The sequence below is a fragment of the Triturus cristatus genome, chromosome 12, assembly GCF_964204655.1.
Source record: "Triturus cristatus chromosome 12, aTriCri1.1, whole genome shotgun sequence".
Lineage (NCBI taxonomy): Eukaryota > Metazoa > Chordata > Amphibia > Caudata > Salamandridae > Triturus > Triturus cristatus.
This window is the reverse complement of record NC_140595.1, coordinates 749,528,653-749,817,010: the sequence shown is the minus strand read 5'-3', so window position 1 is coordinate 749,817,010 and position 288,358 is coordinate 749,528,653. Positions and strand designations below refer to the sequence as shown.

The 288,358-nt window shown below is 43.4% G+C and overlaps 3 protein-coding genes across 3 annotated transcripts; 1 reads left to right on the top strand and 2 right to left on the bottom strand.

Moving 5' to 3' along the window:
* Window positions 1-18,134: 18,134 nt before the first annotated feature.
* Window positions 18,135-39,815, top strand: LOC146782687 (extracellular calcium-sensing receptor-like). Its single transcript, XM_085637181.1, has 5 exons — window positions 18,135-18,242; window positions 19,772-20,602; window positions 36,439-36,666; window positions 37,560-37,683; window positions 38,905-39,815. Exons 1-5 carry the CDS (start codon window positions 18,135-18,137, stop codon window positions 39,813-39,815), a joined length of 2,202 nt encoding a protein of 733 aa, XP_085493307.1.
* A 64,252-nt stretch (window positions 39,816-104,067) lies between these two features.
* LOC146782686 (vomeronasal type-2 receptor 1-like) lies at window positions 104,068-175,654 on the bottom strand. The gene is made up of 9 exons (XM_085637180.1): window positions 175,067-175,654; window positions 158,057-158,200; window positions 149,136-149,249; window positions 147,720-148,015; window positions 135,636-135,927; window positions 134,546-135,376; window positions 133,051-133,278; window positions 106,150-106,273; window positions 104,068-104,996 (listed from the first exon to the last, which is right to left on the bottom strand). The coding sequence occupies exons 1-9, from the start codon at window positions 175,652-175,654 to the stop codon at window positions 104,068-104,070; spliced, it is 3,546 nt and encodes a 1,181-aa protein (XP_085493306.1).
* Window positions 175,655-188,726: 13,072 nt separating this feature from the next.
* On the bottom strand, window positions 188,727-286,289 carry LOC146782685 (extracellular calcium-sensing receptor-like). The gene is made up of 7 exons (XM_085637179.1): window positions 286,280-286,289; window positions 281,186-281,357; window positions 260,254-260,551; window positions 247,230-248,075; window positions 231,341-231,568; window positions 206,154-206,277; window positions 188,727-189,652 (listed from the first exon to the last, which is right to left on the bottom strand). Exons 1-7 carry the CDS (start codon window positions 286,287-286,289, stop codon window positions 188,727-188,729), a joined length of 2,604 nt encoding a protein of 867 aa, XP_085493305.1.
* Window positions 286,290-288,358: the final 2,069 nt, after the last annotated feature.

Below are 288,358 nucleotides of genomic sequence, written 5' to 3'. Positions count from 1 at the left end.
CGGCGGCCAGACTCCTAACTGGCATCCCCAAATTCTCTCCCATATCAAAGGCCATTCGAGACCTACACTGGCTTCCAATAAAGTGTAGGGTCCAGTTTAAGTCCCTTTGTCTGGTCTTTAAGGCCCTACACAGAGAAGGCCCAGGCTTCCTCATAAAGCAATTCAAAAGGTATGTCCCAGCCCAGCTTCTCCGTTCTTCAGACGCCAGTCTGATCACGGTCCCCATCATAAAAAAAGATAGTTGGGGAGGCCGTAGCTTTTCATACGGGGCAGCCAAGTTGTTGAACGGATTGTCTCTTTGCTTGAGATGCATGGAAAATTTACTGCAATTTAGGAAAGAGCTGAAGACTTGGCTATTTGATAAATAATTCCGGTTCTTGGATCAGGGAGTAATGGACAGCACCAGGACACCTATTTGGTAATCGCGCGCTATATAAATCACAATAACATATAAATCACATTAACATAACATAACAATCCTTCGCTATTTCTGAGAAAAGGCCTCTGTTAAGTTTCGTATCTCCAAGGTTAGGTTTACTTCACTAATAAATAGACTGTTCTTATTAGCGCATAACTTTCTTACTAGATAGAGGCCCTCTTCCACTTGTTTGGTGACGGGCCGGACTGGAACAACCTTGGACTTTGCAACATTGCATAAGATGAGTGCTGAGATAGTGTTTTTTGTATTTCATTACTTAGCGGCACCTGTTTGGAAAATTCCACTATGTTTTAGACAAGTTGCGTAATGCACATAATGTGTCTTTATGCTCGTTGATTTCAGTCCCTCTGCAGCACTCCTAGCGACTGGGCAGACTGGGTTCCGCTCTGAGTGTATCTTGAATAAAGAGTTATTGGTTTGTATTCGCTACTGTCTGACGACTCTTCATTTTGTATGGAAGGCTGAGAGGTGGTCATTAGTGACCCGGGTGACCCAAAGCGGGTAACTTCCTTCAACAATTTAAGATAAAACTCATATTACAATAAAAATATGAACAGTCCTTTTCATTTTCATAAGAATCAGCTGAAACCCTGTCTGTAAACAGGAAGGGTGAGACTTTTTATAATGATTAATTTACTAAGGTGCTTACTAATTTGTCTTGCCTGAGTTAAGTATCTAGGCTAGTATCTGAGTTAAGAATTATGAGGACCCTCCACTATCGCATGGACCCCAAAATACGTCAGACTGGGATAATCCATTTCTTTAAAGGTACTCTGTATGGTGGACAGAAAATAAGACATTGGTCCTCTCTACCTGTAGCACCTTGGCATGCTTGGCAGATTTCATTGCTTGTTGCGTTTTTGTCCATTTCACAATAAATTATTTCAGCAGCAGTGTTCCCACTCTGAAGTGTATATACAGATGTTTTGCCCCACAGGGCAAAATATTGTCCATGTTTTCTTCATATTTTGGGATATTTTATTTAATGATAACAACTTTTGAATGATTCCTCCTCGTGTGACTGCCTTGCACCATTCATTCTTAAGGTATGACCAGTAGGTACTCTTAAGGCCAGTCATACTAGAAGAAAAAATAGTACTATGATCGTCCCATAGATCATTCAAATTCAGCAGTTTAAACCATGTTTTACTATTCCTCACCATGGAGTAGCACATGATCTGTCCAGGGATGTAAGTTCTGTTAAAGACTTTCAATAACCCTCCCAGTTCCTCTACAGACCAGACTCATATCCAATAGAGTAACAACCTTACCTTTGCTACAGCCACTACCGTTTTTTAAAGCAAGATCAAATTGCAATGGGAGTAGCGGAGAACTCTCTGGGAGTGTAAATAGAGACCTTAAGAATTCATTTTCAGGTATTGTCAGTGAGGAGAGGCTAACATAACCCCAAAGTTCTGGCTGAAAAGGATTGTTCCTAAGCATTTAGCTTGATAAACCAGCAGTACTGGGCTTAATGGGCTTATAGTAGTAGTTGAAATATACATTCTAGTTACAGTAGCAGCTCGATGCAATAGAATCATTTTGCTTTTACTAATTTGCGGGACCCATGAAGAGGTGGCGGATAACTTTACTTACAAATAATCAAACATTTTTACCCATTGAAGACCTGTCTCGCCCAGTATCACTTGGACCTTAAAACTACAATGCAGGTTATTTGCCATATACTTAGCTTTTTGCTAATTAATTTCTGAGACAAAAGGTTGCAAATTTACTTTAAAATGCCTGTAATCCAATGAGAGTTCTATAAATTAAGAAAGGATCCTCTGCAAACATTAAAGCAGGTGTCCCCACTGCAGATGCCTTAGGAGTGTCATTCTGAAAACCTGCTAAATAATCAATAGCTCTATTAATATAAAAGAAAAGAATTGTAGAAGCCAAGACACAACCCTATCGCATTTTTCTTTTGATCGGGATGCAACTAGTTAACTCACCACCCATGCCCCACTTCACTTGAGTGTATGTGTCAGTATGTAAACTAATCAACAGTGTTAACATGAAATCAGGAATACCATAAAATATCAGTATGTCCCATAGTAAAGTTCTAGGGAGCAGGTCAAATGCAGCCTACATTTCCACAAAGTCTACATAGAAGTGGTTGTTCCTAAGGGACAGGTTTAGAACCTGAGCACCTGTTGACTGTACTTACTCTGGCTCTAGTCAGTTAAAATATGTTTCTCATTCATGCAATCCTGCAGCTTTATCAACTCCTGCTAGCAGAAAATCTTCTGCAGGCCATCCAAAAAGCTTATCGGCCTAAAGTCTGCAGGATTCGTTTTTGCAACCTTTTTTAAATTGGTATAATTTCTGCCCCTTCCATGATTCAGGAATATTGTCTCATAGTGCTATAGCATTTTTGAGAAAACATTGATGTAAGGGACCCAGATTGATAATTCTTACGGATACAGGTACCCAGGAATTTTATCGGGATCTGGTGCTTTCACTTGCTTGAAGGTCCTAGTGGCTTCCTCTGAACCTTTTAAGGAAATTGACAGATTTTGAATAAGGTAATCTAACCTAAGTATCTGAAATAAATATAATGTTGGTTTCTGAGTAGAAGTAAAAGTGAGTCTCTTAATCCTTCGATGCAACATGAAATTCCACTCGGATTTTCATTTTTAAGCTGCCTTTGCTATAACATACCACAATTACTTATGGTTGTTACCCTTAAGTGCATCAAACAGGTCTGACCAGTTATCATTCTTCCAGTACCTCTGACAATGGGCTAATATAGATGTATGCACCCTTCTGGCTGTAGGAATTTCAACAGAATAGCATGATTTTACTGCAATTAGCAAGATAGACCTTGCTTTTTCGCAGGTTTGATTTAACTAAGATGTTCTCTAATATTTTTTGGCAACTGTACTATGCTCCATAATGAAATATGTTTTTAATTGGCCAAACAATTCAGAGTGAATATTAGATATAGGTATCTCATTTGTAAGTGTAAACTCATAATGCTCAATAGCTGACAAGAATATTGTATAGAGATCACCAAGTATTTTATGGTCCTTGATGATATTAGGCCATCTAACATTTTTACAATTTTTCAAAATCAGCAGCAGAGGAACCTCTGATGTGGAGCCATATTTGATAATGCCAAATTCTGGCCCCCTGTAGCATCAGCGATAAAGCAAGGTGATCGCCTTTACAAACATCTATAACCATCTTATCAGTCAGTGCATCCTATAAATATACACTGAATAAAATGTAATCAATTTTACTACCACTGATACCCCTCCTGAATGTGATGGCCCCCTGCCTATCTGATGAGCTTCATCGATTACATGCATGTTCTCCCTAGTTAAACTAAGTGTCATTAATTGAAGCACAACTGCAAATAAGTGTCTGATTGGAGGGATTTCCAGTAAGGTAATTTCCCTCTCTTCATCTTCTTGTTCAGTTAGAATATGCTAACTATCCAGAGGCTCATGGGTACTACTGACATACCCTGCAATAATCATTGGACACTCAGGAGTGAAACCTTTCAAGAAAGTCTCCAGCTGTTGCAGTGATGGGGATTCTAGTCTGAACGGAACACCCTGAGGGTTGAATTACAAAAATTCCAAGTATATCTGGTAATTAGATTTGGAGCTTTTTTAGGAAACATTTAAGTGTAGTCTTTACCCAGACTGCAAGTTCACCAGATGGTTTCCAGCTTTAGAGGGATAGCTAAAACATAAAATGACAAATATCCAGAGGGATATAAAGGGTCCAATGCCCATGTCTCTTGGACAGTACATACATCCAGGTCATCCACAAAATTCATTTAAACCGGGTCATTTAAATTCCATGATAACAATTTTAAGATGTGCTTTGGCTTGTTCATTTTATTGCCTATAGCACTTAGTTTAAGCTGGTTATCACCCAGTTTGGAGTTGTCTGTATTGTTGATAGGTATAAGATTCCCATCATCATTCACCTCTCTGCTTGGGTTAATTTATGTGTGGAATTGGGATGAGCAGTCATAGAATTAATTAAGTTATTTCTTTCTCCAGTTCAATAGCCAACGAATTGGCTGCATCACTTCACTGTCTCTCAGTCTAAATCTAAGAGTGCTGAATCGATTACTCGCAGTGGTGGGGGGGCTGCCCCAGTTAATTTTAAATAGTAAAAAGGGAGCAGCTAAGGACTGTTAAACGTGTCCTTGCAGCAGTTTATACTTCAGTTGGATTCCAGATCCATGAGGAGGAAAGATTCTATGATCTAATACCACCATATTGTCCACTGGTCATATGTTTACTAGACCCAAAATACTATAATCCTTCATGTTTATTGGGTACCTAACACTTCTTTTCGAAAACTGTGTCTTCATGGATTACCAACCTTCATTTTCAATTATTTTGTATTCAGTGGGTGACCTTCTTTTTTGAGAAATCATTGTCCTCACTGACATTGGGTTTTAGTTCAGGGAGCATAGTCATATATACTGCCCTAGGTTGGGCTGGATGTTGGTAATCTTGAGAGTCACCATAGTTTGTACGTGATCTAAACCAGGTCCCCTCTCATATGTTAAAGTTTCCCACTTGCTTGCTAGTATCTGTTGGCTCTCTTGTTGGGTTTACTTCTTGTCCCATATTATGGCTAAAGCCCTGAACTGAGGTTTTAGGTATGGGAGCCATATATCTATGCCCTTATGGACCTGATAATTAATTTTCTCAATTGGCTAATATTCCAAACCCTTCATTACCTGTATTCTGGGAGATTGGGAAATTAGTAGATGGGTTATGTGGCAAGCGATGCTTGAATTTATAAGGGAATGCCCTTGTTCATTGTTAGGTTTAGTGCATCACTAGTAATACTAATAAACAACTCATCCTCCTGTGTTGCAACCTTTTTTATTAGGGATACAATTACAGCTTTAAATTCACTAATTTCCTTTTGTATGCCCTCAAGCACAGGCAGTATACTTTTTATATGCTGTGAGAATCTGATTTCACCTACTCTGGCTCCTCGTAGTAATCTCCTCCTTAGTCGCAAGCAGTGAGTACCTATTTTGGAAAATAACGTTTGGGACTAGATGAGAGGTAATCTCTCCATTATCTGTTGTTTGGTATTTCTGAGTAACACCATTATCTTATCACTAGATTATGTGTTACGTTTTCCTCTGTTCAAGGGAATGGCTGCTGGCAAAGGTTTGATTTTTTAAATTGAAGTTTTGTTTCCTACCGGATGGATTTCAGGTAGTGCCATACCGGTTTATGTTTAGCAAAGATTCAACCGCTACAATTCTCTCACCAATTCCATTTAGATTACAATTGCTGCTGTGTGCCTTGCCAGCTTTTCATTTACCTGTGTTATAACTACAATATCAATATGTGATTCAGTTGAAGCTAACCCGTCCAACATAGGCTACAAACAGTCAGTGCCTCCAGATGCGACAATATATAAAGTAAAAATACAATATTTACCCCTTCACATTTAATTTTGACTGGTATTCTTTGACCTTCTACTAATCAATTGCAGAGTGCATATAAGTATTAGTGTAGAGGAAAGGGAAAGATAGCAAGGTCTTAAAGCTGAGCCTTTTCATGGTGATGACAGCAAAAGATGGGCCATCCTGTGGCCTAGGCTTCACCAGGGCATGTCCCACATGGTGGGAGAGATGCAAGCTCTTTATAGTGCTAGGCCAATCAACAGTACTCCTCCTCCTTAGCCCTCTCCAGTTGCTACATAGACTTCTGAGCCCTCTAGTCCCTTTGCATGACAGGATAATATCCCACGCAGAGGGAAAACAAAAGACCATATAGTGCTTGACCAATCAATAGTGCCTTATCTCCTCTGTCCTCTCCAGTTGTGGAAAAGAAATCTGGGCCCTGAAATCCCTCTGTACATAAATATAACAGACATTACTCTAAAATAATAATTAGTAGGAAGTCATTTCAATTATCCCAAATACCTAAACCAGATAACAAAAATATGATAAACTGGGAGTTTGGGAGCAGCACAAAACATTTACACTTATTCACCATAAATGTATAATTTATAAGTATAATCAATATAGAAAATCCAAACCAAATTAATTAAATTAGAAACTTCCAATAAAGAACACAAATTACAAAAACACCATTATTTAAAGCATAAAAATTAAGAAATATATTTATTTAAATAAAAAAAATCTTTTTAAATAACAAGGAATACATTTTGTTCTGAAATCATGCTTATCCCAAATGTATAAAATATATCAAATATTATAATGCGATCAACAAAAAATAAAAGCATTACATATAAAAATGTACATTTTAAATAACTAAAAGTATAATAAAATATGCATATCTTTTGATGGCATCTTTTTCAAAAAGTAAATGTGACAATTTCACATTAGTTTAAATACAACAAATACGCTTTTTATTCACCACCCACCCTATTCCTCTATAAATGCAAGATCCCACTCCCAAAAGTATTATACAAACATTTATAAAAAAATCGAGTATATTGAAGCAGAAATAATATCCAAAAAATGCACTTTAAATTACTATTTTTTTTAATCTTACATCACAATATTTAAGACACAATATTTGTGTCTCACAATAAATACTTTAGTCAATATTTTGTCAGAATGCTATACTGCAGTGGCATGACAAGTAAAGAACTATACACACACTTTCTCAGGTTTGCTGATCTGTTCTGGACATGTCACGAGACAGTCTGCTCTGGAGATGAGATGAAGGTTGCCTGTAAGTCAATGAGAACATGATTTCAATAGCTGAGGGTATCTGAAAGTATGCAGAATGTCAACCTTTAACAGGAATAATGGCCATGTTGTGTACATATTTTTCACTATCGCAAACCCTTCACCCCTGCATCATATTCTGTTTCCGGAGTGTTCGTTTCCTATCCCAACCCAGCATATGCACTTTCTTCAACTCTTGACATGACTAAAACTGCATGTGTTTCCTCTGTTTGAAGTACTTAAAATGTTTGCTTATTGTTTGGATTGCGTGAGTGTTCACAATGTTCTACAGGTGAAACCACCTCACCTGTTTCTAAATTTTAAAACACAAAAATACACAAATGTTCTGAACGAATTGTGTTCACAAATTCAATTTGTGATTTAAAAACCCTATACATTCATGAAAATGAGAAAAAAAAATCTGACTTCATTTGCAAATGATGTTGAACTTGGGTGTGCAAAATCATTTTTAACAATCCGTCCATATGATAGCAATCTGGTACTCATGGAGGCAAAACATCAGAACCTCACAAAAACCTTGGTGCACCATTATCCATAAAGATATGCTTTGGTGATTAGATAATGGCTATTGCACCTTTTATAATTCAAAGCAGCCAAAGTAGATGAACAAGCATTTCAGCACTTCAATAAAATTATGTTAATGTCTTCTACAATTGAAAGGAAATGGTCATTTGCTTGTTTTGGGGATGTTTAAATGTGTGTCTTATTACAGCAGTTAAATTGCAATTTTCGCTAGATCAAAGAAGCAAAAAAAACATGTTCAGAAATTATGGTGTCAAAATCATTTAGTAAACAGTGGAAAAAAAACAATTTATTAACCCTATCAGAGTAAATATTGTAATCTGGACCTAGGATAAAATGGTTGATTAACTCGTGCACAGTAATGTTTCCAGTGTACCAGCCTATCAATGGACATGATTCTTAAACAATTTTATATATCAAAGACGATCTTGGGTAACTAAAAACATCAATTGCAATGGAAAAATTTAATTTCTGATTTACATTTTCAGTCATTGGTTCATTTTATCCAATCAGATGGGATTTGTGTGTTTTGGAATCAGGCACTAGGTGTGAGGTGTAATTAACTGCGTTATGTTACCTGTAACTGTTCATGAACACCCACACATTCACAAGTTCATAAGTATTTACCATCAGTATTTAGGTATTTACGATCCTCAAAAATGCTTGCAAGGTTACTGCTGTAAAGAACAAAAGTAAGTCCAGATTATGGATTCGAAGGGATGGGTATACTTGCTAATTAGATTTTGATGTAGGGGAAGAGGTTTCTCAACAAGGAAACATTTCTGAAACTCTACTGTTATTACAGTTCCGAAAATTCATAATCAGGTATTTCAGGAATCAGGTCTAAGGATTCTGCATGCAGCTTTTCAAATCTTGGTGTCCCTGAAGCATTTGATAACATATCATTGACAAGTGTAAAAGGTCCATCATCAATCATTTAATGAGAATGCTCAACAGAAATGTTTATGTTTTTTAAGCCACATATAAAAAACTCTTTTGTTTGGGCTTATCTTAAACCGAGCTTCCAACAATTTTCCAGGTTTGGTTTGCTGAACTACCAGTGGCTGCAGGCCATGGTTTTTGCCATTGAAGAGATCAATGGAAACCCTGATATATTGCCAAACATCACACTAGGTTTCCACATCTATGATTCCTGCTTGCTGAGACAACGAGCTCTGGAGGGGACTTTCTGGTTAATGACAGGGCCAGGAAGGCCTGTCCCAAACTACCAGTGTCTGAAGAATCATGCTGTAGCAGCCGTAGTTGGAGATGCAGGGTCCTCTTGTTCCATCGACATGTCCCGCATCCTTGGCCTTTATCAACTTCCACAGGTATGAATTAGCATTATAGTTGCCCACCAAAGGAATGTGACATAAAAATAGTTTGTGCGTGACCATTGAACATCTGGGTGGATTCAGTGAGACCTGAGTGAGAGTGGTTAAACTAGAGGTAATGGTGTCACATCATGGAGGGACAAATCCCACTGAATATGAATCAAACTGAATGGACCCAAAGGCAGGTGGTGAGCTGAAAATATCAGATTTAGTAGAAGGGTAATTGGTGAACAAACTCACAGCCAGTAACACACACTACTGTCTAAAGAGACTAAGTTTCTGGGCACTCATAAAAAAGTCAGGAATAAATGCACTCCTTAAGCAAGACAGGATGTAAGGTCTGTTTGAAAATGTGTCCTTTTCACCCTTGATAAAGCACTAAATGCCATGCCATAACTAAAATAATGTATTGATATCCATTATGGTATTACCCGATAATCCAAAATATAATTTGTAATGTACATTCTAGACCAATTTAACCAAAAGCAGAAGGTTAAAAAGATAAAGGCTTAATTTAGAGTTTGGTAGATCAATGCCTCCATCAAAAATGTGATGGATATCAAATCTGCCTTATTACAAGTTCATTCATTTCTCTGGCACTTATATTAAGGCAGAAGGGATATACATCAAGATGGCAGAATTGGAATGACCCTCTAAATCAATGGAAATATAAAAGATAAATCAATCCTATAATGAATGGACATACCATAAATCATCCTGCTGGCCTTTTTACAAGATCATTCAATTCTATAGCACTTATAATAATGTAGAAAGGATATCTATCCTGATAAAATAATTTAAATGAACTTTCTAATCTAAGGAAAAATAGAAGATAAATCAACCCCATAACGAATAGACATATGATAAATTATCCTCTTACTATGGATAAACAGAAGTGAAATCGATCCCTTAATCCATTGACACACAAATGATAAGTCAACTTCCTAATCAATATATAGACTTAAGATAAATCAATCTCTTAATCAACGGATAAATAAAAGAGAAACAATCCTTTTAATAAAAGGATAAACAGGTGAAAATGGCAAAATTGCTTTCAAAAGCACCCTTAAGTGCTTTGCTTCCCGTGTTATCCTTTCTCATCTACATTATATATGATATTCAAGCTGTGGCTCTCAAACCTAGACATAGACATAAACAGCTCCAGTCTGATAGCTTGTATTGGAATTCCACTCTAAACCGTCCTCCATTCTGTACATGTAGACTCTATATTCCCACCACCAAAAGTGCCAGAAGGTGGCATAACCTTTGTGCTGTACCTAAATATAAAAGCAGTAGCACATACCACCTCCCTGCATTTTTCTATTGAAAGATTGCCAAGTTCTCATTGTAATCATACATGACGGTTCTGTTCTCTAAATAGTGACTTCCATTATGAAATACTATTAATTTGTAATCTGGTTAATTTATTAGCTTCAACATTTCTCCTCTGTACAAGTTTTAATCAACTTTCTAGCTCTGCCAAAGACAATACATTTTCATCTGATGATATTAACAGCTACAATTGGGTGCACAATATTTGCAAAGCCTCTCAAATTGTGTTCCATTCCAACTGAAAATAATGACAAGAGAGCAATTTCAATGGCTGTTAACAAGTAGGGGTATATGATCAGTCTCCTGTTTTACATCAAAATTTGTAAACATGTATATATCCATCAGGCAGACTAATGCAGCACCCATATGTTGGAATATAAAAGCTGGAAACTTTTCAAAAGTGGGAGGTGTATCCTAAAGCTGTACATTTTTTCAACAATAGCCTACAATCTTTTTTTTCTTCAAACACTGACTTAAAGGTTGATGAATTTGCCAGAGTGGATTCTGCTTCCATGACATTTCTAGCCAAATTAACTATAGCTGCTGAATCATGTACTGCTGAATGAGTTAGCCAGAACCCATTCGCTGTAAGTGGGATCATTTTATTATCATGAGCGGATATGGGGATATGCAGCCTTATGGAACATAAAGTTATGAAGATCAATTCAGTCTCCGTTTTGAAGACAGGAATAAGAACTGAAGCTCTCTGAGCTTTAGCAAAATCTCTTATACTGATTGCCGATGTAGATACATAATTTAACACTCTGCCCCAGAAAATGGGGAACATTGAGATTAGCCACATAAAGCAGGTATGGAGAAGGAATTGCAATATGCTGGAATGGTCCATGAAGTCAGAGGCAGATGGAAGATCAGATGATTTTATGGATGCAGTATTTCTTTGTTGCTTACATCCAATACCATTTGTCTTGAAGCCTATTTGGCATCAGCTACAAATGCATCTAATGGGAAGCATTGAATTTTGGTGGAAGCTCGAGAACCCATTATCTTTGCAGCAAAATGAACATGGTGTACAAATGATTTTATGACATTTGAAGGGATTCAGCCATATCTTTAATTGTATCCTCTACTACATTCACAGACTGATATTCTCTGAAAATGCTTACACCTTTACAACCTGAAGAACAATACATGTGGATGAGAGAAATGTACCTCCTCTTTGTAGATGTTAGCAATTTGTGTGCCACACAAGTGCTCAAATGTAGGTTAAGGAGATTAGCTACATAGCTGGTAATAAGGTCACATCGAACTTCTCAATTATATATAAGCTACCCTGTACAAGGCATTGCAAGTTCAAGACATGGAAGCCTCTTGTAGTGTACCAGAAACACCAGAAGCCACAAATGCAAAATGTTCTCATCCCCCAAATGTATTATGGCATAATAAAGACATTGTAACTGAAGTACAAAATGAGGCTTCAAATCCAATCTCTGAGTAGATAGTGTTAGTGATGTTATTCTGCCAATCATGAAGGCCTGTTTATCCATTTAGTTTCTGACTAAAATGAAGATTCCGTATATTTTTCAGCATTGGATTATCTCTCCAAAACCATAACATCCGAAACAATGAGTAGTGAAAAAGATAATAAAACAAGGACAACACTTTTTTTCAAGATATTGGAGCCTGTAAGGTAGAAGTCTCAGTTGTTACAATAGTTGTGGGAGAGCGAGAGTGAAGCTGAATTTTTTTGAGACGAAATGTCCTGAATTAATAGGGGTTATTAGGATCATTTGGTGAAAATGTATTCATGAGAGCCACAATTATTTTCATGAAAGTAGAAATTCCACCAAGAACAGAGTAAATTCTCTCTATATAGGAAAAACTATTTTCGCTTTCTTGACTAAAAGCCACAAATTTATATCCTGGAGATAATTTTGTTTATTATCTTATCTGGAGTTTTTAACAGAATCCTTTCACTTGAAAACTATTTTTGCAGGAGCATAGCAAATCATATCGAAACAGAAGAATTCACCCTTTGCAGATGACAAAATATAATTATTTGACTATTTATAACCTAGCTTTCTTACATCAAATATCCCATAAGCCATGCTCCCTTAAAGTAGTTGAAATGTTGTCTTTCTGTGAATTTATTTATTTGTCAATATTTTGCCACTATTACTGCAGTTTCTGATTGAGGAATATTTTACTGTTACATCTGTATACTGACTAGAGAAGTGTAACTATTCTGCTAAACAGCATTGATGTGCCTCCGTCTAAGCTACGGATCAATTTGCTAGAAATGGCTCATTTCAGCAACAAGATTGGTATAACTGTCTGCCCTGTCATCAAGAACAAAGACTGCACACAGCGACTCTGATGCTCATTAAGGAAGAAATATCATATTTCCAATCTTCGTATAAATGTCCACAATGTTTTAATGTATTGATTAATAGTGTAGTATATTACTTTATTCGATATATAATATCATAAAAGTACAGCAAATTTGATTCGTCATAAAAATTGGACATTATACATCATATGGCAATATAAATAAAGTATAAAAAGAGAATATATACAAATAAAAGACCAAAAAAGACACTTTCCAATATAACGAGACAAAATGCGCATATATCTCTAGGGGTCTAGCTCTTGCAGGACGTTAACAATTTGGTGCGTATCAACCAGGCACACCCCAAATATTTGGCTACCCCACAAATCATGGCACGAGAAGAAGCATCAGTTAAGATAAGACGTAACGCCACCCTGTAGTCCACAGAACCCAAATTTCTACAAATTGGGCTGAGCCAATTTCTCCTTGCCGCCCTATAAGCTGGGTACACAAAGAGGAAGTGGGGGATGGATTCTTTGGGGGCGAAGCACCCGGGACAATTGGTAGATGTTGTTCTCTGGTTTTTCCAGCCTGCTACCAATGTGTTGAGCGGGAGGGTACCAAACCTGAGCTTCATGTAGAGCATTCTATCTCGTGGAGACTGTATAAAATCGAGATACTGCTCAGTTTTAGCCTCAAGCTTGTGCTCCAGGAACTGGTCAGAAAGGGTCCCACGGTTGGTATTTCGAGTTTCCTCTCCCTTCACCCAATCCCAGTATGCTTTTTTTATAATTTGCTTTGCAGTTGGAGTCTGGCTAGACCATGCCTCCCCATATCCAATTTCTGAGGCCAACTGCTTTAATTTACAAATCCATTTAATCTTATTGCCTGTATTTAGATTAATAATCTCATTCAGGGCAGCGGCATAGCTGGCCAGTTCGGGGGTGCGTCTCAAGCGAACCCAAAAGAGCAGCAGGCGTAATCTTGCTATGTCCTTAATAGATCGCTTACCCAAATCCTTCCGAAGTGGTGTCAAGGGGGTGGAAGGTGGGAGAGAGACCAGACCTCTGAAAAAATGATTCTCGGATTTCTCCAGGTCGCTAATCTTCTCAAACCCCCAGAGCTCAGCCCCATATAATGCTGAAGGTAATGCTTTCCCGTCATAGACTGCAAGGGCCGGAGCAGCTGGTCTACTAAAGGAGAGCCGCTGTTCTCTTAAAATTGCCCCCGCCACCCTCTTATGGTTAAAGAGCATTTTAGCTAAATGGCTATTCCATTTCATCATGTTGTTAATCCGAATGCCCAAATAATCAAAAGATTCTACAGTATCTAGTAGCGTGCCATTCAGTGTGATGCCGTTCCTAAAACGTTTAGATGGGGATAGTGTCATTAGTTTTGTTTTGGTGGTATTAATCACTAAACCCCGTGCATCACAAAACTGGCTAAACCCGTCGAGCAGCTTTTCCAGGCCACTTGGGCTTTTTGACATCAAAAGGGTGTCATCAGCGAAGAGGACGGTGGGGGATTTCTCTCCTGCCAGGGTTGGGGCATCAGATGGATCCTCTCTGAAATAGTCAACCACCCCATTTATAAAGAGGGAAAACAAGGTTGGAGCCAACACACAACCCTGGCATACTTCCCTATTCACCGCCACCCTTTCTGTCAACTGGCCCTGGTTTCCCCACCTAATTTTAGCGTAATTCCCCTCATGTAGGCGCCTGATGATGTCAAGAATCGAAGGAGGAAAGCCCAAGTCAGACAGCACCCGCCAGAGTTTGGCACGAGGGACGAGGTCAAACGCGGTCTTAAGGTCGATGAAGGCCAGATATAGACTGCCTTTCCCAATGATCACTATTTTCCAGTAGATTATATAGAACCGAAAGACCTGATCCATTGTGCCCACCCTCTGTCTGAATCCCGCCTGAAAGTGCGAGAGCACATTGCCGTCGTCCATCCATGACCTTACCCTCATAAGGTGGACCCTGTCAACCACCTTCTGTATTACGTCGATTAGACTAATCGGCCTGTAATTGGCAGGATCCTCCCTGTTCCCTTTTTTATATATGGCTACCACTTTGGCACCCTTCCAAGAATCCGGGACAGGATGGCCTCTAGCAATTAAATTCAATATGAGCAAGATGAAATCAGCCCATAATTTAGGTTCTTGTAGAAGGAGATCACCGGGAATGCCATCAGCGCCCGCCGCCTTTCCTGAAGCTAACCCTTTAATAGCAAGGGAAACCTCACTGAACTTAAAAAGATCGAATGGACTGACAGCCTCGGGGGACACATCTAGTGGGGGATCCACCAAAAATGGGTGGAGCTTCTCGGAGTTGGAAGATAAAGGGCTATCGCCCTTACTGTACAAGGCAAGGAAATGTGTGTACCACTGCAGTTCCGTGATATGATTGGGCATCGGATCAACGCCCTTCCAGCTACCTTTGTCGATGAGCCCCCAGAACAAAGTGGCATCTTTCAAAAAGGAAGCAGATTTAAGGTCCTGCCAGTGCGCTTCTTCCCAGATCCGCTTGGCTTGCTCAATTGTCCTAGTGTACTCTTTCCTAGCTAATCTGATGAGGGAAATGTTGTTACTTTGAAGGGCTACAGTTAGCATACGTCTCTTTTCTCTACATGTATTTGAGTACCACTGGTTGGAAGGCCTAGGAGTTTTTTTATGCGTAGAGTGCTCCGATATGGTAAAGAACATTCCCAACTTTTCAATAGTTTCTTGATAGAAATTTGGAAGTGGAGATTTCTGTGCTCCCACAAAGGCCTCTCTGAGCAGATCAAACTCCAAAACCTTCTGCTCTATGAGGTCTCTTATTTTACACAATTTATCTTCCTCATGTGAGACCCTATGCCATTTAAGGCGTCGTTTACAATTAGAGGGCACTACTTCTTTTGTTGTCAGTCTCACATCATTATGAGACCTGGAAACTGACCAATTATTGCCTAAGAGCATGCATAGCGGATTATGATCGCTGTCTTGGGACGGTAGAATTTCCATATCCGCCAGATCATGCCAGAGCCGTATATCCAGCAGGATATAGTCAATCCTTGCAGGACAACTGGGCCTGTTGTATGTATTTGCCCCACACTTATCAGAGCGTGTCCTGCCATTTACGGCTCTTAAGTTGTGCTCCAATGTTAGGGCACTCAATTGTATTGCCCTTTGGGTCCACTTCTTAATTGGGGCTAGACTAAGAGGGGGGATTGCAAATGTATTGTCCTGCTCACCAGTGCCCAGAACATCCTCAACACAGAGGGGTTCATAGGTACAATTAAAATCCCCTGCCACAATAACTGCTGAGTTGGGATTGATACTGGACAACTCACTCTCTAGTGCTGCTATAGTTGGAGAAGATTGTGCCCCAGGAGACCCTCTAGCATGTACATTAAATATTTCCAAATTCAAACCGTTTTTGGGGCCTTTCACCGTCAGATGTAAAATGTCATTTGTGGGGTTTAAGTGCATAGAAGTTGACCAAATCAGAGAGATGTTTAGCCAGATATGGAGCCCCCCTGCTGGTCGACCTTTCCCTGAACTTGTGGCTGGGATAAAATAGGTGGTAAACCCAGATTTATAGAGGGGAACCAGGCTCCAGGTCTCCTGAAACAGGCAAATGTCTTGGCTGTCTATGAAGTTGTCCCACTCTGGTAGCAACAGTTTTTTTGCAACCCAGCAATGTTCCAGGAAAGAAAGTGGATTGTCCCTGGAGTACTGCCCTCAGATCGAATGCTTCTAGCACTAGAATGCCTGGTGCAGTTGGCCAATGGACTCCCCACTCCCCTATCCCAACCCCCCTAATATTTGGACAGGAGGCTGGATTGTCTCTCCCCCCCCTTTATTTTAATGCCAGGGGCTGATGGCAAAATTATGTCCAGTCAATCGACTGTGCTCAGACCGGTCTCAGTTCCTTCTCCTTCTAATGACCATAATGGGGAATTACGAAACTGGATTCTCGAATGCTCGGGGGGGGTAGTGTGGAATTCCAGTGCCACCAGATTGCCAGCAATTTCAGCATTAAATACCTGTATCTCAATACAGTCTATCTGCGAGCCATCTTTTTTAATCCTTTTTGCCACATCCTCCCGTATTACCGACCTGCATCCCCTCATGTGTCTTATCCAATGAATTACTTTATTATGGAGGGATTCTTGACTTTCGTATCTATGGGGACTCGTATATTTAGGGACCTTGGTCATGAAAATTGTAGAAATGGGGTTCCTTGTATATATATTACCCCTAATGGACCCTAAACATGTCTGGTCAAACTGCCCTTCTCTGGTCGTGGCAGTTCTATCGAGTTTAGCTCTTGAGGAAAACCGATCTGATACATTGCCTCGATCATCCTTGCCTGGATCCGACTCAACATGTGAAATGGATTTTCTAATAGGAATAGAATTATTTGTAGGGAACTCTGCTTGGGACACTTGGCCTAACACTGGCCCACGCCCAGTTTCCCTATAACACCTCCCCACCGCTCCCCTACCTATGCTGTTGCTAATAGGTAGAGGGGGTTGGATGGCTAAGCGAGGGGGCCTGTACCCAAGCACATCGACCTTTACCCTCAACAAGGCCAATTCCCCTTCGAGAAATTCCACTCTCTGACGAAGAGCGTTGTTGTGGGGGCCACACAAACTGCATTTTACTGGATTAGCAGAGGGCTCAACCACACCTACTTTACTCGGGGTGGAAGTTAAGCTGTTCTCGATGCTGGAATCTAAAACTGCATACCTATTTGAACAAGGTAGTTGGACAGACAGACATTCGTGGACAGTTCCCTTGCTAGTTACTCCCATAGAATCACTTAGACCTGAGTTTTTTGGTGAGGAGAGGTGCCCAGGAATGCCCTCCACTGAGTTGTGTACTACACAAGTTGAGGGATTTTTTAGATGGTTTCCTTCTAACATTGCGGGAAAAACTCTTTCATGTGGCTGTACTAATGCAGGCACTTCCTCAGGGTGACTCGTATTCACAGCTAAAGTAGTGTTATTACTATCACCCAGAATGTCCTCGCATTCATTCACAATACCTTCAATCCTAGTTAGGATGCAGTTGCTAGCCACATGAGAGACTTTCTTAGATTTTTTGCCTCTTTTACTTAACAGTGGGCCCCCTCCCTCCATTAGCTTCCTCTTTCCCATTGAAAATCTTCACTGGACAACAGGATAGATACACAGTCACTGATATCGGCTTGGACGTCTAGCCAGTGAGCCCAATCTAGGTGCAACAAACAGTACCTGCAGTCAGATGCTCGAAGTTCAAATAACGGAGGGAGGGCCCAGCCCAGCCTCCTCCTGGCGATGACGGGTGCAGACGGGCCCGCCCTTGGCCCGGGCTTTGCCCGGGCACGGCTCGGGCACGCCTGCGCGCGTCCTGCGCTGCGGGAGGGCTGGTCGACTTTTAAAAGCCCCGGCGCTGAGGTGACGCGTTTAACATGCGACATCCGGTGCCTGCTTGGGGCTGTAGTCTGGAGATGGCCGTTTCCCTCACGGCGTGGCCCGATGGCCGGTAATCGAGCTGGCCGTTCCCCTCATGGCGTGGCAGGCAAAGCATCAGCGGTATGGGAGCAAGAGTGGACTAAGCCGTTCCCCTCACGGCTAGTGCAGCAGGTACAACGCGCGTCCCGCGCTGCGGGAGGGCTGGTCGATTTTTAAAAGCCCCGGCGCTGAGGTGACGCGCTTAGCATGCGACACCCGGTGCCTGCTGGGGGCTGTAGTCTTGAGATGGCCGTTTCCCTCACGGCGTGGCCCGATGGCCGGTAATCGAGCTAGCCGTTCCCCTCACGGCGTGGCAGGCAAAGCATCAGCGGTATGGGAGCAAGAGTAGACTAAGCCGTTCCCCTCACGGCTAGTGCAGCAGGTACAATGCGCGTCCCGCGCTGCGGGAGGGCTGGTCGATTTTTAAAAGCCCCGGCGCTGAGGTGACGCGCTTAGCATGCGACACCCGGTGCCTGCTGGGGGCTGTAGTCTTGAGATGGCCGTTTCCCTCACGGCGTGGCCCGATGGCCGGTAATCGAGCTAGCCGTTCCCCTCACGGCGTGGCAGGCAAAGCATCAGCGGTATGGGAGCAAGAGTAGACTAAGCAGTTTCCCTCACGGCTAGTGCAGCAGGTACAAAGCGCGTCCCGCGCTGCGGAAGGGCTGGTCGATTTTTAAAAGCCCCGGCGCTGAGGTGACGCGTTTAGCATGCGACACCCGGTGCCGGCTTGGGGCTGTAGTCTGGAGATGGCTGTTTCCCTCACGGCGTGGCCCGATGGCCGGTAATCGAGCTGGCCGTTCCCCTCACGGCGTGGCAGGCAAAGCATCAGCGGTATGGGAGCAAGAGTGGACTAAGCCGTTCCCCTCACGGCTAGTGCAGCAGGTACAACGCGCGTCCCGCGCTGCGGGAGGGCTGGTCGATTTTTAAAAGCCCCGGCGCTGAGGTGACGCGCTTAGCATGCGACACCCGGTGCCTGCTGGGGGCTTTAGTCTTGAGATGGCCGTTTCCCTCACGGCGTGGCCCGATGGCCGGTAATCGAGCTAGCCGTTCCCCTCACGGCGTGGCAGGCAAAGCATCAGCGGTATGGGAGCAAGAGTAGACTAAGCAGTTTCCCTCACGGCTAGTGCAGCAGGTACAAAGCGCGTCCCGCGCTGCGGAAGGGCTGGTCGATTTTTAAAAGCCCCGGCGCTGAGGTGACTCGTTTAGCATGCAACACTCGGTGCCTACCTCACGGCTAGTGCAGCAGGTACAACGCGCGCGTTGATTAGTAGTGATCAATAGTTGTTATTGGCACCATGTTTGTACACAGATGAAGATACAGACTTTAGCAGGGCAGAGGCAGTACATCATCAAAACCAAAAGACTAGCATATAACTGAAGGGATATGATGGAAGAAGCAGAACAAATCAAAACCATTTCAGTGACCATCAGTTACCGCATCAGCATTCCGATTTGATTCTCAGCAAGACATCTCTGGAGTGTTTTGGGAACAATAGACATAAAACTAAGCATTTAATTGAAAATCGATAATGTGATGGGGGAGCAAAGTGTGTGATTGTGATTCATCTCCCCAAAAACTATTTATGATAGAGATACGAGGAGTGTTGTTTACCCTTGAAAGACTCTGCTTACTTTCCATACTCTCAATCTTACTTTCACAGATCAGTTATTTTTCATCGAGTCCCCTTCTGAGTGACCGAAATCAGTTTCCTTCCTTTTTTCGCACAATCCCTAGTGACGATTTCCAGTCCCGTGGCTTGGCACAGATGCTGATACATTTCGGATGGACTTGGGTGGGTCTCCTGGCAGAGGATAATGACTACGGGCAACATGGTATGCAAATACTACATGAAGAACTCACCAGAGCTGGAGCCTGTGTGGCCTTCTCTGCGAACATCATCACCAGCAGAGCTTACAATAATGCCTATCATATTGTACAAACTATCAAGCACTCAACAGCTATTGCCATCGTCTTCTTCTGCAATGATCCTGCTATGGCTGTTGTTCTTGATGAGATTGTCAGGCAGAATGTAACGGGTAAAATCTGGATTGCAAGTGAGTCGTGGTCAACATCACTTCTGATATCTACAGAAAAGTACTCGGATATCCTCAAGGGTACCATTGGGTTTGCAATTCATAGGAGAGAGATGCCAGGATTTAAAGAACACCTCAACGGTTTAAAACCATCAAGAGCTCCAGATGATATACTGCTTAGAAACTTTTGGGAAAAAGCTTTTGAATGCACGTGGCAGATTGTGGAGAGTCTTCAGGATTCCTTGGAAAATGTAACTCGGCAATGCACGGGAGAAGAGGACCTGGATTCCCTTAAGACTGGGTATTATGATGCTAACAACCTGGGGGGAGCATACAGTGCCTACAATGCGGTCTATTCCATTGCACTGGCTTTACAGGATTTAATGTCCTGCAGAATGGGACAGGGCCCCGGCCACCCGGGAAGTTGCGCAAACATCATGGATTTTCAGCCATGGCAGGTAAGAATTTCTTCCCACATTCACTTCAAAGGAATTTTTTATTGCATTTTGTTTTAAGCTGTACAGCGTAAAATATGGTTACGAATACTAGAGAGTACTAAAAATCGAACATTATGTACAGTTTTAATGAAGAATGAAAAGGAAGTTGAATAGAGATGAGGAACGAAAAAAAAGATGCCTATGATTGATTCTATATTACTTGTCAATTAATACAAATTGGCACAATCGACACAAGATTAAAACACAGAATATTATGTAAACTATGAAAACATTAGGCATGAAGTTATGAACATGTGTGCATGAACGGCCCACTTGGTTTCATCCTCGATACACCAACTTTTTTATGGAAATGTTCAAGATGCTTATGAATTTGCTAAACTGTCCTTAGTCCATTGGAATGTTAGTACTCAGTGCCTGAATCATATATTGGCAGAGAGGGTAGTCCTTTGCAATGGCAACAGAGTTCCCTCCCCACTGATATAGTGGTCCACCCACCAAATGTTTTTGGGGGCTGAAGTTTGCCACAGTGGAGACTACTCTGTCTCCGCCATGGGAACATTTCTCCAACCTCTATTGGGAGTAAGGGCAGATGGAGAAATGGCTAAATGTTTGCCCACCCGAATGAGATTGGAGGAGATGTCGTCTTTCTTTGCTACCAGGTAAAATCTGGTATTAAGGAACAATAAAATCATTATAATGGCTCCCCCTACCGTGAGAGAAGACTCCCATTGCAAGGGGACCATTATATTTTGTATTTTTCAAAAACAAATCCTGTTTCAAGATTTCCTTTTTTGAAAAAGAAAATGAAATACTCGGTGCTACGGGGATGCATTCTGCTGATGCATCCCCGTAGCAGAGAGTAAAATGCATTGACAGGAACCACTTGCCTGATGGTCATTTATAAATCTGGAGGGAGGTCCTTCCACCAGGGCAATGGAGTAATTTACTCAGTTGCCCTAGTCGACCCACGGGCGAGCCTACAAGATTTAAATCAAGTCAACACACAGTAGGGCCAAGTTTTTGGGCAAGTTGAAATTCCATGATTTAGAAACATGGGGTTCAGTAACATGTGACGTGAGAGATGGAGCACTGTTTTTCACCTATAATTGCAGAACCTACAACTCTAGAGATCAACTGTTTTGCCCACATAGATCTGTTCTCATTGATTGTCAAAATCATTAACCAATCACATAGTTTTAGAATCTGAATTATGGACACTCACCCCCAGTAACAGATCTTGGTTGAATCCATCATCGTTCTTTAGTTCACTTTGCCACCACAGTTCAGGTCAGTCTATATGCAAATGAGCCTTGACCCTGTGCCTCATGGAAACAGTCCAGCCCAAACAGCCAGGCTAGGTCTTCCCTGGACCGGAAACAAGCATCCTGGAACCGGTTTCGGGGTAACACCCCTCATCAGCCAGGCTAGTTTGAATCCAGTGGCAGTGAGCAAGGGACCCATGTTTGGGTATACCCTGCCAACTTAGGGTGAACAAAGCAAACACAAGGAGATGGTGGACTGAGCACTGAAACTTTTCCGACACTCACCCCAAGTCACAATGGGGTGGGGAAGTGAGCTAAAGAACAAAGATGGATTCAACCCAGATCTGTGACTGGGAGTGAGTGTCTGAAAAGTTTCAGTGCTTTGTCCATCATCTCCTTTTGTTTGCATCATCAGGACATACACAATACAACGTTCGGTTATAGATGCCTAATGGGTGAAAATGAAAAATTATATAAAAACTGAAGTGCCAAGTGAAACAGGTACAAATAATAGTTCAGGGACTAATAAAAAGGTATCTGGCAGGTTTCGTAGGTACCTATAGGAGAAGAGAAGACAAAAAGAAGGAGTAGCGTTAGCCACTAACATCAATTAAGGAGGCCCTTAGCAAGTAAACTAGAAAGGTGGTTGTTAACACATTAGAAATGATTGGCACTAGCTTTGCTCGTACGACTCTTATAATTGTTACTGCCGAATGTTGATGTAAATGGGTGTTATATTTACAGTGCGCAAGTATGGCTGCTAGTGCTTTTCTTGAAAGATGCTATGGTTGTATATTATAGTAACACAAAAAGATGATAGACTGAATGCTGAACATTGTCAAATACTCACCCCCAGTCACAGATCTGGATAAATTCCATCATTTCTTTTGCTCAGCATGTCACCCTGCTACCCCATTTTGGACACAGCCATAAGAAAATCGAACTGCCAGGCCAGGTCCTCCCTGGACCAGAAAAATAAGCATCCTGGGATCGGTTTTGGTGTATCACCCCTCATCAGCCAGGCTTGCTTGAATCCAGTGGCATAGAGAGCAAGGGACCCACATCTGCGCATACCCTTCTCACTTAAGGGGACTATGGCAACACAAAAAGATGACGGATGGAATGCTGAACGTTGTCAGACATTCACCCCTAGTCACCCCTAGTCACAGATCTGGGTTAAATCCATCTTTTTTTGGTCACCATGCCACCCCAGTTTGGACCCAGCCTTATATAAATCAGTCTTCACCCCGCTCCCAATGTGAACAGTTCAGCCTGAACTGCCAGGCCAGGTCTTCCCTGCACCAGAACACAAGCATCCTGGGACTGGTTTTGTGGTATCACACCTCATCAACCAGGCTAGCTCTAATCGAGTGACATAGTGATTCAGAGTGATCAAATCATCAGCATACCGAAGTATGAGAAGGCTGTGAGAACCGATCCATAGAATGTTAAAGGTCCACACCTTCAAATGTGGATGAGGAGTCTATTAAGCAGGTGAAAAGGTGAGGACTAAAGGCCTGAGAGGTGCGGTGGACCAAATAAGATAAAGCAACTGTGTTATCTATTGTTGATGATTTTTGCCTGAATCCAGTTTGATAGTAAGGCACTAGGTTTTCTTCTATGGCCCATGCCTCATGTTTGGGCAATAGGACTTTGGCATAGACTTTGGCCTCTATGCTTAACAAAGCAATTAGTTCAGTTGGTCAGTGTTAGGGTCTTTTTGGTGAATGAGATGGAATATGGACCCTCTCCAGGAGGGTGGAATTTGAGCCATTTGAAAACATTGATGGTAGAGCGAACTAAGAAGGATGTTGGCCTCAAATATGGAGCCTGGTATGCCATTTGGTCTTGGTGCCCCATTCTCTCTTATGGCTTTTTTAATATTACAGATGGATGTATAACTGAGGATGGTCCCACTTTGGTTAAGACAGTTATTTTGCAGGTTATTCAGGTTCTCACCTACACACTTGCTCCACTCAGAATCACCACAGATGAGCTGCTTGACCCATAGGAAGTGTTGTTGACAGTGCTTGTAAGAATACTGTAATCTGTTTTGGGTGTCTTATTCTTGATATCTTCTCCTTTTTGTTCATTATATAAGCCTGCAACATAGGTAATCCATTTTTCCATGCACTTTCTGTTCTCCTGTATACAGGCTTCATTATCTTATTTGTTGATGTATTAACAAAATGTTACGTAGTTGTGCAGGCTTAACAGGATGTGTACATGTAGCCATTCAGCTTCTAGACATTTAGCATTGTCTGTCCATAGTAGCCTAAAATGCACATTCCCTAAAGCATATGCCATTTATTTCTGCACCATATAGTGTCTGTTTTTTTATATTCACTGAATGCTTATCTTAGCACCCGGGTGCTTCGTATGTCAGATGTGCACCATGAATATTTGGCAAAGGCCAAGTTTTTTTTTTTTGGAGGAATGATTGTAAGTCTTCCTTTTAGAGTTTGGTAGAGGGATTCTGTGGTTTCGTCCCAGGCTGACAATGGGATTGACTCTGGGGCAGAATTGGTCTGACCTCTAGGCCAGCAGACAGACGATTTCTAGTGGTCATACCTGGCGAAACCAATCTTATCCCATTTGAGCTGTCTTATTAATTCAAAGTTCTCTTCACCTTGCATAAAGCCCACAGGATTCGTCTGTTTGGCTACCCGGGCAGATAGCTGAAGGCACATTCTCTGTGGAAGGTGGTCCCTTTCCTGTTAATTCTTAATTTCCTTGTATGTGTTGTCCATTGCTCTACCCATAAAGATATAGTCTAGGGTCAAGCAAGCCCTGAATGTGAGTGAGAATGTAGAGTTGTGGCTTATCAGGCAGTGTAGAGAGTGCAGGAGGGTAGGTTATCAGTAAATAGGGGGTCAGTCATCATTCTCCTAGGATTGGCCTTTGGGATTGTTTGCAAGATAATTCATTGTTGCTGGCCAAGATTTGGCAGATTGAAGTCTCCAGTTAGAATAACCTCAAAAGTTGAGTATTTACAAAGGAGTTCGTCCGGGGTGTCACAATAGTCATCTAGTCTTGTTTTCCTGTTCTGTGTAGGTTGAGGTAGACGTTGATCAATAGAATAAGTCAAGTCAATAAACTTTATTTCGGTCAGCAGACCATAAAAGTGCAAAGTGCATGTATACAAATTAATAAAATTTACATGTAGAAAAAGTTTCTTGGTTTTGTTTAAAAAAGTAATATCTGATTGATACTTATATCTTGATAATAAAATAGAACCATCTAAAAACTATGCCGATTAAAATTTTACATTTAATTAGTATAGTAAAACATCAATCACCACTGGGGGCCTGACCTTATAGTCTGTAAAGACCACCTAGTGTCTGCTCTTAGTAAGTACATAAATAGGTTTCACCACTGGCAGTGCCTGGAGAGGTTCATGCTTGCTCTGATGGAAGGGATAACAGGTTTTACTTTTGGGCCTTCCTTCTCAATAGAATAAATCTTAGTCTACCACTGATATAACACCTGTTAATTGTTATGGCTTGTAGAGCTGGGCTATTGGTGTCAACTTTTCTCAGTTCGAGGTTCAAAGTTGTAATGACATATACAGACAAGCCTACTGATGTGCATGCAAAAAGTTTTGTCTCTGTTGCAAGTTTCTGTACATTGTGAAAACCTACTAGCGGAATAACATTTACTGCCCAAATTTCCTGCAAGCATATGACGTCACCGCTTAATATAAGCTGGTATGCTACTGGGTGAGTAAGAATTCGGTTAAGGCCGATAACAGTCCACAATCTTAATATGATCTCAGGTTTGTGAGGCTTATCCCTCCTCTGTAAGTGTGTAATAGTAGAGGACTGTGTAGTAATTCTTTTCTCCATTTTTTAAAGAAGTGCCTAAGAATATGTCTTAGATGTGTCCTGCAGCATTGCGAGCTCCAGTCTTGGTCTTTTCCCTGTGAGAACTGTGCGCTTACCTTGATGTTTTTTTTACAGAAGATGACCTGAATTTGGGCAGTTTTATGTCCGTAGCAAGATGTTTATAGGTTAAGGCACTTTAGGGTTCGATTACCTAAAGAGATCTAAAATAAGGGTATTTCACCAGCTAAGTTGTGGATAATTTGGAGCCTCATTGTTTGAATAGTGTGCCTTCTTTCAAAACATGCATCATATGCAATGAATCTCCAAGTCACTTTTGTTTCTTCTAGTAGAGGGGAGGGAAGTGATGGTTCAAATTGAACTCTATTTATGTATTCAGATTATAAGTGCTTTAAGGAGGGGATGTGCTGGAGTATATTCAGAATGGTAGCCCAATTTATTATGCCATTTTGTTTCCCCATGAAATGCATAGAGAGTGCAAGATAAGTTGAGTCGTGTTACTTTCATTGCCCACCACACTCGGGCCCAAGCCGTTTGTGGGCCCTACTATCCATTGAAGAAGTCTTGGTTACTCTGGGAGTACTATTGCCCTATCTGGTAATCAGTTTATAGAACATTCTCGGTTGTTTCTGAGGGCAGACAATTGATCGTTAGAGAAATTTAGGGGTAGGAGTTGTATTGTTGGCACGGTGGTTGCTGTTCTGGTATCTGGAGATATTTTAAATTGTTGATTTAAATTGGGTGCCACCCCTTGTTGACCACCAAACAAGACCCAGGATGACTGGTAATTGTGATCTCTCTGAGAACCCGTATGGTCCTGAATGTTGACTTTATCCATCATTTACAACAACTTGCATTTTGTCATGATTCTACGTATTTGTTCGAGATTTATGATCTCTTTGTGCGTCTCATAGTCTACTGATTTGGGTTGTTTCAGGCATCTGATCCATAGATGCATGAGGGTTATCAGAGAAAATTTGCCACTTAGGATTTAGGTTATTTATTGTTCCTAAGCCTGTGATTCTGTCGCTAATGATAGATTCAGTTGTATGTTCCGCCTTTGTTTGTGGATTGTGAAATATTGTACAAATTTCACTTGAACAAGGGCGTTTTGATTTACCATGACAGCTGACCTTTGCATAAGCAATTTGCCTAAAGTTTTTAATGGATTTGTTTGATTTTTCTTAATTCTTTTTCTTTTTTTCATTTGAAGTACTTTGAAAGCTTTATTGTTGGCAGTGCATAGCTAAATTAGACAGTTGATACCTGTTGCCTGGCATCAGGTATCTTGATCCCCCAAAAAATCAAAATCGACCGTGTGCACTTTCTTGGCCTCCAAGTTATTGGTGATTGGAGTGGATTTCTTGTCTCCTGCATTTTTAAGTCAAGTCAAAGAATGCTATATTCGACGTTTTTGTCATAAAAGCGTTACAGACAAAAGATAAAACAGCTACAATAGTTAAGAACTAGAATAAAATCAATTTGTGCAAAAATAGTATAAAATAGCGGTTAGAAATCCCAATTAATGCCAGTCCATTGGTACACAATTTAAACAAACATATATAAATAGATTTTTATAATAATTTTAATTCATTTCAGGGGACCATGTAAAGGTTTGTCAAAGTCCACACATAACTTTTAGTCTGAAAGCTTGATCGTAATTGGGTGTATTTACAGTTTCATTTTCCATCTACAATTTTTTGCGAGTGGATACACCACATCCACTTTAAAAATGTTGCCATTGGAATGGCATACCTTGGTGATGGGTCCGTGCAGAGGATTCAAAGGGCTGTATTGCACAATCTAGTGCCCATATTCCTGCATATTTGCAACAACCAGGCCTTACGTGGTCTGGAATATGCAGGGGAGACAAACAGACCGTGTGCCAAGTTTTCTACTTGATCTGTGCATGTCATGCATTTGTTGGTGGTTGTGGTGGACCATTTAACTGTAAAGCTCTTTAGTGGTAGAGTTCCCATTTTAAATTGGAAATACAATTTCCGATCCAGGGGCTTTGTAATATTGTCCCAATAGGGCTCAAGCTTCGGATGTAGTTTGATTTGTAAATGAAGCCCTGTTAGTGAAGAGAAATCGTGGCGCCTGCACTCTTCATGTACAATCCCCTCCCAATACTTTTCTTTTAGTATGTTTTTCGACAGTGACTGGATGGTAGAGGGACTGTGCCACAGATGAGCGAGGCCCAGTTTGCTGAGAAGGCCCTTTAGGTTACGCAGCCAACTGATTTTGTGGAATTGATCCATTTCAATGATGTCCCTTAGGGCCTCAGCGTACACGGCCAGTTCCGGAGTACTCCAAATCCTACGCCTGTAGAGGATGGGTCATAGCCTGGCGTAGTCTGCAATAGCATTCCTACCCAGATCACTCTGTAAAGGGACAGTCGGTGTGCTTTGTGGTAGGCTAGTTATTGCATGCAGGAACTTGTTCTCAGCAATTGTTAGCTGTGTCGTGTCCTCCAGACTCCAAAGCTCAGCACCATAAAAGGCCGAGCTCACCACTTTGCTGTTATAGATTTGAAGGACCGGGCTGAGTGGTTTTGTCAGACAGGTCTTGAATTCCTTTCGTAGGGCCCCTGCTAACTGTCAATGTTTGAGCGCCATGGCATCGATATGCAATTTTCACTTCATTTCCTTCTGCAGTTTAATGCCTAAGTAAAGAAACGTATCAAGCTCTTCAGTGGGAAGCCCATTCATTATTATTTTGCCCTTGAAGGATCTATGTTGATTAAAAGCCATAAACTTGGTCTTGTCAGCATTAATTTTAAAGACTCAAATAAAACAAAATTCTTCGTACCGCCTCAATGCATGTTGCAGACCAGTTGGGGTTTTGGAAATAATCAAAGTGTCATCTGCAAACATTAAAATCAAGATCTTTCTGCCAGCTAGAATAGGACCATTGGTTTGAATAGTAGCGAGAAATTTGCATTTTGTCATGATTCTGCATATTTGTTCAGGATTTATGATCTCTTTGTGCGTCTCGTTGTCTACTGATTTGGGTTGTTTCAGGCATCTGGCCCATAGATGTTTGATGGTTATTAGGGACCATTTGTCACTTAGGATTTAGGTTATTTATTGTTTCTAAGCCTGTGAATCTGTCTCTAATGATAGATTCAGTTGTATGTTCCACCTTTTTTTGTGGATTGCTAAATATTGGAAATATTTTCAATTGAACAAGAAGTCTTGATTTACCATGTCAGCTGACCTTTGTATAAGCAATTTGCCTAACTTTTTTAATGGATTTGTTTGATTTTTCTTAACTCTTTTTCTTTTTGAATTTTAAGTACTTTGAAAGCTTTACTGTTGGCTGTGCATAGCTAAATTAGAAAGTTGATACCCGTTGCCAAGCATCAGGTGTTTTGATCCCAAACAAAATCCGAATCGACCGTGTGCACTTTCCTGGCTTCCAAGTTATGGGTGACTGGAGTAGATTTCTTGTCTCCTGCATTTTCATTGTCAGTATCAATAGGTGACTCAGCAATTGTGCCTAGCCTAAATTTGAGCTATTTAGTAATTTATACATTTTCAACAAGGAGTACTAACAGCTCCATGAGTGTGCACACTTTGTTAGCGATAGGAGTGCAAACATAATTCTGACTGTCACTGTTTTGATTGAATGTATTTGTTTTAATTCAAGGTTGGTAATTTTTGAGTCAATATTAGATATAGAATTTGCAAGTGATTGCATTAGGCCAATTTGTAGTTCGAGTCAGTGCGATTTCCACTTGTGCTCATTGGTTGCAGCCAGCATTAAGTGAAATGAGAATGATGTTTATTGACTAATTGCAATTGTGTTTGAGTCTTGGCCTAGAAACATTTGTTCCAGAGGATGAGCCAGTAATTGACTATATCATCTCTTCTAACATCTTGGCATGTGTATCATTCAGCAAGAAACCTATGCGGTCACTTGATTGAGAGACATTTATTTCCTGTGGGATTGGTGCTTTGCCATCTGCAAGGTCACCATCATACTCCTCTGTGTTATGTGCACAATCAACCACATTGAGCCAGTTGCAGAGAGTTGCTAACGCACAAAGTGGTGGGTGTAGAAGGTGAGTAAAGTGAGGTGGTAGGATCAATTTTTGAGGACAGCTCTATTATGTCTGGGTCACCCTCCTCCTCATGTTGCTGTTCTTCCTCCCCATGTGGTCTTAGAGTTGGTCAACCTGTAATATGTTGGGTACCCTAAGTGTTACAAGGGATTTTAAAACCTTTGAGGAGTGTCAGCCAATTCATTCTTCAACGGGTTACCTGCATCTAACTTATTATGTTTAAAAAAGTATTGCTCAATTGGAATATCGGGTACTTTGGTTTTATTGCTCTCTCAGGAGGGGCGGGCTTCCATCTACATATGTAGCAGCTGTTCAACCGAAAATGCCATTATGTCCCGGTGGGCACATTGGTGTTAGATTTTTTTTAGTTCCTTGACTCTTTTAGTAAATCCCACATGTTTGTGCCACATGATCGAATTTCTGTGCACATGCTTCCAACTTTGAGGTAGAACATGAGGAAACAGGGAGGATCTTGTGTCACAACGACTTCTCTGCATACTTTTTGGTTTAGTTGTGGTAAACACTGGCACCATGCCGTGATGTGGGGACAATGTATTTTAAAGCTCGTAATGAGTACTTTGTGCGAAATTACCGCTTTCTCCACTACCAGTATGAATGGAATCAACTATGTTAAATTATATACAGTTCTGAATAGCAGATGGTAAATGGCACAAGCACAACTCCTGACAGGGTGAGACTGACCTCCTCACTCTTTGTTTTTGCAGTGCTATGGCAGGGTGTTTCTCTGTAGCTGCATTTTAAGGGGCATTAGAAGCCCACAGTCACAGGCAGTCATGGTAGCTGGTTTGGGGATGGAATCAGTGAGAGTGTAAAAGATGTGTGTGGGGCAGGTGTCCTTGAATGACATTTACGGGGGAAGCTGACTGCTTCCACTTACCGGTTACCCTAGGGTGTTGCGTCTATTTCACCGTCAGGTGGACCGCTTAGGGCCACTTGACAGTTAGCATGGCCACCAGTGTCTTCCTCCTGCAAGCAGAAACTCACACCTTTACTTCCAGGTCACCGCTTGGGATGTGGGCTACATTACTCCTGTGACAATGGCCTTTTCTCTGAGCCTGCGATGGTTAGTGGCATAGTAGTTTTGGGCCTATGATCCACGGTCAGCTCATAGAGTTCATGCAGCAAACTACTCTCAGTGGGGGCAGCACTGCCTGCAGCAGAAGGAAGCCCTGCAGGCCAAGGCAAAGGCAAACAGGAGTGGAGTCAAGACTTTCCCTGTGCAGAAGCTGTGTCTGCTCTGTGTATGCTCACACACGTAATGTATACCCTGCCACCACACTACTCCCAAGTCTCCAAGCCCCCTCAGGCCACAGCCTTACCTCAAGCAACCTTTGTCCTTCCTCCTCCTTCGTCATCTCCTCCATCCGTGTATCTGCTCATCAGTTCCTCCACGATAAAGCAATACATATATCCATAAAATTTGTGGTGTCTACCTCATAATTGCATAAAGATCTCATTGGTTTCTCAATGCTTGTAAGTCATGAAGTGGCTTGAGAAGTCATATTGAGCTAGCATTAAAACTTTAGGTTTTTGTTGTTTATTCACTTTTTCTAAATTAGTCTTACAATCCACATGCAAGTGCATTGATCCCTCAGCATTAGATGCATTAAATGACTCAGAATCAAACACTTTGCATCAAAGTAGTTCAGTTACCTTTCACAGAAATATCAATTTCCACTGAACAAACTGAAGCAAATGTCAGCGTAAATTTTACAGCATCTCCTTCGTGAAGACTTTTTTATATTTAGCTTGAATAACTTTATCAGAGGACAGTAGATGCTTAAAAATAAATTCTTTTGATATAGTAATTATAAACACCAGTACCTAGTTATAGTTAGGACCTAGTTCCTACAGGAAAAGCATTTTTATTTTGTTTTACTAATATCTTTGGTGCCGTTTGATGAATCTTCGCTTAATTTTCAAAACTAGTACACACCTGAGTTCAGCTGCTGTCTAAAACGTTTCGGGGTGATTCCTTAAGGGGAGGCCGAGGTAGAGGGGGGGCCCCAAAACATGTTTTCTGCATACAATTTCCCATAGGGATTTTAGATACGACTACAGCCCAAACCGCTGAATGGAATTATGCAAAATTTGGTATAAAGCTAAATCTTGGTGAAGCAAGAGCACTTTTTGTGATTTGTTTTAAATCCATTCAGTCATTTTTGAGATAATTAAAGAAAAACAAATTTGTATATCTAGGGATATGGATGCCCTGGGAATCCAACTTCTCATTGGTTGTCAACACTTCAACCAGGACATGTTAGCAGCCATTTTAGGACTTGGATTAAGCCGAGGCCCAAACAGAAAGGTAAAAAAAAGAGAAGGGGCAGGATAGAAATACCCTGACCCCCTAGGCCTGGTGCTGGGTTCCCCCAGGGACTCCACCTGGGCCAAAAGGTTTTCATTTAAACATTGCAACGGATTCACAAATTTGCATGAACATTTTTAAAAAAACATTTGCGGTCTCCTTCACTTGTATAATGTTGGCCCCTGGGTGTGTCCGGTCCCGGGGGCAAATTCTGGCACCTGCTGTACTAATTACCCCTTTCACTTTTCCAGAGGACCTCACTCACAACCTGTGATGAGGTGGGGTTCTCTGGAAGTAAGTATAGTTTCCCCCTATTTCCAGAACCATCCAGGGACAACTTTGAGCAGTGTGAAATTATGCCAAGGAATGCTACCAAGCGCCTTCCATGCTTTTGGACTCAAATTCACAGATATCAGTTACGGTGAGGGGGGTATCAATTTGAAAACTCTCAGGTGACTTGATAACTGTGAAATACTGAACATGCCCAGTCAGGTCAGGCAGAGGGTACTCCCGCTGAGAGGCTTTGCCTTTTGCCATGCTGTATCTGAACCCGCTCCTGTGATGAGGCTGTTTCTTAAGTTACAGTCAGTCTGGTCCATAGGGCTCTAACGCGTAGAAACCTTAACACCAAATCTACCTCAGTCGTAAAAAACAATGTTGTCTGTCCCTTTACTGTTTTAAGAGTTTGTGTCCTGCTTCTTTTAGAATGTGCCGGACTGTACTTTCATTTACTTTAAAACTTAGCTCTGTGATTGTTATAACAACGGCCTCTTACTTACTCTAACACTGAGACTGTTTACTAACTAGCAGTACAGCCACTCTGAGATGGTTCTAAGCATGAGGCAGATTGTTTTAACATAGAGAGCGTCATAATTGTGTTAATCAGGTCGCACATCGAATGTTTCATCAACTAGTCTGTATCTTATTTATTCTGAGACTGTACTTAGATCTTGATTGTTGTAGAATGGTCTGTATTCTTAGTGTCCCGATACCTTACTCTGTAATAAAGCTAGGCAGACTTAATTGTTACACTAAGTCTTTATGCAAATTACTGTACCAATGAGATTGTGGTTGTGTCTCAGTTGCTCCAACACCGAGTTTGTACCTTAATTGCTTTTACAACGAGGGTCTATGTTAATTATTTCACAAATGTTGCTCAACTTTGATTTCTCTTAAAATGAGTCTATATGCTTGTTGTTGTAACAAGGCTGCATCTTAATTGCTCAGTCAATGAGGCTGCATGTTAATTCTTTTAATAACAAGTCTGTAATTCAGTTGTTCCAACAATGTTGTTGCACTATGATTATTTTAACAATGACAGATTGTTGCAATAATGAGGCTGTTTCTTTACTGTTGCCAGCCACTGTGATTCTTTTTGGCTAAAGGGAGAAGGTGTGTCATAACGGCCTGAGCTGCCTACTTTGGAGCTGGGGGACCAGGTTCGAGTCTCAGAAACAGCTCAACATCCTGTGATTCTGACCAAATCACTTATTCTTCCCGTGCCTACAATTCAGTGCCTTGAGACCGTCACAGGTTATTTGCTGTGCTTTACAAAATCCTGGATTTATAACTGAGAAAATGCAAACCACCCTTGTTTTCATTTTCTCAGTTATAAATCCAGGACTTTGTAAAATGCAGTAAGTCACTCATGAAGGTCTTAGGCATATGACTAGAATTTTTTACAGTATGGCAGCATGTAGGCACATGATGACCCGGATTTTCCAAAGCGCAGCAAATCACCTGTGAGTGTCTTAGATATACAACCAGTTGCGCATTTAGATGTGAAGGTTTGAAGATGCAGATGTATTGTCTCCCCTTCAGACATCTCCATTTTCTTTTATCATTAACACATTATCAGAAGGAGTGCTCACAAGCAACATTTTAGCATTAGTGGCATTTATCGTGCTCTTTATGGAGCCGCGTATAAATTATACTAAGAGCCTCATTTCAGAAGTGCATTAGCTAATCAAACCTGTGTGTCATTATCCCATACATAATCCTTCTGGATGGCTTAATAATATCTTAATGAAAGCACTTACTGGGACTGGACTGTGTTGTCGTGTCTTGCTCATGTGACAATTACAGTGGATTTCACTTAAAAGGAATTGAGGCTCCGAGAAATGTTTTTATTCAAAGTTCTATTATTACCCCCCAAATGGAATGAATACTGCTCTTAGGCTCCTTTGTTTTTCCACATTATTTCTATTATTGAATTTAAAATAATAAAATTAAAATAGTTTTGGTATATATATTCAACTAGTTATAAAGTGCTCTACGTGTCAGGAGTTGCAAGGGTCACAATGAAAAACTCGCCTACATATCCCATGATGGGTGAGAAAAGGCTGCCGTAATTGGGGTTTAGTGCACACTCCTGGCTGCACTAATAACAGGTACACCCCTACTGCAAGCTGGTAATAAGACAAGCACAGAGGAGGAGTCTCAATACTTTATATTTAAAAGAAAAGTAGAAATTCACCCAAAAAATAAAGGTTACAGGGACGTTATAGTTAGGATCTGAATTTACATGCACAAAACCATAGGAATTCAGCTGTTATAGTTAGAGTTATTTCAAGTAATTCTAACTTGTGCTCTAAGGTAACTATAACCCATGCCCTTGCCATGCAATACTACTTACACCATATAATACATTAGTAATGACATTTTCTATGACATCCTTTACAATATAACTCTGACAGAAAACATTATTGATAAAAAAAACTGTGCATGGTGACAGCGCTAAGCCTAGGAACCTACAAGTTTTGAAATAGGCCAGAGAAAAGTTTCCTGGAATTATTTACCAAAAATCAACAGGAAGTACTGACAAAGTAGGCTGGTTTGGGCCTGGGAATTTTCCTAGGATTAGATTTGAAGCTGTCAACAATGTGTACCCTAATAAAAGGCTTAGTAGCAACAGCAATCAGAACATAACTGAAAATGGAGAAGAGTAGAAACGGAAGGGTCTTCTGTCTGTTTATGCCTCTGTGAAACATGGAGACTTGGCTTGGTACCCACTTTTTCCCCCAAGGACAGAATGTAATTGTCAAGGGTCAGACCAGCTGGCCTTTTGTAGCTTCATGGAAAAAAGGCAAAGAAGAGCAACTTGAAAAAAAACTAAGGGGCATATCAACAAGGGCTTTATCTCTGCTTTTTTGGCTTTAAAAGCCAAAAAAGGAGAGATAAAACTAGCACCCTATCAACAACAGGGTGCTAACATGCAAATTTGCATGTTAGCACCCTTTTACTCTACGCTTCCCCTTGCATCTCTAATGAGATGCAAAGGGGGCCTTCCAGAGTAAAATAATAGGAGAAATGTCGCTAAGCGACATTTCTCCTATTATCAAGAATGTCGCTAACCCTGTTAGAGACAAAAAAAGCAGCGCTAACCGCGATTAACGCTGCTTTTTTACGTCTGGTATATTTCAGACTTAGCCATGATATCCTATGGAAGGAGTCATGGCTAAGTTTGCCTATTCCTATCAACAAGGTAACGTGAGATTATAGCTGGGTTTCCAGCGATAATCTCACGCTAGCCTGTTAGCGTGAGGATTTTTATCGCTATTGAGATAAGCGTTGCTAATAGCACGCTATCTCAGCGATGAAAATTCACGCTAGCCGGTGATAATTATCCGAGCGCTAAGTGCGCATAGAGATAATTATCGCCGGTTGTTGTTGATATGCCCCTAGCTGATTAGTTGGTAGTTGGATCCTAATGTGGGTGAATGCTGTTCATGGCCTCATACTGCAGATATTCAGCAACCTGAGATGTTTGAAGCATTTGAGAGTACAAGCTCGCAAGGTAACACACCTGGATCCTGAAGTCCCAACCTGTGTGATGCAGAACACTTGGCCTGTAATTGCCTTTAGTTTTCTTTTCAATAGTAGCATCTAGGTGGCTGCTTTTTATAATGCACATTTATGCATATAGACAATTTACAGTTTATTGTTGCTTTTTGATTTATAAATTACAAAAATTATAGCTCCAATTTCCTTAATCTAGTTGTGTTTATTTTGTTGTAGTGGAAAAAAATATCATTAGAGAGCAATGAGTTTCTTCTCAGGCCATAAAAGTATATTTTCTGCCCACAGGTATAGTTGCATGGTGATGATGCTACCTTAAACGTGAATGATTGAATGTGTATATGACTACATCATATTAGCTCCAACACACTTGATAAATACAAGCTCAAACTTGCATTCACAGACTATACAGAGTACCACATATCTCCAGTAGGGTTATTAATTCTCACCTTATCTTCAAAATACAGACTATAAATAAAATGCCCCTCAAAATATATTTCCAGCATTCATACTTCTGTCTTCTCTTTCACACCCTATAGCTTCTCCTTTATGTCAAGAAGGTTCATTTTCAGAACAACGTTGGAGAAAATATATTTTTTGACAAAAGTGGCAGCATCCCTGCGCAGTATGATATTGTTAATTGGCAATGTTGCTTGATGGGCAGACTGAAGTACGTAAAGGTGGGTGGGTATGACTTTAGCTCCCCCCACGAAAAACACCTCTTCATCAACAGTAGTGCCATCCAGTGGACTACAGGGGTGCCAAAGGTAAGATACAGATTTTTGAAAGAGAAATGTGGGTTATTCATATAAATGTAGAGGCATAGTTGAGTGCTACAGACAGAAGGCAATTACCTCTCTCCCAGGATGAATACAGTTAATGGAAAATACTAAGTTGGCTTGGGTGCATGCATTATTTTGAGTTAAGTACTTTATGTATAGAACATGGTTTAGGTGATGTGTCTGATTTTGTAGTTAATCAATGTGGCCTGAATCTGGGGCCTATTTCAAAGCATTTTGGAAGGCATAAAACATACTCTTGTAGTTCTCCTCGATAAAGTCTTGCATGTGTTTTTGAATTAGTCTCAAAACATCTAAAATGGGAATATTGATATACAAGTAGTAATAATGGTAAGGACTGTGGCATCTCTGCACTGTTACTAATAGGAATTTGAATATTTTGAGGCCAATTCACAAACACATATAAGAGTGCATAAAAGAGTACTACAGGGGTACATTTTAATGCCCTTCAAAAATATTTTTGTTTAAAGGCCCGCTATTGAATGCATCTCTCCATGTCATGGATTATGATTTGTAGATCCTGAGGATGAAATTGAACCTCACCTTTACAAAATAAATGCAAAACCATAGATGCACCCTTTTGGCTTCAGCTGGAAACTAATACCTATACTAATGTGGGCTGCATCAGTAATTGAAAAAGTCAGATTCACCAATCACCTCAAGACACAGCTTTAGTGAAGAGAGGACAACAGTATTGTTACATATCTCAATAGGTGTTATTGAGAAATTGTCCAAAAACCTAAATAGCTATTTATCTCACAGCAAATAAAACAACACATCGTTTTTTTCCTAATAATTAATTATTTTTAAACATATGCTAACAATCCAATGTCTTTAATAATATCTTATTTTTTTGAAAGGTACCAGCATCTGCGTGCAGTCCCAGCTGCCCCACTGGTTACAGGAAAGTGCCTAGAGAAGGAGAGCCTGTCTGCTGCTTCCAGTGTGCCCCATGTCCTCAAGGAGAGATTTCCACTCTTACTGGTAATTGTCATTGTTGCATTTCCAAATACCTCATATAAAAATATTGTTTGACATGCATAGTGTATCCTAAGTATCATATAGAAATTTAAATCATTGTCCCATTTAGTTTAAACTAACTGTTAATAACTCCAATGGGCAATATTTTTGCAAACAAATGTAGGACATAATATTTGTGTAAGACAATATGATGACTGCAATATTTTAGTATGATTATACGTCTGATTAGGGACCTCAGAATATTCTGGTACGAGAACATCGAGGCAAACACAAAGAGATGATGGAAGGAGTGCTGAAACTTTTCAGATACTCACCCCCAGTCACAGATCTGGGTTGAATTCATCATCGCTCTTTAGCTCACTTCGCCACCTCAGTTCAGACCCAGCTATATGCAAATCAGTCTTGACACTGTGCCTCATGGGAACAGTCCAAACCGAACTGCCAAGCCAGGCCTTCCCTGAACCAGAAACAAGCATCCAGGGACCGGTTTCGGGGTAACACCCCTCTTCAGCCAGGTTAGCTTGAATCCAGTGGCAAAGTGAGCAAGGGACCCACATCTGGGCATACCCTGGCAACTTAGGGTGAACAAAGCCAACACAAGGAGATGATGGACGGAGCGCTGAAACTTTTCAGATGCTCACCCCCAGTCACAGATCTGGGTTGAATCCATCATCGTTCTTTAGCTCACTTTGCCACCTCAGTTCAGACCCAGCTATATGCAAATCAGTCTTGAACCTGTGCCTTATGGGAACAGTCCAGCCCGAACTGCCAAGCCAGGTCTTCCCTGAACCGGAAACAAGCATTCTGGGACCGGTTTCAGGGTAACACTCCTCATCAGCCAGGGTTGGTCAAGACTGATTTGCATATAGCTGGGTCTGAACTGAGGTGGCAGTGAGCTAAAGACGAGAACATCGAGGGCAGAATATCGATGGACAAAGTAATGAAAGATAAGTGCATATAAGAAAGTATATATTTACTACTCCTATCTCCACATCTATGTGCCTTGAAGATTTTTTGTACCACATACATACAAGAGCTACTTACGTGTTGATATTGTGTCCACAATATTGTATCCCATCGATATTCTGTGATCAATAGTCAGGGTTAACAGATTTTGATACCATATCAATTGTCATAGAATTGCAGAAGTACTGGGTAATAATTGTATTCTAAGATATTGAGTAAATTGTGATAACTATACTAAATATTATATCTTTCTTTCAGACTCTGTTGAGTGTTTCAAGTGTCCATGGGATTCTTGGCCGAATGTAGGACAGAATCATTGTGCACGGAAGAAGGTTGAATTTCTCTCATATGAAGAGCCTTTAGGAGCAATCTTAACAATACTTTGCATTTTCTTCTCATGTTCATCTGCTACCATTCTAGGGCTCTTTTTACATTCCAGAAATACCCCTATCGTCAAAGCAAACAATCGCTTGCTCAGCTACCTTCTGCTTCTCTCTCTAACCCTGTGCTTTCTGAGCTCACTGGCTTTCATTGGCTATCCCACACCAGAGAAATGCCTTCTCCGTCAAGTTGCCTTTGGCATAACATTTGCTCTTTGTGTTTCCTGCATCTTAGCCAAAACCATCATGGTGGTTATTGCCTTCAGGGCAACCAAACCCAACAGTAACTTTAGGAAATGGATGGGACCCCAACTTTCATATATATTGATCAGTGGCTGCACATTTGTTCAGGCTCTTATGTGCATCTTTTGGCTAATTCTTAATCCTCCTTTCTTGGACTACAATCTCTTTACTGAACCTGGCAAAATAATAGTTGAATGCAACGAGGGATCTCCCATTGCTTTCTGGTGCATCCTTGGATATCTTGGACTCCTAGCAACAATTTGTTTTCTAGTGGCTTTCTTGGCGAGAAAACTGCCCGACTGCTTCAATGAGGCACAATTTATCACTTTCAGCATGCTTGCCTTCCTCAGTGTTTGGCTTTCTTTTATTCCAGCCTACCTCAGTACTCATGGAAAGTACATGGTAGCCATGGAAGTTTTTGCCATTATGTCTTCGACTTTTGCATTAATGTCTTGCATATTTTTCCCAAAGTGTTACATCATCTTGTTGAAACCAAAAAATTATTCAAAGACACTTTTAATTGGAAATAAAAGGACCATTGATTAATGATGAAGATGCATCTATAGTCTATCCCCCTTGACATTAATCTTTGTATGTGTTATATGTATGTCTTTCCTAGACAATCTTTTTCAAGATACATTGACTTTGACTTAATGAAGCTTTGGACTGTATAACAACATTATCCCTTGCTTTCTAGACAGCCTAACATACTGTCTGCAGTACATTGATGTTTCATACACCTTCCCCAAAACCTATCCATGTCTTCCAACGTATTGGAAAGTTAATAGTCTGACTTCTATGGCAGTCAGCACTTTTGTTCGCTATGTACCAAAGATGCTGAATAAACAGTAACATTTCAGAAGAGAATCTTTTGAGAGCCTGTCCTGATTAATATTATTAGTGATATTAGGTTGCTGGCAGTGACTCACAAACTCACCTTTGGCACACCTGTCGAAAGAACTCTAGGAAGGTTCTTTCAAAGCTTTACTTTTCTTCTTTTAGTTGCATAATGCTTGCACATTTTATGGAACGTTATTACTCATGGTCTAGTCTCATTTTCCTACTGTACCAGTTATGTCATGTAATGCAAATTTGTAAAGCACGGTTAACACCTGTGAGGGTATCCAGGCGCTGAGACTTCTAATCCAGTTCCTTTTGGGGATTCAAATGTAGAAAGTACTTTCTGTCAGGAGCCTTAAATCACCAGTGTCCAGTTAGATCTTCATGCATTCTTCTCTTTTTTTTATTTTGAGAACTGCAGTTCTGAGTCTCGAAATTAAGCCTATTATTCTGCCATTCTTGCCACACAAAATTATCCTCTTCCAGCTTTAGTAACTAACCCCACAAGCACTCATCTAACAGTCATGGCTAGTGACCACTTTTGTCTGGTCAGCATACATTGATTTAAAAAGCTGAGTGACCCTGGCATAAGTGTTGTACAAACTTTCCATCTTTCCCTTTTACCTTTGACATTTCCATCCATATTTATCCATATTTATTTCTTACTGTTTTTAGTTTGTGTTCATCAATATTTATTTTGGATTTTAACAAACAAAATGTTGCTGAAGCTAGTGTGTTTCCATATTTATTGAGCAAACAAATTTGCAGTCATGTTTAATTACTTGACATGTGTCAATGCTAATAACACAGATAGATTATAAATCAGCAGAATCCTATGCAACCATGCACATTTTAGTAGAATACCTCTGCACATATGCAGCTGCCAGTCATAACGGACAGCATTTAGAATCACTCAAAACAACCTAATTTCTTTTTTGATCAATATTTAAAAATACATAAAGGTGTGAAAACAGATGGTTGTTTGCCTGTGTTTATCTGTAAAAGTCAGTAACAAGGGAAAACTGGGAGTCTTATTCACAAGTTAACCCCATGGTGCATGTCACAAAGTATACACATTACGACCAGCCCTTGAGTCACCCTGCTTATGTGGCAAGAGGGTTTCCTTCTCAATCGATTCTTTCATCCTCATCTAAATCAATGTCTAAGATATTGCAGCCATAAGAAAACAATTGTTTTAGCCATAGTGTGCATTAAGTGATTAGATCACTCCATCATGGCAAGATAGGAAAGATCAGCATCCAGATTTGCATTCACAGCCGCATCAGGGTCTCAGAGAAACCAACACTGGCAAGCAAGCTATTTTGTGAACAAAATAATCTTTTTAATTTTGGGGCTGCTCACAAAATTGGCAATGTGGTAAAATAATTACCATACCCATGCTTAAGCTTCAGAGGTCATGCATGAAATGGAGAGATTATGTTTGGCACAAAATAGGTTATTTAGATTTTGGTGGATAGGGTACTCTGCAACAAATTAGTGACTCATGATACTCTTATCTGTGAGTAGAGCACCAAGTGGCTCCTTGTAGAGGTTGAAAATGACCGGAGACTGTATGGATACCTGGAGAACTCCACAGGCCTCCGGTCTCGGAGTACTGAATGCAAACATTTTCATGCGATCAACCAATGCAACCACCCGCTTCTCCATTAGTAGACACTGAGTGCTAGATTACTCAATAGCCAACATCTCCCTGTGCCAGTCAATCAACAACTTTTAAATATCCCATTTATATGTAAGCAATCAGTTCCCTCAAGTATTCTCAGTTGATTCCCTAAAGTTTTATAAAATCATCCACTTAGTAATGTTCTTGTTGAAATGTGCTGGAAACAAGGATGAATCTTTCTTTATATGCAAACAAATAATAGTGACTCACTTGACATTGAAGTGTGATGAGCTGAATAGTCTCAAAAACAGTAGTTGGCTTACTGCTTAAGAGGTCTCACAATGGTTCTAAACTGAAGTCATTCCTCAGTCCTGGCGAGAGCCAATTTTAAATCAAATCTATAAATAAGCCCTTATTCCATCTAGCTACAGCCCTGATAGATCTTCTAGACGTTGAAGCAAAATTCTTTGGAATAATACTGTAACATGAGCTAGAAGAATTGACTTTGCCCAAACAGGGTTTCAACCCTCTATTGGAATTTCTGGTAATGATATCTACTATAGTAAAAAATCTAAAGCACCAAAGGCCCTCATTTATGCATGTTTTGTGATTTAAATCAGCATTTGGCAATGCTAACAGGTACTACTTGTAGCATAGCCTAAGCAAGATGTGCAACCCAACTTCCTTCTTATACGGAATCTTGAATGTTCCACCAACATATTCGTGAAAGTTAAGCTATGTTTGGTAAAATTAGTTTTCAGTGGGCAAAAAGTAAAGACCCCGGCACGTGTAATATACATCATAGCAAACTTGAAGGAGATTCCACATGCCAGTGATTAGACATGCTTTTTGATGAGTGAACCAGTTTCAGACAACACATATTATCCTTAAAACCTAAAAAAAATGTTTTGACTTTCACATGCTGGCAAAACATTTGTGCTGCCCATCATTAGTTACATTGCTGCAAGTTGCCAAGGCCAACTTCCTATCATCTTAATCCTATGGCTCTGAAGTAACACTTGGCAAATATGCAAAATGTTTTGATCTGGCCAAATGTAAGATACATAGACTATTGTATACTCTATCATACGCAATATCTCAGGCCCAGATTTGTTTAGAATTTGCTCTATCTAAACAACCCTTGTTGCAACAAGTTGTATTTCTCAAAATGTGCTATGTCTTAAAAAATGGCTCAGTGCTGTACCCCAAAATATCTTACCTTGACAGAAATAGAATTAAAAAGAAGGGCAGCAACGATCCATGGAAAATATTTTTACAGTCGGCCATCTTGCAATTTATCATCATAGAAAAATGATTTGTACAAATGAAGAGTTACAAATATCACTCAAATGTCAATTTTATGTGGATGGTGAATTAGCCCTGAGTAAACATCTGGATGCCTGGACTGTCATACATTCTTACACTTATGGCCAAAGTCAACCTTACTTATTACCTACCTAAACTTGATTAGTTTATATTAAGTCCAATCATCTTTGAATTTCACACCCTGCTGGGCTATAATTGTTTCTCTCAAAACAGTGGAGTTTGTGGTTTTTTAGAAAGAGACCATCCTACAAACATTATACACATGTCCATTTATTTTACTAGCCCACAACAAATGGCTTGATCAATTCATTGAATCAACTGCGAATCTGTACCTACCGTCAAACATTGATCTGGTGCCTCAAAGGAGACAACCCACAGCTGACTTCCTGAATCATTAGCAACATGGTGTTTGTTGAGAAACGTCTAACTGTTACAAGGACCATACAACACTAAGCCTGCATATGTGTTCATGTATTCGCATGTAACCTGCCCAGAGCTGCTTATCCTAGCAGTAAAGCAGAAGGCCTTATCTTAAAAGGAGGACACTACCTGTGAACACTCAGTTCATTTTCACAGAACTTAACCGTGCGTGAGACTTAGTAACCAGGTTGTTAAAAATGTGACAAATCCAGGGGGATTAAATAGGCAGAACCCATTTACTACACATGCTATGAGGGAGTTGCCTTCACTCTATTACCCCGTTCAAGGAAAGTATCAATTGTATGTTAAACACCCAAGTTCCTTACCTATTGGTGGAAGCAGTCAACACTCGCACACATTTTGATGCGCACCACTTTGGGTCTTATTTCAAGTGCAGTACATTTATCCATGGTAGATCTGTACTTCAGGAGTCACCAGTACCCAAGGTAGTACTAACTCTGCATGTGCAGAGCTACTGTGCCTGCAGTTGGTTGTTAAGAAACATCATGCACATGGTGACTTCAGCCCCAGTCCAGTTCTCACCACCTCTTTCCTGCCAATCCACATTTTTCTCAAGAGTGGCCATATTACAGTACAGTATTAAGTTAACACTTGTCGGCTTATAATTAAATTGTGTGCCAATCAGCTAAATACTAAGAAATCAATTAAAACACACATTTGCACGGGTAAGGAACTGTTTAAATGTCATGATTCAGGCTAAGTGCAGACATGTAGTCAGGCAGATGCTCAAACGTTGGAGACTGTGGAACAAAGGTCAGTGGAAACTAAAGAGTTTGGAAGCACTAAGGGGCAGATTTACAAGGACTGGCGTATCCCTGCATATCAGCAGGGATGCGCCAGGTAAGATGCGTCACGCAAGTTTACCCTTGCGCCACCACAGATGCGCCGCATTTACAATGTGGCGCATCGTGGCGCAAGCATAAACAGATCTGTGACGCATCTGATGGCGTAAGGGTGGCACAACTCCAGCAATACTCAGGGGCTGCCCATACCTAACATGCTGCGTCACGCCTTACGCCTGCTTCAGGCAGGCGCAGGGTTTTGACGCAGCAGCGTTGGAAAAGTGACTCAGTGAAATCTTGTAGATTTCACTGCAAGACTTTTCCGAGGCTTTTTCTGATGGAACGCCCACCCTGCATACATTAAACCTGATGCAGGTTTAATGTAGCGCAGGGCTTTACAACGTGACGCATCTCCCTAGATGCGTCACATTGTAAATAAGGCGCAACATGGCGTATGGTTTTCGCTGCCGCTGCGTCACTGAAGTGACGCAACGGCGGCCTAAATGTATCGCAAGGGGCTTGTAAATCTGCCCCAAAGTTGCTAATTGCCATATTGCCAGTCTACTCACTTCCTGGTTTTGGGTCACTTCCGGGTTACTGGTGCCAGAGTCATATTGAAGGACCTTCATGGGCCATTGCATTTTGCTTGCAATATGTTGTAAGTTGTTTTGGCTCTTTGCTTTCGTACCAGTTTGAAATTGTTATCCGCCCCTCACTATTTGTTGTTTTTTCCCCTCAGTCCCCTCGGTACAATCCCCATTAGGTCTCACTAGTCCATGTAACTGCATTTGTGTAAACCTTCACTCGCTTACCTCCTTACTTATGACCAGTGAGTTTATGGTGGTGTCCTCGGGCTCGTTAAAATCCTGGTCTCCGTAAGGCTCATCAAGGAAAACACATGCTATTTCAACCTAGAAGCTTCTCAAATATTGATCTGTTTTCAATTACTAAACTGGCTGATGATCATTACTTACCTGTTATCCTGTGTCTATCAAGCCGCTAGTTCAGTAAGCCCGGTCTCCGCAATATCAAGATTGAGTTGCACCATCTCTCGACTGACACTGTTCCCTTTCTGAGAAGTGAGGAGTGAGATCCAGTCTGATATTTCTCTCCCAGTCTCTTTCCCAGCTTTCCACAGATCCCTTCCATAGAAGGCAATTCCACCTTGCTCACCTGCTTAGGCATTCGGGGATGGCAGGGTCTTTCAGTGGCTCAATACAACTAGTATCTAATAATTTACCACACACCTATGGGCCGTCTGAAAACCCCATCCAAGAAATAACACAAGCCATCACACAAATACATGATGAATAAGAAACTTCTTGTCAAGAGCAAGCATTTGTGTTAAATTGAATTTGAATTGATGCCTAGTCATCTACAAATGTTACATCCATCCACTGTGTAAAATCTCTTACAATGGTAAATAATTATACCCACGATTGTTGTATCATTTGAGAACAGTGGCAGAAAGGAGTTCACAATCAACTAATAATCTAGTTTAAGAGCCTTCTGAGACTTATGCTGGAGAAATTGATAAATTTCTGTATTTTTTGATGCAATGTCGGCTAACTTTTTGGTGCAATCCAACCATTTTGCGAACAATTCTTCAGTGGCATCCTCTTTAACTAAGATTGCACTCACATGGGCAGCATCTCTAATTATGAATAATAGTATTTGGGTCAATATTTGGGCCCACTTTATCACTCAGATCACAGCAAATTTCGGTAGAAGGCATTCCACGCAATCTGCTCATGCGGACTCAATGTTAAAACAGAGACTTCAAGAACTCATCAGTTACATTATTCACTATCAAGTAATGCTCAGAACAGCAGCCTGGACTGACAAAGCTGCATCCTCTATTGTGGGCTAGCGAACGAGTTAAAATATGTGATTTTAGTGGTTGTCAGTGAACTCGCCACCTCTCCAGCGATGGTCAGTCTTGCTTTAAATGTAGCAGCTCAGCAAAGAGTTGCACGTGCTTTGGATACAAACCAGCCCAATGAAAGTGGGTCTGACAAATTGTTTTTGTCGAAACAATGTTGAGAATCATTGTTTTAATCAAGACTGAGTTTCCCATAGTTGAACAGAGGCTTCAACATCCAGAAAAGGAAAGCCTTTGTTGATGTATATTTCCATTGTTTAGGCTGTTTATGGCTCTTTGAAGAGGGCCTCCCTTTTAACCAGATCCATTCTTTTGCTCCTAGACCGAAGACCAATTTCTCTGCCTTCTGTGCCCCTTGGGATACTCCCTCTTCTATGTTGCTCCCTGTTTATAATCCCATTACTCCCCCTACCACTTTACTACCTGTTTTTCCAACCCTCTTATTGCCCCTCCTGTTTTATCACTGCTTTAAAAATAAACCCTTACTGCGACTCCTGCATTACTCTATGTATTAAAACCACTACCTCCCTGTCCTGATTTACCCTTTAGTTCCCCTCCCATTTTACTCTTTTTTACAAACGTATTACCCTCCCTTCCACTTTACTCCCCTTCTACTCCTGTTTTTCTTCAACCCCCCTATGTCTTGCTTCCTGTTGTCATTTGAAATGAGCCCTTTCTATGACACATTATATTTTCTTGGAGAAGGTATTTGGTAATTTTAACCTTTCTCTAAAATTGTTTCATCAGTCTGTTTCAGTCAGGGTGACTTTCTTCATTTTAGAAATGAGTGCGAATGACGGATTTTCCAGCAAATCATCACCAAGGAGAGTGAAGGGGTTAGAAGGTTGTGGATTCCAAACATCTCTAAAAGCAGTGAGCCTTTGGTTCAATCTGAGGAACCGATGCAGACCAGTGAGGCATTAAAGACTGAAAGCAGAGGAGAAAACCTGGAGAAGAAACACAGGGTTCTGCTATACTGTAGAAAATTGGGGCAGTTCATTAAAATATGTCCCCAGCTGCCAGGAAATGTCTTGGTTCATCCCTGAGAAACAGACGCGTATCACTGAAGTGTCTACTGTGAGTAAAGCACACTGCTTTCTGCAGTTACTGGTCACCACTCAGAGGGGACCCTTTTCTTTATGTTCTGTTGGATTCAGGGCTTCCAGATGGCTAGTAGGTTTCATGCAGAGGCTCAGATTCCATCCAAGAAATGGATGAAAGACAAAATTCAAGAAACTGATAGAACTGCCTTGACCTATGAAGGTGTGTGTCAAGAGACCTTGTCGCTGTAGATGGCCACAATTCCCCAACGTTGTTTAGGAACAACATGAATGAGACAGCACCTGGAACAACAACTGTACCATTTTAGGATGTTGCCCTAGCTCCAGACTGGCACTGTTCCAGTAAATATATGACTGGGTCCTATGTTTGAGCATTTGTTTATGTTTGACCAGCATTCTATGGGAACAGTTACCTCACTAGTGCCACACGTGGTGATGAGACCAAGGGCCATATGTACAACGAAGTGGCGGAGCGTGTAGTTAGCCTCCTGGGTTTAACGACACGCTCTGCCACTTCGGAAACGCAAGGCTGCACCATATTTATAAGAATACGGTGCAGCTTTGCATTTCCCCCTGTAATGGCACTAGGTTTCACAACTTAGCGCCAACGCAGGCACCCTCGCACCAGAATGCATGTGTGTCTGTGTGCAGGGGAGGATTGGTTATGTGTAGGAAGGTGTCCCTTCCTGCACATAAACAATCCTGAAATGCAATTTTTTAAAGGTTTGTTTAAGTACAGGAAGGGACACCTTCCTGTACATAAACAAACCATGGCATTTTGCTTTTTCCATGTGAGCTGCACAAGGCAGCACACATGGAAAAAGCAAAAACGAGGAGAAATGATGCATTTCTCTTCCTTTCGCCACCTTAAGACCAGGGTTTTCCTGGTCTTAATTTTAGGTGCTGCCTCCTATGAAAGCCACCCTTGTTCATAGGGGGCAGCGTCAAATACAATGGGTGTTGCGGTGGAACGGCGACCACAACACCCACTGCACGACCCTTTCACGCTAAACATAGCATGAAAGGGTGCCTTATGTACAAGGCAGCGTTAAGCCACGTTAAGTGGCTTAAAGCTGCCTTGTACATAAGGCAAGGCCCTATCGCCACGGGAACCTCACAAAAAGTGACGTTCCCATGGCGATAGGGGCTTGTACATATGCCCCCCTGTTCTTTATTCTTGATTGTACTTCGCTTCAGACACTTCTTTCTGGTGGTAAAATGGAACATCATTATGGATTAATGCATCTTAGGTCTGCATGACAACCAAGTGTTGAAATCTATCACAAGTGAACCAAAGTACATTCTACTCAGGCACTTTGAGAACTAATTTTTTATTGACAATAGTTAAGTAGCGCATTTTCTTTTGTTCGATGTAACACTAAAGTATTTGGAAAACAGCTAGTGGTATCTAGACTGAAGATCAACATTTTCTTCCTCTGCAATTAAGAGAAACTGGCTCATCCCATTTTTTTCCCGAATATTTTTAGCGATATCCTTATAATAGCAGAACTAGTTTATCTGAATGCAGAGGTTAAAAAAAATGCATGTGACATTTGATATTTCCTTGAAAACTTGATTTCGTGATATGCATAAAGAAACCAAATACAAAAAGTTTGAACCATTTTGAGGCTATCTTTGAGTTTCACCATTCACATTGGAGATAATGCCACACCAACCTGTTCTTCACTCTGAAAGACACCGATTGCCTGAAAGGTTCTAGTTGTGTTAATTTTTATGAACAAAATCATATCGGTGCCCCATTTCTTTGCTGTATCATACCGTTATTCATAGCTTTAAGTACTGAAATTGTCGCATCATTGAATTAAACAGGTCACAAGCTGATCCTGTATGTGACCGACTAGAATAGCACATGGTTGCTTAGAAAGTAAATAAAATAGCCCAATTCTCACCTTCTTCAGGAACAAAATTGTTCTATTGACCAAATCTCACGGTTGCTCTTCCATCACATATTGCCCGCTTCTTCGCTGGTGGGATTCCTCCCTTTCCCAGTGTTTACTCGTAAACGAAGATAGACAGGCAGTTGTTTTATCATTATAGGCATCAATGCCTCTTCTGGCAGACAGCGGCAATTTAGCATAAGTACATTATTTGTTTGAACACGTGCATTGAAAATGATTCTATTCTATGACAATATTTATGTAATATTGTACCCCTGAAGTAAGGAATTTTGACTTGGCCATTTAATGTCAGCTGTTCAACTTAGGGGCCGATTCCGATCCGGGTCGGAAAGCACTCCGACCGTGCAGGGTCCGGAGTGTTTTCCAACCGAGCTGGAGTCCTGCAGTCCGACCAAGCGAATACAATGCAGCCGTATGCTGTCGGACTCGGTTCGGTCGGACTCCCATAGAAGTCAATGGGAGCTGGTCGTACGAAGGGGACATGGGCTCCCATTGACTGAATGGGTACGTCTCGCACAAGTGCGCCCCCTACAGTGGGTACGCCTCGGTACCATCCGCACCGTACATGCCTGTGTTGGGGAGACCCTTGGGTCTCCCCCTGTGTCCGAGTCGTAGGGCTGCGCGTGACAGAGGGTCCGACGCGGACCCCCAAAGGCAACAACATGGACGATTTGCAAGCCGGACACGCCGGCTCGCCCAGGCTGTCCGACGCGTGCATCGTACTGACTCGGTCGTGAATGGCATCCATTGCATGCCACGGTTAGCTTACGACCGAGACGTACGGAGCGGTTCGGACCCGGAAATGACTTGGTCGGTGAATTTCATGTAGCTTGCATCGTACTTGCTCGCTCGTACAGCTGTACGAGTCGGGCGGAAAACACGCGTACGGCTCATAGTTTTACCGGCCAGATCGCGTTTGGTGCCCTTCTAACCCGGATTGGAATCGGCCCCTAAATGTTTCAAGCAAGATGGACTTTTGTCACCGTTAAAGTGTTTACTCGTCATATAAAGATTGTGTTTAAATGCATTTTGAGAGCAAATCATTCCTCTATCCACTTCAAAGGAAAAAGGTGTGCAGAGAAAACATGTAGCAAATAAACACTACAGAAAGGTCTATTTTAGCATAAATTGTGCCGATGCTCGCTCATTTGACTCTTGGTAAGCAGTATTTATTTTTCATTGAGGGCTAATATTGCACTTACTTTTTTTAAGCACTAAACAGCGTGTTAATTTCACCCGATTTTATAGTATTTTTATTAACTAATAACGGGGACTGACTTGGCCATGAGAGTACTTGAAATCTTCACCTAAGGATGCGAATGAGTTGCACTTATCTCGCTGAGCCATGTAACTGGACCTGTTCACGACTATATGATCTGCCAAGTTCATCAAAAACGACGTGACCCTTATGATCTAGACTCGTTTTGTATTCGAGGTTATACTAATGTAAATGTAAATTGATACTTGTATAGCGCACTACTCACCCGCAAGGGTGAGTAGTGCTTGTACGAATACCGCTGTGGAACCCATCCTGGCTTTCCCTGTGAGGCGTCCACTCCTGGGCACCCCCAAGGTGGAGGCCAGGCATCCTTAGCATTGTGGGGACTGTTGTGGAGATTAAGCAAGCTATCGCCCAGAGTTGCAGAGTGGGACTCCATGATTGGAATAGGCACCGAGGCGAGAATTATCAGGTCTGTGGAATTTTTTAGCCCAAGACCCGCGGAGGTGGGGAATTGAACCCTGGTCCCGGGCTAGACCTCTGCATCAGGGTCTGCCACTCTAATCATTGAGCAACACACGCCATATGCAAGTATTATATAAAAAAATAACTGCAGATACTGAGGCAGGCTTTTATCAATCCATGTTACTGTAATCATGAATCCCGTACCCAGCAAAAACAGATTTAGGTGTAGATATTTTTTATTACATTTTCCTCTTCATAGATGCGTGTTATAACGGCCTGCCCATGAAGCAAACAAATACACTAAAACAGCACCCCCATTCCTATGACTAGCATGTACTTGCACTAGTGGCAATTTCAAGCGCTGGCAAAATGGAACTTTATTCAAGTATTAAGAATTATTCTCGGCTGCCCACTGTCAGTACTGTGCCATGTGTGAGCTGTGGACTGCAAGGGCCACAGACATCAGGAAGGTCCTAAGAGTCAGGCTCGAGGTGGTTGAGAAGGGAAGAGTGGGGGTGTAACATTCTCTTTAGTCTTTCTTTACTATCTCCCTTCTTCTCTCTGTATTCTAGAATACTTCCTTGTATTATAGAATACCTCCTCTCTTCGTATTTCTGGCTTGCCTCTCTTCAAAGCAACAGCTGTTTCCCTGCGGGTCCTTTGATTGTATACTACAAATAAAGAAGAGTTACTCTACTTCTGATTCGATGCTGATTTATACGATCCTACATATTTTGGTACCAAAAGTGGGGTAACACTTCTTTATTTGTAGCAAGTTAGAATTGGATGGGGAAGTAGTTTGATGGGGGAAGATTGATCCAGCTCAGAGGCGGTGTAAATGTAAATGTCCCTTATTTGTAAAGCGCGAACAATTACCCGAGGGGGTCAAGGCACTGGGGGCCGCCAGGAAGATTAAGCAAGCTATTGCCCAGAGTCACATGGCGCTGGGCTGATCTGCCGCCAGGTGCCGTGGATCGAACTGTGAGCCCCCGGGTTCTGGAGTCAGCCGCCCTAGCTGCTGTGGTGTGCACTGTGGCACACTTGCTGGCCTCCACGGGCACGTGCATTGGTAAGGTGAAAAGGTCTTGTGACACCGTTATGGAAATCATGGTCATGGTCGATAGGACATACCAGAGCAGCCCTGGAACATCAATTGTTGTTTGGAAATTGCCAGGCACTGTGGCAAAGAAATGAATCTTTCCGTGGCATAAGGCACCACCACACGCAACTTTCTGAGGACACTGTGTGCAATGTAAATGTGGTTGAGTGCCTCGTACATGCTGGTTGGTTCACTCCCTCAGAGAGCAGAGGTTAGGCTTACTTTAGGGACAACAAAGTTTGAATACTTCAGAGGAACTGAATGTGAGTATACTTCAAGAGGCACATGTAGCAGATATTTCAGAAGGACACAGGCTGTGTATACTTCAGAGAACTACGTTTGTCTATGTGGGCTTTTGTGTATGTGTTTCAGGAGATAGAGCGTGTACACATCAGGTGGCAGAGAGTGAGTATAATTCAGGGGGCACAGAGTGTGTCTGCACCAAGGGGGTACAGTATGTCTGCCGGCGTGTACCTTGGTTCTCAACTTGTGTATACTTCTAAGGCACATAGTGTGTGAATATGAATAGGACACTTTACCCCTCACACTTTTACTCTACGTGCCATTACCCCGCAGTTTTTACAATGCAAAATCTGTTACAATGCAGGGCTTTACAACGCAATCCATTACAAAGCATTCTCCATTACAACTTAATTTACTAATCTAACTCAACGTGGGTGTTACTTTGGGGAATGTGTTGTAATAGTTTGCGGTGTAAAGCCCTGCGTTGTAAAAGTTTTTGTGGTGTGAAAACTGTGGGGTAGTGGCATGCGGAGTAACGCAAGTGGGGTAAAGGATGTTTCCCCTTGAAGACATATGTGTGTGTGTACGTGTGTCTGTGAGCATCTCTCTGTATCTCAGGACCAGAGTGTGTAAACCTCAGGGGGGCCATTGTGACATCTCAAGCCTAGAGACAGAAGAAAACAAATTCATAAGGTCATTAATGAAACTGATAAATAACAATGCTTGTCTTGCAGCTTCTAGATAGATTTTGCCATCCGATCTAAATATAATGATTCACCCATTCATTGAATGCCATCACTGTCAACAATTGATATCCTCTTCTCCTGATCTCCATCCTTCTTGCTCAGGCAAAAATTAGCTAATAGCTTCATGAAACTTGGTTTGCGAGTAGCATTTGACCTATTGATAAATGGTGATTCCAAGCATCATGTAATGCCATTAAGCCTTAATAAGGCATCAACCGATTTCCAACACTAGATAAATGATATTGCGAGGACAGTCTGATGAAATCCTTCTACACTTGAGCACCGAGGAAGTCACTGGGACGTTTTTTAAACAGCGCTAACCTGATTTTACTGGGAGTCCATTTTAAAAGCTGGGACTGCGAGGTCCAGGTCCAGGGTGCGTAACTACAAGGCTAATACAGCGCACCTGGACACTCTTCCCGGCCCCTCCTTCCACTACGCTGCCATAAAACGCCTCGCGGCCCCCGCTTCACGGGGGGCGCTCGCAGGCGAGGACAGTCTGATGAAATCCTTCTACACTTGAGCACCGAGGAAGTCACTGGGACGTTTTTTAAACAGCGCTAACCTGATTTTACTGGGAGTCCGTTTTAAAAGCTGGGACTGCGAGGTCCAGGTCCAGGGTGCGTAACTACAAGGCTAATACAGCGCACCTGGACACTCTTCCCGGCCCCTCCTTCCACTACGCTGCCATAAAACGCCTCGCGGCCCCCGCTTCGCGGGAGCCGCTCGCAGGCGAGGACAGTCTGATGAAATCCTTCTACACTTGAGCACCGAGGAAGTCACTGGGACGTTTTTTAAACAGCGCTAACCTGATTTTACTGGGAGTCCGTTTTAAAAGCTGGGACTGCGAGGTCCAGGTCCAGGGTGCGTAACTACAAGGCTAATACAGCGCACCTGGACACTCTTCCCGGCCCCTCCTTCCACTACGCTGCCATAAAACGCCTCGCGGCCCCCGCTTCGCGGGAGCCGCTCGCAGGCGAGGACAGTCTGATGAAATCCTTCTACACTTGAGCACCGAGGAAGTCACTGGGACGTTTTTTAAACAGCGCTAACCTGATTTTACTGGGAGTCCGTTTTAAAAGCTGGGACTGCGAGGTCCAGGTCCAGGGTGCGTAACTACAAGGCTAATACAGCGCACCTGGACACTCTTCCCGGCCCCTCCTTCCACTACGCTGCCATAAAACGCCTCGCGGCCCCCGCTTCGCGGGGGCTGCTCGCAGGCGAGGACAGTCTGATGAAATCCTTCTACACTTGAGCACCGAGGAAGTCACTGGGACGTTTTTTAAACAGCGCTAACCTGATTTTACTGGGAGTCCGTTTTAAAAGCTGGGACTGCGAGGTCCAGGTCCAGGGTGCGTAACTACAAGGCTAATACAGCGCACCTGGACACTCTTCCCGGCCCCTCCTTCCACTACGCTGCCATAAAACGCCTCGCGGCCCCCGCTTCGCGGGAGCCGCTCGCAGGCGAGGACAGTCTGATGAAATCCTTCTACACTTGAGCACCGAGGAAGTCACTGGGACGTTTTTTAAACAGCGCTAACCTGATTTTACTGGGAGTCCGTTTTAAAAGCTGGGACTGCGAGGTCCAGGGTGCGTAACTACAAGGCTAATACAGTGCACCTGGACACTCTTCCCGGCCCCTCCTTCCACTACGCTGCCATAAAACGCCTCGCGGCCCCCGCTTCGCGGGAGCCGCTCGCAGGCGAGGACAGTCTGATGAAATCCTTCTACACTTGAGCACCGAGGAAGTCACTGGGACGTTTTTTAAACAGCGCTAACCTGATTTTACTGGGAGTCCGTTTTAAAAGCTGGGACTGCGAGGTCCAGGTCCAGGGTGCGTAACTACAAGGCTAATACAGCGCACCTGGACACTCTTCCCGGCACCTCCTACTTCCGCTATTTAAATCAAGCCTACAACCGTGCTAGCGGGACGCGTGCGGGGCGTAGTCCGGGGCGAAGCCCGGGCAAAGGGCGGGCTCGTCTGAGCTCGTCCGAGGTCGGCAGAGGACGGGACGGGCCATAACTCTTGGCTCCGCTGGTATGTGAACTCAAATTTGTTTCCCGCTGATGCTGATTGCCTGTGTTACAGCAATTCGCTGCTCCGCTGGCCCCTTAGGTCCACTGTGTTGCCTTGTTCTCGTCCACTTCTGTTGTTGCGTCTACTTTTGCTGCTGCTACCTGGGCAATGGCAACTGGAGGTCCAGGGAAAGGGAGAAAATCTATAACTGGGTCGGGAATTGTCGGCACATTGGACAATTTTCTCATAAGGGCCACCTCAGTCCTACAGAGAGAAATCGAGATGACCGAAAAAAGGCTTTCTTTTGATCAAGCTTTTACTAAAAGGTCATCTTTGGGGAATATTGCCACAGCTCAGTCACCAACTAGCCATTGTATTCCTCGTTGTATTGTTAATTCTCACAGCAGCCTATCTACATCCATAGAATTGAGTCCTAACGTCAATAACCCTATTGAGCGCGACGAGCATACTGACCAGGTTCCAAGCCTTGCTACAACTACTGTGGGGTTTACCCGATCTGGCCATCCGATCCGACTGGAAGCAGGCAATGCTACTTCAACCAAACAGGCTGCCAGACGTAAGCGGAGTGGCACAGCCTTGACCAACATAAATTCGAAACACCCTAAACGGTCTAAACTTGGGGTCATGGATTGTGCAGTTAACACTGAACATGCCACTTTGACATCGCAAAGCACCGAGTGCAATCTGGGTTCGGAATTTGGAGGAGACTTCTGGTCTAAATTGGAGCAGTTACTTACTGCTACATGCCTTCCAATGTACAATAGACTTGATGTAATTGAAAATAAGTTATCAGCCTTTGAATTGCGGTTTGCTGGTTTTCTGGGGGATATTGAGTCTAATTTGCGTGAGGGCACTAACATCAATCCTACTTTGACAAATTATTCTGCTGAGCCAGTTGTTCCTGCTCCTAAATCCCCTAACCCGAGGCTAGGAGCTGTAGTCCATTCCATCTCGCAGAGTTTGAGGTCTGGAACTACTGCGCAAATATCACTTGATAGTCCATCTACATCCACTATAACTGGAAATGCCTTGAGTAGGGGTAATCTTGTTAAAACAATCATACCTGTTGATAAGGGAGCCACTAACCCTCCACATAACACACTTAGCTGTTCAAAAATTGCCACCAAAGTGAAACACAAGCTAACTTGTTTGGATCTCCCCCCGGAATCAGTACCTTATGTGGTGGTACTCGCAGGGGTCCCAACCCTAGATAAAGGCTCGAAGGAGGACCCCTCTAAGCTTAAGAATAAGTGCATTCATTGGTTGAACCGGTACAAACCCCTTCCGAAAGGGTGTAGCAGTGAAATTCTCTTTGCAAGACGGCTTGACTGGGTGGGAAACAGAACTAAAGATCTACAGGGCGATTGCATTGTGATTAACTTTAGAAATCCCAGAACAGTTGGTTACATCTGCAATGTACAGCCATGCATCACAGGCAGCACTCAAACTTCCATTAAAGCTCTCCCCCTCACCTACTTCTACCCGGGTTCTCCCCTATTGGGTCGCAAAGCTTCTGGGATGATCCGGGAGACGGGCCCAGATTGGGATTTGCTGGGTTCTCACCCCCATCGTCCCAATGAATCTCAAGCTACAACTCAACTTTGCCCACCTGTTCTTGAATCCTTCTATCATTTTAATAACTATAGCGTTCTGGACCAGGTGGACTGACGCCCGGTCCCCGGTGTTCCCTTTACTCTGACTAGGGCACAGAAAGAGTCAAATAATGTTAAGGTAGCTGGGGAGGTTAACTGCTCACGAATTGTGTTTCCCTCCTCTGTTCCTACACCCAACCCCATGGCAATCTGTTATAGGGAAGATTCACTTGTACATCTAGAAAATTCTTGCCCGGTCCCCGGTGTTCCCTTTACTTTGACTGGGGTCCAGAAAGAGTTAAACAATATTAAGGCAGCTGGGGAGGTTAATTGCTTGCGGATTGTGTTTCCTTCCTCTGTTCCTGCACCTAACCCCATGGTAACTTGTTACAGGGAAGGTTCTCTTGTACACCTAGAAAATTCTCCTTCATTGCCTCAGTTTGGCGTATTGACACATGAACATGTTGGGGTAAATTTGGATAAGGACTCTTCTGTTGAAATTGAGGCCAGGACCAATGTTAATCTTATCTCCTGGAATGTAGCAGGTCTAAAGAGCAAACAGACCTGCGAAGAGTGGGGCAAGTTTATAGACACCTTTGACATTTGTTTGTTACAAGAGACATGGGCCATGGAAAATTACCAACGAGAAGGGTATGCCACCTTTGATATCCTTGCCTTATCTAGTGGCAGGGGTAGACCCTCCGGAGGCCTTAGCACCTGGGTTGCAATTCATCTGGGAGCTTCAGCAAGGCAACTCCAAACGGGATCTGACGACATTCTATGTGTTCTACTTGACTTGCCTGGGAACAAATTCATAGCCCTTTTAAATGTCTATTCAAGACCCTCCCCAGGAGGTTGTGAATCCAAGGTCATTGCAGCTCTGAATGATTTAATTTTGACTTTGGATTCAGAATATTCACTCATAGTTGGTGGTGACTTCAATTGCCAATATGAGCCATTAAGCCTCTCTGCACAGAATGATCCCGTGGCGGAAGATGCTCACTCGAATATTCCTGAGCCTATGATTCCCAAGGTTAGGGCTTGGACCCCTCTAGTGCTGCAAATACTCTCTCTGGCTCTTTCTTTATCGTTGAGGGCTTGCAACGGACGATTTAAATCTGACCAGCCTGGACAAACCACTTTTAATAGAGGTGGGCATTTGTCGATCTTGGATTACATTCTGATTGACATAAAATCCTGGGATAAGGTCATAGATTTTAGGGTGGTCGCTCGAGGTGATAGCGACCACAATGCCCTTACTCTGAAATTAAAACCAGATCACTGGGGATTTACAACACATGTTAATGGACCGTCATCTCCTCCACAACCCTTAACCCTACATAATAATAAACGTAGGGTAAGATGGTCCAACATCCTTGTGTGTCCCGACAGATTGGCTGAAACATATAGATTGGCACTTCCCTGTCTCATTGAAATGGCCGGAGTCGAGCTAAATTGCTCCTCTACTGAGAGCGTATTCAGCCCTGTCACTATTCACACCCAGCTATCCACAAAACTTGTGGAGGTTTTCTCCAGGCCAGAGGCTCCTAAGGCCCATGTGACCAACAAACACGCCTGGTACACTCCTGAGTGCAGGAAATTAAAAACTGAATTGATTGGGGCAATAAAAATGAAGGACAAAGCTAGGACCAAATTACTCCGAGCCCAGTATAAACGACAGACCAATACGGCAAGGAAGTCTTGGGATGATGATAAGTGGGAGGAATTGAGAACATCATTGCAGAACAAGGATTTTAGAACATTTTGGGCCATTGTCAATAATGGTAGGCTGAATCCTGATACCATTACTGGCTCTAATATTGCTTTTGTAGTATGGGAAGGGCATTTCAGGGCCCTATATTCTATACCAAATTGTAACTCATTTCCCCCGATTGATCTTCCCTCCAGTCCAGTTTGTCATGCTGACCCCATTCCACGAATTGTAATCAAAGAGGTCCAAAACGCCATTCTTATGCTCATATCTAACAAAGCGCCGGGTCTGGACAAAATCCCGGGTGATCTTTTTAAGTCTGAACCTTTGATATGGGCCCCATATTTATGCGTCTTATTCAATGCTATTCTATTCGGTGCAGATCCACCAGCAACTTGGCGAGGTGCCGAGATAGTGCCTATTCATAAAAAAGGTTGTCCTCTACAGCCTTCGAACTATCGCCCGATAAGTCTAATTGATACGACTCAAAAACTATTCGGGCGTATAATTCTGAATAGACTACAGGCCTGGGAAGAAGAATGCAACATCTTAAGCCCTTTGCAGGCAGGCTTCAGGAAGGGCATTTCAACCCTCGACCAGATCTTTCGTCTCCAGGTTTTATTCTGGAAATTTGCGAGTGTAGAGGGTGGCAGCCTCTACCTCGTTTTTGTTGATCTACGATCAGCATTTGATCTGGTCCCGAGGGAAAAACTGTGGGCCGTCCTGCAAACGCTCAATGTTCCCCCCTATCTTCTGGATGTCCTGAAAAGCTTACATGAGGCCAACTTTGCTCGGGTCAGATGCGGAAAATATGGCGAACTTTCTGAACCCTTCCCTGTCTCTCGAGGAGTTCGACAGGGATGTGTGTTAGCGCCTACGCTGTTCTGCCTCTACATCAATGGGCTTGTAAACTATCTTTTAGCCCTCAAAGACACTGATGTTCCTAGGCTGTCCACGGGCAAGGTACCGGCCTTAATGTTCGCCGACGACACCTTGCTGTTGTCACGCACCCCTATGGGCATTCAGCGCATATTAGATGGCTTTGTAGACTTTTGCAGTGATAGGGGTCTTGAGATCAATCTGGCCAAAACTAAATTTATGATTCTTAACCCTCCTAAACGTACCCGCCCCAACCCAGTCTTGAATGGCAGTCCCCTAGAACGGGTGAAAACTTTAACCTATCTGGGGATTACTCTCCAGGAAGACTTGGGCTGGGGTGGTCAAGCTCTTTATTCCACTCTTAAGCTGACACAAACTTTAGGAGGCATGGCCCGATTGTTCAATGGATCGGTTTTCAAACCAATTCTACCAGTCGTAGAAATCCTTAAAACCCAGGCAAGACCTGCTTCAACTTATGGAGCAGAACTATGGGGTCACTCGAATACAGATAGTCTAGCGAGGGTTGAAAATTCTTTTATAAGAAAATTATTAAGTCTACCCTCTAGTTCTCCTTTGGTCCCCATTAGATTCAACCTAGATCTGCTTCCTATTGAAGAGGTGGTGGCAGCTCGGCCTGTCCACTATTGGAAGAGACTATGGTCTAATCCGGATCTTGGGACCTATAGAGATGAATTTATAGAGATTTGGCCCACAATCAAATATATGAATATTCCTTGGTTGACTCATGTCAGGGACACCTGTTCCAAGATTGGACGACAGAACCTCTGGGATACCCCAGGAAGTTCCTGTTTAGCTGTTTCCTAAACCAATCTGGCTGATGATCTTAGACATTTCCACTTAACACGTCTACACATGAACTCTAAAATAGGTAGGCTGACTGAGCAGTTTCTCTTGGTCAAACCAAATTATGGGAGGGAACCGTTCTTGGATTTGATTTTTCCTAATGTGGCCAGGAAATTATATGTACAATTTAGAATGGGTACTTTACCACTCAGGTCTTTTACCTCTAGTTGGGGCACCACTAAGACTACTTCATGTCCTGCATGTGGCTACAAGTTGGAAGATGAAAATCATGTGTTCTTCTTCTGCCCAACGTACCATATCCATAGGAAGCGTTGGGTGAAATCAATATGCAGGAATCTTGGTTTTAGAGACTGTGTTACCGCCCTGCGAGTTTTAAAATATGACACCCATCCACCCATTGTCTTCGCAGTTTCACGTTTTTTAAATGCTGTATGGTTGCAGCGTAGGAAATTTTCCACCAATTGTTAATCATTTGATAATTTTAAACCCAATTCGATTGTTTTATACTGTTTTGGTGGTTTAAATGTGTTCTGCTTTTTGACATGATTGTTGATGAAATGTATTGTTGCTTTTATGGCCCTGGTGGCCGAAATAAAGTTTTCAAATGGAATGGATATTGTTCGAAACATCTTAGATATCATCATCGGTCATAAGTTACACTTTAAAGTTTATAATCTATACTTTGACATTTTCTAGGATCCAGCTACAATCCTGGCAGTGAATTTAGATTTGGAAACTAGTCAGTGGAGGAACATGCCACCCTAAATTTCAAATATGTTCCTCTTTTAAAAGCATGTTATGTTATTGTTATGTTATGTTATTTCCACTTGTAACGCGCTCGGCTACTCAAGAGTGTCCCGGCGCGAACCAAAGGGGAAGTGAGGAGACAATCAACCAAAGAGATTTGTTTTTAGCTTTCTTTTAAAGACTGCGAACTCCTGTGTGAGACGAAGATCGAGGGGGAGAGCATTCCAGGCCCGACAGGCTTTGACCACCAGAGAACAGCCCCCCGCCCTCTGGAGTTTATAGCGTGGGACCGAGGCCAGACATAAAGAAGACGAGTGCAGGGCCCGCGTGGGGACATAGAAAGAGAAGCACCTCTGAAGATAGAGGGGGCCCAGACCGTAAAGAGCACGATGGGCCATGACCAAGGATTTAAACTTGATCCTGGCCACCACAGGTAGCCAATGAAGAGAGTGCAGATGAGAAGTAACACTCTTCCTGGATGAAATACCCAGAAGCAGTCTGGCCGCCGTATTCTGGAACACCTGCAATTTCTTAATCAAATACCCAGGAGACCCCACCAAGAGAGAGTTGGCATAGTCTAGCCGAGAGAGAATCAATGCACAGGTGACTGTAACTCTGGCTGCCTGCGGAAGTAAAGGAAAAAAAATCCAAAGAGTTTTGATAAGACCAAAGCAGCAGCCAGCAGTCTTCCTGATATGAGTAGAAAAAGAGAGATTCTCCTCGAACCAGACACCCAAGTTCTTGACGGGCTGACCCTCAGAGATGGGAAGAGGAAGCTCCTGTGGCCACAACTGTTCGCGGAAATCGGTAGGGAAGGTGCCAAACAGCGAGATCTCTGATTTCTGCTCATTACACTTGAGCTGGGCATCCGCCAGCCAAGTGAAGATGGAGCGAAGGCACTGTTGGGCCGCCAGGACCGAACTGGACGCCTTATCCCAAGTGAAGAGCAACTGGGTGTCGTCAGCATAGGCCAAAACCTTAGCCCCAAGCGCTTCAGCCAGATGGATCAGAGGCGTAACATAAATGTTAAAAAGCAGAGGGCTAAGGGAAGAGCCCTGCGGGACACCCGTGGTGACCGGGTGGAAAGAGGAATAGAAGGGAGGAAGCCAGATCTGCTCGACTCTTTCCTCAAGAAAGGATCTAAGCCAGCCCCAAACGGCCCCTGACACACCAATCTCCGCAAGGCGGGATAACAGAAGGACGTGCGGGACCGTATCGAAGGCAGCCGAGAGGTCGAGCAAAATCAGGGCAGCCCTACCCCCGGCATCCAGGCACGTCCGAATGGCCTCCACAACCTCAACCAAGACCATCTCGGTGCAGTGACCCGCCCGAAACCCTGATTGAGCTGGGTGTAAGAGAGCCTCAGTTTCCACAAAATCTAACAATTGCTTGTGCACCACCTTCTCACAAACCTTGGCGATAGCTGGCAGGAGAGAGATGGGGCGATAATTGCCAGGATTGAGTGGGTCCAAGGATGGCTTTTTCAGCAGGGGGAGAATCTTAGCCTGCTTCCAGTCCTGGGGAACCACCATTGACTGTGAGGAAAGATTAATAATCAAGTTAACTTCAAAATGGATGCTCTCTGCTACATCGGCCAGGAGCCTGGCCGGGCAGGCATCTGCCGGAGACCCCGATTTAAGCCCTCTAAGAATTTTAAGAGTTTCCATCGGGTGAACTGGGCTGAAAGTAGACACCAAAACAAGGGGGGTCACTGCGAGACAAGTCCGCCTCCCTACCAGGGCACCCTTGTCTGAGGAGAAAGAGGCCTGAATGGCCGTGATTTTATTTCTGAAAAACCCAGACAAGGTAATGCACCAGTCAAATGAAGAAGGAGTCACACTCGCTTGGCCCACGGAGAAGTAAAGCTCTGGACAATAGAAAAAATTTCTTTAGAATTATTCCTGCCCGCGTCAATACGGGCCGCGTAGAAATGACTCTTAGCTGAGGCAATGGCGGCATAATAGGTTCTCTGCCTAGCTCTAAGTCTGGATTTAGCCACGAGACAGTAGTCGCTCCTACGCCATGCCCGCTCCAAAATTTTACAATCGTGCTTGATTACTTTGAGAGCGGGTGTAAACCAGGGTTTGGAGGGAGTAGCTCTGGCCAGTCTGATGGGGTGACAGGAGGTGATCGAGCTCACTGCTCTAGACACCCACCCCGTGAACCCCAGCAAACACTCCTCCAAACCCCCAGACAAGACAGGTCTGGCTAAGTCCAGAGCATGCGCAAGTTCCAGGGGATCCACTTTCCCCAGAACAGGCTTCCGGGAGCTAATCGCCCGAGTCATCGCCCTAGAGACGGACCAAGAGAAGTAGGATATGTAGTGATCTGACCATGTCACTGGGAGAGGATCCTTAACAAAAATAGGAAAATTGGAACAAATCGGGTCCAATATATGTCCGGCCCGATGAGTGGGTAGGCCAACGTGCTGGGTAAGTTGAACCATATGAAGAGTATCCAGCAAGTCAGTCCCCTCCCTGTCCTCAGGAACATCCATATGAAGGTTCAGATCACTCAACACCAAATAGTGGGAGAACCTGACAGCCCTAGATGTGATGGCATCACCCCAAGCCTGAAGAAAAGAACCAGCCGGTCCAGGTGGCCGATAAATCAGGGAGACCCCCAGAGTAAAATGGGCTGACAATCTGGTGCTAAGATCGAGCACCTCACAGCCTGCCCAAATCTCGGAGTCACCCAAACGAAGATCCCGAAGATCTTTATAAATAACCGCAATACCACCACCCCTTGACCCCTGGCGATCAACTCTCATGATCCTGTAGCCTACCGGGATAGTCAAAGCCACTATAGGGGCAGAGGAGGAGTCAAGCCAGGTCTCTGTAAGAAACAGCATATCTAATGAACCGTCCTCCAACAGCCCATGGACGTCCACATGATGTTTTTTTAGAGATCGGACATTAATTAACGCTGCTACGAGCTGCACGGGTGTAGACTGCTCATTAGAACTAGGGGTCATGATAAGAGGAGCAACACTACCTTCCCCTAGCTGAAAATCGCAAAAACTGCAGGTCGCTAAGGGCCGCACTGCCACATCCAAAGAGTGCGGATACCGGCAGGCTGTCACATCCAGGCCCCTAAGGATAGCACTGGAATAGCTGACAAATACAGTGGGATCTTGGGATTCTTGAGGCGGCAGACAAGCTTCTCTGGCGCTGGACGCTTTCGGGACGCGGACGGGCGCAGACGGGCTTGCCTTATGTGCAAATCAGCAAAGATGCTCTAATTCTTCATATTTTTATAGTGCGGGTATGAGGGTGGGATCAGCAAAAGTAGCAGCAAACAAACAGTACAATAAATCAGGTTAAAAGCAGTTAAAACAAAACAAAATAAAACACACTATTTCATTAGAAGTCTCACTGGTAAACCAGATAAGCCCCTCAGGCGCTGCGCGTCCGTTGTGCGCGCATTAAATGCGCCCTAGAGCCGAAAAAGCTGGAGCGCTAACCTGCGCTGACTTGCAAGATGGCGCCGCGCGAGGCGGAACTACCCTCCAGCCCCCGCCGGACTCGCCACAACAGTGAGGTAGAGAAGGAAGAAATGAGAATGTGCAAATCAGCAAAGATGCTCTAATTCTTAATATTTTTATAGTGCGGGTATGAGGGTGGGATCAGCGAAAGTAGCAGCAAACAAACAGTACAATAAATCAGGTTAAAAGCAGTTAAAACGAAACAAAATAAAACACACTATTTCATTAGAAGTCTCACTGGTAAACCAGATAAGCCCTTCAGGCGCTGCGCGTCCGTTGTGCGCGCATTAAATGCGCCCTGGAGCCGAAAAAGCTGGAGCGCTAACCTGCGCTGACCGGCAAGATGGCGTCGCGCGAGGCGGAACTACCCTCCAGCCCCCGCCGGACTCGCCACAACAGTGAGGTAGAGAAGGAAGAAATGAGAATGTGCAAATCAGCAAAGATGCTCTAATTCTTAATATTTTTATAGTGCGGGTATGAGGGTGGGATCAGCGAAAGTAGTAGCAAACAAACAGTACAATAAATCAGGTTAAAAGCAGTTAAAACGAAACGAAATAAAACACACTATTTCATTAGAAGTTTCACTGGTAAACCAGATAAGCCCCTCAGGCGCTGCGCGTCCGTTGTGCGCGCATTAAATGCGCCCTGGAGCCGAAAAAGCTGGAGCGCTAACCTGCGCTGACCAGCAAGATGGCGTCGTGCGAGGCGGAACTACCCTCCAGCCCCCACCGGACTCGCCACAACAGTGAGGTAGAGAAGGAAGAAATGAGAATGTGCAAATCAGCAAAGATGCTCTAATTCTTCATATTTTTATAGTGCGGGTATGAGGGTGGGATCAGCGAAAGTAGCAGCAAACAAACAGTACAATAAATCAGATTAAAAGCAGTTAAAACAAAACAAAATAAAACACACTATTTCATTAGAAGTCTCACTGGTAAACCAGATAAGCCCCTCAGGCCCTCAACCTTGGGGATGTACTGTGTACTTAGGTGTGACTTATTCATTTTTTTAAAAACAGGGGTTCTCGCATGTCGAAAAAGGTTATTTTGATAGTTCTAACTGCAGGAGTTATGGATGGTGCTGGCAGGTTACACATGGTAGGCCCAAGCCAGCTTTTTAAGTCCAATTCTTTTGATGGCAGAATAGGTGCTGCAATCCACATTTAACTTTAGGTCCTGGGTGCATTTTCTACACCGTAAACCAGGGCCCTATAGGCAGATTCAATATTTCAATCAGGGATCAGCCAGTCTCAACAAATTTTGGGATCAGAGCACATAAACAGTGCACTAGACAGCTTCTCCAAAGCCTGCAGAGTCTAAAAACCTGCAAACAAAATTCACTATAAAATGGGGGTGAATAACTGAATATCCCAAAAAGGTCATTTTATCACAATCACATTTACTATATCCACTCCAGATTTAGCCATTTGGAAAAACTGTTGGGCTTTACAGGGTGGTCAGATTTGCTATACTATTACCATGACAAACTTAGCTACATTAGGGAAACGGTTGGACTTTGGGAGTGGTTAAAGAATATTTTCCAGCTTCATAGTTTAACATTTAAAAAAGCATAAATACAATCAACAGAGTATATTCAATTAACAGTCCACATTTTGAACATAATTAGAAATATTATAACCAATATAAACTTTTTCAGAAATAAAACTAACCCCAAAAGAATCTAACACAATTACTATAAAATCTCATAAAAATACAAAAACGAAATAATTGTGCATAACGTATTTAAAATAAATATAATACAATTTAAAATACAGAACTTACTATATAAAAAAAACCCTTATAAAATAAAAGCAATTGTTTTGTATAACTAGTATTAAAACCAATATATGAATCATTGACATTTTAATCCATAGCAATTTAATTAATATCAATCAACTTTAAATGTTTTTATTTAAACTGTTAAAACATTATACTTAGCACACTGCCCCTAAAACACAAAAAATAGATACACAAGGAATATTAAAAAAAAACTAACTGTGAACAGATAAAACAAAAAAAAATAATAGCATTATACAAAAAATATGTACAAATGTATTTAAAAAGTAAATATTGCATTACCATATATCAATGTCCAATTATATTTTTTCTATTTTATTATGTTCCAACACTAAAATTACTGAGGTAGGGAAAGATATGCCTTTTCACGTTCTGTCCAAAAATCATTTAGCAGAATCTAGTGTATTCAACTAAATACGATGTTTAAACATAAAAATGATCCCTTTGAGTTAGCCTAATGATCAATCAGCCTGCAAACATGCAAAGAGCCTACATGCATGACCATATTTGTTGGGATGGAAAAGTCCTCCACAGGGCAATGGACATGCACCATTGCCCTGTTTGCCTCAACTGTACGGAGGCCCAGATCCCTAATGTAGATTTTTTGTTGTCATAGGCAAACCCGGTTCATGCGTGTGCACCTTGACATAGGCCTGTGTTATGGATTGCAGTCTTCTTGGACCTGGAGGGGCACAAAAAATGCTACTCTCATGCTGGTAAAAGGCGGTGAACAACCATTACAACGCAACTTTTACAACGCACTGCCATTACAACGAAACTGTTACAACGCAAATGCTGTGACAACGCATGCCATTACAACGCAAGTCTTTACATCGACTTGCACTAGATGGCGTGCTAACATTAAAAATAGTGTAGTTTACTATCCAAACACCTTCCCTACTGCAACGTGGACTGGAGTTAGAATAGTAAATTACCCTTTTTTAATGTTAGCACGCCATCTACTGCAAGTCGATGTAAAGACTTGCGTTGTAAAGACTTGCGTTGTCACAGCATTTGCGTTGTAAAAAATTCGTTGTAACAGCATGCGTTGTAAAAGCATGCGTTGTAACATCATACATCCGTTAAAGGCTACTGCCTTTACCAGGAGTTAGGCAGCACAAGCAGGGTGGTGGCAATACACAGGCTTATTTATTTAAAGTTCTGCTGCTGTGTTCTGAGCTCACCCTTGGCCTACATCAGTTTGGTGTCTAGTGGTGCACAGTGCACTTGTGATGTATATGCGCTGGGAATATGGGTGCCTGTGAATGGTACAATACAGGGATAATGCAGTCATATACAATGCGTGCATGTCATATGCAAGTGCTGGGTGTATGTGTGCCTGTGAGTGGTACAATACAGGGATGATGCAGTAATATACAATGCGTGCATGTCATATGCAAGTGCTGGGTGTATGTGTGCCTGTGAGTGGTACAATTAATGAAGGATGTTGTGTCGCATATGTTATTTCCATCAAATGCTTCCCCGGGAAGCCCCAAATTGTGTCTCTCATGTCAAACCACACATTCACAGCAGAAGGAAAACAGCAGCACTGCTCCAGGTTCTCAATATTCTTTGTTTTTATTTCCACATGGGTACAAAACACAAAACCAACGCTTTTCAGCTGTAGCCTTTAACTGGCTCATGTTATATGCATGTGCTGGCTGTATGTGTGCCTGCAAATGGCACAATACATGGCAGCCTCTGGGTTCCATTTTCTGAGACCCAGGGCTGCATGGTTAAACATGAGGATAGAGGAATGCCTCAGACAGGTTTGTGTCTTGTTGCATTCTTGTAAGCTGGGTGGGACAGACTGGAAAGAGGGAGTGCCAGGCTCCCCAGTACACTTCAAAGGGTGCTCTTTATTTAGATAGCAGTCACAAGTAAGGGACAGGGGCACATCTCAGGAAGGAGATGGGACTGATAAGAGAATAAGAAAGAGTAGGACTTAGGGCATGGACTAACCCTTTAATACCCATCTCACTGTGGCTGACATCCAGGTGTGATCTCATAGTCAATCCTATAGCCTGGGTTGTGAGTTCGACTTTGGAGTCGCACATGCTTTGACAGACTGCTTTCAGGAGGAAGAGAGGGCAGAGGAGTAGACACTTCAAAAAGAAGCACACCCCAAACATACGTTTCAAAGACTCAGACTCTAAACGACATATGGTATCTGGAAATGGACTATAAGAAAGGGAGCTTGAGACCCCAAAAATTGTCCCCTGTCAAGCAGCCAGTTGGGCTGTGTGAGGAGGAAAAGTTTTGAAAGACTTCTACTTGTGACTAAGACTGGGTGCCAAGGCCTGCTAGTCCCCCAGCTGCTAGGGGGTTGCTCAGGTATGGTTAAAAGCAATCTATGGGCTTAGAAATGGGGGGATAGTGACCCTATGAGGCTATGCTTCTTTCAACATATTTCAGCCTGTAAAAGATGGCCACCCAGGCCTCACGCCGGAGTTAATCAATAGGTATTTTCACCGTACCGACGCAGTGTGCCCTAGATGTAGTGAGCCGGGGGCGGGTTTCCTACATATGCTGTGGAGCTGTTCGCGGCTGGGTCCCTACTGGAGATCGGTCAGAGGGTTACTGCTAGAGAGTGTGGGCCGCAGCATCCCATTCGACTGGCCCGAACATATATTGCATCACTTTAAGCGATCACGTAAGGATAAGGTGACGTCTCGATTCATAGACCTGGGGCTGGTGGTAGCGGCACGCCTCATTACGAAGCGGTGGAAAGCGCATGACCCGCCGCGCGTGCAGGCTTGGAGTGCCTCATTTCAGGCATGGGCCGGGGCTGAGGGGACCGCCATTCAGAGGGAGGAAACGCTGGGCCTGCGGAGGGAACCCATGGCAGACCGCTGGAAGCAGCTGCTGGGGAAGCTCAGATGCCTAGGCGCGGAGGGTCGCACGGAGTTGCAGGAGGCGGCCGACGGAGCTGACGTGGGTGGGGGTGGATCGGGGGATGCCCCCCTGTCGAGATGATACGCCCCTGACTGCTTCCTCCCTTGGCGCCACGACACCCACACTTGCAAGGCGTTGTTCACAGCCGAGGCACACACACATGGGGGATCCTCGGGGGGGTGCGGAGGGGCGGGGGGTTTACTGACGGCTGGGGGGGTATTGAGCCTGTATGTACAGTTTATGCTGCCATTGTTACGGTTTTGTTATGTATAATCTTTGGACCTTGAGGGTATTTTGCCTGTTCTTCATTACCTGAATGGGGCGGGAAGCACTCGCGCACAGGCACGGAGCCTGGCTGAGGTATGGTTAATACTGTCACTCCTGATGAGACTGCACTGGAACTGTCAAAGAGACTGTAGATGACTCCGCTGGGGACAGTGTTCACAAATAAGCCTGATTGCATGCCATAAAGTAGTAGTTATTGACCCTGATGCGGGGCGATCCCCCACATATGTTTTCAACTCTCTGCTTACCTACTGTGTCAAATGCCAAGGAATGTTCTTGTTTAAAACAATAAAAACTGATTTTCAACAAAAAAAAAAAAAAAAAAAGATGGCCACCCAGGGTCCGGGGCTTTGAACAGGACAACAAAGTGCCCCAGAGTCTTGTCTCCTGTCTACCTCTCAGTTAAAGGGGGATAGACAAACATACACTATTTGGAAAAAGGACATATAAACTCAAATAGTTATTGGACAATCATTGAAAAGATCACTTTAAGTAATTATATATTCAAATCTCTGTTGAAGTATGAGTAGCGCTGGGTTTACCGGTGTGGGACAAACAAATATGGCCTAAATGATAGAATTCCCTGGCATCAACTCAATTCACTATAATTTCTTCATTTTGTACCCCCATATTTTGCTTTTAACCATAACTGAGCACCCACCATTAAAAGGGATAGCGGGGTTGTTCAAGGAATTTGTATTTTTTAAAACAAAGCCCAGAGAGCTAGCTATATTCAAAGTGCTCCCTGGAACATGGTTGAGCCCATCCTTGGTTTTAAGAACCAGGAGGAGACCCGATGATGAAGCATGCCAATACTTGAGTGGATGAGGGTCATAAAAAGGAAACGTCTGTTTCTAGTGCAGGGGTGTCACTTGTGAACATCTAATTTTATTATTGAGTGGGGAAACACATTAGTGGGCGTTGTTGATTTAATATGGAGAATGCATCCTTTCCTCACAGAATATTCTCTCTCCCCTTTCGCGTTGGCTAGCTGGCTGCCTTCCCACTGGGTCTTTTATAGCTAGTGGAGGTAATGACCACTTTTATATCTTCACATTTTAGTTTGAATGGATAAAGTCCAGTCCCTAAACACTCAATTTGGCAACAACTACAATGTGACTCAATAGCTTAAATTCAACAACCAACTAATCCTTCCATGTCATTAATTAAATATTTTTACAAATTAAACAATGCTATCATTGTCTTCCCTAAGTGGTGTCTCTAAAGTCCTGGGGACCTTGGATAAGTGTCAGAGTGGCAGATTTACTAGATTCTCATGGAACGCAGTGCAGCAGCTGCAAATGCAGCGCTGTGTGAGAAGGAGAGTGCCATCTTTACAGAAATATGGTGGTTCTCTCCCCTCTCCCTAGTGCTGGTGCAGAAATATCCTGCCACGTCATGGACGCACCTTTGTACCATAGAGCAACGGTGTCTCCATAAAACCTTTTCCGACTTTGTATGTATGCTGTACAGTGCAGCACACATACAAGGTCGGAAAAGAAAGGTGAAGTGAAAGCATTTCTCCTTCATAGTGCCTATTTGAAAAGAGTGCTATTTTCTGATGCTAAACCCTGTTTACTTTTTAAGTACATAGGGCTTAGCATCAGAAATCTATGAGCTGCGTTGCTTTACTTTGAAGATGTTTTCCAGCGTAAAACAGGTTTTATGCTGGAAAGTGAAAATGTGAAAATGTGAAAAAACATTTAGCATACATGGTGTTACATCTTAGTAAATAGAACCCAGTGTGTTCTCTTCCTGCCTAATGGTAAAAGCTGGGTCTTAGACACTGCTTCATAGGGACTTCATCCGATGGCTATTCAGCCTCATGAATCCCATATTGGCGACACACAGCTGCCTTGCCCCCTGAAGATCTTCCACTTCCGTTTCATAGGCTAAATCAGAAGGTAAGACTTTTCACCCGGCCAAAAACTTGTCCTGAGCCATGCCCCATCGCAGATGGCCTTAACTTTTGACCTGGTCTACAGTGACCAGATAGCTGCGGATGTTGCTTTGCACTTTTTGGCACTAGAAACATCTGAAACGTTGACAAATTATATCTCTGGTTTTCTACATCCAATTTGTGTTGTTTTGGTGTCTAATTACTCATCAGAATGGCGTCTATTGTTATAAATTGGAGTAGGATTTTCTATTTTATTATTTGGTGTTTTATATAGCGCAAACATGACCCTAAGAAAGGCTATCAGAGCGTTTTACATTTACATATCTTTAAACTTAGAACAACACTTACGACATGTGATTTAGTAAAATTAATCAGTGTGCAGTGAGTTGCTAGAAACAGTTATTATATCAGGTCCTGAGTAACTATATATATTGCTTTGTAAGGAAAACACCTGTGTCCTTTAACACTCATATATATGAGTAATGGTTAGGGGACAATGTGAGTAAGCATATGTGTGAGCAAAAAGGGTCCTCTGATAATAACAAGTCTGCTGAAATTATGGAAGGAATTTGCTCATAAGAAAGGATTTAGCTTCATTTTTGAAAGCAGAAATGGACGATATTTATCTAATGTTCCGGAGTAGTGCGTTCCAAATTCTTGGTGCTGCGCCAGAGAAGGCTTGGTCGTAAGTTCTTCTCTTTTGGAAAAGGGCCAGTTTCAGTAATAAATCTCCTTGACTCCGGGATACTCGGCATCCTCGTGATAGTGTGATTTTCTGGGCTTGGTGTTTTGTGGTGTATCGCTTTGTGAGTGTTACATGCCATTTTTAGTTGTATTCTTGCTTTGTAAGGCAGCCAGTTGAGCGCTTTCAAATGAGGGGTGATGTGGTTGAATTTTCTGGAGCCCGTTATGAGTCTTGTGGCCGCTTTGAGGCAGGCTTTTAGTGGTGCAGTTGAAATCTTGGTAAGCCCGGCTAGAGTTGTGCAACCGTACTCAATCCTCGATATGACTAATGCCTGGACTACTGTTTTGAGGTCTGAGTTATTTATGAAAGGTTTCAGTTTTCTGAGGTAGCTTAAATGGAAACTGGCGTTTTTTGCCATCGTGTTAATATGTGTTAGAATGTTCAGGTTTTTGTCTAGCATAATTCCAAGGGACTTGGTTGAGTCTACAACCCTCGGAGTACAGTTTAGCACCGTGATCAGCCTGTTCCACTCCAAGATATTTGTAGCACTTTTCTGGGGAGAGATCAGAAGGAATTCCGTTTTATGCTGGTTAAGCTTGAGGTGATTACTAGTTAGCCAATGGACGGTTCTCTTAAGTGCCTGGTTCATGATAATGATCTCTTTTATCAACGTGATCTTGATATAAAGCTGCGTATCGTCTGCATACATGTGGAAGGAGATGTTTGCCTGTTGTAAGATTTCTGTTAGTGGTTCTACGTAAAGATTGAATAGAGCAGGGGATAGTGTTGAGCCCTGTGGTACTCCAATAAGATTTCTAGATGAAGCAGATAATGATTGGTTCACTATGAATTTTTGCGATCTGTTCTCTAAGAACAAACTAAACCACTTTAGGACTGTACCCTCAAGGCCCATCCTTTTTTTCAGGCGTTCTAGTATTTTGGCATGGTTTACAGTGTGGAATGCCGATGAGAGGTCAAGCAGGATTAGGTGACAGGTTCCGTTGCAGTCAAGGTGCAAGAAGAGCGTCATCCACGATGTGCAGAATTGCTGTTTCGGTGCTGTGGTTTGCTCTAAATCCTGATTGGAAGTCATTTAGCAGTTTGAATGTAGAGATATGTTGGCTCAGTTATTGATGTACACATTTTTCCAAGACTTTGGCTAGCATGGGAATGTCTGTTACTGGTCTAATGTTGTTGAGGTCTGAGGGACTATCTGGTTTTTTTTTAGGATTGGAGTGACTTGCCCTGTTTTTAGGCAGTCCGGTAATGAGCCTTGCGATAGCGAAGCATTGATAATCTTTGTCCCTGAAGGAATGAGCAGATGGTTTATTGTAGACCAACAATTTGCAGGTAGAGGATCATTGAAATGATTGTTTGGTTTCATTGTTGATATAATCTTTGCAATGTCTGTGTTAACGTAAGGCTTGAATTCTGACCATAAACCATTCTTTTTAGGCATTTCCAGAGCTGGTTGAGATTGCGGCTTCGTTGGGGTGCTCTTTTTGATCAAGGGGTACTCTGCTGCCTTTTTTAGCTCCATCTTCATGGATTTGGCTTTGGCTGTAAAGAAGGAGGAGAATTCTTTGCTGCTTATGTTCAATTTTGTAGCTGTTGGTGCAGATTTGGCCGTTTTGTTGGATTGATCCTTTAGCAGTTCCTAGAGTTTCCTCGATCTGTTTTCTGCATTCTCCAATTCATTCCTAAGAAAGTCTTTTTTTGAATTAAGTATGCTTTTATTGTGGGCCTTTTTGGCTTGTCTTAGTTTGATTAAATGTTGTGTTTTGTACTTTTTAACCATTTTGGTGCTTTTAAATGCTTTACATATTTCTCCTAAGTAAAGCTTGTCTGCTCTGTACTGCAGCTACCAAGAGTGTTGAAATCAGGTTTAACTTATCAAGACTTAACTGGACCTTGTACGCAACCATACCGTCCAATACTGATATTCTCTTCATATTTATCTGTCTCTTTCTCTCCAAACTTCTTTTTCTCTTAATTTTTCTTTAACCCTGACTCTCTCTTCCTATTTATGTTTCTCATTTTCTCTCTCTGTGTCTTTCTTCTGTCATCTTGTTCTAACTCCTTTTTCACCTCAATTGTTACCCTCTATGTAGCTCCTTTTTAATGTCTCTCTCAATAGAACTCTGGAGTTATCGGTACGTCGTTTTTGCTTTCTCTCTCTCTTCCCCTTTCCCTCTCTCTCTTTATCTCTCCATGTCCTTCTTATTCTCCGACTCTTTTTCTCTGTTGATGGGACCCCTTTTCCTCTCCCTTTGCAATTCTTAATCTCCCATCATTCCCCAGGCTATCTATCTATCTATCTATCTATCTATCTATCTATCTATCTATCTATCTATCTATCTATCTATCTATCTATCTATCTATCTATCTATCTATCTATCTATCTATCTATCTATCTATCTATCTATCTATCTATCTATCTATCTGTCTGTCTGTCTGTCTGTCTGTCTGTCTGTCTGTCTGTCTGTCTGTCTGTCTGTCTGTCTGTCTGTCTGTCTGTCTGTCTGTCTGTCTGTCTGTCTATCTATCTATCTATCTATCTATCTATCTATCTATCTATCTATCTATCCATCCATCCATCCATCCACCCACCCACCCACCCACCCACCCATCCATCCATCCATCCATCCATCCATCCATCCATCCATCCATCCATCCATCCATCCATCCATCCATCCATCCATCCATCCATCCATCTATCTATCTATCTATCTATCTATCTATCTATCTATCTATCTATCTATCTATCTATCTATCTATCTATCTATCTATCTATCTATCTATCTATCTATCTATCTATCTATCTATCTATCTATCTATCTATCTTTGCCTGCTTCCCCCTTCTCTGTCTCTCACTCGCTTGCTCTCTTTCTCTCTCGTGCTTTCTCTTTCTATTAGGCTATTACTCTTCTATCACTGTACCTTCCTTCACTTGTGGTGTGCTGTTGATGGAGCAGGTAGAGCAAAATGTTGTATACCTCCTCTATTCTGCATAAAAGTATTAATTGAATAACCTACTCATTATAATACTAATTGTGTGCTGTGATATATTAATATTAACCAACCTACCTACACGTGGGAACTTGCTATTTTCATGGCAAAATAACTTAAGTAACTAAAATACTTACGCATATTAACAGTAGTATATGTGATAATTAGATATCGCATGCTTTATGTTGCTTTTGTGACGTTTGCACCTTCGTGTAGGACCGTAAAGGTGAATATATTGCTTTAAATATCGCTATAGGCTAGGAAAATACTAATACAAAAAGGGATTAGTGAGGGTATAACATTAGAAGCATAATTTCTTTGTATTATTATTTTTTTTGTGTTTGTTTCGCTTAAGTTGACATTTCGGCCGGTCGAAAACATGGCAGCGGAGACCAAGTTCAGAAGTGGCCACCGTCTCATGAAGTGCGAAGGCAACCGCACAAAATCGGATGGCTCTGTGAACTTCCTAACGACCTCTGTACACGCCGTTCCTGTCAAGGATAGGTTATTGGTGGACTGCCAATGACCCCAGAAGATAGAAAGTGGTATAAATGAACAATGGTCTAATTAAACTAGAAGTCGAAATATTGCAACAATCAGGATTTGGTCACAACCGGAAATATATCAGCAAAATCCATGTGAACCTGGACTCTACAAATCAGATGTTTTTCCCCTGACCAATCACAGACTCTCTCCGCCCAAAAATGTTTCATGTTATCCCGAAATTTATTATAAAAGAGTAGTAGAATAGGGAGGGGTTAAGATGAGAGGGAGAAGATCGCTACGTCATTCGAGACCTTTTCGATGACAGATGCTGGCACGATTTATGGTCCTTTGATGATCTTTGGGACTGTAACGTGCTGAGCAAAGGACTTTCGGACTCTGAGATCAGGCCTGATCCTTGGACAAATTAACAACAAAATTCGGTTATGCTGAGCCAATGAATTAGAGAAAAACCCAGATAGCCAGAATAGGTAAATATGGTGTTCTGTGATTTAAATAAATTGATCTAGAAATTCTAAAATTTGAAGAGACAAATGCTAATTTAATGATAATTTAGATAAACAAATATTGATTAACAGAATTATGAGTTTGTGGTTCTTTCGGAAAGAGAATAGAGGATTCTGAGTCTTAAATGTGTTTCAGCTGGTTCTAAGTCACCATCAACCAATCCAACTATTTGGTCCTATCGACCAAGTGGGCGGAGTGTCTTGATGTTTAGGATTAGGAATCTATAGGTGGCGAATGTTAATGTATAGGATGTAAGATAACTTTTCTTACCCTATAGGTTATAAGGTACTCCCACCCACATGTCCAGTGCATCATTCCCACTCCTGTGTGCAGACCTGAGAAAAGAGAAATGTTTGAGTGTTGGTGTTATGGGCCCCACCAATCAATGCATGTGTGAATGAGTTAGTGTGATGGCGGGTCTGTGACTCAGGAGGACAGTTGTGTCCTCACTTTTTCCCCGAATTGTTGTTTGCGCTGGATCACTGTCATGCATTCTCCCTGGGTCATTGTCTTGCTCTCTCTCCCTCTATCTTTCTCAGATTCTCTCTCTCTCTCAATGTATTTCTTTCTCATTCTCTCTTAACCTCTCACTTTTGCTCCCTCTATACATCTCTGTTTCGTTATTGTAAGAAATGGTGTCTCTTGGCACAGAACACTCAGGCTTACCCCAGAAGGAATGTGTAAAGTATCTGTAGACACACACACAGACACACACATACACCGACACAGATTCACACACACACACAGACACACACACAGACGCACACATGCACACGCGCGCACACACGCACACACACACACACACACACACACACACACAGCAATATGGTCAAAACACTACAAAATGACTCCACACAAGTTTAGAAAAAATGCAAATATTTATCTGAATAAACCAAGACCAAAAACAACAGAAATCCAACATACAGAAGTGAAAGATATGAATTTTCAAAGACAAAATAGAGTTTGATTCTTAAAAACCAATGGTCGTGCTTGATGAGGACAAAGTACTTTAGATGCGCCAAAAATCAAAGATGATGTGAGGTGCAGGGGAGATGAGGCACCAAAGGCAGGCGATGCGTTGGTTCCTTACAGCTAAAGGGGAGGTGATGCATTTGTTCCTTACTGCTAGGCAGGGGACAAGATACATCAGAAGCAGCTGCACTGGCCAGTACAGCAAAGCAAACAGTGAATTGGCAGTTCTGACAACAATCCAGCTATTTTTCCTAGCAGAATGTCCTCAACTCAGAAGTGTTCTGAGTATATGGTGTCAGAATTCCAGTACTTACACCCATTTTAGCCTTTGAAGTAGGCAGACTTCAAAGGACTGTCTTTGTAGTGCACAAGACCCTGCTTTCTCCTGCCCTGGCTCCAAACACTTTACAGGGCGTAGAGACGTATTTGAGGACAGGCACAGCTCATTTCCGGTGTCAGTGTCTATTTCTCCCACCACTCTAGCTCAGGAAGTCCCATCAGCCTGGTGATGGGCCTTCAGGATATGCAGGCACACCTCAGCTCCCTTTGTGTGACTATCTAGAGTGAATGCACAAACAACCCAACTGTCATCATAAGCCAGACATGTATTCATAAACAGGCAGAGGTACAGAATTGTTAAAGTAAGAACACGCCAGGTTTCTAAAAGTGGCATTTTAAGACCTACAATCTAATAACCAACTTCACCAACAGATGTATTTTTAAATCATGACTCCAGAGACCCCAAACTCTAATTTTCTATCAGAACCCAATCGGAAGATACACCTGTAAGATGTTACAAGGCAGCTCCAAAGAAAACCAATGGGAGAGACTGTCCTTGCTGTAGTGAAAAGCAGTATTTCTCTACCAGTACATGCAAAACACAGCAGTACATGTCCTACGTTTTAAATGCACTGTACTCTGCCATTGGTGCTACCATAGTAGTACCTTACATACTATTAAAGGGATATTTTGGGCCTGGCAAGTAGGTGCACTCGCCAGGTCGACATGGCAGTTTAAAACTGCACATGCAGACACTGCAGTCGCGGGCCTGAGACATGTTTTCAGGGCTACTCATGTGGGTGGCACAATCAGAGCAGTAGGCCCACTAGTAGCATTTGATTTACAGGCCCTAGGCACATGTGGTGCACAGTACTAGGAACTTACTGATAAATCAAATATGCCAATCATGGAGGAAACAAAAATCATGAAATTTTAGACCGGGATGACTTGCACTTTAGCACTGGTCAGCAGCGGTAAGGTGCCCATAGTCCTTACACCAACAAAAATGAAATGCAGCACATGTCAAAACCAGGCTGTCAGAGACAAAAAGACTTGGGAAAATACTCTAACAGTTATGTTATTATGTTATTCAAGAAGAGAGGAAAAGGTCCTGAAGTCGAATGGGAGGTCGTTCCACTCTTTAGTAGTGATGTAAGAGAACACTCATCTGGTCTGTTTATGCGTGGGATATGTGTGCATACGGGTACTTTGGAGTGAAGGTGTCTGGGCAATTCGTGGAAGGTTATGCTGAGCCAATGAATTAGAGAAAAACCCAGATAGCCAGAATAGGTAAATATGGTGTTCTGTGATTTAAATAAATTGATCTAGAAATTCTAAAATTTGAAGAGACAAATGCTAATTTAATGATAATTTAGATAAACAAATATTGATTAACAGAATTATGAGTTTGTGGTTCTTTCGGAAAGAGAATAGAGGATTCTGAGTCTTAAATGTGTTTCAGCTGGTTCTAAGTCACCATCAACCAATCCAACTATTTGGTCCTATCGACCAAGTGGGCGGAGTGTCTTGATGTTTAGGATTAGGAATCTATAGGTGGCGAATGTTAATGTATAGGATGTAAGATAACTTTTCTTACCCTATAGGTTATAAGGTACTCCCACCCACATGTCCAGTGCATCATTCCCACTCCTGTGTGCAGACCTGAGAAAAGAGAAATGTTTGAGTGTTGGTGTTATGGGCCCCACCAATCAATGCATGTGTGAATGAGTTAGTGTGATGGCGGGTCTGTGACTCAGGAGGACAGTTGTGTCCTCACTTTTTCCCCGAATTGTTGTTTGCGCTGGATCACTGTCATGCATTCTCCCTGGGTCATTGTCTTGCTCTCTCTCCCTCTATCTTTCTCAGATTCTCTCTCTCTCTCAATGTATTTCTTTCTCATTCTCTCTTAACCTCTCACTTTTGCTCCCTCTATACATCTCTGTTTCGTTATTGTAAGAAATGGTGTCTCTTGGCACAGAACACTCAGGCTTACCCCAGAAGGAATGTGTAAAGTATCTGTAGACACACACACAGACACACACATACACCGACACAGATTCACACACACACACAGACACACACACAGACGCACACATGCACACGCGCGCACACACGCACACACACACACACACACACACACACACACAGCAATATGGTCAAAACACTACAAAATGACTCCACACAAGTTTAGAAAAAATGCAAATATTTATCTGAATAAACCAAGACCAAAAACAACAGAAATCCAACATACAGAAGTGAAAGATATGAATTTTCAAAGACTAAATAGAGTTTGATTCTTAAAAACCAATGGTCGTGCTTGATGAGGACAAAGTACTTTAGATGCGCCAAAAATCAAAGATGATGTGAGGTGCAGGGGAGATGAGGCACCAAAGGCAGGCGATGCGTTGGTTCCTTACAGCTAAAGGGGAGGTGATGCATTTGTTCCTTACTGCTAGGCAGGGGACAAGATACATCAGAAGCAGCTGCACTGGCCAGTACAGCAAAGCAAACAGTGAATTGGCAGTTCTGACAACAATCCAGCTATTTTTCCTAGCAGAATGTCCTCAACTCAGAAGTGTTCTGAGTATATGGTGTCAGAATTCCAGTACTTACACCCATTTTAGCCTTTGAAGTAGGCAGACTTCAAAGGACTGTCTTTGTAGTGCACAAGACCCTGCTTTCTCCTGCCCTGGCTCCAAACACTTTACAGGGCGTAGAGACGTATTTGAGGACAGGCACAGCTCATTTCCGGTGTCAGTGTCTATTTCTCCCACCACTCTAGCTCAGGAAGTCCCATCAGCCTGGTGATGGGCCTTCAGGATATGCAGGCACACCTCAGCTCCCTTTGTGTGACTGTCTAGAGTGAATGCACAAACAACCCAACTGTCATCATAAGCCAGACATGTATTCATAAACAGGCAGAGGTACAGAATTGTTAAAGTAAGAACACGCCAGGTTTCTAAAAGTGGCATTTTAAGACCTACAATCTAATAACCAACTTCACCAACAGATGTATTTTTAAATCATGACTCCAGAGACCCCAAACTCTAATTTTCTATCAGAACCCAATCGGAAGATACACCTGTAAGATGTTACAAGGCAGCTCCAAAGAAAACCAATGGGAGAGACTGTCCTTGCTGTAGTGAAAAGCAGTATTTCTCTACCAGTACATGCAAAACACAGCAGTACATGTCCTACGTTTTAAATGCACTGTACTCTGCCATTGGTGCTACCATAGTAGTACCTTACATACTATTAAAGGGATATTTTGGGCCTGGCAAGTAGGTGCACTCGCCAGGTCGACATGGCAGTTTAAAACTGCACATGCAGACACTGCAGTCGCGGGCCTGAGACATGTTTTCAGGGCTACTCATGTGGGTGGCACAATCAGAGCAGTAGGCCCACTAGTAGCATTTGATTTACAGGCCCTAGGCACATGTGGTGCACAGTACTAGGAACTTACTGATAAATCAAATATGCCAATCATGGAGGAAACAAAAATCATGAAATTTTAGACCGGGATGACTTGCACTTTAGCACTGGTCAGCAGCGGTAAGGTGCCCATAGTCCTTACACCAACAAAAATGAAATGCAGCACATGTCAAAACCAGGCTGTCAGAGACAAAAAGACTTGGGAAAATACTCTAACAGTTATGTTATTATGTTATTCAAGAAGAGAGGAAAAGGTCCTGAAGTCGAATGGGAGGTCGTTCCACTCTTTAGTAGTGATGTAAGAGAACACTCATCTGGTCTGTTTATGCGTGGGATATGTGTGCATACGGGTACTTTGGAGTGAAGGTGTCTGGGCAATTCGTGGAAGGAGGCATTGAATGTGTTTGTGAGGAGTGTGAAATTATTGTGCTTGTTTATCAGGAGCCAGTGGAGCTCCCTGAGGTGTGGTGTGATTTGTGTTCTGTGTGGGAGGTTGAGAAGGAATATGGCTGTTGAATTCTGGAGGGATTGTAATCTTATAGGGAGTTGCAGTGTAGAGGGTGTTCCCATGATCCAACTTACTAGTGACTAGGACATGAGTGATAGTTTTTTTAAGTGTTGCTTGGGAGCCCTTTGAAGATTTTCCCCAGCATCTTCAGGGGTGGAAATCAGGATGCAGTGACAGCATTGGCTTGTGCGATCATGTCCAGTTTCTGTCAAGGTGAGTGACATGAGTACTAGGTGTGTGTGTTGGTTCAAATTTGGTCGGCCACCAGTCCATCTGTGTGTGTCTCTCCATCTGTGTGTGTGTATATAAATAGATAGATAGATAGATAGATAGATAGATAGATAGATAGATAGATAGATAGATAGATAGATAGATAGATAGATAGATAGATAGATAGATAGATAGATAGATAGATAGATAGATAGATAGATAGATAGATAGATAGATAGATAGATAGATAGATAGATAGATAGATAGATAGATAGATAGATAGATGTATGATTCTATCTTTTCACTGAATAGACCTTAAGCACACTATCTCACTCTAATTTGCTGCTCTCATGCACTCTCTCACTATTTATCTCCCTATACAGCTGTCTATTTTGTTTACTACACATCTTTTTCGCTCTCTCTGATCTCTTTCTCTGTCTTTCTTCATTTCTTTGTGTCTCCTTTTTCACCTATGTTGCTACGTTAGTGCTACCTCTTTGTGTGTCTCTGTCTTCCTTTATCTTTCTCTTTCATCACATTAATTAACTTTATGTCGGGACAATGCCCATTACACCTAAAGCAATAAAATACAATACATATATTAAAAGTAATTTTTTTAAAGCTAACAATGAAAAACATTAAGCAATAATCATCATCCTCATTTGACTTAATTTCGGGTGTAAAAAAAACAAAAAAGTATACATAGCAGCATAGGTAAAAATCATGACAGTGTATAAACATTTCAATTCAACAACAGCATTAAAAGAAATTCAGTTTCCTGAGAACAAGAAACTTGATAGGGACCTTGGACAAATCTAGCAACTGTTCTGGAACAAAAGCTAAAAATCACACAAAAGTAGCCAATAGTCAATACATAACTTTATTCAGTGGCAATTAGCCATCCATAAAAGCAATATATAAGACAGTAGAAGATTTTAAAAAAATGTAAGAGTGCAATTCATGTCAACGAGTTAAAAAAGTATATACTCAATTAAACAGAGGGACTACATAGGAAATTGAAATTTAAAATGAGATAACAATACCACTATATAACATTGATAAAACACAAATGTACATCAGTAAAATCACCATAATATGATAGACCCTCACATCTTGCTGAAATGTTTCCCATATTCACACAAAGTTCCTACAACATAGTCATATAGTTTTAAGTTAAACCAACGCTGGAGCACAGAGGGGAGACAAAAAACTCGTAGTGGGTCCGCCATGCACTCCCCATTAGCCCCATCAAACTGACTTAGATATTGTTTTCCAATAGTTGGAACATTGAGAAACAATAAATTAACAATAAATAAAATGCACTTGTACCTGACACAGATTACAACACCCCACATTGCAACATAAAATTGCACACTATGGGGTATATTCACAAGAACGTGTGATAACTACCGGAAGAGTAGCGTAACACAACTTTCAACATCACAGCCTATTGCAGGTGAATAACCCCATGTCAATGTGGAATTCACAACAAGGCGGTAGCATGCGATAGCCACCAGATAACGCAGACATTGTCAGCGATACAACCACCCCGATGGAGATAAAAACACAAACCACAACACCAAAAAACCAGCGATGAGCCCTTCCGCGATGAGGAAAGCAGGGATAAGCAGTGAGAGGGCAGCAATACTCACGAGCAATGCGGGAACAAGCTCAAGAACAGCATATGGAAAATGCCACTGAGCAAAATACAGCAACAGCGGAGTACCACGGATGCACCCTGGCCAACTGCAGAGGACAACATGTACACCACAACATCCAAGCACCATGGAAGGACAGATCCGACAGGTACACTGCAGGAAAGAGACCAGTGGTAGACAAATCTGATCCGCTGGAGCAACAAACCCACCGTGCAGCATACGCACATAAGCAGAAGTGCACCTCGACATTGGCAACAACCCGGTACAAACAGCAACCCCTCCACAACTGAACACAGGACACACCTGGACCGGCAAATGTGCACCACCAGGCAAATCACATCCGTAACCCCAGGGATATGTAACATGACAATGCACAATTCCAAACGTCAACCTGCAAAAAAAGGTTAATCCACACATGCAGTGCAATTGGACATCTACTATAGTCCCATGATTGCCACGGACCGACACAATGTGACATACTCATGAGAAGTAGCTGTAAATGATGTAGTTCCTATGGGCCATTCCTGCTGCAGCTGCAGTGGGATGCGGCCCACCTGCCCCATCACCATCATCATTGTTCGGTACCTCTGGTACAGGGATCCATGGGGCCCTGGTGCAAACACAGATGTTGTGCAACACACAACATGCAACGATCATCTTGCACACGACGTCCGGGCTGTACAGGAGCTTCCCACCTGTGCAGTCCAGGCACCTGAAACGTGAATTCAACACGCCAAATGTACGTTCTACGATGCCCCTGGTGTGTATGTGGGCCACATTGTACTGCCTCTGGGCAGGTGTGTTTGGGTCTCGGAGGGGTGTCATCATCCAAGGGCAGAGTGCATATCCTTGATCACCTGTGACAGGGCACAGAGAAAAGAGTCAATACTTGGTTCGGCAGGATGTGATGGCAAGCCCACCAACTCAGTGACGCCTGTGCTGGCTGTGTGTGTGGTGAGTGTAAGCCAGCCCTCAGGGAGTAGCCCTGGATGAACATGGAGTGGTATAGTTGTGTCTGGTGGGTGGTCGTGTAGTCTGATGTGTCGGATGTGGCTTGGTCACATGTGCATCCCCACTGATGTGCTTTGTGCACACTTGGCTGTGGGGTGTGTGGTGTGTTGATTTGGTACTTACCAACGAGCAGTCCAGTTCCATATGTGCCTTCCTGGAAGCGCTGGTTGATGATGGACTGTTGGAGGATGAAGGAATCGTGCACACTGCCTGGGTAGTTGGCGACGACATTGGTGAAGAGTCCCCGGTGATCCACTACTGCCTGCACATTGATGGAATGCGTGTGCTTTCTGTTGCGGTAGTGGTGTGCAGTATCCGCAGGGGGCACAAGTGGAACATGTGTGCAGTCAATTGCCCCTAACATGGCCAGGAATACGGCTATGACGTAGAAGCCTTGCTTGGTCTCCAGCTGTTCCTGCGCAGTGAAGGTACTGAGGTATGAAGCTGAGGATGGCATCCAGAACAGATGTGATGAACTTTGATAGGGCTGGCTGTGAGACTCCTCCGACTCTGGCAGTTGTTGGTTGGAAGGTACCAGAGGCCAACAGGTGTAGCACAGCACAGCTTTGTCAGAGGTGGGATGTTGGTTCTCGGCTGTGTTGGGACCGTCAGCCTGTGGGTAATGTGGGTCATGATGCGGAGAATGGTTGTCCTTTTGAGCCTGCAGTGGGCAATGACATCCGCGGGCGTTAGGTCTGTGAGAGTGGTGCATTGTTGGTAGGTCCACTGTCTTAGTCTACGCTGCCTCTGTGGTGGTACGAGGGGGGTGGGTCCGGGTCCTTGGGGTGGTGGCAATCCAGGGGGTGGTGGCGGTGGGTGTTGTGGCCCTGTTGGGGCTCCAAGCTGCATGATGAGTAGCTCCATGGCGTTGTTTGTTCTTCGGGTACGGCTGTGTGTGGGACTCCATTGCTTACTGCAGGTAGGTGTCCTTCTTTAAACCTGCTTGAGGCAGGTGTTAAATACCTGCAGCCACCACGGCTTATCGCCAGTTTTTGTCTCGCTTCGCAGTTCTGGCAGTTCGTTGTGAAAGTGGTGTTATTGATTTTTCATGTGTTTTTGCATGGGTACGCCTTTCTCTGCATCTCAATAGAGTTAGTTGGTGGTGTCCATTGTGGTGTTAGATTTTGGGGCAGTTATCATGGGAATACTGACGATGTCTGCGGTTTGCACCTGCTTGTGAATGTGAAACTGTGCAACAGAATGTAGCACACTTAGAAAGAGGAAACATGGAGGAGGAATAAAGATATGTCTCCTCATTGCACCTCCCCTGGGAAGGCGTAGCATGTTGATGCACTCCCAGGTATACCTGTATTGGTAAAACTGTTAATATGCCAAAACTCATTAGTGAATGCGTAGGAACACCAACATTCCATCCATAGAATGCCTTCCTAGGGCTGAGTTGTGCTACCGTGCGTTACTCTATATTTACCAAGCAACGCAGGGTCGCGTAAGGTGGCCTTGCGGTACTTGCTAAATCTAATTGAGGTATTGCATTGTCCTTATGACACCATGCATGACGCAAGGGCAAAACAATACCATGATAAATCTGACCCACATATTTTAGTTGGATAGCAGAAAGGAGCATTGTAGCAAAAGGAAACGTCCTTGAAATGTGCACATCTTGAATAGGAAGCCAGCAAAGAGATCGAAGAATAGGGGTTACCTAGAATAGAAGAATTTTAATACACCCTGTAATAAGATGATCAGCTGCATTTCGATTAAGTTGCTGTCTATGAACAAAAGACGAAAGTGAACCAAAAGAAAGAAAATTGTATTAGCCCAGTTTAGTAAAAATTAGCGACTATACTTAAATCTGTTCAGAAGACAAATAGAGAAATTATTTCTTTTATAACTTTGAGCATGTAAAAACATGTATCAGTAAGCTTCAAAAAATTGCCCTTAGAAGAGAGATTAGAGTAAAAAATGATTCCCAGGTTGTGAACTGGTGATACCTGAGAATGGCACGTGCCAAAGGAACAAGAGGACAAGATTCAGGATTGTGGTTTGCCTGTGTTAAGGTTTTCATCGTGGGAGCTAACAAGTAAAGGCACTTTTGGCACTGTGTCTGAAGAGTACTGCAGGGACCTTGGACTTTCAAGATAATCTGCATGTCATCAACATAAATTTAAGGTGAAATCCGCACTATAAAGTCATGTCTACCTCAACTGCCTTAACCACTTCTGTATGTGATCCCCCAAAGAGTGTGGGCCAAAAATATCCCTTGGTGGTTGTGCATAGCTCTCTCAGTCTACCGGCGGTGGGTATAAGTAACTCCCCCGAAGAAAATAAGTGCAAGCGCCTGAAGGGGGGTTTAGCACCCAGCAGAGCAACCATGAGGGGCAAAGGTATCACCCTCTCTTGGAAGATCCAGTAGTGAGTCTCAATGGTGCACCAGATTTACATCCCGCAGTGAGCCTTTCGAATAGATACTCTGTTCTGGCAACCCATGACTCCCTGGAAGTACCACAGAGTGCCCCGAAATCCAGACAAGATTACGGGACTATAGAACCCATGACACGTTCCTTGACAGACATACTACTCGCCCTGAAGGACGAAATGACAAGCAGATTTACCGTTTCCGAGACGAATCAGACCGAGATGGCCAGCAGATTCTTTATTTCAGAAGCAAATCAGGTAGACATCCAAGCCTCTTGCGAAGTGTTTGCTAAGAGATTAGACGAAGTTACATTCAGAACAGAAGCAATTGAATTGGAAATTCCTAAAATTAAAGAAACTATGTCTACCACTTCTGCGGAAATGGCTAAACTATCGGCCAAGAATAAAGAACTTAGGGGCATATTATCAAGCACGGCGTTAAAATTATCGCTGCTTTAGCGGCAGAAAACTGCCGCTAAAGCGGTGATAATGGGCTTGATAATTCCAATAGAAGCCCATGTTGACACCAGAACATGGGCTTCTATGGGAATTCTCAAGTGCATATTATCAAGCCCATTTAGCGGCAGTTTTCTGCCGCTAAAGCGGCGATAATTTTAACGCCGTTTCTTGATAATATGCCCCCAAAGGAGGATCTCAAATGTCTGGAAAACCACTTGAGGAAGAATAATCTAAGGCTCCTGAATGCACCTGTAGCCCTGGAGGAATCAGATATAAAAGGGTTCATGATTTCCTTACTAAAAGGGACTGTTTTGAAGAACTCACCTGATGTGGATCTCGAATGTGAGATACAAAGGGTGCACCGCTATCCCTTCAAGAGGAACCCAGCTAGGCAAAAACCCAGGAAAATTCTGGTTAATTTCTTGTCATACTCTGTAAAGGAGCTGATTCTATCTTCAGCTCTTAAGGAAGGTACAATAATATCTGGAGGTCTAAGTCCGTTTTCTTTCCTTATAAGATCCAACATCTCTCATACCACAGCAATGAGACAGGGGGAGCTGGGGAAGAGGCTCGAGGAACTAAACAAAATGGGGGCTAAGGCTGTGTTAAAGTTCCCTGCACTTTTACGTGTAATGTGGAATAACCATTTGCACCAGATTCGTACAACTAAGGAGGCAGATGCTCTCATTGTAAAAATCAAAAAAGAGTCAGGGGGTAGAGAGGGGGGCCGCTGAGGTAAAGGGAATCCATGACAGTATGACCCTAGGTTTAAATGTATTTTTTTTAATGCCCGGGGGAGTGGGGACCGAATAGGCTTCGCCTATTGGAAGGGAGGGTTCCTCATGGGGGGGTCATGGGGGGGAGGGAGGGGGGGGCGGAGGGGCACATCGGGTGGGGAGCAGTGGGAAAAAACAAAAAAACCCTCATCTCACCTACTTTTAAGGAGGTCTGTTTTGTTGGTATAAATGGACTGCATCCTAATGGTAGGAACTTCATTAAAAGATGGCAAGTTTACTTTTATTTCTTGGAATGTTAATGGGTTAAGATGCCCTCGTAGGCAAAGATTGATATTGAAATATTTAGAACTTTCCCTAGCCCAGATCTGTATTATGCAGGAAACACACCTATGTTTTGTAGAAAGTTGCTCAATCTTTTACAGAGTCCCCTGGATAAAATGTTACTGTACTTCACAACAGACGATTAATAGTAGAGGTGTTGCAATTCTGATGAAGCATGGGGTTTCCTGTTCTATCAACTCACTGCAGACAGATCAGACCGGGAGGTAGGTAGTAGCGCAACTCGACTTCGGAGTTGTGGAGCTAGTTTGTTCTTCATTCTATGGCCCTAATGTCAATGATTCTACATATATTTGCAAGTTGCAATCTAAACTAATTACGGCAACCCCCCCTCTGATTGTAGGTGGTGATTTTAACGTCCTTTTAGACCCACTAAAAGATAGGTCCAATCAAAGTCATTATGTAGGGGTACCCTGAGTCCATCGCGCAATGATAAATATGTTGCATGACTTAGACCTGGTAGATGTTTGGAGGGCTAAGAGGGGAGACCTTCAGAGGTTTACATTCCATAGTAAAAAACATTGTCACTCATCTAGGATTGATTATATTTTAACAGATAGGTCTACTCTGGTTGGCCTGATGGAAATCTCAGTTTTACCAAGTCACCTCTCCGACCATGCCCCAGTTCTTTTTTCTTACCTTAGTAAAGCGTATAAGTTACAATCTAGATGGACACTTAATAGAGCTATGCTCTTGGATCCTGAGATTATTCATGCCATTAAGCTATCCTCCCTAGAATTTTTTTCTTTGAATATGGGTTCCACGACCATGGACTTTATTTGGGATGGCTTTAAAGCCAACCTGAGGGGCAGGCTTCATGGGCTTACATGTTTTAAGAATAGGGCTGAGGCGGAACCCAGAAAAGCTGACACAAATCCAGGGTGACCTGGATTGTGCCAGGCAAGAGTACAGGGGTAAATTAGATCTAAAGTGTAAGGCACAATGGCTCACTAAGGGCATGCAAAACTTTGAGTATGGGGAGAAGGCTGGTGCCCTATTGGCCTGGAAACCCAGAGCGGACCGTTCTAAGAATAACATCAATGAACTGATAATAAACAGCAATGGAGATAAGTCAAGTAATGTTGAGGATATGCAAGCCTGCCTGCTTTCCCTTTTTTCAGACCTCTATAAAGATTTAGCCCCGTCCATTGGTCATATACAAACATGGTTGAGGTATAAATCTTTACCAGCACTCACGGATGAGAGCTGTGACATCTTAGATGCTCTCATTACCCTTGAGGAGATTAAAGTTCAAATAAAAATTGACTCCAGCACTGGGCACCACTTTTGACTCAGTATACTGTCTTACAGGTAAAGTCCCCAAGTCCTGGAAGGAGGCTACTATTGTACTGATTTTAAAGCCTGGAAAGGATCCTTTAAAAGCTGACTCTTATCGCCCAATCTCCTTGCTGAATGCCGACTATAAGATCTTTATGGGTATTTTGGCGGGGAGATTGGCTAAACTGGTCCCAAACCTGGTCCATATTGATCAGAAGTGCTTTGTAACAGGGAGGTACTTCCAAGAACAGACACAATTGTTAATAGGTAATATTGACTTGGCCATTGGAAGATATGACCCTCTGGCCATAGTGGCCTTGGATGCAGCCAAGGCCTTTGACAGGGTCTGCTGGGTGTACCTCTGGGAGGTACTAGAGGCAATGGGCTTTGGTCCCATCTTCATTCAAACCTTGAGGAACTGCTATCAAGGGGCCTCTGCTAGGATCCTCTTAAATGGCATGTTTAACATCCAGAGAGGATCTCGACAGGGCTGCCCCATTTTCCCCCTCCTGTTTAACATCTACATAGAGCCATTAGCGCAAGCCATTAGACTAGACCATTCAATCCCACCTTTTAAGTCTCAAAAATATAGCTGTAAGTTAGCTATGTACTCCGCCGACTTAATCCTATACACCAACAACCCTGAGGTGGCAATCCCCCGGGTCGAAGCCTTACTGGAGGAGTTTGGCTCTATTTCAGGCTACTTAGCCAACACTACAAAAACTGAGGTGATGTGTTGGAACATCGACCAATGGGAAGGTATAACCAGCAAGGAGCTAAGATACTTGGGTATATATATAGTCAAATATTTGGATAAAATTCCCCTGATTAATTTGAATAAAATCATTAAGGAAATAGATCGCCTCTTTAGTAGATGGAGGAATCTTTCCTTGACAATCTATGCGAAGGTAAACTTGGTTAAGATGGTCATCCTCCCCAAGTTGACCTACCTGTTTAATGCGATGCCTTGGGGTTCCCCATTAAGAGCACAAGTAAGGTTCGGGGTAAGATTGGGAGCTTTATCTGGGGCGATATGGGTGTTATCCTGGAAGAAGCTTATTAAAGAGGGTTTAGCTCTTCGGGCATTGGCTAGTATTCGGTTGCATTCCAACTTAAAGGCATCGGATGTTATTCTTAAAACCAGAGGACTCAACATGGGGAAGGTTGCTTGGTGAAATGGCTATGATGGAGGGCGGATGTGGTGGAGAGGGCTTTTGGTGCTCCGAGGTATTTCAAGCGAGTACGCCTGAAGGTCCTTAGGGCAGCCTTGGAAACGTGGTATAAAGTGAGATGTGGATTGGGGAATCGGATATTATTCAGATCTTGCTCCAATTTGGGATTCGCCCGGTACACCACTATGTCTTAGGGATAGCTTGGCTGTACCTATTAAGAGAGCGGGCATTAACATCTGGTCTAATCTGTTAGATGCAGAGGGGATTTATCCTTGGGAGTTGTTAAGGGCCAAGATCGGCTTTGGGTTTCCAGATTTAAATATCTACAACTTGTTTCCTGGTTTGGAGCAGAAAAGGAAGATGTAAGAGGAAACTGGGAAATGGAGTCACTCCTCCAATCAGTGCACACAATCAAGAAAGAGATATCTTTGTGGTACAACAAGTTTTTAGATGCTGAAGACCTGGAAATTCCAACACAACCCTCGGTGTGGAACCAATACCCTCTTGAGCTCTCTATAGATGCCCTGTTCGAGCCTTCCCTGAACATACTATACAAATTTATTAAACCAGCAAGCCTAAAAAAGAACCATTTCTTTGTCATCAACAGGCTTTACTACACACCAGACAAGATAGCCAAGTTCGCTCCACTACCTACCCCTAAATGCCCTAGATGCATGACTCCTAACGCCAATGATATCGGCATCTTCTGTGAGTGCCCCGAATTAAGAAACTTTTGGAAGAGGGTGGGAGATACTATCTGTGGCATCTTTAAAGTAAGCATCAAAGCCAATTTGTCTTTAGTGTTCTTCGGCGACTATGGATTGTTTAGCCAGAATGCATCACAGACTCATAGGGGGTTGCTGTTATACTTGGTGCTACTAGCCCGGAGAGAGGTCTGCAAGAGGTGGAAAGACCCTCTACCTCCGAAAAGCAATGATTGGCTCAAAGCTCCTTTTGCTATGGCTCGCTTAGATCAGGATGGAGCAGGGGAAAGTTCGATAAACATTTGGCAGCCCCTTATGACCTGGGGTCGCAACCTTAGACTAATATAATCAGTCCAATGCTTACACTAAGCTTCTACCAAAAAAGGGCCGGTCTGGGTGACCTAAGCGAGTGCGGTAAGCCGAAGAGCGCACACTGGCTTTGTAAGATCCGCAGAAGCTTATTGGTGAGATGAGGACACCCAAAAAAAGGTGAAATCCGCAGACCAAAAACTAGCACTTTTGTTGCCAGATACCCATTTCAATCTAAAATCTCACTTTTAAGTGCCTTTCTTGTGAATAGTTAATAGAAATACATTTAAAATGAACCAAATCTTACCTGGAAGAATCCACCTAATTTATCACTGTGTATGCTGCTGATCACGTAAACTCGGTCTGGCATTTTGTAAGGGTGATGGCATTTATCACAATAATATATCACTAGTTTCTGTTTTGTCCCCCTTATGATGATTGTTGTAAAGCCTCAGTGATTTGGCTCTTTAACCATACCCCACATTTTCCAGCAGCTTGCCTGGTACTGCGCACAATGCACGACTAACTCGCTTGTTTTGTTTTTGAACAATTTTTGCACTCAGCCTATGGCAATAGAAAGAAGACTTGTAGCAATGCAGGCCCTGTGTCTTTGTTGGCCTCGCTAGCAAATCATTATTTATCTTTCTTCTATAATAAGAATACTGTTATGTTTACTGTTCCCTTTTGACCTGGTTGTACTGTGAGAGCATACAACAAATTAGAGGGAGAGGAGAGGAAGAAGAGAGGAGGGCTCGTCCTCCTCAAACTCAAGCTTTACACAAATTAAAGACTTTTCAGGCCACTTTATTATGAAAAAAAGCAAAAATGTTTTTATAAAACCCCCACCCACCAGGTTTTCCCCTTGGTAGCCTGCTTCATTATTGGGAACCTTCTCATTCCACTGCAGAACAAGGTGTGTTGCGACCAATGAGGCTACATGGGAGCACTGAATAATATCAGACTATACGGAAGACAATAGGAGTTGGTGGGTTTCTGTTGAAACTACCTGGCTAGCAACTGTTGATTCAGAAGGGTTCTGCGGTCCTATCTTTCTCTGTTGATCCGGTCTGCATGTTTCTGCCACTGTCTCTGTGGTATTCATCAGGACCAGAAAACTCACTCACTGAGTCCACTCCTTACACACATCCAACCTTTGTCAAGTGCATTCCAATCACTCACCATGCATACCAAAAAATGTTCACCTACTTGGTATCTCATCCAGCAGATCTGAAATTATCAAAATAAAGTAAGCCTGAATGTTTGCAAGGCACTGGGGAGATCCGTGTGCATGGTGTGTGACTGGAATGCATCTGACAAATTTTGGATAAGTGTGACAGGCCACAAATTGTTTTGCTAATAACTTTGGCTCCGTTTGACAAATCTTCAAGAAACTTTCCCCAAAAAGTTAATCTGCCTAAGAAATAAATTAGATATTCACTGAAAAACCAAAGATTAAAGTGACATTATAGTTAGGTGAAAGTGTCAGTTAAAATATAAAATTTGAAACTCAAAAGAGTACTGAAATTCACCTCAGATGTCACTGACCATATCATAAAGTGATGTAATATGTAAGGTCATTAGCAGTGCATTGTGGTGGTGTGAGATATAGTTAACTAAGGTAACTATAACAGCTGAATTTCTAAGGTTTTTTAACTGCTAATTCCTAACGATAACGTCGCTGTAACCTTTGTTTTTTTAGTGAATTTCTATGGTTTTTAGGTCTCGCCTGATCCAGTGCATGCCCTGGTCTGGCGAGACTTTTTGTGAGGGCTTAAATAAATGCTACCATGGCCGGCCTGGAGCTACAGTGCATGTGCGTGGGCGTGCACCGCGCTTGATCGCAATCACATTCGTGGGCCGCACGGCCGCTTTGATGTTCTCCGTGAGCCAATGCTTTTTGTAATTATTCTTACATTTTGAATAATCCTCATGGTTTTGACTTTAGATTTTTCCTGCAAAGGTTTTAGTTGTTCATGGGCCCTCGTCCTCTGGACTCACAAGGTCCTATTCTGCACATCAGCACTTTACACTGAATTGTGAAAGCGTCAACAGGGGCAAGGCAAGGTGAAAGGATACAAACACAGTGAATCTGTTTGATGGATTTATGCAGATTAAGCTTACCTTCTAAATGGTAACTGTACAGGTTGCAGAAGAACCATCTGTCCCAACATTACATTCAGGGACCTCAATATCAGGGCCAGAATCTCAGTAATGACAGGGATAAAGGACAGTGTAAAAGAGGCTATCAGTATCAGTGCCTCCAGCGACCTACAAGTGAATGCAGCAGTATTTGATGACGAAGGCCCCCACCCACCAATCAACATCCAGCACTGCCAAAGCAAAACTACAACTGCACCACGCTGCATTCAACTATGGAATATATATATTTTTGTAAAATTCAGGGTTGGTATCAGAGTGTGGATAGAAACTGGAGAAAGGCACGTCGAGCACATAGAACGCAGTTCTAACAGAATAGGAACACTGAACTGCCTGGTCATAATCTAGGCCAATGATAAAGTTGCTTTTTAATTAGATCCCAGTAGAACTCTGAGGCATGTGGACCATGCAGCCAATGAGATGGAAATGCAGGCCTAGAAGGTTCAAATTATGTGCATTCGGCTGAAAAAGCAAATAGGGTAAATAAATAAAACGAAATTTGTTTTATTTATTTATATGTGTACTTTTCCTGAAAACGTCCGTAATCCATAGTTTACTACCCCCACCCTGCCCCTCCCTCTCCCCCTCACCACACTCACACACAAAAACAACCACACCCAACCACCCACACACAACCACACACACAACCACAACCACACACACAACCACACACACAACCACACACACACACATAACCACACACAACCACACACACAACCACACACAGCCACACCCACACACACACAACCACACACAACCACACAACCACACACAGAACCACACACACAACCACACACACAACCACAACCACACACACAACCAAACCACACACACACACAACCACACCCGCAACCACACACACACACACAACCACAACCACACACAACCATAACCACACCCACCCAACCAAACACAACCACACACACACACAACCACACACAACCACACACAACCACAGACACAGCCACACGTGCAACCACACCTACAACCACATGCACAACCATATGCACAACCACACACACACAACCACACACACAAACACAACCACACACACAAACACAACCACACACACACACACACCCAACCACACCCAACCACACACACAACCACACACACAACCACAACCACACACACACAACCACACAAACAACCACACACACAACCACACACACAACCACACCCACAACCACACACACAACCACAACCACACACAACCACAACCACACACAACCACCCACACACAACCACACACACAACCACACACACAACCAGAACCACACACAACCATACACACACAACCACACCCACAACCACACACACACACATCCACACAACCACAACCACACACACACAACCACACACAACCACACACACACAACCACACACACACAACCACACACACAACCACACCCAACCACACATCAACCCACACCCACAATCGCACCCGCACCCACAACCGAACCCACACCCACAACCACACACACAACCACACACACACAACCACACACACAACCACAACCCCACACCCACACACACACAACCACACACACACAGAACCACACACACACACAGAACTACACACACACATAACCACACACAACCACACACACACACACAACCACACACAACCACACACACAACCACACCAAGCATTGGCATAGCCAATAGGTCTCGCCTTTGGGACCTTATAAGTGTTTAGCCACGCAACAGTTGATGTGGTTGCACCAAGGATATTGTGCTGCATAACTAAATACTTAGAAGGTCCTAAAAGCGAGACCTATTGGCTATGCCAATGATGGTTTAACTAGCAGTCATGTTCACAGAATTGTGGAGAAAGGGGGTTGGGTCTCCGACCAGCTCCCAGCAATTCTGCTGCATAGGACTTACAGACGGCACCAGAAGGACTACTTGGCCCCTAAGGTCCCTCTGGAGCCAAGGGGATTTTACCCCTCAATTAGTAGTGCACAGGGAGGCACGTTTGCAGAGTGGTGGAGAAAGGAGGTGTGGCCTCTGACAACTTCTCAGCAATCCTGCTGTGTAGGAATTACAGGAAGTAATACGAGGGATAGTTGGCCCCAAGGCCAACAATCCCTCCTATTAACTCCAGTAAGTCCCATACAGCAGGATTGCTGAGATCTGATAGCAGGTCACGCCCCCTTTCTCCACCACTCTGCAAACGCACCTCCTGATGCACTAGCAGAGGGGGATGAAGTCCCCTTGATCATTGAGGGTCTTTGGGGGCCAACTACCCATCCTGTTACCTCCAGGAAGTTCCACACAGTGAATTAGCTGAGAGGTTTTTGGTGACAATGCCCTCTTTTTCCTCCACTCTGCAAACGCGCCTCCCGAGGGCCTAAAGCAAATGAAGCGCGGGAAGTTCGCGTTTTGTTTTTCCACTTTTTTTGCCCGGATTCACAGATCCACCGCAAATCTAGCCTGGGGGTCTTTGTGGGACCCCTGAATAGCCCTAGGGAATCAGGGTGTTCCTACCCTGCCTCCTTTTCTTTTTCTTAATGTTTTTGCTTGTGACTCAGTTCAACCGAGTCACAAGATGGCTACCAACACTTCCTGGTTTGAAGTGTTGGCAGTCAATCAGATCTCAGACACGAAATCGGGGAGGTTCGTGGATCCACCGTGGCTCCAGTTGTATATCTGAGAAATCTTTGGATTTCTCAGGAACTACTGAATGGATTTACACCATTTAACAAAATGAGTGCTTTCTGGACCAAGAACTACCTTTCAGCCCTATTTGGTGTAATTCCATTTGGCAGTTCGGGCTGTAGCCATGTGTAAAGTTTCCTTTGGAAATTAACATGGAGAAAATGCATGTTGGAACCCCTTGTTTCTCGGCCCCTGCTTGATAGATCACTCCGAAATTTTCAAGACAGCAGCTGACGTGACCGCCCCACGAAAAGTTTGGAAAGATTCATCAAACGGTGCCAAAATTATTGGCAAATAAAAAAACGCTTTCCCTATAGAAACTAGGTCCTAACTATAACTACCTACTGGTGACTGCCAGTAGGTAAAACATATATATATATATATATATATATATATATTCACTGAAAAAACCATAGGTTTCAGGGGCGTTATAGTTAGCTGGACTTTTCACTCGTACAAAACCATTGAAATGCCCCCGTTATAGTTAGTTCAGCTAACTATAACTCGCGCGCCCGCAATGCACTGCTGATGACATCACTTATTACATCACTCATGACATGGTTAGTGACATCACTCATGACAACGTTACACTCCCCAGCACATATTTTATATTACAACTTTAGAGACTAGTTAGGTTACACAACACTACCCTGTGCATATTACACTCCAAGGTGCATATCGCATAGCACGCGCTAGTGCTTGTGCAATCTCGCGCTCTCCAATGAATCTGTCATTGCGCACAATGTATTGCATATTATATTTAACACCCCGGTTTATCTTATATCACACTTTTTGGTGCTTAGTTTATACCATATACCATATCTAATTTTCATTTTCTATCGTGCTCTCAGGACTATGTTCTATATAACACTGCATCCACTTACCCTTTTCATGGGCATTACATTTTGCGATGGGGGGTGGAGGGTCAGGGGGTGTTTCTGCCAAGTGATCCCGGAGTCACAGTCACAAACATCCTCTTCTTCCTGAATAAAAGTGAGATTATGCTGCATACTTGTTCATATTTTAAGTAGTTCGCACAGACACACATTTTAAAAACAATAAAGTTCCTAATACCCACCTTCTCTGAACAGTGAGCTTGCTGCCCCATCCACCTCCTCCCTATCCTCTGTTGTTTGAATCCATGGACTAGCCTCCTCCCTCCTGCCATGCATGGTTTGATGAGCTGCCACTGCCCTCCATTTAGCATGATGTACCAGTCCACTCCTCCTGCCCTCCATTGCCCAATTCTATGGCCCATCATTGACCTCCTGCTTAGCCTCTGTGCTTAGATTGCTGCCCCTATTCTCCTTCCCACTGCCCTCCGATGTCTTTGTGCATGCCCCTGCTCCATCCTTTTTGCCCACCATGTTCCATGGACCTGCCACTCCTCTCTACTCTGAGTGTTCTGTTGAGCTGCCACTCCCCTCCCACCTGCCTAGCATTGTCAGATGACTGTAACCTGTCCCTGCCACCTCCACCCTGCCTGTCCACATGCCATGCCCCTATCCCCTTCCTCCTGTCCTCCATGGTCCATTTTACTGCCACACCCTTCTGCCCTCCCTGGTCTGTTGTGCTGCAACTGCTCCTCCTGCCTGCCCCGCGCGGTCTGTTGTGAGGCCCCTTCCCCTGAACTCTCTTGTCTGTGCCCAGGTCATGACCCTCCCTTCTGTCCTCCATGGTCCTTTGTGCATGCCCCTGCACCCTCCTTCTTGCCCATCATAGCCATTGTGCTGCCACTAACCCTCCCATGGCCCCTCCCACCTTCCCTGTGTGGTCAGCTAGCTGCCCCTGACCCCCTCCCACCTTCCCTCCATGGTCTGTGTGTATGCCATCATAGTCTCACTGTTGCTCTCCATGGTGTGTCTTGTTTCTAGTGCCCATCCTGTCTGACCTCCATGGTCATCTTGCTGCTCCTGCCCTGCCCCCTTGCACCCAGCCTTCTGTTTCCATGTGCAGACCCCTATTCCCTCCCTCCTGGCTTGTCTGTTCCATTGTAATGCCCCTGATTCGTCCCTCCTGCCCTTTATGGTCTGTTATGCTGCAGCTTTCTCTCCTGTCTGTCCATTATGTCGATCCCCCGCCCCAGATCGTCATGATAAGTACTGCCAGTTGCTACACGCTGTTTTGAATGGACTGCCTCTGAAGAAATGCTGCATAGCATGAAACGCGTCAGGCTGCTTTAAATATCTGGCAAGATTTGTCTCCACTCTGCTGCAGCTTCTATCATTAAAACATAAGATTCACCTACCTGCGTGCGGCTCTCCTTAATGGGAAAATTTGGATGTTGGATTTGTTACGGCTGGTCCCGGTCGTGGGAGAAGCCCTGCCGCAAGAGGAAGCGGACTGCGCTGGAGTCACATGTCTACCAGCGCGTAAGGCAGGAGGTTGTTTTTAGAAGTTCTAAGGTGCAGCGAGTTGTGAGTATGACTCTTCCCAGGCCCACTGTGGTTTTTTAAGTTTGAACACTTTCTGCAACGTGAGCAGCTCACTTGAGTTTAATTATAGCACTACAGAGACCATCAGGCTCAGCGAGAGCCGACGCCCACTGGGGCGGGGGATCGACATGATAAGTACTGCCAGGTGCTACACGCTGTTTTGAATGGACTGCCTCTGAAGAAATGCTGCATAGCATGAAACGCGTCAGGCTGCTTTAAATATCTGGCAAGATTTGTCTCCACTCTGCTGCAGCTTCTATCATTAAAACATAAGATTCACCTACCTGCGTGCGGCTCTCCTTAATGGGATAATTTGGATGTTGGATATATATATATATATGCGCTGAACTCCAAAGTTTGCCGGCGTTTGGACACCACTGAAGGACGGACCACAAGTACGTGCAAAAGTTTCTTTATTGATGCTACTCCTTGCACCCTCACATTCGCCTGACGCGTTTCGATCCTCTAGGGATCTTGATCACATGACGCGCTTTGCATCGTTTGATAGGCTTAAATAGGTTGTTGCATTTCTTTCTTTCTTTTTTTCGAATGTTTTAAAGTGACAGATGCTAAATACACCGCAGCATTGCAACCATAGACATAGTAAACATACCATATTGCTCACAATGTAAAAATCAAAGACTTAGAGAATAAAATCAGTAAAATGTTACAATAACATATTCAAATCTTTCCTCTCTGTTCTTAAAATATAATACATTGGATTCATAACTAGCTGCCAATTTTTGTGCAAATCTGTGCATTTTCATATAGCTGCCAGGTTTTGTGCAATTATGCATATACCGAAGTTATGGGCACGCATCAAAAAAAAATTTTATAATATTTTTGTTTTTGCTAAAAAAAACACTTTTTTTCAATTTATTACAATTTCATAAATTTCATACATTTTTAAAAGTCCAGGTTTAAATACCATGACAAATATTTTGTTGGACCAGATTGTGTGCGGTCAATAGTGTTTTTTTAGCCTGCATCTATCTGGTATTTGCTGACTTATGGTTGCCTAAAGTGCATTCTATATATAAGGGCAAAGTGCAATGTGTTAATTTATAAAAAACCGAAATACCATAAAATCCTCTTAAAAAGCCTAATAAAAACCACAGTGTAAAAATATTTAAAACATGGGTTTGTTCGGGGGAATGTAGCAGATTAGTCCGATGATATATATATATATCTTACTGGCGGTTGCCCGTAGGTAGGTGTTTTTTGGCTTGGCTACATCTTTGTTGCCATTTGACAACTCTTGATGGATTTTCCCGAAACAAAAGTGTGCCGGGGATTTTCTTTGTGCACGGAATGGTTCGGGGTGAACCGTCAAGGGGGGGCTGAGAAAAAGAGGTGGTCAAAAAAGTGTTTTTCCACTTTTAATTTCCATAGGTTATTTTGAACATGACTACAGCCTGAACTGCTGGACGTAATAACACCAAAGTTGACATAAAGTAGCTCTCGGTCTGGGAAGAGTACTTTTTGTTATTTTGTGTAAATGCATTTAGTAGTTCCTGAGCTATTAAAAGTAATCCAAATTTGTTATATCAAGGGGCGCTTATCCTCCAAGGATTCGAAAGTCCCCATGCTGAAATCTGATTGGCTGCCAACACTTCAACCAAGAAGTGTTGCCGGACATCTTGGGACTCCGCTGCAGCCGAGTCCCACAAAAAAAGTTTTCAAAAAAAAGAAAAGGAGGCAGGCTAGGAATACCCTGACCCTGTCGCTCTGGCCCTGGGGTCCCCCAGGGACCCCGCAGTACAAAAAAGTATTTTTTCTTTTTGGTAGGAGTTACACTGCATCCATGGCTCCCGCTAAAAAACAAAAGTAGAAGACTCTTGCGCTCCTCTACTGTTTAATTCCTGGGCGGACCATGTCCCAGGGGCATGCGTGTAATGCTACAGACTTTTAAATATAGTGGGATTATGTGTGGACCATTGACTCCATGGTGCTTTAATTACATTTTGTGAGCACGGTTTTATCTTTTGTCTGTCTGACCATGCCTTTTAGCTGCAAACGGAGGCAGCCTCCTGGTTACTTGCGTACACACAGAATTGTTTATGTTTTTCACTTCACCGAGCTGGAGAGATAATCTACTAGAACAGACAAGTGTGGGCTGCGTACAATGCCCAAGGATAAGAAAGTGAAGAATTCTGCCTCAGCTCTCATCAGAGCCTGGCCAGCTCCATTGAGTTACCTTGATGCAGAGAATGCAGCCTACACCTACAGTGCAGATGAAGGGAGCTGGAACGTCTAGAAGCCTCTCTCTGTGTTAGTAAGAGTATAAAGATGGAGACCTCTTTGCTCTTTGACAGGAGCTCTCTTTAGGAATGGATGCACTGCCTAACGCTCTTTTCCAGCTGAAGAGCTTCTGCTGAGACTGTCAATGGTTTCCCCAGTCGTGCTGGCAGGATGATTCAAGACAGACAGCCAGTGAAGTATTCCAAGTTTTAATTACTCATTCTTGTGTACATGCACTTATCTTTCTATGCATGTTTTCGTGTGTATATACATTCATTATATGCATTTATTTTACATGTGCATTATTGCTATTTGATATATGGGAACTTGCTGCAATAAATATTTCCTTTTAATTGACAAACAAGTGTTGGGCTCTGTTTATGTTGTATTTTGGTATTCTGAAGGTTGTAGAGTCCTATTTTAAAGAATGTTCACTTTGTATCCTTCTGTCTTGAAGTCTTGCTCAGGTGTTCTGGAGAGAAAGCAAGACAATGCAGGAATAACAAAAAAAGAGGGGGGGGCGCACAGGGAACCCCTCCTGAGGCTCCATGTCATGTGAGGTCATAGCAAATGCATTGCGGTGGCGTAATATATACTTAGCTCAGGTAACAGTAACTGCTGAATTTCACTGGTTTTCTACGAGTGACTATAACGTCCCTGTAACCTTTATTTTTTTTGTGAATTTCTATTTTTTTACTCTTTTTCCGAACTATAATGTCCCTGTAACCTTTAATTTTCTCAGTGAATATATATATGTATTCTCTGACGAGAATTTACCCTGGTAGGTGGTGGTCCCCGTGGCTATTGGGGTGGAGGGGCTGCACACCCATCCTGCATTAAATTTGACAAAAGCCCTGGGGAAGTTGTGGTCCCTGGGGCTGCGTGGGGTCCAGATGGGCCCCTGGCATTCATTGAAATTAAAGCCCTGGGGAGGTGGTGGCCCCCGGGCCTGCAGTGGGGGGCTGTGTGGTCCCCCACATACTTTAAACATAAATAAATAAGTCTCTGGTGAGTAGGGGTCCTTGGGGCAACAACAAGGGCCATACAGGCCTTCCTCATATTTTTTTTAAACAAGCCCTAGGGAGATGGTGGTCCCCAGGGCATCAATAAGCCATACGAGGTGGGGCCTGTATGTCTCCCCACCTTTATTAAAATGCCTCCGGGACCTGGTCCATCAAGGGGCTGATTAGTAGGGGGCTCCCACGCTTCATTTTTTTCAATTTTGCCATGACTCCACCTGCAAATTTGTAGTAAAATTGAATTTTAAAAATTGCTTTTAACCAACGGCAGAGTCCCTGTAGGACTTATCTGGGGGACCAGGATATTCCTACCCTGCCCCCTTTTATTTTTTTTACATTTTTTGTTGGACTTAGCTTTAAGCCAAGTACCTAGATGGCTGCTAACAATTCCTGGTTTAAGTGTTGGCAGCCAATAGAAATTTCCGCATGCGAGTCGACTCCAAGGATCTGCGTCCCCAGATATCTATAGTTTTTTACCTTAAATATCTCTAAAACTACTGAACAGATTTACACCAGCTTTCTGGACCAACATTTAGCTATCTGACAATTATGCGCAATTCAGTTCAGCGATTCAGGCTGTAGCTGTGTTCAAAATCCCTATAAGAAAATGAATGGGGAAAATGGTTATTGGGACCCCATTTATTCTCAGCCCATGCTTGATGGATCACCCTGAAACTTTCAACAGAGCAGCTGAACTGACTAAAGTAAAAATTTTTAAACTTTCATGAATATTCATCAAGCGGCGCCAAAGTACTTGGCAAAACAATAAATGGTCTCCCTATGGAAACTAGGTCCTAACCATAACGTGAAGTAAGGTATAGAAAATCTTGCTACTTCTACTACTTTACATTTCAAAATGTTGGTTTACATTCCCAGATTTACCATCACTGGTAGACCTGGGAATGTGCTAGATAGATAAGCCTCCACAGGGGAGGTGTAACTAGGAGAAATATCTTTCAGTTTGTGCTGCATTCAGCACACATAGAAAGAGGAAGACTCACAGGATTATTTTTGTCCAGGAGGTGCCCCTTTCGGCACAAAAACAATCCTCCTTACAGCACAGGCTCCCTTGCATCATGGTGCAAGGGTGCCAGTGTTAGTGCTAGGCAGCCAAAACTGTGCCAGCGCAGGGACAAAGGCAGGAATGCCCCCATATTGTTTTAAATACGGTGCATTACTGCCCTTTCCCTGTCACGCAGCACAATGAGGTAACTTGCTGCGCTGCTTGATTTTCTCATATACATGCCCCGAAATGCCTGCCAATCTTATGTTGAATAGTGCAGTAATGCAATAAATGTGTAGTTTTACTTGTTTTTGCCATTCTCTTAGAGCCAATCATAGATTCTGCAGCAGTATATCATCGCCCTTGCACTTCAGGAGCTTTGACATGTAAACAAATGATTCCTATTGCTCCCTGCCATATGGAGGCTGACGACATGGGCTCAATTTGCATGTTTCATGGACTCTTCACTGGAATTTCTCAGCTCCCTGATCTAACAGGGTCAGTGTACTATCCTGCAATCCCTGCATGATGGATTGTAGTGCATGCAAGTGGTCAGGCCCTTCAACTACTTTGTGTGGGGCTGGAGATCCTGTGGCATGTTGGAAGAAATGACTACCGATGAGTATCGATGTGTCATGCTGATTATCCTGCACCCACTACATCTAAAATCAATATTATCAGTGGGGCACAATATTGAGGACAGAATATCAAAAATAAAATATTGACAGGTAAGAAGGTCTAGGTTTTCTTTACCTAACTCCACATATATGTATTAGCACGGTACATATGTCTTTAAGTTATGTTCATATGAAGTTAGGAATAGCAAACCTACAATTCTTTATATGCACTTACCTTTCAATATTTTGTCCCTTGATATTCGACCCTCGGTGTTAGTATGCCGCAATGTTGTTGGTATCGATATTCAGTATTACAGTCCTGATTACCAGCCTTACTATAGAGTGATCTTCATCCCTGAAAACAAACCTTCCACAAGAAGTTACACAACATTGGCTCATCTGATGGATTCTCATGAGATAATCCAATAAATACTCTTTCCACACTGAGAACTCTACTCATAAATGTGGGCCTGAGGACCCAGAACACTACACAATTCTGTATATTTCAGCAATCACAGGAAAACAGGTTTATAGCCCAAGGCTGTTCACACATTTCTATTCACGCATGAGTTATTGAGAACAACACTATTTATTAATATAAAAAAAAAATCTTTTGTAACTTGATAGGTATTATTAAGTATGATTAACACAACACAAACATACAGACGTACAAGCAGAAACAGTCACTGCAGAGGGACAAGCAGATGAAAACCGCGTCTAAGCATATTTTGCCTTAGTTTCCTGGTTTGCTGGCCTCCTCATAAGGTATTCCTTTGAGTTCATCTCAGGTTTCAGCAGGATGATGTAGCACTTTGGGAAATATATGCAAGACACCAAAGCTGAACTCGAAGACAAAATAGCAAAAATCTCCATGGCCACCATATACTTGCCCTTGGTGCTGAGGTAAGCTGGAATAAATGAGAGCCAAACACTGAGGAAGGCCAGCATGCTGAAGGTGATGTACTGTGCCTCATTGAAGCTGTCGGGCAGTTTTCTAACAAGAAAAGCCACTATGAAACTGACGGTTGCCAGTACTCCGAGATATCCCAGCATGCACCAGAAAGCAACAGGAGACCCTTCATTACATTCAACTATGATAATTTCAGGTTGAGCGTGCGTGTTATACTCTGAGAAAGGATGGGAAAGAACCAACCAACATACACACAGAAGTACCTGAATAAGTGTACACACACTGATTATTATGTAAGACAACTGAGGCCTAGCCCATCTTCTTAAGTTACTGTTGGGTTTAGTGGCATTAAAAGCAATGACAACCATTATCGTTTTGGCCAAGATACAAGAAACACAAAGAGCAAAAGTGATTCCAAATGCTGCCTGCCGAAGAAGACATTTCACTGGTGTGGGATAACCTATGAACATTAAAGAGCAGAGGAAGCACAGTGTTAGAGAGAGCAGCAGTAGATAGCTGAGGGAGCGGTTGTTGGCTTTGACAATGGCTGTGTTGCTGTGTTGATTGAAAAGTCTCAGGATGGCCAAAGGTATAAATGATAAGAAAATGCACATAATCATTAGGCTGGATCCAAGAATGTCACTGAGGGAGAGGAACTCTATGGATTTCAAGATGCAATGGTCCTGCATGGAATTGGGCCACTTATCCCATGGGCATTTTGAGCACTCAGCAGAGTCTGAAAGAGAGAATTAATCAGCTGCTTACAATAAGCGAAAGCATGTTAACAATAAAAGAAGTAGACACACCACACACACACACACACCTATCAAAGTTATTTGACCAAAACTCTAACTTGGGCAGTTTTTTCTGGTTCTCTGTTTCTCATCTGGTAGGCCCTGTGAGTTGTATTAATCTTCCCTATCTTAAAAAACCCTTGTTTTTCAGAACCAAATCAAATATTGTACTAAGCTGTTACTCCATACATAAAAACAGCGCTTGGCTTAGTTTCATGCAGTCACAACATTTGCATAAAGCTTAGGGGATGTGTGAACCCTTGCACACTGGGAAGGATCTTAAGGATTTCATCAATGCAGAGGAATTGTATAATCTTAGTGCATTAATTTCTGGGTTCCTCAGTTACAGTCACTGGTGTAAGGGATGGTGTGAAATGTTGGGTTTCAAGGAATCAACATGTTGCTGAATGCTATTATTGGCTGTTGTGTAGTAGGTGGTTATGTCTTGGAGATAGTTTTGTGTGCAAAGTTGGGGGAGTGTGTGGCTTGAGTTATGGAAAGTGTAATTTCTTTAATTACAGACTTACATAGGTTTCTCATGGATCAATAGATTCTTCTTTTGTGATAGAATGTTGTGTTGTATTGCACATGTATTTCACAACTCCTTTGAAAGTCGTAGGTAGAACATGAAACCACTGTGACATTTTGCTCCTGGTATTACCCAGTAGCTCAAAGCTCACTCAGTTATTTAGGATCTGCATTCGCGAGTGGATTAGTTGGAAAGGAGTTTTACAGTCTGGATTCAACTACAATGGACAATGCATCAAAACGTTGGAAGGCAAACTCATTAGGACCAAGAAGCAGGCAATTAAGTTTGTGAAATGTTTTAGGTTCATGCCGTTGTGATTATGCAAAGGTGACATATGATTGGGGTTGTGCTGTAATGTATGATTGAAAGGCAAAAATCAACTTTTCCTGACTTCACAAAAATTACTTTGCCTGGTTTAGATATTAGAACTATATTGGTAATATTCATTACACACTTAACGAAGTGATGGAATCTGCAACAATAGCACATTTATTACATTCTAAGAAAGAATCCAAGCTCTTCTAAGATTTAGCATGCATTAGTCTCAGAACTACTGGTCCACTCACCGGTCTGGTTGGAGATCTCTCCCAGGGGACATGGAACACACAGGAAGCAGCAGATTGGCTCACCTTCTTTACCTGTTTTCCTGCATCCAATTGGACAACTTGGAGTGCACTTTGAGAGGGGTACCTGAATACATTATGAACGTAAATTTTAGAGAATTGTTTCTCTTTTGTAAAACACCACGTAAGCTAGTGTTGGAACAATGATGGGCAGGTTTTGGCAAGGTACATGAAATTAGAGTTCTTCTCTCTAGACTGTATTCAATCAGAATCCTACAGAACTTGACAACTTTGAGACGTTTGTGAAATGTTGCCACAATTCCAAAACAAATGTTTTGCAGGTTCTTGTTCCTATTGAAGCCTTTTTTATGCAAATACTCCTGCATATTTCAAAATATTCACTTTTTACATCCACCTTTCTTTCTTTTGCAATATTTTTTACCCATTACATTCTTTTAACCTTAATCTTCTTTGTAATGTTGAGGTCTGTTAGACATGGAATTTTTGGTAGGTATATCCTCAGAATTGTTGACCCATTTTCAGTTGGTTTTAGGACTCTGTGCACTTTACAATTGCTATTCAGTGCTAATGTGTATATGCTCTCCATGTAATTTGTATATGGGTTGGTGTTACAATGGCTGGCTTATTTGATTTACTACTAAATCCCTAGAAATATGCACAAGTGTGCCCAGGGCCTGCAAATAAATGCTACTAGTGGGCCTGAAGCACTTGTTGTGCCACCCACACAAGAAGCCTTTCAAAGGTGTCTCAGAGCTGCCACTGCAGTGTTTGTGTGCAGTTTTACAGACATGTCAACCTGGCAAGTGCACCAACATGCCAGGTCCTAACACTTTTCTTACATGTAAGTCACTCCAAGGTAGGCCCAAGGTTCCTCTTGTGGGCAGGGTGCAGTGTATGTGACAAGTAGTGTGTTTTACATGTCCTGCTAGTGAAATACTGTGCATGTCATGTTTCACTATTGAAAGACTGTCTATCCCATAGGTTAACATGGGAGCTGCCTTGTAACATCTCACACGTGTAACTTACCGGCAATGTATTTGAAAGAGCAAGTCTCTGTGCTTTATTCACTTCTTTTTCCTCGTCTCTTCTTTAATCTTCTGCTGGAAGAAATCAAACACATCGGTGTTCACGGGTGTCTGTTCAGATTCATCTGTTCTGATGAATCTGAACAGACACCCGTGAACAATGATGTGTTTGATTTCTTCCAGCACAGAGACTTGCTCTTTCAAATACATTGCCGGTACCTCTGTTTCAATCAATCAATTCAGTTTTTATTTGTTAAGGAACTCCTACGGAGGTCCACAAAAAACCACCAATACAATTAAAAAGACATATTTTAAATACAATATAAAAAAATCCCTTTTTTTTCTAAAATACAACAGTACATTATAAAATGGGAAGAAGGAGAGACATACTTTGTTTGCAGTGCAAACTTCTTCAATATCCAACCATTCGACGTTACAACCTGATAGCTAGATTTTTTTAAATTTCCTAATAAATAGGCAGAAAAGTTTTTAAAAATTGGAATAGCCTATGACAGACTATTTCATTTGGTGGGGATAAATAAATGTTCGGGCCTCCTGAGCAGAATTAATATTAAATTTAATACATAATGACTTTAAAAACATACGCCTTGCCCTTTGTAATTCCAGACACACAAATAGCACATGATTGAGATCCTGGATTTGTATATGACACAATTCACAAATTCTCTCCTCTCTTGGGATTTTAACCCAAATACCAGTAACTTCTCTTAAGGGCATCAGATTAATTCTCAAAAGAAGTATCAGTCTTCTAATCCCATGTGCATGAATCCATATTAAATAAGGTTGTGGCCTTTTCCTCAAGCCACTCCCACAGACTAACTCATTGCGGGACTTAGATTTACTTAAAACTATATCCCTTGCCATACTAATCGAGCTTGCGGACTTCTTTAAGAATAACTTCAGTGCAAACTTTGGCATAGGTGAATCACCATTTGAAATTAGCCCAAATATGTCATTTGCATAAGCAAATGATCTTAAGAATGTTGATTGATCCTTTAGTTTGTCAAAATTTTCTATTCTCAAGGCGGCCCTAAGAGAGCCCTCATTCCCCCAAAAGAGAGCATTCCCCCACCTCAGGCCCGCTGACAGAGATAAAATATAAGAAGAGACTAGACCGAATTCCAAGCGTAGAACATGTGGGGCAGCAAGAGAATTTAAATTACAAATTTGGCGGAAGAACCTGCCTTCAGCCTTATCAAAAGTGAGCCAGTAGTTATTATCCAATTCTTCTGCAACATAAGTTAATGAAGGAGGAATTTTAACCTTGAATACTGACAGGACATGACTAAAATGGCGTCTCCCACAGGTTTTAAAAAATCACTTTAGAGCTCTGGCCTAGGAGGCAGCCTTACCAACCGAAAGTTTGATATGCTCTGAATCTCGCCCATTTTTAAAAAAAACCTTTCCCAGGTACCAATATGAGTCAACCAATTCTAGTTCTTCGTGCCCCAACAACCACTTATACCCTTTCTTTATTCTATGACCTTTCGTGCAGAAGACTACGATTTTGCTTTTGGAAATATTGATTTTCAAAAAATGGTCCTCCACACATTTAGTTAGGGCATCCAGTCGACGTTGCAAGCCAATAGGAGTTAAACCGAAAATTGTAACATCGTCTGCATATAGTAGGGAACCGATGGACAATGTACCAATTCTAGGGGCATCCCCCCTCACTGAATTTACCGTGCCAGAGAGATCATATATATAAAAGGAAAACAGAAGAGGGGCCAACAGGCAGCCTTGCTTGAGCCCATTATCAGTCTCAATCCTACAAGATAGAACCTGCGGGCCTCCCATCATCACTTGACACCAGGTGTCTGCCTGTAATTCTATCAAGAGGCCCAGGAGATGGTGTGGCATACCGAGATGGTGAAGCTTTCTCCACAGCTTTTGACGATCCACTTTATCAAACGCCGTTGAGAAATCTTGCTCACACTCTCTGTACACCGCTTCACTCCACTATTCACTGTTCCATGCCATGCCATAGAATAGGGCCTACAGGAGGCCCCTCAGCCACCAGCAAGGAAGTCTGAGAGACTGCTACAGACTGCCACTCAATCAGCACTCAAAGACAGGTCGCAGGACGCAGCTGGACAAAGACGCCCGATGTAAAACACTGTCTCTATCCGCTGGGCTGGGCTGGCTGACGGTCTGACAACTGGCCGGCTGGCTGACGGTCTGACAATGGTCAGACGACGCTTGGTGAAGACGCTGGTGAAGGCACTGGAAGGGGAAAAGCCGCCCAATATCCCCTAGCTGCTTTTCGGCGTTTTCAGACGTTTCGTTTCCGCGGCTCCTTCACTGCCTCCTTCGCTGCTTGAGCGCCTCAACAGCTCGAATGGCTGACTGAAAAACCAGGACGGGAATCTAAGCTCTGTTTGAATTAAGCTATATTGCCAAAAAGAAGCATTTGCCCTTGAACTAAAGAATTTCTGATACCTCAGCAAAGTAGCAGTTTTCAAGACCAAGTCCTTTTCCTCAGGAGAACCCCCCAGCAAGATGGGGTTCGAAACGCGTTGCTCCAGCTAATGGATTAAGATACACAGGGTGTGCCACCAGGGAATATTATACATTTTTTCTTCCCCCACACAGACAACACCCTTCAAAATGTGTAATTTCATAGCTTTTGACACAGGTAGGACATCAGGCAGAAGCCTTTATTAATGAACGTTTCATTGTCCGCCTAGTGTAATTTGAAGAAAGGACTCGTCGCTTGTATTGCATTATATATTACAATTGGAATATTTTGCACGTTTATTATGTTGTATTATTGTTTTTCACTGTGTTGTATCACAATTGGTTTATGTATGATTTCTGTGTAAGTGAACACTATACAAAAATGTTTATTGAAACAAAGTATTGCCCAACATATGGCATGATCTCGTTTAAAAAAAAGCTCAAAGAAAAGTGAAATAAATCACACGGACCTTGGAATTATAGTCTAAGGTCGCGTTCAATAATTTATGTGTCATGAATGTTCTATCCGGACATCTTGTATGTTATATATTACTTTTAGAAAGTGGGCATTTTCTTGCTTAACCATCCTGTGTGCCTCTGCCTAGTTGCGTATTCACTGTCTGGTTTTGGAGTGACAGGAGTTGGGGATGTGCAGTCACACTAGACAGTTACAAGCAGGGTTGAGGTGTGTTCTGCCTTTCCTTTCATAGCCAGGCTGAATAGACTATTCTGTATTTAGAGTGGTAGGGAGAGTTTTCACTAGCACCTGAATAGGCTGTGTCTGCTCTGCACAATGCTGTCTCCACCTCCTGCAGTGAAGCTGGACCAGGGGGGACAGAACTGTTCTTTACTGAGACACAGAGACATCCTACCTAAAACTTCAAAGAGAAAATATAGTAAAAATATTGGGGCCCAGACCCCATAACGTTAGATTACAGCTGAACTAAGGAACCTGCCAGGAAGAAGGGCTGGAAAAGCTGTCAGGAGAAAATGCCCCTTTGCTGTGTTAGCCTGCAGCTTGCTGCTTCTGTCTTGGTCAGGGAGGAGGGGATTGTACTTTCATCGTCCTGCTTCATGAGAACTCTTTTGGACTAAGGAACCTGCCAAGAAGAGCTGGAGAAGCTGTGAGGAGGAACTACCACTTTGCTGTATGCTTTGCTGTGTTGGCCTGAAGTGGCTGCTTCTGTCTTGGGCAGTAACAGTACTGGACTAGACTTTCTGCAACTTATTTTCCTGAGTTTCTACAAGGGCTTGAGGAAGAGATTGTCCCCTGTTCAAGAAGGAACAGCAGAGATTTCAAGTTCATCCGCTACCAGCACTAGGAACTGTGTGTTTTGTGCTGCAACAGATAAAAAAGCAACACCCACCGTCCAGGACGCCGTGGCCGGCTCTGTGACCTGTTGGCACCGCAGAGAGCACCGCCCTGCTTCACACAGCAACCCTGGTCTCACCGATGATCTCTACCGAGCCGCTTGCACCGCTACCTTAGGGCACCGCACTTTGCACTGCCTCGCTTCACATCTGCTCTGTGGTGTCCTGGATGGCACCGCTCCACGTCGCCATTAATGCTGCTGCTTGCACCGTAGCCTGGGGGCACCACTCGTAAGTTACTTGATGCACCGCCCCATCTCACACTGCAGCCTTGGCCCACTGACACCAGCGCCCTCGCCTCCAGATCCTCTACCAATAACAGTGCTTCAGCAACGCCGCCGCCTCTGCTTGCCCTATGACCTGCCAGCACAACCCCTCTTCGCACCGCAGCCCTGGTCTCACCGCCACCTCTGAATGCTGTCACCAAGCAGCTGCCTGCATCGCAACCTGAGGGCACCACATGCTCCACTTCGCACCGCAGCCCGATGCCTGCCGACACCTGCACTCCTGACTGCAACTTCAGGGAGTTCGATCTGCAACACGTGTGGCTGCAAGGGCTCGACGGCTGCTGCATTGACTTTCAGAATCAGCGCAGATGATTCCGCTTCTACAGAACTCATTGCAAGTTCCACGATGCCCAGCATTTCCAAGGTACTGTTTAGGGTTCTTACTGACACTGTAGCTGACCCGAGACGCAAGGGCCGGCCCGATCTGTTGGATTTGTTTGTTCTCGAGCCTGTGATAGACCCGGGCAGAGCAATCAACTTCAAGGAACTGTATTTTGAGGGTATTTTTGCACTATTCATATTTTGAATTCTGTATGTTGGATTTTTATTGTTATGGTCTTGTTTAACCAGATACATATTGGCCATTTTTCACAAACTGGTGTGGTGTCCTTGTGCAGTGTTTTCACTGTACTACTGTGTGTTATGTGGAAAGGCTTTATACATTGCCTCTGAGATAAGCCTGACTGCTCATGGGACGCTACCAAGGTGGTGAGCAGGGGTTATTTTAGAAGTGTAATCCCCTTACCCTGACTAGATGGATGTGTACCTACTAGGAAAAGGTGCATACCACTGCCAACTAGTGACTCCCATTTCTAACAGGGACATTAAAAAAATAAACTTCATAAAGTTGGCAAAAGTCAGTTTTGCAAATATGTATTGTCCATTCTGTACCTCTTGAATGGTTTGCTAATCATTTGTTTGCTGCAGATATAGAATAAACAAATAATACATTGTTTACTACTGCATTGTACCTTTGCGCGATGAAGGACATGTTTTAGGTTAGACCTTAGAATCTCATGGATCTTAACTTAAGACTGCATAGTATGCTTGGACATTTGAACGATCATATTTTGTAACATTCATGTTATATTATGACACATTAAACCATAACAGACATGCATCAGAAAGCAGAGAAAGTGATAGGATGATTGACAACTTGGCTGCTGCCAGAGTGATGGTCCTTGCTCCAAAGGTTCTGGTTGAGGAATATCCAAAAGCAAGTAGGTAGCATTGGAGCAGTGACAGGGAACTTTTGAACCCATCAAATCTAGGGCTGATTGTTAGGCTGTTCTACCTGTAATTCCATGGACTTAAACATAAGTTATTGAGAAAAATCCAAGCGTCTTACAAAGAGCTAGTGTAGCAAATGAGCCACACATGTTCAGGAACATAGTGACAAGGGTGTAGAATGCAGCTGATTGTGAATTTTAGAGCACACTGTCCCAAATATATCACTAAAGCATGTTATTTACCCTCACGCATGACAATGCACTTTACAAAGGCACATAACATAAGACAACATAACATAGCATAAATGATCACTTCACCACTGATAACCATGATATGTTGTGCCACATTGAGATTGATAACATTTGACTCAATAATTAAACTATCTTTCATTCAGATCCTGTAGGCACGTTTGAAGGAATAAACACAATACATTTATAAGCATGAGTAGGCTGATCTCTCAATTCTCTTAGCCTCTCTATAACTATATTATTTTCCTCCTCATTCTTCTGCTTCCTTCCTCTCTTTTGTTCTCTTATTTATCTTCATTTTCTTTCTTTCTCCTTAATTTGCGAACTATCCGATGATTACTCATTAGTGTACAGTACCTTGTATTACCTTGTACTTGGTACTCCACACTTTTCGTATATTGTTTGCGACAATACTACCAGCCTATCATATTGCTGAGATTGTTTCATTTCTACCCAACTGGTGTATACCATTAATTGCTTTTATCTCTGTACACCGTTTGCTGCTTCTTTGTCTTTTTCTTTTGGAAATACCTAATAAAATAAAATCGGGAGGAATAGACACAATATTAGGCTAACATGGGAATATTTTATTTAAGTATAAATACTGACAGGAGTTAGCTAGGAATATCATTCGCAGACTTAAATGAATAGTTAGAATAAAGCCTACAACTTGCTGTTGTTAGATTTGTTATAACTATTACAGAAAAGACGTTAAAGGTCTTCCTTTTCTGCTAACTAAAATCCAGCCTTCCAGCTGCCCCCTTCTTATAGGCAGCCTCTGCTGTCTTAATGAGGTGTGACGTGGCCTGCTAGAAAGACAAAGGATTTCCTGTGAGTAGATAACTGCAGCAGAAAAAGCAAAAGGCAGTATGGGGTGGAGTAGCTAGACTGGTCTTCTGAGGGAGAACGACACTTTAGGACACCACAGGCTAACCCCCACATCCTGTACCCACCCACATCCACACAAGAGCCCCTGCAATTAGATTAGTGTAGGGGCTGGAAGGGTAGTATTAGAGATTCTTATCCATACCAGTGGGTTGGCTTAGCCAGATCTAACACTCCAGGTGAAAGTTTCTCCATTTTGGAATTTAGAAAAATAGTGCTTTCTGGGTCAAGAATGTGTCACAATTTGAAGGAAGTGGTCATACCTGAGGGTGGAACCCTTCATCCAGTTGGTCAGGAGTACCCCCCTGTGTGATGCCAAGAACACTAAATAAATATAGAAGAGTCACAAAGCAACACAGATCTACTGCCTGAAACAACAAGGAGAAGAACGACTGTCCTGCTGGAACCCTGATCTGCACCCAAAGGACTGCACTCAGAAGGACTGCTGCACAATCTGGTACTACAGCCCGAAGGACTGTCTGTAACCTACAGGTAAACAGAGCCTACCTGCATCATATTCATCATGAAGTCCCCATCCTAGTGGGCGTCCAGTGGACTTTTAATGATTTGGCCATGTACAATGTGGGAATTGTAGTCACAACAGCCCAAGGACTATCTGTGAGCTACTAGACCCTTGAATTAGTGTTTTGTACACTTTGAACCCACAAGAGGAACTTTAGGAAAAAACTTCAATGTATTGGTGTTTTAAAATGCTTTAGCCACCTGTCTCCTAAGTTAAGTCTACCTGCTCGTTGCCAGCTACCAAGAGTTGAGCCAGGGAATAACTTATTGAGACATTGACTAAACCTTTTATTGTGGCCTTATTACAAGTAGTAGGGCCCTACTTATCACTACTAATGAACCACTTTCCAACAAATATGTTTTTAAAAAGATTTTTTGTCTGAGTTGAGGCATTTCAAGTGTTTGCTTTTATGTGCATTTTATTGCTCTAAAAGAGATAATTATTGTTTTTGTTTAGTTTAAATTGGGCAAGTTCTTTGCAAAATCTGACTTGACTGTGTTGTAGTTCTCTGCACTGAATACAAATTTTACCTTCTCTGGCCTACTCATCTATCGCCCGCCTGGTCCATCTAAAACTTTCTGTGAAGCCCTTTCAAATGCTATTATGGCACTAGCATTCCAGACTGCAAATGTTAACATCATTGGTGACCTGAACCTCCATCTAGAGATGTTCGAATCCCCGGACATTCTTAGCTTTCTTGGGGACTTGGCAGCCTGCCAACTGACTCAACTGGTCCCCAGCCCTATGCATAGTGCTGGACATCTCCTTGACCCAATTCTTTCAAACCTTGAATCACTGGAAGTCCTAGCACCTCTCCCTATGATCTGGACAGATCACTTTCTCATCCCAATGCGGTTAATGCTACCCAGCCCCAAGTCCCAGTCAATCCAGCACCTTTCATTGAAACGACCTTGGCACAAACATGACCAGGAGGCTTTCCTCACAGCCTTGAGCACACACCCATTAGACAAAGTTGGCAATATGGAAGAGGCTGTTACTCTCTTTCATAGGTGGGTTTATAAAGCACTGGACACTTGCATCACTCTCAAACTTACCCACTCAAAAGGTGCTCAGGCTAACGCCTGGTTTAGCGAGGACTTGACCCTAGCCAGGAAGAACTGCAAGGTTTTGCAAAGAGTATGGAGGTGCTCATATGACTCCCATGCTAAATCACAGTATAGATCAGCGCTGGTTCTGTTGGATCTGAGCGCGGCATTTGATATGGTATCCCATGAAATTCTGCTCCACCGTCCTAAGGAGATAGGGGTCGGTAATTAAGCCTTATCATGGTTTTCTTCCTTCTTGGCCCACCGGACTGTCCAAGTGATAGCTCCCCCTTTTGCCTCCCATGTCCACCCACTCCGCGGTGGGGTTCCTCAGGGCTCAGCATTGAGCCCCACGCTTTTTAATATCTATATGAGCCCACTGGCATGGATGGCCAAAGCGCGGGGAATCCCCTTGGTATCATATGCAGATGACACCCAAATGGTGATTACCCTGTCAAACAATCCTAGCCAGGATAGAGCGAAATTTCAAGAAGATATACTGGCCGTCACAGAGTGGTTGACAGCCAACTTTCTGCAGTTGAACTCAGCTAAATCTGGGATTCTTCTGGTTGGCAAAGAGTCTCATCTCTGGAATAATGAATGGTGGCCTCCTGCCCTTGGAGCCCCTCCTGGCCCTAAATCTGCAGTGAAAAACCTGGGTATTATGATTGACAAAGACCTCAACTTCGAGACACATGCCAAATCAGTGGACGGGATATGTTTCGGGCTATTGCGTGGCCTTAAGCCAATACTCGGTTTATTTGATGCCCAAAGGCGTCAGCTGATTATCCAAGCCTCTATACTGGCCCGATTAGACTACTGTATTGTGCTTCTCCTGGGCTCTAATAAGTCTGTGATGAATTGGTTGCAGTGGGTCCAGAACGCTGCAGCACGTGCCATTTTCGCCTTTCCCAAGTACAGCCATGCCTCCAATCTCCTCCACCGCCTGCATTGGCTGCCACTTGAACATCGAGTGCGTTACAAGGCGCTCTGTACTACGCACAAGATTCTGAAATCCTGAGCGACCTGTGCGCCTTCTACGCACCTTCTCGAGCACTTCGCTCGGCGAATCTGCTTCTTGCAAGGATTCCACGCGTACGGAGGACCAGATCTGGCGGCCGCTCCTTTAACTGACTGGCCCCCGCCCTATGGAACTTTCTCCCCCTACACATCCGCAGCATCCATGATCACCAGGTCTTCAGACGGCTTGTGAAAACCTGGCTTTTTTTTTCAACGCTAACTCCTCGCCTGATCCCCACTCTGTCTTGCTTCAGCGCTGGGATGCCTCATTGCCGAGGCAGCCATGCGCTCTACAAGTATTTTAATCTAATCTAATCTGCTAACTAGGTTGGGTCAAATATGGCCTGTTCATCTTCCGTTTATCATTATTCTCCAAAAGGGCTTGTCAAGATCCTTGAAATCCCTGACCCAGACTTTAGATTTCTCTGTTTTCCAACAGGTGGACATTTTAGGGCAGAGAAAGAAGAAAAGTACAAAAAGGCAATCAGACCAGTCCCCTGGAATTGGCTTTCACTGAAGTCTCTTCTGCATATGAGATCAAGAATGAGGCCTTCTCATGTGTAGGTGTAGAAGAGAAGTGTATGATGTCATAATTCAGCAGAAAGTGGAATAGTTGTGACCTTGTTGTGCCACTCTCATCTCCCAAGTGAAGGTTGAAGTCACCAAGGAAGGTGTTAATGAGGGTGGTATGTAACATTTCCACTATTAGTCCTAAGAGCTCTTCGACAAACAGAAGATTATCCTCCAAAGGGTGGTAGATGATGTGAAATAATGTGGCCTTTGCGTTGAATATCTTAATTTCAACAGAGAGGCAGTAAAACAAGGATAGCTTGAGTTGTCTTGCACTTTTGCACAGTAAACAAGACCTGTGGATAATTGTAAACTCTCTGCCCTGTTTACTAATCAATCCTGCTGAATGATCACGTTTACTGGTGAAATTAAGAGGTCATGTACAGACTGATAATAAGATAGCTACGTTTACTTCCTGAAGAGTAACTCAAGATTATGGGATAGGGTCAAATCTGTAATTTTCATCTGCTGTTTGGCTGCTTATCCGCAGTACTGCAGCATGTGATTGAATGTGGGCTGGTCAGTTCCAATAATGGAGGTAAAGGTAATCTGACTTTTATGAGGTTTTGGGTGTAAGTATTGGTTCTCTTAGGAAAAGCAATAAAGCATCTATCTCTGTTAATGACTGGAATACAGTTGGGCCTGAGATTTTCGCTGGGAACATGGTAAGAACAGAGCAAAACTAGGTAAGAGTTGAGCTTGATTTCAAGGATGGACACTGTAATTTTCAATAGTAGAATGAAGGTTGATTGTTATTTTACTTCAAAGAGAACAGAGTCAAGTTTGTCGAATAAGTGACAGTCCCCCAAAATGAATGTCAGTGGCCCCCACTGGCTCAAAATAAGCAGTCCGGCTGAGGGAGAACATGGCGGCAGACGGCTGATCTGCCGTGGTGCTCCGCGAGTTAGGCTCCCATTTTTTTCCCTGTCTGACTTAACGATGGCGGACGCTAGCCTAGTTTCTTAGCTCCTTACCTCAGTTTTTACCTTTCCCTTTGATTTTCTGGTGGCAGGTTGAACTTGAACTTGTGAGGCTCGTGCCCTAGGTTCCTGGTTCCCGGTTCTTTTGATGCCGGCTGCAGAACTGCGGGCTGCTTGTAGTTCGTACAGGCGCTGGTCCTCTTTCCCTTTCTGCCGGTTGGGTCCGTTTTGGGTCCGTTTTCTTTTCTTCTTTCTCATGTTTTGTGTGCTCAGCGGACTCAGCGGCAGCAGCAGCGGTGTCTATACAGGAGACACTTTTGGAATCCCTCGAGGTGGGGCTGGTGCTCTGGTTTTCCCTAATTGTTCAACTTCCTTTAGTTCGCCAGCTCGGTGGTTTTGGTTTTCAGCCGCCCTGGAGCTGCGGCGAGGTAGGAAGGCACGCAGTTTGGTGTTGGAGTTGGAAACGCTCTTACGCACTATTTGGGTAAAACCGGTCAGGCTATAGCTATAGCCGAAAGTACAGAAAATACAGAGACTGTCACAGAGTCTGTCACCACGACAATTGACAGATACAGTTACAACGGACATAGCGGATACAACGATACGAAGGCGCAAGAGTCATCGCTGGAATCGCCCCAAGGTGGGGCGTTAGAGGATCTAGAAGGTTTGCACCAATACCAACACTATAAAGTGCCTAAAGGTAAGGGGAGAGGTGGTAAATCCATTCGAGGACGAGGTAAGGAACAAGCTAAAGTGCCTAAACGGACTTTTGTCACTGGACATAATCCATCTGTTACTGATATTTTATCCCACACAGATAGATCAGATAAAAGAGCCTCCTCCTATTTATCTAAGGAAGTGAAATCTAAGGGAGTTAAAGGTAAAGCATTACGTAATACTGTTGGGGTTGAGCCTACATCAAAAATTACTCCGTCTCTTAGGACATACTTTAAGGTCGTCCCCCAGGTCCTGCGCCTAGCAGATTCCAAGGCAATGGCCACATTAAAGGATTCAGACCAAATGGCTTCCCCTTCTTTGACTCCGTCTCTTACGATTTCTCCCCCTTTGGCTGCTATTTCCGTCCTTACACCCCCTGTTGATCCTGGGACGACTGCACTAGCTGCTCCAGCTGTTCCAGTTGCTTCTGTAGATTTGGTTCCTCCCCCATGTTTGAATATATCCAAGATTGGAGTTTTTTCGGGGGTGAGGCAGGAGGGGGCATAATATGTACTATCTCTGGTCCAGCAAAAGTAAGTGAGGATGACTGCATCATGCGGGGTGCAGGTGGGGTTAGCATTATGGAACCATCAAGCGATCAAACTATGGCAGTGTCTATCCCCGCTCCTATACCTTCCATTCCACCTTGTGAAGAGGCATCTTCGGGAGATATTTCATCAGTTACTCTACTAGCGATGCTTACTGCCTTGTCTCAAGACATAAAAAGAGGGTTCGAGCAATCTTCAGGTATGCAGAAGGAGATTCGGGACTACTGCCAGTTACTGGATAATAAGATCGATGGGTTGTCAACAAGGACAGAAGTCCTGGAGGGAAAATTAACTATAATGTCAGAACATCTAGATAAGGCAGAGGAGGACATTATCAATCTTAAAAGAGACGATCAGGTCCTGTTTGACAGGATGGAGGTATTAGAAAACAATGCAAGAAGATGTAATATTCGCATCCTCAATGTTCCTGAGGGATCTGAAGGTGGGGATATTAAGCAATTTGTTGTTCGCCTGTTGAAGGAAGGATTGTGTTTGGAATATTCCCTGGATCAACTATTAACTGACATCCAGAGGGTCCATAGGGAACCTTTTAGACAGAACCCACAAAGGCAAAAACCACGCAAAATTCTTGTTAATTTTCTTACGTATAGTATCAAAGAGCAAATCTTGAATGCAGCCCTCAAACAAAAGTCCCTACCTGGTAAGGGCTTTACTTTCCTCATCAGGTCTGACTTATCTAGGGTTACACTTGAGAGGCAATGGGAGTTTGGTAGGCGTTTGGAGGCTTTCAAGAAGTTGGGCGCTTCTGCTCAACTGGTGTTCCCTGCCTCTTTGAGGATTATGTATAATAATAAGATGGTTAACATTAGAACAGTCCAAGCTGCTGATGAATTTCTTTTGAATATAGGTAGAAAGTCATCAGATAATCATAGTTAAATTTCTTCTTGGAGTTTAGGTTCTATGGTCGCATATAGCTACTATGACACATTAAATTCCATTATTCTAGAGTTCTAGTTGAAAAAGGGGAAGGAAAAAGAAAAATAGTGAGGGATACTTCCTCTTTCTAGTAATGGGTAGCGTGGTATTACTTTCTATCTTGTTTAGTTGTTGGTCTTGAGTGGGGGGAATAACGGGAGCCTGAGGTTGGGGTGCCATTACTGGTTTGATCCAGTTAGGTACACCGTGGGTTCTCCATGGGGGGGTGAGGGAGGGGTGGGGTGGGGCACATGGGCAAATTTAAAAATTCCTCATCAGTCATTTGGTGGTATTTTCTTGTTGATTTCGTTGATTTCTTTATCTTGCTGCGAGTTTATTTTCCTAGTGGAGGTGGGTCAATCTAGGCTGACAGGGTTTTGGTTCAGTGGAGATGGCTAGTTTAAAAATTATGTCTTGGAACATTAATGGGCTCCGGACCAATCCTAGGGCTAGGACACTGATGCAATATCTCCGGGACTCTGATGCCCAGGTCATCATTCTTCAGGAGACACACTTGACACAGTCTGAAATTGATACCTTGGTAAAAGGGAATAAATGGATTGATTTTATATTATCGACATCCCAGTCCCGTGGTGTGTCTTTGATCTTTAAAAAGCAGCTTAGAGCCAGGGTATGAGATTTTAAAGCTGACCCTGCTGGAAGATGGGTTATTGCCTCTATGATAATTTTGGGTGCTTCATTTACTGTGGTTGGATACTATGGTCCTAATGTGGACGACCCTTCATCTTTGGAAGCGATTTTCTCTCATCTTTTGTCTTTTCCAGAACCAGTTATATTAGCTGGAGATTTCAATATTGTTTTAGATCCACTTCTGGATAAATCTTATAATAGTAGATCCCATACCCCCTCTAAATCAAGATCTTATCTGTTGAATGAAATGAAACAATACGGATATGTCGACATCTGGAGATTAAGGGTCGGACAGCAACAGGGGGTGTCCTTTAGAAATTATAAATATAGTCATCAATCAAGGATAGATTTTATATTAATTAGTAATAGTCTATCTGATGCAGTCAAGGACATTCACTACCTCCCTTTACATTTATCGGATCATTCTGCTGTCTTTTTGGAGCTAATGGTTCCTACTTCTGAGGTAGTAAGGACCTGGTCCTTTGACCGTTCTTTGCTCTCCCACCCTGAATATGTTACCTTTCTAAAAACTGAAGTGGGATCTTTTTTAGAGGTGAATGTGGGTTCTGTGGAATCTGGTGTGGTCTGGGACTCACTTAAAGCCTTCCTGAGGGGTCTCATCACAGTTAAGACATCACATAGACGGAGGGAATATAGAGAGGCTATTGGCTCAGTTGAGGCAAATTTGAATAAAACGCAGGCTGAAGTCGATAACAACTTGGATTCCGCAGATAATGTCTTAACACCTATACGGGCTAAATTATTGACCCTAAGGGGTGAACTTACCTCAATACTTAATCGGCGGCTTCAGGAAAGATGGGAGGCCAGTAAAATCGCACACTTCCAGTATGGTGAATGTGCTGGTAAGTTATTGGCATGGAAAGTAAAAACTGATCAGGTTCGTAATAACATTACCCAGATCCATGTCAATAACGCTCCTCTTTCCTCTGATGTAGACATTAGAGCAGCATTCAGAGATTATTATCAAGACATCTATCATGAAGATAAAAATGTGGATATTATTAAGATCAATGATTGGCTTGGAAAAGTAGATCTAACAAAGCTTTCAGTTGACCAGTCAGGAACGTTAGATAGTATAATCTCGGAAGAGGAGGTAAGGGAAGCCATTCAGGATGCCAGGATAGGCAAGGCGTCTGGGCCTGATGGGTTGCCTGCTGAAATATATAAATCATTGGAGCAGGAACTTGTCCCCTTTATGGCTGTACTGTTTAATCAGATCTTGACGGATGGAGTTCGTCCACCAACTTCATGGGATAATGCATCCATAACCGTTATCTTGAAACCAGGTAAGTCTCCAACTGCCTGTGGTTCATATAGACCAATTTCTGTATTGAATGGAGACTATAAGATCTTTGCCTCTATTCTTGCAAAGAGATTGTCTTTGGTTGCTCCCTCCATCCTACATACAGACCAGAAGGGATTTATTAAGGGACGACAGCTTTTTGAATTGACGTATGATTTGTTTGGGTCAATTGACATGGCATGCTTGAGGTTGTTACCCTTGGCGGTTCTCACGCTGGACGCCACCAAGGCCTTCGACAGAGTCAATTGGTTGTACCTGTCGGAGGCCTTGGCAAAATCTGGCATGGGGGCCGGGTTTCGTCGGGCGATTAGTCTTCTTTATCGCAACCCCAGTGCTCGAGTCTTGGTTAATGGTATACTCTCCGACTCATTTGACATCTCGAGGGGTACCCGACAGGGCTGCCCTCTCTCCCCGCTCTTGTTCGACCTATATGCTGAGCCTTTTGCTCAGATTTTGAGGGATTGTTGTAACATCAAGGCATTTGCGTGTGGGGGTTGGGAGAGAAAGGTGGCCCTATACGCCGACGACATTCTTATATTTACCTCTGATCCTCATGAGGCTCTCCCAGCAATATTCGAGCTAGCTTCAGAATTCGGAGTGGTCTCTGGTTACGAAATTAATACTTTAAAAACCGAGATGATGACCTGGAATATTGACCAAAGTTCCTTTGTTTCTGTGACCCGGCCAGTAAATCGTATGAGATCTTTAGGTCTGGATATTGTAGCGGATCTTGACCAGACTACTACTATTAATTTTGCAAGGGTTGCAAAGGAGTGTCGTAAATTGTTCCAGACCTGGGCTCATCTTCCACTTTCTCTATTGGGCAGGATCAGCCTGGTTAAAATGTCTATTCTCCCTAAGGTTACTTTTTTATTTAATACGATACCTTTATATTTTGATCCCACCTCTATTAGAAAATTGCAGTCTGATATTACTACCTTCATTTGGAATAAACATCTTCCAAGAATCTCCTGGAAAAAAATCAGGAGGCGTAGGGAAAAAGGAGGGCTTGCTGCACCTGATCTCCAGGCTTATGCCTGGGCTTTCCAGCTATCACATGCCAGGATCTTACTAAAGAGCCCAGTGGGGCATGGAGTGTCGTTTCTTTATTCAAAGTTATTGGATGTGGAAGGCGTAAATCAGTCAGGTTTTCTCTTTAAGTTTGGGAACCCTAAGTTTTTCAAAAAAATTAAATTGAAAATCTTAAAGGGTATGGCAAGAATATGGGCTCAAATGTCTAAAGTAATTAAAGTGGGGTACTATGGAAGCAAGACACCGCTGTGGGACCTACCCGACGGGCCATTATGGTTGGGGGATGCATTAGCTACACCTATGAGAGAGGCTGGCCTGGAGGAGTGGGGAGACCTATTTGTTGATGGGGATTTGGTACCCTGGGAGTATCTCTGTACAAAGATTGGCCCACACTTTTCTAGGCTTAAGTATTTTCAAATGTCAAGCTGGGCTCGGGAATATTCCGTTCAACCGTTACATAGTTCCAAATTTCCCTTGGGTGTACATAGTCATCTTATAACGCTTTTGCTCGATAAACCACTTGCCAAGAAGGAAATTTCATTATGGTACAATTTAATCCTTGAGGAAATGGACGGAACTTTCTCACTCCCAGAAGACCTCTGGTCCCAATATGTCATCAATTCCGACTTGCAACAACTTTGGAACTCTTCTTGCAGGATGATGTGGGATATTGTTAAACCTGCATGGTTACGTAGGAATCACTTTTTCACGATTCATCGAGCATACTACTCACCCCTTCGTCTATCTAAATTTACTGAGGGGAGTAGTGTGGCCTGTGCGAAGTGTGGTATGGTGGCTGCTTCTGACATTCATATGTTTTTTGAGTGCTCGCATTTGGCCCAGTTTTGGGAAGCTATCAGTAAGACTCTATCACTATCTCTTGGAGTCAACATCACCTTGGATTTAACAACAGTAATTATTGGCTGCTACCAAGGGGTCCCCTCCTTGGCAAAAAAGCTTATTTTTTATACCATTCTTCTAGCAAGGAGGGAAATATGTATGAAATGGAAAGATTCTTTATCTCTTTCTATTAACGACTGGTATGCTTCTGCTCTGATGGTTTCTCAGTTGGACCTGGCAACATCCGGTAATCCAAATACAAGATCTTTTTGGCATCTCCTGAATTGGTCTCATTGAACTGATCTCATTGAATACCTGTTTTTTTTTTTTTTTTTCCCCAGGTCCAATGATTATGCCATTATCCCCATTCAGGGGGCTCCGTGTCTCACGAGACTAAGTTTAGTCCCGTGTAGTGATTCTGGCAATTGCTTGTATGGTTATAAATTAGTGATCATGGCTGGTTGAAAGCATTGTTGCTGAGGGGTGAGCCTTACCTTCCATTACTGCTCCTACCGGTTCTAGTAACTGAGGCAGCGCAATGTGTGTGCACCAGCAAGATTGCATATTTAAACTCGTATGGCAGATGAGGACAAAAAAAAAAAAAAAAAGAATGAGGCCTTCTCATGTGTAGGTGTAGAAGAGAAGTGTATGATGTCATAATTCAGCAGAAAGTGGAATAGTTGTGACCTTGTTGTGCCACTCTCATCTCCCAAGTGAAGGTTGAAGTCACCAAGGAAGGTGTTAATGAGGGTGGTATGTAACATTTCCACTATTAGTCCTAAGAGCTCTTCGACAAAGAGAAGATTATCCTCCAAAGGGTGGTAGATGATGTGAAATAATGTGGCCTTTGCGTTGAATATCTTAATTTCAACAGAGAGGCAGTAAAACAAGGAGAGCTTGAGTTGTCTTGCACTTTTGCACAGTAAACGAGTGATCCAGTCTGCGGACGAGGGAAGTTGCTGGTGCCCCTCCCTCCTTACCTCCAGCTACGCTGCTGCTAACCGGGCTGCTCCGCTGTGTGCTACCCTGCTGTTGCCGCCACTCCACCTCGTGGCCCTGAAGCGGGGGAACCACAGCTCCCAGGTGCCCCAGCGCTCCGTGTCGTCACTCACGCGCCCGGAGGCGCTTAAAACATCGCTGCATCCTCGGTGGAGCAGGAACGAGAGATCCAGTCTGCGGACGAGGGAAGTTGCTGGTGCCCCTCCCTCCTTACCTCCAGCTACGCTGCTGCTAACCGGGCTGCTCCGCTGTGTGCTACCCTGCTGTTGCCGCCACTCCACCTCGCGGCCCTGAAGCGGGGGAACCACAGCTCCCAGGTGCCCCAGCGCTCCGTGTCGTCACTCACGCGCCCGGAGGCGCTTAAAACATCGCTGCATCCTCGGTGGAGCGGGAACGAGAGATCCAGTCTGCGGACAAGGGAAGTTGCTGGTGCCCCTCCCTCCTTACCTCCAGCTACGCTGCTGCTAACCGGGCTGCTCCGCTGTGTGCTACCCTGCTGTTGCCGCCACTCCACCTCACGGCCCTGAAGCGGGGGAACCACAGCTCCCAGGTGCCCCAGCGCTCCGTGTCATCACTCACGCGCCCGGAGGCGCTTAAAACATCGCTGCATCCTCCGCGTCGCAGGACGCGCGCGGGCGGGCGCCGGTCTAAGCCCGGGCAAAGGGCGGGCCGTCTGTGGCCGTCCGGGGCAGGAGGAGGCTGGGCTGGGCCCTCCCTCTGGAAATTTGACTTCAAGGCATCTGCCCCACATCAGGTACTGCTGTTGTTTAATCTATATCGCTCCATGCGTATTGCTGTGGTTTTGGTCTGTGTTTGCGTACATTGGCAGCAATCTGGATACGGTTTACGGTTGCCGCAACACACCGTTTCGTCTGTTTGCGACTGGGTTCCCTTTTTGATATTTGTTGACTTTGATACAAGAGCAGTGACACCAACTGCATTAAGATTCTGGGAGAGATAAATCGCGCCTTATTACCCGGAGTAGTCTGGGTTAAAGGCTGCGAGTCTTTGCAGGCTCATACCTGGGTACCTCGGCCTTTTGAGTCTGTTGGCAGTTAGACATTAGTCAAAGCTGATAATCAACCACGTTTCATTCTCTATTATGTCAGGCTCTAAGAAAGACAAGGTGGTCACGGGGGCAGGCTCCATGAATAATTTCCTTGTCAAAATGGTGAATAAAATTAATGATGATAGAAGGGCTTCTTTGGGCAAAGCAGCTTCTCTAGACTATGACCCCCTCCCAGCAAGAGCAGCTACACCGGAGGATTCTCAAGAGGGCGAAAACAGCGCTGACTGTATGTTAGGAGATCAAAACGCAAGCAATTCAGCCAGCTTAATAGTAGCTTCGATCCACCGGGACCTTGATTCCATAACAATTGATTCTACAATGTTCGACAAGGTTTGTTCTGACTCTGAGGAAGAGGTGGAAGTATTGGAAGGAAGTAAAGGAAAGAGACCTGTCAGAACATGCAGAAAGCAGCAAAGCAAGAGGGGGGGTAAGATCATCCACAGGAGAAGAGGGGAAAACCACTTGCCTGATAGTCACATTTCCCCTAAAACCAAAGCAAACGTAGAGATTACAAAGGAACCCAGTATCACACTGAGCCCTGAGCAGTTTGGCTTGCTAATTAAACGCATAGAGGCCGCTTTTGACCTTAAACTTAAGGCTTCCATTGACTGCCTTGCAGTCAAATTGGACACCGGGAATGCGGAGCTTAAAAGATTAGGAGGTCTAATGGATCAACAGCTGGCTAAACTATCTAAGGCGAACCCCTCACTCCCTTCAACTAGTTCAGTGAGTCCCGATGTCATAGGAAAAAGTGCCACAATAGCCCCCAACCCACCTCCTTTGATTCCTCAGGTCAACTGTACGGTAAACAACCTTACTGTTCCCCCAGCCATCCATCCCCCATCAGTAGACCTGGATGTTGATCAGGCTGGGTGCCATCAGAGATCTGGTCCCCTATATAACACTAATGCCGTACAAGGCAGGCGCAACAATTCTATTAATCTGCCCCCGGATTGCGCCCCCTATGTCGTCGTACTAGCCAATGTTCCGACGTATAGCCCAGGCACTTCCGAGCCACAAGAGGAAGCGCATGATTCCCTTAAAAATAAAGTGGTGGCTTGGTTAGGTGCTAAATGTGGTTTTCCCACTAAACGTGCTGGAGACATTATCACGACGAGGAGAGTGAACTGGATTGGCCCCTCGAGGAAAACATGTAGAGGGGATTGTGTGGTTGTGAACTTTAAATACCCACAACATGTGGCCACAGTCCTCCTACGGGCAGCATCTCTGTTGGAGGACAGTAATGGTATTCGAGTGCGCCCGCTTGGGTATTTCTACAACCATGTCAATTTACCCTCTTTGTCCAGACAAAGACTCAATCCATTTACCCCGGCGGGCCCAGTTTGGCTCATCAAAGTTCGTTGCAGGGCCGAGATAACCTCTTTACATTTGGTCCCCCCATTACAACTTATAACAGATTTAATGCGCTCTCAGGCCTCGACCTCTGTGATTGACGGGGTGAGGGAGAGGGTACAGTGGACGATGCCGTAGCGGACCCAACACCAACGGTCCTTGTACCTTCTTCTGAGGCGGTCAACAACAGTTCAACAGAGATAATTACTGATAAAGGGGACACGGTTAGATTGTTATCTTGGAACATTGCCGGGTTGCGGTCTAAGAAGGGAGACCCTAATTGGGAAAAATTTGTAAAGCGCCACGATATCATCGCTATGCAAGAGACTTGGGATTTGGAGTGTGATTACTGGTTAGACGGTTTCACATCTCATTTCGTACCTGCCTTGCCTTCCCCCGCAGGCCGGAACAAAGGAGGTCTTATGACGTTGGTTTCGGTGAACATAAAAGGTAAAATTATTCCGATAGACTGTGCCTCCCATAGTTTCATCATTCTGGAGTTAACTTTAGAGGATGGTTGCAAATTGCTTTTGGTTAACTGTTATAATGCTCCAAACAGCCATCCAGAATCTTTGCATTTTACATGGCTATCAGACTTTTTAAATCTCTATAGAGACAAGCAATCCACTTTTTGTCGATTCATTTTAATGGGTGATTTTAATGTTCATTTGTGCTCACATTGTGTCCTAGGGGAAGAAGACGGGCCAGATAGCGTGTCCCCCCCTCACCTAGAACATACACAGAAGGGTCGGGTGCTTGAAAATGTATTGCGGGAAAATGAGCTATTTGAACCAGAATTTTATGATAAAAGCACACGGGTTGCCACTTATACGGGAAGGGCTAGCGATTCGATAATTGATTTTATTTTTGTCTCAAGATGTTTTCTTAATTATGTGATTTCATATAATGCAATTGCTATGCCTATGAGTGACCATAACCCTGTGGGGTTGGAGCTAGCGAATAGCTCCTTCTTGTCAAAATCAGTTGTCTCCCATCGGACTATATTGCCTGTAAAGGAAAAGGATCAGGGGAGAAGAATTAAATGGGAGATGGTCGTACCGGACTACTTTTTCCTAACTCCATCCTCCTCAGTCTCGGAAGAGCTAAATGTGTGTGCCAATCCGTTAGCTGGGAGTAAGGAGATTATATCCTCCTTCGAAGATATTTGCCGGTTTGTGTCTAGCAGTCTCACAGCCAAAGGGCAGGGGGGCAAACATAATCTGGCTAAAGGCTGGTTTGACAAAAATTGTGGCAAAGCCCATAACCGCCTTAAAAAAGCCCTCAATATTCGCCCAAGGGACAAGGCGTTAGTGGCGCGATTAAGAAAGGATTTTAACACGGCCACTACTTTGCGCAAAAATGAATTAAAAAGCAAAGCCTGGGAGGATTTAAGGGATAAAGCCATTCTAAAAAACAGTGCTGAGTTTTGGACAATAGTCAATTCCCCACTACTTACAGGTGGCCAGAACTCAGTGCTGGAATTAAACATTTCAGAGGAGGACTGGCTTCGACATTTCGAAAAAATTTATGACAGTAACAGGGAGCCGGAACCTTTCACAATCCCTACTAATGAGATCCCCCTGGAGCCCGTGAGATTCGATACTAGTGAGGTACTTAGAGCTATAGAGGAGACAGCAGGACGCAAGGCCCCGGGCCCCGATGGAGTGCCAGCGGATATGTTCAGGGCAAATCCGCTGTTTTGGGCTAATATTTTAACAAGAGTTTTTAATGCTGCTGCTGTAGTGGGATTCCCTCAGACCTGGTCTTTAGCTACAATTGTCCCAATTTTCAAAAAAGGGCAGAGAGGAGATCCAAAATGCTATAGACCAATATCGCTGTTGGACTCCTCGGTAAAAATCCTAGGAAAGGCTGTCCTGGCGAGAATTTCCGCGTGGGCAAAGGGGAACAACATCCTGCCCGAGGCACAATTTGGCTTTAGGTCAGGGAGGAGTACTGAGGACCAATGCCTCAACCTCCACCTCATACTCTCTAAATACACCAGAGCAAAAGGGGGTAGTTTATTCCTTGGCTTCATGGACTTGTCCACAGCTTTTGATCTTGTCAATAGATCTAAGCTGTGGGCAATGCTCCTGAAGATGGGCCTCGATAGTTCCTTGGTACACTTTCTGGCGGAGCTCCACAAAGATCTGAGGGCCCGCATTAGAATGACCACCTACGGAAAGTGTACCAAGAGTTTTAGATCAACTAGAGGGGTCCGCCAGGGTTGTATCCTGGCGCCAATGTTGTTCACGCTTTACGTGAACTCTTTGGAGGGCTACCTAACGTCTGCCACAAAGGATGTCCCGAGCATGGGGGGCGCACCAATTCCGGTGCTCCTCTATGCCGATGATGCGGTGCTAATAGCCAGGACCCCAGTTGCCCTACAAAAGTTACTCGACGCCTTTGGTAATTTTATGTCTAGTCTCGACCTTGTGATCAACAAAAATAAATCACATACCATGTCAGTAGGATGTGGTAAGCGTAAAGAAAAAACCTTCTTTTGCGATGGAGAGGTGATCACAAGTGTCAAAGTCTTTACATATTTGGGTGTGATTTTTGACCAAAGGGGTACTTGGACACCGCAGTTAACATCTAAAACGAACGCGGTAAGAAGTTCATATGCTGCAATCCTGGGGTTCTCTAAGAGATTGGGGGGGAAACCTATGGAGGCTATTCTGGCCGTCTACAAAGCCAAGACAGTCGCAATCGCTAGATATGGTGCAGCTGTCTGGGGTTATGTCAATTCAAAAAGCATCCAGATAGAGGAAAATAAATTTCTTCGTTCTTTGTTGGGTTTACCCCAGTCAACTGCTACCCAATCAGTACATCTTGAGTTGGGGATGGGCTACATTCTAGACACAATCAATCTAGCTCCCCTCTTGATGTGGATTAAGCTCTGGCTTAACCCGAACCTTAGCCTTAACCATCGGATCATCAAAGATTGTCTTGCACTAGATCACAGGAGGGATATTCAGTGGCTGTCTTATATTGAATCTATGGCAGCACTTCTGGGACGCCCTGAAATTTTTAGCAGCCCAGAAGCCCTGTGTAAAGCTGATTTGCTGTGGGTGAAGACCAATTTCTTTAGAATACGTATGGCTGAGCGTGAAGCTTATGATTTATGTAAACCCTCTGTGAGGGCTCATGTATTGATAACCCCATCTTGTGAGCTGGCTCCTTATTTAACAGTGGTAACCAATTCTTTTCATAGATGGCTTTTATCCAAATTTCGGTTTAATCAAATTTATATGGTACTGTGGGACGAGAAAGACTGGTGCAAGCTCGAGGAATCGTCTCCATGCAAATGCGATGGTTTCTCTATTCAGGATAATGCCCATTTTCTGTTCTTTTTTTCCTTTTATCATGAACCTCGTACCAGATATTTAAAATCTATTCTGAAGGAGTTGGGTTTTTTCCAGTATAAGCCTGCGTTATTATATTTACAGATGTCTCTTTCACCTATAATCATGTACTGCACTGCTAGTTTTTTGGCCGCATCCGTCAGATGTAAGAGATCAAGGCTAAGATTGGAAGAACAGCTGAGGATAGATACTTGAATCCACGTTTATTGCTAAGCTGAGTGCAACTTGTAATGAATTTTATGTAAATAATGCCTTTTTAACCTGCTTTTTAAATTTACCAATTGTTTAATACTGTTTTATATGAATTGTAAGATATTTGTTGTAGAATACTTTTATGATTTTAATTTATCGAATAAAGTGGACTTTGACTTGACTTGACTTGCACAGTAAACAAGACCTGTGGATAATTGTAAACTCTCTGCCCTGTTTACTAATCAATCCTGCTGAATGATCACGTTTACTGGTGAAATTAAGAGGTCATGTACAGACTGATAATAAGAAAGCTAAGTTTACTTCCTGAAGAGTAACTCAAGATTATGGGATAGGGTCAAATCTGTAATTTTCATCTGCTGTTTGGCTGCTTATCCGCAGTAGTGCAGCATGTGATTGAATGTGGGCTGGTCAGTTCCAATAATGGAGGTAAAGGTAATCTGACTTTTATGAGGTTTTGGGTGTAAGTATTGGTTCTCTTAGGAAAAGCAATAAAGCATCTATCTCTGTTAATGACTGGAATACAGTTGGGCCTGAGATTTTCGCTGGGAACTTGGTAAGAACAGAGAAAAACTAGGTAAGAGTTGAGCTTGATTTCAAGGATGGACACTGTAATTTTCAATAGTAGAATGAAGGTTGATTGTTATTTTACTTCAAAGAGAACAGAGTCAAGTTTGTCGAATAAGTGACAGTCCCCCAAAATGAATGTCAGTGGCCCCCACTGGCTCAAAATAAGCACTGCGTAAAATCCTACATAATTCAAAATCATATCACTCTGCAGCAATAAAGGAAAATACACGACAGGTTTGATAGAGAGGTCACAAGTGTTCTGTAATATGTTGTTGAGTTGTTGCTCTGCATAACCAGGAGAGTCCACAGATGCAAACAAGTTTCACTGAGGATAGCCATTGTTTTGCATTTTATAACTTGGTCTGAGCTGCAAAGCAATTATTTTAGAAACCTTGTGATGTGATGTGCTTGATGCAAAATCATTAAACCAATATCATTATGAAAATAAAGAAGTTCCACATTCAATATAAGCGGAAAATGGCAAATAATAATGAGGAAATGAAAGATGTCAAGTTTTTTGGCAAAAAGATGACGTAATAAATAACAAATTTAAAAAGCCGATGTCCTGAACATAACTGGAAATGCCCGTTTTTTCTAAGCATTAGACTATGACTTAGGCACTTCAGGGGCTGCCTCATTCATGCGAATAAATAGAGAATTGCCCTTCACATTTTTCAATTTATTTTCGAAATCCCACTCACCCCATGCTGTTTCCAAGCAGAGAACTAGATAAGCAGACATATTCTTTAGTGACATTCCAAAATGATATCACATTCATTTTATTTATGCGCCCAGTACTGCTGTAAGCTGATGTCAACTTGAAACACATCAAACTGAAAACAATTAGAAATAGGAATGTGCAAGAAAATGCATAAAACATACGTAGGGTGCAAAGTTAAAGGAAAGAAATTCCTGTCACTCTAAGTGAAACATTCCCCGTAATATAAGGGGTTGCTCAAGGGTAAAGGGGTGGGCGTCCCTAAAATATGACCCATCTCCTGCATTCAGACCCTTCTAAAACCCTGACCATTTCCTGGGTGGCTGTCTCCGTCCGACAACCCTGCAAAATCTTGGAATGGCTGGCAGCCTGGACTCCTACTCCTGCACCATCTTAACATCTCTTATCTGTTGAAAATGGGATGGCCACTGGATGCCATAATTTCATGCTCTGAGATGTTCTGTCCATGGGACATCCTGGAACTTGGGTTATCATTAAAGGTGGGCAAGATTCTTTACATATCTCTCAGCACCTTAGGTTTTTATACTTCATCTGCATTCACTACAGACACAGTTTCCTGACTTTGCAACAAGTTTATAGTAAAGAATCCTCCCATCCATAATTAGAGGGGCAGCCATTGTGAAGAAAAGAACACAGTTCTCTTCACCCAAGCGTCCATTGCTAACAATCACTTGCTGTTGGCATCCAGGAATTTTACTTTGTTTGATGACATCTGCTTGAGGTTTGAGATATACTGAGACATCATTCACCTGAGGGCCTTCCAAAAGCATACCCTAAATCAGGGTTCTCTAAAGTTGGTCCTGGAGGGTGGAATCCATTTCAGATTTTTTGCATATAACTATTTAGATAAATGTAGTTATCTTAAACATCTGGCATCGATCCAGCCCTTGAAGAACCCAATGAACACACAATTAATTGGCTGTGACATACCTGAGATTTCCCAGAGGCCCAGTGGATGGCACTGTCATTTATGATGAGGTTTTGTCCCGGATGAAGCCCAAGGTCATAACTGCCTACCGTTACATGCCTTACAGTGCCCTCTCTATTACGATGCCAGTTTATGATATCATATTGTGCAGGGACTTCGCCATTCTCATTGAAAAGTGACTTGTATCCATCTTTAGTTTGAAAATGCACCTTCTTCAAATAGTGTAGAAGCTAAAGGGAGAGAAAAGAACAGGCAGGGGCTATTATGATAATTTGGATGTGCTTTTTCAGTCTTTATGCACAATACATGGCCTGTCTGGGGGTGTAATGGAAACTTTTGCTTAGGAGTTGCCCGTGCCTGCAAGAGTGGTGAGGCGGGATGGGGGGACTCGACAAACGATGATGGGGGGAAATTAAATATTTAAGTTTGCCTCGTTGTCATCTGTTGAGTTCCCCCTCACCCCACCCCATTACTCTTACCTGCACAGGCTGATCCTGCTCTTTCTACTCCTGTGGTGTGGTGGGGGGGTCATTGGGGCTGGGCCTTTAGAGGCCCATCAACCCTTAAAGCATCTTCAATTCAGCCCAAGGCTAATGAATATCTGTGTGATATGGAAGACTCAGGGGCCCCTGTTCACATTTTGCAGGGAGCTACACTGTTTTTTGTTACGCCATTGGGACCATCTAGGGAGTTCCAGAACCCCCAGGATTGAAGAGTTCTGGAAAAATATAACGGCCATATTTGAGAAGGTGGACACAACCTAATATTCTTCAACTCAATCTTCATCTGTTCATAAAATGCCCCCATTTGGGATGTTTGCACATTTTCTCTATCCAAAAGAGTGCTATATATGAATGCAACAACAGTAAGCATATATTATTTTCTAAAATAGCAAACGTACACCAAATAAATAGACCATTGTAGGAAATTCGAGAAATTCTTCTCTCATTGAAAACTATTCTATATCTATTTCTTCCGCCTATATTTCTGCAGTAATTTCACATGGACATTTTTGAGGTAACCTAGGTAAATGTGACAAATGATTTTACAAATATCTGTGAATTTCCATGAGCTTATTTGCATGGGTATGCCCTGATAAGTCATCTGACATTTACATGGAAATTCCAAAAGGTGTTAGGTAAGAGAAAGTTTCTTAGAAGTACCCTCATGAGTGAATATAAGATGCATACAACATTATGACAGGCTCTCGTATTTAATTTGGCTTATATGAAGTCATGACAACTGGTTATAATTTTGTGCCTGAAATATTGTTTTTTAATTGCTTTAGGCATATTGTTACAGTGCTCAAACAGATGAGCTCTGGGGGGGCACTTCATCAGAGCATCTTATAGCCAAGGGAAAAAGCTAAGCACATAGTTAATATAAGAGTCTCACCAAACAGACAAAAACTACTTAACTCCTATACAGTAAGAATAATGCAAATCATAACACCACATCAATGTTTGTTTTGTTATTACAAAAACGTGCCCATTGTACCTGCCATGGCTGAAAGTCCATGATACCTGCACAGGCTCCTTGAAGGAATGGTCCTTCTCCCTTGCTGCAAGAACTAAGATTATGCAGTGCATTTGCAAAAGCATAAACTGCCCTGTAGATATTGTAGGGGGCCCTTAATGTGGTCATGTCATTGTAGCTGATCTGAATGCTGTCCAGTTTCTCAGCTCCTGTGCACTGTTTTGTTGTGTTTTGTGACATGCTCAGGTTGGCTTTTGGATCCAGCCACTTGCACTGAAATGCTTCTTCCCAAAACTTTGGCAGCATTGCATCATCTGGAGAACTTGAAGGATGGACATTGTTGAGATGCTCTATGAAGCCAGGCATCTCTCCACTATGAATGGCTAAACCAATGGTCATGTTGAGGACATCCAAGTATTTTTCCATAGACATGAGAGTAGATGTTGACCACCCTTCGCTTGCAATCCACACCTTACCAGTCACATTCTGCCGCACCATCTCATCAACTAAAGGAGACAAGCCTGCATCACTGGAGAACACAACAATGGCATTGGCTGATGATCTTTTGATCACTTGGATAATGTGAAGGGCGTTCCTGTCAGCTCGGCTCAAGACGATGTTCTCTGAGAAGGCAACGCAAACACTAGTCCCATCCAGTTCTTTTCTTAAGAGAGTTCCTCCCAGTTGGCCATAGTCATTGTCTTCAACCAAGATACCCACCCAAGTCCATCCAAAGTACAACACCAGCTGGGCCAGCCCTCTGGATTGGAAAGAGTCACTGGGAATGGTCCGTAAAAAAGAAGGAAACTGGTTCCGGTCACTTAGGAGTGGACTTGTTGAAACGTAACTAATCTTTAAAAAAGTACAAAAGAAATGATAAGACAACACACTTAAATGGAAAGTATAATATCTTCAAAACATACGTTCCACCTTTAGTTAGAAAGGTGGACCCAAGAATGTTTGTATGAACATATTTGTAAGTGCACAGAGCTATACTATGTTATATAATTTGTACCTCTCATTAAATAACATCAAGAACATGATAGATTACAGCCACTTAACCTCTTGTCTTTTCATCCTTTTCAGGTGAGTTTGGCTCCTAATCTCTTACTTGAGAAAATCTGTAGATCCCGTGTAGTCGAGCAATTACAATAGACCCTGAAGATCCAGCGTCTCCAACTGTACCCACAAGCAGAGGCTTCCTTTGGCAACAGAACTTAGGCACAGGCTGATTTTGCCCCGTCATCAACCACAAACTGCCTTCAATAGACCTCTGCATCATCCTACAGGAGTCGTAGAACCGGAAACCCATGGTAATATTGGGCAAGAGGTTGGGGTTCCTGTTGATCTGTTCAATGGTGAACACCATCGCTTGGAAGGCTCTGTAATTCTGACCACGGAACCTGTGGAATATTCGGATTTCAGACAGGTATTGCAATTTCATCATTCATATCCTAAAAACATTTTCTTCTAAGCATCAAACAATTGTTGACAATGACAATAAGGCAAGAAACTACAACCGACAGCATCGAAAACTGTGATGGTATTTATTTATGATACACTTCTGGTATGTGTGCAGCTTCACTTTTTCCTGTGATCTGCTGTACTCTCTCAAGCCATATTTTACATTCTGCATTACTACTTATATTACTGTATAGTATTGGTGAATTGTCTGCTTCTAAATGCCATTGCCATTGTGTTGCCTATTGTATTAGATAGCTCCACAATATAATATTGGATCAGTCTCCCAAAGGCTGGAGCTAGTCATCTGCTACCATTTTAAACTGGCACTCCTTATAAACTCTACACTTAGCTATGTTGTAAGACTGTTCATTTTTGTCTTGCTCCACATTCTATGTCTTCAGATCTGATGGCAGTATGTATCTACTTAATATCACTTATAAGAGTATTACAACAACATCCCATCTTTGGTCAAAGAGAATTTCTATTTGTTAGCTTCTCTAATCAGCAAACATATGGTGCCCACCCTTTAACCGTAGTTATTAACAATTGTTACACATGATATTAATAATTGGATTTTCCCATTTACAATTTCCTATCTGACCAAAATTGCAACGATTCGAAGAGGAACAGCTAAATAAACAAAAGGTGAACAAAGCTCAGAGGGTTCAAAGAGAATGAAAAAGCAAAACTTGTGGACAACCTGAATCGTGTGAGAGTAGGTTATTTTTTATTCATTTATATGTGTACTTTTAAATAGCGTTGAGTAGGACAGCAGGCTGACAGAGAGCATTAACAGAAGGCAGATGAATCAGAAAAGGATACATAAACAGGTGATGAGATTAACGACAAATGCCAGTAAAAGGAGGCAAAGAAACCTCTGTACTAGCTTAAGACAATAAGAGAAATGGAAAGATCAAACTTCAAGGGTAAAAATAGCATACAATTATGGAAAAAAAATCAATTACTCTCAAAAGGAATGTAACCATATCACGCAGAGAGGATAATTTTACAATTAAATTAGAACATTAGAATGTTGAGCGCTCCACAGAAGACAGGGGAGTAGCTCTGGGCTTATAATGGCTGGTATAAGCCTTCTGCTTCAACATTCCTATAATTGTCTTTCTGTTTCTCCCTTTATAATTTAGAACTTTCTAGCCTCAGTGGGTGGAAAGTTCTAATAGCCTTATAGCCTTTTTGCATCAGACTATACCGATTATTGAAGGCCCTCTCCCTCAATATAGGCCCTCGCTTCCCGCTTGGGCCTATAACTCTGGCTCAGGGCCTTTAACAACTGATATAGCCCTCGGCACCGGACTTTGAATTATCATGATATACGTTCCTAAGTAGGTAAAATATGGGGTAGACATAGAGGGCTATATCCACAAATGATATTTGGAACTATGTAGAGTACAATTACTTTATGTGCTCCAAAATGTACCTCACAGTACACCGACTGAAGATCTCCGCCTCTCTTATTTTTTCTGTACATAGATCTCAGTCATGGGTGCAGAGATGTTTTGATGCAGCGGTATCAGTGTGAATAGTTTATGTAGATTGGAAAAGGGATAGTGGTGGTAAAATGTGGAATAATTACAAATAAATGGCGGTATGGGACAATAAAAGCTGGGCATAGCAGTACAAAAAGACAGCCACAAATCAGCAAAATACTTTCAGTTCTCACAATAAACACCTATATCAACTGCAGCAGTGTTATTGAAAACAAAGAGATTTAAATAGCCACCCCTAGGTGTAAGTCGAACACGACACAAATCTAACCACAGGTACCCCAACACACTCCTTTAGAAATGGATAGACAAAGGGAATAACACTAACGCTAACAGCATATAGGAACAAATACAAAATAAACTAAAATAAATTAAACTTTTTAATAACTTTATTTGTAAATACTTTCAATGGTACAATATGTTTTTTGGAATAAGTTAATGTTTTAGTGCAATATAAAAACGTTTACTTTCTTAACCTTTCAATTACATTTTTCTTAAATGGTAGCTTACAACCAATGTTGCAATACAATCCATACACCTGATATTGCAAGGGGCTGGGGATTAATACTGTAATTAATATAAATTAGTAAAAAAGTATTTAAACATAAAACAATAAATTAAAATGTAATTACATTGGATGCACATTTTTAGAGCTGGTGTGCAGTGTCTTGTTAGTGTGATAGTTATAGTTGAAGAGGCTTTACAGAGGGTTTATCTGTATGTTTTAAATTAAATCAATAACTATTTATTAAAATATATTGAAATTTAGTATTTTTCCCTATTACTTTCAATTCGGGCATAGAAGTCCCCGCCCCTTCATTTTTGGAGGTTGTGACTTGTAAGCCTAGATATCAGCACCGAAATGGTGAATTGCACCAAAGTGTAGGTAATGATCTCTACATGGGGATCTTTCCTGTAAACCCACCTTTGTGAATAGGTCTCTTCATTAATACTTAAAGCAAAACTAGTTTAAGAGCAGGTTATAAAGATTCTATGGGAGGATATTTCACCACAGGACAAAAGCTGATACACTCTAGCTATGAGTTTTGCCCCTTTGTTATTTCACCTTTTTTGTTTCTCCCCACATACCTTTTTTGTTTCGTTTCACGCTTCTGTGTTCCTGTGGAAAAGCTGCGGGCATCTTTTTTCCTTTTTTTGCACTGGTGAACCGCAACCCAGATGTTGATGTGAGTTTATGAAATCTGCCTTTTTTTTGTGACCCCTGGTGCTTTTTTGTTTTGTTCATGGGAGGGTGTCACCTCCCTGTTTTTTTTTATAGGTTTGCTCACCATACCCTTCTTCCCTTGCTACCCTACCAACACATTTTACTAACTTCATTGTGTTTTAGGTCTCGCGTGCATTGCAGGGCTGAGCCCTGCTCCGCCTCCGCGAGAGATTTTGTAAGAGAGGACTTTGAGAAGAGGGCTTTAAGCCCCGCCCTTCATTTCCATTGGCTGGCATCACCGTTTATGCTAAACGGTGGCCTGCCATTGGAAATGAGGGTTTTCTGTTCACACGCTTTGTCTCCGAGCCGGACTGGCTCGCCTGCTTCACAGCTGTCGTGAAGCACTTTCTTATCTTTATGGGGCCATGTGTTTAAACACATGGTCCCATAAAGACAAGCGATCCCCATGCTCTGGTGTGATCCTCTTTCGCTTTCGGGACCGCGCTAGTTCTGGGAGCCTGCACGTCCTTGAGAAAAGTTTCCCCCGCCTGCCCCCATCAATTCAGGGCCAACACTGTCTTTCCGATTATATTTGGTATCTGACAGGGTGCCAAACAATCAATGTCTTACACATACGAGTGCTGTCACACACTCGTTAGGCTTAGTAGACAGCTGTATTAAGTGTGGGGCACAAACTGGGTGACACATTACGATTTAGACAATTCCAAAACATTAGAACTCTACATTGCTCACCAGATTATTTATAGGATTATAGGACATATGTTACCCCTCTCGCCAGGGATTGAGTCTTCGTTATGCTTGGCAGAGCAACAAACCCCTGATTGGTGGTCATTATCCCTTTAAAAGTGTCCTTGCCACCGAAGCAGGTGCCACGTTCTGACATGGTTCTGCTGCTGAAAGTGTGCCTTACGAACAGTCACCATGCCATCTGCAGCAACAAAGCACCCACGTGGGCTCCGAGGGCCTTGGTATTAAAAACAGGCCGTACTAACATTGGACCAATCCTAACCCGCCAGCTCCCTATAGTCTTGAACGTTATGAAGTGACAACTCTATCCTGTAGCCCCTCGCCCCCTTAAATCAGAGCCTTGGACATTTAGGACCCCTATTAACCCAGCAAAGGGCCCCGGTGGCAATATCCCCCCAGAAGGAGGGATATTGCCTCCGAGCCTCTCCCAGGGCTCATTGTAAAGGGATTACACGTTGCAGACCGTCTTGTTATGATGCGGGCGTTTAACCTTCCTGGCGCCTGAAAGACACGCTGGATTGATGATTGCATCCAACTGATCCCTAAACGTCGGCGGGCTCCAAGCGGGGCAAAGAAACACAATTTATTTCCAGAAAAATGGGGATATTGAGACACTACAGTTTATAAATGGCCTTCCAACTTGTGCGAGGCTCTGACAAAATCACACAAAATAGCATTAAAATCGGTCATTTATCACCAGGTGAACCAACGCCAGACCCATGTGTGCCTGTGGCTAATGCTGATTAAACACAGTATAACGCGCACACCCTTTTTTTTTAAACTTCAATCGACAGTTTCCTTTACTGGTAAACACAAGATCTGAACGGACTAATTCTGCACGCTGATATCAACCAAATACCATAATGTCAACAACCCAGCCACAGAGGGTAAATATACGAATGTAATACATTGCTCACGATCTCCTTAATATGTTGTATTCGAGACACCGTAGCGCTAGACCAAATTCTTAAACTGATTTCTAGGGACTGTGGGTAGAGGAGGAAAAATGGCATTCGGAACCATAACCCATATGCCAAGTTAGTGTTTGCTGGAGATTTGATATATTTATTCAAATAAATCTTTATCAAAGCTTCATCAAAGGGAATTATAAACATGGGTGGGCAGGAAAGCTTACAGAACTAATCACCACACAGTCACACACACACAGGAGCATAGAAGCCGAACACACTCTCATTTCACAGCTATGGAAGTTATCACTCTCACTAAACAGTCACATATAGAGGGGCGGGGCAGCGCAACATACTCAGTCTACACAGTCAACCCAAGGAGAGCATGGTAACTCACTCTCCTTACTACACAGTCAACACAGGAGAGCATGGCAACTCACTCTCCGTACTACACAGTCACACAGAGAGGAGCAGGAAAGCTCAACACACTCTCACTACACTATCACATGGAAAGGAGCAGGAAAACTCACCACACTCACTAAACTGTCACGCAGAGAGGAGCAGGACAGCTCCACACACTACATTGTCACACAGAGAGGTGCAGGAAACCTCAACGCACTCACTACACAGTCACATAGAGAGGATCAGGACAGCCCAACACACTCTCACTACACAATCACACACAAAGGAGTATGGAGGTTCAACACATTTTCACTATACAGTCACACACAAGCAGGGCAACTCACCCTCACTCCCACAGCAGTCACACACAAACAAGTACGGCAGTTAAACACACACACTTTGAAGTTACACATAGATGAGTAAGGCACCTCAAGTTGAAATGCCTTACTCCTTTATGTGTAACTGCGAGGTTAGTGTCAACTCATTCGCTAGCCACAGATTGTGGAGCATGGCAACTCAATACACTACACAATCACTCACAAGGGAGCATGGCAGATCAAGAAACTCACTGCACAGTCAAACATAAAGGAGCATGGCAGCGCACCATACTCTCACTGCACAGTCTCACATTGAGGAAGATGGCAGCCCAACACACTCTCACTACAGTTGCACAGAGAGGTGCATGACAGCTCAAAACATTCTCACTACACAGCCACACATAGAGGGAAACGGCAGTTCAACAGGCTCATTTTCACACAGGGCGACATGGCATCTCACACTCACTCAATACACAGTCATACATAGAGAAGCATGGTACTTCACTCACTACACATTCAACCACAGGGGAGCATGCCCCCTCAGAACACCGTCACTACACAATCACACATAGAAGACCTTCGGAGTGCACCACATTCTCATACACATCGCACATAGAGGACCATAGCAGCTAAACTAAATCTCACTATGCAGCCACACCTAGAGGACCATGACAGTTAAACACACTCTCATTACAGAGTCCACACAAAGAAGCATGGCAGCACAACTTACTCTCACTACAGAATCACAACAAAGGGAGAGTGGCCGCACACCATCATTTACAACACCACAGGGAGATGGAACCTCTCCCTCACTCACAACACCATCACACAGAGTGGAGAATGGCAGCTCAACACACTCTCACTAGTCAGCCACCAGCAATACCATCACCAAGGCCATCGGCAATACCACCACCACTAATACCAACACCAATACCACTACCAATACCATCACCATACCACCACCAATACCACCACCAATACTACCACCACCAATACCACCACCACCAATACCAATACCACCAAGAGCAATACCAATGCCACCACCAATACCACCACCACCAATACCACCACCAATACCCCACCACCAATACCCCACCACCATCAATACCACCACCAATACCACCACCAGTACCACCACCACCAATACCAATACCACCACCAACACCACCACCAATACCAATACCACCACCAATACCACCACCACCAATACCACCAATGCAACCACCACCAATACCACCACCACTAATACCACCACCACCATCACCAATACCACCACTAATACCACCACCAATGCCAATACCACCACCACCAAAACCCCCACCACCAATACCAGCACCACCACCAATACCACCACCAGTACCAGTACCACCACCACCACCAATACCACCACCAATACCACCACCACCAATACCACCACCACCAATACCAATACTGCCACCAATACCACCACCAACACCGATACCACCACCACCAATACCACCACCAATACCACCACTACCAATGCCACCACGAATACCACCACCACTAATATCACCACCAACAATACCACCATCACCAATGCCAATACCACCACCTCAGTGCCTCTCGCTCACTAGTAATAGCAGGTGCACAGTACGAGGCCGGAGCTCCAGCCGAGACCATCCCTCCCTCCCTCCATGCCTACCATAAAGAACAGCCCACCTTGCACCAGGAGGTGAATCCAGGGCCCTTCTACAGATGGAGTGTTTTTTATTAGGCCAAAGATAGCAATGACATTACGCAATGCCACAGTGCACACTCAAATTACGGAGAGGGCAGGAAATAGCTCCCCACCCGCTCTTCCTCCTGAGCCGTGACAGCGTAATCACAGAGCAAAAGGTGTTGGAGCGCTTTGTTAGTGTCTATAGCTCGCATCATATATAACTCTCACTTCACACTTTGTGTCTGTGTAATTTACAATACTCACACATCTTCTTCACTGCACTATTTATCACTACTTTGAAGACGTCGCAGGCCGGACTCTTCCGCTGATATTTACAATCTAACAAGCGTCGATAAGGCCTTTTATTGCAATGCAGTAGGTCTCGCATTTGCAAGAGTTTCAGCTATTAGTATTGTAAATGACAATGCCTTTCATTTATATTTTAAAACCCAAAACATAAATAAAAGGCATTGTCATTTACAATGCCAATAGCTGAAACTCACATGAATACGAGACCTACTGCATTGTTTAACAGAGTGCCGTACAGAGGGCAGAATTTCCTGTAGCATGCAGATCACTTCATGAAAATGCATAATGGAAGATTCTAATACCTTTCTCATTAAGGTACTGCACCTTGACAATACATTTCTGATTTGTAATAAATTGCAATTTTTGGGTATTGTTGCAAGATATGTATGTAAGCAAGTGAAAAGCTAATCATATAAGAAAGAGCATGACCAGCTGTGTTCCGACCGTGGGCCATTCAAGAGCTGGACGGGACATGCATGAGGTTATTGGGAACGTCATTCTATACCTTAAAACACTAAAAATACTGACACTACTAGCTCTGCTATGAATGTCTACCTTTAGGTGCTTTCCAGGCAGATGCTTTCAAACAAGCATGGGCTTAAAAAACTCTTTAGTGCCACAATGACCACCAGTAATTCTGTGACTTTAGACAGGGTAGTGCTCTGTTTTACACATCTGGAACTTAGGTAAGATGAAAGAGGTCACAGAACAGTCACCGGGACGACACCAGTATCCTCAGGAGGCTTTCTGATTGGTTGCCTCTCATGATCATTCCATTCGGGATACAAATTGAAATTAGGAAAGCATTAACATGACTCACTAATATTTGAAGCAGGACATTGTTTTCCTCCATCCCCCAACAGGAGTGGACTAAGGACAGAAGGAACAGAATGTATTATGTTGGACCTGGCCATCTCTGCAGGGTCATCCCCAAATCTTTCGCCTTCACCCATCCTGTTTTCTGACCTCCATTTTTTGGAAGTGCTTTTAGGGCTCATTGAACTTTACCACTGCTAACCAGTACTAAAGTGCTTGTGATCTCTACCCTAAACATGGAAGAATTGGCTTATACCCGATTGGCACATTCAATGACTTGGTATTCCCTAGTAAGGTGGTACCCAATGTACCCACGGGCTGTACATTAAATTCTACTAGTGGGCCAGTACCACTGTTTGTACCACTTACTCAAGTAACCTTTTGAACATATCTCAGGCCTGCCATTGCAGCCTGTATGTGCAGTTTTAAACTGCCTTTTTGGCCTGGCAAAATAAAACTTTATCCAGTCTTTAACCTCTCTTTTCAGTACATATAAGCCACACCTAGGTAGACCTTGATCAGCCCAAAAGGGCAGGGTGAATTGTATTTAAAAAGTTGGACATCTTAAACTCTTACATTTGGTTTACACTACTGCTAGGCCTACCTCTCCAATAGGATCACCTTGGGATACTTTATACATTTTAATAAGTGTTAGCTTTCAATTGAGAGCAGATACACAGGTCATGTTTGTTGTCTAAAGAATAGTAATTTAAAGCTCCCTTTAATGGTAATGTTGGATTTTAAGACACAGTTCAGAAAATGGCACTTTTAGAAAGTTGGCATTTTACGGTCACAACCATTTGGTATCTGCTGTCTGTATATTGAATCAGATTACTAGATGTAGCTGGCAATTGTTATTTGCATACTGCTCCAAGTTAGTGAGACAAAGGGAGGATAGGTGATGGCAGGATGGGCCATTCTGATTTAAGAGGAGGAGCAGATGTCAACCACCACCCTTGTACACCACAAACATTTTGCCAGAACACACTCACAAAGGGTTTGTCACCAGTCTTTTGAGTCCAAAGAAAAGCTGGTGCTGGGAGGAAGGGGTTGCCTGACACCTTGGGGGGGGGCAATCTCCAGAATCTTCCATTACTTCAAAGTTGGCACCAGGTGTAAAGATATTCAGACATATTATAGAAACCAAAATATCTTCATACCAAAATATTGTGTCTAAAATATCATCACATGGAAACATCGTCTGCAAGATCATCGTTGTCAATAATATTGATTTTAAGGTAAGTAATATCGATTATGCAAATATCAAAATCATTAATTTTGTTTACAAAAATATAGTTATAATTAATATGTTATAATTTAATGTCTCAGCTGTCACACACAAGCGCTGAAACCACTGTGGCCACGCCGGGCAGCTGCTAGCCAATGCCCGAGGTCTGTACCAGCTGCTCCCGCAGGCTTGCCGAGGAACTACCAGCATCAGTGAGGCTCAGTTGTGCTGCTACTACAATGTAAGACTGCATCATGATTACCGCGTGGTGCTGCTGAGTCACTACAGCCTGACGTCGCGGCCCGACCGGGGTTATCGCCCAATACCAAGACACCCCGGGTGGGGACTGCCCCAGTTTCCGTGGGCCAGGCCCACCCAGCCCCCCCTGCTAGAACCGGTCCTGGCTGGTGGACTTGGGTAATTAAATGCGCTCTGCCCCTGAACTGCTCTTCCAAAAACAGTGTGGTGCACAGCCTGGGCGAAGTCGAGGAGGGCAGAATCCATGCCGTATTACAGAGTGAAAACTATGTCAATACATTCTATTTAGATTCATTAAAAGTAGATTTCTCTTATTAAATTCTTGCATGGATATTTCCCTCCTGGCTTTATAAAGCGCAGATCTACGTGCAGCAGAACATTAGGGACCCGGCTCTCAAAGAACATGCAACCATAATTTCCAGGACAGCAAGACTGTCTCCTCCGGAAGTTCCGGTACAGCTGACAAGACGTGCAATCCGGTTTATCAAGACACCATATTTTGATTGGCAGGTGCGCGTCTTGCCAATAATGAATGAGCGTGATCCGGCCAGTTTAAAGCTAGTGTTCTGAGCTTTCAAACCCTGGGCTGTGCTGCTGGCCCCTGTGCCCTGCTCCACCCGTTTCGCACATTGTCTCCCCTGCAGCTCCATCACTGAGCCTGCTCAAACCATGGTGAGCAGAAGTAGAATCCAAAAACTGCTCAAAGAGGGACTATTTTCTTATAGTTCGGCAATGTAAATTACAGTCAACATGGGAAACATGGGAACATGCCATAGGATTCTCCCACATGTGATGGAAAACCCAGCAATCCAAGCCTGAACTGAGTTTGCTAAAACAAGCCAATGGCTGGAGACGGCTGACCCCAGGCCCCTTTCTTTATATTTCCATGTGAATGTTGTATATATAGTGTGTGTAGTTTTCTTGTGTGGGGTGTGCACTTGTAACATGAGAGCATTTCATACAGCTAAAGATGCCAATCGGGAGCCCTAAAAAGAAAGAAGCAAGACACAAATGGCTTTGTAAACACTACGGGGCAGATGTACATTCCCTGGCGCATCACTGCAAATCATCAGGGATGCGCCAGGGAAGATGCGTCACGCAAGTTTGCCCTTGCGCCCCCGCAGATGCGCCGCATTTACAATGCGGTGCATCGTGGCGCAAGGACAAGCAGATGCATGACGGATCTGTCGGCGTAAGGTTGGCGCGGTGTTGAAGTTGTGTCGCAAGCGCGACGCAACTCCAGCACTGTTCCAACCTGTCCTATCCCTAACATGGCGCGTCATGCCTTACGCCTGCATGAAGCAGGTGTAAGGATTTGACGCACCGGCGTCGGAAAAGTGACTGCGTGAAATCTTGTAGATTTCACTGCGTCACTTTTCAGATGCTTTTTCCAATGTAACGCCCACCCTGCATACATTAAACCTGACGGGGGTTTAATGTGGCGCAGGGCTTTACAACGTAACGCATCTCCCTAGATGCGTCACGTTGTAAATCTGTTGCAGTATGGTGCCAGCTTTGCGCCACCGCTGCGTCACAAAAGTGACGCAACGGTGGCGCAAAAGTGGCGCACGGGGCTTGTAAATCTGCCCCTACATGTTTTTATTATTAGCATGCTACGCGTTCACAGGCTTATAGGATACTGCAAAGATCATTGTTATTTTCTGTAGATTTTGAGGTAAATGCATGAAATTCGCGATATCTATACATGCAACTACGATTGGAGCTCGGAGGTAACTCCGCTATGTGTAGGTGACACCTGCAAGATTTGCACAACTTTAAGAATGATTTGCCTTGTGAAGAACGAGACAATATTGTGTTCGGATTTTTTCGTGAATGGTTAGCTCGGCTGCCTAGGGACAATGGCTGTCTGTCGGTGTGTGTTGGAGACAATCTGCTCTCAAAGGTGGAGCCTTCTGTGTGCAAATGCACCATTAATGTGCATTTGCACATGTGTCATAGTATACAACCATCACACGAAAGGACACATTCACCTAAAACAAACCAGACCTTTTGGCGTCTGCAATGCTTGCTCATGTTTCTTTAAATAAGCCCATGACTTATTTGCTCCAGTTTATGCGCTGTTGAATTCATGAGTCTGATCACATGACCTGTGTTATATTTTGTGCTCTGTTTTGCACACTTGAGAATAGACTGCTTCTAACAACGCTGCATCAGTGGCCTTCAGGACATGGCACAATAGAGAAGAAGCCTGTCTCAGTCTCTCTGACACACAAAAAATAAGCGTACAGTTACAATACAATGAATCAAAACATAGATATTCACACCTTGAATCATTACATCAGACACAAATATCCACCGCCTATGAGTGGTTCAATAAAGCAATGCAACAGACGGCAGTTTCACCCTACAGTACCTTTTGCAGACAAGAGGTGCAGGTTTCATGGTGAAAGTCTGGCCTTGCAATTCCACGTCATCGTGCATCGGCATAATCCCACCCAAAACAATATCTCCAGGTCTGGATAGCCCCGGTACTTCAGGGATGGGAAGGTGGCATCCCCGCTCCACCCCCTGAGTAACCGCTGCCGGAACCAGGCACTGGATCAGGAGGCAGAAGGTGGCTGTTCGGGGGAGGGGGTGCCTTGTTCCATTGTGCTTGTTGTCCATGGTCTGCGGGTGGACGCTGGTCTTCCTAAAGAGCTGATTAGGTCTCTTTTGAGGGGTAATATGGTTATGGCTATAGATCTCTGAGGATAGGGAGTGTAGTTGAATTATTTGGTTTGAAGGTCTCAAGGAGAAGGTGAGAGGTCAACATCATGCATAGTGCTTCTTTGAGAAATATCGGAGTTCTTGTGTTGTTTAGAACCCAAGAAAAACATGTTATATCCAAATTCCTGTCTTGCTATCTTGACTAATACTTCAGTAAACACTTGCCCAGGTATGTTTTGCATCCCTTTAGTTGCAAGTCTTTAGGAGATACTGTACTTAGTCTCAACAAAGTCCAGCAGCAAATCCAGACTCGGGTTTTAGAAATTTGGCGCTACCAATCAAGTGTCTCAGTGCAAACCTCAGGTTGTCTCACCACAATGGTCAGTGAGATACATTGCAGCAGAGCTTCCACTGCAGCCCAGTGAAAGAGGTTTGGTGACCAGTGTTGCACGTTGTGGGCTGCCAGTGATGGTTGGCATCACTGATGACATAGGAGAAGTATGATGAGTTTAAATAGCCATCCTAGCCTAGCACACATATCCCGGAGTGAGAGGGAGGGAAGGAGAGCAGATGGTTTCACAGGGAAAATAAGGGAAGATGTATTCCTCTGAGTGATAATTACACACAGCAGTTGAAAGAGGAGGGAATCAGCTTACAAATTATAGGTGTCAAAGTTGTGCTGTTACGCTGACTTCCACCAAAAACAATAATTGCTCAACTTAGATTTAGAGGATGATGCATGCAAATTCCACTTCTGCCCCTTCCTTGAGTGAGATTGTGTCCTAACTGGCAAGGTCCTGTTATATGATTCCCAATAGAAAATACCCCTTTCACTGCTTACTCATGCATGCCCTTGGTAAAACACAGGAAGAAAACGAATAGAGTTTTCAATACATTTATTGAAACAATTGTAGTTTTGCTTAGAGAGAATGTGCTGCGATTATTAGGCAGATGACACAAATGAAAGTAACCAGCTTTGTGAACATGGTGAAGAGAATGAACAATCGAACCATGGCAGTCTGATTTCTATATAATTATATTCCTAGCTAATTCTACCCCTACTCTGAGAGCATAATGGGTGTTCCCTCTGCCTGATCTCTTAGGATAGCCTGAGACCACATACCTCAGTGACTTGGCCTGGAATTGGATTGGCAATCCCTCTCTGCAGGATCACTTTGGAAGATTGGCATTGGCAAAGCTGTATGTCGAACACAACATCTGTAACTGGAAAGGCTTTCTAAAAACAAGCATCATATGCAGTGTTACTTAGAATCATACTGTGGAAAAAAATGTGAAAGGTAACACGGCTGCAAGGAACAAGATTAACCCGAAGTCTGCTAACAATGTGTAAAATGTAAAAGTCAGTGGAGAACCAAAGTGGACCCAAGAGGGCTCCACCACAGTCCAGTCGTTTTGTTCTACCACCCAAACGTGAATAGGGATCCATTCCAAGTCAATGGGGTAAGTCCAGAATGTCATGGTACAACTCCCACTTTCTGATTAACAAGAAACCTATTAAAGGATTTATCAGGTCTTAAATAGTAATTTATAGGAACAATATTGACATTGAATGGACTAATGGAATCTGGATAGGCCTATTAAAGTATCAAATGTTCAATCTTTGAACTAGGGCTGATAACCATACACATATTAGTTAGCATTTGAATTGACAGTAACAGGCCCCCGCGATGTCTCACAATACTTTGCTTAGATTTCCTACTTGGATAAGCTAAGAAATGTGGCCACACCACCTCATCCATATGCCATGTTTTATGGCTAATCGTTAGAAATGGGGATATCTAGTTGGCAGAGGTATGCACCATCTCCAAGTAGGGACCCTTGCTTCTAGTCAGGATAAGGGAAATACACTCTTTAGATAACCCCTGCTCACCCCCTTCATATCTTGGCAGGAGCAGAAAGGCGTATCCCAAAGGCAATGTGTAAAGTTTAGGCCCCCAGACACATAGTAACACCGTGACAACACTACAAATGGACACCACACCAGTTTAAAAAAATTAAGTATCTTTATCTAAACCAAACAAAACCAAAATGACAAAAATCTAATATACATATATCAAACTATCACTTTTAGAAGGATTACTGCAAAAATAAAACTCATGGAAACATATAGCTCCAACTGGGGCTATCAAGACATTGTGACAGGCACAAATCCAAAGAACAGTGCTGACCGCAAGGTGCGAGGGCTGGCAACAAAGTCACACGGACCGCCAAGTAACAGTACTTAGGAAAACAAAGTCAATGGATGATGCACGGCATCGTGGAGGTGAGGCTTGGATGGCCAAGGCAAGGATGGCTCATTACTGCCACAGGGAAGGCGAGGTGTTGAGTCCATGAGGAGGCGAGGCATCGAGTCCTGGCTGGCAGGGGAGGTCAGGTGGCGTTGGCGGTGAGGTGGTGGTTCCATTCAGCAGTGCGGTGTCGATGCGTTTGGGAAGTCACCCACGTCGGTTATCGGCTCTGTGATGTTGAGATGCAGGCGCTGATGGCAACCGACATTGGTGCGAGCGCTGGCATAAGAGAGATCAATAACTTGCAGGTGTTGGCAGACGTCAGAGCTGCGATGCTGTCAGGGCGGTGCATTGTGCACTTTACAAGCAGTGCCTACTGCCTCGGCGCAGGCTGCCGTGGTACTGGTGGCATTGCTGATGGTGTCAGTGTTGTTATTCTTGGGTTGCAGCACCAACCATATGATTCCAAGTACCCAGGAACTGGAATTTGGCAATCAGGAGTCCAGCAGAGGAGTCCAGGTAGAGTATTTACAGTCTGTCAGTGTCTATGTTCAGTTCAAGACTAGTGCCAGCCAGCAGCGTGGTTTTCTACTTTTCTGGCATGTCAGCGACTGGACTAGAGCTCAAGCTGGCTGACAGTGAGCTCCCCGTGGTAATTATCTACATCGGTCAGTCCAGCTCCCAGGCTGTGGCCAGCTGTGTCGACTGGACTCCTGCCTGCAGAGTACTGGCTGGCATTGCGGCCGACACTGCAAACACTGCTTGAGAGTGACGATCCCTCAGTTACTGCGTAGCTTCACGGTGGCCAGAAAATAGCCATGGACCCACTGAGCGGGTGGCCAGGCCTGCCTGTAAGAGTGGGCAGCAGTGCTGGGACTCTGGGAGCAGCTAGCGAGCATCATAATATTGCCAGTGCCACCACCCACAAGCAGGCCGTCACGCCACCATGCTGTCAACCAGTAGAATGCCCCTCCACTTCCTGAATCCTCATTCCAAGCAACACGTGAGGCCACATCCCCTGTGGCGCCACAGCCAGTTAACACAACCACTAGTGCAGGCCCTGCCCAGTATGTCTTGGAATTGGGCACTACCCGCCATCCGGGCTGAGATATCAGGCTGTAGTGACTCAGCGGCGCCACAGAAGGAATCATGATGCAGGCTTACAAAAAAATACATTGTAGCAGCACAACTGAGTCTCAATGCTGCTGGCAGTGCCCCTGCAAACCAACAGGAGCAGCAGGTGCAGGCCAGAAGCAAACGCTAGCAGCTGCATGGCATTGCCACAGTAGTTTTGGTGCTTGTGTGTGACAGATGAGACAGCATTCATATACACGACAATGCATTTCAGTGCGGTGATGTGGAGCACTACACTGAAATGCGTTAGTCTAACGCCTAATGTGTGGTAATTGGCAGGACCGCAGGTGCTGTTTTTCAGGTGAAGACTTTGTGTCCCTGAGACTTCAGAACAGGAGGCAAGCTCTACTTCAAGCTCTTGGAAAATCTTCTTAAGCAGGATACCACAGCAAGGCAAATGTCCAGTCCTTTCTATTGCCCCCAAACAGAATCAGCAACTGTAGACCAACCCAGCAAAGCAACGCACAGCAAATAGTAGTACTATTCCTGAGAGCTCGTCAGATCTTCTTCTTGGTAGGGTCCTCTTAGTTTAGAAGTAATCTAAAGTTCTCGGTTTTAGGTCTAGTATTTATACTAAGCCAGCACATGGAAATGATGGACGGAGCACTGAAAGTTTTCAGACACTCACCCCAAGTAACACATCATCGTTCTTTAGCTCACTTTGCCACCCCAGTTCAGACCCAGCCATATGCAAAACAGTCTTGACTCTGTTCCAGATGGGAACAGTCCAGCCCGAACTTCCAAGCCAGGTCTTCCTTGGACCGAAAACAAGCATTCTGGGACCGGTTTCGGGGTAACACCCCTCATCAGCTAGCCTACCTTGAATCCAGTGGCAAAGTGATCAAGGGACCTATGTCTGGGAATACCCTGCCAACTTAGGAAAAACAAAGCAAACACACAGTGATGATGAATATAGCACTGAAACCTTTCAGACACTCACCCCCAGTCACAGATCTGGGTTTAATCCATCATCCTTCTTTAGCTCACTTTGCCACTCCAGTTCAGACCCAGCCATATGCATATCAGTCTTGACCTTGTTCCTCATGTGAACAGTCCAGCCCAAACTGCCAAGCCAGGGGCCACATCTGGGCATACCATGCCAATTTAGGGCAAACAAAGCAAACACAAGGAGATGATGGACAGTGCACTGACATTTTTCAGACACTCACTTCCAGTCACTATCTGGGTTTAATCCACCATTGTGCCCTAATATTTATACCCTGTTTTGTCTTTGTTGCAAGAGTCCCTCAGCTTTGTAAAAAACAGTTCTGTCTTCCCTGGTCCAGCTCCACTGCCAAAGGAGGAAACAGCATTGTGCAGAGCAGACACGGTCTATTCAGGTGCTAGTGAAACCTTCTCCCACCACTCTAAATGCAGAAAGGTCTTTTCAGCCTGGCTAATAGTCACCCAGGAAAGGCAGGACAGACCTCAACCCCCTGGTGACTGTCTAGAGTAAATTCACATCCCCAGATCCTGTCACTCAAAAAACAGGGCTACTCAGGTGGATGGCACAATCAGTGCTGCAAGCCCTCTAGTAGCATTTGATTTACAGGTCCTGGCTTATTCAGTGTACTTTGCTAGGGACTTACCAGTAAATCAAATATACCAATCATGGATTACCAATCAGAATCACAATTTACTCGAAGAGCATATGCACTTTAGCACTGATCGGCAGTGGTAAAGCGCCCAGAGCCCTAACACCTGTGAAAAATGGGTCAAAAACAGGAGGCCAAAAGAAAAAAGAAACAAGTCTGGGATAAGCCCGGTAAAATGCCAGGTCTCTAACATTAATATTATTGAGTATGGCTGTAACAATTCTTATAAGTGTCACTGAAGGCCAGCAATATTCAAGGTAATGAATTGCCAATGAAATATAGATTGCACTTTATTATCAGCAACTTTGATGTAAAGTAAATGTCAGGCGATCATCTGTCAAGTTATAGTCTGCGTCATCATCACACTAGTATTCCATTATGGTGCGTGGAAAATTTTAATGTGACGGTGATTGGGTTACATTCAAACTATAGTTAAATAGATTGGAAGGGAATCCCTGAACTGTTAGTACGCTCACTCTTTAGGTCTTTTGTGTTTTCTGAATGGCTATCTGCCATTTTACTTCCTTTTTACTATTATTTTCCAAAGCACTATCATCATACACAGCTTTATCTTTTCTTAACATAGTGTCTGATTTCATATTGTTATTAATTATATGGGTTTCCGAGATGTCCTATTTGTCAAAATGTAGTAATGTGAATTCTGGATCCAACAAGAGTGATATAGTTTTTCACATTTCTCCGTATTCAGCGTGAACCACACACAAAAGAAATAAAGGAATATGTTGATTAAAAGCAGACCTGGGGAAAGGGTTTGGTACGGACTGAAAGCAGAGACTGAATGTGAGAAATTGCATTGTTGGTTGAATGAGGTGTTAGCCCTGCTCAAGCAACATCCACAAGCCGTTGCAGGGTGAACCACAAAAAGTCACTCAATCAACCTGTGCTCAACCCTGAGTAGCTCGGCACAAAAAGCTGTCTGTCTTAACTTAGAGGCAATGTGTTAAATATTTATTCAGCACACAAACAGTCATAAAGTGAAAACAAAATGGAAGAAAATTCCCAGACCAATTTAGAAAGTTGAGTAAAATGTAATAAATTATTTGACACCATATGACAAAAATCCAATCAGTAGAACCAGAGTTATGAATTTTTTATGTTTTTGTAAAATCTGGCAGCTAAAAGATCAAAGTGCCAACCGTGGACATCTAGTCATGTGAGGCCGAGTCAAAGTTGAAAGTTAATGCTGACTGGGATGGAGCACAGTTTGATACAAGAAGTGGATTAGACCCGGTCAGTGCGTACCTTCGGACTTAGAATAATTCTTGAAGTAAAATGCCTGAGAAGGTAAAGTTCAGTGGGGCAAGGCTGCAGGCACTGTCCAAGGAGGGAGTGTAATCGTCGGATGGCCTTGGGTTGAAGCTGTGGTGAAGATTTCTACATTTGAATTTAGTCGCCAAAATGGAAGTCGAAAAAGTTCAGTGGGACGAGGCAGAGTGCTGTAGCTGAAGACAGTTCCATGAGGCCGATGAAAAGGATTTCCTGCTGAGAAGAACATATTGGGAGAAGCCGCAAAGTCAATCCGACTGGCGATGCACCTCAGGTGGATACGTGGGCCGGTTGCTCCCGGTCTCCTCCTGGTTCTCATAGCACTTTTTGGCCACATTTTTTTAAAGTCCTCAGTTTTAGTACTTGGTTATCGGGGCACCTTTGGCACCACAACCATGGTTCCAGGACTGGTGTGGCACAACTTTGGTGGTTCAGTACCCACTAAGGCTGGGTCAAGGTGCAGGTTCAAGATGGTGGAAGCCTTTTATGTCCCTGTGGCTCTGAACAGGAGGCCAGCAAACCAGCCCTGGAGTCACTTCTGGCAATCCTGAGTGCAGGTAATGATGCAGGGCTCAACAGCAGGGCTGCCCTCTGAGGGTTAAAGGCAAGCTCTAGACAGCAAAGAAGTCCTTCCAGGTACAGCAGCAGCCTGGCAGAGTGCACAACATGTTACGTCAGCAGGCAGTCATATGAGAGTCCTTCCACAGGTCCATTAGTGAACTGAAGAGTGGGTCCATGATCCTATTGTTATACCCTGGAGCCGTTTTCTGGAAGGTGGGAGAAGCTTCTGGAAAGGTTTTTTTAGGTGCATAGAATGTCCTGACTCCCCTGCTCTGGCTCCAAGCTGGCTGCAGGGACAATACAGGGTTGTTAGGTCCTTTTCTTGAGGGCAAAGCATAGGCTATTCAGGTGATTTGGGGTTGTGCTGAGCTCTGCACCCCATCCTGCCAGCAGATGGCCTAAAAGTATAACACCTAATCCCTCTATTGTGTAACTATCTGAGAGAAATTCACAAAGTCTAACTGTCAGCTACACCCAGGAATGTGACCCAACAGAGGCTGCAGGCACAAAGGGCTACGGGTAGGAAACTGTAGTTTTCCAAAACTGGCATTTTAAAATGTTAATGAAAAATATGAATATACCACTAAAGATTTATAATTACAGCTTATTAAATGTAACGAGGAATCCCAATTTTATCCCATGGGAGGGGTGGGCATCACAGTAGTGAAAAACCCATTTGGGAGTTTTTCACTACCAGGAAATGTAAAACTCAAAAATACTTGTCCAACTATTTAATTGCATAACACCCTGCACTGTGGGCTACCTGGGGCCTACCTTGAGATGACTTGTTTGTAATAAATGGAGAGTTTAATGCTTGGCAAGGGGGCGTCAATGGCAAGTCAATATGGCAATTTAAAACTGCATTCAGACTACAGTGGCAGGCCTGGGACATGGTTGTTTTAAGGTGGTACTAAAGTGGATAGCACAATGAGTGCTGCAGGCCCACTAGTCGCATTTAATTTACAGACACTGGGTATATGGTTCACCACTCAACAAAAGACTTACAAATAAATTAAATAAGTCAATTAGTTACAAGCCAATTTAACCATGTTTTAAGGAGAGAGTACAAGCACTGTAGCACTGGTAAAGCCAACAAAAACAAATTCAGCAAAAGGTGGAGCGTGAAAGGCAAAATATTTGGTGGTTACCCTGTAGAAAGGGCCAGGTCCATCATGACCCTCCTCCAGCCTACGGCCAGGGGAGACTAATAAATACCTTGATGGACTTCCCTGCTTAGGCGATAGAACATGGACAATGGCCCTCTACTGCAGAGGTCGTTGCCAGTTTTATGCCCCTCTGAATTCAGTTGGATTTCTCTTTCGAAACTCACTTGAGCCACTGAACTTATCCATGGAGAACCCCTCTCGTCATTTGTAGACGCCATCTGTGCAGCACCTAACCTTAACGTACTCATAGATTCATCCCAGTAGGCAGACAGTACCATCATTGCCAATAAAGTGATACGGCCCATCCCGCCCCTTGGATCAGACTTCTGTCTCCAGCCCAAGGAAAACTCTGCCCATAAGAACAGCAACCAACAGAGGCCACTGGCAACTGTCAGTGTCAAGAGCCAGGCCCAAGTCCTCCCCGGGATCTCTGACCTCTGAGGTTTCTCAGAGTGGGAGGCAGAAGCACCAGGCGTAGCTTCTTCCACTCTCTTTCCCATCATACCAAGGGTGGTAGCCTGAGGCTGATCACTCAGCCCAAGACCTATGGCTGAGCAAAGTTAGGTGTGTGTCCTTCCTTCCCCTACCTCTTGATCTGGGCCTCTGTACAATCCATCTGGGAGTAGTATGCTCAGATGTGTGAGATTTCAGCATGCCCTGGATGGCAGCCCCTCCTAGCTTTTCTTTCACTGATGGCAACTCATTCCCCGGAATATAGTCAATGGGACAGGAGACTAACTATGACCCTTCTCTGGGTCATCTCCCCACCCCACCGCAAGTTTACCACAGCCATGGGACAGACAAACACCTGCCCCTAGGTCTCAGTTACCCTACACACCTGACTGATGTACTGCTCTAGGAAACCAGCCTTTCCACTGCCATGATCTGCCTGGTTCCTGTGTCCCTCAGAGCAGTGACAGGAACCTCATTCACCTTGACCTGGTGGAATTCATGACTCTGGGATCGCCATTCTACCATCTGAGTTTTCCCACCAACTAAGAGAGATGCAGGTATAATCTACCTCCTGCCCTAGAAACTACCTAGCCCATTGGCCAAATTGGCCGCCCCTGTGGAGGTCCCACTAGTAAGTGGTTTCTTTGAATAGACAGAGTCCCCTTGATTGGGTCCTATCTGGGAACAATTCTTAAGCAGAGGGTTGGATATGGGGTGCCCTGGGCCACTGCTCATCAGGAACTCTCTCCTTCTCAGAGGGACTTCAAACCCTTTCCTTTCCCCTTAATATGAGGCTTGTCCTGGTCTGCTTTGGCCTCCCCCTAACTTTGTTTGGGGAAAGATGAAATACCCTTCTCGAGGTCACTGCCAAGTACCCTTTTGGACACTCTAGTGCTGACACAGAGGTCTACCTCCTCAGCAAGCTTTTTAGGGTCAGCAAGCTTGCCATCTACCAGGTGTTAGTGTAGCTCCGTAAAACAGGTATTGAGCATGTGCTCCCTCAGAATTAGGTTGTACAGCCCAACAAAACCACCCACTTTGCTGCCAAAGAGCCTTTAGTGCCTTGCTTGAATAATCTAAAAAGTCCACCCAGGAGTGGTTTGGGGGATTGTGACTGTCCCTGAACCTCTGTCTATACTTCTCAGGGGTAAAACCAAATTTGTTAGGAAGAATGGCCTTCGTGGTGGCATATTTGGTTTGGTCCTCTACCTCAAGTGTCAGGAAGGAGTGTGTCCCTGCCTACCATGGGCATGTACCTCCACAAGCTACCCCCCAGTACTCCTATGGAACCTTGTGTACCCTATGAGCTACCTCATATGCTGAGAACCGTTTCTCTATATCATCTCTTATCACATTAACTTTGCACCAGGTCCTTAGGTATGTGGATACTCACCTCTCCAGTGGATATTGCTGGTTTTCTGACACCAATATTGGCAAATTCCACCTGCTTGGCTTTTATGACCAGCTCCCTGAGACCGAGCTCATGAGCCAGCCTCTTCTCCTCAATCCTTAGCCTGGCCAGCTCCAGTTTGAGTTTCCTCAATCTCTTCCTGTCTTCGAGCTCCTGTGGGGTCTGGCCCTGGAAGACACACTGCTCACTCCTCCATCCTGGGAATCCAGGTAATGCAAGTCATCTGCGGAGGTCCATTTGGGCTCTCCTGGAAGCTCAGGACTCTGGCCAGGACCCTCTGTCTCTTCATTCTCTGGTTGTGCTCCCTCTTCCTCATTTTCATCCACCTCATACTGTTACAGAGAATGGTGAAAAGGGAGAAAGCCTACCAATGGTAATGCATGCATCAGTAGAAAGAAGTGGTGAATTGTACATGGTAAAGGAAAAGCACAGGCCCAAGCTGTTTTCAATTCTAAAAGAGAGAGCAAGAATGGAGAGGGGAAGCACACATACGTTTTAGTCGATAGAGAAATATAATTAGAAATCACTGCAAAAATTGAAAGTTAAAGTATGCACCACAGCAAGCAGTGCAAGGAGACATCTCTGACAAAATATTTAGAACAGTAGACGTGTAGGGAGAAGAAGATTGTAAGGCTTCAAAGCACTAGACAGTCAAGGCCACTGGTAGTGTAGGGTGCATGAAAATGTATCAATAACGTGCACTTGAGTCACATTCTGTCATGTGTGGCTAAATGTTTTTGCAGGCACTATTGCTTCTTGCGAAAATTATAGAAAATACTGATGTGCTTGTGCAAGTGCTTGATTATATATGCTAATAGAATTAATGGCACATTGCGATTTTGAGACTATATAAGACCCTGTGTCTTATGTTGTAGTTTGAGATCAGTTTCCAATTCCACAGAGCTGGCTGACCTCCTGGCCATGTTTTCATAAACTCTATACTTTATTGCCAACAGAAGTTGTGTTGTCTCTCTTTCTTTGACAACATTGGTGGAGCCAGCCAGGAGTCTACCTTGCCTTCCCAGACTGCTCCAGAGGGACATGCTGCCTGCCCTGATTGAATAGATTACTGTGCAGATACATCAGGTAAGCAGACACCGAGTTAATACTACATTCTGCCTATTCAAAAATGTTAGGTAGGGTTCCCAGGCCCCTATCAAAAGGGGGGAGTAATGGCCAGACTTCATATCTTAGATTTCTAATTACATGATTCTTTGGCAATCATAGTAGAGAGGGATGAGGAAATGCATGTATGATTCATGTTTTTTTCCCTTTTTCAGGATGTGATGAGAAATTAAATGGTGGTGATTCGCAGAACAGACCAGCGGTTTAGGTAGAGGTGATTCCCATTTGAAATAGAAGGGAGGAATAACAGGCAGTTGTGTATTACCCAGAGGAAAGTTCCTGGAAGGGATATTCCTTTGGGGAGTGGCCACAGATATCTCAGATCCAGAGGACTAGTGTAGAATAGTAAGATGGGACTGGGCAATAAGCAGGTGAATTCTGAAATGATAAATAGATGGTCATTTGATCTGCGCCGGCAGGCCTTACTCTGAATTAAATCAAACAAGAGGAGCTAAAGAGGGGAAACGTGCCAGAACGCCCTCCAATCAACAATAGTTTTAACACAAAAAGTATTGGCACACAGTAGCAAATATTTATTTTTGTTCTGGAATGGGTGGAGGGAGTGTGCTTTATCACAAACCACCAGCGCTCATTATATTATATAGTATCACCCCATCCAGTATGCTACAAAATTAAAAATTGTGTAAGTCAGTAAAGAAAGAATAAAAGAAGTGTGAAGTCAGTCCACAGATTGATAAGCTCTACACAAACCCTCAGTCATGAAGAGGTGAAAAAATGTGTAAAGAGAGAGAGAGTACCTCACGTGCGCACCACCAGAGGAGCTACTGGTTGGTTCTCACCAGCTTGCCCACGTCTATTTCATCATTGGTAACTCTCTCTCAAGAAAAGTGTGTAGTGTCCAGTGAGAAAAACACATAACACAAGACGGTGTAGTGTGAAAACAAAGAAACACACAAACTGTGCGAACAAGGACAGTAAAAAAAGGGGGGTTTTAGACTCTCAAATATTTGTTTATTCTGGTTAGGAGTCTATCCCACTGTTTAAAAACACAGAATGTTGCATACCTTGGTAATGACGCCCAACATGTTTCATTGCCAGTTAATTTGTGGCAAATTCATCAGGGCAAGAAGGGGTCAAGGATCACCTTCTCTGGACACACACCTTTAAAACGGACTGACAAACACAAAAAGACAACATACAGCTTGATTAGTTCAACGGGAGATATATTCACAGTGCATCCCAGAGATGGTTAGGATTATGAGCTCAGATCCATTACCTAGTTGGAGCTATGGGCCCACATACCAGCCACCAACCAGTCGCAGGGGCGTTCTAACCTCTTTACTTTCGCCTTCCTGCTCTGCAAAGCACGACCGTTGTTAGTGCCTGCGTCTGTGAAAAAAGTATATCGATCATATATACCTAACAGGGCACGGTCCCTGATATATTGTCATTTATTGCTCCGAAGGCTCTCATGTATGCTTCACCCAACGGGTTGTAAGCTCTACTCGACCACGCACACTGGCGGTGATTCACCCATTTATATCCTGTGCCTGCAGGGGACCCAACTCGTCACTGGATATTCCTATGCCCCCGAACTAGCTTAAAAGCATCCCTCCAACTCGTGCCATGCTCGCAATAGGCTCAGGTTCTACATACCGAAACATCCACGCATCGCTCGAAATGCGGGCAGCATTCTCTCAGTGTCTCGTACACCCCCAGCTTACCCTGTAACTTTACACCCAGGCGGTAACTCAGCACTGGAACGAGTTACAGCCCACCTGTGTCTGTTTTCAAAACGTCTCTAGCCCCATCTCGCGAGACTCCAAGGTTCTCAGTCTCGTATCTAGGTGGTCTTAGGAAATGTGGCGGCCATCTTAGAACTGTGTCAGGTCCTATTTACAATTAGTGTAGACCCTGTTGAAAAGATAATTCCCAGACACAGGAGGGTCATTGAGGGTACGCATTTTGACCTTCCAGCTCACCCGCATTAATCGGGCTGAAAACTCATATGCTAAGGATATATTCCTTATGAATACCAATATCTACCATAGAATGAAAAAATGGGCAGCCATCTTAACAGTATGTTGGGTCCAAAAGAATGTAGTCAGCTCAAGTTTCTTTCAATCAAGTATCCTCCAGACTGCAAAACACAGCTCACTCACGGGTTTAAGGACGCGATCGGGGACACCATAATAGATTACAAAAGGCGGCCTCAACAATCAAAAGTGACTTATTCTCAGTGCCCAGAGGAGACCACATAGGGGAAATCATAGTCCCCAGATGAATCGCATCGGATCATAAGGCTAGACCTTTTATGTGTTAGGCTACACTTGATATGCCACGCATAGAAAGTCAGGGATTGGCACAGGTAGTAGGGTCATATTTGCATGATGTTATACTAGAATTACAAATGACCACCTATCTGCTCACTTTGTTCCACTCAATTTGGTCATTAAGACCGATAGTATCCCCCTTCTCTGAGTAGATCCAGCGAGCTTCCTTCACAGCCAATCTTTTGTCTATTTCGCCAATGTCGCCAAAAACTTTCTCCAAAATGACCCATTTTAAGAATTGAAGTGATGTTGCTGGTCTCGATAATGTTGTACCAAGCGTGTAGTGAGCTTGCCGGCCCTGATCGTGCTCAGATGTTCCTGTATGCGTACCTTGACCTTTCTAGATGTTAAACCAATATAGTGTAAGCCACATGGGCATGTCAGTCTGTATATTACATGGCATGTATTGCAATTGGTAAACAGACGGAGAAACCAGGTTCTCCCACTACCTAGTGTAATTTCAGTTGTTTTCTCCGTCAGTCCACACACTGAGCAACTACCACATGGATGATGTCCTGGGGGAAGGCTTACATTCTTCTTACCATGAACAGGTCTCGTGTGCACCAGTCTGTCTTTCAAGTTTTGCGTTCTTTTAAACGCAAATCTGGGCTGGGGCATCTGAAAGTCACTAGTTGATAGCAGTGACCAGTGTCTCTTTATTATTTGTCTGATCTTGTTAGAATAAAGGGTCAAACGTCAGGACTACTGGCAGGCTCTCCCTTGCTTCCTTTTTGTTCCTCTCAAGCAGGGCCTCCCTAGGTGTATTGTGGGCCCTTTTACGAGCTCTAGTAATGATTCTCTTAGGGTAAGCACGATGTGCCAATTTCATGCTCAAAACTTCTGATTGATGCAGGTAGTCACTTGTAGAAGAACAATTCCTGCGATATCTCAGAAACTGGCCAACCGGAAGGTTATCCCTTAGAGCTCTAGGGTGATACGACTGGTAATGCAATAAGGAGTTTTTGTCAGTAGGCTTATGATGAACGCTGGTGCTGAGTCTATCATTAACCACAGTGATGTCAAGATCAAGGTACGTTGCCGTTTCTCTACTGATCTGCCAGGTGAAATTTAAACAGGTGTAGAGCTTACAACCCGTTGGGTGAAGCATACATGAGAGCCTTAGGAGCAATAAATGACAATATATCAGGGACCGTGCCCTGTTAGGTATATATGATCGATATACTTTTTTCACAGACGCAGGCACTAACAACGGTCGTGCTTTTCAGAGCAGGAAGGCGAAAGTAAAGAGGTTAGAACGCCCCTGCGACTGGTTGGTGGCTGGTATGTGGGCCCATAGCTCCAACTAGGTAATGTATCTGAGCTTATAATCCTAACCATCTCTGGGATGCACTGTGAATATATCTCCCGTTGAACTAATCAAGCTGTATGTTGTCTTTTTGTGTTTGTCAGTCCGTTTTAAAGGTGTGTGTCCAGAGAAGGTGATCCTTGACCCCTTCTTGCCCTGATGAATTTGCCACAAATTAACTGGCAATGAAACATGTTGGCCGTCATTACCAAGGTATGCAACATGCTGTGTTTTTAAACAGTGGGATAGACTCCTAACCAGAATAAACAAATATTTGAGAGTCTAAAACCCCCCTTTTTTTACTGTCCTTGTTCGCACAGTTTGTGTGTTTCTTTGTTTTCACACTACACCGTCTTGTGTTATGTGTTTTTCTCACTGGACACTGCACACTTTTCTTGAGAGAGAGTTACCAATGATGAAATAGACGTGGGCAAGCTGGTGAGAACCAACCAGTAGCTCCTCTGGTGGTGCGCACGTGAGGTACTCTCTCTCTCTTTACACATTTTTTCACCTCTTCATGACTGAGGGTTTGTGTAGAGCTTATCAATCTGTGGACTGACTTCACACTTCTTTTATTCTTTCTTTACTGACTTACACAATTTTTAATTTTGTAGCATACTGGATGGGGTGATACTAATATAATGAGCGCTGGTGGTTTGTGATAAAGCACACTCCCTCCACCCATTCCAGAACAAAAATTAATATTTGCTACTGTGTGCCAGTACTTTTTGTGTTGAAACTTACTCTGAATTAGTCAGAGGCCCGGCTTCCAAATTCCCAAGTTTAGTATTTTTGGAAGGCGTCTTTGAGGAAAAGTAGACGAGGCTGAGGCATCAGTTTGAGAGTCTGAGAGCTAGGTAAGGGGACAGTCGGATGGTCGTTGCTGCCCTGAGCATGAACAGACCCTTGGTTGCAAACCCAAAAAGTGTATTAGTTGCAATTGGATCCATAAATAAGGAGGATTATATAAAGAGTACAGGATTCCATAATCTTGAGGGACAGAAAATAGAGGAGTGGCAGGGTTCCCCGCCGGTTGTCATACATTCAGATATAAGCGAGGAAGAAAGGCAGCAAGATCTTTGCAATATTTTTGATATTCAAATACAAACCCCTTGATCCCTTCACTGCTAGGCTCTTTCCCCCCAGTGCTAAGCCTTTTTTTGGCTATTTGGGGTTGTTTGCGCTTAGGCCCCTGTAACGTTTTGACTACATAAGGTGTCCACGCCAAATTTGCGAACTATTCTTCCAACATCATGGGGATTCTAAAGGTACTCAGTGTTTGTGTAATCCCCTGGAGGAGACCAAGAAATTAGCCAAAAAGCAGCTATTTGTTTTGGGTGGGGGGGAAAGTGAGAAAAAAGGGATACAGATGAAAGTGTCTGTTTTTTCCCTGCAAATGGTATCAAAAAAAGGGGTTGTGGTGCTGAAATCACCATCTTCCCAACTTTCAGAGACAAACAGACTTTTGTCAGAAAACCAACATTTTTTACACAGTTTTGGCACTTTTTACATTTTACAAAAAGTAGACACAATTCTGAATGCAGCAATGGGTCATTTGTGTAGATCCTTCAAGGTTTCTTTATAGAAACTAACAGTAGAATATAGGAACAATTGAAAATTAAATTTGAAAAACAGCCATTTGTGTAAACGTTTTCACCTGTAACTTCTCCTAATCATGACAGCTGTTTGAAAGCAATATACTGTTACATTCGCTAGACCTTTCTGGTTGTGAGGATATATAGGACTTGTAGGTTCAAAAATAACCTGATGAACCCAGAGCCAATAAGTGAGCAGCATCTTGCAATGGTTTTTTATCATGTACCAGATATAGCAATTCATTTGGGAAAATATATACATGGAAAATCGGTATGAGAGACACCTATGTATTTCTGAAATTGGAACAAAATATAGAGTTTAAAAATAGTAGATATTTGCACATTTCCGAAAATGGGAGTACCCATACTAGCATTAGAATTATAGGTCATTTTTTTTACACATTGTCTTTCATTTGGAAGGCAGAAATGCACCGAAAGTCGATAGGTAATAACAGTTGCTCTACAATCCTTACCCTGTGTCTCCTGATAAAAATGGTACCTCACTTGTGTGGGAAAGCCTAGTGCCAGCGACAGGAAATGGCTCAAAACGCAACGTGGACACACTTTATTTTTACAGTGAAAACTGACCCTTTTTTTGCAAAGTGCCTAGCTGTGGTTTTTTAACCCTAGCTCTGCCGGCACCTAGGGAACCCTAGCAAACCTGTACATTTTTTAAAACTAGACACCCAGGTGAAATGACTGGCTCTCACCAGGTTCTATCACCCAGATTTCCTTGCAAACTATAAAATGTGTTTTAAAAAAACACATATTTCCCTCATATTTCTGTGGTGAAAAGTTCTGGAATCTGTCTGGATCCACAAAATTCCACCCATCTCATGTTACCCAAAGTCTTCAGAGAAAAACTGGTACATCACTTGTGTGGGTAGGCCTAGTGCCCGCGACAGGAAATCGCCCAAAACTCAACGTGGACACACCACATTTTCACAGTTAAAACTGACCCTTTTTTTGCAAACTGCCTAGCTGTAGATTTTTTACCCTACCTCTGCCGGCACCTGGGGAAACCTAGCACACCTATACATTTTTGTAAACAAGACAACCAGGGGAATCCAGGATGGGGTGACTTGTCTGGCTCTCACCAGGTTCTGTTAGCCAGAATCCCTTGCAAACCTCAAAATAGATAGGTAATAACAGTTGCTCTACAATCCTTACCCTATGTCTCCTGATAAAAATGGTACCTCACTTGTGTGGGTAGGCCTAGTACCAGCGACAGGAAATGGCTCAAAACGCAATGTGGACACACTTTATTTTTACAGTGAAAACTGACCCTTATTTTGCAAAGTGCCTAGCTGTAGTTTTTGAACCCTAGCTCTGCCGGCACCTAGGGAAACCTAGCAAACCTATACATTTTTGAAAATTAGATACCCAGGGAAATCCAGGATGGGGTGACTTGACTGGCTCTTACCAGGTTCTATTACCCAGAATCCCTTGTAAACCTAAATATTTGTCAAAAAAACAACATTTTCCTCTAATTTCTGTGGTGGAAAGTTCTGGAATCTGTGTGGATCCACACAATTCCACCAATCCCGCATTCCCCTAAGTCTTCCGAGAAAAATAGTACCTCACTTGTGTGGTAGGCCTAGTGCCCGCGACAGGAAACGGCCCAAAACGCAACGTAGACACACCACATTTTCACAGTGCAAACTGACCCTTTTTTTGCAAAGTACCTAGCTGTAGATTTTGAACCCTAGCTCTGTCGACAGCTAGGAAAACCTAGCAGACCTATACATTTTTGAAAACTAGACACCCAGGGAAATCCAGGATGGGGTGACTTGACTGGCTCTTACCAAGTTCTATTACCCAGAATCCCTTGCAAACTTAAAATTTGTAAAAAAAAAACAAAAAAGAAACATTTTCCTCACATTTCTGTGGTGGAAAGTTCTGGAATCTGTGTGGATCCACAAATTTCCACTCACCCCGCATTCCCCAAAGTCTTCCAAGAAAAATGGTACCTCACTTTTGTGGGTAGGCCTAGTGCCTGTGACAGGAAATGGCCCAAAACGCAACGTGGACACACCACATTCTCACAGTGAAACTGACACTATTTTGCAAAGTGCCTAGCTGTAGGTTTTGAACCCTAGCTCTGCCGTCACCTGGGGAAACCTAGCACACCTATACATTTTTTAAAACTAGACAACCAGGGGAATCTAGGATGGGGTGACTTGTCTGGCTCTCACCAGGTTCTGTTATCCAGAATCCCTTGCAAACCTCAAAATGTGTCAAATAAACACATTTTCCTCACATTTCTGTGGTTGAAAGTTCTGGAATATGTGTGGATCCACAAAATTCCACTCACCCCGCATTCCACAACTTCTCCCAAGAAAAGGGCACCTCACTTGTGTGGGTGGGTCAAGTACCCGTGACAGGCAAGGGCCCAAAACCTATTGAGGTGACATCAAAATTACCTATCACAAAACAACCTGGTTTTGCAAGGAGGTCCCATGAGTTTTTGGCCCCGGGAGACCTGGGGGACAGCTGGGTGGTAGGAAATTTGTGGATCCACGTGGATTCCAGAACTTTCCCACAAAGAAATTTGAGAACAAAGTGATTTTTTCAGCTAAATTTGAGGTTTGCAAGGCATTCTGGGTAGGAAAACGTTGAGGGATCCATGCAAGTCATACCTCGCTGGACTCCTTCGGGTGTCTAGCTTTCAGAAATGTGTGGGTTTGGTAGTTTCCCAAGATGGCTGCCGAGTACGGGGCCAAAAACCCAGGTGACCCCCTTGCAAAACCAGGTTGTTTTATGATAGGTCATTTTGATGTCTCCTCAATAAGTTTTGGGCCCTTGCCTGTTGCAGGTATTTGACCCACCCACACGAGTGAGGTATCATTTTTATCGGGAGACCTAGGGGAACGCTGGGTGGTCAGAAATTTGTGGATCCATGTAGATTCCAGAACTTTTCTACACAGAAATTTGATAAAAACTGACTTTTTCAGCTAAATTTGAGGTTTGCAGGGCGTTCTGGGTAGGAAAACGTTAAGGGATCCACACAAGTCATACCTTGCTGGACTCCTCCGGGTGTCTAGTTTTCAGAAATGTGTGGGTTTGGTAGGTTTCTATAGATGGCCACCGAGCCCAGGGCCAAAAACCCAGGTGACCCCCCCTTGCAAAACCAAGTTGTTTTGTTATAGGTCATTTTGATGTCTCCTCAATACGATTTGTGCCCTTGCCTGTCGCGGGAACTTGACCCACCCACGCGAGTGAGGTATCATTTTTATCAGGAGACCTAGGGAAATGCTGGGTGGTAGGAAATGTGTGGATCCACATAGATCTCAGAACTTTCCCACGCAGAAATCTGAGAAAAAACTGAATTTTTCAGCTAAATTTGAGGTTTGCAGGGCATTCTGGGTAGGAAAACTTTGGGGGATCCACGCAAGCCATACCTCGCTGGAGACCCCCGGGTGTCTAGTTTTCAGATATGTGTGGGTTTGGTAGTTTTCAAAGATGGCCGCCGTGCCCGGGGCCAAAATCTCATGGGATCCCCCTTGCAAAACCAGGTTGTTTTGTGATAGGTAATTTTGATGTCGCCTCAATAGGTTTTGGGCCCTTGCCTGTCACGGGTCCTTGGCCCACCCATACGAGTGCGGTGCCATTTTTAACGGGAGACCTGGGGGAACGCTGGGTGGTAGGAAATGTGTGGATCCACATAGATTCCAAAACTTTCACACACAGAAATTTGAGAAAAAGTGATTTTTTCATCAAAATTTGAGGTTTGCAGGGGAGCTGGGGTAGTGAAACTTTGGATGATCCACACAAGCCATGTGAAAGACTGTCATTTTGCGGCCAGGGTTAGGTGCATTGGCATGCCCATATTGGGCAGCCCCCACCCCTAACTATAGTGTAAAAAAATAATGCCTGGTATCTAGTGGGCTTTGTGTCCCCCTGGGGGGGCGGATTGCAGGATACTGCTCCATTTGCCCCCCAGGGAGGGGCAGAAATACTAAATGTTCCCAAATTAATATGGGGGAGCAAAGGCCCTTGCCCAAGGGGCCGCTCCCCTTCTCTGGTGCCTCGTGGGTGAATCCCTGCTTGGGGATTGCCATCCTGGGGTGATCCCCAAGCAGGGATCCACTAAGGAGGGATACCATTGGAAAGGGGAGTTTCTCCCCTTTCCAACGATACCGCTCCTGACTTTCTACGTGCTCAGGGGGCTTAGATAGCCCCCTGAGCACGTAGAAAGGGAAACTGAAATGAGCCTCTTGGCTCATTTCAGTTTCACTGAAATTACATCAGCGCGACGTGTGCGCTGATCGTCATTTCAGGGAAACCAGGGGGGGCCTCGGGAGCTGGGGAAGCTCTTCCCCAGCTCCCTAGGCTCTTGGAGGGTAAAGGGAATCCCTCTGGTGCCCACACCTGAGGGATTCCCTACGCCATGGCGTAGGACATGCGGGAGCCATCCGACGCACATTAGCACTGATGCGTCGGACAGCTCCCATGCGTCCGACGCATCCAAGGGGTTAAGTGTCCTGGAAGTGGGGAAATATTATCTCAGATAAAAGCACAGGGAATCAAAATATTAATTCTCTATGAGTGAAACTGATGATTCATAGTGGCCGTTAACAGATGTTATTGAGTTACAATTTATATTCCAATGGGCCCATGGAGAACCCCTGTGTCTATGTAACACACCTCTCCTTGATGCATTCCTCACCGATATTCACAATTTAGGAGTTTAAAACATGAGTGAGAGACCACATCCTCGAGCACCGCAAATAGTAATTTATATTCATAATAAATTTGTAACATGCATTACGTCAGGTGCAAATCCCCATAGACCCCACATAAATGCATCCGCCCCAGATATAACTATGCAACAAGTATTACACAGACTTTCGATAAGTATGATTGATGTTCACCGATTTGGTCCCACAACAATATATGTGAAGTAAGGGAACACTATATGAGATCAACACATTTTCACCACTGCCATAGGTTAGCAATATTTGTAAAAGACAAATATATCAGTGAAGACGACAGATCCAAAAGGGGCATAAGAGTGTGGGCAAACAAGCGAGGCATACAAAGGGACACTTCCACTACACATAGGAAACACACACACATCCTCAGGGGACCATGGAGAACTCTCTGGAACACATGATTAAAACTTTCCCTTCAGACAAGAAGAGTATACAAAAGTACTGTTAACAATGGTCCAATATAATTTCTGCCCACGTCCTACTCGGGGGTTACTAATGGCAGTGGGGGACATCTCAGAAAGTAGGTCAGATTTAAGACCCATAGAGATAATAGAACAGAAGGAGGGTAGTTACTATTGCCAACCCTTCTTGGATTAATTGGCAAGTTGAACTACAAAGGTGGCAGAGAAACCTATGGCCCTGACTGGAGCATTTTGATCCCTTCAGTTTAGCAACTGCTGATGATTGTATACTGCAGGGACAGGTCAAACCAGACTGAGCCTTCCCCTATATGCAATAGTGCCTCGCGGTCTGGGAGGAGTATGCTATAGACAAACCAACTAAAGTGATTCAAAGCAATAGACCAGAGGTGAGGCCCAAAACCAGTAAATCCTTGACCGATGACTCAATTACCCCTTATTTTCAAATATGGGCAAGTGCCCACATGCCTCTCTTGGCCACAAATGAAAAAGGAGAATTTAAACAGGGCACTACTCCCGCTGTCTGAGGGAGCGGTAAAATAGATAGGATGCTTTGAAAAACACAGCGCTGGAGTGAACCTCGCCTTGAACAATGTTAAAACCTTGCTAAGTTCTCTGGTGGGAGGCAAAGTAAATACCATTTTTGTCAGAGCAGGGTTCCCTCAAATAACATTAATAAATTCACAGTTTGACGGGTCATCCTTCAACAATATCCATCAATATGTCTGGGATGCACTCCAGTGGACATACCCAGACAGACCAGACATTGGCTCCCTTATGGCAGAGAGCATAAAACCGACATTGCAGAATTCATCACCAGAATAAAAAAATGATGGGTACACAAAGTAGGATGTAACTGGAAAAACACAGGAGGCAATGTAATATTATTTTATAAGGAATTGAAACGGGGGCCTGCCCACAGATATACAAGCAAGCCTAGACTGAGTAGTGGAAATAGAGGCTAAACCATAGCCAGAAATGCAAGTCGATATAATACATTATTTCAAGAGAAAACAAGAGAAGGATAAGGAGAGGATAGGAGAGGGCTACAGCTAAATTGTTGCAACAGAAACTTACACAATCAAGTACAGTAGGGTCACTTGTGGCAGCACCACAAATGGCTGTGGCAAGGCCAGCGCAGGTGTAGGCACCAGGATGGCAGCCTGTAAGTAACATGGGGAAGGGAGGAGGAGGTTTGTCAGGGGGCCAAGGGCCAGCACAGGGAAGACGAGAACGAAGATATAGAGTAGGACAACAGTGTTATTGTTGTGGTAATATGGGTCATTTTGCAAGGGAATGTAGAACAGAAAAAACGATGAGCAAGCGCAGGGATGGATCGTCCCAAGAGGCAGATGAGGCTGCAACAGATGCAATGGGCTCCCCAACAACAAGTAACCCAGGGACCTCATAGATCCCTCAGGTTTAGTGGACCTCACAACAGGGACAAATAACACAGAATAGAGCCCTTGTTGTCAGAAATACTACAGGAGGACCAACACAGTTCCAGATAGGAGGAGTAACGGTACAAGGAGACAATACATTTTATGCATAACCCAAATGTTGGGAGGGATACCAACCAACAGTTATACTCATTGAAAGAGCCCACAGAAAACCATTATGTGTTCAGTACTAACAGTAGCCCACAGGTAAGATGAGGAACCCACTATGATGGTAGCAATAGAAGGTCATCCCTATAGTTTACTAATTGACACTGGAACCACCAAATCTTGTATAGGAAAGGAACACTACATCTTTCTCACAATTCAATGCACACACAAGGGTATTTTGGGGCTGACAGTTCATTTTACTGAATCAGCGAGCATAACTGCAGGAGACATGCAAATTGAAGGACCATTGAAACCAGAGGTACGGGTCAACATTCTTGGAAGAGACCTGGTGAGTAAGCTGACTATGACCTTCTCTTATTTAGAAAATGGGATGATGGTATGTCATACACCTGGTATCCCACCAGGTAGGATGTTGTCAATCATAGCTCATGAGGGCTTGCGACAATAGGTCAGAGTAATTCCTGTGGATACAGAGGACATTTTGTGTGGCATTTATGTTTTGATAGCGTATACACCAGCACTACTGGTGAAGACAGTGCAGATAACAAAATAACTATTGTTCAGACTTGACAGGCCTGTGGATCCTCTAGAAGAACCTGACATGTTGATTGAAATATTAGCCCTTGAATTAAGGCCAAGTTATGCATTGTTGACAGCATTTGGCAGGAGGCCAGCAACGTCGGCATCAATAGTGTTTACGGATCCAGGAGTCAAATTGAGAGACATATCAGTTGAAGAAATGTTTGATGACAGCCTATCAATTGAGATAGTGGAATTTGAAACTGGTATTCTCATTAGAGTACAGTTGCCGTACTGGATGGTGCCAAAACATGCAAAAGACAGTACAATGGGAGAAAAGGATTTGGCAATGGTACCAGAGGGTCTGTGGACAAAGGGGCCCCACCACATGGGACTGAATAAAGGAGCTGAGCCTCAGAAAATGACACTGAGACTTGAATCGATACTGCCCAGGGTGTCAGTATCCTCTGTCCAAAGAGGCAGAGGAAGGCATCATTCTCACAATACAGGTGTTATTTGAGCAGGGAGTAATATATGAGAGAACATCACTCTGTAACACCCAAATTTCTTCCAATAATTAAAACTAAGGGGGAACTTGGAGGATGATTCAAGTTTTCTTCCCCTGAACGATACAGTAATACCAGGATTTCCGGTGGTACCAGACCCGTCAGCCATACTGACAAACACTGACAAGGATGCCACCCACTTTTCGGTGATTGATTTGAAAAATCAATTTTTCAGCATTCCATGGCACCCAGATAGTCAGTATTTAACAGGGTTTAAGTACAGACAAAGTCAGTATTCGGCTCCCTCAAGGCTGTTATGAGTCTCCAAGTATCTTTAACAGAACAGAGAAAACGGATTTGTAAAATGTAAAAGCACCCTTTTACAGTATGTGGATGGCATTCTGGTATGTAGTCCCTCCCGTATACACATGTAGAGGTGATACTATTGATCTCCTTTGCATGCTTGCAGAAAAAGGATACAAAGTGGACAAAGAAAAATTCCATTATATGCAGGTGGATATCCCTATTGGGAGGAGATAATATCCAAATATGGAAGGAAGGTGACATCTGACTGAGCAGAGAGCATTACGTGAGACAGTGGGTATTTGATTATGCCACCCTGCCTGCACCACTTTTGACCGCTCTAAAAGAGCCCTATACCAATGGGAACAAAATAACTGGACTGATGTCAGAGAGACAGAATTTCGGGAGCTAAAGAAAGCAATGACAAATGCTCCAGTGTTAAGTACAATAAATGCACACTAGCCCCAGAGTCACTGGGGAAGGGAACTAGAGGCTCACCAGGGTGATAGGAGTCGGCCTGCCTCCAACACAAATTGTTATACATAGATGGGGCCGCTCCTATTAGAATGACCTAAAGTGTGCTCAGTAGTGTTATGTGAATGTGAGTGTAGACATCTCACAAAAAGTTTAGGACTGGCCTCACACACCACCTGGTGTCATGCTTCATCATTGGCCAGTCCTCGCCCTCTAAAAATTCGGTTTGATAGAGGGCTGGCATACACCTGACGACAGGGATGCACATCTAACTAAGTGGGGGCCCGAAGTGAGTGAGTGAAGTTAAAAGCCATTACAGTGACCTCATTTACTTTTTAATGATCTAGGAGGCTGTATGGTGTAGAAAAACAAGTTAACGGCGAAATGGGGAAAGTTATTAACCCCTCGCCGTGTAGAGTTGGGTCCACATGTTTCTGCCTTGTGTCAACAGTGGTACTCGGCATTCATCAGGACCTAGATACTTAGATATATACAGGGCTCCACTCTTACCAACACTGTGGTTAGAAAAAACCTGTGGTGGGGTGACCTTTGTCGCTCTCTGCTGTTTAGGGGTCTTTAGTACCCTACAGACTTAACCCTATGTGCTTCATGGCAGGGGGGGAGTAAAGGAGAGCCCCTGTAGTCAAACCTTCGTCAAGGTGCGCCCAGTGTTAAGTACACCTGACTACAGCAAAAGATTCTACCTCTTCTGACTTCTGTCATTGTTATGGAATGACAATGATGGCAGTACTGACTCAAAAGACATCCATGAGACAGAAACCAATTGCCTACTACAGTGGGCTTCTCAATTATGTCATGAAAGGTCACAACCCATGTGAGCAAGCACTGGCGTGGCAACATTTGAGGTCCAGAAATGCACCACCATAGTGATGGGATCACCTTCAACAGTGTATGTAGAGAGTATGCAGTATTTGCTATGTTACAAAGAGGCAAGAGCACCCTCACAACACATAGGGCATCTGGGTGCAAAGTAATACTCTTAGTACCATCATTGCAAGTGGTTCTCTGTCACACAGTTAACCCAGCAACATTCTTTATAAACGCAATTACTGACGATGAACAAGTACACGACTGTGCTAATTTCATACCAGACGAAGGAAGTAAGGTTGAGAAGACCCCATCCCAGGGAGCATTTTGCTCTCTGTTAATGGGTCCACTTTCATAGATCATGAAATTGGGATTACACATTCTGGAGCAGCAGTTGTAAGAGCTGAACAGTAGGGACCATCTGATACATTACTAACTTTTAGACAGATGCCACTACCTGGTCATTCTTCAGCACAGGCTACAGCATTAGTGGCCATTATTAAAGCATTGCAGTGAGCTGAGGGATTAAAGGTCATCATTTACTCAGATTCAGCATATATCACCACCATTGTACAATCTAGCATTCACAGATGGCAAAGGATGGGATTTCTTAAATCTGATGGGTCCCCTGTAATGCCAAAGATGTATTGCCTCAATTAATAAAAGCTCTAACTCCTCCATCTAAAGTAGCAGTGATAAAATGTGCAGCGTACACCAATCAGCAAGGGTTTATCTCCAGGGGTAACACTCTAGCAGACTGGGCTGCAAAATAAACAGCTAAAGCATCCACAAATTCTAATGAATATGATGAAGACACATTAGGTATGATTACAAGCAAGCAACAGGATGCTATTGAATTAACACCCCATTATACAGAGATATCAATGTTACATTTATGTGATTTGCAAGAATAAGTACTCCCTCATGAAAGGGAGCTGTGGGAACTTCAAGCCTGCCCCGAAACACCAACAGCTATCATTTACAGGCAAGAGATTACAGGCAAGCCAGCAATGCCACAAACCCTGATGTACACAGCTCTAGAGCAACTATATCGTCCAGCACACACTGCAAAGGAGTATCTTCTTGCTACGTTACAGAGAGATTGCTTTATTTCACAACTATTATTATTATTATTATTATTATTATTATTAATAGGGTTTTGTAGAGCGCATAGTAACCCGTAAGTATCCCAGCGCTAAGACCAAGACAGTCGAGAGGGGGGAAGTCTGAGGAAGAGAGCGGAAGAAAGAAACGGGGATCAGGGGAATAGGTGTGTTTTCAGAAATTTTCTGAACCGGAGATAGTCTGGTTCCATCCTAAGATTACGGGGGAGGGCGTTCCATAATCGGGCTGCGTTCACAGAAAAACGCCGTCCGCCAGTGCGTGCCTGCTTTACTCTGAGAATCGCAATAAGATGTTCATGGTTAGAGCGAAGGGATCTTGTGACTTTGTAGGGCCTGATGAATGTTTTGAGAATGGGGGGGCCTTTATCCTGCAGGAGTTTATGGGACAGACAGAGAGCCTTAAATTTGACTCGCTCTCTCACTGGGGGCCAGTGAAGGTGCTTCAGAGCTAGTTTGGCCGAGGATCTAGCCGGAGTGTTAGTAAGAAGCCGGGCTGCGGCGTTCTGTATCCTTTGCAGTTTGTTGAAGGTTGCTTCGGGGGCACCCAGATAGATGGCATTGCTATAGTCCAGCCTCGAGAGAATAAGGCCTTGGATGAGCAATTTCTGGGAGACGAAAGGGAGCAGGGGCAGAATTTTCCTGATAGATTTAAGGAGCCCGAAGCAAGTCCCAGCGATTTTTTTGGCTTGGGTCTTGAAGGACAGATCTTTTTCTAGCCAGATTCCCAGGCTCTTGATCTCGGTCTTGGGGACCGGGGGTTCACCCAGACAAGCAGGCCAGATGTTAAGTGGAAGGGAGAGCCCCTTTTGACCCAGGAGTAGGATATCTGTCTTGGATCCGTTGAGTTTCAGCGATGAGCTATTCATACATCCCTGAATTTCGGAAAGGCAGCTATGGAGGTTAGATGGTTCGTGGTTGGGATGTGATAGAGACACCACTAACTGAGTGTCATCGGCGTAGCTGATGATTTTCACTCCGAACGGGATAACCACCTCCTCCAATGGGGACATGTAGACATTAAATAATGTCGGGCTTAATGAGGAGCCCTGGGGCACTCCACTTTGGAGGGGAGTAACAGGGGAGCGGGCGTCGTTCTCCCAGACCTGGAAGGAACTATGGTCTAGAAATGATGCAAACCAGGTCAAGGCAGTGCCCTTCACACCGATGTCTCTGAGTCGCTGGATTAGGACTCGGTGGTTAACAGTGTCGAAGGCCGCACTGAGGTCCAGGAGGATCACTGCCACTGATCCTCCTGCGTCCAGAATGCCTCTGTTCTCCTCCACTGCCGCAAGCAGGGCGATGTCCGTGCCCTGACCTGGGCGGAATCCGGTTTGCGAGCTTCTGAGCAGGTTGTTAGACTCCAGAAACCGTGAGAGCTTTTTATTGACTAACTTTTCAGTAATTTTACTGATTCCGGGGAGGAGGGAGATTGGCCTGTAATTGGCCAGGTCCAGGCGGTCAAGTGAAGGTTTTTTTAAGAGTGCCTTGACGACGGCCGCTTTCCAGCTGGGGGGGACTTTTCCCTGGAGCAATGATGAGTTATGAGGTCTGTTAGAGGAGGGGTGATCGTGGGAGCTACATTTTTTAGAATACGTAGGGGCACCGGGTCGCTAGGGGAGCCGCTTTTGATTGTAGCTAGCGTAGTTTAAACCTCTTCGATAGTTACCGGGCCGAGAGAGTTTAAGTGAGTGGTGATTGGGTCTGATTTAGTGCAGCCCTCATCATTGAGACTGGAGTCGACTGGAGGTAGGGAGGCGAGAATTTTATGAATTTTCTCTTCAAAGAATTTAGCCAATTTGTGGCATTTCGCTTCAGAGGTATTGGAGTCTGGAAGTTTCTCTGGCCGCGGATCTGGGGCTTTGAGTAATTCTTTTAAGATGAAGAAGGTTTCCCTGGCGGAGCAGGAGGCGTTTTTTATTCTTTCATCAAAGAATATGCTTTTGGTATTACGTAGGGCGAGTTTATAATTTTTTAAGGAGGTGCGGAATGCGACTTTTTTGACTGTGGTTTTATCCTTCCTCCATGAGCGCTCTGTTCTTTTACACTCCTTACGTAAGAAGTTAAGCTCAGGAGTGTACCAGGGAGCCGGGTTCACTCTTTTGACTCGTTTCAAGGTGGTGGTTTTAATGAGTGGGTGAGCCAAGAGTTGAACTGGATGTCCGCAGTGACTGGGTCGGAGGCCGGGGGGGGGAAGAGTGATCCTGAGTGTGTCGGCCCATTCTTCCGGCGCGAGTTTGTGCCATCGTCGGTCAGTTACCCGGGTTTTAGACGGTTGGGTGGATGGGACGGGAAAATGCCAGTAAATGGGGATCAAGAAGTGGTCTGTCCATGGCAGGGGGAAAGGAGTGTGGGTTTTGAGGTTGGAGATATTGGTGAGAATGGGGTCCAGAAGATGTCCTTTGTCATGGGTGGGCTCTGAGTTCACTAGACGGATACCAAAGGACGTGAGGTCAAGGAGAAGTTCGGATGCAGTTATGTCCTTGAGGTCTAGTAGATGGAGGTTCAAGTCTCCCAAGATTAGAAAATTGGGAGTAGTGGTTGCCATCTGGCTGACTGCATCAACAAGGGCGCTTGAGAATTTGGCTAGGGCTCCTGGCGGGCGGTATATCAGTAGACCAGAAAGGGAAGTTGCGGGAGATATCTGTAGAGCAAAGTGGCAACTTTCGCATTCGTCGATATTACCCTTGTTGGTTCTGCAGGAGAGATGCTCTCTGTAAATTATTGCCAGGCCACCTCCTCTGCCGAGTGATCTGTTCTGCGAGTGGATTTGGTAGCCAGATGGAAGAGCGTTGACAATGTCAGAATCAGAGCAGGGGGTGAGCCAAGTTTCCGTGAGGAACAGAATGTCGATGGCATGATCCTGGACAAGAAGGTTGATCTCGTGGGAATGTTTAGGAAGGGACCTACAGTTAAGAAGACCAAGCTGTAGGCCGTGGCATTCTACGGTGGTAAGGGCCGGATTGCAGAGGTCACAATTAGTAAAGGGTTTTTCTCCTGAATAGGTGTAGTTACACTTAATGTTTTTGGAGGGGTTAAGTGCAAGGAGCATGTCTCTGGTGTAGAAACATCGGCCTGAGGGAGAATTGGGCATAATGACCGGGCCTAGGGCCGGCTGGGCGCGGACGGGCGCAGACGGGCTTGACTTAGGCGCAGCCGAGAGATACACATTATTTATAGGGCGTAGGAGGGTGGCGTCTGTGGGCGTGGCCTCCCAAAGGGGCGTGGCCTCCGTCCTCGCCGAGATGGCGGCGGGAAAAGTTTGTAGGTGGAGAGGGCTGCGGTAGCTCTAACTCAGCTGCGCAGGATTAGCGAGGTCCCGGAGGGGTAAGTGCACACACAAGATAAGTGACAATGTTACAACAAAGATTTTTTAAAATGACTAAAAACGCTCTCGGCTTTCCGCCTCAAGAGCCCAATCTGTCTGGGCTGATGGCGCTAGTATTCAGCGCTTTAAAGGGTGGCGTCTGTGGGCGTGGCCTCCAAAGGGGCGTGGCCTCCGTCCTCGCCGAGATGGCGGCGGGAAAAGTTTGTAGGTGGAGAGGGCTGCGGTAGCTCTAACTCAGATGCGCAGGATTAGCGAGGTCTCGGAGGGGTAAGTGCACACACAAGATAAGTGACAATGTTACAACGAAGATTTTTTTTTTAAATGACTAAAAACGCTCTCGGCTTTCCGCCTCAAGAGCACAATCTGTCTGGGCTGATGGCGCTAGTATTCAGTGCTTTAAAGGGTGGCGTCTGTGGGCGTGGCCTCCCAAAGGGGCGTGGCCTCCGTCCTCGCTGAGATGGCGGCGGGAAAAGTTTGTAGGTGGAGAGGGCTGCGGTAGCTCTAACTCAGCTGCGCAGGATTAGGGAGGTCCCGGAGGGGTAAGTGCACACACAAGATAAGTGACAATGTTACAACGAAGATTTTTTAAAATGACTAAAAACGCTCTCGGCTTTCCGCCTCAAGAGCACAATCTGTCTGGGCTGATGGCACTAGTATTCAGCACTTTAAAGGGTGGCGTCTGTGGACGTGGCCTCCCAAAGGGGCGTGGCCTCCGTCCTCGCCGAGATGGCGGCGGGAAAAGTTTGTAGGTGGAGAGGGCTGCGGTAGCTCTAACTCAGCTGCGCAGGATTAGCGAGGTCCCGGAGGGGTAAGTGCACACACAAGATAAGTGACAATGTTACAACGAAGATTTTTTAAAATGACTAAAAACGCTCTCGGCTTTCCGCCTCAAGAGCACAATCTGTCTGGGCTGATGGCGCTAGTATTCAGCGCTTTAAAGGGTGGCGTCTGTGGGCGTGGCCTCCCAAAGGGGCGTGGCCTCCGTCCTCGCTGAGATGGCGGCGGGAAAAGTTTGTAGGTGGAGAGGGCTGCGGTAGCTCTAACTCAGCTGTGCAGGATTAGCGAAGTCCCGGAGGGGTAAGTGCACACACAAGATAAGTGACAATGTTACAACGAAGATTTTTTAAAATGACTAAAAACGCTCTCGGCTTTCCGCCTCAAGAGCACAATCTGTCTGGGCTGATGGCGCTAGTATTCAGCGCTTTAAAGGGTGGCGTCTGTGGGCGTGGCCTCCCAAAGGGGCGTGGCCTCCGTCCTCGCCGAGATGGCGGCGGGAAAAGTTTGTAGGTGGAGAGGGCTGCGGTAGCTCTAACTCAGCTGCGCAGGATTAGCGAGGTCCCGGAGGGGTAAGTGCACACACAAGATAAGTGACAATGTTACAACGAAGATTTTTTTTAAATGACTAAAAACGCTCTCGGCTTTCCGCCTCAAGAGCCCAACTATCTCAAAAGATCACTATGTACATTGCAGAATGTACAGCATGCCAACAGTATAGCACTAAGCCTACATTAAAAGTGATCACCTCAACAATATCACGCCCCACAGATCCATTTAAAAATCTACACGTAGATTTTGTTGTCGGCATGATAGAAAGATGTAACAATTATAGATATCTTATAGTAATTGTTTTTCCATTTTCACGATGGATTGAAGCAAGACCTTGTATACTTAATGATGCTAAAGCAGCAGCCAACTTTCTGATCAGAGGGGTAATACCTAGTTGGGGTGTGCCAGATGTGTTCCGCTCTGATAATGGCCCCAACTTTGTCAATACAGTATTTTAACATATTTGCATGGGCCTATGAACTAACAAACTGTCATGGGTTTATAACCCCTAAAGTAAAAGTATCATGGAGCACCTGAATGGCCTTCTCAAAAACTATGTGCTACTCTGCAAAAGAAAATGCTGTACTGCCAACCACTGGCTTTGTAGGCCCCCAGAAATCAGCCAGGAAGAAAAAAAAATTTGACACTACATGAAAAATAGTGACAGGACGTCCCATGCCTGCACCTTTAACGACAGAGCAGCAAAAGACAGATGCCCATAAGACGGCTGAAGTTTTGGGGAATGAAATGAGTTGTTACATGTCTGATTTAATGAAGTCTGCCAAGTTCTTCTATAAACAGGTATTGCAAATGGAGAAGTGCACCACCACAGACTAGTCAGATACCCATTGGCCAACAAGTGTACATACGTCATTTCATTAAAAAATGGAGGGACAAGAAATTCAAAGGTCTATTATCAGTGACAATGAGTACTCCCACGGCAGTGAAAGTGGACGTCAGAACACCACGGATACACTTGTCAGACTTTCAACTGGACCCTGCTTTGTGTTAGGCATTACCATTGCCAGAGGGAGAACTAGAGGGTGAAAGAGAAAAAGAGGAGTAACAAGGTGTCCCTCCAAATAGCAAGTGGAGTATTATGTTGACTCTGCTAGCGGACAGTTATGTATTGCTGTTTTGTTTTTCTTTTTCATGTCTTCTTATGCTTAGCAGCAACATTGCAATGGTATTTTAACTCATGTATGGCATTATGTCAAAATATCACGTTTGCAGAGAGCAGCAGTGCCTGAGCACTGAAATATATTCCAGAGTATTCATGCTAGCTTATTAGATAATATGTGGTATCAACATATGATCGAGATAGGTATGCCTTCTTCTTATAAACCATGTTTTGTTTGTTCCTTGAGTCTACCAAAAATTACCTGTGTCTAATACACCTTTTCATTTGCAGAATATGAGTGCAGATACAACCCCTGCAGGTAAAACAGGGAACATTCCTAGTAACCGTGGAATATGAGAAAGAGTTAGCAGATACACTGAACATCCTAACAGAATACATAGAGCTTGTAATGAAGCTAGACACTATGGCCAAGACAAGATTTATGAGGTACAAAGATGAAACAAGGAGAGCTAAAATATTGGAACCGGGATTTCTAGGGATATGCAAACACAAAGAGATGATGGACGAAGTGCTGAAACTTTTCAAACACTCACCCCCAGTCACCGATCTGGGTTGAATCCTTCATCATTCTTTAGCTCACTATGCCACGCCATTTCAGACACAGCTATATGCAAATCAGTCTTGACCCTGTGCCTCATGGGAACAGTCCAGCCTGAACTGTCAAGCCATGTCTTCCCAGGACCGTTTTCAGGCTAACAGCCCTCATCAGCCAGGCTAGCTTGAATCCAGTGGCAAAGTGAGAAAGGGACCTATGTCTGGGCATACCCTGCCAACTTAGGACAAACAAAGCAAACACAAGGAGATGATGGACGGAGTGCTGAAACTTTTCAAACACTCACCCCCACTCACAGATCTGGGTTGAATACATGATGATGGATTCAACCCAGATCTGTGACTGGGGGTGCGTGTTTGAAAAGTTTCAGCACTCCGTCCATCATCTCCTTGTGTTTGATTTCTAGGGATATCTCAACATACAATTTTCTGTAAGAATTACTCCATCATACCCCAGCCCCATGATTGTCAGAGAGGCCATATTTTCAAGTAAGTGCATCAGAATCCGTTCATGGGCACTGGTACCATGGTACAACATTTGCGTGCAAGGCTTTTTCTTTATGGAGTAGAAACAAGAGTAAAAATAGCAGACATCAGAAGTGTCAGGCAGTGTGGGATGAGAATATATCCAGATTAACTTGGGTAGAAACACCTACAACTCTTCAAGCAGCTAGAATACCCATTCTTTTCTCTTTATGTTTCAGGGTAAATGGAATGGTCCTGGTTGGGAACAACATCAATTTCAATACCACAACGTAGGGCATCTCCATCTAATGGACTACTACTGGAATTGCGGGGGTGGCTGTATACATGACTTACTTCCAGGTGGAGTGGTCTCTTTTCTTTTGTTACGAGTACATCCCCTGCCTGGCAATTCCCAGAGTGGACATTTCCAAGCTACATGGCCATCCCATGAGCCATCCAACTACCTTGCTGCACCATCCTTCAGACTATTTCGCTACTACAACCAGGGAAGATGTCTCAAAGGAGCACAGGCTGTTCAGTGATGCTTAGCTGTTTTTCTGAAGCATCCTTCCGTTCTTTCAAGCAAAAGCCACCGTGAATTGGTTGCAGACAACCCGCTGGGAACTCATGACGATGCCTTTGATGCAGTCAAAGAAGAGTTGAGAGCTGTGAGTATTTGTTGGACTTAATGGCGGCCATTAAGTGTGGAGTATGTGCCAAGATAGAAACTACCTGCTGTCAAGTCAATGATGCGGACAATGGAACATTAACAGAGGCCTTAAAAGCTCTGCATACCTTGCATTAGAGGATGGTGAATGAGGGGGTGCCCCCAACGAGTGGTTCTCAGGGTGGTTTACTTGGATAGCATCCTGGATGTCAGGACTATTTAAAGCCTTGTTGCCTATACTTGCAGAAGTGCCCTTGGTGTATTGTGTATTACAGTTAGTGATAGAATTCTGCAAAAGGGTTAGCCAGAAATTGAGAGGGTTGTTAACTACCAGATTGGTAAATGAAATGCAGGACGTTGAGGAAAACATATACACATTCATGTTTCCAAGTAAAAGGGAAGGTGAGGAAAAAGTTGAAAAGTCAACTAAAGGGGGGAATTTTACAGAGATTGCAGAAAAGGTAGAAGGCCTACCCATACTAATGAAAGCATCAGCAGAATGAAGTGTAGAAATGTATGTGGTAAAAGGTAAGCAAGGGCCCAAGCTGTTTTCAATGCTAAAATAGAGAGCAAGAATAGAATGTTAGAGTATGCAACACAGCCACTCAGTGCAAGGACACGTCTCTGACAAAATGTGTCGATCAAAGTAGACACAAAGGAACAAGATAAGCAGGTGGTTAGGCATACCAGAAACAGTAGAAGCTTAGGGAGGAGAGCATTGTTTGACTTCGACGCATGAGACATCCAAGGACACCTGTAGTGCAGAGTGTGTGAAAATGTATCAATAACATGTGAACTTGAGTCACATTCTGTAACATGTGGTTAAATGTTTTTTGCAGAAACGATTGCTTCTTGCTGTAATTATAAGACATAACGATGTGCTTGAGCAAGTGCTTGATTTAATATGCTAATGGAATGTATGATGTATTGCGGTTTTGAAAATATATAAGGAACTGCCAGTTATGTTGTAGATGTCAGTTCCATGGAGCTGGCTGACCTCCCAGCGGTGTTTTCATAAACTCTATACTATATTGCCAAAATAATTAATCTTCTCTTTTTCAATCCTCTTTGTAGGTGGCCTGCCACCGTTGCACATCCTCAAAGGCCCTGAGGGCTACCTGGATATCTGGTTTGGTAGCCTCCTTATTGGCGTTCAGTCCCTTCCGCTTGCGGAGTTTGCTGAGCCCTACTGATGGTGTCAAAGTTGCATGGCTCCATCCCCATGGTGCAAACAAAAGGAAGGCAGGGCACTTACATTTAGAAAAGGGAGAAAACAGCCAATAGAGAACTAAGAAAGAATTTAAAAAAGGATCACTGATGTCAATTTATTTTTCTGGGAATTTTGTGTAACACAAATCAGTGTAAGGTACTGTACAAATACAAGTCCTTATCCCAGTGCTGCAACTAATGTGACAAATCGGGTTGTTGGTTGACTGAGGTGTGAGCCCTTGATTAGCAAGAGCCTCAATCCCTTGCAGGGTGAACTACAAAAGTCACCCTGGGTTCAACACTGGGTAGCTTGGCACAAAAGGCAGTCAGGCCTAACTTAGAGGCACTGTGATACATATTTATGCAGCACACAAAGAGTAACAAAGTGAAAACATAACAGAAGAAAAATCCGTAACCAATTTAGGAAAATGAAGTGAGTTTTAATAAATTATTTGACACTAAAACGGCAAACATCCAATCAGTAGAATCCGAATTATGAATTTGTATAATTTTCAGTTAAAAGCTAAAATATCAAAGTGCTAACTGCGGACATATGGTTGTGCGAGAATGTGTCAAAGTCGAAAGTTAAGGCTGACTGTAATGGAGTGGATAGAAGAAGTGGATTGGACTCAGCCAGCGCTTACCATTGGATGTAGAAAAATTATTTTTAAGAAAATGCCTGAGGAGGTAAAGTTTGGCGGAGCAAGGCTGCAGGCGGTGTCTGAGGAGGGAGCGTCATCATCGGATGGCCTTGGGTCGAAGTTGCGGTGAAGATTTCTAAGTTCGGACTTAGTCACCAAAATGGAAGTCAATAAATTCCAGTGGGGCAAGGCAGAGGGCTGTAGCCAAAGACAGTTCCACGATGTCTGATACCTCTTTGGTGAAGGAGCGCTGATACAGATTTGCTGCTGCAGAGATGAACGTAGCGGCAGAAGCTGCAAAGTGAATCCGACCGGTGATGCACCTCAGGCAGTAGGTGGGTAGTTTGGTCTTGGTTTCTTCTTCCTAGCACTTTCTGGCCAATTTTTGTCCAAGTCCTCAATTTTTGTAATTTGCCAACCTGAGCACCTTGTGCATTACAACCAAGCATCCAGGACTTGTGGGGCACCACTTGGGGGTTCCAGACTAACGCATGCCAGGTACAGGTGGGAGTTCAAGATGGTGGGAACCTTTTATGTACCTGTGGCTCTGAACAGGAGGCCAGCAAATTAGCCTTGAAGTCACTTCTGGCAATCTTGGGTGCAGGTGAAGATGCAGGACTTAACAGCAGGGCTGAATCTAATGGTTCAAGGCAGGGTCCAGGTACATCAGCAGGCAGTCCTCTGAGAGTCCTTCTACTAGTCCAGTAGTGAACTGAAGAGTGGGTCTTACAGGCCTGTTTAATACCCTAGTGTCCTTCTTCTTGAAGGTGGGAGAAGCTTCTGGAAAGGTTCTCTGGAGTACATGGAATTTCCTGACTATCCTGCCCTGGCTCTAAGCTGTCTGCAGTGACAAATACAGGGTTGTTAGGCCCTTTGTGTCAAGACAGAGCACAGGCTATTTGGGTATCATTGGGGCTATGCTCAACTCCGCCCCTCATCCTGCCAGCAAATAGTCAATTGAGGCACACCTAATGACTCCATTGTGTGGCTGTCTGGGAGGAATTCACAAAGACTAACTGTCAGCTACACTCAGTCATGTGACCTAAGACAAGTTGCAGGCACAAAGGACTAAGGGCAGGAAAATACCAATTTTCAAAAAGTTATATAATGGGAGGTTTGGCCCGAGGACCGTAGCGAGGTGGGGCCTTTAAAGTGAAAACTGTGGTAATAACATGCTAGTGTGTAAAAAGAAGGTGCATTACTGTATGTCTTAAATGTTACACATTTGTTGTCACAATATTTTTTGCTTATTTGTTTGTTTATGAATTATGTTTTTAAATGTCTAAATGAGCACTCTTTCCTTTATATTCAGACGCTTTAAAAATTGAGAAGGAGATCTGAAATGTTAAAAAGAAATAGATCAAATAAATAACCAGATCCAAGCATAATCCAACGTTGGTTCTTGTAGCGTGTCTGTGCAATTAAACAGCAGTACCACGAAACAGTAGCCAGGTTATTCCCACAGTTTTCAATTTTCAAAAAGTGGCATTTTGAAAATCTTCACAAAAAATCTGACTTCAACATTGAAGAGATCTCACCATTACAATTTAATAGATACCAAACATGGTATATCTATCTGCTCCCATAGAGGAATTGCAGCGTATTAAATGTAATTAGAAATCCACAATGTTATCCTATGTGAGTGGCAGGCCTCACAGTAGTGAAAAACAAATGTGGGAGTTTTTCACTAACAGGACATGAAAATCTCAAAAATACATGTCCAGACTTTTAATTACATAACACCCTGCCCTTTGAGTTACTTAGGGGCTACCATAGATGTAACTTATATGTAATAAAAGGTAGGTTAAAGGCTTAGCAAGGGGGTTTAAATGCCAAGTCGACATAGCCGTTTAAAATAGGCGTGGGTGGAATTTCACTCCATGGAGCTCTGTGAAGTTACAGAAAAAATCAGCAAGAAGCTGCAAATTCTGACAGCGGTGAAAACATGCAGCTCACGTAAACGGCACCATGCATTATTCTAGAGTGTGCAGACATAGGAGTTGACTGTGCTACTGCTCTAGCAGAAAATGTACTTGAGCCGCAGACCTCTAACTGTCATCACTCACGATCATCAACCCGCATTAGCAAATTGCGCTAAGGGATGCCAAATCTCACTTGACAGCTCGCATATTTTTGAGCCTTACGGAAAAACAATTCCACCATGCGGCGACTGGTGAAATAGGGCCAGAAATTTCCATTAAATAGTAATGCGGTGAGGCCAAAATTACACCAATTCCATGGGCGGAGCACAATATTTCACCCACCCCTATTTTAAAACTGCATTCAGACAACAGACACCCTTTGTAGGATGTGTAGACCATCATCCACAGAGATAGCGTGCTTCATCATTGGGTCGGTTCCTTGTGGGGTGGATGCTGCAATCACAAACCAATCAGACACCTTGGGAAGTCATGGGGTGAGACTTCTGAACTGTAATTGATTCTCAATGGAAGAAGAAATCACATTTGTGAAAACCAGAGAGGACCACTAATCAGTGACAATAAAGCCATCCTCCATCCATGTGCAAAAATGAGCTTGAACACCCCCATTTAAACAGATGCATCCATGTTTCTGTAATCTTTGCACCACACAGATACATAGGCTGCATTTTTTTATCTGGACATTTCAAGAAGTTGTTCGTATTTGAGAATATGGTACAAAAAACAGACATTGTGTTTCTTCTCACTGGTAAATGGCCGAGGAGAAGGTGGTCCACCTCAACATGTTACTGTATCTGTATTGTTTCCTCAGTGTGTAACACAGTGAAATATATATCATAAACGATGCTTTCCAGTACTAAAATGTGAATATCAACAAAACAATCCCCAGTAATGTACAAAGTGGCAGAAAGGCTGGATCACAATTTGGGGAAAAATCCATTAGCCTGGCCCTAGTGTACAGTTTTTTCTTTGATGTGAAATATATCTTCACCAGTCTACAGGGAAAACACTGCTTCTTGGTATATCAGTTTAATTGCATTCTCCTTAGGGTAACAACAATTAGAGGGTCCCAGCATCTCAGTGACAGTAAATCACAATCTAGAGTTAAACAAAAGATTCAGATCTGCTTTCATCTTCCTGTTACTTTCTGTTACTGCATCTTCCAGAGTTCTGCCCTAGTCACCTAGTTGGATATTTTGATTTAGCTAAGTGTCGTTCTTGTTCAGGACCAATCCCAAAATATGAACAAATGTACATGGGATAGATGCATATAGAGTGAATCCAAATTTGAAATCATTAACATTTTCCACGGTTATCCTAAAAATCTGACATGGATCCAGCACTCATGAGCACCCATCTATGAGGGTGAAGACTAGAGGTAGGCATAACTCACGTAATTCCATGTACAGTAACCACACAGAATTACCTAACAATTCAGTGACATTGCACAGAAATACATGAGAAAACTAATTCTGCATTTAGTGCTACATTCTTAGGGGCATATTAACAAGGGCTTTATCTCTGCTTTTTTTGGTTTTAAAAGCCAAAAAAGCGGAGAGAAAACAATCGCCCTATTGACAAAAGGGTGCTAACATGCATAATCGCATGTTAGCACCCTTTTTCCCGACGCCTCCCTTTGCATCTCTAATGAGATGCAAAGTGGGCGTCACTGGGCAGTACAGCCTTGCAAATATCGCTGATGTGCACATCGCGATATTTAAAAGGCTGCCCCAGCATTATAGTAGACGTTAGTTTTTGGAGAAAACCGCTGTTTTCTCCAAAAACTAACGTCTGCTAAAATCCTGACTTATCCATCCCTAACATAGGGGGTGGTTTATGCTGCCACGACCACAGGGTCGTTTCAGCTAGGTTATCGCCCATTTGAAGGGAACATCGCTGGAAAACCAGCGATGTTCCCTGCAAAACGGCGATTTCCCCGCCATCTCTGGAATTTTTATCGCCCTGGAGCAACGTGCTGTTGATTACGCGCTACCAGGGCGATAAATTCCAGAGATAGACGGCGATGCGTAACAAAGCGCTAAGCGCGCTTTGCGTTATTCATCGCCATTACTTGCTGATATGCCCTTTAGTGCCACAATGCCCCCTAATTTCCACAATTGACATAAGGAGGCATTGTGCATTTAAAAATAGAGCTCAATGCAACAGAACAAGAACAGCAGCATGAGCAACTCTTCGCACTCACTAAATGTGCACTAGGGGTAGGACTCTCACCCAATTTATTCCCAGCATTGAGCGCTAGTTTCTTAGCGCAAACTGCACCATTGTGTCTAAAATGGACGCAAGCATGCATTTTGTGCTATGAAAATAGCACTAAATGCAACAGTACATAAACAGCATCACCAGCAGCCTCTCATTCTTGCCAAATGTGTTCTTGCTGTAGGGTTTTCCCCTGAAATTACTCCTGAATACAGAATGGATGTAATCTTGTTATTATTGGTAATTCTGCTCAAAAAGTAGATCAGAATTACCACTATTACTCTGGTGTCATTAAAATTACTCCCAGGCCTAGAGAGAACCTTCACAAGATTGATTTGCATTATTCTACACCATGGATGTACTACATTTTAAGGAAATTGTTCAAGGCAAACCATCATTTTACCTCCCTTTCAAAATGCTTCAGAATAGATGCATACATTTATTTATCACAATGTACGTGTTTGATTTGAGAATCAATTTTGAAATGTAATGACTTGCCTCAGTAGAAAAATCTCTGTGGTCATCAGAGGCTAATGTATTTCTAATAGAAGTGCTGCAGCCTGAACCATCAATATTACATGAGGTAATAGCCCAAGTATTTAGGATGATTTTATCTTATCACCTGTGGTCCTTTTTCCAAGTAACTGTTCTCTTGTATTCAGATCTGGTCTGAGTAATATAATATAACATTTTGGGAAGAATATACAAAACAGTAACCCAGCACTTGAGCATATAATCGCAAATATCTCCACTGCCACCATGTATTTTCCCTGTGTGCTTAGATAGCCAAGAATGAAATACATCCAAACGCTAAGGAAGAGAAACATACTAAACGTTATCCATTTGGCTTCATTAAAGCTGTCAGGTAATTTTCGCGCCAGAAAAGCTACCAGGAAGCAGACACATGCCAATAACCCGATGTATCCCAGCATGCACCAGAAGGCAGTCTCTGAACATTCATTGCACTGTAGGATGATTATCCCAATCTTTAGTTTCATGTTCTTCTGAGGAAAGGGAGGGCAGAGCAGTAACCAAGAGACACAGATAAGGACTTGACCAAGTGTGCAAAGACAAACTGTAGCAGTGGGAACCTTGGGACCCAGCCACCCCCTCATGTTACTGTCTGGTTTTGTGGCTCTAAAAGCAATGACCACCATGATGGTTTTGGCCAACACGCAGGACACACAGAAGACAAAAATAATGCCAAAGGCTGGTTGGCGGAGCAGGCAGGTTGTTGTCCGAGGCACTCCAATAAAGAGAAGGCTAGAGAGAAAACCCAACACAAGCCCTACCAAAAGAAAGTAAGTAAGCTCTCGGTTGTTGGCTTTCACAATTGGTGTTCCTCGATATTTGATGAAGACACACAAAATTGCAACTGTTGAAGTAGAGGATAAAGATGCAAGGCCAGTCAGGGTTGCCCCCAAAGAGTCCTCATAGGAAAGATATTCTATTGACTTTGGGACACATTTACTTCTTCCCTCATTGGGCCACAGTTCATCTGGACACTGACAACAGGCACTGGAATCTAAAGAGGAGAAATAAGGAGTTTTTAGACAATAGACCTCTATTTTGCAGACCTATAAGCTTGACCATCATCTGTTGCATAATTACTTTTACCTTTCCTACAATCTTAAAATTTTGAAAGCCTGACACGGATAGTAGATGGGAACTAACTTTTAAGCTGGTGTAGTGTCCTAGATGTGGCCCAGGGGAGATATTGTTACAAACATTGGAAATGTGATCATGGTTGACTATCTGAGATCTGTATGTGGAATCAAGTGGGAGTTTTCCTTTTGTGTCTAGGCTTCTTATTTATGCTGGCCTGTCTTGCAGCCTTTATAAAAGGCTTGAAACCCCAAGCATGCTATTTTGAATATACAATGAATATTGATTCCTAACATTTATCATTCACTGCCACATTACACATACTTGCATTTGAAGACCCACAGATACTGGATATGTACCAACCAATTTCCCACAGATAAATTGTTAACTTAAGAAGGCAAGTTAAGATCTAAAATATAGAACCAAGAGTTTTACTCTCAAAGTGTAATTGTTATATAGCAGATGCTTTTAAAATACAGGCCGGCCTTCTACAGTAATGAGAATCTGAACCCCCAAGTACAGGTACTGGTTTATTCTGCATCAGGTTGTTTTGAACATTGGTACACAAATAAGGGTTTGTCTGTGTTTTTGAGGAAGCACTGTCTGTGATATTAGTCATTGAGGTCTGGTTGAGCATGAATGTCTTCTTTCTGACACCAGCTTCAACCCTGTATTTAAGATAGTGTAAGACTCTGCAGATTCTGTTTCACTCTATTTTGAAGATCATTTAGGCCAGACTCGGCAGATTCTGTGTCACTCTACCTTGAAGATCCTGTAGGCCAAACTCTGCAGATTCTGTTTCACTCTACTTTGAAGATCCTTTAGGCCAGACTCTGCAGATTCTGTGTCGCTCTACTTTGAAGATCCTGTAGGCCAGACTCTGCAGATTCTGTGTCGCTCTACTTTGAAGATGCTTTAGGCCAGACTCTGGAGATTCTGTTTCACTCTACTTTGAAGATCCTGTAGGCCAGACTCTGCAGATTCTGTTTCACTTTACTTTGAAGATCCTTTAGGCCAGACTCTGCAGATTCTGTGTCGCTCTACTTTGAAGATCCTTTAGGCCAGACTCTGCAGATTCTGTTTCGCTCTATTTTGAAGATCCTTTAGGCCAAACTCTGCAGATTCTGTTTCACTCTACTTTGAAGATCCTGTAGGCCAGACTCTGCAGATTCTGTGTCGCTCTACTTTGAAGATCCTTTAGGCCAGACTCTGCAGATTCTGTTTCACTCTACTTTGAAGATCCTTTAGGCCAGACTCTGCAGATTCTGTGCCGCTCTACTTTGAAGATCCTTTAGGCCAGACTCTGCAGATTCTGTTTCACTCTACTTTGAAGATCCTGTAGGCCAGACTCTGCAGATTCTGTGTCGCTCTACTTTGAAGATCCATTAGGCCAGACTCTGCAGATTCTGTTTCACTCTACTTTGAAGATGCTTTAGGCCAGACTCTGGAGATTCTGTTTCACTCTACTTTGAAGATCCTTTAGGCCAGACTCTGCAGATTCTGTTTCACTCTACTTTTCAAGAACCTGTAGGTTCAGAAGTTCAAGCAAAGACCAGGAGGTTGTTGCAGTCACTCCTATGATTCTTTCTTGAACCCAGAGAGGCTATAGGTGAAACTGATGGAATTATTACTGACATGAAATACAAATGGGGAGATGGTACAGGCGACTCACTAGAAACAGTGTATACAGTTGTCCAAGGCAGTCAAGAACTTTCCAGGACTTCCAGCTCATCATGAGTTCAAAACCTTACCAATTGAGGGTTTCCCTATAGGTGTCATCACTCTGTCGAAGGGTCCGTGCAACACACTTCAACAAATCTTTATGACAAATTGTTGTCAGTTTCAGAACATTGGTACACAAATAAGGGTTTGTCTGTGTTTTTGAGGAAGCACTGTCTGTGATATTAGTCATTGAGGTCTGGTTGAGCATGAATGTCTTCTTTCTGACACCAGCTTCAACCCTGTATTTAAGATAGTGTAAGACTCTGCAGATTCTGTTTCACTCTATTTTGAAGATCATTTAGGCCAGACTCGGCAGATTCTGTGTCACTCTACCTTGAAGATCCTGTAGGCCAAACTCTGCAGATTCTGTTTCACTCTACTTTGAAGATCCTTTAGGCCAGACTCTGCAGATTCTGTGTCGCTCTACTTTGAAGATCCTGTAGGCCAGACTCTGCAGATTCTGTGTCGCTCTACTTTGAAGATGCTTTAGGCCAGTCTCTGGAGATTCTGTTTCACTCTACTTTGAAGATCCTGTAGGCCAGACTCTGCAGATTCTGTTTCACTTTACTTTGAAGATCCTTTAGGCCAGACTCTGCAGATTCTGTGTCGCTCTACTTTGAAGATCCTTTAGGCCAGACTCTGCAGATTCTGTTTCGCTCTATTTTGAAGATCCTTTAGGCCAAACTCTGCAGATTCTGTTTCACTCTACTTTGAAGATCCTGTAGGCCAGACTCTGCAGATTCTGTGTCGCTCTACTTTGAAGATCCTTTAGGCCAGACTCTGCAGATTCTGTTTCACTCTACTTTGAAGATCCTTTAGGCCAGACTCTGCAGATTCTGTGCCGCTCTACTTTGAAGATCCTTTAGGCCAGACTCTGCAGATTCTGTTTCACTCTACTTTGAAGATCCTGTAGGCCAGACTCTGCAGATTCTGTGTCGCTCTACTTTGAAGATCCATTAGGCCAGACTCTGCAGATTCTGTTTCACTCTACTTTGAAGATGCTTTAGGCCAGACTCTGGAGATTCTGTTTCACTCTACTTTGAAGATCCTTTAGGCCAGACTCTGCAGATTCTGTTTCACTCTACTTTTCAAGAACCTGTAGGTTCAGAAGTTCAAGCAAAGACCAGGAGGTTGTTGCAGTCACTCCTATGATTCTTTCTTGAACCCAGAGAGGCTATAGGTGAAACTGATGGAATTATTACTGACATGAAATACAAATGGGGAGATGGTACAGGCGACTCACTAGAAACAGTGTATACAGTTGTCCAAGGCAGTCAAGAACTTTCCAGGACTTCCAGCTCATCATGAGTTCAAAACCTTACCAATTGAGGGTTTCCCTATAGGTGTCATCACTCTGTCGAAGGGTCCGTGCAACACACTTCAACAAATCTTTATGACAAATTGTTGTCAGTTTCAGAACATTGGTACACAAATAAGGGTTTGTCTGTGTTTTTGAGGAAGCACTGTCTGTGATATTAGTCATTGAGGTCTGGTTGAGCATGAATGTCTTCTTTCTGACACCAGCTTCAACCCTGTATTTAAGATAGTGTAAGACTCTGCAGATTCTGTTTCACTCTATTTTGAAGATCATTTAGGCCAGACTCGGCAGATTCTGTGTCACTCTACCTTGAAGATCCTGTAGGCCAAACTCTGCAGATTCTGTTTCACTCTACTTTGAAGATCCTTTAGGCCAGACTCTGCAGATTCTGTGTCGCTCTACTTTGAAGATCCTGTAGGCCAGACTCTGCAGATTCTGTGTCGCTCTACTTTGAAGATGCTTTAGGCCAGTCTCTGGAGATTCTGTTTCACTCTACTTTGAAGATCCTGTAGGCCAGACTCTGCAGATTCTGTTTCACTTTACTTTGAAGATCCTTTAGGCCAGACTCTGCAGATTCTGTGTCGCTCTACTTTGAAGATCCTTTAGGCCAGACTCTGCAGATTCTGTTTCGCTCTATTTTGAAGATCCTTTAGGCCAAACTCTGCAGATTCTGTTTCACTCTACTTTGAAGATCCTGTAGGCCAGACTCTGCAGATTCTGTGTCGCTCTACTTTGAAGATCCTTTAGGCCAGACTCTGCAGATTCTGTTTCACTCTACTTTGAAGATCCTTTAGGCCAGACTCTGCAGATTCTGTGCCGCTCTACTTTGAAGATCCTTTAGGCCAGACTCTGCAGATTCTGTTTCACTCTACTTTGAAGATCCTGTAGGCCAGACTCTGCAGATTCTGTGTCGCTCTACTTTGAAGATCCATTAGGCCAGACTCTGCAGATTCTGTTTCACTCTACTTTGAAGATGCTTTAGGCCAGACTCTGGAGATTCTGTTTCACTCTACTTTGAAGATCCTTTAGGCCAGACTCTGCAGATTCTGTTTCACTCTACTTTTCAAGAACCTGTAGGTTCAGAAGTTCAAGCAAAGACCAGGAGGTTGTTGCAGTCACTCCTATGATTCTTTCTTGAACCCAGAGAGGCTATAGGTGAAACTGATGGAATTATTACTGACATGAAATACAAATGGGGAGATGGTACAGGCGACTCACTAGAAACAGTGTATACAGTTGTCCAAGGCAGTCAAGAACTTTCCAGGACTTCCAGCTCATCATGAGTTCAAAACCTTACCAATTGAGGGTTTCCCTATAGGTGTCATCACTCTGTCGAAGGGTCCGTGCAACACACTTCAACAAATCTTTATGACAAATTGTTGTCAGTTTCAGATAGCAATAGCAATCGAGTAAAGGAAGTTGTAGCCATCTGGCTGTATACCACCAACTGCACAAAGTGTTTTTGTTGTTTATAACCATACAGAAGGTTATATCGCTAGTATCATCTTTGATGACTGCCCTAAGTATCAGCTACAGCTGTGAAGCCAGTCATTTTTCCCTCCCTTTTTTTCATCACAGTTGTACCCCACTGCTGGAACAAACGACCTAAACACCATCAGACTCACCCAACACTGCAGCCCCCCATATAACAAGACATCTCCTCGACCCAATCATCAAGAACATCGACAACATCACGGTAGCTGGATTACTCCCTGATCAGCTTCAGCCTGCACACCCCCCACCAACACAGATGCACACCCCAAAAGACCATGTGGTAAAACTGAAGCAGCATCTTGGAAGAAGCTTTGTCCACCGAACTCCAAACCAAATGCCCATAATTCCAAGACAACCCCCTGCACTCAATCACTTCATTAAATGACTGTATCACCTCCTGCATGGACTCCTGGTCCTATTTAAAACCACAGCCTCCTCCAGACCAAGAACACAACAATGCTGATACATGGAAGGCCTCAGAATCTACAAATGCCACTGCAAGCAGCTGGAACACATTTGGGGGCTTATACATGATGATAACAAAAGAAGTACTTTGAAAACAGCCCTCTAGTAAATCAAAGCCACCTACCACTCTGACCTGACTGACCTAATCATAAAAACACCTACAACCCCAAAGAAATCTTCACTATCATAAAAGACTTCACCTCCCCAGCTGCCAGCACCACCATCACCCCCTCCCAAGCCCTCTGCAACCAGCTCTCCCAATTCTTCCACAACAAAATCAGCAATATATAGAGCAACTTTGCCAGCTAGCCAGCCTCTTTCTCCCTCACTGTCCTCCAAACGGACAAGACAAACCACCCAAGAACCACTTTAGCATGCAAGCTGGGGATCTCTGCAACAGAAACAACCTCAGATATTCGATCAGTTCACTCTGGAGCCCCCTTTGGCCTATGCCCTTACTTCATCTTCAACAGTGGGCTCTCCCTCTGACCTGCACAATGCTTTAATTCTATTATATATTTTAATACGCTGCTTACATTTTCTATATACTTTACCCCAACTATTGAGTGTCCCTATGGTAAAGTATAGGAAAAATTTAAAAAAGTTTATTTAACTAAAAAAAAGGCTAAAAATATTTTAATATTTTATGTTAAATATTAATGTAAATTAATTGTATATATTTATTTTAAATGTAGAACAGATGGAAAATGCAAGAGCACTATTGACTTAATTTTGAAATAAATCTTTAATCAATGTTTATATATTGAACTAAAAAAACATTATTTTTCCAAAGTATCCAGCTGTGATTTAAATTTCTGCCATTCACAGAACAGAAAGCCCCAATGTGTGGGATTTCTTTGCTCATCAAAAGAAATGCATGTCAGATGCACAGTTTTAAGTATGACCCCTATGTAGATGGCCTGCCGCACAGATTAATTTGGATTCTTAATCATTTGCATAGTTTATGCTCCTAACTCAGATGCTCCCAACCATTACAACAATTACTGCTTGAACTACCGGGCTGGCCGAGCCCATTATTATGACGCGATGACATGCATCTTACTCCTGACCTTCCTGCTGACTCAAACAAATCTAGCACTGGGTATTGCATGAGGCATTCCAGAGCCACCGTTTTTCACATCATGACCTCTCTGGGTTACACAGCAGAGATCGGCCTTTTTCCCAGGTCCTCATAAAACATGCTGCAAGAGTAAAGTTTAACATCTTAATCCCTTATTCACATTTGTGAAGAGGATTGATGTAATCTCTTTCTAGTGCCTATTGATGAATGGGGGGATTTTATAAAGGGAAAGTTTTTGCAATCTCCCTGTTTAGTTCTGAAAGTGCGATTAACTTTTAAATTGAATACAGAATGATTTCCTTTTACTTGCACTTTTGCATTTCCCCGAACTCCACTTCCTGGAACCGCAGTGTTCCTTTTAGAATGCCCATCTTTTGGCTTTGGGGCTCTAGTGGTTCTTTGCCGCTGTTATTTAATGGGCCACGCACCGCTGATGTGCCCTGGAGGCCACAGTGGGTGTGACGCTGCTGTGCCAAATGCAACCAGCGCCAGCCACACGGCCAGGTAGCCAAATGGCATCTGCCTTTTTAAAATCATTAAACGATAGTGCTAGCCATTGCGATATGAGCTTGTCTCCTAGTAATATGAAAGGTCCCCTGGTATGTCTTAAATGTAAAGCGACTTTCGGAACTTTGACCGACTATTTATTTCCGTCTACAACTAATTTAGGTGAAAAATTGCTATGTGCGGTCTTAATGCTCCCGCTGCTTATGCAAACATACTCAAGAAATCCGTGACCTACCCCTTGACCTTTGGTTGGACTTTCTTTTCATTCCTGAATCGTGGCTTAAGGAATGGTGTGATCCAGACATTGTCCATGCCTTACCATTAGGATGCGCCATTCTTCGACAGGATTGAACGGATTCTCACGGAGGTGGGCTGCAATTATTTTTCGTGACTCCCTCCAGTGCCAAACATTTGATCTAGAGTCCGTGAAAGGGACAGGAAGTGTTGGATTTTGTCTTCAGCTTCGTCCCTCTTTGTCTATTGCAGGAGGGCTTGTTTACCTGCGGCCTGGCCCGAGCACTATTTCTTAGCTTATTTAGGAGGCGCAGTAGCTCCCCCAGAATTTAACCTTCATGTAGTAATGATCCAAATGTAGCCAATTTTCTGGACACATTAAGCACTTTTGTGCTCCATCAATGGGTGGCCCTACCCACACACTCTGAAGGCCACTTTCTAGGCATGACTTCCTCTAATATTTTCAATCTGACAGTTGAACCCCCTATCCGGCAGACCTGGTCCGATTACATGTTGACCCCTTTTAGCATACACCTGCAGTGCTCTAAGCAGCTTACTGTCCCTTCAGTGTCAGCCCCCCATCAGTGCGTAAATGGGCTAATCTGTCAACTGACCCTAAGTTGTCTAGTTGTGCCTCAGCTTTGATACATACGTTGTCATGAAAAGTACCGGAGGATGCCCTAGCTTTCAAGATCTGGATCATTCAGGTCACTGAAAAACTAGCCGCGGAAAGTCCTGTGAAGAGTAAACAGAATTCTCAGCCCAAAGCCGCTTGGTATACCCAGGCCTTAGCAGACTCATCTCTGCTGCAAGCAGTTAGAGTGGAAGAGGAGGAGAGCCTACAAGGCTGAAGACCTATGTGAGAAGTTGGCCTGGTATATGCTGTCCACTAATTAAAGTGGGCACCTTGTACCAGTCCCAACAACCCTTATTGATAATAGGTTTAAAGACAACCTTTATTGAAAGCTATCCTAGTGGTAGCTATGGAGAGCAGCCTTCAGGCTAAGCCTCGAAGGAATGTAAAGAAGCTTGGAAGCTATCCTAGTGGTAGCTATGGAGAGCAGCCTTCAGGCTAAGCCTCGAAGGAATGTAAAGAAGCTTGGAAGCTATCCTAGTGGTAGCTATGGAGAGCAGCCTTCAGGCTAAGCCTCGAAGGAATGTAAAGAAGCTTGGTTTACCAGATTATAACCTTTGAATGAACAAATGAAAGGGGAACCACACAAGGTATATATATAAAATATATGTATTTATTACTAAACACTCTCTACTAACCTCTTAATGAGATTGGAGAATAAGGCACACAATATTAATACACTAGAACGACCGTAAATAGCACAATACACAGTGGGCCCCAGGGGGAGACCAAACCATATATTAAGAAAGTGGTATAACAACCACGACCTGACTAGACACAGTGCCTAGAGCACGTAGAATCGCTAGGATCCCAAGGAACCACCCAAGGTAGTGACACAGGGGACCCACGGGAGACGCATGCAGTGTGAGAACACAGCCTCAAGCTCCATACAATCCCATGAGAAAGTCGCGGTTGGAATTTTAAAGCTTAAAGACACTTAGGAGAGGACTTGGAGCCAACCCTTTCAAACTTAGAAGGTTCTAAGGCCAGCGCCCATGTGAGCACTGGAGTACTCATGTTACCTAACCCAGGGAAGCCGGATGCATAGGTGTCAAATGATGTCGGGAATCTTCGTCGTTTTCAATAGCGTGATGCTGTAAAGTGCTGCTGCCGTGAAGAGGAAAAGTGTCCGGTGTGATCCAAGCCTGGATCGGAACTGAGAAAAACCTGAAAGCAGAGGGGACAGAGTCTGGGTCACTTGCCAGTGACCAGGTGCTCGGTAGACAAATGCCCTCCGATGTCGGGTGCTTCAGGTGAGATGAGGTGAAGCTTGACTCTGCAGCCACGGGGACCAGGTGACGTCGACGATGACCAAAGTCTGCAGGCGAGCTGTCCCACGAAGGATGTCGAGTGCTGGGGGGTCAGTGTCCGGATTGGAGACCAACAAGCCTTGGCAACTGCAACCCACGCGGTCAGAGAAAAGATGCTTCGGTGTGGACCAGCAAGGTCCTGTGGACTCCCCAAGCAATGGAGAGTCAGGGTACATCTGGAGCAACTAGGAAAGCCCACTGAAAGTTAAAGTACCCTTCTCAGGGACCCACAGGTCGACGGACCAGGGATCGCGAAGGGACCTCGAGAGGAATCACTAAATACCAGCCCACAGAACACTCGTGGAGTGTAGGCCAGTAATCTTCGGTGGAATCACTGCTTGGGTTCTGGACTACAAGTAGCCCAAAGCACAGCCTCAGTGATTGCCAAAAAGCATATGCTGCTGCAAATGTGCACGGTGTCCAGGGGTTCGGGTTGCACAGCGGTTCGGGTTGCACGGTCCCCATGAGGGCTGCAGGTCTCAGGTTTGCTGAGAGCACTGGTTGGCCTCGGGGAAGCTTAGGAACCCACCTCCTGTGTTGCAAAGTCTTCAGAGTCCGTCAGGAGCTGCATAGATGCAAACCGGTCAGATGCGTCTTTGGTGCCTGCCTTGCAGGAGAGTAACTTCTTTACTTCAAGGGAGATTCTTCGGTCATCCAGCGTAGTGTAGATAGTTGAAGTACTTGGTTTCTGTAGCAGAGTTTCGCCCAGGTAAATCTAAAGTCCTGCAGCCAGGGGTTCCTATTTTATACCCAAGGAAGGGGTGGGAACAAACTCTGAGAACCCACCTATGGGAGGGTCAGGACAGAGGGGTGGCTACACCCATGTCCTTTGTCCAGTTTTGCGCCAGAGCAGGGGCTGATAGCCCCTGCAACCGGTTTGAGCTGGACTATGCACAGGGACACCAAATGTGTCCCCAGTGTAGACATCAAAGCACTCTCAGAGTGCACCCACCCAGCCCCAATACACTAAAGCCTGTCTGGGAGGTGGTCACACCTCCCTGTGATAGGAAAACTATTGTCCAGCCGTCCCCTGCCAGAGTTTCGTCCAGCAGCAGGAGGGCAGACTCGTGTCTGTGGCTGGCAGCATCCATTTTGTGATGCCAGGGTCTGTAAAGCTGGTACTGGGTGTACCGGTGCTGTCATATTTCTCCCTCTAGTAGGGTGGAATCATACCTCCCTCACCAGTTACTGGTGTAGAGGTATGAATCCAAGGTGTTTGACACCAAACACGACATGGTTCCATGCAGCCGTTTTAAAGTTAGCATTTACCACGAGGTTGTAATGCACTTAAGAGAATATGGTTGGCTGCATCACAAACAACCCCGGAATATAGGTTCCGAAAGCTGTAGAGGGGCTCTGCTCATGCATGGGCACCCTCTCACATAAAACCCAGCACCCTGCCTTCAGGATTGATAAGGCCTGCCATAGGGGTGACTGATAGGTTTATATGTGCAGTGATATGGATAGATATAGGGAACCTATATCTAAGTATGGGTGCATACACCACCTTACACAGGCTGCTGTAGCAGATCTGTTGTGTCATTTTGAATGGTCTCCCAGGGGTGGCATAATACATGCTGCAGCCCCCGAGAGGCCTCTGGGGCACCTTTGCCATAGGTACATAGTATAGCATACTCTAGGGACTTATAAGGGTACCCCAGAATCCAATCTGAAGTGTACCTAAAGTACATGCAATAAATTTAGAGAGAAAGCAGCTAGACTGGGGTCCCGGATAGCAGGATCCCAGCCAGACTAAGTCAAAAAACAGTGAAACATCAGCAAAAAGTGAGGATAACTATAAGATGCAGATCCTACTCTCCTACAACCTAGGTCAGTTTAGACTGCCCTTGAAGATTTATCATAGTTAGATTAAGATAGCAAAAAAGGCTTACTTTGTAAAGCAGTCACATGAAGTTCAATATGATCAGAAATCTATTTTCTAAATCCATTTTACAACCGAAAGCTATGACTAAAGATATACCCTCCTTGAAGACTCTATGTAACCAAATCTCCTCATATTTTGAAGAACATTCAATGTGAGTTTAGTTCTACTCCTCTGCTAAATACTGATTTAGAAGGAAATCGTTGTCCAACAGGTGCTTCCCTTTAACCTCTTCCATGCTCATGACGTCTCCCGGCCGTCATGAGTCAGAATGGGCGTGTGCGGACGACGGCAGGGAGACGTCATGACCACGCCCGCGATTGGAATGTCCAGTACTGCGGCGGAATTTGCGCAGCAGTGAAGAGGTTAATCTTTTCAGGGCTTAGGCTTACCTCAGTCCCGACAAGCTATTTTATCCTGTAAATCAGGATCCCCTTTTATTCCTGTCCACCATACATCCTACATACAATGGTAGACAGTGAATAACAAGGTTTTAAATTCCTCATTGTCCACTGCAAAGGTCCCTACAGATTGGAAAAATTGCCTATTAATGACATTCTTGAAAGAGGGCTAGATTCTCCATCCTCAGCAGTCTGGTTTCCTCCCTAAGTACTCTACGGAGTCAGCTCTTCTCGAGGTTGCAGATACTCTAAATTTAACTTTAGACACTGGAAAGAATGCTGGATTTATCTTATTAGATCTATCAGCCCCATTTGATACCATCTACCATGATATCTTATTACAGTAGAGCAAAAAGTGTGGCATCTCGCATTTGGATTTAGCCTGGTTGGAACCTTCCCTTACTGATCGCAGGCAAAGAGTGGTACTAGGACCTTTTCTATCCCCCCAAAAATACGGTTACGTCGGGCGTGCCACAGGGATCATCACTCAGCCCTGCCTTGTTTAATATATTTGTATGCCCCCCCCCCCTTATTTCATTGATTTCCTCCTTTGGAATTGAAAATACTTCATATGCTGATGATACACAGCTTATGCCCACCTTGGATAAAATGTCCATTGGCTCTGAGATGAATTTTTAACTCTGTTTAACTGAGGTTATTCAGTGGTTTTAATCAAATCACTTAAAATGCAACACCAATAAGACGGGGGATCATGCTATTAGGTAAGAACATCACATTTGATCCTATGTTATGGTGACATAATTCTGCGCCCACTCAGCCTCCTGGGCATGACATTTGATTCTTCCTTATCATTCTGCCCACAAACTTTGGCAGTGGCAGGAATGTGTTTTAACTTAATCTTTCTCTTTCAGCAGAAAAGACAGTGGCTTTTGCATTGATTACATCCATATTGGACTATTGCAATATTCGATATGCAGGTACCACCAAACACATTTTTCACAAGTTACAGGTAGTATAATACGCAGCCGCTAGGCTGGTGTTCCAATTGCCATGCAGATTATCTGCCTCAGCAGCTCTTAAACCCTCCATTGGCTGCCAATACACAAGAGGGTTCTGTTGAAATCCCTTCTGCTCACCTTTAGAGCCTAGAGAGCAGTAGGACCTAATCAACAGATTTACTAATTTCACTACCTCTCAGATTCCGAGATCGTCATCTGCTAACCTTCTTAAACCTCCAACTTTTAGGCTCAAGACTAAAGGGAGCACATTCTTTGCTTTCTTGGGTACTTAAGCCTTGGAACTATCTTTCCATTCAGTTGAGACACACAGACTCTGAATCCTTTTTCAGGAAACTACTGAAGACCTGGCTCTTCACGGCCTCTGACTCTTTGCGTCATTCACTAATTCGATGATTCCTCTTAAAGGCCTTGTCCTGCTGATATGATTTCTGGGTTTTCTCTATTCTTTTTTACCACTCAGTGTAAGGATGCTCCCCTGGGAGTGACAGTTGTGCTTTATAAATACTGGTTTCATTCATTCATTATCCAAATGCCGAGATATTACCGCACATACTGGCACATGCATCAACAATGCCATTTGCGATTCCTTAATAGCGAAAAATAAGGATTCGCTAATAAGGAATAGCAAAAGGCTATGCATGTAGAAATCGCTTACAAAATAGCGATTTCTAAACATTCCTTAATTGCTTCTCGCAAATTGCGAGTCGCAATTAAGGAATACCTCCCCATTGATTCCTATGGGCCTAGAGGCCCATAGGAATGAATGGGAAGAATTTCTCAATTTGCTAATCTCAATTAGAGAATCGCAAATTGCTCATGCTATTTCAAGGGTGCCAGGGTGTCAAAAAGACACCCTGTTGCACCCCTGAAATCTGCATATGAATACATCTTGCACACACACATGCCCCAAGGGCATGTGTGTGTGTAAAATGGAACTGTGAAAAATGCACTTTAGTGCATTTTTCAAAGTTTTTGCAAATTACCATGAAGTTCAACTTCATGGTATTTTGCTCCCCCTATTAGCGAAATCGCAAATTTTTTAACTTTCATGCATTGCATTTAAGGAATCTCAATTTGGGATTCCTTAAATGCAATAGCAATTTAAGGAATCGCAATTTAGAGATTCCTTAAATTGCGATTTTTGCATTTGGGATGATGCATCCCAAATGCAAAAATCCCAGTCGCAAAGGGGCAGATTCTGAGAATCTGCCCGTTTGCGACTGGTTTTTGCTTTGATGCATGTGGGCCATAGTATCTCATCATAATACACTTATGCTTAATATCACTAGAGAATGGTCTAATAAGCCCCAAGAGCTTTTCGATGGAATAATGTTAGGAATCTACAGAGAGACGTCACTTATTAGGCATCTATGACCAAAGTACTGGAAGAATATATCTCTGATAATATAGACACTTCCCTTCTACACATAGTATAAGATTGTATCAAGGCTGTTGTTAGGGGCTTCACACCTTCTTATACTGTCTTCAAAAAAGGGAGAGTAAAAAAATAATGCACTAGGGCTGTCTGCAGAACTAGGGATGATCATCTATAGCACTTTTAAATGACACTACAATACACACTAACCTAGCAGGATCTGTTTTTTATGTTGCATTAATGCATGGGTGTGCTGCAGGAATGAAGCTGTTGGATGCCAAAGGGGCATTCAGCAGGGTCCACTGGCCTTTCCTCTAGTTCTCATTGCTATTAGCTGTGAGTGTTATGCTATCATTGTGATGACCAGTTGCAGACTTTTGCAAAAAGAACTATTGATGGACAGAATGCAGAACAATGTCATACATTCACCCCAGTACAGAGATCTGGGCCTAAATCCATCGTTTTTTTGCTCACCATGCCATTCCAGTTTGAACCCAGCCATATGCAAATCAGTCTTGACCCTGTGCCTCATGGGAACAGTCCAGCCCGAACTGCCAAGCCAGGTCCTCCCTGGACTGGAAACAAGTATCTTAGGACCGGTTTCTGGGTTTCACCCCTCTTCAGCCAGGATAGTTTGATCCCAGTGGCAAGGAGAGCACGGGACACGCGTCTGAGCATACCCGTCCCACTCGGGGTGACAAAAGTTGCAGACTTTTAGCGCAGTGATGACCCCACTGCCAAGAAATGTGGGGATCAGCATTCTCATATTATTAGAGAGGTGAAATAAGTACAGTCTATTGCAAACTTTGTATATAGAGTAAAATAATGAAAAAAGTGCCTAAAGACACCTTTGTCTACACAATGGAGAATGTAATTAGTAGAGACGTGGAACGTCTGCATGAGAGAGCAGGCTGGGGAACACCTTTAGTGACTGTCCTTGCTACACAATTCATGTTAGAATGTTTTTTACTTGATAATTGATTAAATATTGGGGAGTTTCATGATGTGTGAGAAATGCCCTCTAATGATTTATCAAGAATCATGACGTTTGACTTCAATGAAGAAGCTCTATTACACTGGGTTTAGACCCCTTCCATGACTGAGGATTGTCTCCTGACTTTAAAAAGTACAGCTTTATTTTTGAATGCAGCAATGACTCTAAAGACATATGTGCACACTTCAATGCATATATTGGAGAATGTGCACCTGAGAATCTGAGGCTTCAAGCATACCAGGCTTGGCAGTGAATGCTATGCTAGAGGCCAGGGTTAACAACTTGTGAACTTTCTCTTTTGGCATTGCCCATATAAAGTGCTAATCTGGAGAGCTTGTTATGCAAAATAAACGACTCACAGAGGAATTATTGTAGGTGTGCAACAATATGTTTGAATTGGATAATGGAGATGAACCTCATATACATGCAATGTTATCTGTCTCATGCAAATGAACTTCATATAGACTGTATACTGTCTACATATCATGCAATGTCAGTGCATGACACAATCATGAAAAAAAGCAAATGTGTCTGTAAACACAGGAAACACGCTGCCCTTGTCCTTTGTGATTTGTGCACTCTTTTCTCATAATGATCCTTTTGTTACTTGCAATTAATACATTTCAATCCTAATCTAAACAGTGACCTAAAAACTGTTATCAAAGACATCAGCTGCATTTAAAGTGCATAGTAACGTGGTGATTAATCATATTTCTGCTGAACTTAAATCAGAGTTTTGCCTAGTGCAAATTTTAACCCACCAGTAGCACAGAGGGTTAACATGCCTGCTGCAAAGAACGTGTATTCTGCATATCACGGAGCAGTATTTTATGTGGGTAGCTCAGGGGGTTACTGCTTTTGTCACAGATATCCTTTTGGTACTTGCAATTCATAAGTGTCACTCCTAATCTACACAGTGACCTAAAATCTCTTATCAAAGACATCAGCTGCATGTAAAGTGATTAGCATGACCGGAGTCATCCTGACTGGGCTGTCCCATACCGTGGTGGCGCTCGCTCTGTCACTCACACTAGTACCAAAGTATTTACCTCCTATTTTTTTTTTTTAGTTAGAGTAGCGTCATCATTTTGAGCCTGTAAGTTACAGCTCTGCTCAAATCTTACTGGCAGTCTTGCATTCATTTATCACTATTAGGACCTCCTGTGAAGTAATTGCATTTCCATTTCTTGTGCTTGAAGCAGTTTTAAGATCTTTTTAGATTTTCTCGTTCGCTCAAATGGGTGTAATTTCTGATATTTCCAGGTTTCCCTTATCTTCATTGCAGGATTTTGCCCGCGAGAAAGTGTCACTCGTAGTTGTTGAATGTCACTCATACGTACACTGAAAGTATGAAAATGTCACGCATAACCAATCAGAAACCTTGGCAGCTCTGTGCATTGATAGTGTCCCTTATTTTCATACTCCTAGCTTTGCACTTGTTTGTTTTTTAGGTCTCTTTGCCTTTTCAAATTGACAGAATCTACATCTTGGGTTTGATTAATTGTTTGAGATCAACAAGTAACAGTATAAAGTGTGAGAGGATATTTTACATTTACTGTAGTCTTGCTCTTGTGTGCATGTATGTGTGTGTGTATCTGTATTTATATAGTGCAAAATAGGCTACAGAACAGCAGAGCAGTGTACAATATTACATAAATACACAGTCACATTATTTCCCCTATTTCCACTTGCATTCCACAAATTTCCATTTGAGGCACACACAGATTATTCGAGTTTCCCAGAATCGTGATTTTGTATTAAGTTCCAAGACCAGGATTCGAAAACCAATGATTCAAAATCTAATTCCCGGGAACCAGGATTGAGTCTCAGCATCGGCTAAACATCCTGTGATTCTGCCATTTTGGGCAAATCTCCCAGTGCCTAAAAAAACACTAATGTGACCTTGTGTAATATAGCTGATGCTCATGTAGAGTGCTCTCATATCTTTTGGCCGTGGTTGTGCTAGATTTGCAAATAAAGAAATAAATAAACCATCAATTTTGTGACTAGACCACATTCCCCACCTGTCTCATTGGAAACCTCTCCTTCAGCACAGGGGACACAGTCGAAGCAGCAGACAGGTCGACCTTTCTGAGCAGCTTTCCTGAACCCAGGAGGGCAGCTCTCACTGCACACAGACCTTGGAGCCTGGAGACAAAAAATGAAAAAAGTACATGACTTTGAGTAATCACTTTATCACATTTTTCCCTAACAAAAAAACACAACAGGTTAGTAAGTAGGAAGATTTATAGTAGAGATTTTTAGAAAATGTCCAGTATGTTGTTGCAAACGTATAATAAATGGGGTGGAGGGGGCTAGGGAATTGAAAAAATTGTGAGGGAATACCCTCATTCAGAATTCGGTCAGTAAAATTGTGGCAAAGTAACTTTTTTTGTGAGTGCAGAGCTAAACCTGGGTATATGTTTTTTATACACCCATTACATTCTGTGGAATGTGTGAATTTCACATGCACAATTTGTGAAATTCTGCGAATTCCACAGCTGCGATATTTTTAATTTCTTTTAGCTGAAGACTTTCTCTTGCGGATAATGACTTGCAAGAGATAACAGCACAAAGGCCGGCTTACTGTTTTCTTGGGGTAAATCCGTCTCAAGATCTGTGTTTCACCCTAACTTTTTATCACGCAGGTCTTTCTTGTGGAGGCTGAGGAGCCGTGTAAGTTAGGGACAGAAGAGGGACAATTTTGGGCCGTAGGGCAAGCGCCTCATTTTAGGAAGATGTTGTGTGTTTTCCTGCACCTGGAAACATTGGAGTTAGACCTGGCACCTTGGCGTGAGTCTCCCTTCCACTTTTTGTCGCTGTGCCTCATGTGTTTTGCTGGTGTTGGCTGCTCAGAGCACTGTGCCACTGCCAACCAGTGCCACAGTGCAAGTGCTCCCTATTTAAAATGTATATGTTGGTTGGATTCCATGATTGGCTTATTTGGTTTACTGTCAGACCCCAGTAAAGTGCACCAGGAGTGCCCAGGGCTTGTAAATACAAATGCTGCTGGTGGGCTTGCAGCACTGGTTGTGCCACCCACAGAAGCGGCCTGGTAAAATGTGTCTAGGGTCTGCCATTGCAGAACCTGCGTACAGTCTGGTACTGTCATGCTGACTGGGCAAGTGCACCCACTTCCCAGTCCCTAAACCTTCCCTTAACTTCATATTAGTCACCCCTATGGAAGGCCCAGGGGCAGGGTGCATTGTAAGCATAAGGTAGGACAAGCCCTGATGTGTGTGGCATGTCCTAATAGTGAATTACAGCCATTTTCGTTTTTCACTATTGTAAGGCTACCTGTTCTCCATAGGCCAGAATGGGCTGCTAGGATTGTTACATTCTATGATCCTAACAGACCCAGGGAACATGGTAGAAATTCGAGTTTAGTATGCCTGAACTCAGAATAATAAAATACATCTTTTAGTAAAGTGTATTTTAATATTCTGTGTTTGCAAATACCACTTTTAGAAAGTTGGTATTTGCTTGCCTGACCATTTCAGCCCACCTCTGCTATGATGTGTACCTGCCTGTCTGGTTGTGTGAGTGACAGGGCTGGGGAAACCCAGAGGGGCAGGGCTAGGTAGCCTGGTGGTGAAGAGGAAGATTGGCAGTCAGATGGGTGGGAGGAGTACACCTGGGCTCTGAATAGGGTTGTGCTCTGTTACCACAATGCTGGCTCCACCTCATGTGGAGCGGCTGATGTCTCTGCCCTGCACCCTGAATAGAAAGGCAGAGTCATGTCAACAGAGTGCTCAAGAACTGGTTTGGACTGGGCAAAGGCCCCTCTACCCCAGAGGAACAAAGGAATTAGGGGTATAAGTATTGGGACCCTGCTCCCAAGAAATTAGATCCTGCTGAAACAAGAAAAACCTCTACCAGAGGAGAAGGAACTGGGAAAGCTGTAGGAGGAGTACTGTCCCGGACCTGGGGGATTGGCCTGCAGTGGTTGCCTTGCTGCTGAAGGAAAGGAGAAAGACTACTAAAGACTTTGCTTCAACTTGTGCTTTGAAAAAGATCTCCAAGGGCTTGATCTGAGCTTGCCCCCTGAACGAAGTCCCAGGAACAGTGGACTTCACCCCCAGCTCCCCAGAGTCTTTTGGAAGTGTCTGCTGCTGTTGTTGGGCCTTCTGAGGGACTGCGTGTCGCGAGGAGCTGGGAGCGCGACGCAAGGAAGAGAAGTGTGCCGCCGTCGGAGCTGTTGCCGTCGCATCTCGCAGAGAGTGTTGCCGCTGCAGCATCGCATCGAGCGGAAGCGTCTCACATCATTCTGGAAGTGTCTCGCAACGCCAAAGAAGCGTGTCGCCATCGCAGCCATCGTAGCTGTCACATTGCACCTCATCGAGAGGAGAGTCTCGCATCGAGGAGGAAGCGTGTCGACATCACAGCCATCGTAGTTGTCGCATTGCACCGCATCCAGAAAAGCACCTCGCATCCACGGAGAAGCGTGCCGCCGTCGGAGCCGCTGTTGTCGCATCTCGCAGAAGGGGTGTCTCCGCAGCAGCATCACATCGAGCGGAAGCGTCTCGCAACGTCGGAGAAGAGGGCCACTGCCAAGGCCGCTGTCGTCGCATCTCGCCAAAGGTGACACCGCTGTAGCTGACGCATCGAGTCGAGCCTTCTCGCAACATCGGAGAAGCGTAACGCATCTGGAAGATCCCGTCTTTATTTCTTTTGCACCAAGAACTTCAACGCATCTGCATCGCTGCAACACTTTCGTTGCCCTGCGTGTCGCATCTAAGGTACATTGACTTAAAGTGTTGCATTTAAGAACTTAAGAGAAACTAAGCAATCTTCTACCAACTAAGCAACCGTATTGTGTATTTTTAATCGTTTAATGGTCTTGTGATAATCCTATATAAAGAATCCTTATTTTTAATATAAATACCTGTGTGGTGTCCATTTGTAGTGTTGACACTTGGTTACTGTATGTGTTCACAAATGCTTAACCTATAACGCTCTGAGATAAGCCTTGTCTGCTCGCGCCAAGCTACCTAGAGGATGAGCAGGGGTTATTTTAGGAGTGTAACCGTTTACCCTGACTAGAGGAAAGGTTCCCTGCTTGTCACAAGTACCTACCCGTGCCAACCAGAGAACATGGATTCTAACAATTGTGATTTGTATGCCTTTTTGATTATAGCCAGTTCACCCACAGAATTACAGATTAATTTACCTTCATTATTTTACTCCTACATTTCCCACAGCTTAAAGATGCTTTTGAAGTGTTTTGGCCTTTTCATGTTGGGTCAAGCCTACTGGACAGCACATGCACTGTCTGTGAGGCATATTGTGGCTTACCATGAGGGGTATGGAGCCTGCTCCTTGTTCACCATTGGCTGGCTTCCCTTGTCACTCTTATTTGCTCGCTTCTTATTCATGCCCAAGCCTGCCAATCTTGTCTTTGTCCCGCTAATGGATTATTGCCTCTTTATCATTGCTTTCATTGGCTGGCATCTCTGCTACCATTGCTTGCTTTTCAAGCACTACTTTTTTCTTTTGTTTTGAGCACTCCATTAGAGTCTGTGTGTTTTCAAGCTGCCTTTCTTGTGTACTTCCCTCACCATGTCGCTCTCTGTTGCCCCCCTGCTCCCTGTTGTTCGAATGTGTGCTTCTCCTCATTGCCTCTCCCACAAGTGCTCTCCATGTTGCTTCCCCATCACTCCCATTCCATGTTGCTTCCATGTTTGTTACCCCCACCACCCCCATGATGCTTCCATCCCGTCATATTGTCCCCAGTGTTGCCTTGCCCTCCTGGGCTTCCGTTCTTCCCCATGCTCACTTTAAAAAACAAAAAAAAGATTTTGCATGTTTAATTCTTTTCTTTTTAGTTACCGATCCAACTCAGATCGTTAACTAAAAAGAAAACATAGTACCTCCCTCATTTTGTAGCCAGGCACATACATGAATGTACCAACAAATTGAAAACATCTTTTTGCTTTATTATCCATGCTGCACAGAATGGTTAAAAAACATTGACAAAGCCAATGGGTCACAATGACAAGCCCTATGGCTTTACCATTACTTGTTTTTTCAGAGCTTTGCTAACTTACGTTCCATGCATTCTTGCTCTTATGAAATATCTGCATCTTGTCATCCATTATTAACCTGCATTTGAGCTTACAGCTTTTATAACAGCCACAAACTTGATGGCTCCTGCCTCTTTACCTACAGAAGCCAGTAACAGTTTTATTATTAGGCACTTAAGTATTTTAATGCCCGAGTTACTTTTAAGGTATTGTTATTTCCTTTTAGCGTGAATTAAATTCATAGCATCATTTCAATGTCTGAGAATACAGTTATTCTTCTGTGCTGCTGTTTTGTTCTCTCTTTATCACCTTACTCTATGTTATGTTATGTTCGTTTTCTAATGCGCACAGCTGCCCAGGGGCTTCCCAGTGCTAAGTGATTGAGTTGCGACAGGGAAATATATTTATAAAATGATTGCAGGAATAACCATGTTTGTAACTTTTTCCTAAACCTAGATTCCACTTCTACTTGTCTCTTAGGTGCAAAATGTGAAAAGAATCTGCCTTCCCATCTTACTCTCTTAATTCTTGTAGTTCTGAGAAGGCATCTTGATATAATCTTAGACTTCTGTTGGGGACATACATCACAAACAGGGCTCTAATCTTATGGGGGCCTCCATTGTTTAATGCTTTATGAGTCAAGGTAAGTGCCTTAAATTTAGTCCTCTTGTTGACCGGTAGCCAATGGAGCTGTTTCAAATGCTACCCTACTGGTTCATGAATTTAAAATTTGCAAAGAAGCATGGCTGTTTTGTTCTGCATCAGTTGAAGACATTTTATAACATATTTTGGGGAGCCGAGGTAAAGGGAGTTACCATAGTCAAGGTGGGAGATCACCACAGAATGATTTACTGTTTTTCTTAGATATTTTGGGATCAACTCTAGGACCTTCCGGATGATTCTAAGTAATCCTAAACAAGTGCCTGGCAGTTTTTTTGCCTGTCTTTCCATTGTCAGTTCATTATCCATCCAGATTCCCAGATTCTTGACGGAAGGGTTAGGGGCTGGAGAACTCCCCATGCAACTTGGCAAGCTGGGAAAAGGTCTGGGTACACCTTTGTTCCCCAGGATCATCAGCTCTGTCTTGTCCCGACTGAACTTCAGGCAGTTGTTCGTCATCCACTCAGCCACCTTTTCCAAGCATGATACCAAATGCTTACAGTCTAAGTTTGCTCCATTATCAAAGGAGACCACCATCTGCGTTCCGTCTGCATTCGAGATCAAGGATACGCTGAACTCCTGAACAATATCTGCCAGTGGTCGCATATAGATATTGAGTAACGTAGGGCTGAGCGAGGAACCCTGTGGTATCCTGCATGTCAAAGGCATATTGTCAGAAAGGCAGCCGGCTTCCATGTCTTGGAAGGATCTATCATTTAGAAAGGACATAAGCCAATCCAAAGCTTTGCCCTGGATCCTAGTCTCCCTAAGTCTATTTAGCAGGATGATATGATCAACAGTGTCAAAAGCCGCGCTCAGATCCAGGAGCAATACTGCGGCTGAGCCGGCTTGATAGAGAATGCTTTTAAGCTCTTCGGTGACTGACAAAAGGGCAGATTCAGCACTATGCTGAGCACAAAAGCCCATATGAGAGGGATGAAGATGATGATTGATTGTCTTCCAAAAAATCAGCAAATTCCCAATTTACTTGTTTCTCTAAGAGTTTTCCTACAAAAGGTAACAGTGAAATAGGATGGTAATTGATAGATAATAAGGGATCTAGATGTGATTTCTTTAGCAGTGGTCTAATGATTGCATGTTTCCATGTTTTTGGGACAGTGCCCCAAACTAGTAAACAATTAAGAATTTCGACTGTCGGTAAAAGAATAGCTTCCATGCCTTTTTGAGAATGTGGGGGGATGCCGGATCTAGAGGAGATCCAGATTTTGTCTCAGTCATAAGAGTTCCTACTATGGTGCCAATTACGATCCGGTAAAAAAAATTCCCGTACGACTCGTATCCGGTCTTTTTACCGTATGAATCGTACAAGTGCCGTACAAACTGGCAATCACGATTTGCATGGTAAAAAGCCCATACGAGTCGCATTGGGAATAATTCCCCACACGTCCTCGGGTCGGAAAAAGTGTCCGACACGTCCTCGGACGATTTACCGTACAAACGTGAAAAGCGAAGTCCGACCGGGGAATCACGATCCGTCCCGGGCGTCCGATTGTACAACCGTATGGTTAAAATGTACGCGCCGTACCCCCCCCAGCCCCGCATGTACGCGCCGTACCCCCCCCAGCCCCCGCATGTACGCGCCGTACCCCCTCAGCCCCCGCATGTACGCGCCGTACCCCCGTGTATGTACACCCGAGTACGTGTCGAACCCCCCGTGTATGTACACCCGAGTACGTGTCGAACCCCCCGTGTATGTACACCCGAGTACGTGTCGAGCTGTACGTGTCGAACCCCCCCGTGTATGTACACCCGAGTACGTGTCGAACTGTACGTGTCGAACCCCCCTGTGTATGTACACCCGAGTACGTGTCGAACCCCCCGTGTATGTACACGGGGGGTTCGACACGTACAGTTCGACACGTACTCGGGTGTACATACACGTACTCGGGTGTACATACACGGGGGGGTTCGACACGTACTCGGGTGTACATACACGGGGGGGTTCGACACGTACAGTTCGACACGTTCTCGGGTGTACATACACGGGGGGTTCGACACGTATTCGGGTGCACATACACGGGGGGTTCGACACGTACAGTTCGACACGTACTCGGGTGTACATACACGGGGGGTTCGACACGTACTTGGGTGTACATACAGGGGGGCTACGGCACGTACATGCGGGGGCTGGGGGGGTACGGCGCGTACATGCGGGGGCTGGGGGGGTACGGCGCTTACCGGGCCACCTACTCTGGTCGTTTCGCGCCGTACTTCGCTTTTCCGGCACTTTTTGGGTGCCGTAAAAATATTGCCGTCCGGACTGCTGTCGGTTCGAATCGTACTTTCTGGGTCGTGAAACGCGGCCTGAGAGCGTCCCGACGTCACGTCGGCTCTTTCCCCGGATCCCATTTGTATGTATCTTTTCGTCGGTCGGTGTTTTGTACGACTCGTACGGAAATGGTGTTTCCGTGCGAATCGTACTTGCATGTTTGTAAAGTTTTACTACCGGGTACGAGTCGGACGGAAAAAAGCCTCCGTCCGACGGTTCGTACCCGGTTTTTGCCGGATCGTAATTGGCACCTATATCTTTGTTCAGAGATAAAAAGTGGGTTAAGATGGGAGGGGCTGGAGGGGAAACAGCTGTTTCACCGCAAGCTTTACAACGTATGGCATTACCCTGCATGCTGTTGCAATGCTAGAGGTATGTAGTAGTGGGTAGAAGGTGTTGAATTTAACTCCAACACCTTCCCTTCTGTTGCACACACAGGGGTTGGAATAGTAAATTAAACTATTCCAACTTCCAGAGCACACCCGACAGCAAGGGGTAAAGATTTGCATTACAATGGCATGCAGGGTAAAGGCATGCGTTGTAACATCATACAAGGCTGCCGTCATGATAGGATCTGTTGCATGGCTTGCAGCTGTTCCAATCCCTCCTTGAAATGATTCGTAAATGCCTATGACCTTTTTATGAAAAAAGACTGCTAATTCATGACATCTTTTCTTGGAGGAATATGTTGCCCTGAATTAAGGTTGTCAAAGATTTAACAACTTTGAAAAGTTCCAAAGGTGAATTTGCTACCTGGTTTAGCTTTGCCTCAAAACATTTTGCTTGGGCATTTTTGATTTCATTGTGGTAAAGCCTAATGGTTGACTTGTAATAAATTTTTAGAAGAGGATCATAATCTTTACTCCATTTTCTCTTCAACTTGTTCTCCCTTTTCCACCTTACCCAATCTCCCCAGCATTACTGACTTAATGTCAGCTACTCCTGTCAACAGACAGCGGATTCAGTTTGAGAGTACCTAGGAGGGCTCTCATCAGTTTATTCACTTAATTTGTGTGTAGGAAGCTGGCTATTTATGGTTTATATCAAAATAGGATATATTGTGCAAAGAGTCCAGGGGCTCCCTTATGAGTGGACAGGGGCTTGTCCTAGCAATCGAAAGGTGCTCTTCTTGGGGGGTAGTGTGGTCAAGCAGCCTCAGGCTTATCTTACAGGAGTGCAAGACATCTGCAAATACACACAATAGTCAACTGATACTCACGAATCAAGAAGGTGATCCACACAAATTTTTAAAAATAGCAAGTGTCTTTATATATTTTAGCCACCATAATCAATTAGTTCAGGTAAGTAAGTTTTTAAAGAAAAATACTGTGGAGTTCAAAAAGTCAGCACTTTGCAATTTTTGAGATCTGCAATGTTAACCTATGGAAGGAAAAAACATATGTGGTTTACCACTTCTTGTACATGACTTACGGGACCATGGTCTTGGGTCAATGGTGAGGTCAGGGGAAAGTTCAAGGAAGCACCAACAGGTCACCTCCAGCGGCACTAGGGTGGCCGGGTTCTAACAGCATTGGGTGCCCAGTGCAAACCAATATGGATCCGTCCGGTCACCAAGAGACTGAAGGGGGTTGGGCTCAGAGTTCAGTCCAGTGAAACCCATGAGTTGCTTTGGTTCTAGCGATGTTGAGGGATGTGGGGACACCTTTGGTCTTATTCTCTACGGGACAAGGTGTATTTGGGGTGTTGGTTTTCTCCATCTGGCAACACTTGCAGTTGAGGGGGCCTACACTCAGAGGCTGCAGGCGGCGTTGGGGAGTTCGTGAGGAGGCACTCCACGATGGACTCAGTACTTGTAGGGCTTGGGGACTATGCTGACAATGTTGACCCACTTCGGCATGGGCTGGAGGCTCATGTGAAGTGGTGTTTGGTGACATTGGGTTTTGGTGGTTTCGTAGTCCTCGCAGTTCTTCTCTTGTTGTATGCAGGATGCAGGGGACAGTTCTGCTGTCCCTCAGGAGGTCTTGGTTCCTGGGTGTGGTGCTGGCAGTTTCTCTCTGCTTTTGGGGACTCAGCAGCTGCAGGACAAGTTGACTTTTGGCGCAATTGGCAAAGTCAGCAGGCAGGCTAGCAAGGTTGGTGCCAAGTCACTTGCTAGGGGTTCTGTTCATGCTGAGTGACTCTTCATGTCCGTCTTCTTTCTTCAGGTAGGCAGGATCTGCTTTTCTGGTGCCACTGGCTCCCCTAAATACTGAATTTAGGGCCATTAGGGGAGAGTAGGGTAGTTGCCAATGGACTACTGATCCTTGGGGTCACTACACCCCTTATATGACCACTTCCTGTGGGAAGTGGGCATAACAATGTCCCAGAATTCCTAGGTTTGCCATCACAAAGATGGACACTTCTGAAATTTTGTGTCCACTTCAGATTAGGCCACCTTCAAGGTGGTACAAGCCAGGGGATGGCACACCTACCTGACTAGCTAATTTTCCCTCCTGCCTGTCCAGGGGCCAAAGGGCTCTGGACAAAAAAGGGGGTTGACTTCCTCTCCTGCGAGGGGAGCCACACTCGCATTTCAGAGGTGGTAGCTTCTATGAAGCTACCCTGCCTTGAAATGCTAATCAGGTCATCCTGGGGGAGGGGCTGTAAACATCCTTTCCTGAGAAGGCTTTGTTTCTGACCTCCTGAGAGCAAAGGCCCTCACTATTGGTGGTCAGATTCTCGTCTTTGGTGGTAAGCTGACAGAAACCAGTCAGCCAACACACCAGGGGCTGGTAGGTTTTCAGGCGGCATCTCTAAGATGCCCTCTGGGTGCATGTATTAATAAATCTGTTGTTCATTGGAGCCACGGGCAGGCAGTGTCTTGGGTGAGAGAGATGCTTTGACGAATGTTTGACTACAAGCACTCCTCCCATCCTGTGTTGAAGCTCATAGGACCCTAATTAGGCAACCTAAGTATAGTTTTTAAAAAGAATACAAAGTAGGTATTGGATGAATGAATTTTTGACAAAGATGCATATTAGCCTTTGACATTGACTAGGCCAACTACACAGGGGGTTGATTAGGATGGTGGGCAGATCGCCGCCGCCAGCCCGGCGGTTGCGATCAGCCCACCATCGCAACCTGATTTACCCCCTGCCATATTATAATGGCGGGGGTATCGCGGCGGACGCAAAGTGCGTCCGCCACTTTTCTGCCGGTCGGCAATCATTCCGATTGCCGGCCGGGCGGACTTGGGCCACAAAATGGTGGCAGTGCCTAGCAGGTACTGCCATCCATATTAGGATGTGTGGCATTCAAGGCCTTTCCATGGTGGGGAAGCCGCCATGGAATGGCTGGCGGGGATTTACTTTGGGGGGCCATTGCATGCCCCCAGGTGGGTGGGGGGCTGCACTTGGGGTGTACCTATGGTGCCCCCTACATTGCCATGCACAAGGTGGCAGGCACCGCGCGTGCATGCCACGTTGTGCATGGCAATGCACAACATGGCATTTCTCTATTGCAGTGGGTGCCAGCAGCACCCGTCGCAAAGTTGAAATGCCTGATGCGACTGCAACGGTGGTGGTCGCATCATGATTGGGGTAGCGGGACCGCCGCATGGCTGGTGGGCGGTCCAGTTACCGCTAGGGTGGCGGGCAGACTTAAGTCCGCCCGCCATCCTAATCACACCCTAAGTAACAGTCAGAGTGATAAAAGGGATTAAGATCCTAGGTCCTGAAGATGTGCTTAGTGGTAGGCTTCGAAACATGTAGACCCATGAGGAAACTGCCCATTATAGCACTTTTTCCTCCTTTTCCCCACTTTTGTTAATACCAGCTATAGGGAGTATTAAAGTTTAGTTTTCCACGCAGCCAGGTATTTTTTAACTCACTTAAGGCACACGATAAGCACTCCAAAGCCACGCAATCTAACAAGATGGATAACTATGCAATCAGGTGTGGACTGGCTTCTAAGGGCAGAGATCCGGTATGCAGACAGAATATCGAGTTGGAAATGTTGACCTGCACAAATATTGAATTGGAAATATCATGATACAGAAATATCGACAGCAAGAATATCGTGGTCAAAAATATCGACTTTGAGGTAAGAAATATTTTTTTTAAAAAGATCGAAGTCATTAATATCGTTTGCAAAAATATAGTTTTTTTAATTAGTGTTGTGTATTTTAGTATGTATTTTGAATATATATGTGATCTATTTTTTTTGTAAAAGTATTGTTTTTGTTTTATAATATATGTGTTAACTTTTTTGTAGTTATCAATATTATTTTAATTACATTTTGCGTTTTTTAGTTGTGTAGCGAGTTGTGGGTTTATAAGGGAATAGGGTGGGAAGTAATTTAATTATAATAAATTGATGATTATTTTTATTTAGTAATATTTATTTAATTTAGATTTTATAGTGTTAATTGTGATTTATTATTAGTTAATTATGAATTGGTTGTTATTTAATCTTAATTAATTGGTAATTAATGATGGTAATTATGTTAGATTTTTTATGAGCAGGTTGTGGAGTTTATAGGGGTAAAGGGTAGGAAGTAATTCAATTATCATAAATTAATGATTTTCTAAAATGTATTAATATTTATTTAATTTGAATTTTATAGTCCTAATTGTAGGAAGCAATTTATTATTAATTATTTATTAATTGGTTGTTAATTAATATTAATTAAAATTGGTAATTCATTAAGTTAATTGTGTCATTTTTTAGGAGCGGGTTGTGGGGTTTATAGGGGTAAAGGGTGGGAAGTAATTTATTTTTACTAAATTAATAATTATGTGTTAATTAATGCTAATTAATAAAAAACTAAATACGGCAATTGTGTAATTATTTTTAGGTGTGGGTAGTGGGGTTTATGGGGGTAGACGGTGGAAAGTAATTTATGGTTAATTCATTATTAATTCATTGATCATTAATATTAATTCATCAATCGATAATTAGGGTAATTGTTTTTTGTGTGAGTTTTGGTTTTATAGGGGTAATGTTTAGGGAGTGAAGGGATTTTTATTTGTGTTAATTTGTTTTTTAATTAATAATATTTCTTTAATTGATAGTTAATTATGTTAATTATGGAGGTACATTTGCTTAGAATTTAACTTTGTGTTGTGCGGTGTTCTTGGATAGGAAATAAAAAAGATTACATTTTTGTGATAATTAATGTTTTTGTTTATAAATAATTTCTAATCAAAAATAGTTATATGTTTGTAAATTATTTTTAAATGTATTTAATATAATATTTCTAGGTATTTTATTTCATTTTTCATTTTATTTTATTTTTTACTATTTTGTGTTGGTGATATTTTGTTTGTTTTTAATTTTGAACTGACTGGAGTGGGAATAATAATTTTTACCCCTCCGCTATCCAGCACCTGCCCTATTGTTGCACTGGAGTGAGAATAGTATTTCTTACCCCTCCATTAGCCAACACTTTCCCTAGTGTTGCAGTAACTGGAGTGAGAATAGTGTTTTCTACCCCTCTGCTATCCAACACTTTCCCTACTGTTGAGCTCACTGGAGTGGAAATAGTTATATTTACCCCTCCGCTTTCCAACACTTTCCCTACTGAAGCGGAAAATTTAAGTTTAAAGACTTTTAATTAGTTCAATGTTTTAATGTATAATATAATGTTGTTTTATTAGATTTTATGTTATTGATGTATGTATATACATATATTTATCGGTAAATTTTCATATACACAATTATAAAATAAATTAAAATTAATAGTTTATTAATTGTTTTAAAGTAAACATTTGTATATATTACATTTTATATAAGTATGTTTAAATGTTTTAAATTACATTTATTTGTTATATTTGTTAAAATGTAAATTAAATCTATTTTATTAATTAAAGTTAATTTTATTAATTAATATAGTTAATATTATTTTTTACACATATATATTAAAATCAATATTTTGTACAACTACATCAATATTCTTTTTTCAATATTTTTGTACTTACCATTATAAATATAGGATGTCGATATTTTTGCCATCGATATTTATAACTCGATATTTGTGTATGGCGATATTTTGGGGGTCTATATTCTATAAGTGAATTCAGAGATCCAATGAAGACTCTCAACAGTGCTGGGGGAAAACACTAGATCCCACACTCAATGAGTTGATGTCCACCATCAAAGACTAACTGACCACCTTGAAAACCAAGATTGATACGATGACTGTAGATATTACCATTCTCCATGCTGATGTGAAGAAAATCTCTGACAGTGTTCTCAAGACAGATATTATCCTGCTTGAACATGGTGACTTCATCCGGACCCTGCAGGGAGAGGTGCAGCGCCTCCAGAAGAGGACCCTCTACCTACCTCTCAGAGTCGAAGATGCAGAAGGAAAGCCCAGGTGTAACATTGAGAAACAGATGGGCATCCCAGAGAAGGCTGAGGCCACCACAGTGGAGAAGTTAGATGACAGCTTTGTGCTTAACACCATCCTTGCTCCCTATGGACTCCTCTCATTTCCTGAATGTATTGCAGTCCATTGTTCAGGCTCCCCATTGGACTCTCTTCCTCCATATGAGCTCATCTCTGAGTCTGCACCTTCTGTCTAAGATAGCTGATCTTCTTAACTCCTCTTTGCATGAGAGGCATCTTCCCAAAGCCTGGATGCACATCATGGTGGTCCCCATAAAAAAAACACTTAGACACATATAATTGGGCCAATTACAGACATATTTCTTTGCTGCCCATTTTCTCAAAAATCTTGCAGAAACAAGTTAACTCTCAAATTACTGCTTATGTGGAAGCCAAAAATGCCCTCCATCCCGCCACATCTCATTTCAGAGATGAGCACGGTACCGAATCTGCCCTTCTTGGGGTCACAGAACACCTACAGTGACTCCTGGATAAGGGTGGTACTGCTGCACTCATTCTGCTGGTTCTCAGCGCAGCCTTTGACACTGTATCCCATGATATTCTTACTATCAGATTGGCCAACTAGGCTTCCAAGGTTTGGCGCTCGACTGGCTTAAATCCTATCTGGCAGATCTAACTTTCCAGGTTTTTTCCTCCATTAGTCATCACTCACTGATGTCAGGAGTCCCTCAGGGTTCTGTCCTTAGCCCCATGCTTTTTAATATCTTTGTCCGCCCCATAGTGGACCTGGTGGAATGTTGTGGCCTGACCCTGTTCTCTTCTGCTGATGACACGCAAAATAATTTTCACTTTGTCTTCTAAACAGGAAACTAGCATGGAAGATCTCAAATCCTGCCTCGGTCGTGTTTCCTCCTGGATGAATTCCAACTCCCTGAAATTAAATGGCTTCAAGACAGAGGTAATGGTACTAGGCAGAGACCCCCAGCTTTGGGGTCCCCATAACTAGCCCGCTATTCTAGGAGCACTTCCTGACCTGTCCCCAAAGTGAAGAATCTGGGCTTCTGGCTTGATTCTACCTTGACCATGAAATTTCAGGCTATCAAGTTTGCCTCCTCCTGTTTTCCACCATGAAATCACTCAAAGAAATCCTATGGATAATACCTTTCTCTGCACAAACAACCATCATTCAGACCATGATATTATTGAGGCTGGACTATGGTAATATCTATGGGGGCTGCTAAGTCCATGATCAAACATCTGTGGGTGGTCCAAAACTCTGCGGTCAGGGTCTTATTTCAGCTTCTCAAATACTCCCCTATCTCTGATTTTCTCTGCAATCTCCACTGGCTCACAGTGGACAAGCGTATTAATTTCAAGGCTCTTTGCTTTATGTACAAAATCCATTCCAACACAAGACCATGGTTCTTGCAAAAACCAGTCACCTTGTACTGTCCTCCACGCTCCCCGAGCTCCTGCAACCGTTCCTTCTTCACAGTGCCCAGAGTCAAACACTTCCAGATGGGTGGCTGCTAGTTCTTTTTTCTGGGCCCTAAGTTGTGGACTTCTCAACCCCAATCACTTAGAGGCTGCACCTCCTTATCCACCTTCCTCAAGGAACTATAAACCTGGTTATTCTAGCACCCCTTTGAGGCTATGGAACATGCTCCTAAGAGCTGGGAAACCCTATGGGTAGCTACGCGTTATATAAGAATTCAACAATAATAATATTAATCGGGCCTCCTGACCTGTCACTTCATTTGTTTTGGAAAGAGCGCACCAAGTCTAGGGGACTCCTCCAAGGCACTGAGCCAGGCAATGGCCTCAAATTGAGTGGATCCTCAATTTTAGGGACCGTGATGCCATCCCAAGGGCAGCCCATCACCACAGTTCATTGCACTATGAAAACCACACAACAATAGCCATCCACATGATCTTTCCTACAAAGCTACGTGCCATGGCAGTGGGTCGCTCTTGGTTCTTTGGCATGCCGAAAGAGGCGAGGGAGAGGCTTGAAGGATCGAGAACAGGGGAGAACAAGACACATGGAGGGATATGCAGCACACCGGAAAAGATGCTCAAAGGGGAGAAGTCAGTAACTGGTGCAGGACCAGTAGACCAGAGCTCTGCACTGGAAGATGACAGAGGACTGCCATCTTCAAGTTAGGTTTTGGAGATCCTGGGTTCATGAGATAGCACATGAAACAGCCCACACATGAGTTGATTAGAGGCCAAGACAAAGTGAGGATTTAGAGGCCTATGGCCTAGGCAACACTCCACCGACCAGATGCTGGTAGGAGAATCTGGAACATTAGAGTTCATGGTATAATTGTTTACATGGGAATGGGGGAGTGACAGATGCCTCAAGAGTTAGGGAGGCGGGTAGTTTCACACATTTAGTTTGAGGTATCAGGTTAGGGGGAGCTCATGGAGGTAAATTTAACCCCGACACGACAAGGTACTTCAGGAAAATTTAAAATGGCACTTGGACTATACGAAACAAACAGAACACATGGCTTCCAGCACATCATCAAGGTGTAGAGAAGTAGGGCTCACCTTCATGACTTTGAATGTTGATGGGTTGGTTAAATAGCTGAAAAGATTCATATATTGTCCTGCTACAAGAAACTCTCCTAGTGGGATGCAACTGCAGGTTCCTGGACAAAGGCAGGTACAGAATCTTGGCAGGCCTGGAATATTGGCTCAGTGATCTCTCCTGATTATTTCATATATCAGGAGGAGTTTTGGGGTGCTGCCCGGTGCCTGGAAAGGTGAAACATTAGTGGTGGCCTTCTGGCATCTCCCACTTGGACTCCATAAACATATTCTGAGGGAGATGGAGGTCTGGCTGTTCGGCTATGACTAGGGTCAAAGGAGGGGACTCCAATCTAATGATGAAGGGAGACTGGGACAGGCTGGTAGGGGAGTGCAGGCGGAGGAGCAGACATATGATTGTCTACTTGATTGTTGGCTTGCAGGTCCATCAGGCCAATGAAGGCAATGGGCCTGACTGACCTGTAGAGGGAGACATCCCCAAAATAGACAGTACTCTTACATGACAGGTATGTCTAGATCAATGTCCCGGCTGGACTACCTGTTGATCCCATGAACACAGATAAGGGAAGTTCCAGGACCAGGAGATTCTTAGCCAGTACAATATCAGATCACCCCTTGTTGTATATGCGTATGGTGGGCTGAGTTCATGTGGGGAGCCTCAAGTTGAGAATAGATTCATGGCAATTATTGGCCTGGCACAGAAAACAATGCTTGGGCAAAGCAATGGAACAATACTTTAAGGAAAATGGCACATCAGTCCTTGTGTGATATTCATGAAGTAAATTCTTGTATTGCACTAAGCAAAATCCAGCTCGGATGGCCACCTCCTTTGGATACCAGCAGTCAGGGTCAGTATCTGGAAGGCAGACAAGGCAATGGCCAAGGGGCTCCTGATCTCACATGTAGCAAGGCAAGAAATACAATGCACCAAGGCAGTTGCTGAACTTGAGCACAAATTGTGAGCCAATCAGATACAGATGGCCTCACAAGTCCAGCCCAATTCTGACTTATCAGATTTCACTAGCAATGAAGGATTATAAGAAACTTGTTGAAGAGGAGGTGAGGGCACAATACAGAGCCAGGTAACATTGGCACTACAAAGTGGGAATCAAGATGGGGAAATTATTTGCCTGGTTTGCTCAAGGGTGGTCAGTGGACAGCCAGGATATAGAATGAGGAAGGGACGGTATTAGATATGGGGGATGAAATGACACAAACTTTGCAACACATCTGTTGGACCTCTACGGAACCAAGATGGGGGAAACAGTGGAGGGATACCAGGGGTTGCTTGGAGATATCCCAACCCCACTACTAGATGAAGATGTTAAAACAATGCCTGACGGCGAAATCGAAGAGGGTGAAATCAGAGAAGCCATCAGACAGTTGCAGGGTGGGCAGGTCCCGGGCCGTAATATGTTTCCACCTGAATTTTTCAAGTTGATGGCAGGAAAGGTTACTGGCCCAATTAAAGAAATGTTGTGGGTGTCATAAAGAGTTGGGTGCCTCCTGAGGGATCCTTGGACTGCTACAATTGTACTAATACACAAAACTGAAACGCGAGTAGAACAGTGCATCTTTTATAGGCCCACTGTCCTCCCCAATTTACCAGTGAAACGTCTGGCAAATGTTCTGGTATTCCACCTGTTATAAGTAACTGACAAGTTAATAGCCCCAACCAGTCAAGCTTCATGGCTCATAGATCCACAAACCACAACTTCAATAGGCTGTTTGGCTGTCCGGCTAGGAGTACGTCCTTAGGGTGTCCTGCTGTTCTCCTGGCCTTTGACACAGAGAAGGCATTTGATTTTTGGAGTGACCAACTTTATGGTGACACTGTTGAGTTTGGGGTTTGGGCCAGAATGTATGGCTTGAATCAGGTTCTTCTATGCTAAGCCCCATGCAAGGGTTAGGGTCAATTAGGTGCTGTCCAGGGAATTTGAGACGAAACTGGCGGATGAGGCAGGGATTCCCACTCTCTCCCCCATTGTTTGCACTGGCTCTTCAGCCACTGGTGAACTGGGTACATGTTGACACAACTTCGTTGACTACGGTGGGCCAGCGCTAAATGCAGATACTATACTCCAAGGACCATGGATATTCTGGGGATATTTGGGGACTTCTCAGTGGTATAAATCAACTGTGGCATGCAAGTGGCATTCCTGATTACTACGTGGTGTTCCAAAGTGGGATGGGAATGCCAGCCATAGTGGTATTGTTGGAGAAGTTCCTATATGTCTGCATATATGTCACACTGGAACGAGTTGAGTTCCAGTGATGGAACATAGCAAGGGTACTGTAAGACTACTTGGATGAAGGTCACTGGTGTAAACCTCAGACCTATTTTTATTTATTTACAGAGTTTTTTATAGCACAAACTCGACCCGAAGGTATCAGGTATCAGATCGCTTTACATAGCACCAGTTACATTACATGAGGACACATTCATTTTTATTAGGCACGGGGAGATTACGTGAATTGCCCAGAATCACAGGATGTTTAGCGTCATTGCCCAGAATCGAACCTGGATCCCCAAATTCGAGGTCGACCGCCCTAGCCTTTAGGCCATCTCCTCCTAGCTGATGAAATGTTCACCATCCATAAATGTATAAATATATATTACAAAATGCACTGTACAAAATAAAGGAGGAATAATTTAGGGCAGCAGACTCGGTGACAAGACTGGTACTTTGGGACAGGAGGGTCTTTAAAGAAGGATTTGTCGACTCTGACCAGGGAACCCTATGAAGGGGGGTATAGCGCTTCCACTTCTGAAACTGTTCTATTGGGTAGTCCAGATTCAAGTAGTGGATAATTGGGCCTTCACCACCCACCAGGAGTTGGCAAAACAGGCAGCTAGACAGAGTATGGGGGTGTGGGTCTACCCAGTTCAGCTTCACAGTACTGGCAGACTCAAGGGGGAACCTATGGTGGGGGTGGTTAAACTATGGTAATAAGCAACAATGACAATGGGATGGGGGAGTAGTGACACTGGAAACTCCTTCGTGATAATTGACTGTTTGGCTGTTACAGGTTCTGGAGGGCAGAAGGCAATAGAACATACTGGGAATTTCAAAAGTGAGGGACCAATGGGACTCTCGAGGGCCCTTCCCATTCTAAGAACTGCAGAAACAGTATGACCTATCTGACACACAGCACAACTTATATGCCCAGGTAAAACATTTTTCTTAGGGTCACAAGGGATAGGCTGCAGGAAGCTCCCAAGAAAGCACCATTAGAATATAGGATACTGGTGGTGCAGCTCCATAAACACACTATTTCCCATATTTAGAAAACATTTGTGAGGAATACTCTGCCCATCCTCAGCGCACTGAAGGACAGGTGGAAGCTAGTTTTAGGTACCCTGGATGACTTAGACAGGAGGGTGGGGAGTTGTGCTGGTATCCAAGGGAGATGGCCATCCGAGCTGGATTCTGCTTAGTGCAATACAAGATTTTACTTCATGAATATTACACAAGGACTAGATAGCAAAGCATGGAGAGAGCAGATACAGACCATTGCCCATTAATCTGTGGCCACCCAGGCACACTTCTCCACACCCTTTGGGAATGTCCCTACATACAGTCATTTTGGCCAAGAGTGTCTGTAGAATTTCCGCTGTAAAGAGAAGATCTGTCACTTGGGCCCCATGGGAATCCTTGGCGTTTGGGGGAACAGACCGTGCCAAAATCTACTTTATTTCGATGTAATATAACCCTCATGATGGGCAGGAGAGACACTATTAGGCTGCGGGCAGTTATAGAAACTGAGAGTCAAGCAACAGGCTAGAAAAGTGGACTGACGTATGCTGGCAGAGAAATCCACTGGGCACTGGGCTGCCACAGAAACGTTGATAGACTGTGGGGCCCCTGGAGGGAAATTCGAGAGATGGACTAATTTGCATCGGGGTAGGTGGCATGGAAGCTGGCAACTTGTGGCGGTGGGCTGAAATGATGGCCACTCTGACAAGGAAGAAAGTGTGATCTGCATAGGGTTCTGTCCAACGAAGAAGACTTCCTTTATTTTCCTATTTCTCAATAAAAAAATTGTGCTAAGTATAACCTCATGTTTTAGGGTTGCCCAGTTTACTGTTTTTTTTGCAATTGGCTTTTGAATGAAATTTAACCAAAAAGATTTCTAAGAAAAACAACGATGGCACAAGAGGCGTTGTTGAATAGTGTGGTGACACAACAATACTGAATCAAACAATATGGTTGTTGTATGTTGGTGCTGATCTATCAGTAATATTTCAAACGTGAAGAACATGTTGTTTGCATTTTATTGACAGTGTCAAAAAGTAGTCTAAATGTTTTGATACATATTTTTACCCTTGAAACCCCTTGTAGGATAAGGTTTAGAACAGAACTAATTTTCTCTATTCATTATTATAACAGGAGTGTTAGAAATTGGGTTTCTGGTTGGCAGAGGTGCCAAGAATACATCATCGTTGCTGAAGATGCAAGATGCAGTCGGAGCAATGCTTAAGTGTCGATACACACAGTGGACAAGATGCATCGGTTTTCTCCATGCAACTGTGGTGATGCATCGATTCCGAGTGTGTGGCGCTGGTACTTAATGCAATGAGCAGCTGCTACTCCCACATGTGCTGGTTCTGCCAACAGAAAGGAAAAATTGCACTGGTTCCGATGAGGATGCATGCGTTCTGGTTAAAGCAGAACTTTATACTCACTTGCAAGGACCCAGATCTGGGTTGACACCACTTACCAGGACAAGACTTGTTGCATGCAAAGTCCAGCTGCTGTAGCAGGATGAGTTGAAGTCTTGATGCCCCTGAGACTTAGCATGGAAGGCAAGCCAGTGACCCCTGTGGAGTCACTCTTGGTTCAGGTGATGAAGGTCCAATCCTTCTCAGCCAGCCTGGAGAACAGCAGGCGGCGGGGCAGCTCAGAAAGAATCCAGCAAAGCAGCAGTCCAGCACAATGGCAGTCCTTTCAGCAGCAAAGAAGTTATTCTTCCCAACAGAGTGGTCACAGGTCCAGAAGTGTTCTGGAGTCATGGTGTCAGAGATCCAGTACTCATACCCAGTTGTGCTGTTGAAGTGTGGAAGACTTCCAAGAAAACTTTGAAGGTGCTCCAAGGTCTGCCCTTCCCATCCCAGATGTATATTCAGAGAGAAGCATCAGCCATAGAATAGTTCCAGTAAAGAAAATGACAACTTTCTAAAAGTGACATTTTCAGACTTGCAACTTAAAATCCGACTTCACTATGAGTTGTGATTTTAAATTGTGAGGCCAGAGATATCAAACTTGAAAATTCTATCTTTTTACAATTGGGAATTATACTTAAAAGATCTAATAAGGTAATCCCAATGTTATCCTAAGGGAGAGATAGGCCTTGCAGTAGCGAAAAATGAATTTGGGAGTTTTTCACTACCAGGGCATGTACAACTGACTGACTGACTGACTGACTGAATATTTATAAAGCATACTATTGACGAGGCCTCTTGGAGCTGAGATGTGTGCAATCTGGGAGAAGCTAACAGATCTAGGGCTTGGTGAAGAGCCAAGTTTTTATCATTTTTCTAAATAGAGCCCTGATAGACTGTAGTCGCATCTGTGCAGGGAGCAAATTCCACAGTTTAGCCGCTTGGAATGAGAAACCCTTTCCTCCCCACCTGACTCTTTTTATCTTGGGTAGATGTACCAGTCCAGTGTTAGTGGACCTTAAGCAGCATAATGGCACATACCGGGGAAAAAGTAGTTGTATATCCGCCGCAACTACTCCATATAGAGCTTTATGCACTAGGCAGAGGGCCTTAAAATCCACTCGCCGTCAAACTGAACGCCAGTGCAGCTGCTTTATGCTGGCGGACGTAGGATGGTGTTTAGATAGATCAAGCAGTACCCGCGCGGGCGCATTCTGGAGTGACTGAAGTTTGGAAAACTGCCTTGCGCCTGCCCCCAGGTATAGAAAGTTGCAATAATCTACTCTCAACAGAACTAATGCTTCGACTACCATTTTCCTTAGTGAAAAAGGAATGGAAAGAACAATTTTACGCAAGACTTTCAGCGTAAAGAAGCAGGCCGAAGACACTTGATTTATTTGTGGGGCGAGCGTTGGATCTTTATCGAACAGAAAACTTAGATTCCTAGATTGGGACACAGGGACAGGGCACGTTCTGGCTTCAGGGGGCCACCATAGTGGACTCCAAACTGAAGGTTTCTGACCGAACTCTACAACCTAGTTTTTTTCCGTATTAAGGTTCAAGAAGTTAGTGTTCATCCAAGCCATCAGTGCCGAAAGGCAATTTCGGAACCGTTCCACCGTCATATCCACGCTTTGCGTAACTAACACCACTAACTGGGTGTCATCTGCGTACGATACAAGAATAAGACCGTGTTTTTTTATTAGTCTAGCTAGTGGGGTGACCTACAGATTAAACATATTTGGGTACAAGGCCGATCCCTGGGGAACTCCACGTGGGAGATGGAACTTTCCTGACTGAAGTCCATCCCAGTAAATTAGTTGTTCCCTGGATGCCAGGAATTATGTTAGTACGGTTAGAGCCTTATTCCTAATGCCAGCTGCCTTCAGCCTTTGCACCAATACCGCATGATTTACGGTGTTGAATGCTGCGGTTAGGTCAAGCAGTATAAGGGCGGCACTAACCCCTCCATCCATCACCTTGCGGATCTCTTCTGTCGCCATATTCAAGGCTGACTCAGTAGAGTGCCGAGATCTGAAGCCATGCTGGGTGGAGTCAAGGATGTTATTATGATCCAAATACTTCATCAGTTCTGAGTTCATGGCTGTCTTCAGGATCTTAGAGGGTTATGGGAGGCAGGATATTGGGCGATAGTTTTTGGACTCCAAGGGATCTAGTGTGTTTTTTTTTTTAGGATAGATCTGATGCAGGCATTTTTCCAAAGCAATGGAAAGACCCCTCAACTCATAATCTCATTTAGTAAGGGGGTCAGGGATGCACTGAACTCCTCTGGAGCCAAATGTAAAATGTACGGGGGCAAGGGTCAAAGGGGGACCAGGACTTGGTTTGTAACAACAGGTCTGCAACTGGTTCTTCCCCTAACATTAAGAACCATGGTAGACTGCACTGAGGTACAGTATCTTCCCGCCCCTCTATGCAGTTCTCCCCAGGAGCATATGCAGTGTTCAGGAGTTCATTGTAGACTATCTGTACTTTGTTTTTAAAGAAAACAGCCATTTTGTCCACAAAGTTTTGGTCAGGTGCAAACACAGTATCCCACGGGCACTTTTAAAAAGCAGTTACCGTTTTAAATAATTCCTTAGAGGAGTTAGTAGCCTCCTGAATTTGCATTGCACTCACTTTTCACAGGTGTGGCTGCCAGACATTAACCCACAACTAGAACGCTTGTCTTTTTCATTCATATTGTTAGACCTCTAAATGTCATGTATCTGTCAACCAATTGAAGCCAGCCCTGTGCAAGCATCTCATTATAGTGGTAGACCATCTCCTTCTCACGGCTATTGTCTTTAGGGCTCACTTACCATCCATTTGACTGACCAGAGCAGTTGTCCTTGTGTTGTGTAAGGTAACGCAAGGGCAACACAAAGACTTAAGTAATATTTACAAAGCTATGCAAGGTGGCATTGCTTTGTAAAGAACTCTAATGCAACACTGATGCTTGCAGTACGTTATGTTACATTTCCAGCTGGAAGGCAATCCATTGGTGGAGCATAGGTGTTCCCATGCATTCCCCAAGGATTTTGGCACATTCACAAATGTATTAAAGCTAGTCATTATCTTTCCCTAGGTGTGTTACAATCGTGCAGCTCACTGTTGTCTTCTCAAACTCACTCCAGTGATGTGTTATTAGATATGTGAAACCATGAAGTACAATGTCAAATTTGCGACAGTAGTGAAAGTTGTGTCATGCTAAATGACGAGACTTCATTAACCCACAACTAGAACGCTTGTCTTTTTCATTCATATTGTTAGACCTCTAAATGTCATGTATCTGTCAACCAATTGAAGCCAGCCCTGTGCAAGCATCTCATTATAGTGGTAGACCATCTCCTTCTCACGGCTATTGTCTTTAGGGCTCACTTACCATCCATTTGACTGACCAGAGCAGTTGTCCTTGTGTTGTGTAAGGTAACGCAAGGACAACACAAAGACTTAAGTAATATTTACAAAGCTATGCAAGGTGGCATTGCTTTGTAAAGAACTATAATGCAACACTGATGCTTGCAGTACGTTATGTTACATTTCCAGCTGGAAGGCAATCCATTGGTGGAGCATAGGTGTTCCCATGCATTCCCCAAGGATTTTGGCACATTCACAAATGTATTAAAGCTAGTCATTATCTTTCCCTAGGTGTGTTACAATCGTGCAGCTCACTGTTGTCTTCTCAAACTCACTCCAGTGATGTGTTATTAGATATGTGAAACCATGAAGTACAATGTCAAATTTGCAACAGTAGTGAAAGTTGTGTCATGCTAAATGACGAGACTTCATTAAAGTTGCAAGACCAGTACAAATGATGGTGTTTTGGATTGTGTTATATTTAATAATATCATATCAAATTTATATAGGACACATAACTGAATTTATCATCTCACAACACTTAAATAGTAGCTATTAGTACAATGGAATGTTAAGGGTTCGATTGAAAGCAACAAAATAGCTCAGTACCCGTAATTGCTTGTATAAACCCCCTATTCCAACTTTCTGATGCTTGTGTTTTGTCTCGGTCTTTACCCTTCCTTATTTCAGAACATTTTACCCTCAGTGGTTGGAATATTCTAATAGGATTATAGCCCTTCTACATAAGGTTATACCAGTTGTTAAAGGTCCTGTGGCTTGGGCCTATAACTCAGGGAGAGGGTCTGTAACAACCAATTTTGCCTTCAGTCGTAGGCTATGATGCTGTATTAAAATATTGAACTGATGTGGGTTTGATAAAAGACAAAGAATGACAGAGGGCTAAATTGTTAGCTGGTGTAAGCCATCTCTGTTGTCTTTTATTTTTTCTTTGTTCGTTCTCCATATATAATTTAGAATATTCCAGCAGCATTAAAAACGTTTAATCCCTAAATAATTCAAACTCATTTTACCACCTCCACCTTTGGCCACTTAGCCCAAAAAAGAGAAGGTGCATTAGGTTTTCTCTCCAAGTGTTTTTTTAATGTGAACTTATAATGTTGCAAATCCAATTTTAAACCTAAATATGTTCCACTATCATTAAGTGTGAACATCAAACTGTGTTCCTGTCCCTATGCACTCATTATTTACCATATAAAGAACTTTCAAATGTTTCCCTAACCTCACAAAAAACAAATAAAGGCATGTGTTCTATCTGATGAGTGGGAGGTATTTCACCAATAGGTCATTTATAGAACATGAACCATGGGATAGGGAGCAGGAAAGTCTTTGTTTGTTCCATGCATTTCTTACTTCAGTTCTTTTCATGTTCCACTGGATGGATCTGGCAGTGAAGTACAGCTCCTGCTCATTAGGCAAACTGGAGTCAAAAGTTCCCACCTTTACATAGCGCATATTGCCATCATCCTTCAACTGCCAGTTGATGATGTCGTAAGTGGCTGGAGGATCCCCGTTTTGGTCGAAGTACATCTCATCTCCAAGTTTGTTCTTAAATCGCACATTCTTTAGGTAATGGAGAAGCTGCAATAAGGAAACCACATGAGAAGTAGCAGAAATGAGACATGTTTATACTGATGTTCCTTAGGGTTGAATTTAGTGTATATTTATGTGGGATATTCTAAATCAGGAGACTAAATTTATGGAGTCATTTCTTCAGTGGCACATCTGCATTGGGGTTACTGCCATGGTAAAATGGAAGACAGCTACCTTTGCTGCATTTAGTGCAAGGCTCCTGATGCAGATTTTCCCTAATGTGGTCCACCACGTGAGGCTTGGCAACAGTGGCATAGCTAGATGTTGTGCCACCGGTGATGGTCCCTGCGTTTGTCGCTTGGAGGCCACATGTGAGAAGGGGTGGGTGCTGGTGATTCCTGTGATGGATGCAGGTATGAGAGGAAGAAGCCGCCACCCCCAAAACAAGGGCCGCCCGGGGGGGGGGGGTGGACCACTCCCCCTTGTTATGCCACTGCTTGGCAAACCAGAACTGGTGAAATAAATAACTACCCCTCAACACAACTCCCTGCCGATTGGCAGGGAAATGTAACTGCAACAAATGATGGACAGAATGCTGAATGATTCAAACATTCTCCCCCAGTCAAGAGATCTGGGTTTAATCCATCATTCTTTTGCCCACTACGCCACCCCAATTTGGACCCAGCCATATGCAAATCAGTCTCGCCCCTGTGCCTCATGAGAACAGTCCAGACTGAACTGCCAAGCCAGGTCCTACATTGACCAGAAAAAAGCGTCCTGGGACCGGTTTCAGGGTATGTCACCCTTCATCAGCCAGGCTAGCTTGAATCCAGTGGCACAGTGAGCAAGGGACAAACGTGGGCATACCCATCCCACCTAGGGCAAAAAGTGTAACTGCAACAAATGATGGATGGAATGCTGAATGATTCAAACATTCTCCTCCAGTAAAGAGATCTGGGTTAAATTCATCGTTCTTTTGCCCACTACACCACCCCAGTTTGGACCCAGTCATATGCAAATCAATCTTGACCCTGTGCCTCATAGGAACAGTCCAGACCAAACTGTCAGGCCAGGTCCTCCCTGGAACGGAAACAAGCATCCTGGGTCCAGTTTCAGGGTATGTCACCCTTCATCAGCCAGACTGGCTTGACTTCACTGGCACAGTTGAACAAGGGACCAACGTCTTGGTATACCCTTCCCACTTAGGGCGACATACGCAAAAGAAACAATTGATGGACGGAATGCTAGACTGGGGTGGCGTATTGGGCAAAAGAACAATTGATTTAACCCAGATCCTTGTGACTGGGGGTGAATGTTTGCATTGTCCAGCATTCCGTCCATCAATTGTTTCTTTTGCATATGTCACCCTAAGTGGGAAGGGTATACCCAGACGTGGGTTCCGTGTTCACCACACCACTGGATTGAAGCTAGCCTGGCTGATGAAGGGTGATACCCTGAAACCGGTCCCAGGATGCTTGTTTCCAGTCCAGGGAGGACCTGGCTTGGCAGTTCAGGCTGGACTGTTCCCACAAGAAACAGGGTCAAGACTGATTTGCATATGGCTTGGTCCAAACTGGGGTGGTGTGGGGAGCAAAAGAATGATGGATTTAACCCAGATACTTGTGACTGTGGGGTGAATCTTTGCATTGTCCAGCATTCCGTCCATCAATTGATTCTTTCGCATATGTCACCCTAAGTGAGAAGGGTATACCCAGACGTGGGTCCCGTGCTCACCACACCACTGGATTGAAGCTAGCCCGACTGATGAAGGGTGATGCCCTGAAACTGATCCCAGGATGCTTGTTTCCGGTCCAGGGAGGACCTGGCTTGGCAGTTCTGACTGGACTGTTCCCACGAGGAATAGGGTCAAGACTGATTTGCATATGGCTGGGTCCAAACTGGGGTGGTGTGGGGAGCAAAAGATGATGGATTTAACCCAGGTCCTTGTGACTAGGGTTGAATGTTTGCATTGTCCAGCATTCCGTCCATCAATTGTTTCTTTCGCAGATTTGGAGAGAAGGCACAACATGGTGACCCATCCAGCATTCGTTTTGGTGAAAGTGCTTCCTGTGCACTGTGAAAATAATCCCTGCTGAAGCAGCTGGGATCTCTAAATTGGGCAGGCAGTCCTGTGCTTGGAAGGCAAAAATAGGACCTCTCCTAAGTCAGCAGATCCTTTTGACCTCAAGAGCTGGAATGTGGAACCGAATGTAGCACTGGAAAGAAATGCTGAACCCAGCCCTGCTCCCTTTGTCTCCTTGCACAATCTCTCTCTTTCCATCCATCCATTCTCTCTTCTTCTCTCCTCTTATTCCTCTCCCTCTCTGAACACTTTCACTGTACCTTCCCCCTCCCTCTCACTCTTTCTAGAACCCTCACTGTGCCTGTTGCAATTAAACTCAGAGAGCCTGGGAAGGTGAGAGAGTGGCCCTGGACTTTCAAGATAGACCTCCAAGAACTCCAGCCCCCCAAGGAAATGCCCGGTGAAATAATAAAACTGTCCAGCTCTGTGGGCATCCTATCATCATATATTTCATCTCTAATGTGACCCAAAATTATGGCTGGGACTACAGTGTGCACAGATAGCTGAGATTTCCAATGACTCTGATGGGGCGTATAGTTATAAGTAAAATGATTGTGTTGCCCAGGGTTTTGCATGTGTTACAACACATGCCGGTGCATATACCAGAGGCCTGCTTCCGCAGGCTGTACAAATTACTCAGATTGCTATTCTGGGAACTGGGGAGAGCTGTTATTAAACTGATGGTATAATGTAACCGCTCAAGCATGCTCCTTCATTGTTGGGGAGGGATGGGGTGGGAGGTGAGGAGTAGTCATAATGTTGTACTACTGTTGAAAACAATAACATAAATATAAAAAATAAAAACTTTGTGATATATATAATAAATATATATATATATATATAAGTATATATATATATATTCACTGAAAAAATCATAGGTTTCTGGCACGTTATAGTTAGAAATTAGCATTTAGAAATCCTTTGAAATTCACTGAAAAAAACATAGGTTTCAGGGATGTTATAGTTAGTTGGACATTTCACTCATAGAAAACCATAGAAATTCCCCTGTTATAGTTAGTTGAGCTAACTATAACTCGCGCCCCCGCAATGCACTGCTGATAACGTCACATATTACATCATTCATTACATGGTCAGTGACATCACTGATGACATCACTGATGACATCTCAAATGACATCACTGATGACAACACTGATGACATCATCCAGTGAATGTGTGTTTCTATAAAATGTAAATATGTTTTATATATATATGCCAAGGTGTATTAAAGAATGAATGGGTGTATAAGAGTCAGGATGGATGATTAAGTATGTGTGTGACTGACTGTATAAGTGAGTGATTAATTGTGTCTTGCTTAATTCATGTGTGAGCGGCTGATATAGACATTCACACAGTTTAGGTTGTCAGTTGGTGTGTAGGCAGTTCCATGGTTTTGTTAGCAACTAAATGAGGATCTATATGAGCTATTGATTGCTTGTCTGAGTACCTGTATGGGTGCCTGCGTGTCTGTGTAGATGGGTGGGGGTGTGACTCTGTGCATAGATGTGTGAGTGGATAATTAACTGGGTATATGTGTTCAAGTTTGTATCTGTGAAGGGCTGTATGGCTTAGTGAGTGTGTGTATGAGTGTCTTGGTGAGTAAATGGATGCCTCAGAGGTACATGTGTGAGTAACTCCATATGTGAAAGGCAGTATGTATGATTGCTGGACTGTATACATGACTATATGTGAGAGTGAGTGAGTGAGTGTGAGAGTGCCTGTACGGATCAGTGTGTGCTTGTATTAGTTATTGTATTAGAGTGTAAGTATGTTAGTATATGTTTAAATAAGTGATGTGGTATGTGTATAACTCAACAGGTGAGTAAATGAAAGTGTGATTGATTATTTCCATTACTAACTAGGTGTGTGAATAACTCTATGAATAAAAGGCAGTGTGTGAGTGTCTGTATAGATATGTGACTGGATATGATAATGCGGTATTGATGGCTGACTGTATGTATGAGTGACTGTATGGGTGAATGAATAGATGTGTGTATAGACCTAGGAATTAGTGAGTGGATATGTACTAACTGGTATTGGTGTGTTCATGGTTTCGAACATTTTGTATTTTAGAGTGGGTGTATCAAGTGTTATATTAGGGTCTGATAAGGTGCATCAGATTTTGACTTGGATGATGTGATCAGTGATGTGATCAGTGATGTCATTTGAGATGTCAACAGTGATGTCATCAGTGATGTCACTGACCATGTCATGAATGATGTAATATGTGACGTCATCAGCAGTGCATTGCGGGGGCGCGAGTTATAGTTAGCTCAACTAACTATAACAGGGGAATTTCTATGGTTTTCTATGAGTGAAATGTCCAACTAACTATAACATCCCTGAAACCTATGTTTTTTTCAGTGAATTTCAACGTTTTTTTCAATGCTAATTTCGAACTATAATGTGCCTGAAACCTATGGTTTTTCAGTGAATTTCTAAGGTTTTTTAAATGCTAATTTCTAACTATAACATGCCTGAAACCTATGTTTTTTTCCGTGAATTTCTAAGGTTTTTTAAATGCTAATTTCTAACTATAACGTGCCTGAATCCTATGGTTTTTTCAGTGAATTTCAAAGGTTTTTTAAATGCTAATTTCTAATTATAATGTTCATTAAACCTATCTTTTTTTCTGTGTTTTTTAATTATCAACCCATTCTCAACTTGGTGAAAACTGCAAATCTCACCACTCTTCCATCGATACCTTATGCCAACAAAATCGCCACAAACGAGAGCCACAACTAACACTAATGAAATGAAAAGTAGGCATTCCCGTGCAAAGAAAACACGAAAACACCACTTCCCCATATTTTCAACGACCAGCCAAATCTGCAATGCGATCAAAAAAGCAGGCGATAAGACGAGTTAGCGGTAACAAATTAACATCAACCTTTAACTGGTGTAAGGAGGTCGACTATCTTCTCCGTGAATTGGATCCAACTCACAGCCACATCTAAAGACCAACACGTGATAGAGCTACTGATCATGCAGGTCCGACATGCAACAAGACCACAACACCCAGCGCCACCACCACCAGAACCTCCCCCCGCACCACCCCCCTACTACCACCAAGGCAGCGCTAAACAGGACAACGGACCTTCCCAAAACACCATGCCTCCCAGCCACACAATAGCTGAATGTTGGGAGATGTGGCAACCAACTATATATGAAGGAGGCAAGTCACCCTTCAACAATAAAGCACACAATGCCAAGTGTTACGCTGATGTGCTGCACAGACCTCACTATGCAAAGCACAAACCTCTCCATGTGGAGATATACTGTTGATACTTGTAGTGTAGTGCACAGTGGACACAACCATGTTACCTCAGGCAGTGGGGAAGACCTCGGTCATGTAGCTGTGTTGTCCCCCCCTGGAAGCGGAAGCAGAGTGGGCTGCTCCAACGTACGCCACTCCAGCGTAGCAGTATGAATAAATAGGCCAGGCCCTAGTTGTGGTTCACTTGAGGGAAGACCAACGAGTCTGTCACAGCGGCAGCCCTCACCCGCATGGTGCGCACACGCTGTGTGCTTCAGGTGCTACTAACTCACTGCCCCATAAATCATCGCCACGTAGCTGTGCGCCCATCCTGACCGCTGCGTCCACCCTACACTGGGGTTACACAGTTCACAATTCAAGATTAGTAGCGACGCAAATTGTGTAAGACACTACAATGGGTTAAGAAGACCACATGCTTCCAATCTGTGCAGCTCAAGTCAACGTCACCTGCCTGTGGGCCTTTGCTGACCGCTGCCTCCGGCCTACACTGTGGAAGACCGACGACACGTGGTGCCAACTAACCCTGTTCAACACAAGCCGATCCCACATGTGTAAGTGTGTCCTGAGTCCTGAATTGCAGCGACCACAGCACCAGGCTCCCTTCGATTAGTGAGGGGTATTTCCATATGGAAGGCTGGCGACACGTGGTGCCACTGAACCTGCACTACGCAGGCCGGTGGGGCCACCAACGTTTGCACATGGCTGTGGGCCCTTGCTCACCGCTACCTCTGGCCTACAGTGTGGAAGACCGGCAACAAATGGTGCCACTAACCGTCTTCAACACAAGCCGATCCCACATGTGGAACTCTGTCCTAAGTCCTGAATGGTAGTGACCCTAACTCAGTGAGACAACCACAGCACCAGACTCTCTTCGATCAGTGAGGCATATTTCCATATGCAACTGTGGTGACATGTGGTGCCAATAACTCTGTTCAACACAAGCAGATCCCACATGTGGAACTGTGTCCTGAGTCCTGAATGGCAGTGACCCCAAGTCCATGGCAGTGACCACAGCAGCATACTCCCTCAGATTAGTTAGGTATATTTCCATATGCAACGGCGGTAACACGTGGTGCCAATAACTCTGTTCAACACAAGCAGATCCCACATGTGTAACTGTGTCCTGAGTCCTGAATGGCAGTCACCCCAAGTCCGTGGCAGCGACCACAGCACCACACTCCCTTTGATCAGTGAGGGGTATTTCCAAATGCAACTACAGACTCCAGTAGGCAACTAACTATCACAGTCCTACACCCTACATATTTTCCTTTTAGTATCCTCGCTTCAAGAATTTTTTTTTTATATCAGTTATAGCTTTACTACAATGGCCAAATTGATCTTCAAATGCAAACTAACATGGAATAGCAGTCTACACTACAGGCAGTACAGCTCGCAATTCCAATTTTAAATGCTAATTTCTAACAAGATTGTACTCAGAAAATACAACACTTCGTCAATGTATTCTATACTTATTTCATCTTTTCATCATATGCCTACACTGCACTCAGTAGGGCTCTCAATGACAATTATTTCTTCATTCATTAACTACAGAGTCCACTCACCAAGCAACTATTACAGGCCTCAAATCTACATAATATCCTTTTAGTATCCCTTCATTTTTTTATATCAGTTATAGCTTTAGTACAATGACCAAATTCATTTTCAAGTACAATTGAACACTCAGCAGTCTACACTGCGGGCAGCAGACCTCACAATTTGAATTTTGGACACATGGTGCCAACTAACACTGTCCAACACAAGCCGATCCCACAGTGACCCCAAGTCCATGGCAGCGACCACAGCACCAGATTCCCTTCGATCAGTGAGGCATATTTCGATATGCAAGGCCGGCTACATGTAGTCCACTAACCCTCTTTAACACAAGCCAATCCCACATGTGTAACTGTGTCCTGAGTCCTGAATGGCAGTGACCCCAAGTCCATGGCAGCGACCACAGCAGCATACTCTTTGATCAGTTAGACATATTTCCATATGCAAGGCCGGCGACACGTAGTTCCACTAACCCTCTTTAACACAAGCCGATCCCACATGTGTAACTGTGTCCTGAGTCCTGAATGGCAGTCACCCCAAGTCCGTGGCCACAGCACCAGACTCCCTCTCATCAGTGAGGCATATTTCCATATGCAAGGACAACAGCACGTGGTGCCACTAACCCTGTTCAACACAAACCGATCCCACATGTTCAACTGTGTCCCGAGTCCTGAACGTCAGTGACCCGAACTTCGTAACAGCGACCACAGCACCACACTCCCTTCGATTAGTGAGGGGTATTTGCATATGGAAGGCCGGCGACAGGTGGTGCCACTGGACCTCCACTACGCAGGCCGGTGCGGCCGGCGTATGCATGTGGCTGTGGGCCCTTGCTCAGCGCTACCTCTGGCCTACACTACGGCCAGCAGGCCTCACAATTCAGATAGAGTCCGGATTCCACATGACGCAGTCCAGTAGCCAAGACACATTGCTCCCAGTGTGGCCCGTCCACACCAAGCATCATCACAGGCTCATACAGTCTCAATACTTCTGGTGCCACTAACCCTCTTTAACACAAGCCGATCCCACATATGTAACTGTGTCCTGAGTCCTGAATGGCAGTGACCCCAAGTCCGTGGCAGTGACCACAGCACCAGACTCCCTTCAGTCTTATTTGTTGTTCTTTTCTTTAAATAATTGTTTTATATGGTAATCTATACAAGACTAAGATTCTTCTTTGTCCAACCGCATAGGGACACTTCCAGGCCCAATGGGTTGTTGGGGGTATGATGGTAATGTGGGAAGAGGGTGCATTACCTGCTGATGTGCGGAGAGGCAGCATCAAAGGGGTATCTATCAGAGAAAGAACTCAGACATGTTTTCACAAATGCCTCGGACAAATGCCAGCTGACGGACTGTATCACAAAATGGTTTTTCAATGCTTATGTAGTGTGAGTTATAAACAGTTTGCACCCAGGCTCGCAGTGGGCCAGCTGTGGCCCGTCCGCTCGACTCACAGATGCAGTACTATGAGCCGTCCTCGTTTTTGTAGCTATCCCTGCCCTGCTCCGTCATTCGCCACGCCACGCCACTGCGATTACGTTCCGACGTTGACCCCACATAGCTACCTGTCGCAGGCGTACTCACTGTTGGTGTGCAGGTCAGTGGTCTAGTTCTCAACATCTCATGGCCACTCCCTCAGGGCAGGTTTGCACACACACCACACTCATCCGGCACATGTGTCACAGGCCATGTGACCATGCAAATATAATAGATCGACAACATCACATCCTTTATTGCCGTTGCTGACTAGATGGTGGACGCTCCACGTGTCTCAACCATAAAGAGTCTTTGAAAAGTTGCGCAGAAGGTTAGTCGCACCCTTATCTGTATAGCCATCAGGGGCCTACCACCACCTTGGCGCGGACTTCAGATGCACAGGATTAGTACCACCCAAACCTCATATGGCCATCAGGGGCCTACCACCACGTTCTACAGGCTTAGCGGCCCCAAAAGCTGATGTGGTCTCCGCCATTGATAAATCAGGACTCAGCGACATGTGTGAAATCTGCCGGAACGTGGAGAAGATGATGTGGTCTCTGCCATTCATGACTCAGGACTCAGCGACATCTGTGAGATCCGCGGAGAAGCTGATGTTATCTCCGCCATTCATGACTTAGGACTCAGCAACATATCTGGGATGCGCAGAGATTTGACGGGCACGTGGAGTGCCCACTGTTGCACACTCCGGTGGCACCAGGTATTTGCTCATGGATGCCCAGAAGTGACAGTGTCTCTCTCTCTCTCTCTCTCTCTCTCTCTTCCTTCTTTTCATTCTATCTCTCTAACTCTCTCTCTTCCTTCTCCCTTTCTCACTCCCTTTCTTTCTTTCCCTCTCTTTTTCTCTCTGGCTTTTTTTCCTTCTCTGTTTCTCTGTGCCTCTCTACTTTGATATGCCCAATACACACGTCCTTATTTTGTGCTTTATATTCCAGGCTCTGTCGTCGACATTTATGGTCCCCACAGGAGTGTTCCGCCTTCTTGTTTTCAATTATTTTTGTTACATTTTGTTTATTAGTTTATCATTAATATATATGTTAATAAAAAAATAAATTTTGCAAATAGTTTTTCGTTTATCGTTTATATATGTATTTATAAAAAAATAAAGTAAAAAAAAAAATTAATAACGTTTTTGGTTGTTCTCTTCACTGCTGTGTGACTCTTTCTTGTTCTTATTACTGTTATTTGATGGAGTCTACCATGGTGTTAAATTTTGGGGCACTTATCGTGGGAATACTGGTGATGTCTGCAGTTTACACCAACTTCTGAATAGTGTGTTAGATTTAGCTCTACTTTACTTCCATTAAAGTGCTGATAATGAAATGCAGCCTAGCCGTTCCCGTACAAAAAGACACGAGGTGCACCTTTGCGATTTATTCTAAATACTAAAATTCCGTATTGAATTGCACTGAGGTAGTGGCTGCACTTACACTGTACACACAAAATCAATTAAGAACTCTCATTGTATTTATATTGATTAGGAATAGTGCGTCAAGTGCTGGATCTTGACGAGATACACTGCTCAGTTCGTATATTGTTCTGCACACGAAAAAACTCACACCAACTGCAATGCAAAACAAATTCCGGTGATAAGCCACGTTAGCACCAGGTATTTTACACCTGCTTTCTGCTGGTGTTAAGCAGGACGACTACCTGCACCATGAAACGGAACATAGCCAAGAGCCACACCAGAACACCCACAGGTGCCATAGAATCAATTAGCATGATACAGGGATACCCATGAGGGCCACAAGACTCATCGCAACAACGTCAGGACCGCCAATGCCCCCCAAACCCACATCTGAGCAAGTCTGACCCTGTGGTCATTGTCTTAGCATGATAGGCACAAGCCCTGCAACATCACAGTGTGCTGTCACCTCAGCGTTGGCAGTGAGCCTGGACATGTAGCTACGCACGCATCCTCCTGCATGCACAACTGGCATGTGCTGGTCCAGAGTACACAGGTCAGCGCAGGGGTGTGCCTATCCGGCAAGGGGAACAGGGTGTCTCGGACATGTCCGTATACAGGAAGTGCGGTAAGTGTGTCTCTGTGTTCTGGTGTGGCCTGCCACAAAGGCTGCAGCAATCGATGTTGTAAAGTGCCATGCACCACCTCCAAACAGCACTGTGAAGGTGTAGTTGGAATGTAGCAGGACATGCGTGAATAGGCATTACAATGGTGTGCCGTACGAGTGCACGAGATACAACAGCGCACCGTAGAAAAGTGTGGGGGCTCGTGGGAGGGAGAAGCAGCTGTTTGGCAATGTAACACACAGCACAGTGAACTCACCCATGTGCCACGTGCTGGGCATCTCATCCATGATAACCACGGTTGCAGACATCCCACAACACCAACGACGGCCTTTGTACACATCCTGTATGAATGCAGCGTGGTTTTCACTTCTATGCTCATTCAGTGGTGTGATGTTGGCGGGTTGTGTGACTAGTGCTCCTTGTTGGTGTGTTTCATTTTGGCCATTGTTTATCTATACTTGTGCTGTACTTAATTGTGCATGTGTGCCATTCTGCCCATCTCCCCCCGTCCCCCCACTCCCTGCGTCTTCCTCTTCCTGGAGCTGTTGTGTCTATAATTTAGTTGCTCCACACATAAACACATGTAAAGAACAAATTAGAATAGTTCCTTGATTCTTTTAGGTTTCAAAACTTCTCTCTATTGGTTTCTTTTTCATTTTCCATATAAACCGTTTTTTTAATATTCAACAACACATAGAAGTCAGAAGTGCACCATATTCTATCAACACACTTTCTAGAACATTCTACAACATGTGCAGGTTAAAAGTTCATCAATTTTTTTCAACTTAATGATATTTTTTTGCAACATTTTCTCAAACATTTAACGGCACTTGCAGGTTAAAAGTTTATGATTGTTTCAAGTTCGAACAGTGCCTTCCAAATGCAAGTAGCAGCTGTGGTTCAGTTGAGCAAATTTTATCTTATGATAAGTACTCCAAGTTGAAACTGCTTTTTCTTAACCAATCACAAAGATGCTTTTCCACAAAACGAATGTGCACCCTACTTTTAAAAAAGAATGCTTTTCAACTCCCAATCACGTATCGTATTGTATGGAAAAAAAAAGTACTTTCCCATCTTTAAACATATCTCTTATTCTACCAAGGAACTGCATGAGCTACAGACATCTTTCCATACCTTCCAACCATACCTTCAAAATGCTAGTGTGGATCGTAGGACATAGCTATATTTTCAGGTGCAAGAGGTATGCAGAACAAAGACGTATTGACTTAGGCCTAGGTTTACAAAATGTGGACATTAAATGGTTTACACAGAGAAGGTTGAAGTTGCACCAATTGTTACCTTTGGTTAAAACCTCTTTGCATCTTCCACACCCTGACCTCATGATTGTGCATTGTGGTGGAAATGACCTCGGCACATTGATTGGGGTAGGTTTGGAAATGCTTATGAAGGACACCTTTGGACACCTCTGCTCAGCACCATGTGACTCTGGACAATAGCTCACTTAATAGCTCACATAATTTCCACGCCGGCCTTGAGGGTCTTCAGACCCATGGGGGTGAGTAGTTTGCGCTTTACAAATACTGTATTGATTTGATACGAGCAAATTTACCTTCGCACTCCCTGTATAACACCCCCTAAGCACCATACAAAAGTTACAATGTTCAAAACAAAAGTTCCTTCGAGTAGGTATAACTACATGCTGACACTACTTGACAGATGTGGCACAGTGGCCAGAGCACATGACTTCACAGCATATGACACACAGTTTGGACTCACGCTTTCATCCCGACTCCGGCAGCACCTCAGCTTAGCACAATGAGACTCCAGACAATACCTCACATATTTTCCGTACCCCAGGACTTTCAAACCAGTAGAAGTCAATAGTTCATCCTAGTAGGTATAAACACATGCTGACACTACTTCCACAGGTGTGCTGCAGCGGCCAGGGCACATGACTTCACACCATAAGACACACAGTTTAGGCTCACGCTTTCATCCCCGACTCCCGCAGCAGCTCACCTAAGCAGCATCAGACTATGCAATACCTCACTTAATTTCTGGAACCCAGCGCTTTCAGACCGGTGGGTATGAGTAGTTCGCTTTGCACCCCCTCTATAGCACACCCTAAACACCCCACAGAGGTTACAGTGCTCCTACCCTTCTCTTTCCCAATTTTTTTGGCCTTTTTCCCCCTTACTCGCTTCAATGGAATCACAATATGGCAGCCAACACTTCCTAGTTGCAAACGCTCACAGAGCTTGCAGCTAATCAGCAGCAAGCTTGTGCTCATAACGCCTCAGCCAATCAGATGGCAGAATTCCCAAATATCGATATCTGTAAATTTAGATATTTCTCAAAAACTACTGAACGGATTTACACCAAATAAACTAAAGCGTGCTTTCTAGACCAAGACCCTTCTCCCTGCCAAATTTGGGGTAATTCCATTCACCCGTTCGACCTGTAGCCTTGTCTAAAGTTTCCTATGGAAATTAACTTTGAAAAAACACGTTTTGGGACCCCCCTTTTTTCTCGGCCCCCCTTGACGAATCACCCCCAAACTTTCAACATGGGAGCTGATCTCAACAAAGAATTAGTTTTGAAAATTTCACGAAGATTCATCAATCGGCGCCAAAGTTATTGCGAATAGAAGGTTGCCATTTTGCTATAGTAACTAGTTCCTAACTACAACTAGGTTATATATATATATATATTCACTGAAAAAACCATAGGTTTCACACATGTTATAGTTAGCGGAAATTTTACTGATAAAAAACCAGTGAAATTCCCCCGTTATAGTTAGCGCAGGCAACTATAACTCACGCGACCGCAATCCACTGCTGATGCTAATACTGTATTTAGACACTTATTTGCCCATGTCTTCTTCCATACATTTTTAGCTATACATATATTACAAATATTTTTTTTTCATAAAGACACATATGTCATCAGCAGAAGATTGCAGTCGCGTGAGTTATAGTTGCCTGCGCTAACTATAACGGGGGAATTTCACTGGTTTTTTATCAGTAAAATTTCCGCTAACTATAACATGTGTGAAACCTATGGTTTTTTCAGTGAATTTGCAAGGTTTTTTAAATGCTAAGTTTTTTTCCCTTATAATAAGCCCTGTACATTTGGTGGCCTTCGGCCACCAAAAGCACAGGGGGTGGGGTAAGTGTGGATAGTGTTTTTTGCCCTTAACATAAGCCCTGTACATTTGGTGGCCTTCGGCCACCAAAAGCACAGGGGGTGGGGTAAGTGTGGATAGTGTTTTTTTTATTTTTATTTTTTTACCGTACGCTTACGGTAAGCGTACGGTAAGCGTACCCCGCGAAATTGACGAAAAAAAAATAAAACCGTTTTTGCACTTGGGGGATGTTTGGGGACTCCCTCAACATGACTATATGGGAGGGAGTTGTCAAAACAGCCCCTTTACATGTTTTTGGGCTTGATATTTTAAAAATCACTCTCAGTGCGAGAGACAAAATGGCGGCCGCCGCTTCCTGGTTTCGGCCGATTCGAATGTTTACTAAGATCTAAGAGCCAATCAGAATCGCGCTCGCGCACGCCACCGTACGCTTACCGTAAGCGTACGGTAAGCGTACCGTAAGCTGGCTCAGATATATATATTGATTTAAAGGCTATTTTCTCAGAATCTACTGAACAGATTTACACCAAACCTACAAAAGGCACTTCCTTGACCTAGGGACTACCTCTCTGCCAAATTTTGAGTAATTCTGTTCAGCCGTTCGGGCTGTAGCTCGTTCTAAAGGTCCTATGGAAAAATGCATGGGAAAAACGCGTTTTGGGACCCCCCTTTTATCTCAGCCCCCGCTAGACGGATCCCCCCGAGACTTTCAGGGTAGGAGCGGAGCGTAGCGCCCCACCTATTTTGAAAAATTTGCGAGGATTCGTCGACCGGCGCCAAAGTTATTCAAAATAGAATGTTGAGGTTTTCCTATGGAAACGTGGTCCTAACTATAACTACCTACTGGCTATCGCCAGTAGGTAATATATATATATATATATATATTCACTTAAAAAACCATAGGTTTCACACATGTTATAGTTAGCTGGACATTTCACTCGTAAAAAAACATTGAAATTCCACCGTTATAGTTAGTTCAGCTAACTATAACTCGCGCGCCCGCAATCCACTGCTGATGACGTCACATATTACATCACTCATGACATGGTCAGTGGCATCACTCATGACATCACTGATGACATCATCCTTGTGATAGAGTGGCGGTCGCGTGAGTTATAGTTATCTGAACTAACTATAACGGTGGAATTTCAATGGTTTTTTAACGAGTGAAATGTCCAGCTAACTATAACATGTGTGAAACCTATGTTTTTTTAAGTGAATTTGCAAGGTTTTTTAAATGGTAATTCCTAACTATAACGTGTGTGAAACCTATGGTTTTTTAAGCGAATTTTTAAGGTTTTTTAAATGCTAAGTTTTGTATGTTTTATTATATTTTTTATATATTTATTTTACACTCGTTTAAAATGTTTTTTTTTTTTTAAGGTTTTTCTCCATGCGCGCACCCCGCGATTTTTTGAAAAAAAAATAAAATGTTTTTTTCACACTTCGGGGTCCTTCAGGGACCCCCTGACAAAGGCTAGGGGGTCAGGAATGCTCTACCCTGCCCCCTTTTCACGTTATCCACCTTTCTTTTTCCCTGTCACACACACAACACACAAAATGGCGGCCGACACTTCCTGATTTCGACCGATTTGAACGTTGACTGACATGTAACCACCAATCAGAATTACGCTCGCGCACCTTAAGGTGCGCGCACGGTGCGCGCACGGTGCACGCACGGTGCGCGCTTATATATATTTATGTGCTTTTAACTGCAATTTTCTCAGGAACTACTGAACAGATTGACACCATATATGCAAAAGGCACATGCCTGACCTGAGGACTACCTCTTTGCCAAATTTCAAGTAATTCTGTTCAGCCGTTCGGGCTGTACCTTCGACTAAAGGTCCTATGGGAAAATGCATGGGGAAAACGCGTTTTGGGACCCCCCTTTTTTCTCAGCCCCCGCTTGACGAATCACCCGGAGACTTTCAGGGTAGGAGCTGAGCGGATAGCACCATTAGTTTTGAAAATTTCGTGAGGATTCGTCAACCGGCGCCAAAGTTATTCAAAATAGAATTTTCTGATTTCCTATGGAAACACGGTCCTAACTATAACTATCTACTGGCGACCGCCAGTAGATAATATATACATATACAGCCTACTTTCATTGAACACAATCTAAAGTATTTGCATTAGGCGCTGTTAACACGTCTTACCTGCCAAGGTTTAATATTATGGAGGGCCACACATGTGCTGTTGGCGAAAGGACCTTCTCCAGGTACACAGGACTGCATGCTAAGTAGAGCATGAGCCACTGCATAGACTGCATTGTAAACGTTGTACGTAAACCTCAGGTCTGAATCATCTGGATATTGGCTGTTTGATGGCTCAAGCTTCTCATCACCAGAGCAGGGAATTTTGCCTGTACTAGTTGTGGTGTTGTCCATAGTTAAGTTGTTTCCCACCTTAGACCATTGACAACCAAAAGCTGCTTCCCAAAACCGTTGCACAAACATATCATTTGGTGAGTTAAGAGGATTCACCTTCAAGAGGTGGTCTGTAAATCCTGGCATTTGTCCTTCATGAATAGCAAATCCAAGGGTGCCACTAAATGAGCTGGCAATCTCCTTAGGTAAGTAAACAGGCATGGACCAGGCTTCACTGCCTATCCATGTCTTCCCACTCATCCCCAACCTTGCATACGCAACCATTAAGTGCCTGAGGAATGGTCCAGATGTGAAAGCAAGAACAACTTTAGCTGAAGAGCCTTTGATTACTTCCAAGATGCGATTGACTTTTAAGATTGATGTGAAGTTGGGATCGGGTAGGGTCTCGTGGAAAGCAATGCAGATTCCAGCTCCTTCAAGGTCCTTCTTCAAGATCTGGGATGCATGGAATCCATAGTCCTCATCGCTGACCAATATACCCACCCAGGTCCAGCCAAATTGTACCACCAGCCGAACAATCCCATGAGCCTGATAATCATTGCTTGGAATGGTCCGGAGAAAAGATGGAAACAGTTTTTTGTCGCTGAACTGGGAACTGGAAGTAGAATAGCTGACCTACGAAAAAAGATTTGTTTATATTACTTAGTATAGAGCATAACTCATAAATGTGTCCTCTCTTCTCTTCTTTTGAACTATTCTCTCCCTATTGAATGGTAAACTGCTATCACAGACAGTAATGCATGTATGTGCACATTATTACTCGTAGAACCTAGACATATTATGCTGCAGTGCTATGTTTCTTGTTTTGGTGCATTAATAAGTATGAGATTCATTTTGGGTGATGAAAAGGGGAGTGAATTTTACTGAGATTCTCTGTTGTTATTAATTTTACATTATGCAGGGTTATTACCTTCAAATTAATCTATCTAATGTCAATCTCATATATGTACTATTTGAGCATATATTATTATGTTATCCTTCTTTTATTATTAAAAATTAAATTATTTAAAGGGGACCTTATCCATTTTCATTAATGTTATTATTGTTTTTATTAACCTTACCCTTTCACGTGTTAAGTACCTTTACACATCCTTATACCGCACCCTTAAGTGTACCTTACCTGTATCACTTTCTATTCAGCAGTCCCTTCCTGATATTACTGACAGCTTTTGCTATCTGGAGAAACTCAAGTTACTTGAGAGCCACTACTCGGTGCTAAACATGTCTCTTTCTTGTCCTTTGAATTGTGTTACTTTGTTGTATCAGTGGTCTGATTAAAAAGTTAATCAAACAGCTTGATTATGAGTTTGGTGGTAAATATCACCAAGTTGCACTTAGGGTAAATAGTGATACCACGGGGTTCAATAAATAATGCATTTTAAATAGCACTGATAATGAGATTTTACTGTGTACAGCTGAATCATTAGTTAGCGCATGTGTTATATTGCGAATGTGTGTTATGTAGAGCATATGGTAAAAACTGAATGTGTTATGCAGGGCATGTGTTAAATACCTAATCCAATGAATAGCACATGCATAAACCAACAGGAAGTGGCCGTTTTAAAGAACTGGAAGTTCCTGCAGTATGTAAGTGAATCCCTATAGAGCCGAAAATGCCAGAGCAACACACAAAAGGACCTTAGGACACCCCGAAAGTAAACCAATAACTCCTTCCTGTGTGAGCATGTGCAAAAATGTATTTTGTGTGGACAAAGCACCTTGAGACAAGACAAACATAATCTACCACCATCCTCTGATATCACTTGGTCATCACTCATTACAAATCTGCACAAGCACTAAAGCTTTGTATGGCAACTGGTGGTAATTCTCCACCACAGCTCACTTCAAGCTGCAGTAAGAAATAATTATGACCATCCTCTACATGTATGGAGTGGAAGACATGAAAGGATGTCTCAAGGTCGGAGAGATCCAAGGTAGCAGTCATGAGAGTTGTAATAGAAGTTCTATGATGGTTAAAAAGTTGACCTGCTTGAGAGTCATCATCATTGTAAAGAGTGGATGATGCAGTTTGTTACATGTATTCACATTGATCCATGTATATGCATGGAGGCTAACAACTCTCCAAATGGTACTGCTGACATGTATTGAGACTGGACCACAATAATCATAATGCACTGTAATCTAGATGACGAAGGACTGATTTGTCTGCTCAGGATCTCAAGGGTGATATGTTGTCAGAGTATGACTAATGTGGCTTCTTGTCAGGAACTTAACATTGTGTTTTCATCCAGAGCAGCTAACACACCAGTTGAGTATACGCAGATCCACATCATACAGCATTTGCACATAGTTAATGTGTCAGCAAACAGGCCCTTTTTTCAGACCACCCCCCCACACTTTTTGCCCCAAGTTGGACTACTAGATGCTGGTTTTTCACTCTGACAGTGCAATTGAGCCTGCACTCTTTCCCCAAAACTGATATGTGAGAATTGGCAACCCTAACTGGCAACGACGTTACCCCCTTATAAGTTCCTGATATATGGTACACTTAGCACCAGGGCACAGATGGTAAAGGGGTTCTCAGTGTTTGCAGTGCTGCTTGTGCCACACTTAGTGACCCAAATAAACTACGTGACTAAGCAGACATGCCATTGCAGATTGCAGGAGCAGTGCAAATTGCCTGAAATCAACTTTGCACTCACCATGTGTGGCAAAGTCAAATCACTATCTTTAATATATACCAGTCACCCCTAAGGAACCCCAGGGTGCATTATATTAAAGGTGTGGGCACGTACGTGCAAGCTTAGATGACCCTATAGTGCCTTTTACCATTAAAGGACACTATATGTGAGAGACTGTCAATAGGATAACATGAGTTGGCACCCAGGCAAACCCGAGGTTGGCAGCTCCATTATGGTACTGCCTAAAAATGTAACGTTTGATATCATACAACATGCCTTCTCATCCCTGATATGAATCGCGTGCCAGGAGCGATGCGGCATGCACCCAGGTGGCTACCTTTGAGGTTGCCCTCTTGTTTGCCCCAGCTTCTCTGTGCTCTGGCTGACAGCCTGCGCTGGCTACTGCCAAGACAGGATTAGGACCCCCTGCTAGGCAGTACGGTTACTCCCAGGAGTTAAGAACAAAGCCCTGGGCAGGAAGGAGGTCACACCTTCTCCCTCCCAGGAAGGCTAGTGAAGTGACACATCAAGAATGTGAGCTTCAAAGGCTGCTCCACCTCTGATGTGCATCCAGTATGTCTCCCAGAGGAGTAAACAGCCCTCCCTCTTCCCCAGGCATTTGTACTCGGGCAGGTGGGAACTTTAGGTATTTAGGAGGGCTACACGACCAGAAGACTAGCGATACCTCTTGAGTGAGATCCCTGGTCTGTACACCTAAGGAAGACTTCTGCCATTTTTTAAAGTGGTCAAATAGTGGATTCTGTATAGAACAGGTTACCTACACCCCTGGATGTGGTCACCTAGGGTGCAGATTAGCTGAAGGACTAGCGTCCCATTGGGTTCTTGCTACCTCACCCCTAACTCTCCTAAATCTAGGATTTAAGGGCCACCCCTGACATCAGAACCCCAGTTCTGAACATCCTGCATCAAAGAGAACAAAGAAGGGACCCGTGTTGGCAACAATAGGACTTGCACCAAAGAAAAAGAGGGATACTCTGTCCCTGTGGCAACGCTCCTGAAACTGCCTGACTGAGACTTGTCCTAGGCTATCTGTTGCTTTCCCCAGACAGATGGACCCTTGTGGAAGCCTGACACACTGTCAGACTCCCATGGACTAATGGCACTAGTCCCTGCAAACTGCAAGTAAATATATGTTCCAGATTAGAAGAATCTCTGGCCATCAGGCCCTCCAAAGTATCACCCAGCTCCAGATAGTCTAGTGCATTGTGGAAACTACAACCTTGCCGTCCACAAAGTTACAGGCAGCTACCACATTCCCCAGGATCACTGGACACCAACGTTATTTTCTGCTCCTTTTACCGCTGCCGAGGCTTGTTGGTCACCAGTTCAGCTCCTGACCCTTGCATTTGATGCTGCAGCTCGAGGGAACTCCATCCGATATTCATCCGACATCAGCAGCAGCCCCATTGTGTTTTTGCATCCTTTTCCCCAGCAGCACAATTTTAGTGGTACAAGCAGCTCTTCCGAAGCGCCCGTTCAGGACCCTGGGACAGCCAGGAAAACTCTGCATGCGGGTTCCACTTGGCAGGAAAAATTGAACTGACTTTCATGGCTTGGTCTTGGGATCAGCATCACCTTTACCCTGCAAGGGTTCCATTCAAATTGCCCTGCAAGTGACCGATTGTCACAAGTGGTTTTTCCCATTGACCGCAGATATCAAGTTTCACTGAGTTATTCTGCACTAATTTTGTATTGATTCATAAATCTATAACTCCAGTGATATGAATGCTATTCCATTAATTTTGGTGTTTACATTAAGATAAAAGTCAGTAATATTTTTATAAATTGGTGTTGGATTTCTTTCGAGTCGTGTCAATTACTTATCGTCCATGTTGGTACTCTGAAATGCTTAACACATCTTCCTCTAGTAACGCCTGTCTACACTTTGCTGTACCACCATGACTGAGCTAAGGATTTATTAGTCTGAATTCAAGGGCCATCTTTGGGGTTTGTGACAGCATTGCATGGCGAAGCCATTCCAGCATCACCACATAATACTCCACCTTCCTACATAAAATGTTCCATTTTACGGTTTCAGCACACTTTTTCTACCGGAAGTCACCACGTGTACATAAGTGCAGCAAATTCACCCTAGAATATTCGGAAATCCTCCTATAGCACAGATGTTTGCTTTGCTGGCAACAGCTGTGTGAATGTCCAAGGAGAACTGTTTATGCTGCTCACTTACTCTCTGCAAAGCATCCATCACCTAGCAGAGTATTTTGCTAAAGGTTGATTGAGAAATGCCACAACAAATGTACTGTTTGATGTGTGGTGCTTGTTCTAAAGTCCAGCAATTGTAGCATTTTTAGCTAGGGGGGATGGAAGTGGATCCCTATGTTGGACTCCAGGGTATTAGTAATAATGAACATATGTTTTGTATGGTGACATATCAAGCCTGTGTACACTCTGGATCTCAAGCAGACTCATGATGCTTCGTTCCAGCCTCACTGTGTCAATCCAGGCTCTTATCCTGCATTACTGCACCATTTGAGGTCATTGATTGTTGGTATAGTTTCCATCCTCGTGATGCATGGTTTGTTGTAGGAAAACATGGATCTGGCATTGCATGATATACTGGCCTAACAGGGCTGCATCCATGGTGGATTACTGCAGAATATAAGTATGAGCTGCTGAAATCAACCTGTGAGAGCTTCACCTACTCTTGTCCCTGGCTGTTAATGTAGGTCTGGCCCTGTGTGCAGGTGTGTGTGAGATTTTATTATTTTCAGCTCAAACAGTGCATGTACTGTAGTTTGTTTGCATTATTGTGTTGGTCTTTGATTTCTTTTAATTATTTTACAACTTTTCTTTCACTCCCTACATGTTCATGAATATGTACCACCTGCTTCTGACTGGTGGTATTTTAAGGTGGAATTTTCTACTGATTTTTTATAACCTCTCATCCTTGTAATTGGGTGTTATTTGTCACATGCATTATTTTTCACATGTAGTACATAGCACACGCATTAATTAGCAAATGAATGAGTCCTTAAAGTCATGCACTATTTCCAGCGGCATGTGGTAATTACCACTCGGCCTAATTCATAATTAGGGCCAAACAGGCCTATTGATCTCTATTAATTATATGCTCTTTTCTCACATGATGAGTTTAACATGTATTAAGTTTTAAATTAGCAAATATTAGCAATAGCTTATCATTGCCCCATCAGTGTCCTGTGGGCATTATGGGAAGCTTATGAGAGGCATACGTTTGATAATAATGTCACAAGAAGGCGAGGTGAACAGAAATGCTTGCATTTAAACAATGTTTTACAATCATTTTAAAAATGGCAGATATACAGTATGTTTTTATAACAAAGCAAGAGCGAAAATAGGCTTTCTTGACCCAGAAAACTGCATTTTGCACATTATTCGTTGCTATTGACACCCGATGTGGGTACTGACAACAAAAATAAAGTCACTATAAAAGTAGGCTGTTAAAAATAGATGTACATAGTGTTTCTGACCAATTCACCAAAACTGCCATGTTTTATCAACTTTTTCCGAGAGGCTTCACGCATTTTAATATTTCAGGTAATATGCAAATATTTTCACAAATATTTGCATTCAGTAAAAGCAGCCTCTTGTACATATGGGACAAATGTCAACTTTAGACAAAATGAATTGTTTTACTTAATTAATGGCATTTCTTTTGTAAATATGACAAAGTTTGTACATTTCACTTTGTCTTTTTGCCTCTGCTGTTTCTTCTCTTCTTACAACCCTCCCTGCCATAAATCTCCATATACATGCAAACACTTCCCACCGCCCTCACCCATCAGTTTTCAGGTATCTCAGTCGAAAGCTCTCCCTGCCTTTAACTTTCAGCCTGTTCCCATCGCACACCTATCTCTAGCCTCCCCCAAGCACCCAAACCGCACCTGTCTCTGTCTGCATCTTCTGCGCCTTTCTTACCTTGGGCTGTCACTCCTTTGTTGCTACCTTGGCTACCTTCCTGAAAATATCTCATGAGATAGCAATGGCTCACATAGAAAATGCCTGGTTGAGAGACATTTTGGGCATGGTCGAGGCTTCTCTCTCTGTATCACACAAATCTTTTTAACATGACGTGGGTGTGAGATACCGGCAAACCACCGGCAAACCACATTTTCATATGATAGTGTAATTTTGTGAAACTTTAAAGGACTTCGAAAAAGAAATCATTACAAAATTCACAATTTTTCACACACCTAATCAATGCATAACGTATATTTTTCTATATAAAGAAAATATTTTTGATGAATTGACAACATTCAAAACAAGTTCATTAACAGAAATGTTCTGAAATGGATGTTATATTTATTGGTAATGTTGAGTAACTGTATCTTGTGAGGACTTTGTCACATCTGTTAAGGACACATCTTGACTCTCAGCCCTGGAAACCATCTCACCCCCTGTAGAAAATCCTAAAATCCAATGCAGCAAACTACTCCAATCTCTTAGCTGAGGTTTCGGATACTAAAAAAGAGACTTTGTAGGTTAACATTGAAAAAGAAACTTCATTTAAAGCTTAAAATTGAGGTTTTTGTAGTGCCGCAGGCACCATCGGATGATTCAAAGAGAAAGACGACCTATGGCTCTAGAAATGTAAATATAGCAGCGCAGCTAAGGTTTATGGCAAGCCAATGGCCCTTCAAACAGTTCTCCATGTTGTAACTGTTACAAATTAGCAGTTCAGAGTTGAAGGAGTAGACCTTTAAGGAAGCCATCGCTTCAAACTCTAAAGTCAAGTAGGGATCACAAGATAATGGGAAGCACTTATATTTTCTACACCATCCTTTGAACAGCGTCCACTGATATGAATAAGATGATACCCAGATACACTACAGATTCATCAGCTGACCAATCTAAATGTCGAAATCCAGAACTCTCTATTTTTAGACTATCAGTTGTAAGCGCAATGTAGATGAGCATCGCAGGACTGAACTCCTTAGAGGAAATATATTCAGGGAAAGAATATAGTGGAGGCCCCAGTTACACGTTCAGATGAAGTGGAAACCAGATTCTGTGATACAATGAGGCACAGCAGTGTTAATATTAGTATTTCCTCATGAATGTAGCTCAGGTCTTTAAGGAGAAGGGGATTTAAAATGCATACAAGTGCTACACGCCTTGCAGGCAATGGAAGAAAAGCACTTCCACCCCCCATTTCCCTTTACCCTAACTAGTGAACAGAGCAGGCAAAAAAGAGCATTGTTCTGACAAACCAACTGGAAAGTCTTTTGAAGCTCAGAAATGATGGAGAAATAGGACCCGGTTGATTGTCCTGTCCATTTTATTTCACTTGTATGTAAACTGTATTTAAAGACACTGGGTTTCTTGTAGTAGATTTACATATCATATGCAGTCTTGGTGATTGGTGTATGCTAAAGTCACTTGGTTGTCTGTTTTTCAGGAGCGAGTGAGTGAAGATAAGTGAGGAATATGCTAGATGAGACCCATACACTGCTGCCAACTCTATCCAGTTAGATGATTGATGAGTTGAAGTGGAACTTTTGTCAAATTGTTTGCAAGTGTAGACCCTGACCCTAGTCGACTGGCATCTGTTGTTATGATTAAAGGTTTAGGAAGATTTTGGGGTAACACTGATAGGATATGTTGCTCATTCAGCCACAATATCTTTGCAAAAAAGGTTTTTAAAATGATAGATTGATGAAAGCTTCGTAGTCTCTCACCTAGGGACAACAATTGTTCTGGAGAAATGAGACCCATGATTTGAAGTGCAGATGTGCACAGGGATCAGACAGTCTTGTGGCTGCTAAAAGCCACTGGACAATATTGTTTTTGCTGAAACATTTTCGGTTTGCGGAGTTTGTAGAACTGTGGCTCTCTGGAAGAGAAACAATACCCACCAAGGACTGGAAACAAACTCTAATAAGCTGCAAGTCTGGGAAAGGTTCTAGATACAAACGTTATCAATTCAGCAGACATCCAAAGAGGTGCAGAAACTCCCAGACTCTTGAAGTATCCTGATCAGTCTTAGAGAAAGAAGATACACATACTAATCAGGTACCTAACTATGAAAAAAAAATGAAATTCCTTCTTCATGAAGTAAGGCTACCACTATTTCCAGAACATTGGTGAACACCACCGGAGATAGACCAGAGTCGAACACTTCACTGACAGTGAACCTAACACTGAAACCTAAATTATTGTTTAGATGAAAGTATGTTCTCCTGAAATCTAGAAATGTTTGAGAAGTGTCCCCTTGTGAGATTGATGGAGTGCAGAAAAACAATGTGAAATGTTATGTGGGTCACATACCAGTTGACGTGTGAGGTGGATGGCTAGTCTATAGTAAATGGATGGTTTTATGAAGAGAAAGAAGAAAGAGTTGCAACGTTATCTCAGCATTTTCACTGGTAAATTGCTGACTTCTCTTTTCTAAGAGTTCCTCATTGCCTCTTTGAAATGCCTTTGCTTTCACCTGACCTCTGAGTATTATTGTGGGTCAAAATATTGAAGGTGTTGGCAGATTTAATTCAGTGACACACCCTGAGAAGTTTACTTGCCTGATCCACTTATCCTCAAAATCTGTATATTTTTTTTAAGTCACTTGCAGCCCCCAGTTGACCTTCCACCGCTAAACACATAGTAATATTGATGATAGAAAGTGGTTGTGACCTGCCTGACGTCCAAGTTTGTCGAAGAAGGAGACACACTCGGACCTCAGCTCCTACCATGAATTGGTTGTCTCTATTGCCGTTGAGATTGGGGTTGAATATCCTTTTTAGATGAAAAAAACTAGTATTGTCTTGTATTGCATTTTATTGAGATATTGCTGGTCAAAAATGCTCTTCTCTTAAAGTTTGTTTTCTTAACTTATTCAACTTAGGAATCAATTACTTAGGTCCCTGAAACTGAAGATAGCTCATTTTTGGATTGCTTCTAGATCCCAGGTGTTCTTCTGTACTGTAGCTGAGATATAAAAAGAGCTCCAGTAGTTGATGTCATAGACCATGGATCATCAAAAGTAGTGTCTCATCAAAATGTTGTAACTAATTCCATGGATGCCGGCAGGTTAGAACAGTCTTTTGGCCTTTCATTAAAAACATTCTCTATGTATAAAACCTCAGTGGCATATGCAACATAGGATACTACATGCAAAAACAAATTCACGGTTTAAAAAGCAAGTTTAAACTAACTTCAATCATGTAATCTATTGGATCTGGGGGTTAAGCTTCTTCTGAAGCAACAGAAGAGCCCCTTTGAAATGCTCATCAGGTTAGGTGTGCTACGATAGTTTAAAAGAGGGGTGATGTATACACACCATCCATTTGGTATTAGCTGACGAAGTCCTCCTAAAGTGGTACCAGTGTTTCAAACATTCGCTAACTCGTGATGTGAAGACTAACTCATGTGATTCATCCCCTCTGATCATGACTCATGATGTGAACCACCACGTCACTTAGCTGGGAACAATGGCAACAAATCTAAAAGGTTTTTTGGTTCCTTTCTTTCATCCTTCCTTGTTTTAGTTTTGAGTATTCCTTGTTATGGAAAGCAGCAACATCCCCATCAATCATCAATTGTAGGGAGTGTAAGAAGGGAGTCCCTGGTGACATACCTTGAGCAGATGGAAGCTCAGTCTCAGAGTCAGAGAACTTCTAGTGGTCCCTTTCCTTTTGTGTCATCCAAGACTATGCCAGTTTAGCAGGACACCACTTTTTTAAGGTTTCTGAGCAACCTGTATCGTGATACACTAATATTGTGGAATAATATTGAGTGACAAACGATTGAAATGTAGGTGCATATAAAGGAAGTATAGATTTACTATGATTATCTCTACATAGATGCACCTCAGCGAGGATTCACATTGTAAAGGCAGCCAAGAAACCACTCAGCAGCACTATCATTGGTCTATGCGCTGCTCACTAAGCCCTGCTCTGCTCCAGCTACACTACAGAAACATCTGTCACCCACAGTGCATCAGCAATGCTATCTGGGATAACCTAAAGCCACCACAACACACTGACCTTTACAAATATAGCTATCAATATAAAGTCTACTTTAAAGGTTAGATTTTGTAAATGGTATATGATCCCAGTGATGACAAGCAAAAACAGGTGGAATGGGTGGAACTTAAGAGCAACAAATTGTTAAGCAGTAAAAAAAAGGCTGAAACCCTGTTAAAGAGGCATGAGTCTATTTTCTAAAGATGCAATAGTTATAATAAGGGTGCTTGTCTCGAGGCAGTGGCCTCCTACAATAAAGTAAGGGTGGGCGTAGTTCGCGAAGTAGCACTTCGCGAAGCTACGCAAAGTGAAGTTCGCACTACGCTTTCAATGATTGCACAGTGCGGACAAGCAACCGGCACTGTGCAATCATTGAAAATGGCATCTTGCACAGTGTGAGCTGTAGTTTTCTGCTGCTCGAGTAGATTTTTACTCGAGCTGCAGCTTTCTCAACGCGAACTGGTAGTTTCTCATCGCGAGCGGTCGCGAGCATATGCGACCCCTCGCAATGAGAAACCTGACCTTCTCGCGTTGGGAATCTCGCCGGGAGGTTTATTTTCCATGCTCGCGATCGCGAACAAGGAAAAAGTCTCGCCAGGATGTCATTTTGCTTGCTCGCGGTCGCGAGCAAGCAAAAAATGACCGCAGCACTACGCAACACTACGCTACGCGTGTTCGCACTGTGCTACGTGCAGTTCGCGTAGTGCGAAGTAGCGCGAACTTCGCAAACTACGCGAGCGTAGCGTAGTGCTTCGCCCAGGCCTACAATAAAGACTGAAATGATGGCGACCCATACAGAAGTAAAGAAACATTTCACAAAAAATGGCGGATGTTTTTATCCCCAACTCCACGTTCCCCAGCTCCTTTTGGTGCATAGAGAAGGCTAGATAAGTCAAATAGTGGACGTTATAGGTGGCCATTGTGCTATACACATGATGAGAGGCCAGTGTCCCGATTTAAGGTAGCTGGTTCTCACCATTTCCAACAGCAGTTCCAGCAGCATCCTGCATTATGTGCAAGATCACCATTCAAACCATGGATGTCTTAGACACCACTTCTAGCGATTCTGGTACATCTTAAAAATACAAATGTACCAACACTGCAGTGGTACATTTACAGTAACTATTCATGCAGCAGATCTACCATGCCACTATGGAATGCAGGTCCTGATTCCACAAAGTTGTTCCTATCATCCCAGTGGGATCCTTGTGATCTGAAAAGTCCCACCATACTGCTGGGAACTCATAATTGGGCAGGCCATCTGTGTCTAGTATGGCTCTTTAATGGGCAGAGCACAAAACTTTGCCTCAGACCCTTTATATTGTCCTTCACAGAAGATCCCAAGGGCTTTTGGGGAAAGGGGCATTTGATATGCATCTGCAGTCATCATACCCTTGTTTGTACATGTCTCTAGCTGGCTTCCTTAGATATGTGGCTGATGTTTGTTTATTTCTTTATCAATGCTATATTCGGAAATTGCCATCATAGCAGTAGGTTTTATTCTAGCATCAAGGATTGTCTTTCTTTGCTGATAAACATGGTACCCATGTCTGAAACTTGGGAGCTGTTATCTTTAATAGATCGTCAGGTCGATGCTACTGAGACTCCTTTCAATATGTTGCCAAAGCTAAGAGACCGCTAATATGTTGCCTCATGACTGATTTGTACTGTATGCATTTTACACAGTGTTGACCTGTAAACACAAAACAAAGTGAAATACTTCTGATATCCAGTTCCAGGGCCTCGGGTGAATGCAGCATCGCTCTACACTTCCTATTTCTTTATTTCACTCTTGCAGGATCTTTGGGCATCCCTACTCTCTCCCCATGTCACTGTTATCTTATCTTTCTCTCCCTTTTCCTTTCTCCCCTTTCTGCCTTCCTCTCTTGTTCTGAATTAAAGTCTGATGATGAAAAATAAATCTTGGTCAATGAAACGTTAGTGGCTAGAGTGCCACTAGCCACCTGAGAAATAAAGCCTTGTTCTTCTGTTTTTAATTTGCTTACTGGATACTGCCTTTTTTTTAAACTTTTTTCTCCTTATGCACTCTTTAAATACATTGACCCGTTTTAGCATCTCCAGTTCATTTCAGAGGATGTTGCATGGCTTCATTTCTCCTCCAAATTAGACATCACTTAACATTTCACAGAGACTGTGAGGCAAACTTCTTACCTGTGGATGCCCAAAAAGCCCCAAGATATCAGCAATTGCAGCTGACCCCGTGGACTCATATGTTCCTATTATGACTGGGGGCATAGGTGTCTTCTGGCAGTGATAGCCGGGCACCGGCTTCGCCTTCCCTGATAAGATCCACAGGGCTCCATGTATAGTTTTAGCCATGTCTTGGCATGTGTCTGTGGTTAGCATGCCCAAAGTGATGTTCTGGAGGAAGCTGGTGTTTTGGTTGATTTCTCGGATGGCGAAGGCCATGGCTTGCGCCCAGCGAAAGCCTCCGACATTGTACTTGGTACTGGAATAAAACAAACAATAAAATTGTGGGAATTGGCACTAGCTCACTTAATCTCCCCGACAGCCCGCAGCGCCTTGAGATCCTTAGGGGTGATTAGTTTGCGCTTTACAAATACCGGGTTATGGCTGTTCTAACCCAACCAATGTTATCCCACTAGATCTTTCTTACACATACTTTAGGTCCATACATCTAATGTCCCTTGCTTTCTTCATCTCCAGGAAAGATATGCTGGCTATCTGCACATGTAGGTTGCTTGATTCACTGCTGAAAGAAGATACCCTCAAATGCAATGTCACTAATATGTCACGGGTTGGAGAAATGGCCTTTGGCGAAATGTGACCACGGATGAGTTTACAGGAAGTGACATCACAAGATGTTTGACCAGATGATATCACATGAATTGTTCCCTTGACCTATGGATCTGATGACAAGGCAAGCTGCAAAGGCCTAGGACTTCAACCTGAAATAAACAAAGGTATAACCACAGTAATACAAATACAACAAATATAACATGGATAAAATGCTAAATGTAATTGAGATGCAGATAAAAAGCTAAATTAGTTATCAACTGTATATTGAATTCTGGTGTCGCCATGATGTGAAAGCAGTGATGCCATCTTACGCTGTATACCGGGCGCCCTACACAGGCACACAATACTATGTCAGCAATAGTCACGTGTGCTCTGTAACATCTATGTAGATATCATATCTTGCCAAGGAACTGGTTCAAATGCCACAAAATAGATTTAAATATCCAGATACCACATCATTAGTTCAGGTATGGCCTTCAAAGTCCATCCTTATAGGCCAAGGAACTGCCTGTGTTCTCTAATGCCTCATGTTTTCTTTTACAGCCTATTGTGCTACTGTTCAGTCTCATTATCTGAAGTGCAACTTTTTATTTCCACTATCGTTCCACATGGCAGGTAAAGAATCATATGTGCAGGTTCATTTTTACATGCCCAGGTCTAGCTTCATATGTTAAGCCACAGCTGGAGGAAAGTGTATTATTATGCAGTGAGACTGGTTTAGACTCACTATGCAATACCTCCACGTTACCTCAAATTGTTCCTTTGGAGTCACACTAATAAATCCCGATCTCAGTCCTGGTAGTGTGAACCAGAGCAGTCAGGCTTTACTAGAGGAACAAGTGTTAAGCATTTCAGGGTACCAACATGGACGATAAGCAATTGACACGACTCAAAAGAAATCCGACACCAATTTATAATACATAAAAAATATACATAAAACACCACTAAGCTACCGAGGTAACATGACCAATATGGCACTTTCCTTTTTGTGAATGTGGTTTTATCCGAACACCACTTCGAGCTGCATTTTTTATCGGAATGAATGTGCTAGGCTCATTTTTGGAATCAATGACCAGTGAAAAGTAGAAACACGCATATCAGATTTTAACATATCATAGGTAAATAGAAACGTGACGAACATCCAGAATTAAAAGGACACGGGACTGAACCCTTCAATGTATGGATAACGATCTACTACCTAATTAGAATTTTGTGGCAATTCCTGAAGAAGGCGTCCTCTACGCCGAAACGTGCATCAAAGATTTAACAACTGCCACGCACATGGTGTTTTATGTATATTTTGTATGTATTTTTATGAAATGATATGATGTTTTGAATGTATTCAACACTGTTATAGTTTTTAACAAATAAAATAGATTATTATTAATTTGTATATGTGAAGATTAATGATTTGATATAAGATTGCACATATGTTGGTTCTGTTTCACTGAGCTTAACACTATAGGGTGATACTTATCTGTTCAGTTGCCTAGGAATTTATTTTCTATTATATGGTCCCAGGATCAGGGTCTGACAAAGAGTTGAATTTTCTCTTGTTTATAGGGCTTGGATGCAGAGTTGTCCTGGCCATCCCTAGTGCTATATAGTGTGGGCCGCGGGTTTAGTGGCTTTACCGCTTAGACGGTGCTTTTGAGGACGCAGGTGCAGAATCTCAACAACAGGGCCAACGGGGCATCCGGTTAAAAATGATACGGCTTACCCTTGAGGCACAGTGTCAAGCAAAGGTATTGGGAGCCAGATTGATCACCAACAAGCCTTGGCAGTGACAAGGTCAGGCTTGGATTACTTTGATGTCCTGGAGTCTGGGGCAAAATGGTAGCTGCCTGAAACGTACGGGAGGTCAGGACTACATTTTCCACAATGCATTAGACCGTTTAATTTTGTGTGATCCCTCGCCGGGATCGATGGCCAGTGATTCTTTGGTTCCGTGAGCATGATTTACCTAAGGGCTGCAGGGTGCTAGTACCTCTAGTATAAGGGAGTTCTGGAGTTGCCTTTGGCTGGCAGAGGAGTTCCTCTTTCCTTTGGAACCAGGACGAGTTGCAGTCATGCAGTAGCAGGGTGGTTGCCACAGGTGAAGGTTATCACGCCATTGCTTTGTGAAGGTCCTGAAGTCGCAGACACGGGCCACTTCTTTGTCCTTGGTTGCAAGTCCATCAGATCTGATGTTCTGGTGCCAGGGGAGCCCCATAAGTCCTAGATATAGGGGTGTTAGAAGTATGGGTGCTAGAAGCCAATGAGCTACTGGCACCAATGGCTAATTTGACTCTGATGTGAAAACTTCCTGTGGAGTGTGGCACCTTTTCTAACTAGAAGCCTCTATTCTGTCACTTTTAAAAATGGCAGAACCCTTCTTCAGCTGTACGGACGAGGTGCCCTCGTCTAGGGGTGTATGCCTCATGACCAGTAGTGGACACTCATACTATAAAGTGGTGGGGTGGGGGGACACCGAAAAACAAAACAAGTGTAGATAAATAAAATAGTTACTTACCTGCTCTGACAGCTGCCGCCTTGCTCCTGATCGTCACTTCCTTCTCAGGATCCTACTGCACACTGCGCAGGCTCCCAGCTCCTAATCCCAGCACTGCTGACATGCTGGGAATCCTATTTCTGAATGCCTTGGTTCGGCACTCAGACAGAGACCGGGAGCCTGTGTTGTACAACACAGCTAGGTGGAGAAAGGCTAAGTGTGTATGACGGTTTAGCTGGCCCCAGAGGGCCGGCCAAATTCATGAGCACTTGCCAGTGCCCACCACTCCTCCCTCCTCCATGGTACGGCAGCTGCAGCATCAGGATGGGAGGCCGCACCCCTTTCACGCACCTTGCAGAGCTAAAAATTAAATGATAATAAAAATGTTTTATTATAATTACATTTTTGTACTTTGTCTCTACTTGGTTTCTGGGGGGTGGGAGTCGGCCCTGCTCATGACCATCTAATTTTTTGCGACCTGCCGGGGTTGCAAATGTGTCTGGGGTGGCGAGTTGTCTGTTTCTTTCTCTAGGATTATGACCTGCTTGCATATCAGAGGCAGTGAGAGCTTTGAAGCTCACCACCTTGATGTGCCACTTCATTAGCCATTGTGTCAGGGAGGAAGGTGACACCTCCTACCCAGGCAGGCCTTTGTTTCTGCCTCCTGAGAGAGGTTGCACCTCTTGGCAGGGGGTCAAATTCCTGTCTTGGAAATGGCAGCTATAGGCTGTCAGCCAAGGCACAGGAAAGGCTGGGGCACAAAGTGGGCAACCTTCATGGTAGCCACCTGAGTGCATATCACATTAAATCTGACTTTGGAAAAAGGTTGGGTTTGATGAGACAAGTTGTTTGATACCAAATATGACACTTTTCAGGGGGACCATAATGAAGCGGGTAACCTGTGGGTGCCCGAGTGCCAGCCCAAGTTATCCTATGGCCCTCTGAACATTTATAGTAGGTCCTAATGGAAGGAGGCTACTATGGGATAATTTAAGCTAGCAATTATATGTCCACACCTTTAATATAATGCACCCTACCTCCTGAACTCAGGAGGCCTACCTTAGGGGTGACTAGCCTATATTAAAAAATAGTGCTGTGACCTTGCCACTCATGGTGAGGGTAAAGTCGAGGAGTTTGAGCAGTTTGCACTGCTCCTGCAAACTGCAATGGCAGGTCTGCTGTCATCTCTTTGCTTGGGTCCCTCAGGATGGCTAAATCAGTGCTGCAGGCCCTGGTGACCCCTTTAACTCCCATTCCCTGAATATCACTGGTACCAATTACCAGAGATTTATAAGTGGGTTAAAGTCCTCCCCACTTGGAGTTAGCAATTTACATACATAATATTTTAGGGCGAGAGCACTGGGACTGGGGCCTAGCTAGCAAGTTTCAGTGCACTTTCTGATTCAAAACTTTCAGCATTGGAGGAAAAAAGTGTGCAGGCGACCATAAAAAAGGGCTCTTTTCTTTAACTCGTTCCATGCGTCGGACGGCCCCCAGCTGTCCGACGTCATGGTGGGCGTGTTCGTAGGACGGCCGGGAGCCGTCCGAACCACTCCTACTCATTATTTCGCCCACGCTGCGGCGGAATTTGCGCCGCGGTAAAAGGGTTAAAAGCCATATCTATATTGTTTTCCCTTGGAGGGCTGTTTTTAACGCTTGTGCCGTCTCATACATCAAGTTCTCATGGCACACCACATGACCTCCTTGTGAACAGATTCTGCCACTACCACCCCCAATGGGTGTCCCGCATCACTCCATAGCATCTCCCACAAGTATTTAATGTATTTTGCAGCATTACTCATACCAACTAGGGTGTCAAATCATGCTACATTACTCACCCATTATAGAGAGGCAATGAATCATACAAGTGTGTAAATCATTGCATAGGAAATGTTACTTAAGAAAATGAGGATTAGAAGGTGTAAGAGTCACATGTCATCCATACTGATAGACAGTATATTTTAAGAGTGCTTGGTATAAAGGAGTACAAACTCAGGAATTAAAACAGGGGTTAGTCTCATTAATAGAAATGTATTTCTACCCCCAAAACCTTTTTTTACAACTTTAGGATAACGAAAGACTGGGGGAAACAAGGTACCAAACCTCTGTTTTATAGTTTACATGCAGCATCTTGGAGCCAATTCATAGTTCACTGTGCTGCTTTAGGAGTCTTGTAAGTTATGAACTGCAAGTAATGAAATGTCTCCATGCAAAAGCAGTAACCCACTGAGCTATCTAAATAATCTATAATTACACGTGCTTTCCTAAAGGTGCTAATTTAAGATGAGTCAAATCTGTCTCTAGAGAAAACTCTGATCTCTCCAGAAGGTGCAAAAGTCACTGCCGTTATCGTTACATTTTTATTATTGCCTGAAAAGTGTCGGACACACAAGTATCTATGGGGGAGCTTTTAACCACAAAAGATATTTAAAAATGCAACACATCCTCCGCTCCCCAAATTGCTTTGAGGTCAGTGCCGTGGCACTGGTCTCTGCACCATAAGGCCTGCCCTGCTGCCTGCCGCGTTTTTCTAGTGTAATGCGGACATGGTGTGTTCAAGGAGCATGGTAAGGTACTGTGATGAGGTGTTGTATGCAGTGGATTGGTGTGTATCGTGTTGGGTGGTACCATGTGTGATGTTGTATTGTGAACAGTGAGTGACAGCTTGATGTGGTGTTGTATGGCACAGTGTGGGATTGTGAGGTGTTGTATGAAGTGGTTTGGTGTGTCTGGTGTTGGGTGGTGCAAGGTGTGGTGTATTGTGAACCGTGAGGTGAATGACAGTGTGGTGTGGCATTGTATGGCACAGTGTGAGGTTGTGAGGTGTTGTATGCAGTGGTTTGGTGTGCATGCTGTTGGGTGGTGCCATGTGTGATGTTGTATTGTGACCTGTGAGTGACAGTGTGATGTGGTATTCTATGGCATAATGTGGGATGGGGAGGTGGTATGTAGAATGCTATATCACACAGCCAATGAGCACAACTGGAAACAGGCCCTGCGTTGCACATGAAACAGACACATTTGCAGCAGGAGCAAAATATTATTTTTGAGTAACATGAGTTTGTTTATTCTTGGCAGGCTGGATGAACCTGTTTATTTTATTACCTAATTATAAATACCACACACTCTAGTTCGTCAGAATCACTCCGGTGGAACGTTCAGGTGCTGGTGGAAGGTGTTTGTAAAAATCAGCTGTGCCATTTGGGCATAGCTACTAATTAAGAACATGTGAAATCACATTCTTATTTTTGTGACTTTTCATTAAATGAAGACAAAATTACACACACGTAGGGTGAGAAATGTGGTTTACTCCTAATGCTCATGAAATGTTCATGTGGGGGATTCCTCCCTTTAAAAAAATCACATTCGGTCCCAGCAGGAAAATGATTTGAACAGAAAAAGTCTCCTGAAGATTGTTTTTCGCCCAAAACAGCCCCCAAGAGCAAATATGAACAAGCATTGGCATAGCCAATAGGTCTCGCCTTTGGGACCTTATGTGTTTAGCCATGCAGCACATTATCCCTACTCACATGATCACCCACTTTAACAACACAAAGCACACTGGGACCAGTAGGGCCTGCTGAAAACAAAAAAAGAATAGCTGAGACAAGAAGTCTGTGGTGGGGTGAACGGATTCAATAGTTTCTCCATTTGTTCCCCCCAAAATTGTGCTAGTATAGAAAAAGAAAAATGACGATATGGCTAAACGAAGAAAAACATCCACAAGAAGTAAAAAGCATGCTTTTGTTTCTTTTCTACTGCTCCGGCCCATTTTAGTATCTCGCAATTATCTACTAGAACCCACTCTGGTCGGATGGAACTTTTTACTTGCCCAATAGCGTGGAGGGAATAAACACAATTCTCAGAAAATGCTGTCCGCAATTTGTCATAATCAAGGACTCGAGACTTAATCTCTTGGCTCTCTGGCTTTTATTATCAGCATAAAGATTTGAAGATACAAAGTCCTCAATACGAGGCACAGCAAGTACATAGGCACTAACATAAATGCTACTCTACGAAGAATCCGCATACAGCTAAAAATAACTAAAAGCACAATCTCTAAAAGCATGAGGTAGAAAACTACCAAGCCAATGTCGATATTGGGGACACTGGACCATACCATCTCTGTCCCTACTCTGTACTAGATGACATCCCTACTTAGCAATCCCTTGAGACCCTCAATCGAAAGGTGTCAGAGTGAAACTTCCTAAGAAGTCTTCACTTAGAGATCCACAACACCTTCGAAATCTTAACAAAACGCTCAACCTGCTTGAACCACTCTGCAGGCTTCTCCCTGAGCCTGGGAAAATCATTCGTAAATGATGCCAAATCCCCCCTGCTCCATGGTACATGCACGTATTCTCCATTCACCACTTCCCTCAACGGGAAAGTCTTTGCTAATAGCAACCCTTCACCCGGAGTTCCTCCTTCCGCTCCCTTAGAGGTCTTTTTCTTTGTCCATTTCTCCTCCCATTTTTCAAGCATCAGCCATGGCCGCATGGCTAGAACCAGTTCTCTTGCATGTGACCTCAATCCAACAACCCTCTTCTCCTCCAGCTCCCGCTCGGTATAATGCATCCTATGACTTCCTTGCAACACCCTAGTCTTAGTTAAATCTACCTCATATTCCTTCGCCAATCCCCTCAATTTCTCGTGTGCCATTCGTGCTTTCCGAGTCACATCTTTTGCTACAAAAAACAGCTCATCTGGACTGTAGGATACTATTCTCTCAAGAGGTAGACTGCCATATATAATTTCGTCTACCTCGGCCTTGAGCCTTACTATGTCTATCATGCCTGCCTTCAAGGCTCCTTTCAACACCTGACAACTTGCTCCACGTCCCTCATCATATTCACATTCTGGCTCCTTCTCTCTCCTCTCTTCTGGTGCTTCTATGGGAGCAGAATAACTCCTAAAGTTATCCCGAGCTCTCTCCGATTGGACCACATTCGGGTTCAGATGCCTCTCTGACGGTACCCATGACCTTAAATCTGATCTCGATTCCATCAGATTTCTCGGTCTCACCGGTCTCTGTTCCTCTTCGCCCCTAGATGTGTCTGACACCGCTACCAATGGTGTACTCCATTGTACAGGGCTTGGAGGTCGGGCCATTGCCCCTTCCAACCCACTTTCCTCGCTTTCTCTCCTCGTTCTTTCTGCCACTGGTTCGGACCTCTCTCTTTCCTCCGATTCCGGACTGTATATCGACACAATTGGTCCAATGGTGACCGGTACCCTCAATGCATCCGGTAACCTCATCTCTCTTTCAATCCTCCCACTAGCCTCAGACTGACTCCGTGAACTCTCTGTTTCAAACGAGACCAACCCTTCCACTCGAGTCTCAGGTTGAATGGTTACTCTTCTAGTTTCCCCTCTCTCACCCCACCTATCGTCTGCTTCATCTGGTTTATAGGGAGGTGGTCTCTCGTCTAACAATCTTTGCAACACTCCATCATCAGAGTCACTCTCTTCGTCCTGTGCTTTCACATGCCTTATCCCCGTCGAGTCTATCAATAAGGGATACAGTTTCTCTTCCTCAATTGTCTGCACTCTCCATCTTTTCTCCGCTGCGTCCCACTTGGCATCCTGAAATGCCCTGATCGACTTTCTCATCCTTTCCTGACTTCTTCCCTTTTCCTTATCATGCGCTGCTCTAATCCACGCATGTAATGCTTTGAACTGTGCCGGTCTTGGCAAGGGTCTTAAGGACCCCATCACCGACTTCAGCTGGTACAGCACCGCTAGTCTAAATGAGCCATACCTCGGGAAAGCTAGTTCCCCTTCACCTTGTGTAATCTTGTGCCAATTCTCAATCCAAACTATAGTATGTAACCCCACATTCTTTGCCATGTAATGTGCTGGTGTGTCCTCGGGAGGGGCTTCTTCTCCCTCTCGCACAACCACATGCTTATCGCCTCTACACAATTCTCGCAAAACCCTAAGACACTTCATGACGAGTGAATTCGATGTCGCGCTCTATTTACTTCTTGTTCTTAAATCCTCCAATAACAGCGCAACTCACACCAACCGGCCTATCACAGCGCGACACCCTCTGACGTCACCTTCCTTCGTTCGCAGCAGTTCCCTTCTCCAAACACGTTTCACGCCTGCTCTCGTCCCTTTCATACACTGAAATAACCGATTAAGTTACTTCTCTGGCTGTCCGTCCACAGCCTCTGACTGTTCGTCCACAGTCTCTTGGCCTTGTTGACCTCGATTGGCGCCCGTCTGCCCCCGTCCGGCCAGACAGATCGCCACTGATAGGTTACTAACACTCCGATCCGCACACAACAACCCACGACCAGCGTTAAGTTGCACACACACGTTCGCTCCCCCTATCTCGGTCCAGGTGATCGATGGTACCTCACGATCTCCTTTGGGTGGTCAACAAAATCTATCTCAGGTGTCTTCTACACCACAACTCCCGGGTTGCGCTCGCTCACAGCCTGATCTTACAATCACTCAACATACACATCAACTCCGCAAGACATCACACAACAAATCAACACCGCAATCTACAACATCTCATTTTGTTCATACTCACTCCTGGAACTGCTGCTTCCTGCCGCACTGCTACTCGCCGTCGATGCTCATCTGCTGCCGTCTGCTACTCGCCATCTGATAACTCACCATCACTTATCGTCTTTTGGGCCTCAAGGATCACTTATCCTTATCTAATCTAATCGTCCCTCGCTATCGGAAGTAACCATCCTCTGCTACCAACTGCTCCGGCCCATTTTAGTATCTCGCAATTATCTACTAGAACCCACTCTGGTCGGATGGAACTTTTTACTTGCCCAATAGCGTGGAGGGAATAAACACAATTCTCAGAAAATGCTGTCCGCAATTTGTCATAATCAAGGACTCGAGACTTAATCTCTTGGCTCTCTGGCTTTTATTATCAGCATAAAGATTTGAAGATACAAAGTCCTCAATACGAGGCACAGCAAGTACATAGGCACTAACACAAATGCTACTCTACGAAGAATCCACATACAGCTAAAAATAACTAAAAGCACAATCTCTAAAAGCATGAGGTAGAAAACTACCAAGCCAATGTCGATATTAGGGACACTGGACCATACCATCTCTGTCCCTACTCTGTACTAGATGACATCCCTACTTAGCAATCCCTTGAGACCCTCAATCGAAAGGTGTCAGAGTGAAACTTCCTAAGAAGTCTTCACTTAGAGAGCTTAGTCTATTTAGCCCCCTCTATCTCTTCGCCTAACCTTTCTCTGCTCTGGGCTGCTCTGATCTCCTTCCACCCTCGGGGCGCTTTCCCTAATACAGAACCCCAAGTCCCAGAACACGCCCTTTGCACCTCCTCTTCTGCGGGGTCGTCTTTCAGTAATTTTCCACAGAGCGCTGTCCAGTTCCATCGTCCATCGCTTGGCCTTGAGTCCCAGACACCATCCGCACTAGGAGTTACGATTGGCACATTCCAATGCACTTCCTTGTCTGGCTTTTACTACATAAGTCAATTCATGAACAAAGAGCTTCTCTACTAACGAGCAACTGTCCTTGCACCTGGGGTGAGATCATGCAAGGCAGACATACTTCGCATCTTTTAACTTTGCAATTTACTACAGCCTAAAACCTCTACTGGAATAAATCCTTTTTGGCCTATTGCCCTTGGCTAACATAAGAAAATACCAGGCCTTTCGCCTCAACGATATATGCGAATTCTGGCCACTACTACGGTTACACAAGCATGCCTAAATCACAGTATTGACATTTACGTCTTTCTTTCATGTGTGGTCAACTAAACAGTCTACAGACACGAATTCTAAACTACACGTTTTAACATCACATTGTGTTCAAATAAACTAACTCTATGCATTTCTCTAATACATTCACAATATGCTTGTACATAGCTAACACTTCTATTGAAATCGATATAGATTATACAATTCTTAATACATTGCACACAAAATACCTGAGTACACATTGGATTATATGCGGGTGCCGACTAACAGTGAATATAACGCACCCCTACGATTTTCAACCTTTTAAGCGCTACATCAGTCACAATAGTAAAAATAGTAAGAACTCTCCACTTGCCGCACAGTCAGGTACTTATTAGAAAGAAAGCCTACAATTTGTGAAAGTTCAAATAAATAATGCCCAGAGGTCTGCTCCTGATTTGACTAGTGCTTTATAAACTGTGCACCACTGTACCAGCACTACTGGCTTTGTGAACAGTTGTAAATTGCACAAGATAAATAAGCAACAACTACAAATTCATTGTATACAATATGGAAAATGCGTCCGTTGTTATGTGTTAGGGTGTGGCGAAAGGCTAGAGGTGCCGCCTTTGGAGCAGAGAAAGCAGGTTCGAGCCTGACTTTGTCTCAACATTATAAGAGCTGAGTACACAATCATGCTCACTGAACACAAGAACCTATTGCCAGGACACAAGTCCTGAAACGAGCGGCGCTCGGGAGCAAGCAGCAAGGGAAATGGTTGACAATAGAGGAGGGGTCGGGCGATGAGAGGCTCGGACAGGACAGCAAGTATTTAACAGCGGGAGGGGGGTGATTGGGGGACAAACCAGCTGCTGAGCGCGTTCGGAAAGGCAATACATTGCTTTGCCAGTCTGAAAGAAAAGAAAAGAAAAGTGCTCTTCTGCACCTTGTCACTATATCCGCATGTCTGAGAAATCTCGACCACTCTCTCTCGGTCTCCTCCCTGATGCGTGGCGTATTTCTCATGATTTTGCAACCACTGCCGACCCCCAGCCGATCTCAGAACATGTACAATAATATCAGATGTCCTTGTTTCTCGATCAACAAAGGGCAGGGGTTGTTCTGTTTACTCTTTTGCTGAGTTGCGACACTAAAGGCCGCGCTCTTGGTCACACTAGTATGAGCAAGCGGTGACCGACTGATTGTGATAATTCCAGTTCTCTGGGCAGGTGTTCCTCCTTCAGCGTCCTTTGTACTCTCACTTAATCACTAAATGAACTAATTTAAAAGCGCTGCAGGGTCATGGCACTCTGTGTGATAGAAGCCCATGTTAATGGCAGGGTTGCCCTGCATGAGTACTTTTGGCACAGTGAGGAATCTTGGATTGTAGGATTTTAAATAAATGGTTTTTGTGGGAATCCGCCCTCCAAGATCACATGTCATGCGGGGGTGAGTGTCCGTGCAAGGCTGCGTGCGTCAACCCCCTTGATCTGATTGATGTAAGTTGCGCTCTACAAACTGACCTGGAAAAATCAAAGTGCTGCTAGCAGCGAGCCCCGTGCTGTAAAGCATGACGTGCTGTGTCACAGGGAAGCGATGAAGGCGGGCCTCTGCGCTGATGATGTGGGGAGAGAGAGGTGTGAGCGTGCAAGACAAGTGCCCATATATCTGGTGCATCCCGAAAGCGCTACCGAAACACATAATTCTGACTCGACCCGTGCCAGAACCATAATGCAAATTCAATTGTAAATGTAATCTCGGCTGTGGATACATGAGCATCTTTTAATGAAAATAAAATAGCATCAACAAGTTTGGAAACCGAGCAAAAGGATTTCTAGAAAGTCAACAAGCATGTGAAAGTGCGAGTGCACATCAAACGAAATATTTCAAATTAAATTCCAGATTTTCATATTTTGTGTTTATTTCTTGAAAGAAACTTCTTCGATGCAAGCCCACTGCCAGCCAACACGTGTTTCGTCCTGACTTAATAGGTCACGGACTTCATCAGGGCTGGAGACAAAGAAATAACCGAGTTTCATAAGGAAATTGCTTAATGTAACAACAGAAAGTAAATAAACATAGTGACATCAAGCATTAAAGCAAAATATGTAGCTATTAAGACATTACAAGACCTAATAGGTAAACATCGTGGTTGGAGCAAAATGTAAGATATAATGTCAAACAACGTTTAAAATTTGCAAATTGTGTGCAGAGGAAAGAAGGGGAACTACAGAAAAAAGGTGCTAATTGTAAGAGGAGAGAGCGAACCCAGTGAACTAAGTACCAGCAAGTATGAAATAAAGTAGAGGTTATCTGAGCATTGGTATAGTCTAGTAAAATAAAAGTAAAAATAGAAAGAAATAAGGAGAAATAATATTAAATGGAAAGATAAACAAGTGACGCTAGAGACCCGTGCTATAATACAAGCACATAATGTGAGTAAATGTCTCTTAAATCAAGAAAACCCATACGAAGGGAAACTGCCAAAAGGTGAAGCTAACCACCAGTGAGAAGTACTCTCTAAAAGCCTGTACACGAAACATATATTACAAAAGACTCACCATATTGGTATTATCAGTCTACAAATTTTGTTAGTCCAGGAGCCAAGGACATAGCGATCGCAACCTGCATGTAAATTAATATTTTCAATAATCAATCCAACTAACTAAAATAATTATAAACCAAACTGAGTAAGTATTAGAGACATACCAATCAAACTTCGAACTGGCGGCTCCAATCCAATAATATTCAAAAATAAACAAAGTCAGTCGATGCAATTATTCGGTAGAAGGTGTCATTCAAGTAACCTAAAACGAAAGTTAAACTAAATTCCACGTTGTCAGCCAGTATACGAGCGTAAATGTCTACCAATCTCAACAGAAAAATCAAAAGGAAAGTACTGGTAGGTTAAGTATAACAGTAGGATTCGTAATCTAATAACAGAGCACCACAAGACGGCATCACTAATATATCAACTACATGGGCGCTAATGTAAGTATACTAAAGTCTAAGAACTGATATTAAACTGATAATCAAGTCTCACGTTCAAATTACGAGTAATCCCCAGAATCTTATACAATAATCATCATACGATTACACTCATAAATACCTGAAAGTAAAGCGAAGGGTCCAATATCTTGACCACTCGTGTAATGTTCCGGCGTCTACAATGGGCGCCATGTTCGTGTGGGAATATATAGGCTGACTGATGACGGACTATATGGTTATGTGCAACCTCCTAGAATGGGCGCCATATTGGACTAGTAATTACGTTAAGTCAATAGAAATAGTCAAAGGAATCAGTAGCCAAAACACAGAGTGTAGGTAACACTCAAAGTCATACGTAATTTAACCGGGCGTCTGAATTTAAGCGCCATCTTGGATAGGGATCTACCTACTGTGTAAAGATACAAAATACGCGCCATATTACAAGGGCTAAGAAGCCCCTCGCGTATATATGGAAAAATTGTTAAAAGTATCAAATCTCACTAAACCTACCTCAAAAAAAGAAACCCTATACTTAACAAGTAAAGTTTGGGCTATTTATCCGGGCGTCTGTATTTGAGCGCCATCTTGGAAAGGGATCAACCTACTACGAATAGAACCAAAATACGTGCCATCATATAAGGACTAAGAAGTCCTGCGCGTGTATGCAAAAGTTATTAATTGTATTATATATCGCTAAGTCGACCTCAAAGGAGGTTACCCTTTGCCTAACAAATAAAGTTTGATGCCAGAGATAAATTCAGTAAATGAGGAAAAAACAATAAAAGAGTCAAATAAGCGGAAAAGAAGTTAAGAAAACAAAAACCAAAGCGACCCCACCTCAGTCAAAATTATGTGAGAAAAGGCATACATTTACAAGATTCAAATAATATACAGTACTTAATCAATAATTAAGTGTTACATACATACAGATTATACAATTATCTGGTAAAGCAAGGTTCGGCATAAGGAGAGGAATACATCATAAATCTCCAAAAACATGCCACAATATAAGTACAGTAATTTACAAAAGCAGATTGAATTCAACTTCACAACCTTAAAGTGCCATTAAATGGGAATGATTGGAATACTACCATAAAGTTAAGTACCCAAGAAATACTGTAATTCATTCTCAATGTTAATTCCCATCTTAACCGCATGCAACCTCAAGATCCATCGAGCTTCAGTCTGCCGCAGTTTTAGTTCTCGATTACCACCTCTAATGTCACTAGATACCGATTCCAGTGCATGAAATTTAAAGCTCTGTTGTTGATTTTGCTCTGAGCATTCTAATGCATGGTGTACTATTGGGTATCTATCATCCATATTTTTCAACGCTCTAAAGTGTTCTGCAATACGGGTTTTGAGATTTCTAACTGTGCTGCCCACATAAATCATGGAACATTTACAAATGATAACATAAATTACATACTTCGCAGTATGTAATTTATGTTATCATTTGTAAATGTTCCATGATTTATGTGGGCAGCACAGTTAGAAATCTCAAAACCCGTATTGCAGAACACTTTAGAGCGTTGAAAAATATGGATGATAGATACCCAATAGTACACCATGCATTAGAATGCTCAGAGCAAAATCAACAACAGAGCTTTAAATTTCATGCACTGGAATCGGTATCTAGTGACATTAGAGGTGGTAATCGAGAACTAAAACTGCGGCAGACTGAAGCTCGATGGATCTTGAGGTTGCATGCGGTTAAGATGGGAATTAACATTGAGAATGAATTACAGTATTTCTTGGGTACTTAACTTTATGGTAGTATTCCAATCATTCCCATTTAATGGCACTTTAAGGTTGTGAAGTTGAATTCAATCTGCTTTTGTAAATTACTGTACTTATATTGTGGCATGTTTTTGGAGATTTATGATGTATTCCTCTCCTTATGCCGAACCTTGCTTTACCAGATAATTGTATACTCTGTATGTATGTAACACTTAATTATTGATTAAGTACTGTATATTATTTGAATCTTGTAAATGTATGCCTTTTCTCACATAATTTTGACTGAGGTGGGGTCGCTTTGGTTTTTGTTTTCTTAACTTCTTTTCCGCTTATTTGACTCTTTTATTGTTTTTTCCTCATTTACTGAATTTATCTCTGGCATCAAACTTTATTTGTTAGGCAAAGGGTAACCTCCTTTGAGGTCGACTTAGCGATATATAATACAATTAATAACTTTTGCATACACGCGCAGGACTTCTTAGTCCTTATATGATGGCACGTATTTTGGTTCTATTCGTAGTAGGTTGATCCCTTTCCAAGATGGCGCTCAAATACAGACGCCCGGATAAATAGCCCAAACTTTACTTGTTAAGTATAGGGTTTCTTTTTTTGAGGTAGGTTTAGTGAGATTTGATACTTTTAACAATTTTTCCATATATACGCGAGGGGCTTCTTAGCCCTTGTAATATGGCGCGTATTTTGTATCTTTACACAGTAGGTAGATCCCTATCCAAGATGGCGCTTAAATTCAGACGCCCGGTTAAATTACGTATGACTTTGAGTGTTACCTACACTCTGTGTTTTGGCTACTGATTCCTTTGACTATTTCTATTGACTTAACGTAATTACTAGTCCAATATGGCGCCCATTCTAGGAGGTTGCACATAACCATATAGTCCGTCATCAGTCAGCCTATATATTCCCACACGAACATGGCGCCCATTGTAGACGCCGGAACATTACACGAGTGGTCAAGATATTGGACCCTTCGCTTTACTTTCAGGTATTTATGAGTGTAATCGTATGATGATTATTGTATACGATTCTGGGGATTACTCGTAATTTGAACGTGAGACTTGATTATCAGTTTAATATCAGTTCTTAGACTTTAGTATACTTACATTAGCGCCCATGTAGTTGATATATTAGTGATGCCGTCTTGTGGTGCTCTGTTATTAGATTACGAATCCTACTGTTATACTTAACCTACCAGTACTTTCCTTTTGATTTTTCTGTTGAGATTGGTAGACATTTACGCTCGTATACTGGCTGACAACGTGGAATTTAGTTTAACTTTCGTTTTAGGTTACTTGAATGACACCTTCTACCGAATAATTGCATCGACTGACTTTGTTTATTTTTGAATATTATTGGATTGGAGCCGCCAGTTCGAAGTTTGATTGGTATGTCTCTAATACTTACTCAGTTTGGTTTATAATTATTTTAGTTAGTTGGATTGATTATTGAAAATATTAATTTACATGCAGGTTGCGATCGCTATGTCCTTGGCTCCTGGACTAACAAAATTTGTAGACTGATAATACCAATATGGTGAGTCTTTTGTAATATATGTTTCGTGTACAGGCTTTTAGAGAGTACTTCTCACTGGTGGTTAGCTTCACCTTTTGGCAGTTTCCCTTCGTATGGGTTTTCTTGATTTAAGAGACATTTACTCACATTATGTGCTTGTATTATAGCACGGGTCTCTAGCGTCACTTGTTTATCTTTCCATTTAATATTATTTCTCCTTATTTCTTTCTATTTTTACTTTTATTTTACTAGACTATACCAATGCTCAGATAACCTCTACTTTATTTCATACTTGCTGGTACTTAGTTCACTGGGTTCGCTCTCTCCTCTTACAATTAGCACCTTTTTTCTGTAGTTCCCCTTCTTTCCTCTGCACACAATTTGCAAATTTTAAACGTTGTTTGACATTATATCTTACATTTTGCTCCAACCACGATGTTTACCTATTAGGTCTTGTAATGTCTTAATAGCTACATATTTTGCTTTAATGCTTGATGTCACTATGTTTATTTACTTTCTGTTGTTACATTAAGCAATTTCCTTATGAAACTCGGTTATTTCTTTGTCTCCAGCCCTGATGAAGTCCGTGACCTATTAAGTCAGGACGAAACACGTGTTGGCTGGCAGTGGGCTTGCATCGAAGAAGTTTCTTTCAAGAAATAAACACAAAATATGAAAATCTGGAATTTAATTTGAAATATTTCGTTTGATGTGCACTCGCACTTTCACATGCTTGTTGACTTTCTAGAAACCCTTTTGCTCGGTTTCCAAACTTGTTGATGCTTGTGGTTAACTTTTGTTAGCCTATATTACGATGTTGGTGGTCGTCGTATTGTTAACCTGTAGCAAGGGTTTGTATTGATATACTGAATTGACTCATCATTTCTCTGCGCAATTGTCCCTACCACTGAGGGTTTAGGTTGAAAATAAAATAGGAAAGATTTATGTGAATCATCCATTAATAAATATTGCACGGATCATCAGTGAAATCACAGTAACAAGAGACAAAGCAGTAAGTTCCTAAAAGAGGATATAAATGAATGTGGGCTAACAACAAAGACCCTGGACCTTACACATAGTAAATGCATTGAGATCTTTGCATTACTCCCTTTGCCTTCATGTCTGTACACCTCTAGCACCTACCTATGTTCTTAAGGCTGAGGCAGACTAGCCTACAGGGCAATCTGGCAGGAAAAAAGCAGCCACAAAAGTGAATGCAACCGCCATCTGTTTCCAATTAACGCAATCGCGAGACAGGCAAATGTAAACCAGTGCGGGCACGATAATTGGAAACAGATGGCGCAGCTGCTCACTCCCACAAGGTGGATGCTGTATATGCCCGAGTACTCATTGGAAACAGTGCAGTACATGCACGAGTTTTCCAAAAAGTAGAGACAAATTCCAAAAGGTCATCTCCCATGCAGCGCTTGCGCGCTGCGCTAGGCTCAACCTAAAAAATTGCATAATGTGAACGGTTGTTCATTTCATGGAGAGCGAAATTTGTGAATTTAACACAATTACCAAAGTAATTATTCCTTTCGTCCCTGCTTAGCTGTCTTGTAACAAATTATTACGGTATTTTTTCACTCATTGCCTTCAGCTCCAATCCATACAGCAGTGGACATGGTGCAGGTATCTGAAAGGCAGAGACATTAGCCTAGCTCCTACCTTTGTTATAATAGGACAGTTTCAGCTCCATACTTTTGTCAGAAGAGGAAGGTCTCAGCTCCATTCTGCATTTATTGAAGTCCCAATCAAGGTAAAGAGATGGCTGAGGGGTTTCCATGTTGCCTTGTGAATGCACTCATGGCTTACCAGACCAGATGCATTCTCTCTATTAGCAGGGTGATGTGGCCAGGACGTCCTTGTGCCCTAAAAACCTGATACTGATACTCTGGGCAGATCCATCCACACCTTCAATTCTGGATCACTTAAAACAGCAAGCCACACAAAGGGACAGATTTGCAAGCCCCTTGCGCTGCCAGTATGTCACTTTTTGTGGTGCACTGGCAGCGCATTACACTGCGCCATATTTACAAGGACAGGAAAAGCCACCCTACATGGCTTTTCCTCTCCTTGTAAATACGGCACCTTTACACGCAGCACTGTGCTTGAAAGGGGCGTTCCATGGGTGTTGCTGTGGGTGTTCCCACGCAACACCCAAGGAACCAGACACATTTCCAGATTTACGAGGATTTGTAAACCTGGAAATGCATCAGTATGCTACGCCACCCTATGGTTGGCGTAGCGAGGCTCAACAAGGAAAAATGTTTTAATTTCTCCTCTGTTTTTTCCTCTTTCAATGTGTGCGGCATTCAACAGCATGCATTGAAAGAGGAAAATGCCTGTAGTGATTGTGTTTGTGCAGGAAGGTGCCCCTTCCTACACAAAAACAATCTCCCCATGACGCAGGCATCCTTGAACCATGGTGCAGGGGTGCCTGCTCCGGCATATGGCAGCTGTTTGTGCGCCAGCCCAGGAGAGAGCACAGGAATGCGACATATCCTTGTAAATATGTTGCATTCCGGTGCTCTTAAAGTGCCGCAGCGTGGCGCAGCCAAAGGGCTTGCGGTGCCACGCTGCGACACCTTCTTGTAAATCTGCCCCATAGTCTTTAGTTGCTCCTAGGTAGGTCAAAGCTTGGAAGCAGGTGGCAGGTCTTTTTCTTAATCTCTCTAAATTAAAGTAATTTGCCTCACTGCCTTCACTCTGTCCTGGTCAGTGTCCAACTTTCTGAAAGATCCTACTTATGTTCCATTACAATTCCTTCCGCAGGGGCAAGCCTCCACTAAGTCTGCCCACAGTGACCTCAAACTTAATAGATATCTGAAATGTATCAGAATTCCTCAAATCTTCTTTACTTATGAATGGTTCTTTTGACATTCTTTACATCACTCTCCTATGGTTGTATGACAATACAATGCATTCCATTGCAACACATGCCTTTGCCATACATGCAACACGAATGCCATTACCACACAAAATCTTTGCAATACATTTTTTAACAACAAATATATCATTGTAAAAGCATGAATGTTAAAGGCATATGCATGGTAAAGGTTTCCCCTGACCCTTTGCCCTGAACCCTAAAAATGATCCCTAGTGCGTCCCTTCCGGCCCCAAGCCCTTGTAAATAATACCACTCCCCTGCGCCCTAAAAGGGAAGCCCAGCGCGACACAGCTGGTCCCCAGGCCTTCTAAAAAATACCCCTCCACTGAGACTTAAGACAGACCCCAGAGACCCCTCCCCTGAGCCCTAAAAGAAGAGCCCCTGGGCAACTCAGTCCCAGCCCTTCTATAAAATACCAATCCTCTGCCCTGAGCACTAAAAGCGGACCCCATGGCCCCCAGCCCTTTTTCTTTTTTTTATAGTAGCCCCCCACCACAGGTGCAATATGCCTTACCTCTCCATGATGAACAGGCATCTCCTTTGAGGCACGGCACACCTCATAAAGAGGAAGTGGAAGTGTTTCCGTGATTGCCTTTACCCCCCTTGCCACACATATACCTTTCCACCAGTGCCACACATATACCTTTACCACCAGTGCCACACATATACCTTTACCACCAGTGCCAAACATATACCATTACAACCAGTACCACATGTATAACTTTACCATACATTGACAAAGTAATTTGTTGCAAAGTCATGCATGGTAAAGGCATATGTGTTGTAAATAATGTGTGATAAAGACTCTAGGTGGCAACGGTGCATGTGTTGTAACACATTCATAGTAAAGGCTAATCGTGGTAACAGTCTTGTTGTAATGGCTGTTTCCCCTCTCCTACACACTTTCCAAAACTCATTTCAAGACATTATTGTCATGGGTTTTATTCTACAGTATTTAATTCTTCTTAAGAGAAGTTGCAAGGTAAACTCTCTTACCTGAAACAGGTGATTGGCTTTGGGGCCACAGAGAAAGGTATCCCTGGCGATTCCCGAATGGAGTAAAAATTCACAGGAAAGCTCCCAGCAAGAACGATATCCCCTTCCTGAAGGGCCCCCATTTCCTTGCCACCTTGAAGCCAGCAGCCCTGTGGGTTTTCTGCCAAGCCGACTGGAGCCAGAGGTAACAGCAACAGTGTCAGACTCAGCAGCATCCTACAGCAGATCTCCTCCACGGTTAAAGAGAGCACTACTGGCCCAAAGATGGAGGGGTTTCACTTCCGGGGCAGAGGCTAGGAAGGAAAGGAAGCAAGCTTCTCAGTTTCTACCTCTGCACAATCATTCTGCGGATGTGCCTATTGTAAATGCAGGCATCACACTCGCTAAAGCCTTTAAAGAACTATCGGCCAAATGTACAAAGGGTTTTACAGTTCACAAACTCTCCAAATCAGGGGGTCTGTGAATGCTAAAGCCCTTTTTCGTATGCAATGAACGCATTAAGCGATTTGAAAATGTGTCTGATTCCCTAAATAAATACGGATTTGCTATTTGAAATGGACATGTTGTAGGCATTCTTTCCAAATGCCAAAGAAATATGCAATGTATCAATGTTTTGCAAATCAAATCCAGTAAAAAAAGATATTTTACACTCGCACCCATTCGCAAAAGGGAAAGGGTTCCCTTAAGCCCCCCTCGAGTTTAAGACTCACAGCTATTTGCTGCCATCAAAGAGAGGGTGGCCTGCTGAAGTCAGCAGATACCATGTCTGTGGTTGCTTTTTAATAGAGCAATCTTTTTTTTTACAGCCCATTTTTCTTAAAAGAACTAACTTCCTCTTAAACAAACGTTTTTTTTTACATTCACAAAAGCAAAGAGGTTCCAAACAGACACCTACACTTTTGCCAAAGGGTTGGCATCTCCTTTGAGGAATCAGTAAAACATCAGTGTTTGCTTAATAGACATTGATGCACCTTATCCGGTATTCGGAAGGGACGCCCACAATACTCCCTTCAAATACAGATTCAGTATCTATTCATTTCAAAGCACATTACACAATTTGGAAATACTTCTCTGAATCACTAAATGGGCTCAGTGTTAATGAAAAAAGTGCTCTTAAAATGTATGATGTACTGATTCAGTAGGATTGCGCACAGGGCCAGCTTTAGCGCCGGTGGCGCCAGGTGTGACAATCATTCTTGGTGCCCCCATACACCATGTCCGCCGCCTCAAATTTTTTCACTACCACCAGGCAAAATTGCCCCTCATCTCTTCAATCATAAGTAGGGCTCCCAGTTTTATGGTGTTTTTTTTTTGCCATTTCCGTCTGTATTTATCCATATTTATTTTTTGCTAGTTTTATCTGTATTTATCCATATTTATTTTGGGGTTTGTGGAAACATTCAGTTGAAATTAGTATATTTTCACATTTCTTTAACAGATTAATATGCTCTCATGCTTGAATGTCTGCCAGGTTTCAGTGCTGTGAACACGCGCAAAAGATAAATCAGTCCACTTATATAAAAATATGCAAATTTCAGTATCAACCTTGTGCATATCTACTGCTGTTAAACCCTCCTTACAAAAATTCCTTTCTTTTTTAATCCCCTTATCTATGAATCCACACATCTATTAGCCTGGCAGTCATGGCAGACAGTTTTTAGAATTACTTAAAAAGCAACCCAATTTCCATTTTTATCCACATTTAAAAATAAATACAGACAATAAAATTAGTGTTTTCTGTCTGTATTTATCTGTAAAAACCAGTAAAAACGGAAAACAGGGAGCCTTAATCATAAGTTATTGCTAAACACAGCGCCCCCTTGAGGTCAGCACCCCCTCCACAGGTCAGCGCCCAGTGCGGCTGCACCGGTCGCACTGCCCTGATTGTGTATGCTAAACCCTTTGTACACCTGGCCCGAGCACCACCCTTGGCAGGTCGCTTAATGCTAGGGGAGAATTTTTTGATATCATAAAATGTTTGACTAGTGTGTGCCAACCACTGCTATTCTAGGACAGCATGGCCAGTGTTTGGGAATACCTTTACTCCAATGTGCGAAACCCCCCAAAACTTAGTAGTTTTCTCAAGAAAAAAATGCAACAAATCTTCCGATTGCCCTTACTAACTTGATCATACAACCATGTATGGATATATATGCATAAAATATATGGATGCAAATTGCACAAATATTATAAGCGGGCTGTGTCAAAAAGAGAACGTGAAGTTCATTTAAATAATTTGCAAGTCCAGCGAGAGCAAGACTTTGCAGAATGTGAGTGAGGAATACGAACACCTTGTTGGCCAAAACTTAGGCACAAAGGTGCTGGATATTTTTGGGAATAGGTTGCATTATGACTATCTTTTTTTTCAATTCTTTAGGTATTCGGTGCAAGGCAAAGCTAGCTCCAAAGAAAGGACGAGGGCTGGAGTTGGAACACTTTTGTTGCATAAGCAGTATCTGAACCCAGATGCTGTAGATTCACAGATCATTGGTAATGCCAGATCTGGTTGTAGGCTACAGAAACCGCGATTTGTAGTGTGAGTTAGGTGCACTGATGGTATATATTTGTCAGCAGTTACATATTTTTACATGAAGCATATTTGTAATTAGTAAACACAGGGACGGCGACGAGGCCCCCACTCTGAAGCAGGGCATGTTTCCAAAGGCGCTTCTTCCCCTCAGAGGAAGAACTGAACCACCCTAAGTGAGCATGACAGGCCTCACACATGTAGCACCCCGACCATTAATATCCGTGAGTGCCACGTGACTGCCGCTCTGAATCTCTTGATGTAATACTTTTGTTTCTACATAAATAGAACCATACAAATATCGAGAAGGTTGCACCGTATTCAAAGAGACGTCGTTGAAACCCTCTCGCCACGGGCCCCTTTATCCCATATAAGGTCACCTACCTGAGGCAGCTGTTATAGTTTCCTTACTGGGGGAACGCACGGGCGTGGCCCAAGTGCACGTGATCGCTTCTGATTGGCTCCGCCTCCTACTTTAATGAAGCATCCTCGTGCCCGGCTCGCAGCGCTAGCAGTCCCATGAAGGAGCTCGGAGACTGCCCAGCGCCCACACAGCCCAACTTCAGTGTGCTACTTACTGCTGACACCAGGGCACTGGCGCGGGCTCTGGAAACAGCCTCTCTTTATACTCGTGCACGGACGAATAGCAAGTCCCCAAGGGTGATCCGTCCCTGGTGGGGAGGTGGGGGTACGGGGGAGCTGTTTCTTTGCTAGTGATTATTTCTAAATTGACGCTACGCTCAAAGGAGTCTGTTACAGTGTCCGGTGCGGGGGTGGTCTTTGCACACCACGCACCAGCACCTGATTAATCTAGTTCTTAAATATTTTTGGGGGTATTTCACGAGTGACTCATTCTTACGTGAAATTCCCGGCCTCTTCTTGACGCTAAGAAGAAGTTAGATGAGAGAAAGAGGGTGAAACCCCGGGGCTGGGCGCACTTTAGAAGAAGCAGGCACACAATCGAAGGAAGCACACACCTGTACACTGCATTGCACTCATCGCCAAGGGCAGCGATGCATGACGCTCTCTCCTCCCTGTAAGCAGCAGTTCTCAGGCACTAAAATTAGACATCCGTGGAGCACCAAATTGTGCTTCAACATTCCCCAAACGATGCAGCAAGAAAGTTAAATTATGTAGAGTAATGCAGCACATTTTGCAGTGGGACTAGTTTACTATTTTTTTAATTTTAACTCAGATTACATTGTGTGGGCAAGGGTTTTCTGTCATCAGCACCTCTTTAAAATGTGACTGCAGCACTTAGAACTAAAAGGAGACCTGTCGACTGTCTCAGTGACTTGACGCGTCGTTTCGTCCTGTGCGGTGCTTTTTTAGGCCTCGCCTGTGTAGGTAACCTATGATTTCCAATACCTAACAGACACGTGTAATCTCTTTGTTGCCAGTCTCTGGTGTCTGTTCGTGATTTGCTGGCTCTCCCCTCTTCTTGTGTTTCACCTGCCCAGGAGTGTCAGTCACAGTGCTCTTATAGGATTGGTTGCATCCTTACAATGGATATTTGAGGGGATTTTTTGGGGCCTGACTATACAATATAGATCATATAGAAAGTGGCTTTGGAACATTCTTATTCCATGGACTCTTGTACGGTATTTCCTAATTGTGTACATTTACCTGCTCTTAGAGCCTGAAGCAGTTTCTTATTTATTTTCGATCCTTTCTTTTCCTAATGTTGCAATTGAAAGTGCTTGCTGGCCCCTCTCACATCTATTGTGTACTTCAAAGCCCCCCCCCACCATGCCAGAGGCTCATCTCAAAGCACTCACTGCCGCCATGTTGCTCCATTCGAAGTCCCCACCCACTCTCACAGTGACTGAGGAACCACAAAGTTCCTACTTCAAAGGACCTGTGGCATGGGGGTGAATAACACACATTTCTTTATCAGATATCAGACCATACTCATTGCTGCTTGATGTCCTACAAACACAAGCTGTTATATTCCATATAGGTTCCTCATTATCGGCTTGGGTAACAACCCAACCTTTCACCTATATTCATTCCTACACTACATACTTAACGGGCTGCTAGGACTCACCCTTTACCTGATTACGGTACTGCTTAGAAAACGTGGGGTTTTCCCTGAACTAATAGCCTCATGCATTATGCATGCGGCACCTTGGATTCTTGGAATCTCAGCAGGGCTACCTTCTCCTGCATAATAACTATGTACAAGGTTCATTCCTGACGTCATCATTAGTACGACAGTCGCACAGCAAGGTAGAACCCCTGAGGATACCTTCTGATATATAAACATCACACCTTGCTGAGATAGCGAGAGGAGATCAGGACTTCCATGCCGACACACTGGTGCGAGACACTGAAGCCCCTGCATGCAGATACTCCATCTCACAGTGGTCTGACATCCCTTGCGGGGTGTCCAACCCGAAACTAGGACTGGGTCCCACAGTTTCTCACTTCAGATAATGGGGGTTGATGCTATCCTAAAGGAAGTCTTGGCTTAACACCTACATACACGCTTGGAACACTCATGTGCATATAGTTAAGGTGTCATCGTAGGAGTGCACATTTTTTTATCATGTATTTTATGTACTTACCTGTATTCATGATTATAGCAAAATGGTAAAACTCTAGCATCCTTTTACTTTCCTAGTGCTTCTAATCATCTATATCTGTTACTGTCTAATGATTGTTTCAGCACACCTATTTTAAACTAAAATAACGACTGTTCAATAAATACTTATTGAAAACGTCCCCACCGTTTATTCTGTGTATCTCTCTGAGACAAAGTGAGCAAGAGTGGCTGAGCGAAACGTAGAACACTGTTTCCATGATCCTAAGGGATAAGGATTGTCATGTTCGATAGTTGCCAAGAATTATTCTCTCCTTGGTAAGAGGGGTTCCTAGTGGCACTGTGAGCTAGCTGGTACACAGGCTAACATACCCGGTGGGGGTGTCTAGAATCAGTCTGACACCAATCCTGCAGTGTATGTTGTCCAAATGCCCAGATCCTGTATAAGTTGTATAGGAACTACACGACATGGGGCCCAACGTTGGTTGTGTACTTATTGAACAGTCAAATCTGAGTAGTTCAGTCATGCTATTCTCAGAGACCCCTACTCACATTTTCCCAGAGACGTCTGGAGTGGGAGGGTACAAACTCCACCACAGCTGAGTAGGCAACATCCTATGTACTGGCTGTTGGTTAATCAAGCTTGAAGGACATTGTTCCTATTTGTGCTAACACCTTATCAAAAGTTCCCTTGCAAGGCTCTTCTTATTAAAAAACAATGACTGCATAGGAAGATACTGTGGTTAAATTAAAATTCTCAGGAGATGAAGAAGATGCAGATGCAATACACATTTCAGAAAATGTTAGAACTGCCATCACCCTAAAATTAGCCGCATAAAGTTTAACATATAGGGGTGGGCAGGTAACGTTCGTGATTGAGGCACAGGATTCATTTAGAACAGAGGCATTCTATTCATGGGTTACATTCTCAAAGGCAAATGCATTAACAAAGACATTTCATTACTACACAGAAAATGAAATACATAACGAATATTTTCCGTATGAGGACATTGAAATTCCACTCACTTACCATGAACATTTATACTGGTTTAAAGGCGCCCTACCCCATACAAGAAATAGAGTAAGACTCTGTCCGCTCGGAAGTGACGGAGCAACATGGCCAGTACTAGCGACCTACACACCACACCCTGACATTGATACAATGCCAGGAGGAGACTTACTTACACAACATAAAGAATTAATAAAACTTTACAGAAACATGACACAGTTTGTGATGAGAAAACTCACAATTCAGCCGACACCGACTGCACGAGCAGGAACAGTCCAAGTTTGTACAACAAAAATGTCTACACAAACATCACACACAGTGATGGGTAAATTGCCCACTAAACGTGAGCAAATGCTTTTCTGGATAGCTAAAAAAATAACACAGCTAGAGGCAGTATTTCCACACACTGGTCCACACGAAAAGCATAGAATGCTAACAATTTGCTTGTCAATGGGGATAGCTCCCTGATAGAGGATTGTACTTCTAGAAGTACAGTCTTCTCTGCAATATATACCAGGACTCATGGTATCCCTTAATTAGCAGTAATACCAGACGTATTAAGACAAATACAGAATGAGTATGGAGCAGAACCTGCTCTGAATTTAGGAATGAAGTTATTAAATAACTTCACCCAGGTATCAGCTATAATATTATAAACATTAAAGGGGAAGCAGCATCAGTGGCAATACACCAACGCCTGGGAGATTTCAATCCTTTACAACAGGAGACAGAATTACCTAAAATAATTCAAACGGCTTATGCAGAATTAGGTTGAGATAGTTTGGGAGCTAGACCAGTAAAACCTCAACTGATGGGGAGTCCTGAAAAGGATACCTTTAATGAAGCACCTGCTTCTTCAAAGAAGAAATGGGACAATAACAAACAACAAAAGAATGAAGACAAATTATCTCAATCCAGAGGAAGATCTCCTCAACAGGAGCCCTCAGGAAGGAGGTATAACCTTAGGAATTGGGACAACATGAGAAAACCTGACAGGTATCAGGGCACTGATACACATTCCTCTCGTTCATTTCAGGGCTCTTCGAAAAACTCTGAGAGAGAGAAGGACGGTCGGAACACAGACAGGAGCAGCAT

What these genes read in the sequence shown, in the direction of transcription:
- LOC146782687 (XM_085637181.1), top strand. Translation starts at nt 18,135, where the DNA reads ATGGCCGGTAATCGAGCTGGCCGTTCCCCTCATGGCGTGGCAGGCAAA. An exon ending in CCTCACGGCTAGTGCAGCAG is followed by an intron (nt 18,243 to 19,771) that starts GTACAACGCGCG and finishes TTACTTTCACAG; the next exon opens with ATCAGTTATTTTTCATCGAG. An exon ending in GGACTACAGGGGTGCCAAAG is followed by an intron (nt 36,667 to 37,559) that starts GTAAGATACAGA and finishes TTTTTTTGAAAG; the next exon opens with GTACCAGCATCTGCGTGCAG.
- LOC146782686 (XM_085637180.1), bottom strand. Translation starts at nt 175,654, where the DNA reads ATGTCCCCATTGGAGGAGGTGGTTATCCCGTTCGGAGTGAAAATCATC. An exon ending in AGCACCTTCACTGGCCCCCA is followed by an intron (nt 158,201 to 175,066) that starts GTGAGAGAGCGA and finishes TCTCTGTAACAG; the next exon opens with TATGAGGTGGATGAAAATGA. An exon ending in GGGCCTCTGGGAAATCTCAG is followed by an intron (nt 106,274 to 133,050) that starts GTATGTCACAGC and finishes TAATGTATTCAG; the next exon opens with GTACCCCTCTCAAAGTGCAC.
- LOC146782685 (XM_085637179.1), bottom strand. An exon ending in GGCTTTTTGGGCATCCACAG is followed by an intron (nt 248,076 to 260,253) that starts GTAAGAAGTTTG and finishes CTTTTTTCGTAG; the next exon opens with GTCAGCTATTCTACTTCCAG. An exon ending in ATAATATTAAACCTTGGCAG is followed by an intron (nt 231,569 to 247,229) that starts GTAAGACGTGTT and finishes TCCTTATTGCAG; the next exon opens with CTTCTCCATTACCTAAAGAA.